This window comes from Camelus bactrianus, chromosome 10 (assembly GCF_048773025.1).
Source record: "Camelus bactrianus isolate YW-2024 breed Bactrian camel chromosome 10, ASM4877302v1, whole genome shotgun sequence".
In the NCBI taxonomy this organism is placed as follows: Eukaryota; Metazoa; Chordata; class Mammalia; order Artiodactyla; family Camelidae; genus Camelus; species Camelus bactrianus.
The window spans coordinates 68,919,815-69,208,172 of record NC_133548.1 but is presented as its reverse complement, the minus strand read 5'-3'; the positions used below and the strand labels follow the sequence as shown (position 1 = coordinate 69,208,172).

The following is a 288,358-nucleotide window of genomic DNA, read 5'->3' as shown; positions in this document are numbered from 1 at the left end:
ATAGACATTTTTCCAAAGGGGAACTGCAGATGGCCAAGAGGCACATGAAAAGATGCTCAACATGGCTAACCATCAGGGAAATGCAAATCAAAACCACAGTGAGGTATCACCTCACACCTGTCAGAAATTAAAGGCTACCATCAAAAAGAGCACAACAAATGGTAAGGGTGTGGAAAAAAGGGAATCCTCATATACTCTTGGTGAGAATATAAATTGGTGTGGCCACTGTGGAAAACAGTATGGAGGTTTCTCAAAAAACTAAAAACAGAACTACCATATCACCCAGTAATCCCACTCCTGGGTATATATCTGGAAAAAATGAAGACACTAATTCAAAAAGATAAATGCACCCAGTGTTCCTAGCATCATTATTCAGTTGCCAAGACATGGAAGTAACCTAAGTGTCCGTCAACAGCTGAATGGATAGAGAAGATGTGGTATTATATATCAATGGAATACTACTCAGCCATTAAAAAGAATGAAATTTTGCCATTTGCAGCAACATGGATGGACTTGGAGGGCATTATGCTAAGTGAAATAAGTCAGAGAAAGATAAATACGGTATGGTATCATTTATATGCAGAATTTTAAAAATAAAACAAACTAGTGAATAAAACAAGAGACAAGCAGAGTCACAGATATAAAGAACAAACTAATGGTTACCAGTGGGGACAGGAAAGCAGGGAGGGGCAATATAGAGATAGGGGATTAAGAGGGACAAACTATTAGGTATAAAATAGGCTTCAAGGATCTATTGTAGAACACAGGCAATACGGCAAATATTTTATAATAACTGTTAATGGAGTATAACCTTTAAAAATTGTGAATCACTAGATCATTACCTGTAACTTATATTTTTTAAAAGAAGAACACATTTAAAAGAAAAATTGGTGTTTTAAAAGGCTAATTCCCTAAAGTATGAAGCAGCTTTGTTATACTGAAATGTAAACTTAATCAGGCAAGCATGCCTACTTCTTTTAAGCACAGAATTCTGTGTAGAAACACCTTTCTAAACAATTACCTTGGAAACCACTTGGCATGTTCTACCCACGGGTCATCTCCAGATTCCCAACACCTTAAGCCACCATCACAACAAAAGCATTTGACATCATCATTGCGACCTGAAGAAAACAAAAGAATAAAATTGAATACACGTGTTCTAACACATAAATCAAAATGAACTAGATAAAATATACAGCTATACATTTTCTTACCCACATAATAGAAACCAGCAATTGCAAGTTGATCAGGCTGAACTGGTACAGCAGATGGCCAGTACATAAATGTTCTCAGTCGCACTGCACTCGTCTGCATGCTCAAATTTGAAATGCTAAACCTCTGCATTTCCAGAGAATTTTCCAAAAATGGACAGTTGGGGAAATGTCTGCGATGTTCTGACATAGCATCATCCTTCGGTTCCCAGTTACTTAGAGTCCCACCACAGGCAAAGCAGGCTACTCGGTCTCCAGGTCCTATATAATAAAAGCCAGCTCTTGCCAGTTCTGATGGCGACAGAAAGGTTAACGGCCACATTTGGTAAGTAAGAAATCTGGCTTCTTCAGTACTCATGGCATAACTGTAGGGGTTAGTCCTCAATGGGGAGAAGTTTTCAACTGCTCTAGAATTAACAGGCTTTGATGAAAGGCTGGAATAAGAACCACTGAATGAGCTACTATGTTCCAAAGTGGGTGATAATGAATGTCCAGAACTGTTTCTCATTGGAGAAGCATTCTTGGGGGTGGATTCCAGATTAGTCACAGTAACCAGACTCTGAATAAAGCTACAGCTAGGATACAACTTTTTATGCTTCTCGATTGGATTGTCTCCGTGTTTCCAGTTATCCAGCATCAGGCCACAACAGAAGCATTTGACCTTGTCATTCACACCGGTGTAATAAAAACCCGCACGAGCAAGACTCCTTTCTGAGACAGGCACACCGGTGGGGAAGGTTGAATATGTAGACATTCGGTAGAGTTCACATGAAAAGTCGTATTTCATTTTTTGTTTATTGCCGATTGTCCAATCTGACAAGACCGTGCTGTCTTCCATCATACTAATTTTTTGATACGAGGGACCTGGGATAAGACTTTGGGAGGTAGTTTTGTGCATAAGTGATGTTACTTTTTGATGGCTAAAATCCTTCACATGAAATTTCTCATCTCTTCAATACTAAATTAGATTTTTTCCATAAAAAAGAATCAAATGATAGGCTCCTGCTTATGTAAAATTCACAACACCTTCTTTGCTGGATTTATACTTGAGTTTATACTCAGGTAGGATGAATCTCTCTCCTAAATTACCAAGATATCATTTAAAACTCTTGGGGATTATATTAACTCTTTTAAGTATCTCAAGTGCTATTTGCTCATTACTTGGTGTAACAGTTAACCTAATGACCTGAAAGAAGTTGACACAGTTCTGAAAATATGTTAAAACTCCTTGATTTTTCAAGGAGGTTTATATTCCCAAAATTCCAAACAAGGCTAGAATACCTAAATTATGCCTTTAATTTGCATTGGGTTACAAGTTACAAAGTCTGGATATCAAGCCAACTTCTACAGGATTCTACAGGAGGAAAAAACTATATTCAGGCTTCTTTCCCCATAAGCACTTTAATACGATATTTTTAAAAAATATTTTATTCTGTTAAAGTCTTCATATGGTCACATTATCTAAAGGCTAATTTCACATAGCTTATCACCACAGTAATTACTTAAGGTTAAATTAGCTTCTGTTAACAACTTTTGGCAATGTCAACACCTACAAGCTTCATGGAACCTATGCATGTTATAGTGTCTACATCAAATGAAATAAATTTTACTTAAAGTTCACAAACTGCCAACTCTTCCATCTTTGTTAAATATGGTCTATATTTGTTTCCATTTCCTGCAGCATCATTACTATGTTGTCTAACTTTGCATTCCACTTTATTTTACTTGATCCATTGAAGGTGTCTTCTCCATAAACTTAACTAGTTTTAGCCATAAACTTTCAACAACAGAAACTTTTTACAAAACAATTAAATACCCTGTCTTTCATTTACGAATCATGCATCTATAATATCATTCATTTTGCAGTTAAATCAATTTATCAAGATACAGCTTGTCCTTCCTAGTGTTATCACAAATACCTAACAAGATATTTTATTACCAGCAGAACCACTACTCATGAATAATGCACCAGTAATTAACTTTACTAGCCTTCTTTCTGAAAACCCTTCATATTTTAAAAATATAATTCATACACAAAATTACACTCCACAGAATTCAAACTATATCCCTTCATAAAGTTTCTGGGTCTCCATAATGGGATTTATTACCGCAGGGAGGAAAAAATGAGGGGAAAAAAGCAAACTCTTCAGGGCTGTATATCTGAAAAGAAAAAACAAAAACTATTTAGAAAACTGTAATACAGTTTATATTCTTTTCGATTTATTCAGTAAATTCTAAAAGTGATTTACACTTTAAATAACACATTTTAATTCCAGCAATTTGTCGCGAAAACTAATTGGAAAAGCTCTTAATTAAACTAAATGCAATATACTCCCCTTAGCACTAAGTATACATCTTGTTTTAATGTACAACTTTGAAACAGATGGACATTTCCACATAGGCAAATTTTTTGTCCTTGCTCTCCTCCCTTTTTCTGGTGACAACTTTTAATAGGTTAAGGATAATATCTCTGGCAGTTTGCTAGAGGCAAAAGGGGACTACTGGTGAAAAAGAGACTGCACCCCACCAGCAACAGACCAGCAGTTACTCAGACGGTATCATAGACGGTAACCTTATTTTTTTTAATTTCGAGGCTCTCCAGGACTAAGCAAACTGACCAGTGAGAGTAAATTCATCAGGAACTCATTAATAAAAACCCTTAAATTCTACCATCCCCTCACAATCCCAAAGCAACAACCACAGAAAGGAAAACAAACACAAAATACAGCACAATGGCCTGTGAAACACTGGCCCTGGGAGCGCCACCACCTGTATGTTCGCTTTCGCTATACCAGGACTTGATGTCACATCTTTACAGCTTATCTACATGCACCCTACAGTGGATTTTACTCTCTTTAGGCAACCTGTGGCGGGGCAGGGGGAGTCGGCGGGGAGACAGACGACTGCAAGGGATGAGAAGGGAAACTGGATTTTACCCATTAATTTCCCGGCGCTGTTTCTCACAATACACAATAGGCTACTAAAGCGGCAGGGGGCGGTTGGAACTACCTGAAATAGGAGATGTCGCCGCCACAGAACTGTCTCCGTTGGAACATATTAAACAAAGAAACACAGAGGGTTAAGCTTAAAACCCTGCAAAAGTTCTAAGAGAAAACATCTTGGTCAAAGTCCATAGGGCCGGAAAGGAGGGCGGAGGCCAGAGGAGACTTGCAAACAGGTCAGTCAAATAAACATATGTATTTTTTTTTTCCCACTGCCAAGTCTTAGAGTTGGAGCGTCCGAATTAAACAAAAGCCTCGGCCAGAGTAAAGCGTACAGAGCGGACGTCTCACTGCGACCCTCGCCCCTCGACCCCAGGCCCCGGGCCAAGGGCCCCAGGCCCTCTCCCCGCCTCGCCCGGTCGCAGCCTCCGGGCCGTGGGCCCCGGCGGCCTGCGCGCCCCGACCCGCCTCGCGCGGCCCGGGCCCGGAAGGAGCTGCACTCACCGCTGGGCCGGCGCAGCAAACGCGGAAACAGCGCGGCCGCCTGGCGGCCTCCAGAGCCGGGAAGCAGCGACGCGGACAGGAGAGGCGGCCGAGCGGCACCGTCCTGCGCTCCCGAGGCCCCCCGCCCGCGCAGGGCCCTCGTCGACTCACAGTGACGTCAGCGCGCCCGAGCGGGGCGCGTCACCGCGGCGCGAGGGCAGGCGGGGCGGAGCGCGCGCGCGCCTGTGGGCAGCTGTGCAGCCCGCGGGGGCGGCGGGGCCGCGAGCGGCGCGGTGGTCAGACTTTTGAGTCCCGCAGTGTGGGCGCTTTGAGCGTTTCCTCGCTTCGCTGTCCCCGACCTTCTCCTGCGGGCGATGTGGCAAACGCTAAGCGGTGGCGCTTGACTCTGGGGAAGTCCTGCGGAAACGGCCTTGCGCGGGTGGCGAGCGCCTCCGCCGGCGCTCGGGGGTGGGGAGCAGCCCGGCCGAATTCCTCCGGGCTGACCTCCGGGCTGACCTCCGCTCTCGGGGGCGCCGCCGTGTGCGGGGCGAGTCCACCTGCTGGCAGCTCGTCCTCAGTGAAGGAAGCAGTTGTAACCGTTTATCCCCAGCAGCTGCGTGGCGTCCACCTTCAACAGCTGGCCGTGGAAATGGGAGGAAAAGGCCAAGTGTTGGAAAGCAGAGCAGCGTCAGAAGATTAGCTCCGAAAATGCGATTTGGCCATCTTTGAGAGGGTATATTAGGATTCTGTCTGTTTCATAATCAGCCACTCTATCTTTGCTTTTTAAGCTTTTGTTTTTCTGTTCTGGAGACGTATGCGCTGACAGTGTCCTAATTTCAGAAGCTCGTCACCAGCCACGTGAACAGGGTTTCAGAGCAGGCTTTTATCTCCCTTTTTTTCTGAATGTGACTTAAAACGGAATTTACACATTCATATATGTATGTATATGTCAAAACCGAACCTGGACCACAGAAGAGCCCATTTATCCATGACATTTTAAAGTAGTTAACTGTTAGAAATTGTAAATACAGCCTCTTGGTTTTACTGGTTGTGGGCGCTGGGTCTCCCCCGCCTCTAGTGGGGCGAACCTAAGGGCACGCAGTAAATATTTCTTGTATCGCAGCGACTGAATTTTTTAAAAATTTGTGTCCTGTGAAGACACTCTTTGGCAGTGAAATCAGATGCCTGCTTCTCGCAGGGGAACTCCAGGGGGCAAATATTTCAAAAACTTCCAAATAATAAGCCACTTAATTAGGTAGCCAGGGGAATTCCAAGACCCCGAACCATTTCCCATTTCCTGTCCCTGTCATCTCTGCCTGCCAGTTGGTCACAGTACAGGAGGTCTTCTGTTCCAAAGTTAATAGTAAAAAGAAAGTATTTGTAACAGTTTGTGATACAGAGAAAAGAAATGCCATGGCTCCCAATGACTAAAAACTTCCAAATATGCACATGAATTTTGATAGTAGTTTGGTGTTTAGTTCAAGTCACAATTTCTCGGAAAGTTACAGAGCTTTCTTTATATGTGTGGGAAAATATATATAGCAAGAATTGTTCATTCTGGATTCAAGATTATTTCTCTTTTTCAGTTCTTCTCCTGACCAGAAAAGTATAGGGGAAAAATTCTTATTTCAAAAACTCAAAAGACTTTAATGTTTTCTCCAAAAAACTATGCAGTAACACTCAAGTATAATAAATACTACTTTATAACTTTTAATCCTCTATAACCTTGTAGTTTAGTGTTAAATTGATCACTTGCCCACTTACTCAGTTAATGTTTTTCTTATTTCCAGTGTAGAGTTGGTGATTTTTAAAAATAAGGTCTATGTTTCTGTTGAGGCCATCCTAGTATTTTTCACATTTATGTAGAAAAATTTACAGGATCCAAGAAAATTTTGAGGAAGAAGAATAAGCTTGAAGGGGCTTGTCCACCAGATAATTAGTTATATAATAAAGTCATAGTAATTAAGATAGTATTTTTGACATTGTAAAATGACTGTAACTCAATAAAAAATGTTTTAAAAAAAGATAGTATTGTAGTTGCATGAGGATGGACAAATAAAGGAACTAAATTAAAGGGCCAAAAAAATATATATATATATATATACATGTGTGAATTGGACATATGACATTAGTATTATGTATCAGCAAGAAAAGGATTAACTAGTCAGTAAGTAATGCTGAATAAATGGTTATTCTAATGAAAAATAAAATTAGATAATGACCTACACTGTTACCAAATATTTCGGGTGGTTAAAAACCCTAAAAGTAAGAAGCTATCATTATGAATCCAGGGATTTAAACATATTTTGTGAGTTGTAGTTCATTGCAATTATTGTCTTATTTGTGCTCAAGTTCCTTAGGCCAGTGGGAGTTCATTCACGTTGGCTCACGAGTCCTTTTGACGTGGTCCTGATAGTCTTTGATTGCTTTCCAGGCTGGTTTTGTACATTTCTTACCCCATACTAATAACAAGCCATTTGTTTAAAGTGCTCTGGTTCCTTTAGTGGGAAATGGTAGTTAAAAAACATAATCTGAATGTTTGTGGTACTAATTGTTACTGAGTTGTATAGTTTTGATAACCTGTTCTGTGGACAGAGCTAGGTAAATATGGTCTTGTTTTGTTTTTTGTTTTGTTTTTTTTAAATAAAATGTATTATGAATTCTCACTTTCATTTCAAATTCAGGAATTCAAGGGTTTTTTTTTTTTTTAACCTCGTTGGTTGTACATCTGTCACTCTTTCCCTTCACACTGAAAAATCCTTATTCTCACCTCTACTCCCTGCCCCATAGGCAATGGTTTAAACATTTTTTTTTCATTCTAAAAATATAATTAATTATGTATATTTATCCATATCTTCCTTTTTCTTAGATAAACGGCAACATACTTTTCTCCACCTTTTTTCACATAAATTCTGGAGATTATTCTACTAGTATATATAGAGAGAGAGTCATTCCTGCACAGTACTCCATAGTGTAAATGTAGCATAATATATTCAGCTGGTACCTGTGGATGAAAAAATTAACAGTTGATATAAGAAAGAAATGGAAAATTTATTTGCGCCAAATTGAGGATTAGAACCCAGGAACAGCCTCTCAGAAAGCTCCAAGAACTGTTCTGTCCGTTAGTGATCAAAGCATAGTTTTGTTAAGTGTTTGAGACTGTCAAAAGCTTTCTTGAGAGCTGTTATGTTAAATGACGTATTATTGCAGTTTATACAAGCTAGGTCATTGTGGCCCCTTACAAGATTAGGAGGGAATGCTAACTTTCAAGGAGTTATCTCATTAGTGCTAGGAGAATGTTGCTCTTTATGGCTTAGCAGGTATTTCTGCTGATGGAGAGATTTGGGCCAAGCATAATGCAGCTACAGTAGAAGAGAGAGAAGGAGCCAAAGAGTAGAGAAAATTTTTTATGTTTAAATTTTTCTTGTCTTGCCATAAAATATGAATTTTATTTCACATACCATAATGTATTCATCTACTTCTCTATTGATGGACAGCTAGGTGGTTTCTAATCTTTCGCTATTACAATTCATGCTGTAATGAATAGTCATGGGCGCACGTCTTATTTTAGGATACATTCCTAGAAGTTGGATTCTTAGGTCAAATGGCAAATTCATATGTAATTTTGCTGGATATAGCCAAATACACCTCCCCCTACACAGAAGCGTTCGCATTTTGCAATTCTGTCAGCACTGTGTGTAAGTTCATTTTTTCCTACGCAGTTTTATCAAGGGAAATGTCAAAATGTCTAACTTTTGGATTTTTGCCAGTCTGTTAAACAGTATTTCAGTATAGTTTTAATTTCATTGCTCTGTTGTGAATAAGGTCGATAACCTTTTCAGTGCACCAATTGCATATTGTAACAGTTTATTTTAAAAATAAGTATAAAGGATGATTAGGGTTGATTATGTTGTATTATTGAAGAAAAATTATTCTTACACTTGTTGAAACATCAGCAAGTGAGGAATAATAGGTACAGAAGACTTTATTCGGGACTGTTGCAATCAGAGCTTTGCAAAGGGGAGAGAGATCTGGCTCAACTGTGAATTCACCAAAGATATAGTTAAGGATTTATAGCCAACCAGTGGAGTGAAGGGGTCAGTGGATGTAAAATTGCTTAGTGGAGACGTTAAGGGCAGGTGGATTCTTGCAGAAGATTGGCCAGAGGTTTACACATCAAATGTGGAGGATAAAGAATTTAGTCATCGAGTGTGGGGGGATTCTCACTGACATGACTCAGCAGAATTCTTGCTAAGACTGGGCCAGGCAGGCCAAAGATGGGGTGAGAAGTGACAAATGAGAAAGCACTAACTTCAATCTGCATAACAAACTTCACCCTTGTTTACCCTGCTTTTCCTGGCAACCTCCCCATAACTGGCCTCCACACATCCTCCTGTCTGTTTTTAGCCGAAGATGGTATTTATGCCTGTGGTTTTAGTCTACCCCAGGGAGTTACTGATTTTTCCATGGGTATCTCCCATGTACACACGAGGTATATATGTTAAACTCTGTTTTTCTTGTTAATCTTTTATTGCAGGGGTCACAGCCAAGAACTCAGGAAACATACAGGGAAAGTTCCTTTTTTTCTCCTCTACATCAGTTTATACTGTAGGGAAGGAAAAAACTCTTCCTCTGCCCATCTTAGGTTCTCCAGCTGGGGTCCTGTAAATCAGACTGGCCAAAGATAGATGAATGAGAGAAAGGCAGGTTTATTAACATGCGCATTCCACATGTGCAAATAAGAGCCCTCAGTGATGAGTAACTTTAAAGAGAGGTTTAGAACTTGTGTTTAAATACCAACAAAGGAAAAGAGGTTTGGGGCTTCTGGGTGAGAGAGGCATGTTATAGCAAAGTAATCAGGAAAAGCATGGTGAATGAGCTGTTTAGTAAGGTTTGTTATGCAGATTTGCCGTCTCCTTTGATAAGAGTTGTTAAAGAGGGAGACATCCCTACAAGTGGAAATTTACTTTCTAAGTGGAAATTTCCTTGAGGAAATTAAGACTTGTGCCCTGTTTTTCAGAACCCTGCTTTTCCCGATAGTTCTTAATGGCCTTTAGCTCAAAATAATCCATATGCCAAAAGTCCATTTTTGGATGGCATATTCTGGTACCCCTCAGAACATGAATGAAATGTGTACTTTCCTGAATTTATGAAAAATTTCATCTGAAAAATTAAATTTAAAAAAACCCAACACATGACGAACTTGGAAATTTTGGCCACATCACAACGTTCTCCCCCAGCTTCTCTAAGTTACTTACAAGCATCGTAAGTATCACCTTTCCACGTGTTGAAAAAAATCACTATGTGTCTGTCTTAAGATTTTGAATTTTTTTTCCTTAAACCCTCTTCATCGGGGTTTTGGAACTGCGAAGAATCTGAAAGCTCACTTGGTTTAAGCCATTTATTTTACATATGAAGACTTGACCAACGTAACTACTGACGAGATTTCAAGAGCGATATTGTAGAGATTCTGAAAGTTCACGACAGCCTTAACATTTTGTATCAAAAGTCACATTTTAAAATATCAGACATATTTAAAAGCTGAACTAGTGAATTTTAATCGGTTAATATAAATTAGAATCTCAGCAGCTCTAATTTCAAAAATCAGTGAATTAAAAGTTAGGATGATAAAGGTTTATATATAAACAGATCAAAGGTGGCCTGGGCACATCAGCCCCGCATTGTTCACGTTCTCACAGCAGACTGAGACCACTAGTTCAAAAGCTTGCCTGTGCCAAACTCAAACTTCTACACATCTAATTACTTTAACTTAATCCCAAATAACCTTACTTTAAAACGTTTAGAGCCTGCCTGTTTTGCATACTCTGCATCCGCAAGACAAACCCTCAGGCTATAAAAGAACCCGAGCCACTGCTGATCCCCGACTAGCTGTCTGCAACATCACCGAGAGACTTCAGCTTCCCCTCTGCTTCCCCTTTGGCCTGGGAGTTCCCTCTTCCCCTCCTGGTGGTGGCCCCACACCTGCCCTGGAAGGGCGCCTGCTGTGGGGGGCTTTCCCCTTGCCTGCAGTGCAGCCCAAATAAAGCGCATTGTGCGCTACTGCCACCTTGTGGTCTTTCCTTCAATAAGCCCCCAAATCCTCGGACTCTTCAACAAAAGGAAGCACCTTGTCATTGGAGACACAGTCAAGAGAAGTCACCCTGGCAAAAACAAGACATTGGGACAAAGACATATTTAAAAGCTGAACTAGTGAATTTTAATCGGTTAATATAAATATAAACAAAGACAGGGGACATTGTTCTTTCTATACGTTTTTCCCGTCAAGGGAGGAAAAGATAAAAGACTTCTAGGGTCCAAAAAGCAGATGCAGGTCCAAGGAAAGTTTTTCCTGTGATTTTCCAGAAAGCGATGGAGACCGACCAGTTATATCTGTAGAAGGATTATATGAAAGCCTTAGAAAAGTACAATAAATAAAACTTTAGATGACTTAGAAAGTTGGGTTTCTTCACAACATAGGGAAACTGGATTACATTAAATATTGAAAATAAACACTTAAAAGATGACAGTGCAAAATCATTCTAATCTTTGAATATATGCAACGTGTCACAACGTATAAAACGTGGGCATTAAGTTGAACAGGTTTTGCTTTCATCTCTACTGTTTCTCCTTGAGTTACATGTCCTTGAGCAAATTGTTTAACTGTTTCATCTACGATCATGGAGGCCAGAGGCCAAGATAGAAGAGTAGGAAATCTTTCGGGTTTCGGGACCCAGGGCAGAAGCAGTAATTTGAAAGGAGCCAGGGTCAGACTTACCTACTGATCTTGAAGAGCCTCCTGGAGAGGCAGGAGGCAACTGGAGCTCGCCCTAAGGACACAGCCATTGGCAACAACCACTTTCGCAAGCTCATTCTACCACTAGGACAGTGGTGCTGACAAGTGCCATTCTGGAATTAGCCCCAGGTCCTTGCCCTCCCCTAGGAAGCAGGCTGCTTTCAAATCCCCTGAGCCCACAGCCACCCTGGGACAAGGCCCTGTCCAATGAAGGACCTGGCCCCACACATCAGTGAGCCAGCTCTAGCCCTGGGACCCCCAGAACCTGTACTTAGAGATCCCAGGACTCAGTTCCACCCCCCAGTGGGCTTGCACTAGCCCCTGGACCTTCCAGGGCCCAGCCCCGCCCATCAGCAGGCCAACACCAGCTCTGAAATGCCATGGGCCCATCAGCCAGCTGCCCCAGGATCTAGCCCCACCCACAAGCAGACCAAACCAGCTCCAGGACTACCACAATTTGCAGACTGTCTTGTCAGGATCCAACCAACACACCAGCAGACCTGCACCAGCCCAGGACCCCCTGGGCCCTGGCCCTGCCCTCCAGCAGGTTAACATTGACTCTGGGAACCTTGGGCCCATCAGCGGCCCCAGGATCTGGTCCCACTCACCGGTATGCTGACACTAGTTTCAGGACCCCCAGGGCCCTGCAGCCAGAGAACCTGCGCACGGCTCTGACTACCACTGACTACAGCATGAGCCCCAGGAAACCCTGGGCCCTTGCCCTGTCCACCATCACTTCAACACCAGCTCCAAGCAACTGGAATCCCTCAGCCAGCTACCCTGAGATACAGTCCCACTCATCAGCTTTGGGACATCCCAGAACTCACAGTGAGTCATGTCAGGAACTGGCCCCACCACCAGCAGGCTGACATTAGATATGGGAACCCCAACCCTGCACCCCAGCTCTACCCACCCAATGGCAGGCCAACACTAGCCCTGGGACTCCCCTTCCAACCCCGGGGTTCTTCAGCCAGCAACATCATGGCTCAGCCCCACCAACCAGCAGCTGGCAGCCTCCTCTGGGTAGGACCTGGCAACCAACTGAACTAGGGGCCAGCCACACCTACCAGACCACACACAGTAGTCAGCCCACCATAACAGAAGCACCCTTGCAGCCCACACTGGGGGCACTTCTAGGGCATATGGTTCTGGTGACCAGAGTGGAGTATGCTGCTGGGATACAGAAGACGTCTCCTACAAAAGGCCACTCCTCCAAGATCAGGAAGTGTAACCAACCTACCAAAAATACAGAAATGAAAACAGCGCTTAGGCAAAATGATGCGACAGAGGAACATGTTCAAAATGAAGGAATAAGATTAAACCCCCAAAGAAGAACTAAGTGAAGATAAGCAATCTACAAAATAATGAGTTCAAGGCAATATTCATAAAGATGACCACAGAACTCAGGACAAGACTGGATGAACAGAGTGAGATGTCATAAGTCTTTAACAAAGAACTAGAAAAACATAAAAAAAACAGACAGAGATGAGAAATACAGTAATAGAAATGAAAAATATACTAGAAAGAATCAACAGTAGGTTAGATGGTACAGGGGAATGGATCAGAGAGCTGGAAGTCAGAATAATGGCAATCTCTGACACTGAACAAAAAAAAAAAAAAAGAATGAAAAGAAATGACAGTTTAAGAGACCTCTGGGACATCAGGAGTACTAACATTCACATTATAGGGGTCCCTGAAGGAGGAGAGAGAGAGAAAGGTGCAGAGAACTTAGCTGAAGACATAGTAGTTGAAAAATCCCCTAACCTGGGGACGGAAACAGGCATACAGGTCCAGGAAGGATTAACCCAAAGGGGACCACACATTGCAATTAAAATGTCAAAACTTAAAGAGAGAATATTAAAAGCAGCAAGGGAAACGCAACAAGTTCTGTGCAACAAACTCCCATAAGGTATCACCTAACTTTTCAGTAAAAACTGCAGGCCAGAAGGGAGGTATAAGACCTGTGCTGAGAAAACTATAGGATGCTGATGAAAGAAAGTGAAAATGACACAAAATGGAAAGATATACAGTGTTCATGGATTGGAAGAATTAACATTGTGAAAATGACCATACTATCCAAGGCAATCTACAGATTCAATGCAATCCCTTTCAAAACACCAATGGCATTTTCCACATAACTAGAACAAATAATTCTAAAGTTTTTATGAAAACTCACAAGATCCCAAATAGCCAAAACAATCTTGAGAAAGACGAACAAAGCTATAGGAATCATGCTCCCTGATCAAGCTACGCTACAAAGCTACAGTGATCAAACCTTATGGTACTGGCACAAAATCAGATACACAGAGCAATGGATCAGAATATAGAACCCAGAAATGAACCCACACTTATATAGGCAATGAATCTATGACAAAGGAGGCAAGAATATATGTGGGAGCCCATGATTGGGTTAACAAATTGTAACCGACCCCAGCCGCCTGTCACCTTTAAGAAGAACAAATGTGCTTAGTAACTGCTTTGCAAGCAGGCACCTCTCCCCTTGCCACCATAAAAAGCAAAGACAATGCCTTGCTTACGTAGTTGAGGTTTTAGATAGCACTCTGCTCCTTGCAAAGCAACGACCCAGGCCCTCAGCTAAATGCTGGGAGTGCCTGCTGTTAGATAGTCTATTATCCCCAAAACAAGGAACTGGCTGGTCTGGTGGTCTGCTCTGTAATTAGCGTATCTAAAGAATGTATCTTGTTCCCCTCTCCCCATGACTTCCATAAAGATAAACTAAGCCTTGGTACTCGTTGTGACTTCTGCAATCTTGATCCCATCCTGTCTTTCCCTAAATTCCTGCATTCCGTCACACAACTGTTAATGATTTTTCCTTTGATTATACACAATAAATGTGGGAGCATTTGAGAGGCTCGTGGAGTCAGCTCCCGACTCCCTCTCGCTCTCTTGACTTTTTCCACAGAGTCCGGAGTAATTCATTCCGTCTCGGTGGGACTTCTGCCGGCCAGAACCCACAAATACACAATGGGGAAAACAGAGCCTCTTCAGTAAGTGGTATTGGAAACCAGGACCACCACATGCAAAAGAAACGAACTCTCACACCAAAGACGAAAATAAACTCAAAGTGGATTAAAGACTTAAATGTAAGACCTGAAACCACGAAAGAAAGAAAACATCCAGAAGGACACACAGGCAGTGTGATTTTTGACATTGTTCTTTGTAATAGTTTTTGGATATGTTTTCTCGGGCAAGGGGAACAAAAATAAAAATAAGCCAGTGGCACCACCTCAAACTAAAAATCCTTTTCACGGCGAACAAAACCATCAAGCAAATAAAAAAGGCCACCTACTGAATGGGAGGAAATATTTGCAAATGATATTCTGATAAGGGGTTAATATCCAAAATATACAAAGAACTCATGAAACTCAACATCAAAAAAAAAAAAAAAACAACTTATTTAAAAATGCGCAGAGCCTCTGAATAAATATTTTTTCAAGGAAGACACACAGATGACCAACAGGTACTTGCAAAGTTGCTCAACATCACTCATCATCAGGGAAATGAAAATCAAAACCACAATGAGATACCGCCTCACATTGGTCAGAATGGCTGTTATCAAAAAGCTAAGAAATAACAAGTGTGGGGATGTAGAGAAAAGGGAACCCTCTGTTGGTGGGAATATAAATTGGCACAGCCACTATGGAAAAACAGCATGGAGGTTTCTCAAAAAATTGAAAATAGAACTATCGTATGATCTGGCAGTAGCACTCCTGGGTATTTATCCAAAGAATATAAAAACAGTAATTAGAAGATATATGCACCCTATGTTCATTACAGCATTATTTGCAGTAGCCAAGATATGGAAGCAAGCCAAGTGCCCATCAGTGGATGAATGGATAAAGAAGTTGTGAGATATATACATACACACATGATGCAGGAAAACAGATGTGGGGCACCAGGAGGGCCGTGTCCCAGGTCTCGGATGAGCCCCTGGGACGTGTCCCGCCAAATGTGGGTCCTTGGCTTCGTGCAGGAAAGAATTCAAGAGCGAGCCACAGTTAAGTGAAGGTAGATTTATTCAGAGAGATACATTGAAAGGCAAGAGAAAGGCCACAAGGTGTAGGAGTTGGGTGCTCAGATTAAAAGTAGGTACATACTCCATAGACGGTATGTGGGCCGTCTCCAAGGAGGGAGAGAGAGAGGGGTGCCCACAAGGCACGATGTTGCTGGTTTTCATGGGCCTGGTGGCTTCATACGCTAATAAGTAGAAGGGCCAGTCTAAGGAGAAGGGGCTGGGATTCCCAGGAAGTTGGCCATTTCCCACCCTTTGACCTTCTGTGGCTAGCCTTGGGACTGCCATGGAGCCTGTGGGCATGTTAGTCACCATGTTAATATATTACAATGGGCATATAATGAAGTTCAAGATCTACTAGAAGTTAAATCTCTCATATCTTGGGCCTCAAGGCCTACTGGGGGTTGAGTCTTTCACCGTTTTGATATTAATTGCTGTGGCATTCCTTGAATGGCTGTGCCCTGCCCCCTTCCATCCTGTCTCACACACACAGAGCACACACAGGAATATTACTAAGCCATAAGAAGAAAAAACTTGCTATTTGTGACAAGATGGATGGACCTAGAGGATATTACACTAAGTGAAATAAGTTAGAAAAAGGCAAGTATCATATGATTTCACTTATATGTGGAATCTAAAAATCTGAAACAAATGAACAAACATAACAAAACATGAACAGAGTTACAGTACAGGGAACAAACAGGGGTATGCCAAAGGGGAGGAGGGTGGGGGGAGAAGAACTAGGTGAGGGAGATTAAGATACACAAACTTCTGGCTGCAGAATAAATGAGTCGTGGGTATTAAATGCACAGTGTAGGGAATACAGTCAGTAACTATGTAACACCTTTGTATGGTGACATCATAACTAGATTTACTGTGGTGATCTCTTTAAAATGTACAGAAATATCGAATCACTATGTAACAGGAACTAACATAGTGCTGTAGGTCAACTATATTTCAAAAACAAACAAAGAAACTCAGAGGAAAAGAGACCGGATTTGTGCTTAGGAGAGGTGAGGGAAGGAGGGGAATTGGATGAAGATAGATAGTCAAAAGGTACAAACTTCCGGGGGGAAAGATATAGCTCAGTGGGTGGAGCTCGTGTTCAACATGCATGGGGTCCTCGGTTCAATCCCCAGTACCTCCTCCAAAAATAAATAAATAAATAAACCTTACTACCTTTCCCCAAAATAAGTAAATCAAAATAAATTGCACAAAAAAATTTTTTTTTAATTTTTTAAGGTACCAACTTCCAGTTACAAGATAAATAAGTGCTAGGGATGTAATGTACAACATGATACATATAATTAACACTGCTCCATGTTATACATGAAAGTTGTCATGAGGGTAAATCCCTAGACTTATCATACACAAAAATTTTTTTCCACTTCTTTCATTTTTCACCTGTGTGAGATGATAGACGTTTACTAAATTATTGTGATAATCACTTCATGATGTCTGTAAATCAAATCGTTATGGTGGATACCTTAAACTTAGTACTGTATGTCAATTAGACATCAATAAAACTGGAAAAATGAATACTGTAGTACATACCACGTGCATAAATTCTAAGGACAGGGAGAATAAAAACCAGCCCCTTCCCAGGAGCTCACAAACTAGCAAAAGACACCAGTGAATAAACCCTATACAATGTGATGAGCACCATCATAAAGTCCAGCACAGGGGCCACCCAGGAGCACAAGGAAGCTTTCAACCTAGCCTGGGGGAAAGGTGGGGAGGGCAGAGTGGCTTTCCAGAGAGGGTATTTCATAGTACACACTACCTTTTAATATGCTCTGATGAGTCGCTGATGTCTTGAAACGATAAAATTAAGAGCAATTGTATTTGTCTAGATCAGTGCTGACCAACAGAAACGTATTGTGGTCTACATAAGTAATTTAAAGTTTTCCAGTAACCATATTAAGAAAGTGAAAAGAAACAAGGGAAATTTTAATAGCATATGACCCAACGTAACTAAAATATTACTATTTCAACATGTAATTAACAGAAATTACTGACATTTTGTACTCTTCTGTACTAGGTCTTTGAAATTTATTGTGTATTTTACACTTACTGGGCATCTCCATTCAAACTGAGCAACATTTTAGGTGCTCAATAGCCCAGCTAGGGATGAATATATTAGCCAACACAAATCTACTTTGAACTAATGGTTCCCAATATTTGGAAGTGTGAAGACCTCTAAAAATATTGAGAATACTCACATTATAGTTGGACACTTTTAATATCCATCAATTGATAAATCATACTGGAAAAGCTCTTTTGAGTAAATTTTACGATGCTTTTCCCATGGATATTTCTTTCGTGTAAGTGTCTACACGTGTTTGGAAAATGGTACAATAGGATATATTATATCCTATCACATCATAGTGTGATAGGATATAATATTTCAAGCTAATTTGAACTGGATTTTGACCCAACAAAACATATGGATCACTATTTTTAGGCACAACCTAAGTTCTATTGTGTCTGCCTTTTAAAGCTGACTCATGAGCACTTTTTGAGAGGTTCCTTATAGAGGGGATTCAAATATCCTGGTGGCAGGATGATTGCTAAAGAACTCCTAAGGTCTCTTCCAATTTAGGGTGGTAGTTAATACGGGCTCTCCTCCTCTTTCACTTACCAGCTGTGAGACCTTAGGCAAGATACTAAACCTCTCTAAGCCTCAGTGTTTTCATCTTTAAAAAACAAGAACGATATCGACTTAATATTTGCTGAGCATCAAAGCACCGTCTGTGTAACAGCCCTTTAAATCCTCACAATCACGTAAGATGCTGCTGTTGTCCCCACTGCACACAGAGGCACTCAGGAGGCACCGAGATGCTAAATAACTTGCCCAAACTCCTCAGCTGTGCTGTGAGCTCCCAGCCTGCACTTTTAATCTCCGTGCTATATGCCTTTCTTGTTAGTGAGCCTCAGCTGAGATGGTGCACAGACACTTAGTACATGCAAGTTCAATGTGTCAGTTTATTATCATTATTAAGATTCTAACGCCTGTGTTCATACCCTTTTTAAAATGCTGTTCCCTAACTTGAAATGCCTTGCTTCATCCTTCAGGAAACAACTCCCAGTCTCACCTCTTACATAAATCTTTTTTTAACTGGGTTGCTCGCTCTTCTCTAGAAATTCCCTTTGGTCTCTCGAGGAGGGCAGACTTTGGCCCGTGATTCCCCGTCAGTGATGATGCCTTAGTGCTTTATCAGCAGTGGTAACTGAGCAGGAGGAAGGCCTCCCTCGCATTCCACCCCCTCACAGAGTCACTTATCCACTCGTTTATTCAGTAAGGGCCTATTCCGTGTCAGGCTCTTCATGTGTCCCGATGAACAAAACACGTGGTTTCTTTTCTCATGGAACTTTGACAGTAGAACATGACATTAAACAAATGTATAAATACAAATTGTGGTATGTGTCATGAAGAAAAAGAACAAAGAGGCCATCAGAAATTCTATTTTAGGTGAGAGAAGTCAGAGAAGGCCTCTCTGAGGAAGTAACATCTAGGCTAAGCAAGACCTGAAGAACGAGGAGAAATGTGTTAGGGAAAGAGGAATGAAAGTCAAACACTCTGAAGCAAAAGACTTCAGAAACTTAAGGAAGCCAAGGTAGCTGGGATAGAGCAAGAGGAAAAGTGCCACAAAATATGGTTGAAAATGATGCAAAGCCACATCAGAACGTGATAAAGAAGCAGGCATGTTGTGCAATTTGGAGAACTACTTATCATCTGCACAGTACAAACTCCAAACTCCAGAAATCAGATCTTGTCTATCTCTTCTTATCTAGAAGGGTGGGGCTGGGCACAGTTTTTAAAAGAATGAGTAATCCTGACCCACTAATATTCTCTGTTCCAAGGGTACCAATGTTGCTTCTAAAGCAGTGAAATCCCTTAAACATCCCATCTGATAGTTTTGCCTGATTTACATGGCAAACATCCACCCTGGCTACCACCATGCGCAGGATGTCCAAGGGAGTAAAGATGGTTGAATGACATTGCCTGTTTCCACAAAGGAATCTAATGGCTAAACGTATCAAGTAACAGAGGGAAATGAATAAAAAGAGTGGATGGACGTTATAATGAGCATAACCCAAGTACGAAGCTAAGCCCACTGAAAAGTTCAGAATTGTAACACTTACTATAAAAGTTCTGAATTATAACACTTATTGGGGAACTGAAGGCCAGGTTGGATGGGGGGCGAAGATGGAGACAATCCAATGAATTAATGCACTTTCAAGGACCTGGAAACAGTGCCTGGCAAACCTTCAGCAGATGGAGCTACCATTACTATCTACAGTGATTATAGTTTTTCCAAAACAAAATTTCAACTTAACTAACACTTAGGGAAATAGCAAAATATTAGAATAAATAAGATGGCTATGTTATCTGTGCACATATAATCAAAATGAGAAATGAACAAGAGTTTCATGGTGGACATGGCCAAGTTCAAATACCACGTGTAGTATGCAGGAAGAACCAGATAAAAAATAGATGCTGTGAAAAGGGTATATACTAGCTAAATATTCATCTTATAGCTGAGTTACAAATCATCTAAGCAACATCACAATTAATTTAGCCTCAAACGCCAGCAGAACGCCGGTTAGCATGAGGCTAGCCGACTGAACCTTTTAACAAAGAGGTAAAATCAGTTGCATCTCAAGGGTCTCCCAGCCTCAGAATGAAGAGATGGAATCACTCCCCCCTTGCCTGGTTCCTAACCTTTCTCTCTGGAGAACTCTAGCAGACATCTCGAACTGGTTTAGACGACTGGCCTTTCCTTATCTCTCCACGTTATTCCCAATTATAGTGTTACTTCTGGTTTTAAAGCCCAAAAAACTCTACCAGAAACAAAGGGTAGAGAATTATGAATTGAACGTGTTGCGTGTCAAACAGTAATGCAAAGGAGGAAATCTCGCTGCAGTGGCAGCATAGAACAAACTGATTTACCAGAACAAGCTGTTTGCTCTAAAGGCTGCTAACCAGTGTGCCTTCTAAGTCCCAGAATTAATACCAAAGTGGTGAGGATAAAACCAGGGGCTCTTCCCAGTGAACAGGGCAGGCATGAGACTTCCTGAATGAAGCAACAGAAAAGCGAACCAGGAAATTTACTGGGAGGATTATCTGATTTTGACTTAGACATCCCATAAAAACCTACAGATTAAAGCCAGGTGTGGTTGACCCCTGTGCTCTACACGTGTAAATGAAGAAGCACCTTACATAAAGGGACCTGAACTGTCGTTCAATATTCCAGTCTTGAGGAGGTATGGAAGGAGCCTGGGGGTCAGTAAACTATCCAATATCACAGAATAAAGGTGTTAAGAACAAGAGTGATTTTGATTGCTTTATTAAAATATTCCTCGCAGAATTCTTTACAAAAATAGCATGTCCCCAAAATGTCATTCAACAAATATCAAGACCTTCTATGTCTATGTATATGACATTGATCCAAAAAGAGAATTCATGTTCTTGACCCTTAATACAACTCCAAAATATTTAAAATTCTAAAATAGTCCAAAAATCTGCAATTTTACCGTACTTCCAATTTCAAAAGTGCTGCAATCTCTATTTAGTATTGTGCTTGTAGTGCTATTGCTATTTTTTGTTCACAAGAACAAAAGTCTGTCATTCCCTTGTTATCTAAAATACACATGTTCATGCTTTAGATTTATATAAAAATATTTATATATATTTTGTGGAAACACAATTTTCTGAATTGTAAATAAATAAAAAATCTTGACGAAGCCAAATAAGTATAAAACTTAAAATTAAATACATTTAATCCATTAATTTTAAAGTTCAGACAAAATCTTAGATCTTCATGAGAGAAATGTACGGACTGTGCCCTTGATGGTACCTCTACAAATAGGACATTTCCTTAGAGAAGGGGCACAGTCTTTGCACACTACCAGGTGCCCACAAGGAATGAACACTATGGACACCTCTCTGTCCATACACACTTTACACGTTCTTTCTTCTTGTAGTCTCCTCAATTGCTCCTCCATTGGTAAATCTAAGAAGAAAAAATATTTTAATAAAAGGCATTTTGCTGCTTCTCCTCCAGGGAAAAGCTAGGAAAAGAAAGTATAATGTTTTCTACTGGTTTAAATTATCAATACTACTTTGGGGGGAGGGTACAGCTCAAGTGGCAGAGTGCATGCTTAGCATGCAGGAGGTCCTGGGTTCAATCCCCAGTACCTCCCCTAAAAAAATAAATACGTAAACCTAGTCACCTCCCCCACAAAAGAAAAAAAAAGAAAAAAAATTATCAGTACTATTTTACCTGAAACATTTTCTGTAGGAATATACTTTATGTCCTGTTGCACTGCGGGAGAAAAGAAAGAACATTACCATGGCAAATAAGGTTAATATTTAATCACAGAATTTATACAGTTGAACTAACAGTTTCGACTCTGGCCAAATACTATAAATGATTTGCAGAATGTCAAGGCAATGAAAGTCTTTAATCTTTTTGTACAATTACATTTTATACATTAGGTTGAATTATCTGCAATAATCATAAATTATTGATAAGAGCATATTTTCAGCTGACTTAGAAAGTTTCAAAAGTGTTTTCCAGCACTCACCAAATAAATGCTTGTATAACATGGGGTCAATTTCTTGTAGAGAGTTTTTGAATATGGTGGCTGCAAAATTTCCTTTTACCAAAATAGTATCAATCAGTTCTCTTGCTTGTAAAGATGTCTGTGTTTTCTGCTTAATGACGTCATGTTCTTGTTCATTAATCACTCTGGCAGTTAGCAGATTGTCCAGGATTGGAAGCACACAAGTCAAATTCTGAAAAAGTGCCATTCTGTTCTTCCGGATTAATGACAGGTCACCTTTACAGCAAAGAAAACAAACACAATCACGTTCAGGCTCCGCCCACAAACTTCCTACACGTATAACTGAATTAAAACCAGCCATAATTCATAATCAGTTAGGCACTGACGCTGATGGCTAGGTTCGGGGGGACCTGATCCCTTGTGCTTGATAATAACACCACTTATGATAAGAACTAACACGGAGTACTTTGATGGATACTTTCCATGTATTAACTCATTTCATCTTTTCACACAGCCCTCTGAGGTAGGTACCAGTACCCTGAACTAGCAGATGAGAAAATAGAGGCATAGAGAGGCAAGTAAATTGCTACACAACCAAGCAAAAGTCAAACCGAAGCAATTTGCTGTCATAATCTGTGCTCTCAACCATTCTGCAACATTGCTAAGCCCTTAAGCAAATAAAACTTAGAACCTAATAAAACTGAAACTTCAATCCAGTCTAGTCAAATGGGGGGAAGGCAAAAGCAAGAGAATTAAAATGATAGAATATTTTTTCTTCAATTATCATTCACTCATAAAATTTCTTTAAAATTCCATTTTAAGATGAAATTATGAATTATCACTTCCCCAAATTAGACACGATGTTGCCATTACCTAAACATTTTATAGTAAGGGGAGAAAGGCACTCACAGCACGTTGAAAAAGAAATCCTACTTGTCAATGACACCTTCCTGTCCTATGGGGTCACTGTATTCTCTTTTGAGATCTAAGTTTTGTATCTATTAGTAAAAATATTTTACATCTGTAATTTTATTATCTCTTTAGAATATGATTTATGCATCTAAGTTTATTAATTAATTACCATATAGTGTTGGGGGAAGGGTATATAGCTCAAGCAGTAGAGCTCATGCTCAACACCCAAGAGGTCAAGGGTTCAATCCCCAGTACCTCCCCAATGTGGAAATCAGTGAAGAAACCTGATGACCTCCCCCACATAAAAATTTATCACATAATGTTGCCATGACCCATAAAGCTTTTCTATGAAATAATGAGAAGTTGGACTGTCCAAAAAAGAATTATTTGGAGGGAGATGATTGTCAGATTTCAGAAACTGACTTTGTCTAATAATAGGGCACATGAATAGAACCCTTTAATAAGGAATAAAAAATTAGTGCTTAGTCAGAAAGGGCTTGAGGTGCACATTTTGAAGAGAACTGAAGCTCTGAGAGATGGACCAGGACCTGGAACAGTGTCGGGCACAAAGTCAATGCTTCACGGACACCTGCTAAACAAATGAACCACCAAGCCTCAGCCATTTAAAGAGCAGCAGAAACAAAGAAGTTAACAGCCAGAGGGACAGGAGAATCAGAACTTAACATGCTGCTAAATAGTCTGTGCTAAAGAGGTAGTGGTGTATCAGAAAGTTGAAATATAATTTACACTTGAAGCATATTAATTTTCAATTTTTTATTTTTCTAATTATATTTTACTTAACCCAGTGCAATAAGTTCTTTGCAATTCTTAAGATTTCTAAAATGGGGTTGCCAGTAGCTGAGGAAAACAGTCTCATTTCAAAGTCATAGACTGTATTCTAGCTTCGAAGAGGTGAAGACTTGAATATACCTTTGAAGTATATTATTCTTTTATTCTGGAAAAAATACCCTAAGTTGCCTCTTTATTTATACACCTATCAAGAAATTCCTCACCTACTGTTCTGGGAGACTATAAAGTAATCAGCAATGTAAACATAAGTATTTCAACTCAGTCATTCAAAAAATATTTCTTGAACACAGACTGTACGCTGTGCTAGGCAACGGACGTAACAGTGAGCCGAGAAGTGAACAGATCTTCTGGACAATGTAAGCTACTGTATATTGTTGACTTGGAGTCATCTCTGGAAACTTTGTTAAATTTTTTGGAAGAAAAATAAATATTTTATAGCTAGATGGCTTTAGATTTCATAGAGTCTACAAACAATTGTGGGGATGGAGTGCTCTTCTTCAATGACGGGTGGTTAAGACTGAGAGGACTACAGGAAGGACACGCGGCCTCATCTTCACTTCCCAATGACAAAGAGAACTTGACTAGGCCGGGCAGAGATGAACACTGCTGCTGTCCTGAGATTGTGTAGAACTGAATAATTCACACCTTGGTAAATAGAGGAGGCCGTGTTACCACAGTCTGATGTGTTTGTCTGGTTGGTCAGGGTTAGGTTAATCCAGGAATGGAGTGAATAATCTCACCACCAACCATCCTGGGAAGAAAGAGGTCCCAGGTGGCCTTGGACAAGGATATGGGGCAGATCTTTCTCTTTGTGGGCTTTGTGGATACATGGAGGTCTGAGCTTTGCCAGCTTCCCTAGTCATTTGTGGAAACTGGCCAGAGCCACAGAGAGATGAACTGGGAGCTAGGCAGAGAGGTTCATGAGGATGGGCTTAGGGGCACCCAGAGAGACCACACATGGCTCTGGTTGTCAGTCGCCATCTGTGGTCTGATGCCCTTCTGTTATCCCTAAATCTCCATAAGAGCTCGTTACAGTTGTTGCCTGTTTTCCGCTGTGTTGAAAGGACTCTTGGATCTGGTCCATGCTTGGGAAAGAGTGGCAAAGGAGGGATGGACACTTCTCTTTGTCTAGGCCTGAGGGATGATGGCAGCCAGAACAACTGGGTAAGAATGGATGTGCCAGAGGAGAGGTTTCTGGGGAGGGCACGGACTAGAGGCAGCAGGTAGCAGACAAGGCTGGCAGGGAAGGACATGCATAACTTGTCTTGAGAGTATGTGAAACAGTATCCTCGCGCTCCCCTCAACAACAGAGGGATGCCTGGAAGGGGAACTCCGTTTCTGGGTGGGCAAACAGGAAACTTAGCTACAGTTTTTACATTAATTTACAGTCACAGGCTGAGACATACTGTTACACTAATATTAAAATTAATAATTATCCCTGATCCCACCCCAATTTACAGCAAAGAGGAGTGAGCAACTAGTCTGGGATCAAAAATGTGCCATGAATAATTACATACATGGTCAACTATCTAGAGTAAAAACAGAAATTTTTAAAAAGCAGGAAAAAAATGCTTTTCCTCAATATATACATTTTCAGTTTACTAATAAGCAATTCAAAAATATTTTAATGTGAAGAAATTTTTTAGAATTCAACTGCAGAATACTGAATCTAAAACCTGATTGTATTAACTGTGAGCATCTATTCAATAACTTATGTACAGTGACATCGAATCCTTATGGAAACGGGACTGTATTAAGAAATATGTGTACCTGATTCTTTTTCCTCGGTTGCTCTTTCTTTCTCCTCTTCCCTTATTTCATCTTCTGCATTAAGTAAATCCAACACAAGATCACTAACGGTTCTGTAGTTCTCCCCAGTTGTTAGGATTTTGCTCTGAACTGTCTGCTTTACCAGCCTTCTACTGAAGCCCATTTCCAAAGCAGCTTTAACCACAGGTGTATTCATCATGACTGCATCTTCTGAATGGTTTTCTCCAGGTCTAAAATGAATAACTATGCGGAATAAAGAATGTAACACACATTGGGATGGTCTGTATATTTTCTAGATTGCAGGTTATTACAATATCAAAAACATAAGACCCAGAAAATATGTAAGCACTATTTTGTATTAACTTCCTGAAATTTAAAATAATATACATGCTCAGTCATTAAAATAAGAACATGGAATATGGCACTCAGACACAACATACGCATTATCTGGCATCATTATGAGTGGGAGAAAGAAACAGAATGTTGGGGATCATCCTCACCAGCACTGAGATTCCTTTTTCCCCATAATGAATGAACAAATGAGCTTTCTAGATCAAGTATGTTTCACATAATTTTGGAAAGGCCAGTTGTCATTACTCACCTCTATTACTGCAGTGGCTTCCTACAATATTGTTCCTGTCTAATTCATTCTCAACATTGTAACCAGAACAACTTTTTAAGAACACAAATTTGGAATATGTCAGACTCCTTCTTAAATCCCATCAACAATTCCTCTGCTTTTAGGGTAACATTCAATTGTGGCTTACAAGATCTTACCCTGCCTGGACCCTGGTTACCCCTTCAGCCTCATCTCTTGCCACTTACTCATTTGCTTTCTACATTCTAGCCCAGAAATCACAAGGGAATGGCTCTTGAGTCAAATTCTGCCTGCCGTGCTGGCCACTCCTACAGCTAGCCTGCTTCATTCATTTATGTTTGCAGCTCCCACTTCCAGCCATACAGAATTTTGTTCAGTTCTTCAAACGTGCCTGTTCTCTTCTGTCACTTAGGTCTTCGAGGAGCTGCTCTCTCTGCCTAGAATATTCTTTTCCTCCCTTTGTTATTTGGTTAACTCCTATTCTCCCCTTTGATTCTGGGCTAAGACAAATAGTTCCCCTGGAAAGCCTTTTCTGATCGTCCGAGTCTCGGCTAACTGTCCCTCACGCTCGCTCAGAGCACACTTCACGTTCCATGCTGTTCTCTAATCTGTGTATCTGCCTGTGTCCCTGAGACCACTGGCTCAGGAGAGTAGGCGTTATGTTTATCCTGTTCTCCAGCCTTTCCTCCGAATAGCGAAGCACAATAAATATTTACTGATTTGAACTGAACACTAGGTAATGGAGAAGAGCTTGTTCACATACTGGCTTTTTCACCCTTCAGGTTTAAGGTGATGGACAAGTCGCTTGACCTCTCTGAGCCTTGAAGAACAAGAATGCTATTTTTCTACCCTCTCCACTTCACAGAAAGAAAGTATGAGCAATCTCACGTCATAGGGTACCTGTTTCCACACTGGTCCGAGAACAAGGGTTAGGCTGGATCTATGTAGTTTGGTAAAACTAAAGATACTCAAGCCCCACCCTTAGATACTACGATTCAATTCAGTAGGGTTAAAGTGGACACTAGAAATCTGTAGTATTTTTTAGAGTTCCTCAGGCAATTAGGATATGAACTAAAGTTTGAAAAATACCAACAATGTATTTGAAAATGCATCATGAGTTATAAATCCTGATACAAATGTACATTATTACCATCATCAACTTTCAACCTTAGCAATATCAAATGGTTCTAATATTTAAATGTGGTCATTTATCATTATACCTACTTGGTGACTCTGCATTTTCATCTTCTGGATTGTCAGAAGTAGATAACAGCTACAGAAAAATAGAAGTATATACATTAAAATTTAAATCTTGCCCTGTGCAACTGCAATGAAAACCAAGAGACCAAATTCATTCAATACATTTCAAACTGACTGGCTTACTGGCAACATAATTTTTTACGTCAAAAGCAGAATTTCATTTACATTTAACAATTCTGTAAGCCACAAATTCATAGATTTTCTTTGTGTGTGTGTGTGTATTAACAAATAAAATCCATTTTCATTAAGGCTGGAAAAGGGCTACACCTTTTCAGTGATCTATGAGACAGTCATTATCTATCATCCCAAAGATCTGTCTTCTGGGTGATCCTTCGGGATAAGCTAGACCCTATATGAGTTCCACTGACTATGGCTAAGATGGATTTGACCCTCAAACTATTCTGTAAGTTCTTATTTGCTTCTCTGGGAAGATTAGAAAGAGCAATACAATTATTCTCAAGTAATTTTAAGAAAAATGTATGTAGTAAAACTATTACATGCTACTATCCAGTCAATTTTTTTTCCTTAAATAATTTAATTTAATGCAACTTTATTGGAGAAATGCTTAGAAACATAACTTAAGTATTATTTTTCAGGAGGTTTCCAATTCTGGATCTGCTATTTTCCAAAGAACAGCACTCTCTAAGATCATGTTAGGTGTTGAAAAACAAAACGTATTTTTAAGGAAACACTTTTCTTTTCACTAAATATTACTCTCTGTAATTATCAGAAAACAATTTATCAGAAAATCAATGTAACCAATGATTTAAAAAAACAACAACAACAAAAAAATGGTCCCTACCTGTTCAAGTAGATGAGGGTAACTGGCTTGAACTCTACTGATAAACTCTTGTCCTTTAATCCGTATCAAGTACTCACACCTAAAATGTGAACAAAATTAAGTTTGGGGGGTTATTTTAATCTGGTCATTTGCAGACTGTTAGATATTTCAAATAACGTACACATAATTATAAGCACTCGATTATTCATTTAGCACATGGGAAGAGGTAAGAGAGACTGCAGTCAAGGGCAAGACGATGTAAGGAAGAGGAGGCTGTAATTGGTAACCTGACAAGGCTGATGTGGACAAGAGTCGTGAGGCTCTCAGTCCACCGTAGACAAGTAAGGCTGTCTCCACTCAAGAGTTCCCAGCTGCTCTCCTCAACTATTCTAAGATTCCTAAAACCACTCTGAACATTAAGAACAAGCCAAGGACACATGTAGAAAGTTCCCTAATAAATGATACTGTTCACACATAGGCTTTGTAAGTTCAAAAGCTAAAAATATACAGCGAGAGAAAGAATGAGGAAGCTGAACACGTAAATCAGAGATTCACAACTTTGGCAGCTCCTAGATAATATATATCCATTGACAAATTTAAGTACAAAATGAATTCATGACATTACCAAAGCAAATTTACAATTCTGTTTTATAGAGTCACAAAATTGCCACAATGGAAAGCCAGTAGAACTTTTTAAAAACATCTATGTAAGGTGTTCTTTATAGTCGTCAATAATTTTTAAAATCTGAAATATGTGGGGTGTGCGATGTTGCTATAAATGAAGCCATAGTATTATATTAAAAATTTACGCAAGTAAGTCAGGATACGAAGTTTTGTCATTAACATTAAAGATACTAAAAGTGTTGACCATGAAAAATGTAATTATAGGCTCCCTAATTTCAATTAAAAAGGGACACTGTAAACAAGCATAGAATAATCAAAAGTATAAGACATGACAATAATTGACACAACAGTGTAAATTGACTATAACTCAATAAAAAAAAAAAGCCATGACAATAAAATACTATGTAGTGAACAAAATAGGTGAGATCTGCAGATACTAACTACTATATATAAAATAGATAAACAACAAGTTTCTACTGTATAGTACAGGGGGACTATATTCAATATCTAGTAACATATAATGAAAAAGAGTATGAAAAAGGAATATATGTATGTATGTGTAAGACTGAAACATTGTGCTGTACACCAGAAATTGACACAATATTGTAAACTGACTGTACTTCAATTAAAAAAAAAAAAAAAAAAAAGATGAGATGAGTCTTTATTTACCCTGATCACCCTGTTTAACATTGCAACCAGCCTGGTGCTTCTGATCTCCCTTACCCAACTCTCTTTTTTCTTTTTATCCATGGCATCTATTATTTTCCAACATGATAAATTAAATTATTTATTCAGTTTTTATTAACTATCCTCTCCTGCTGTAAGTCTAGCACGTGAGACCAGGAGTCTTGGTTTTGTTCATCCTAGGTATTTTAAGTACCTACAACAGTGCGTGGTAATAGGTAATCAATTAATATTACTGAGTGTTAAATGAACGGAAATATGTTCAAGACACAATGACTGAAAAAAGTTTCAAAACAGGTCATGCAATATCTAATTCATGTAAAATTGTATACATTTATCTATACATGCACATATGCATGAAGAGATGTCTCTGGAGGGGTGTTCACTAAAATTTTAACTGTGAGATTTCTGGAGACTTTAATTTTCGTCTCTGTACTTTTCTACAATGTGTGACTTGGGTTTTATAATGAGCATGTGATATATAAATATACATATATATAAATTACACACAAAAACCCCAAACTATTTCTTACTTAAAGTAATTATTTTTCTTAGTAATCCATCCTAAAGTTATTTAGAAATGTATTTTTGAAACAAAGACAGAATAAAGTAACAGCTGACTATAAGATAAACACACATACTTCATTTCACAATAAACACACGCAAAGAAAATTTCAGAACAATTACCTTGGAAACCACTTGGCATGTTCCACCCACGGGTCGTCTCCAGATTCCCAATACCTCAGCCCACCATCACAGCAAAAGCATTTCACGTCATCACTGTTACCTAGAATTAAGTTTGGACCCAAACTGATGAATACATAGGACTTGACCAAAAACATGTTAAATACTAAGGGGGAGGGTATAGCTCAAGTGGTAGTGTGCATGCCTGGCATGCACAAGGTCTTGGGTTCAATCCCCAGTACCTCCTCCAATAGTAAATAAATAAACCTAATTACCTCCCTCCTCCCGCCAAAAACAAAAAGTTTTTAAAAAAACATGTTGAATACTTGTTTTTTTTATTATTATCATTATCAGATTAAGTTTCTTACCCGTATAATAAAAACCTGCGCTTGCAAGCTGCTCAGGATGAACCGGAACAGTAGAGGGCCAGCTACAGAAGGTTTTAAAGCGGGCTGTGTACGTCTGCATGCTCAGATTAGAAACAGTGTATCTTGAAGTGTCTTGAAGCTGATTTCCTAGAAACGGGCAGTTGGGGAAATGCCTCAGGTGTTCTGACATGGCATCATCCTTCGGCTCCCAGTTGCTCAATTTCCCACCACAGGCAAAACAGGCCACTCTGTCTCCAGGTCCTACGTAGTAAAAGCCTGCTTTCGCCAGATCTGCTGGCGACAGAAAGCTCAATGGCCACATCTGGAAAGTAAGCAATCTGGCTTTCTCAGTATTCATTGCACAACGGTAGGGACTCATCCTCATGGCAGAGAAATCCTGATTTGGTCCGGAGTTTACAAGATTCGATGGAAAGCTTGTGTAAGAGCCGCTGAAATAGCCACTGTTTTCCAAACTTGGGAGTAATGAACGTGTGGAATTTGTTACTGACGAAGGAAAAGGAGGCTGAGAAGTGGCTCCCGAAACGTTAACTGAACTTAGACTCTGGACAAAGCTACAGCTAGGATACAACTTTTTATGCTTCTCGATCGGATTGTCTCCGTGTTTCCAGTTATCCAGCATCAGGCCACAACAGAAGCATTTGACCTTGTCATTCACACCGGTGTAATAAAAACCCGCACGAGCAAGACTCCTTTCTGAGACAGGCACACCAGCAGGAAAAGCCGAATACGTAGACATTCGGTACAGCTCACATGAAAAGTCGTATTTCAATTCAAATGTGTTGGCACTTTTCATCAAATTTGATAAAAACATGCTGTTTTCCACTATGTTCATAATAAAACGGATATGGGGGAAAAGGGACTAGCCTTTCTCTGGGGAGGTAGTTTTGTGCATGGCTTTTTTTTTTTTTTTTTTTTTTAATTTCATTATCTTCACTTAGAACAGGAAATCTGTCATTCTTTTTCTTCTATGCATTTAGGATTTCATCACAGCAAGATTGTAAATTCTATACTGACACATTGTAAGGGACAATTATGTACAATCTGCACCTTTGTATACTCTTTATACATACAATGTAAACATGAATAGTGCTTTAGGTCATCAAGATGCCACTTAGTGTCAGGCATCTCCACAGGTGGGTCACCCTCTCCACTAGCATGCTTCAGTGACACTTGGCCAGCCTGAAGAAAAAATGCCTCACACAGTAGAAAGCTATGCTGTGTAAGTGTTCTAGACGCACAAAATATTCAAATTATTCCTATTTGCTTTTTTTTTAAACTGTGAAATTTGGCAGCCAGAAAAAAAAAAAAAAGGCATAAGATCCACCTCAGACCATGTTTCACTGATTCTAAGATGCACGTTTTAATATCTCTGTTACAGAGAGGAATCTTACAATTAACGGTATATCATTTTAATAGCATTTTTATTTCTTAGAGGTAGATAAAATAATGGTGTGTTTTACAAATGACATCTTAGTTAATGAAATACGGTATATGCTAAATCTTGCTCAAATTAGGTAATTTTTCTTCCTACAATCATTTTAATAAGAACAAAACAATCTAAAATTTTCTTCCAAATAAAGAGCTTAAATAGTAAGAGATTGGCTGATACATCTCAAGACTTGGTTTCAAGATTTATTAAATAATGATTACTTCCCAGTAGATGGTCCGGTACCTGCTTGCTTAGTCATAGCGGTATCATTAGATCTTAACAAATTAAACATTCTATTTCAAATAAATTATCAGAGATGAATGTACTTGCTCACTTGGGCTTTTTGGATCAGCTGTTGAGAGCCAACATCAAATCTCCTGCTAGTGGATTTATTTTTTAAAACAGTTAAAAGTCAGAGTGCTGAGTCTGCAAGCGAAGATGGATAATCAAAAAAAAAAAAAAAAAGTACCAAAAAAATTGGCTTTGGTCCAATTATTTCACAGCATACCCTGAATCAGAATTTATCATGACAAAAACTAATAAATTTACTTTGTCACAATCCACTTCTTTTGAATAGCAGAAACCTCAAAATTCAGAATTTCTCAATTATAACTAGCTCTTAGTAAGTAGGATATGCACCAAAATCAACAGTGTCCAATAAACAGGTCATGGTTTTTCTAGAAGTGATTTGCAAGCATGATTCCTGGGTCCCACAAATGCTGGGGCTTCCTGCTGCAGACTTGAATGCCCTATTTCCAGATAGCAGGAGAAACATATCTCAGTACCACTGATTATTTCCCTCCAAGGTGAGTTATTGTGTCTAACCTCAGTTCTTTTCCTTAGTCAAAAATTTTACGCATGGTTATAAACACCTTCTTGGTGGTTTTTTTGTTTGTTTGTTTGTTTGTTTTTTACTGTTGCTGTGTGATTTTTTTTTTTCTGAATAAGTTTGCTCATTTACCAAAATGTAACCATCCAGCCATCATTCTCATTCTAATCATTCCAGAGGTAATAATAGCCCATCTGAACAAACTAGATTTTTGGCTTTTAAAATATCAATAGTCTTATAAATGGTTAATTTCCTTACCAATCATCACAGTTATTTTTCCTATTTTCTCTAGATTTGTTGCACCTGTCAAAAAGTTCTCTTCTTGGCATTTCTTTATACTTGCAGGAATCCTTTAACATGTCAAAGGTTCTATATGCACGTTTCTCTAATTTAGCAGAGGGTTGAACACTGACTCTTTGCTCCAGAAAACTGTCACTCATTTTTAAACCTTTACCAAACACAGGTTCTTTTTTTTTCTGTTCTACACAGCTGCCAGTGAGAGAGCTGCCTGGACAACTTCAACAGTATGTCCCAGCTACAGTCACTCCTTTACATCCACAAGTCAAATTCAGTATCAAACTTATTATTACTTTATAGTTATACTATTTATACAGTTAAGATTCTTTGGACACCAAAAACTCCAGTTAACGACTTTGTTTATTCATGCACAAAACTACCTCCCGGAGATTAGACTAAGTCCCTTTTAAGAGTTTTAGGCCTCCATTTTGAGATGTTTTGACTTATAGGAAAAAACTGGAAAAAAATCTAAAAGAAGTAGACTAGTTCGTCTCTTTTGTAAAACCTGTTAAAAAAAAAAAAAAAAAAAGACGGTCTTAAAAGTCAAATAATGCATAGATGTGACACAATGATCCCTTTCTAAACATTTTCCCCCAAGCAGAGCACTAGTATTCACTGAATGTCTACCATGTACAAGGTGCTGTGTGAGGCACTGAGCAGTCAAGAAATCCCAGATAAAAACCAGAAGGCTCACCCTGGTGGCCAGCAGAGGAATTATGCTTGGCTTGCACAGTATGGGACTCCAGCATTTCATTAAATTTTTAAACTTTTTGTTTTGAAATTAATTTATACCTAGAGAAAACTTACAAAAATAAGAATTGCCAAGTACCCTGCATCCAACTTTCCCCAAATTAACATCTTACATAAGCAGGGTGCAATTATAGAAAACAGGAAAGTAACATTGATACAAGGCTGATTATTAATCTATATGCTTTATTTGAATTTCACCAGTTTTCCAAGTAAGATTTTTCTTGGACTGCAGTATTTTCAAATGTTTTAGTTAATTACCAACATTTTTAAAAAGTAAGAGATTTCCCATGACATTCTAGATTCCAACTTTCCCTTGAAAACTCAGAAGGTTGGCTATACTGGGCCCATATTTCTACATGGCAACAATTCCCCAGTGCCAAGCACCGGCTGTACCCTTCAGAGAGGGCACATGCGCCCCCGTTTGGCACTCTGATATGGGACTGACTATCAGTCGCTACTTGTCACTCAGCTGGCATTATTGTTTTTATAACAGAATTATAAAGAAAATGAAATTGTTCTAATATCTGTGTCTATCAAACGTAACAAAAATAAAAGGTAGACAGAGGCACATGTGTTTTAAGAAAAATGAGAGCATATTTCCTTGTGGAAAGGAAGGCTATTCCTACATGTTAAATGTACACAGAGCATGCTTTTGTTTAAGAGACACTCATAGCTTTGGTCATTTATGTCACCTGCCTGGCTCCTATGCATTTGATTATTATAAATCCCTTCCACAGACCTCACCCGAAAGACGCTATGGTGTGGAAACAAAGCATGTTTGTAGAAATGTAGGTAACAGTTGTACAATAAATATATAAAAACATGCCAAGATGCCAACCCTGGATCAATTCAAACTCTGTCCCAACAATTTCCAACACCTAGACTTCTAAACGTTGCTGGGGAAAATCTGTATCCTTGCAGACCGCGCCAGCATGACTTCAGACTCCACCTCTGCTGGCCCTTCACCATCCCTGAGCAACTCCACCTCACCCTAGCTGGCCCACTGCCCTCGGCAGCCGTCCTACACCTTCAACACCTTCCTCAATTTCTCCTCCACTACTCCCCATCTCACTTTCAGTAGACTGTTTGGCCTTATATTCCTCAAAGGAAAAGAGACATCCCTGAGTAGTAATCCCTTCACATTCTTAAATTCATGCCTCGTTCACTCACAATGCACTTGCTGCCGCAGTTAAGGGGGACTGCAGTTTCATGGAATCCCATCCTCTTCCACTGGCTTCAGAAATCTTGCTCTTAACCCCATCCCTCTTCATTTCTCCAACTCTCACTCTCTTACTTGCCTTTTAATATTGTATGTATCTATTTTGTAGGGTAAGGGAGATAAATTTTGTCTTTGGAGTTAGGTACTAGGGATTGAACCCAGGACCTCATGCATGTTAAACACTGCACTCTACCACCTGAGCTATCCCTTCCCCAACCCTACTACCTCTTTTCCTCCAATATAACAAGCATGCTTAAGTCTGTCTCAGCTTTCAAATGAAAACCAACCAACCACTCCTCCTTCAACCCCACTTTCCACTCTAGCAACTATCCTTATCTCATCTTTGCTTCACAGCCAAGTGGATTGAACAAGTGTCTATAGTTGAAGTCTCCCACGACCGCTGACTTCAGCCAGCAACATTTAAAACCACTCTCAGTATTAGTAACACCAATGGTTTCTTCCCCCAAACCAGTGGAATTTTTTGCACCTGACGCTGGGGCCCACTTCCTCTTAAGAAATGTTCTAGTTCTTTGGCTTCTGATACCACTCTCCTGGAATTCCTCTTTCCTTTCTAGTAGTTCCTTCTCCAATGGGGTCAAGTTCCCAACCTCGTCTCTTCTTACCCTATCATTTTTAGCGGGCATCCTCCCTGTTCCCAGGGACGTTGGGTATCTCTGCCCTCCTGGGCACTTAGCACATCCATGCCTCTGACACTGGACGTTAAGTGTGCCTTTTCTTTCTGCCTCCCCCTAGTCTGTTAGCTCCTTCACAGCAGAACTACATTTCTGCTCTGTACTAGCCCTCCTGTCCCTGCAACATCCATGCAGCGTGGCATGTGATGCAGACACTAAGGCTCCTTCTTGAGAAGAGAATGTTAGCAAACTTGACTGAGCCCCCCCAGGACCACAGCGCCCTCATTTGCATGGTATTAAGGACATAAATGTAATGACTTCAAAGTCTGCTCAGTGATGATTTAATACCAGGCTGTGGAGTCACATATCTTGGGTTTCCAGTACCATTCAGTGTCCCCATACCAGAGGTGTGACCTTGGGCAAGTAAATCTCTCTAAGCCTGAGTTTCCTCATTGCCGAAAGAGATAAATTAGGTAATTGCTTCTTGGGACTGAGAGCATTAAACCTGAAAAACACACACAGTCTTCTGGGGGTGGGGGTGGGGTCCAAAAATATAGTAGGTATTAGAGATACCTAATGTCAGCAATAAATAATAGCAAACAAAGTTACTGTTACTGTTAGATTAGCACCAGGTAAATAGCTCCAGCCCTTTACTAACTAGATTAACAGCACTGCAGGGTTCCCATCGGATCACCAGTAAAACCACCAAAAATCTGCTCTTTCTGCCATCGCTTGGGAACACTCCCCCATCTGCCCATCAGATAAAGATTTCACTGAGTCCCTCCCACGCCCAAGCTCCACTTTCGGCCCCGTCCGGAAGCATACCTGGCACCCTCCACCGCCCGGTGACACCTCCTGGCAAGCTAATTAAAGCACCTGCCAAAGCCTGCCCCCTCCCCCGGCTCACTCTGAAAGGGAAACAGAACCGCACCCCCCGGCAGGCAGGCAGGCAGGCAGACGGAAAGCGAGGGTCTGCGAGGGCGGCGGGGCCCAGCGGGCGGGGGAGCAAGTCTGCGCGGCGGCGGGGACCCTCGGGAAGAGCCGCGCGCGCTCCCGCTCTCCTCCCCTCCCCGGTCGGCTGGAGGCCTGGGCCCTCCGCGGGGCCCTGCAGCGGGCTTCGTGACCGCGGCCCCGCGCGCCGCAGCCCTCCGCCGCCCCGGCCCCGCGCGCCCCAGCCCTCCGCCGCCCCGGCCCCGCGCGCCGCTCAGCCAGCCGCACACGTCGCTCCCTCCCGCGTGGGAGGCCCGGGCGCCGGGACGGGGCGGGAGGGCGCGCGCGCAGACACACGCGCATGCGCGCGCGCGCTCACTCACCGCTGCCCGAGGCGGGTGCGCGCCAGCGACGGCGTCCTGGCCCCGGTTTCACGGAGGGCACCCGCCGCCCGCGCCGTTCCGTGCGGGCCGGAGTCGCACGCTGCCTTTTAATGTCCTCGCCCCGCCCGCTCTCCCCACCCCCACCCCACCCCACCCCACCCCACCCGGCGAGGCCCGCACTCCTGCCAGCGGTTTGCATGTGCGCTGGTGCTTTCCTCTTAAGAGTTAGGGGAACTCCAGCGGTAATAACCACACACACTTCCCCTTAATCAGTGGCCTGGCAAACCCACTCGGGGATTTCCATGACCCTACAAGCGTGACTGTTTCTTCACCGGGGCGTAGCTGAGTGGCATTTACAGAAAGACCTTTGCTTTATTGTTTATGGGTCAGAGGAAATCTTGATAATCCGTGAGGGGAAGATGATCTTTGGTTAGCCTGACTGGAAAAGGTCCATCTCCCACGTATTTCAAAAAAAAAAAAATCCAAAACTTTGTGAAATCTTTGTGATAATTACTACATTTTGTTCTAATTGAGAAGGTAGAGCATGTATGTAAAAAAATCACGTGATTCTCCTTTTCAGGTTACTTTTAGTGTTTTAAGAGTTTGAGGTTACCATATCAGTTTCCTATAGTGCAAAAAATTTTGGGTTGGTTGTTCTTATAACTAGGGTGGAGTTGGCTATAAAACGAATTCCTCCTTTTAGCCTTCTGTCTCACAGAGATGTCTAAGTGACGATGACAGTCATGGAAATGTGAAGTCTGAGTCCAACTGCACTGCCGTACTTTCCTCAACATTCCCTGTCTAAACAGCAAATTTGAGCACATTTATCTAAAGACAGTAACAGGGTGACAGATGGATTGAGAGAGCTCATCTGATTTTCCTGTCTTCCAGTAGTTCAGGATACTGGGCACCAAAGACAGAACCCATAGTATTACTCAGGACTTCATCATCCTGTGGAACAAGAAGGCAGTGCATTCACAATGTGCTGGATGGGGCGGGTCAAGCTGCCCACAGCAATCAGAATTCCAGTTAGAATGATGTCAAAAAAGATTAAGTTAACCTATCTTGTGGAGATTTCAATCCATCTTTGAGCCTGCTTAGTTCAAAACTTCATAAGCCATTTTCAACTCACCTTTGAGACTGTCAACTGAAATACTTGCACAACCTAAAAGTTGAGAGAGATGTTTTAGTCAGTGGACATTTCTGAGGACCTGAACCCCTCTAGTCCAGGATGACAGCCTCTCAGATCATGCAAAGGGACAGCTCAGAAGAGGTAAGGGAGGAGCCAGGATTTATAGAGTTTTTACAACAAAGACCAGGTAGTCGGAACATCAAAAGATGTTAATTAAAGAAAACCAGATAGTTCAAGCAAAGGAATTTAGTGCTTTTCTATGTATGGGAAGGCGTAAAGGTCTCGGCTTATTGTAATCTTTCCTTTGATGTGCACTTAGCTACCTAGGGCCAGTGTCCTGTTTTTCCATATCCTGAGTCCCCTGGGTGGGGGTGGGGGGGACACTGTTGGGGGCGGCTGCGGAAGCTAGGCTGCCTGCTTGTCTGCATCCTGAGTTGGCGGTAGCAGCTGATGACTTGATGGACACAGCATTCTTTGTTTAATGATATGGCTTGCAGTGCTTTTATTCAAAGGATGATAAAAAAACATTTTGTGGTCCTTAGATACTTTTGATCGTATACTCACTATATTCCTCCACACATTTTTAACTTAATATTAAAATGCAAAAGTTACTGTCATTGCCAAGGAACTAAAAAATGTACACATCGACGTAATAGAATAAAATAGATCAGCATTCTTTTAAATGTACTCGATGGACTGCAAATACCATAGCCATTTGACACCCTTCATCATGAATGCATCGGCTCTTCTTTAGTAACTGGAAATACCGTATCATTGCCTTTTGTCCTCGAATATTCTACTTCCCCCATGGAATTTTAATATATGTTTATAATGGGCATCTTTATGATCGCTCTGGCACATTTTCCTGAAACATGTGTGTACAAATTGAAATTTAGCGGGGAAGATGTACCTCAGTGGTAGAGCATGTGCTTAGCAGGCACGAGGTCCTGGGTTCAATCCCTAGTATCTCCATTAAAATAAATAAAAACCTAATTACCTCCCCCCCAAAATTAAAAAAGAAAAAGAAAAATGATGTACTTGGAAATATATTTTTTTCATTGAAATTTAAGGGTTTTTTCCTGTGATCATAAGGCTGTGTTAAAGAAAATGTTTCCCTTGATTGCATTTTCATTTATATTTATTACTTTCAGTACTTATTCCACAATTGGTCAGAACAATATCAATACAAATGTTGATAATTAGTAAAGATAACAAGTAAAATTCTATTATAAATACAATCTTTATGGGGTTGCAGTATATATTTGAACAATTTGTTCAAGTGTATGCTCATGAATATTACCTATTTCTAGAATATTATAGGTTCAGCATAGATTCTGTTCCCCCCTTTTTTTTTTCATTTCTAAAGATTATAAGTGTTGAAAAATCTTTTCCACATAAATAAGTAGACAGGCCCAGAAGAAATATTATTGTATCAATTTTTCACAACTGTTTTATAGCCCTCAAATTAGTGATCCTTTAATCCTAAAATATAGTTGGTGATGAGTAGACAATTCAATTTTGTAGAAATCAGTGACTTGGAAAACCACAGGACTTTTGCCCAGATAGGGTTGCCGGAGTTAGCAATTAAAATACAAGACCCCTAGTTAAATTTAAATTGGACATAAACAACAAATACTTTTTTAGTATAAATGTGTTCCATGCAATACATTATTCATTGAATACATTAATCATTGGTTAGCTGGAATTCAAATTTAACTGGGTGACCTATATTTTATCTGATAACTCTAGACTCAGATATTATAGTTATTTATGTTCTCAACACTAATACCAGTTATTTCTAATCCTCCAGGAAGATTTTATACCCAGGGGCAATACTATACAATTTTAAAACCCAAAATGGGTGAGAGGTGGGCCTGCCTTTTTTAAGAAGAGAGAATCATTGTGCAAAGGTTGGTGAGAAGACAGAACAACCGTGACCGCTCTTGTTTTCAGGCAGATCCATTTTAGGAAAAACTACATGTGGAAATTGAGTATTAGCTTGTTAATTCCCTTAAAGCTATTAGAGTTCCCACTTACCCATGGCTAAATCTTTGTAAAGACTTGGCAAACTTGTCCAAGGGAACATTTAATCCAAAATAAAGAGCATGGCCTAAGAAATCCTGACCTGACTAGGATTCCCACATTCTTCAAACTAGTGGTAAGAGGCTGGAATCAGACCTGTCAGGGCCTGGAGTGGATCAATATGTCTCCTTTGCAAAATTTTGCACAATTTTAATTATTGATTTTTTTTTAAATTTTGGTGATAGGGGAGGTGATTAGGTTTATTTAATTTTGGAGGCGGTACTGGGAATTGAACCCAGGACTTTGTGTATACAAAGCATGCTCTCTACCACTTGAACTATACACCTTCCCCTACTTACTGATTTTTTAAAAGTAATTGTTTTCCTGTAACAATTCTAAGTTGCATATGATCAAGGACAGTATACATTTTGTTCACTACCTTATTCTAGCACTAGTATCTACAAACAGAAGGTGCTCAAAATATGACTGACAAAAATGGAATCAGTCTGTCTGCTTGGGCGTTCTCTATGCCAAACCTGCACTCAAAATTTTAATAGTGTAACATACCTTACATTTTTCCTCTAACTCTTTGACTATCCCAAATATTTTATGCAAAATCTCCCTTTTTCCTTCCAGCATCCAACTTTCCTTAAATATATTTTCTCCCCAAATACTCTTTAGAGATAGGGCTAAGCAAGGAAATTTTTGAGGAAAGTGACAAGGCAGACACAGATGGCACTAATCTCTCAAGTTTGCCAGTTTTCTGCTGCTTTCAATGTGCAAGCAAGTGTGAGAAGTGTGTAAAACTGTTTTCTACCCCATCCCTGGATTGGAACTTAAGTAACTCTTAACAGTGGTGTGTTCTCAATATCCTGGTACTAAAAAATCAACTTTATAGTACTTTTTCCCTTGAGGGTAATCATTATAAAAAATATTCTTTCTCTGGAAGGAATTTCACCTAATAATCATGCTGTAAGAAGTTCAGTTCCAGCTTAATGCTATTTCACTGTAAGTTTTTACAGTTTTCATTAAAGAAATAAGTAAAGAGTATCCCCAGGAATCTAGAATTGAAAGTAAAAGTGAAACCTAACAAAGGGAACATGCCATTCTATTCCCAAAGTAAATATGGAGAGTCATTGTAAATTCTGGGGATTTCTAAGACTGTTGACAACTTCATATCTTTCAAATAAAATACAATTAGATCAGCCTTGAACACGTGCCAGTAAGGAAATAAACAAGGAAATAGCTTTTAATGTAGACAGACCTGTTCTCAGTGTGATGAAATTTGCCCTTACTTTTGATTTCTTTGTCCTGGCAGTACTTTAATGGCATATAATTTACGTAGTCCAAAATAGACCCACCTTGAGTGTAGTTTACGAATTTTAACAAATGTTAAAATTATACTTGGATGGCCAGCAACCAGGTCAAGATCAAGAACATTTTCCAACACTCCAGAAAATTCCTTCATGCCTTTTTTCCAGTCAATACCCACCTAGATCCCTCATCCTCCTGCCTCAACCACTGTTCTCATTTCTATCACCATAAATCTGGTTGTTCTGAACTTCATATAAATGCAATTTTACTCATAAAGCTTCTTTCATTGAACATATATTTAATTTCATCCACATTGTAGCATACATCAGTAGTTTGTTCTTTTTATTGCCAAGTAGTATTCCACTGGCTGAATACACCATAGTTTGTTTATTCATTCTCCTGATGATAAACATTTGCGTTATTTCCTGGTTTGATCCCTTATGAAGACTGAACCTATGAATATTTCAGTTCAAGTCTTTCTGTGAATCTATGGATTCATTTCTGTTGCATAAATATCTGAACATGGGCTTGCCATTGGAGGTGTATATTTATTATTATTATTTTTAGAAACTACCAAAAACTTTTACAAAGTGCTTGCACCATTTAACACGCTCACTGGCAAAATATTAGAATTCTAGTTGCTGAACATCCTTCCTAAGACTTACTACTATCAACCTTTTAAATTTGACCTCTTCTTTTGAGTATGTAGTGGTATCTCATTACACTTTTAATTTTTAATTCCCTGATAATTACTGATGTTGAATCTATTTTCATATGCTTTTTGATGACTTTAGACATCATCTTTTGTAAAGTGTCTGCTCAAATCCCCTGTCTACCTTTAAATTGAATCAACTGACTTTTTATTATTGATTTAAAGGAGTTCTTTATATATTCTGGATATGAGTCCTTTGATATGTGCATCGTGCATATTTGCTCCAAGCTGGTGACTTGCCTGTTGCCTTTATTAACAGTTTCTTTTAATGAGGATAGACTATTTTAATTCTGATGAAGTCTCAATTTATGTATAGTGCATTTTACATCCCATTTAAGAAATCTTTACCTACCCCAAGATCATAAAGATTTTCTTCTGTGTTTCCTTTTAGAAGCTTTGTGATATTAGCTTTTATACTTAGGAGTATAATTTATCTCAAATTAACTTTAACATATGGTTTGAGTTGGTGGTCTTTTTTTTTTTTTTTTTCCTCTCAGTGTGTTCCAACACAATTTATTGAAAAGATCCTCTCCCTCGTTGAATTGCTTTAGTGTCTTTGTCAAAAATCAATTGAACTTACATGTGGAGGTTTCTTTCTGGACTCTATTCTGTTCTATTAATCTGTCTATCCTTACGTCAGTAATATACATATTGATCCCTGGAGCTTTATATAAGCGCTGATATCAGATAGCATAAGTCCTCTAATTTGTTCTCCTTCAAAATTGTCTTGGCTGTTTTCATATAACTTTGAGAATTATCATGTGAATATCTTTTTTTTTTTAAGTTTTTAAATTCCTGGCAATTTGATTAGCGTTACATTTAACCTACAGGTCAACATGAGACGTACTGACGTTTCCATGTTATTGAGTCTTTTAATCCGTGAGCACGGTATATCCCGCCACCTCGTCTTCTTTTTGTTCAGTTTTTAGTACAAAGCTCCTTCTCATCTTTCGTCAAGTTTATTCCTAAGTATTTTATGTCTTGAAGCTATTTTAAATACTGTTTTTTTAATTTAGATTTTCAACTGTTAATAGTATTTTTAAATTCCATGTTGTTTGTTGTCAGTATGTAGAAATGAAACTGATTTTTGTATCAGGATCTACCCTGCTAAATTCACTCATTCTAGGCATTTTTTAGATTCTTTTTTTTTTTTTTTTTTTGGCAAACTATCATGTCATTGGTAGGTAAAAACTATGATATTTCTTCCTTTCCTATTTTTAATCCCTTTTAGTTTTTCCTTGCTTTATTATTCAAATCGGGACCTCTGGCACAACGGTGAACAGGCTTGATTAGAGTCAACTTCCTTGCCTTATTCCTGACCTGAGCGAAAAAGTGATGTCAACCATAGATTCCTCACAGATATTCTTTATCAGATTGAGGACGTTTCTTTCTAGTCTTAGTTTACTAAGAGTTTTTTTAGTCATAAATGGGAGCTGTATCTATAGAGATGACCATGTAGTTCTTCTTTATTCTATTAATATGGAGAGTCACATAAATTTATAAGCATTAAATCAATCTTGCATTTCTAAGATAAACTCCACTTGATTATGATATAATATCCTCATTATATATTCCTGGATTTAACTTCATAGTATTTTTTGGAAAAGAAGAGCAGTAAGGGGAAAAAATAGAGATAAGATAGTCAAGATACCAAGAGAACATAAGATATCACTAGAACAAAATATATAAATTTGCAAAGAAGGTAAGAACTAATTGAAAGTCAACAATTTATTTTAAATGTTATTACTGTGCAGTTGAATGAAGAGAAACACGTGATAAAATTACTTACTACATTTGATCCCATGAGGTAAGTATTACTTCCCAGCAGAATTTTAGAGCCATGGCAGCTATGGCCGTGGCCCCAGGCCCACATCAGCCAAGGGTAATGCTCTGGGGTAAGTCACAGATAAAAGCAGTTAGCAGCTCCCACATTTGGGGCCAATATCACTGAAAGCTGAAAAACACTAGGTGACTGCCCTAAGATCTGCATAATTATTACAGGAGCCAAACCAGCTGAATACATGATTTCTCTGAAAATGTTGGGACTGACAGTCCCCTATGGTAGCTAGGGAACAGCACTCTCAGACGTGTGGAAACTTGTTCGGAGCAAAAACAAACAAAAACCAGGCTAAGACTAGAGGAGGCTGCAGGAGGGAGGTAACATGCAAAGAGCTGTATGTATACAGGAAGACTAGTTGCCCTATTCTCAAAGCTTTCCAGCCCTCCACTGCCGACTCCATGCCTGTGTGGAGTACATCCCTAAAGCCCACAAGCTTCAAAAGCTGAAGTGGTCAATTCCAGATGCCTACCTTCTTCAGTCTACCATTTTCCCCAGTGACAAAGCATAGGAAGAGGACCACAGGGAAACTCTTAGGGCCAAGCGGACTCTCTGTTGTGTGAAGAAAGGGTGTAGGATCATAGCCCCTCTCTCAAGGGCGCTGGGGCAAGTTAGGAAAGGCACATCTGGCATTTAAGGAGGTTTGTGTACCCTAGTCCTGGGCAAATGCAAAATATGCATTTAATAGGCCTTTCTAAATTGGCAGCAGTGGAAACGAGAGAGTTCTTGTTGAATTGGTCTTGCAACTTCTGAATTAAATGGGGGTAAAATGTTCTCCAAAGAAAAGGCTCTAATCTCTCTGGAAAATTGGACGCAGTGCTTGGCTTGACCAGGCAGGAGCTTCCGGATGCACACTGCTTTAGGTGTTTGAAGGCAGCAGAAGCAGAGTTCCCAGGAGGCCCTGCAGTGGCCGTGGTGCAACTCTGGAGCCAGAGGATCTGGCTTTGGGCCCCGCTTTCCCCTTCCCAGCAGCGCGACTGCAGCAGACACTGCTGGTGCTCAGCCCAGATCCTCTTTACCTCCGGGTGGTTCGGAGCTGCTAACAGCTTGTACCTGTGACCTTCTCTAGAGCACTGGCCTGAGTCTGAGACCACTGCCACAGCCGCCACCATGCCCCCCCTGCTGTTCCAACTGTGGGCCAGGCCAGGCCCTTCCTTGTTCAGCTCGACCCCCCCCCACCGCCATACCCTGTTGCCAAAGTTCCTACAGACTTTCCTGAAGAGTAGTGGGTACAGTCGCAGGAGATTTTGTTTTCCTGAATCCCTGTGCTAGCCCATGCTTCCAGAAAGCCTAACACCATAATGCCTAGAGCAGGTCACCCCCTGTGCACCAGTCTGAACCTCAGCTGCAAAACTGGAATAATAATGGTTCACACCTTTTAAGGGTGTCGTGAAGATTAGACGATTTGATACTTACGAGGTACGACAAAAAGTTTCTGACACACAGAGTCAGTAAGTTTAGCTTTTTAAAGCCATCTTTAAAAATTGAAGTACAGTTAATTTACAATGTTGTGTTAGTTTCAGGTGTACAGCAAAGTGATTCAATTTTTTATATATATATGTATATATAATATTTCAGATTCTTTTCCATTATAGTTATTGATTATAGCTCCCTGTGCTATACAGTAGGAACTTGTTGTTTATCTGTTTTATATATAGTATCATTTATCTGTTAATCCCAAACTCCTAATTTATCCCTCCCCCCTCTTTCCCTTTTGGTAACAATAAATTCGTTTTCTATGTCTGTGAGTCTAATTCTGTTTTGTAAATAAGTTCATTTGTATCTTTTTTAGATTCCACATACAAGTGATATCATATGATGTTTGTCTTTCTCTGTCTGACTTACCTCACTCAGTATCATAATCCCTAGGTCCATCCATGTTGCTGGAAGTGGCATTATTTCATTCTTTTTTATGGCTGAGTAGTATTCCATTATATGTATATGTCACATCTTCTTTATGTGGCAATGATCAGTCCAATCAGCTGTTGATGGACATTAAGGTTGCTTTTATGTCTTCGTTATTGTAAACAATGCTGCTATGAACATTGGGGTACATGTGTCTTTTTGAATTAAAGTTCCCTCTGGATATATGCCCAGGAGTGGAATTGCTGGATCATATGGCAATCTTCATACTGTTCTCCACAGTGACTGCACTAAGTTACATTTTGACCAAGAGTGTAGAGGGTTCCCATTTCTCCACACCCTCTCCAACATTTATTACTTGTAGACTTCTAAATGATGGCCATTCTGACTGGTGTGAGGTGATACCTCATTGTAGTTTTGATTTGCATTTCTCTGATAATTAGCGATGTTGAGCATCTTGTCATGTGTCTGTTGGCCATTCGTCTTCTTTGGAGAAATGTCTATTTAGGTCTTCTGCCTATTTTGATTTGGTTTGTTTGTTTGTTTATATTGAGCTGTAGGACCTGTTTATATATTTTTGAAATTAATTCCTTGTTAGTAGCATTCTTTGCAAATATTTTCTCCCTTTCCATAGGTTATCTTTTTGTTTTGTTTATGGTTTCCTTTGCTGTGCAAAAGCTTTTAAGTTTAGTGATGTCTTATTTGTTTATTTTTGTTTTTATTTCCATTACTCTAGGAGACAGATTAAAAAAAATTGCTCTGATATGTGTCAAAGAGTGTTCTGCCTATGTTTTACTCTAAGAGTTATGGTATCTGGGCTTATAAGTAGGTCTTTAATCCATTTTGACTTGATTTTTGTATATATAGTTGAATAAATTATATATCTAGACCATGGAACACTGTACAGCTACTAAAAAAATAATAAACTGTATACTAGAAGAAAACTCAAATTCTCTCTGGAGGAATGCATCCTCAAATTGGGCCTCGCTAGATCCCCAGTGACTATGGACTTAGACATAGAAGTCACAAGACATTAGAGTCATCAAATATAAAAGTACATCCAATATGTTTAAAGAAATAAAAGAGGGAATTGAAAACATGGGTATGGGGCAAGAGATTATAAAAAACGAACAGCCAGATTTGTCAAAGAGCAACACAGAACTGCTGGAAGCTAAAACGTAATTATTGATAGTAAAACCTTAATGAAACAATCAAACTGATAATGAAGAAATAATTAGTGAACTGGATAAGCGACCTGTAGAAACTACTAGATTGCAGCACACAGAGAGACGAAGAAATGGAAAAATGAAAATACTGTTAGACGTGGAGGACACATCTTATATTTGTCGAATTCAAGATCCAGACAGAGATAAGAAAGGGACAGGAGGCTCCAATATAGACAGGCAGTGGCTAAGACTATTCCAGTAAGGCTGAAAGACACCAGCCTCAGAGCCAGTCATTTAAGGTGGCGGCTGCCTTATTAAGTCACAACCAAATGGGAATCACCAGTAACTCTTCAATAGCAGATTGTCTCTTTGACGTATTTGAAAAGTCATTTACAATCAGCAATAAAAACTTTGATTTCTCTAGAAGTACATTATGAAAATGAGAGTACATGTCAGATTTGGAGCTATTTTGCTAATCAAGTGAGTTTATGGAGGACATTCTGACATATTCTGCTCAGTTGTATCCTCTTAGCTGGTACTATGGGAAACCTTATAATAAATAAGAGACCATTCCTCTGGATGTTTGGCAAATATGTTGACAAAATGACTTTTAAGTGTTTAGAAGGTAATATTCATTTATGATTAATAAAGATCAGAAATCAGAAAATAAAGCAAATTCTTATTTCACTTCATAAAATTTCCTTTTAGTCTGCAGATCAAATTAGGAAAATACCATTTAATCTAATCTGTGGCAAAATGCATTGTTAAAGTAAAAATAAGAATTCTGACTCATGCACTGGACCTCTCCAAAATGGTCTGCAGAATTTTCTGCAATAATTGAATAGAACTGCCTGACTTTATGCTATCCTGTTTTTATACTTAACAGGAATTTGGAAAGGAAAAAGTATATACATTTGCTTTTTGGGTAGATTGAGAAACATTTTCTCTTAAAATGGAAACATTAGTTTCTACAAATTAAAAGCACAATATATTGACTCAGAAACTGGGAATAATTGGGGTGTCAGTTTTTATCAGTAAAGGAGTTTTGAAAATAGCCCTCATCTGATACGATTTAGGCGTGCTTCAACTTTGGGCAATTATTCCTGTTCTGAAGTGTGAAAAAATGCTGAACGTGGCTGAGTCAAACATCATAGTAAGTAATATTTACTACAACATAGTAAAAAGTCACAACATTCCAAGTAGTAAACCAAAAGTATTAAGACATCTTAGTTATGAGAATTCTAACTATTCAGATAGGAAACTCATGCTTTTAATGCATCCACAGTGAAAATTCTTAGGAATATTCTCAAATATAACTTCTTGACTCACCTTGCTAATAAATTTCATCTAAGACAGAGGAAGTGGTAAGCACTGGTCCCCTCTGTAACCAACATGGAAGAACTGGTCGAGGAAGTAAAAAACACCACGGACCTTGAGAGAAAGGAGCGAAGCTGCCTTTGCTGTGCCTGTTGCAGATTGCGCTCGCTGGCAAACAGACCCTCAGATGGAGATGGCGGGCAGGTGGGCTTCAGGGCAGCAGCGCTTGTGGAGATCACGCCCGGAAAGGAATGAAAGAAGCAATGCTGAGCAGAGGCTGGATTGAATCATAGTGAAGTTGCCACAGAGGTCAAGACAGGTCTCACAGGAAACTCTGAAACTGGGATGACACTTCAAAAATGCCTGCAGCTGCAGAGGCCAGACCTGTACTCCCACATTCATCAGTCAGGAGATGCAGAGAGCTGCCTGGGAAACCATGGTGTAGGCAGCTCCTTTTCAGATCCCTGCAGTTCCTCGGAGTCTCAGCTGAGCACCATCGGCAGCTAACACTCCCAGCAGCTGGGGTCGTGAATGGCTCAGAACTAAGGGCTGATCCGGAGAACACTACACACTCATTGCAGTGGCCAAGGACGAGGATGCTCGCTGCAGGCATACATCTACCCTCCTCTTTAGAAATGCACGTGTCAGGAAAGGTTAAAGGATCGGGGGAAACCGAAACAGCAGGAGATACGCAGCTAGCGGAAGCGATCGTTCATTCAACAGATGCTCAAAATGGGCGTACTCTTTGTTGATCTTTGTGCAAGACTCCGCAGAAACAATGAAGAATAATGACCGTCCCAGCTAGTGGTGTACTGAAGCTGGTTGCTACCTACTGGCCAGAGCCAATGAGCAGTATTTCTTCCAAACTCCCAGTAACGTCCAGTTGGGAGCCTGAAATGGGCCATAGTGAGAGTATTCGTACCAGCACAACACTGCGTCCTACTTTTGAGCTGACAATCCAACAGATCTGGAAAGGTGTAGAGTTGTCTACTCTGCCTCTGGTCCTTTGAAATAGCTGTGCATTCCCATATATGTATAAAAGTTGAGTTCCTTTCATTTTTTTCCCATGTTAATTACCTGGATAAACTTGAATAAATGCGAGTTTTTTTTTTCCAGTTAAAAAAAAAAGAAAAGAAAAGGTGAGTTCTTGATACTCCTACATTGTTCATAACAAGAGCCTTAGACTCACGCTGCTTGATAGAAATGTAATGTAAGCCATGTATGTAATTTAACATTTCCTAGTAGCCACATTTTTTTGAAAAGTAAAAAACAGTGAAATTGTCATACATTTTATTTAACTCAATATACCCAGAATATTAACATTTCAACATGTAATGAATATAAAAATATTTTGCTGTTTTTGGAATACATTTTCAATACCATGGGTGTTTTATACTTACAGCACATGTCAACTCAGATGCTAAATTTACATCAAAATACTTGAACTGTATTAGATTTTTTAAAATTCACAGTTGAGAAAGTTGAGTCACATACCCAGGTTGTTCCAAACAGCTTAAAAATTTTCAGATAGCTAAATTGAATATGAAAATTAATTAATTAATTTTCTTTCAATATTTCCATCCACACTGATAAAATTTGTCCATCTTGTCCAAGAAGAATTGATTTGACTCTGAAGCAAAAGCTTATCAACAGCTCTCACACTTTGTAGTTACGTCTCAGAGGGTGCAGGGCCGATGCCAAGCAAGGATCAATGTCCTGTCCACTTGTAGACTCCAAGATGTGTACTCATATTTGATTGGATTTACGATGGTTTCAACACAGCCCTACAGTTTTCAGAATGATGTAGGAAAACTGGCAAATTGGTCTTTCTTGGATTGGATAATGTGGGGAAAACACCACTGCTGTATGGGCTGAAAGATGACAGATTTGCACCACATGCCCCGACGTCTCATCCCACTTCAGAAGAACTAACCATTGCTGGCAGGACCTTTGCAACTTTTGATCTGGGTGAACGTATTCAAGCTTGAAGAGCACGGAAAAACCACCTTCCTGCTGTCAGTGGCATCATACTTCTGGTGGCTTGTGCCGATCAGAAAGGTTGTTAGAATCAGGAGAACTTGATTCACTAATGATGGAGGAAACCATCTCTAATGTGTCTATCCTGATTCTTGGGAATAAAGTCAGCAGGCCTGAAGCCAGTTAAGAGAGGTTACAAGAGATGTTTCGGTTGATATGGTCAGACAGCAGGAAAGGCAAGGTACCTCTGAAAGAACCGGATGCAGACCCTTTAAGTTTCCATGTGCAGAGTGCTCAGAAGATAAGGTTACCCAGCAGGTGTCCGATCACAGCAGAGTTCATTAACACCAACCAGAACCGGTTCCAGGTCTCACCATTTGGTCCTACTCAGAGATCTGATCTTTCAACTTGAATTCAGTTGACTTTTGTTGGTAGATTAGTCAGATTATTAATAGTATATCAACTTAATTTGAGTGAGAATTGAAAACTGATTCAGGTAAGTTTGATTATCACAATGTTAGCTTTACAATTTCATTAAAATAATTAGTTTTTAAAGTTTACAGTGTAATATGATCCCCAGCGAGCGTCATTTTTTTTAACATTTTTTATTGATTTATAATCATTTTACAATGTTGTGTCAAATTCCAGTGTTCAGCACAATTTTTCAGTTATTCATGGACATATACACACTCATTGTCACATTTTTTTCTCTGTGAGTTATCATAACATTTTGTGTATATTTCCCTGTGCTATACAGTGTAGTCTATTCTACAATTTTGAAATCCCAGTCTATCCCTTCCCACCCTCCACCCCCCTGGTAACCACAAGTCTGTATTCTCTGTCTGTGAGTCTATTTCTGTCCTTTATTTACGCTTTGTTTTTGTTTGTTTGTTTGTTTTTGTTTTTGTTTTTTAGATTCCATATATGAGCGATCTCATATGGTATTTTTCTTTCTCTTTCTGGCTTACTTCACTTAGAATGACATTCTCCAGGAGCATCCATGTTGCTGCAAATGGCATTATGTTGTCGGTTTTTATGGCTGAGTAGTATTCCATTGTATAAATATACCACGTCTTCTTTATCCAGTCACCTGTTGATGGACATTTAGGCTGTTTCCATGTTTTGGCTATTGTAAATAGTGCTGCTATGAACATTGGGGTGCAGGTGTCATCCTGAAGTAGATTTCCTTCTGGATACAAGCCCAGGAGTGGGATTCCTGGGTCATACGGTAAGTCTATTCCTAGTCTTTTGAGGAATCTCCACACTGTTTTCCATAGTGGCTGCACCAAACTGCATTCCCACCAGCAGTGTAGGAGGGTTCCCCTTTCTCCACATCCTCTCCAGCATTTGTCATTTGTGGATTTTTGAATCACGGCCATTCTGACTGGTGTGAGGTGATACCTCATTGTAGTTTTGATTTGCATTTCTCTGATAATTAGTGATATTGAGCATTTTTTCATGTGCTTTTTGATCATTTGTATGTCTTCCTTGGAGAATTGCTTGTTTAGGTCTTCTGCCCATTTTTGGATTGGGTTGTTTATTTTTTTCTTATTGAGTCGTATGAGCTGCTTATATATTCTGGAGATCAAGCCTTTGTTGGTTTCACTTGCAAAAATTTTCTCCCATTCCGTAGGTTGTCTTCTTGTTTTGCTTCTGGTTTCCTTTGCTGTGCAGAAGCTTGTAAGTTTCATTAGGTCCCATTTGTTTATTCTTGCTTTTGTTTCTTCTAGGAGAAAATTTTTGAGATGTATGTCAGATAATGTTTTGCCTATGTTTTCCTCTAGGAGGTTTATTGTGTCTTGTCTTATGTTTAAGTCTTTGATCCATTTTGAGTTGATTTTTGTGCGTGGTGTGACGGAGTGCCCTAGCTCCCAGCGAGCGTCATTGAAAGTATAAAGAGTGACTTTCCAGCAGTACATTTGAAGCACTTTTTAACAATATGAAACTGCAAATATAAGCTGTATTTCAAAGCTCATCATGTTAAACGTTTTGTGTACTTTCTTGAAACTAGTTTTTACATTTTAGATTATATGTCCACCTGTCTTAAGTGTACAGTTAATAATGAGCTGAGTGATGACTGTATGATGTCTCACGGTCTTCAATAATTTTCTTATGCAAACATCATGCAATAAAACAAGCACTAATATTTGGCATCCTTTTAAAAAAGCACATCAATTTCAAAACTACATCTGTCGAAGTTTAGCAAATTCACTAACTTCAGACAATTGAGTGTTAACTTCAAACTCAAAGGGGAACTGCATAAATTGAAAGCAACTCTATGTTGGTACAGACTTCCAGTTATAAAATGAATAAGTTCTGAGAATCTTATATACAGTGTGGTGACTATCATTAATGACACTATATTGTACAATTGAGAGTTGCTAAGAGACTAGGTCTTAAATGTTCTCAAAACCACCCTCCCCCTACCAAAAAAAGGTAATTATATGAAGTGATAGATGTGTTAACCAACCTTATTGCGGTAATCCCTGCAAAATCATCACAATGCCCACCTTAAACTTACACGGTGTTATTGTCAATTATGTCTCAATAAAGTTGGGGGGAAGCAAAGAAACTAAATTCATCATTAGTAGCAAAGTGTTCTTCAATTTTTTAAAGTTTCTTTTCACCAATTTACATAACACCCTTGATTATAATGAAAATATTCTGTACATTAATTCATGTTGGGAAAATGTGTAAAATCATTATTGACTAGTATTATGAAAAATTTCAATATCAACATTAATTCTTATCTCTGTAAAGCTTGGTTACAAATAAGCTCTTCTGTTCCTTGGGCCTTCAAGTTTTGCTTGTTCACATGCAGTGTGATATGACTGAAAAAATATAAATCATAACTGCCAAGTCCTGTCTTCCATTATTGAAAATTCGGCAAACATTCTTTTTGCTTCAAGAAAATCTTGGTAAAATTCTTTTACAACTCAACCAACGAGCATTGGTAAAGTAACACAAGATCATTAAATTCAGTGTCTCTACTTCTTTCAACAGTTCCATAAGCTGGTGCTGATTCATAGCACTGGTGTCTATGTTGTGGACACTTTTAATAACTGTACCCATGATGCTTTCCATGAGTCTGATTCAGAAAGCTGAGCACAAGTATTTTCAATATGTATCATTTCGTGGAACAAAGCAATAAGGGAAACGTTGGTCTCTTATTTTAAATTCCTATAAATCCAGATTTTTGACCTAACAGCAAAAGCACCTCCATTATGATAGAAACTAATTTTTTTCATATTTGGCTGAAACTCTTCTTCGACAGTCATAAAAAGTTCAAATATATCTACACCACAAGTTTGATGTGTTAGTCTATGCGTTGACAACACTTCTTCATAAGTTTGGAAATCCTTTGAGACTAAAGGTAATGAACATATTGACCGGGCATGACTCCTCCTGAGCACTTGAAATGTGCTAAAGACAGGTCCTTGCAATCTTTCCAATTCGGAATCGAAGGATCTTTGATATCCTTAAAAAGGGCTTGTATTCAATGGGCAATTGTTTGCTGACTTCACTGAAGATACTTTACTTTTTGTAAAATATGATATTTACTCTTTTTCTAATAATTTTATAACTACATTTCCATAACTGAACTAATAATTCCTTTTACCACGTCACTACCTAAAACTGATTTTCTTTTTTGTGCAAGAGTCTAAGTCATTTAATAGCTAGCTAAGGGTACAAGCTCAGATCCTAGTAAACATAATTTTTTAAAATTGTGTTGGATATTTATTTCTGATTTCAGGCAACTGACTTAGTCTATGCTTTTCAAAACTTTTTTTTGACTACTGAGAGGAAACTTACCAAATTCATTTTGTATTTTCTGATAATGTCTCTAATATCGTCTGCTTTATTATCTTAAAGAAAATTTATACATCAAGCAAAGAGCTTTTTCGTTTTGCTTGATCACAAAAAAGTGCAGCTGCCACACATTGTGAAATCTGAGATATATCTTCTCCTTTTTTTTTTTTTTCCTTTACTGCTCTGGTTGTAGGACTGGCCCCTGCATCTCCACTTGATTTTGTATCACTAGCACACTCTAGTTTTAAACTTTTAAGTTTGTCCATACTTAATTTTGAATTAGAACAATAATATACTTATGTTATAATGAAAATACAACTTTCCATTTGATTATCCATTTCAGTTTACATAGGTATCACTATAACGTGTGCTTTCTGCATAAACAGCCAAATAATCACATAGCAATGTTACACTGACGTGTAGGAAAAATCATTTAAATCATTTTCCTGACACCAACTAGACTGGTGATGTTTCTGCAAAATACTTGAAAAGACGCATGCCCGGGACGCACACCACAGCACCACCATGACATCTTACGCGATGCAGCAGCTAACATGCCATGCAGTCCTCTCAAAACAATGGAGCTGTAGTCAATGAAGACAACTGTACATTGGTTCAATTTTTAAATTTCAAAATAAATGAAACTGAAATTACACATTCAATGGTGCTTGCCACATGTCAAGCGCTAGAGAGCTCACGTGGTTAGCGGCCCCCGAATTTGACACAATAGCCTTACCCCGTATTTGCTTGGTCCTGGCTTGCTTTTGGTCCCAACTTTGACCTTCGCTTCATTTTTTCGGTTCCATCCTCTGGCAGCAGCTGCTTGCTTCTTGGTTCTCCCACTCAAGACTGAATCCCCTGCAGGAGGCTGGGAACAGGATGGGGCGAATATTAGTAAGAAGAAAACAGAGGTCAAGATAATGAGGAGGCTTTAAAAATCAAGTAGTAACCCTCAATAATTCTATTTCTTATCTTGGACAAACAATTTCAAAAAAAAAAAAAAAGCTTGCACTATGTTCTACACCAGAAACTAACACAACATTATAAATCAACTATACTTCAATTAAAAAAAAAACCTTACAGAACGTATTACTTAACCACTGAGATAATGATTGATGAAAATCACACAAAATAGTGGAAGAACTGGAAATGAGCTCACATTCTAATTTTCCTAAAAGGGAAGAAAGGTACTTCTGCGGGCAACTCAGAGAAAATAAATGTCATACCCATGTTAAGCAAAATTCTACTACAAATTAGTCAAAGGGTGGTGTGTAAGCTTTTAGGAAATGGAGACGTGATCACTGTGAGACAGTCTGCAATCATAAGGGACGATCAGAGGATCAGCGCCCCGACACGCCCTCTTCCTGTTTTGATAAGCTCAGGAGACAGGGCTGAAGCTGAGGCATCTGAATCTCATCAAAGCCTGGCAAGCGTCTCTTGTGATGTCTTTGTGCCAAAACGAACAGAGACCAGCTGGAGGATGACATGAGTGGCGCTGATCTGTATCTGATGTTCAATCCAACTTGATGTTTGTCAAATAGATTTTTTTTCCTCCCTGCAGATCTGTATGACGTCTTGAGGTCTGATCTCAGATCTGTCCTTCACAGTGTTTTAGTGAGTATAATGAAGAACAGACTGGACGAAGACACTGCTCACAAGGGGTGGAAATCTCAGACTGATAGCCAGTACATTAGACAAGAGGCTTGGAACTCAAGATCTCAACAGGTGAGATCTGTGGTATAAACTGACCTTACCTCGGCATAAAACAGCTCAAGAATACAATGGCGTTGGTGTGATTTGCAGGGTCACCTGGGTTAACCCAGCTGTACCAGCGTGGGGTAGGGTGTGAGAAGGGTGTGCAGTTTCTGGCAAGTGGGACATGGGAAGAGCAGTCTCCGGTTATTGCAATTACTGGAACTCTAGACCCTTCCCCTGGGCAGCTGCGGGGTGGCGTTCCTTCCTCCCAGTGACCAGTCAAGTTCCCCTCAGGAGCCGGCACTGATCTGGCTCTGCCTCCTCGTGGCCTCTGCCCTGCTGGTGGGGACAAGTTCTGCTGTTGCTGCCGCTCCTGCCGGGACACTGAACCAGCAGCTGCCCTGCACTCCCACGACCCAGAACAGCGCCTGCCGCATAGTAGACACTCAGTAAGTATTTGTTAGATGAACGAACGAATGACATTTTTCGTTTCATATGAAGAACTTCCTAACCACAGACATTTTTCAAAATGGAAAGGACTTCCCCACAAAGCCTTGTTTCTTATGACTTGAGATATCCGCTTGTCAGGGATATTGGGCAATACATTCAACTACTAATCGGAAGCTGGGAGGGAACCAGAGGAGATTCTCCATTTCCATGAAATATGACTCTTACAGGATTACAGAGAGAAATGTAGTTGGGTTCTTCATAAGCACAACTGACTTCTCTCTCCATTTCCCAATTCTCTTCCCTTACGTGAATTTCTCTCTGTCTCTTGTTCTTATTTGTGGTCTCGTGCTCTCTCTCTCTCTCTCTCTCTCTCTCTCTCTCTCACACACACACACACACAAACCCCTCTGTGTAATCTGGATGAAGCTACCTGGAGCCCTCCACCCCTCATTCCTGGAGATTTGGTTGCCTTGAGCCCAAGTTTCATAGCCTTAGGGGTATCCAAGATTTCTATGAATTTCTGGAAATTTATGTGGTCTCATGATCCCTTAAGCTCCCAAAATCCTGCATCTACACATGTTAAGTCTGTCCACCCCGCATCCACATAGGTGTGAAATCTACCCTTTTCATCACTTTCCAGCAACCAACGTACACAGACTTTACAGACTTACGGGGGTCCATCCCATCACCACCTGCCCACGGTGACTTGGATACCTCTGTAAAGTCCTGTGCGGACTTCCTTCCTCCAGTCCTCCAACCAGCCTCCTTCTCCAACCTCTTCCCTCGCCTTCCCTCCCTTCATCTCACCTCCCTCACTCTTCCCTCCACTCTCTTTCCCTCACCTCTTCTCCTGCCCTTAACTTTCCCCTTTTCTCATCTTTCCCCTCACACTGAAGAGCACCAAACTCCTTTCCCCTGCAAAGCACTGACCCAGTCAAACCCAAGCTTTGCTATCCATCATTTACCCAAACATTTACCCAAGTGCCTTTGTTCCGAGCAAAAATGACCCCTTCCCTATCAAGGGCTGTGGTGCAAAGTGTCAATGTGATATTTTAAATTGCATTTTGTTACGCCTACAACGTATTTTGAGCTCTTACTGTATGCCAGACCTTAGCAATGTTTAATTTGTCTCCTTTAGCTTGGATTGATACTACAAAACCTAATGCTGGAGTTAATCCACAAATGGTAAGTGCATTCTTCTTTAGAAGAGTCAGAAGATTAGACATTAAAAAGATCTGACCATTTAACTTTCTGGGTAAATGGGAACTGACTTAACTATTCTTATACTTGGGAATAAATCCAGTTCCCTCCTGCCCCATGTGAGTCATCTTTTTAAAAGTTTATCTTTTCTGATTATAACATTAACACATACACACTCAACATCATAAAATACAGTTAGGATAATGAGTATGATAGCTAATATATTTTGAGTTTCCATCCTACGCTCAACACTCTTGTGTTTTACATATATTATTATGAAGTAGCGCTGCCTCCACTGGTTACTGATGAAACTGAGAGGTACGAAGTGGCTACATTTATTTCTCAAGATCACACAGCCAAAAACTGTAACAAATAATCATGTCATCTAGAGACAATCATCATCTTGGCGAATATTTTCCATGCTTTTTCCATCATTAAATTCTTTCAATGAGATACTGAATCACTATTTTGCAACCTGCATTTTTAACTTAATAATATTGCAGGGTAGCTTTCCATGACAATCAGCACAGATCTACACCACGTTTATGATGAAACAGTGTTCCGCTATGTGAAGATATAAAATACAGCCATTCTACAGGATTTTAAACAATGATGGGATGAACATCTTATTCATTTATTTTCTTTTCACTTGTCTGATGTTTCACCTTGTTACAAAATTCAAGAAGCGTTGTCACAGAGTCATCTCAACGTACCAAGAATACATCTCAGTTTACTTTAATATATTTGAGAGACTAAGAGATGGTTTTATTTATTTTGTATGTATTCCTTGTTTATATTACTTTTTTAGATTGAACACGAGTAACATTTATGATTAGGTGTTTTTCCCATTAGAGCAAAAAAACAGAACTTTATATGTTGTCTTTTCAAATCACATTGCCATCAGTTAATTTTTTCAAAAATAAACACAATAATTCATTTCTCCATGGGTTCACCGGGCTTCACATAGTTTGTCACACTGGAAATATTAAATGGTGATTTTTGTTTAAGATGATGTTAGTGCCTACTAGTGGTAAAAAAGCAAAACCTGGCCATGATGGTTCATGGGGGGTTTTGTTTTTGTTTTGTTTTGTTTATGTTAAAGAAAACAAACATAATTTATAACTTATGGTATTTTTACTTTTCTTTCCTTTTCTTAATATAGCTGCAAAGAAAGACTGTGAAACTCCAAAAAAAAAAAAAAACCTAAAATAGTATGAAGTCAATTCGGAGCATAATTTCATCATAAATATGAAATCACATATTGTAGTTTGGTCATAAAAGGTCAAGATATTTCGGAAAATTGTAGTTGTTCTGTTTTTTTTAACGGTAACTTTTCACAGTGTCTCAGATTTTTAAGCAACTGCCTAAACTGTAATTGCCCTTGTGGTTAACTACTTTTTATACCGCCTCCAGCTCGGCATTAGACTGACTGACGTTTGAACAGAAATGCTGACGGGATGGTGTTAGGCTAAATCACATCCATCTGGCAACAAGAATAGAAGATGTGGTGTGGCACGTTTAGTAACAAAAGGAAGAAAATCTGGCCTTATTAAGACTGGAAAGTACTGCAGGAGAACTCTCCTCCTGCTTTGCCAGCAGCATCCCCCACCCTGGACAGCACCCCAGGTCCGCCCTTGCGTTACAGTGAGACGACTTAAACGCCACGATGATGTTCTTTCTGACGCGGTTCAGATACTGGGCATAATTAATCAGATATTTCCCTTGCGTGGGAAGCCTTCTCCTAAGTTTTTCTTAGTTGCTTAGGACCTTAAAAATGTCGTAAGAGGGTTGTATTATCCTAAGAACTGGATCTGGGACGATGGTAGGGCCATGACCATGAGTGGACTTGAGTGCACGTTTTCCCTACCTCTAGCTCTGTCCTGTCTGTCTCCAGCATGGGCCTCCTCGCCAGAAGCTCAGGTAACCTCTCCCCGCTCCTTGACACCACAGGGAGGCAGTGAGAGGTCCCGCAGGACACATGAGACGTTCATCTCCAGTTGGCTCAGAACATGCCCTTCACGGCAGAGAGCATGGTGGCCACGTGTAGGGGAGGAGGCTGTACCAGCTGCCCCCTCCTTTCCAGAAGGCAGCTTCTGATAGAGAGGACAGTGGTTGCTGGGCAGAGGGTGCTCCCTTCTGTTACGGGCATTGTGGCCCTTCCTCTGTGTCCCAGACTCAGTCGGTCACCTATTCATTCATCAGCGTTACTAAGGACTCTGTTTTAGGGACCGACCATGCAGCCACGAAGAAGGCAGGCCAAGTCCTGCCCTCAGCGACCTTACACTGTGGTTGGGGAGACAGACCAATGCACAGATAAACAAGCAGCGGACATGCGCGGCAAGAAGAGAGACCAGGGTGAGAGGTAGAGGGCAGCGACTGCTCTAGAGAAATAGTCAGGGAAGCCCCTCAGAGGATGTCTGATATTTGAGCTGAGACCCGAAATAACGAAATAACGGACCGAGCCGTGTCGGGAGGGAGCGAGGCAGGGCCAGGGGCCCGCAGGGCAGGGCGCTCCCAACCCGACTCCGCATCTGCTTCCCAGAGGCCCTCCACACTTTGTTTGCTTTGTTCTCCGCCTAGAAATTTCTCTTCCTTCTGCGCCTCCAAATTCCATTCAGTCTTCCAATCTGCAATACCACTTTCTTAGAAGAGGTTACAAGAAACTCTTTTCTTTTCTTTTCTTAAATTTTTTTTTTGGGAGAGAAGGTAATTAGGTTTGTTTTTCTTTATTTATATTTTTAACGGAAGTACTGAGGATTGAACCCAGGACCTCGTGCATGATAACCACGCCCTCTCCCGCTGAGCTCTGCCCTCCCCACCAATGAACTCTTACAGTGACTGCTCCTTCCTCTGTCCCCATGAAATTTTGTTTCTACCTCAATTACAGAGAAGGGGAAAGGAAGTAGCATTTTTTGAACACCTAGTGTGGCCCAGGAAATGTACTAAATCGTGTATCTGTATATACGCGTGTGTGTGTGTGCATATGTATGTATCATACATCATACATATAGTAGGTCAGTGTATTATCTTTATTTTGGGCTCCTGAAGGTGACATACCTGAACTAAATCAGTTGCTGAAGGCTACACTGCCGCTGTGGGGCTTAGGGCTGGCTGACCCCCTTTATGTTGGCTTGAAAAATTGGGGGGGGGTTGGAACAGAACAGATAACATCTGAGATGATTTACAATGAGAAGCTCTTGTATGATTCTGCAGCCCCCAGCATCTTAGAGGGCTGGTGCGGGCAGACGGTTCAGCTGTGAGGAGGCTGGGTCACGGAGGTTCGGACACGTGTGATTGGTCTGACCCTGTGGAGGAATCACCACCACCTGCCCTCGGACTGTTTCGATGCTGTGACGATTGGCTGCACAGATCCTAGAAAACATCGCCACCTAGTGGCAAGTTGCTTGAACTTACCATCCATCCATCAATTATTTTTAAGGCGTCTGTTAGGTGCCAAATACTGTTCAACGGTGAACAGTGAGCGGGAAAGACTCAGCCCTAGTGGGACTTACAGTCTAATAGGGGACAGACTAGTCCCAAGCCCCACAGTGGGAATGTAGCCGTCAGCAGTTGATTCAGCTCAGATGTCACAATCTTGGAGGCCCAAAATAAAGATAATACATTACTTGTTCACTTTTTTGTTAAGGAAAGTTTTCTTTTAATAGAGAAAAGATAGACACGTTACCTATTGGGTTAAACAGCTTCTGAATGAGCCAGCTTGAAAGTTCCCTTTGTATGACATTTTTAAACTGCTTTATACTATCTCAAGTACTTTCTTTTTCCTTGATTCTTAATATTTCTAAGACCATTTACTAATTTTTAAATGTGCTTCAATGGTTTTCTTATCTTATAGAACATCATGGGAAAATAGAATAAACTATAAATTAAGTATTTTATTATTAATGAACATAGACTTTGTCTTTTATTCTTATAATAAAGAGTCTGACTTCATTTTTTATGTTTGCTGACAGCTTTCAGGCCTTACCACTTCCTTCTTCTTCTGCCCCACCACATCTGGGCAAGTTATAAAAAATCCCGGGTACTTCCTCCTTTAGCTGCAGGAACATTCAAAGCATGCAAGCCCTGAACCCCACCTCCTGATCACAATAAAAACACAGTCAGTCTCCTATCCCTGCTCTCTCGGGATAGCCGTTCTTGGACCTGCCTGGAAGCCACTCAGTTCTCCCCAGAAAGCCTCATTATGTGCTTTACATACCATTACAAACAATCTTGAGAAAGAAGAACAAAGCTGGAGGCATCACACTCCCTGATTTCAAACTATATTACAAAGCTATAGTAATTGAAACTGTACGGTACTGGCATAAAAAACAGACACATAGATCAATGGAACAGAATAGATAACCCAGAAATAAACCCACACTTATGTGGGCAATTAATCTATGACAAAGGACCCAAGAATACACAGTGGGGAGTGGACATTCTTCTCAATAAATGGTTTTGGGAAAACTGGACAGCAATTTAGCTGAAGAAAAAGACGACACTAACTCAAAAAGATATACATACACCTCCCATGTTCATTGCAGCATTATTTACAACAGCCAAGATATGGAAACAACCTAAGTGTCCATCAGCAGATGAATGCATAAAGATGTGAGATATGTATATATAAACACACACACAATGAAATGTTATTTAACTGAATAAAACAAGGACATCTTGCCATTTGTGATGATATGGATGGACTGAGGGCATCATGCAAAATGCAATAGGTCAGAGAAAGACAATACCATACAATCTCATTTATATATGTAATCTAAAAAAACAAACGAACAAACAAAAACCCTTAGATACAGAGAATACATTGGCGATTGTCAGAGGAAGGAGGGTGGATCATGGGGGAAATGGGTAAAGGAGGTCAAAAGATACAAACTTCCAGTTATAAAATAAAATATGTCATGGGGATGTTACATACAACGTGGTGACTATAGTTAATAATACTGTGTTGCATATCTGAAAGTTGCTATGGGAATAAACCTTCAAAGTTCTCATCATCAGAAAAAAAATACTTGTAACTATGTTTGGTGACAGAGGTTAACTAGACTTACTGTGGTGAAAATTCCACAATATATACAAATACCAAGTCATTATGCTGTACACCTGAAACTAATATAATGTTATATGTCAATTATAACTCAGTGAAAATTAATAATAATAATAATAATAATAATAATAATAATAATCAAAGCTACCTAGTGATAAAAAAGACAAACAGACAGACAAAAAAAAAACTTATCCTACCCTCTTGGTGCAGGAATGGATTAAAGTCTCCACACCCAAATTAAATCTGGGGGAACCGGAAGGGTCTGTCCCACATCTGTGTGGTGGCCACAGACCTATTTCTTAAAATATGAAAGTATATTATACATGATTATAATTAAATACTAATCTGAGCATAATCTACAGAATATATTTTATAATCTAAATAAAGGTATCCACTAAAAGCAGTAAGGCAAGAGGTTCTGTTAGAGCAGGCCGATAGAAAGGTGGCCACCAGCCAAATGGCAGGAGACCATATATCTTGGGCGGACAAAGAAAAGCAGGAACCTCTGGACTGATAAGAAACCACATATTTGGGGATGACAAGTGTCTTGGAGGCAAACAAAGAAAGGTGGGAAAAGACAGGAATCTCTGGCATCCAAACATAAACTTTTGCTCATTATGCCCTCATTACAATAAAATTAGCCTTGCAGATTAGAAGTACGCATCATGCACTGATCCAGACTAAATAAGGACAAAATCCCTCCTCCCTTTGGGAAGGTGGATTCGGGATGAAAATCAGGGAATAAGACCCCAAACCCTTCCCTCCCTGATGGATATCCCACCCCTTCATTATTACACCCTACGTAACCAACCTGCCAAAGAAACACAGGGCAGCCGCTCCCCTGAGCCTGCCCGCTCTCCCCTTGAGAGTGGACTACCCACCCCTTAATAAATCCCCACTTTACTTTCTTGACCTCTGAGTCTCATCTCTGAATTCTTTCTGGGAAGAGACAAGAACCTACTCTCTAGGAACAGTTTAAAAAGGTTGGGAGATGCTTTTGACAGAATGATTTGGACCTTTATCCTCACTACCTGAAGCAGATTTTAAAAATACAAAACTGTGACTGGAAAGGAAATGCTGTTGGAGAGACCGCGTAGCCCCGGCGATCACACGTAAACCTGAGAAGCATTCATTGCAGCAGGCGCGCTCTCAAGGACGCGGCTAGGCTAAAGAGAACGCACTCCACACCAGAATTTTCTTAGATCCTTAGTAACCTTCCCTCCCCTCACTCTCAGAGATGCCAGAAGGAAATAAGTTGCCAAAGCAAAAATTACCTTTATTTCTACTTTAGTAAAAATAAGACCAACAAATATCATTATGTTAAATGATTTAAGTCAAAATGCAGTGACAAGTATTTTTAAATACATACGTATGTTAAGAAATAAAATACCTTGTGTGGCCCTTTCTTCTTTAATTTCTTGGCTCCAAATTGAGGAAATGTCAGACTAAGACTTTGGTGTAGATTTTTACTATAAAACTTGGTCACTTTAGCTTCCATTCTGTTTTGTCTTTCTGTTCTGGGCCACAGATTTTCAAGCCAAATAATAGAACGTTAAAGGAACATGCAGATCTGAGTATAAATCCCAGCGTCTACCAGTTCCATTTGCACCTGCCCTGGCTCTTTTAGCTCCACCTCCCCTGAGTTTGTAAAAATGGAAGGCTTGACATTTAAGGGCCCAGTGACACTCTAAGGAGTGTGTTTTTTGTTTTTATTTTAGGGGGGGAGAGGTAATTAAGTTTATTTTATTTATGTATTTTTCTTTTATTTAAAGGAGGTACTGGAGATGGAACCCAGGACCTCATGCATGCTAAGCATGCTGTCTCCCACTGAGATATACCCTCCTCCTTTAAGAGTGTTGATGTGCCAATGTTTCTCCAAAAAAAAATGAAGATTGCTTTAAAATCAGGTTTGTATTCTTTATCAGTGATTTCAAGGTCAGAAAAACTAAATAGATTGGGTTATTTAAATAGAAAACTTATGAGAGCAGATATAACCTGTAATTTGTATACTGTCCTTTGTATGTTGGGTTTAATATCCTGAAACTTCAGTGCATTAAAATTCTTCGAGTTGCAGAAAATGAAGCAGACCAGTTTCAAGCACAAATGAATTGCAAAGATCTGGGTTTGCAAGTAGGAAGCAGGACCAGAAGGCTGCAGCAGCAAGGCTCGGCTCCACTCACTCCCTACTCACATCTGCAGTTTAAGAGTCCAGATACTTTAAAAAGGGAATCTGATAGGCCAGGATCAGGATTCATCCTTAGAGTCGGGTAGTCCTGTAGCACTGGGCCAGCTGCTGGCAGTTCCTAGAAAGGGTAGAATGATTCTAAGCAGGGCATTCACCCAAGAAGCACCTGCCTGCCACGGCACGCCCACTAACTTCCCTAAATTCTTTTACATGATACAGATGAACGATATTTCTCAAGTCCAACAGCTAATTTTCCCCAGGTTTAATCCTCAGGATTATAGACCTGAATGTGGTAAAACTAAAAGCCTGTGATATGTGCATGAAACTCTCTATAAATAAGCACAAGAAAGGCAGAAAAGGTAATCCCTTCTCATACTGTAACTTCCAAAAAGAATTTTGTGATACGTATGTAGTTTCATATTCGTGCTTCAGTAAAAAGATTTATTCTCCTGATATGATGGCCTGTGCCAGCATTTTATATCCATAATCTTTAATTAGTGCAATGACTCTCTGCAGTGTACTGAACAGTGTCCCCCCCGAAAGCCATGTCCACTTGGAGCCTCAGGATATGACCTTGTTCGGAAGCAGGACTTTACAGATGTGAGGATCACGATGAGATCATGCTGGAGCAGGGTGGGCCCTAAATGCACTGAGGGTGTCCTGACAAGGCACAGAGAAAGACACACTGAAGACACAGAAGAAGAAAAGATGACGCAGAGATTGGAGCAACGGGCCTGCCCACCAAAGACGGTCTGTGACGGGGTCCAGGACACACTGCTCCAAAAGACTGAGACAGGAAGCGAGGGGGCAGGGCACAGCCATTCAAGGAATGACACAGCCATTAACACCAAGGTGGCGGAAAAATCCACCTCCCAACAGACCTTGAAGCCTAAGAGGGCCAGAGATTTGATTTCCAGGAGGCCTTGAGCTGCCTCAGACGCTCACTGTGATGTATTAGCATGGTAGGCGGCCCTCCCACAGGCGCCAGGACAGCTCTGAGGCTGACCGTAAATGGTCAAAAAGTGGGCAGTGCCCAGTTCCTGGGAATCCCAGCCCCTTCCCCGAAGGAGGTGGAATAATCTTCCCACTTGTTAGCGCAGGAAGTTCGGAGCCCATGAAAACTATCAGCCCACCTCGTGACCACTTTCCTTTCTGAGCGAGGCGGACCTCACCACAGAATACGTACACCTTACTTTAAACGGAGCACCCGACCCCCACGCTTCATGGCCTTCCTCTAGTCTTCTGAGACGGCCTGCACTCTGTCTATGGAGTGTGCATCTCTCTGGACTAAATCTACCTTTACTCAACTGTGGCTCGCTCTTGAATTCCTTCCTGCACGAAGCCAAGGACCCACGTGGCACAGCCCGTGCCAGAGGCTCATCCGAGACCTGGGACACGGCCATCCTCTCGCCCCACATTTTCGTGTATCCATCCAGCACCTTGGTGTAAACAGAAGGACTTTGAGAAAATAGCAGAAAAGGAAGGCCACTCTGACCTGCCCCCACCACCAGGCCCTTCTCCCCTGAAGCAAATCATAAATCTCTCCTGTAAGCGACGCCCTCTCTAGACTCAAAGGGAAGGGACAGCCTTCTCTCCAAACACAAGGGACGCCAAGGATCCAAACCAGCAGCTTCGCCAAGCTGCCCCAGTTTACTGCACGTGCCTCATCCTCTTTCCTGCTACATCTTCCCTCCTCTTCAAATCTGGCGTAAAAACACACGAGTTGAATCATTTCTTCGGGACTTCATTTCCAGACGAAGGCTCCTGAGTCACATAAAACTTGTAGTGAACAAATCTGTACACTTTCCTCCTGTGCATCTGGCTTTGTCAGTGTAATTTTCGGACCCAGCCAGAAACGCCATGAAGGTGGAGGGAAGATCTTCCTGCCCTCAGCAGCACCTGGGAGAGAGGCACCAGGAGGCTTCTCCCTCAGAGCCTCCAACAAGGAGTCGGCCCCACTGACACTCCTCCTGACACCTTGAGTTCAGACTTCTGGTCCCCTGAAGTGCAAGAAAATGAATTCTGTTGTTTGAAACCACCCAGTTGCTGGCCTTTTGTTATGGCGGCCCAGGAAATGAACACCCTCCACGAGGTAGGTTTCACTGAGTAATTTGCCCAAAGTTACATAGTTTCTCCTGCCAGCAAAGCGGATGTCGTGACTGGAGCTCCCACGCCAGTGGGGGGACCTTGGGAAGGGAAGCCATGTCCAAAGGGGCATAAATCGAGTAGGTGGAAGGAGCCTGGGCCCCTGATGGCTGCAAGCCGCCAATCAGCCCTGACCTCGTTGTCACAGGAGAACAACAAATAAAACCGTGCCTTGTTTTATCCCTGCGATCAGGTAAAACTGCGTCCAAACTGCCACCGCCACCTAGTGCCAAATTAGGACTGGAATCTGAACGTACATGAAGCTAAACTCTCACATGCATTCTGTCAGCCCAGTCGCTTTCCTGCCTGAGGATGCAGGAGGCCTGGGAACAAGCTCTGGTTTTGCCACTACTGCATACGAATGATACACACTGAATGCAATCCACATGAGTCACACGCTATTCTAGGCCCTGCGATACCACAGGACAGACCAGAGCCCCTGGGAGTTTATATTCTAATGAGGGGTGACACATAACTTTTGAAAAATATGCCAGTATCAGGTGTGATTGTAATAAATGCTGTGGAACAAAATGCCACCAAGGTGGGCAGGTTGTGCTAGGAAGGGGGTTTCAGTTTTCATTGAGGTGGTCAGAGGACCCACCCCACCCGACCCCACACCAGGAAGGTGACATCTGAACCAACAACCTGGAAGAGACAGACGATCAAGACAGAAGAAAAAGAAATAGCAAGCCATAGGGTCGTGATCCACCTCCACCTTCCAATCTGTAAAATGAGATGATGGACAAAATGATCTCCAAGTCTCTTAGAAAGATAATGAGGACGTGGGAGCATGTGACATCAAGGGACCACCAGGAACCTTGCCTGGAAATACTTCCTACCTGTCAGGAGGTCCCAATGCAAATCTTCTAGGCTAGAATTTCTCTTAGTCCCATGGGAAGTTTATAGGTGTAAAAGAGAAGGGAGTGGAGAGATTGCTCCGAGATCAAATAAGCTTTGGAAACGGACTTAAAATAGTTCAGCAGAATTTCTTTCCTTCAGGACTTCTCAGATCCTTTACTATGGCAACGTAGGCATGATTATCTGAAAGCGAGTGGTAGGATGCAGACTCTGCCAAACTTATTTGACCGTCGAAGTCTTTTTTATGCAGAGCACCTGGTGAGACTATTTCGTAGAACGCACTTGGGGAACCACCCTAGGGGCTGGTAAACTTTTTCTGCAAAGGACCAAAGAGAAAATATTTTAGGCTCTGTTGCAGCTACCTGTGTCCTTTTGGCTTGAAAGCGGCTATAGACAGCATGTAAACGGATGGGTGTGGCTGTGTCCTAATAAAACTTTGCTAATGGATGCTGGAATTTCGATTTCATGCAATTTTTGCCTGTCATGAAATGTTATTCTTCTTTTGAGTTTGAAAAAAACTATTTAAAAATGTAAATAGCATTCTTAACTCATGCAAAAACAGGCAGGGGACTGGATTTGACCTACAGGCTATATGTTGCCAACCCTGGCTTTAGAAAGATGCGCTATTATCCTATTTCTTCCTTAACTGATACATTATTTTATTATTATTATTTTCTTTTTTTTAAACGGAGGTACTGGGAATTGAACCCAGGACCTCCTGCATGCCAGTCAGGTACTCTACCACTGAGCGACTCCTCCCCCAGTACATTCTTTGAAATGCATGCTGATGATACACTGCTTAAAGTCACAGTGCTGGTGTCTTGACCAAACAAACAAATGAAAAGGTGGTTGTAAGTCATATTCAGAAAATATCTTTGAAGCAGATGAAAGATTGTTCAGAAAAAAAAAAAAAACCACATTGTTAGACTTAGCGCCTTATAACTACCTCTTGATAGAAAAATGGAGCTTAACTCTGCACTCACAGTTCTGATTGTCCTTTGATAACTGAACCACTGGGGGGGAAATGGCATATATTTTTAGTACTGGTTTTTATTTGCCTTTATAAAATTTCTAAAAATCGAATTATCATTCTTTCTCTAGAAGGCTCAATAAATGCTTGTTGAATGAATGCATTAACCCTTCTGCTGAAAGGGAAACACTGCATTTGGCATCATCTTAGGCAAAATTGTAAAGAAAGTGATCTTGAACACACACTCAGTTGCCTTTTTTTCTCTCTACATGGTAGTCTATTCACCATTATTATTGTTTGTAAACCAACCTTTTCCCTTTCTTTCTCTTGCCAAGATCTCAATACCTTCATGCTCCTTTCGCTTCCACTTTTTAACTAAAGCATATATGCAGGGTAAATAAGAGCCTCATTCTTACTATAATGTAAAAGACTTATAGCAGCAAACAGTTTTAACTATTCTGTAGGGTGGATTTGCATTTTAACAGAAGGAATGAAGATTTACCTCAGGGAGCCAGCAGGTGGCAAAAGCCTTTCTTCCAGGAACCTCAGGTAGACTCCCACTTCTGAAATCACATCCCAGAGGAAGTCACTGCCTTCACCCAGAAGGAAAGAAAGGCTTGTCACAAAGAGACTCATGGAAACAGCTTGCCTGTAGTGGAATCCTGCGTGATCCCAGGCAGAGACTCTGCTCAAGGCTAACCTCTACCCCGCTCCAGGGCAGGCTGGGGCAAATCCTCCAAGAAGAGTCACAAATAAGGATAGTGACCGTGCTTTGGACTGCATTTTGTAAACACCTGTAGAAGAAGAAAAAGAATTTTCTCTCTAGCCTTGTTCTTGGCCGAGACCTTCCGTAACAAAACACAGATTAACAAGAGAAAAAATAATGCAGGAGTTTATCAACATGTACACCTTATATATACATGGAGACCCAGGGAAACTGAGTAACTCCCCAAGGTGGGCTGAGTCACCAGCTTAAATACCATCTTCAGCTAAAGACAAGAAAAGAAAGGTGTGGGGGCAAGGTACAGCTCAGTGGTAGAGGGCCGCTTAGCATGCATGAGGTCCTGGGTTCAATCCCCAGTACCTCCATTAAAAAATAAATAAATAAATAAATAAATAAACCTAATTACCTCCCCCCCAAAAGAAATAAAAAGTGTAGCCAATATTTTATAACCATAAATGGAGTATAAACTTTTAAGAATTGTGACTCACCACGTTGTATACCTGTAACTTATGTAGTATTGTATTTACTATACTTCAATTAAAAAATAATAATTTTTAAAAGATAACATGATATTGGAGAAGACATAAAAAAGGAAGGTGTGGGGGAGGGGAGTTCAGTTTCGGGGAGGCTACCAGGAAAAGGACAGAGTTTGTTTTACAGACTTAAGTTAATGCCATCTCCCCTGATAAGGTACCCTTGTGACTTAGTCATCCTTCTTTTCCTGGTGCAAAGAGAGTGATCGCTGACAAATGGAAATTTCCTTTACAAATGTAAATGTCCTCTACCAAAGGGGAATTTCTACCGTTTTCAGAGCTTCTCCTGTACCTGCTGATTCTCAAATAATCAGCTCACAATAATCCGAATGCCAGGCGCGCATATTCTGGGCTGGCATACTCTGCTTCCCCTCACACCAACACACTGAGGCTGTTTTAGAAAAAACAGTGTTTTACTGGAGTGTTTACAGGAAAGATTTCAAACCCAAGGACCTCTACCCGCTGAGATTTTTAAGCCCCATCACCTGAAGGGAAAGGTCTGAGATGCTTGGTTAGCAACTGACAATCCAGGTGGAGTATCAACTCTGACAGCACCAATATGTACTTTGCCTTTTTACAAGGCGCATAAAATATGTAAATGAATATTTAACCTACCAAGACAGGATGGCTCTGTGCGCAGTCACTGGCTTTGGATCATTGCTTGAATTGAGCAACATCATAATTTAGAGCCCAGACAGGCTTTCAGACTTGCGGGGGAATATAAAAATCGTGTCCAAGGACAGCATAACCCAGTTGCAGATATAATGGAGGACACGCATTCCGTCGCCTTTGTCTTTTCCATTATGCTCATCTGCTTTCTCCACTACGGGATGTGATTTCTAAAACTCTCTGCTTTCCATGTTGATGGCTTGCAGGGAACTGAGTGAGAGTAAGAGCTGAAAAAGCAACAAGACCTTTGTGTTCTCACGTTACATTATACTTTCCAAGCGTTTGAAGTTAGTGTAACCCTTCTCTAAGTACTTGGCAAACTTTAAACCATACATCTGTGAAGCTGGGGTTTTTCCCCCCCCCCTTCACATTACCTTTCACCTACTTTAAAATAAACCACTCATTGTTCAAGAGGGAAAACGCAAATTTGTTTTTCCAAAGTAATCTATAACGGAGTAAAACATTGCTGGAAGGTTTGCAATTAACTAATTTACTGTGCAATAAATCTCAAAGGGACTGGAAGTTAATGAGGGAGTCATTTTTCAACCTTCAATATTTAGGCCTCTGTTTGCTTTCTTTTTTAATTAACAAAACGTAAACTCTTTTTTTAAATTAGAAAAGCATCTGAACCTGATTTTCTAAATGTTTAAACTATACAAAAACACAGACAATTAAAAGGAAGAAGCAATACCCACTTTCTTGGGTATCTTGATTTGTTTCATTAGTAAAACAATGGAAGCCGGTTTGTTTGCAAACGTTTTTAGATTTAACTTTCAGTGTTGCCTGTATTTTCTCAGAGCTTATCACTCAGAGATAACAAAAGCTACTTTAAAACTCATTACAGAAATAGAAATAGAAGGCCTACTATGCACCCGGCCTCGTACCAGCTTACCAGACCGCGACACACAGACATATAACTCAGTGACCTTAATTCTGTAATAGACATTCGTACTGTTTTTTAATTAAGCTTTTTATTGGGGGGGGGTTAGGTTTATTCATTCATTTTATTTTATTTTTTTTTATTTTTTAATGCAGGTACTGGGGATTGAACCCGGGACCTTGTGCATGCTAAGCAGGTGCTCTACCCTCCTCCTATGAAGGACATTCTTATAGAATCAAATGGAAACTTCCCACCTTGGCTGCTAAGGCCTTTCCTGATCTGACTTTGCCTGGTTTCCATTGCTCTGTCTTCCATGCCTTGCCCTGGAACCATGCGAAACTATTTACAATTCTCCAAACATTCTAACCTTTCCCATGCTTTTATGCCTTTGCAAACACTAATCTGCCTACTAGTAATGTGCTTTCCCCCTTGGAGCACTTCATGAAGTTCTAGTCATCCTTCAAGCATTAACTCAAATATCACCTCCTCTTTTAATTACTTCCCGGCCCCCGGTTAAGGAAAAGTTAGTTACTCCTTTGTCCTTGAACCCAGCGCACCCTGAATGCAGTTACATAAAGTGACTGTTTGGTAATTATTGATTCTGGTTTCTGTCTAGAGTGAGCTTGTGCAGAACGAGGGGTGGGAATTTATCATCTTTTCAGTCTCACTGATGGTCCCTCGTGCCCCGAGGGTGGCAGGCAATAATCACAGTGTGTCGAGGGCACTGAGGGATGAGTGGCTCTCTTTCTGGTTGTCGGGGAAGACTTCCCAGAACAGGAGACACTTGGCTTTGACCAGAAACGTCTCAGGAATTCCAAGTAAAGCAGACAGCACGCGCAGAAGCAGGTGACTGGAGGTGCAGGCAGGTGAGGCTTGTAAAGCGGGTTGTGACAAAATGGAAAGACCCTCTGTGACACGCTCCAGAGTTTGGCAGCAGCATCGTGGGCACGTTGATAAGCCAGATGGAGAGCAGTGGGGACACCGCTCTCAGTCTGGGTGGGAGTCAGTCACCGCCTAGATTAATATTTTAGCCACAGTCGGGGGAAGGGAGGGTACAACTCAGTGGTGGAGCACGTGCTTAGCAGGCACGAGGTCCTGGGTTCAAAGCTCTGCACCTCTGTTAAAATAACTTACTAAATAAATAAACCTAATTACCTCCCCCCTCTCAAAACAAAAAACAAAAACACAAAGATACTAGCCATAGGGATAGAAAAAAATTTAAGTAGAGAAATATTTAGGAGGTAGACCTGCAACTTGACTTGATACGGGGCTCTGTAACAGAGGGAGGGCTTTAAGCACTGAGTCATAGGACGAGATTCATACTAGAGAGGAATCACTGGCCACTGTTGTGTGAAGAGCAGATGGGACTGGGGTGCAGGCAGAGGAGGGAGGCCAGCAGAACAGAACTATTGCCGACCCAATCTCACTACACCGTGTGCTCCATGGACTTGGGGGTCTGGCCCCTTAAGTCGACTTTCACTTACGACATTGCTTCTCTGGGAAAAGTGATCTGAGTCCTAAACTGACTTTCAAATATGTTTTTGGAACATAGCCCACATGTAGTTTGGGACTGGCTGCTCTGAGGGCTGTGGTTGGGGGAGCCAGGGTTTGGAGCAACCCCAGTGCCAGCCTTAGTTAACGTCACAATAAGGATAAACAAGCACCATTGTGCATCTGGAGAAATTACCGCTTTGCTGCATCCAATAAAATTTGTGCTTTTCCACTTCTATTAAGTGATTACTACCAATTTGCTAGTTAGTAGGAGCAGAGATCAACTTTCACAATGCTTTCTTTGCCTGCCAGCAAGTCCAGAAGCTGTCCATTTCTAGTAAACGATGAAAAATATATGATGATGGGAAATCACAGCATTTGTACTGTGAAAACAAATAGATGATGATATGGAAAATGAAAATCAGATGTAAGCAGGTAAAAACATAGGTAACATCTTAAAAGAAATGCCTTCCAGTGCCACTAGGTTAAAAAAAAAAAGGATATTTGTCATCACTGCACAAAACAGTATTGGAAGAAGGAACTATAATTATATACAATGTTTACAGGTAAACGCTTCAGTGTTCTCTGGAAGATGACCTTGGTGTGACCGGGCGGTAATTTACACCTGGGGGCTTTCACAGACTGTAGAAGGAACGCTGGTCCCTCTACATTTATCCACCCGCCAGGAATGCTGGAAATGAGCGCGTGCTCTGGCTGGAAATATGATGACTGGGTTCCTAAAGATGATTGCTGAGCTTCTCCTGAGTCTTTCAGCTCTTTATTGTCAAAGCTTATCTTTTAAGGCTACAGAGCTTACAGCCAGGAAACACAAGAAAGGTCACCTCCAGAAGCTGAGGTTAAGAACTGAGCAGTCCAAATGCGGTTTTAACCAAAAGGTAAAGTCGACACTGGAGAGAAAGCCATGCCCAAGTGGCAGGAGCAGATCCCGGGACCCTGGAGGTCACGTCAGGCCCAGTCCTACTGGGCTTTGGGTCAGGGCGCTGGGCAAGTTCAGGCGTGGGTGTCTGGCCCCAGAGGAGGCAGCAAATGAAGAAAGTCCAGGAGGGAGAAGTGGCCTTCTGATGGGGGCTGGGTGTGGAAAGCGGTCTAATAACTGACCACCAGAGTCGGGCTTCATCGCCCTGAGGAGACAGAGCTGGCAGCCTTTGGACACCAGGGCCTGGGGGCATTAAGTCAGAGAAGCCATATTGAAAGAGATGAACTCAAAGCACAGCAGAATTCAGCTCACAGGGCGACAGTTATGAACTTCGAAAAAAAGTTGGGGGTGGGAGGTAATTAGGTTTATTTATTTACATATGTTAATGGAGGTACTGGGGATTGAACTCAGGACCTTGTGCACGCTAAGCATGCGCTCTGCCACTGAATTACACCCTACCCTCACATGGGATGAGATTAACCTGAACTGACGACCCAAAGTCCTGAATCCCCACGTTCCTCAAATCCAAGCCTGAAAATACCCACCACCCAATTAGGAGCTAGAGCTCCCTACTTTCTTCCTTTTTTAAAAATTTTATTTTATTTTATTTTTAATATTTAAAAGAATTTTTTTTTTGGTTTGATTTTGGGGGGGGGCGTTTGGATAATTAGCTTTATTTACTTATTTACCTTTAGTGGAGGTACTGGGGATTGAACCCAGGACCTCATGCGTGCTAAGCTCGCACTCTACCACTGGGCTATGCACCCACCCTCCTACTTCCTTGAGGATAATGCAGAGGTCTCTACCCTGAAGACAACGTGTATTGTTCCCTCCTTCCATTCCCTCCTCCCCAAGATCAGTACCCACCTGACCTCTGGCTTCAAGGATAATAACTAGGTTAAGTCACAGTTTAAGATGAAGTCATGCTGCTGAGGAAAGAAGGGAGCTCTTACAAAGAAGCTCCTAGCCAGGAGCCAGGAGACAAGGCTTGAGATTGGAATAAGGAGACTGAAGCATAAGGATGGGTAAAGAAGAGTTTTGAGTTTACCAATGTGAAGCAAAATATAGGGTTTAACACCCTGGAAAAGATCTCAGGAGGTGCTGCAGATCTGTTACTAGTTTGGCTCATACTAGGAGAGCTCCTAGGTGCATGGAGAAAAACAATCCCACACTGAGTGAGGTACACATGCCAAGGAGAGGAAGGAGGGACTTAAAGGCTCATACCACCCCCAATGGAGGCCAGATGGAAGTGCTTAGCTGTGAAAAGATGGGTGGATGCAATTACTGTCATGAGTGATAAAACTGGAGGGACAGCCAAGGACTTCTGACCCACTGAGAACTGTGGAGGTAGTTAATGGAACACAGCCTCCCTAGGGGCAATATAAATGGGTAGCCAACAAGGGTACTTCTCAGTCTGTTTAATCAAAAGAAATCAAGGATGGAAATGAAAACATATGTCCACATAAAAACCTGCACCCTAACATTGATAGTAATACTATTCAAATGTTCATCAACTGGCAAATGGATAAACAAAATGTGGAATATTCATGCAATGGAATATTATTTGGCCATAAAAAGGGAACAAAGGATGGATACATGCTACAACATGGGTGAATCTTGAAAACGCTTGGTTAAGTGAAAGAAGCCAGTCACAAAAGACCACATGTTTTATAATTTAGTTTATATGAAATGTCCAGAACAGGCAAATCTGTAGATAGAGAAAGTAGATTAGTGATTGCTCAGGGCTGGGGTGGGCATGGGGAGGGCTGGGGAGATAAGGAGGTGATTCCTAAAGGGCATGGCACAGGGTTTCTTTTTGATGTGATGAAAATGCTCTAAAATTAACCTTGGAGATGACTGTACACATCTGCGAATACACTAAACACCTGAGTTCTATGTTTTAAAGCAGTGAATTGTATCATAGGTGGATGGTATCTCAATAAAGCTATTAAAAAAAAAAAAAAAGAAACCAAGGATGGATAAACAGGAGGTTGAAAGTAATTAGCTCAGTAAAAAGTCACAATCCTTTGCCAAGCTTCTGAACCTGAGCTGGTTTTCCAGCTTGGAATGTACTAAGTCAAAAAGAGGGCAGGTCCCTAAGAGAGAGGGCCCTGAAATACCATGCAACGTGGAAAGATCCCCCCGGCCCAAGAAACCGGTGGGTCCACAATAGCTGCACACCCGGCAAAGGGCATAACCAGGTATTTCTAGAGCCACTGGACATTGGGTCTGGTTTGAAATTGATGCTCAGGGACTCGGAGCGAAAGCACAGATCCCCTTGCAGAGCGAGACAGGTGGGGATAAGGCTGGAAGAGGAGCTCACTGTGGGTGCACTGGCCCTGCAGGCGCTGCCTACGCCTACGTGCATCTCCCTAGTCCCCAGCTGTGCCCCTGGAAAAGACACACTTGGCTGAAACCTACTTCGGTCCTCGGCCTGGGAGGTAAGAATGACCAAGGCGGAGAAGGCCTAGTAGAACCCCCTAAAACTGCACTCCCTTCGCTCCCAGCCAAGACACTAGGTCCAAAACAGTATCTCACTCACAGGAAAGTGGCATAAATTCGGGAACGCTCCATGTCAGATTACGATGAGTGCTACGGAGAATAAAACAGGGAAGGAGATTGTGATTTAAAATACCGTAGTCTGTCGCAGACGCAGTAAACAAACTTACGGTTACCAGTGGGGGAAGCGGGCAGGAAGGGGTAAACTGAGAGTTTGAGAATTGCAAATATTAGCTACTATATATAAAATAGATCAAAAACACAAATTTCTTCTCTACAGCACAGGGAACTATATTCAATATCTTGTAGTAACCTACAATGAAAAAGTAAATGAAAACGAACATTGTGTGTACATGTATGACCGTTATGCTGTACACCAGAAATTGACACATTCTAACTGATTATACTTCAATAAGCAAAGAATAATAATAATAAAATAAACACCGCAGTCTGGAAAGAACTCAATGAGAAGATGACATTCGAGCAGAGTCATGCAGAATGGGAGCACTTGGTGTGAAAGAAAGAAATGGACACCAAGGTTCCGAGTTTGAGCATCCGGGAGGCTGGCACCGTCACTTACTGAGTTGTAGTGGAGAGAGGATGGGGCTGTGGAGAGCAGCTGGGTGTACAAATCTGGAGTTCCAGAAGGTGTTCTGGGCTGGGGATAGGAAAATAGGAGACATAAGCATATCCTGGTACGTGGAGTTTAAAGCCATGAGACTGAATGTTATCAACAAGAGACTGAGTGTACATTACACAATTTTCTTTGGGATAAAAACAAGGAAGTCAAGAAAGAGAAGCCAACGAGGAAGGAGCAAAATTTGAAACCTTGTAGTGGCTGAAAACAAAATCGAGAAAGCCTTTAATTTAAGGAGTTGAGTCTGATAAATTGCGTCAAACTATGCTCCTGAATCAGTGAAGATGAGTGAGACGTGTCCTTTTAGGTTTAGCAGCGCGGAAGCCACTGGTAAACTTCACAAAAGCAGTTTTGAAGTCAAAAGCATGATTGGAATGGATTCAAGAAAGAATGGAATGATATCATTCTTTTGTGGAATCTAAAAAAGAGACAAGAAGACACTAATGAACTTTTCTATAAAACAGAAACAGACTCGCAGACACAGTTAAACAATCTTACGGTTACCAGTGAGAAAGGGGGTGGGAAGGGATAAACTGAGAGTTTGAGATTTGCAGATACTAACTACTATATATAAAATAGATAAACAAAAAGTTCATACTATAGAGCTATATTCAATATCTTGTAGCAACCTCTAATGACAAAGAATATGGAAATGAACATATGTATGTATGTATATGACTGAAACTATATACTGTACACCAGAAATTGATACAACATTGTAAACTGACTAGACTACAATAAGTATTAAAAAAAAAAAAGAGTGGGGAGAGCACAGGAAACTCTTTAAGAAGTTTTGTTTTTAAAGAGAAATGGGGCTGTAAGTAGGAGAGAAGTGGGTCAACAGAGTTTTTTATAGTGCCAGAAATAATGTGTCTATGATGAGAATGGTCCTGTAAAGAGAGGGGAATTGATGACATAGAAGAGAAAGAGGAAGACTAACAGAACGATGCTCTGGAGTGGTTGGGGGGACAGGATCTAGTATCCAAGTGGAAACGGTGGTCTTAGACAGGAGTGAGGTCAGTTCATGCAGAAAAACACAAGGACAGACAGAGCAGATGGGTACAAATGCAAGCATGTGTGTAGTTGCAACGGGAGAATGTGAAAATTCTGAGTGCTGACCTGTTCAGTGAGATAGGAAGAAATGCTATCAGCTGAGAGCTTACAGGTGTCTAGGCTTTATCCTCTGTGGGGACAGGGATCCCCTGAAGTACCCTGAGCTGGGATATAATGTGATCAGACGTGGCTCTGGTGATTCACGACCCTTGGGAAGTAGAGGTGGTGAGACAGGTGGAAGAGACAAGGAATGACGGAGTGACTGGACAGTGGCAGTGGAAGGAAAGGAGGTGGTGGAGAGACGAAGGAGGTGACACTAACAGACACGGTCAGGTTTCCTCATACAGCCCCCCTCCCCCAGCATCTCCTTACCCTGTTTACTTTCGTACAGCGCTTCTTGTTACCCTAGGGTATCACCTAGTCTTGTCTGTAGGCTGGCCGTGTCCCTCACTAGAATGAGAAGGAATGTGAGTCGTGTTAGGGCAAAGACTTTGTCTTATTCGGTTTGGGTCTCTCTTCTGGCCACAAGAAACAGTGACTGGCACTAACTGAGTGGAATGAGGTATTGGACATGAGGGACAAGGGACTGGAAAGGATTTAGGAAAAGTTCAGGGTTCTGGCTTGGGTCACTGGGAAAATGATGGTGTGGAAACACTTTGATAAATTCTGGAGTCCATTAGACCTTGAAATTAGAAGTAACTAAAAGCCGAGCAACCCAAGGCCCTGCAGCTTTGATGTGTACAGGCAGCCGTGCTCTCCCAGAGAAATTTCAATTCTCCTGCTTGCCTGTAACTGTGGTAATATTAAGCAGCATCACCTACTGATAATGGCTAACATAAAGAGGAGTGCTAACTATATCCTAGGCACTGTTCTAATTAATTTACATGCTCAGTTACACTCGTTTAATCCTTTTTTTAAAATGAGGTAGGTAGAAGTTTTATTTTTTTACTTTGCAAATGAGAAAATAGAGGACTAGAGGTTGAATGGCAGAGACGAGATTTAAACCCAGACAGTCTGGTTCAAGAACCCATGCTCTTCATCTCAACACTGTACTTACTGCCTCTTCGGACTGCTGCTCAATGACTCCCAAATCTCTATCTTTAAAGAAGATGCATTAACTTTTGTTAATAAATTACCCCAAAAAGGTGGCCAAAAATGATAGATACTTATTGTCTCATAGTTTCTATGCATCAGGAGTCTGAGAGTAGCTTAGCTGGGCAGCCCTGCTTCAGGGTCTCTCATGGAGCTGCAGTCGAGATGGTCTCGGGGCTACACTCATCTGAAGGCTTGACTGGGGCTGGAGGATCAGCTTCTAAGGTGGCTCCATATAACTGCCTGAATGTCCTCACAGCATGGCAGATGGCTTTTCCCAAACTGAGTGATTCACGAAGAAGCAAGGCAAAGGCCACAACATCTTTGGACCGCTGGCCTTGAAGGACACACACCATCATTTCTGCTGTATCTTACTAGTTACATAGGTCAGTGTGGGAGGGAACTGCATAAGGGCATGAATACTGGAGGTGAGCGTTGCTGGGGACCATCTAGGGGGCTGGCCACTGCACCCACTGTTGGCCCGAAGCCCGTACCTATTTGAATTTCCACAGATAGAGTGCACACACCTTCAACTACATCTTTTTTAAAACTTGTTTCTTCTTCTGCATTCACTTACCTACTTCCAGTCATCATATCTAGGAATCCGTCAACCACCCTATCCCCAAACTTTTCTCTCTTCCCCTCTCCCAAGTCTATTTCAAATCACTTGCTACATTTCATCGAGCCTGTCATTTATGTGTGTCATGTAATTTGAGTGATATTCTGAAGTTCATAACGTGCTATGGACCGAATTATGTCCTCTCCCAAATTCATATGTTGAAGCGCCAGCCCATCGATGTGTCAGTATTTGGAGACAGGCAGTACAAGGAAGTAATTCAGGTTAAATGAGGTTCTAAAGGTGAGTCCTCATCCAATACGACTAGTAACCTTATGGGGCATCAGAGAGCTTGCTCCTTCGGTCACGGGAGGACACAGCAAAAAGACAGCTGTCTGCGTGCCAGGAACAGAGCTCTCACCAGAAACTGACCATACTGGCATTTGATCTCAAATTTCTAGCCTCCAGAACTTGTGAGCAAATTAATTTCTGTTGTTTAAGCCATCTCTACTCTACGGCATTTTGTTATGGCAGCCTGAGCAGGCTGGTACCGTGAGAAAACAGAAAAATCCAGTCTGTGGTTGTTAATGTGATATTTTTGTTCTTAGGTACCAGCCAGTCTAGTCATACCTCCGTTCAGGCCCATCCTATGACACTTTCTCTGAACTTCCCAGTAGGAGAGTGTCCTCTGAACTCACGTGGTTCTTGGTTAGTATTTCTCTTGTGGCGCACCCAGTTCTAACAGTTTTTGTGTGCAGGTGAGTTATCTCTAAGTCACAATGTCTTTAAGGGAAAGGAATATTGTTATGTTTAATTTTATCCTTAATACTGCTGCTGAAAGAAAGAAGCCACCAAAACAAAAAGCTGAATTTATGGCTTGCCAAGCAAGAGAGAGCTGTCTAAACAGAGCAGAAAGCTAGAGTTAATTTTTTTTTTTTTTTTTGCTTTATTGTGGCCCAATTGACAAATAAAAATTTTACATATTTAAGGTGCACAACCTGATGTTTTGATAAACACATACACTGTGAAAGCATCGCCACAGGCAAGTAATTGACACAACCATCATCTCATACAGTTACAATTTCAAAATTTTTAAGAGCTAATCTTTTTTTATTTTAGTAAGCTTTTTAAAAAAAATTTTGGGGAGGTAATTAGGTTTATTTATTTATTTGTTTTAATGGAGGTACTGGGGATTGGACCCAAGAACTCTGGGTCATGCACTCTTCACTGAGCTAATACACCCCTAGAGCTAATCTTACGTAAATGTTTGGGAAGTGTGAACCTCCGGGACTGGCAGACTTTCAGGAATGAAATGTATAGGGAGCAGCTGACCTTTGGCTGTGAAAGTGTGGTTACTGGAAGGAGATGACAGCTGGGTGCTGGCTTTCAGGAATGTGGATGCTGACGCTGGCGCTGGTGAGCCGGGATGAGTTTAAAGCAGGTCTGGCAATTACTCGTGCTATGACCAGAGAGTACTGGGCCTTTCCTTGAAGGCTTTTGGTCTCAGCACCTAACATGGTGTCTTATTCAGTTGGTATTTGTTGAGTGAACTGAGTGAATTAATGAAATTGTTTTTTCTCACATTTATTATGCTCAGAAAGTCCATAAAAATAATACCTTATAAAGGCAAAAATAAAAAATTCAAAGCCACCTGAATGTCCAAGAATAAGGTAAGGAAACTATGATTCACTCAGCCACTAGATGACCATGTGTCCTCTGAAAGGGATGGTTGTTAAGACCTACCACAACCTGGAATCACGTTTCTGATATAATAGTAAGCAGAAGAAAATGATACAAACACACATAAGAAAGCAAAAGCCACACAAATAAAAAATTCAGAAAACACACCAGAATGATAATACTGATTGTGGTTTACGGAGGTGAAGTTATGAGGTGATTTTTTTCCCTTTTTTCTACTTTCTAAGTGTTCTTAATTATGTCAGTATTGCTAATTACAATTACTTTTAAACATTTTTAAAGCTATACGCGCTATTTTCTCCTTACTCGTGGCACTTAAACACAGAACCGTAGGATTGGAAAGGACTTTTCACTTCTGCTAACTCTGCTAACAAAGCTGGTTTCATCACTAACGTGCGAGATACCTCCCCAAGTCGCTGATACAGGAAAAGAGGAAGCAGATCTAGCCAGAAAAGAAAGATGAAAGAAAAAAATCTGCCTGGTATAAATTCATAAATTCAGCTTCTGCTGAGTCTGCTAGGGAAGACAAGAAATAGGCATTTGCCATGAGAATTCAACTCATATTTCAGATCTATTCAAATCTGATATTTTTCTCACTATCCTTCCTCATGTTCCATATTCACCGCACTCAGACCTGAACTGGTTCACAAGCCAGGACTGAAGCAGGCTGGGCATAAACTAAGAAGGTCCTCCCCTCGCCTCTACCCCCCAGACCTATTACTCCATAGGGCAAGCACATCTGCGGGATCACATTATCATCGGAGTTTCCTGTCTTGCCCTCCTTCTTTCTCCATAGGTTGGATCCTACGTCCTGACCAAACCCTGGATGCTCATCCATCCTGGAGACCGGCTCTCTTCCCCAACCCCATGGTACCCAACTCTGAGGGTGATCAGGAGTCAGAGGGACATCTCAACTTTTAGCTATGATTACAGCCACAATCTGGTGTCAATCAGAAGTGAGTATATAAGTATTTTTAATATATATACACACACACATATATAATGATTGTCATGTCCATGATTGGAAGTTTTATATATATATATATATATCTCACATTTTTACATATAATTTAAAAAATCATATGTGTATACTATTTTATTTAATATAGGAAAAACTACTATTTTAAAAATACCAGTTAGTAGGTAAAATTTATTTAAAAAACGAGGCCCATAAGAGAGGCATTGGGAAATGAATCCCTTTGGTGGCAAAGAATTTAGAATATACTGATGTTCAACACAGAATATTAGACTTAAATCCTTTTGGAAACCAGATGGGAAATTAATAAATACAGGAGATATTGGCATCCAAAAACAGACCTCCAAAATGGACCCCAATAGGGAACCAAAATGTCATAGAAAAAATGTTTGATTGCATTTTATTTTGAAAAACAAAATGAACTTATAAAAATAAGTGTATTTTATCTTATGTTTTCCGATTCCACAAAGTCAAGAATTTACTATGTTATTGGTATCACTTTCTGATATCCTTCATCACCATGTTTGACTTTTAAAGAATGATCACAGGTTTATTTTTATAAAAATGTGAATGGGCTTTACCAAATTTTCCCAAAGATCTTTATTAAATCTTTCGCTTCTTTTTTGAGGCACTTACCTTGTCACCATCCTTGTTGGCTAAATCTTGTTTGGCAAAGGCTTGGCCATCTCCAACATTACTTTCATCAACGTTATGTAATCCTGTATATTTGAGAAGATTTGCAGTTTCACTTAGAGATCAACTTGCAGTGACAAAGACTGGCTGATGCAGATGCGGGTCCTCCGAGGAGGAGAGTTCATTAGATTATAATTTCATGCTATGCTTTTAAAGGCAGAGATTTGATACTGACTGCCCTGAGGACCTGGATTTTCCTAGAGCCAGCATTTAGTAAACTCTCTCATTTTATTTTAATTTTTGTGGGGGAAGATGTAATTAGGTTTTTATTTAGTTTTTTAATGGAGGTGCTGGGATTGAATGCAGGATCTTGTACATGCTAGGCACACATTCTACCACTGAGCTATACCTTCCCCCCAAAAGCTTTGATTTTAGAACTAAGCCTCGGAGAATGGAAGGAATAATCCCAGATCACAGTACAAATTAGGAGCAGCTCAAGGCTAAATTCCAGATCTTCACTATGTCCCATGTAATCAACTGGGACAAAAAAGGGGGGTGGGGAGAGTTGATATTGACAAGACTCACTCTCTCACAACTCCCCCACCTGGAGGATCTCTCAGAAGCCAAATAACTCCTCCCCAAACCCGCTCAGTCATCCTCCTGCAAGGCTAGGGCCAGGCAGAGAGCACCTGAAGCTTGCACAGAGCAACCTAACATTAAATCATCGTTCACTGGGTTTAAACAAGGACGACAGCATGGTTATTAGCTAATCCTGCAAACTGCTGTTTCAAAAGCAATGTTGAGGGGCAAATCATTGAAATAAAAGCATAACCAACTCACATATCACCTAACAGGAAACAAAGGATGGAATAACCCCTCTAACTCGTTTCGGGCTTCTAATCCCCCAAGCCAGCCTGCAAGCCTGAGCCTGAAGCCTCTGCTCTGCCCAACTCCACCTTATTTGACTTGGTCTCCAGAACATCTTTAGGGAAGGGCTGGTCTTATGCAATTCTGATAACACTTTTCACTGCCTCCTGTCTTCTAGATTCCAGCAACCAGGCACGCGGAAGCGAGGTAGAAAGCAAGTTTACAAAGAGGCAGTTGAGTAATGGAGGTATAAACGTTTATTTTTTTTTTCTAACCAAATAATAAAATTTTCCTTGAACCAAGCCTGATTCATAGAGGAGTTATTAAAACCCAACTCAATGCCACTTGTGGAGAAAGGACTCACAAATTCTTCTAGTTTCTGAGAACTCAGGATTACCTGACCTGAAAAATCCCAAATCGTTTTTTAGACTCCAGAAGAATTCTGATCCTCAAATGAAGCTGTTGATGCCTATTTATTGATCTGTCTAAGAATTAAACTTGGAAGTGAAATTTTACCTTGCATAGATGGGATCTCTACTCAGAGGAATCTTTCTAAAATCCAAGTCAGATCATGTAACTCTCTTGCTTAAAATAGTTCAATGGTTTCCCTTTGCTTCAAGATAAAGATCTATAGTCACTAAAATTTCTTAGTTTGGGAGTTCTTTCATGATCTGGCCCTGCAATTTCACCTTTCCAGTCGGCTTCCCCCTGTCTTTGCTTTCATCTCACCTCTGATCTCTCTAACTGCATTCTCCCTCCACAGCTCCTTCTGCCTGGCCAGAACCTTGTGATTTATTTCTTTCTTTCTTTCTTTCTTTCTTTCTTTCTTTCTTTCTTTCTTTCTTTCTTTCTTTCTTTCTTTCTTTCTTTCTTTCTTTCTTTCTTTTCTTTCTTTCTTTCTTTCTTTCTTTCTTTTTTTCTTTTCTTTTCTTTCTTTTTCTTTCTTTCTTTCTCTTTCTTTCTTTCTTTCTTTCTTTCTTTCTTTCTTTTCTTTCTTTCTTTCTTTCTTTCTTTTTTTCTTTTCTTTTCTTTCTTTCTCTTTCTTTCTTTCTCTTTCTTTCTTTCTTTTTCTCTTTCTTTCTTTCTTTCCTTTTCCCGCTGTCAGAAGGCGCCCCTGACATGCTGAAACTGGATTAGGGGCCTCCCGGTGCTCCAGGAGCACCCAGCATTTCTGCTATCACAGCGCTCCCCACTGCACTTTCCCGTGCTGGCCATCTCCACTGGCCAACAAGTTTCTGGACAGTTAGTTTACATTATATCACTAGTGCCTGAAAACCAGTAGCTACGCATTCAGTCACACTGAATGTGGAAAGAAATTAGAGCTGAAGAGACTTTACCAGTGCCATGCAGGTAGGTATTTCAGACACACCTTTCTTTTAACCCTCAAACAGCTCTGAAATGTAAGGATCATTAACCCTATTTTGTGGATGAGGAAATTGAGTCTCGAGGGTGCGGTCACTTGAGCGAGGTCCACATACATCCGTAGGAGTACAAAACCAGTCCTCTGGAGCTCGCTTCCAAAGCAGAGACGCTGCCTCCTGACTGCCTGCGGGGCTGGTGGCGCCGCCGCGGGGGCAGCCCGGCCGCTATCCCAGATCCCGCCGCTGGTGCTGGCAGGTGTTAGAGCGCCGGCCGCCCCCGCCCAGCGGGATGCCTCGCCCGGCGGGAATGCCCCGCCCACCCCGCCCCCGTCCCGCCCCCGTCCGGATGCCCCGCCCACCCCGCTCCCGGGCTGGAAGGAGCAGCCAGGCTTACCTCTGCAGAAAACGCGTAGGAAAATAGCGACACCGCGGTTCCAGGTGGCCTCGGGGCGTGGCAGATGTGGAGAGGGGTGTTCGCCGAAAAGGAGTCCCTCGCAGATCTGAGACCCCCGTTCGCCTCATCCGCGCGCAGGGACCCTCGGGGGGCCCGCGGTAGCCGTCAGCCCGCCGAGCTGGAAGCGCCTCACACGCTTCTCTAACCTAAGCCCGAGGCTGCTTATCAAGCCCGCTGGTAAGGTTTGCTTTCCGACAGCGTTCCAGCTCTGCAAACCGTGACTTCGCCTTAGAAGCGGCAGTGGCGTAGGAAGAGCTTGCAAGAGCCGCTTGGACCGAATCGCCAGGTCCGCGCTTTTGAAGCTCCTCAGAAGTTTACTTGAATTGCAGCCCGAGCTGTATCTTTTCCGCAAGGGCTGGGCGCGGCTCAGGAATCCGGTGCCTCCTTGGAGAGTGTTTTCCTCTCCGTGCGCCGCCCGTCTTCTCTGCATCCTATCAGCTGAAACTCCCTTGTCCGGGTCCGCAGAGCCCACGGTGCGTGGAGCGAGCCCACTGCGGGGCAGCAGGCAAAGCCGCACACAGTCCCTCTGCGATCCGAATTCGACGTCTCGCCGGGACAGTCGGAACCTGAGGCCTTGGTTCTGTATCTGCTCTGCATCTGCCTTCTTGGGCACCTGCTGCTAGGTTTGGTGCCCTCCTCTGTGCCCCGCAACACCCTGTACGTTTCCGCCTCAGGCAGAGAACTCACATTTTAAATTTACCTATTTATTGATCTGTCTCCCCCACTAGGCTGGGAACTCCTTAGGTCAGGGCCATCCTATTGTTCCTGCGTCAGCACGGTCCTTGGCACCTAGAAGCTCAGCTGTGAAATGAGGGAGTTCCTTTAGTAATCTGGCAGGGAAGCTTCCCAATCATGTGGACGGTCCCCTGGGCCTCTGGAAACCTTTGGGGAACAGGTCAGACAGGAAGACTCCGGATTGAGGAGGAAGCATTGGAAACCAGCGGGTAACACTTTAATTTGAGCTTTTATGCATTGAGGTAACTCAGGCTAGATTTTGAGCCAAATAACTGCAAATCACTGCGTTTTGCATCTATCATCCTTTCTCCCCTCCCCTAACCCACACTTATGCAGATGTAACTGACTCTGGGAGTTCTGGGTCTGTTAAATTATCATATTCAATTAAGGATTTTCATCTTTAGCAGCTTTCTCATCGCTGTTCCATGCAGAATCCATATGGGGTCTGATCGGGGTATTGATCTTGGGTGGTAGACTTTTAATGATCATAGAGGCCTAAACATGAGTTTTCATTTTTCAGAGGAAGGAATTCATGCTCAGCCTCATCCTGGACTTTCAGTTTGCAATAGGTGATTTTTTAAAACTTTTTTTTATTAAGTTAGAGTCAATTTACAATGTTGTGTCAATTTCCAGTGTAAAGCACAATTTTTCAATTATACATGAACATACATATATTCATTGCCACATTTTTTTTCGTTGTGAGCTACCACAAGATCTTGTATATATTTCCCTGTGCTGTACAGTATAATCTTGTTTATCTCTTCTACATTTTGAAATCCCAGTTATAGGTGATTTCTAAATTTTAATTTAAATGTTCAAATAAGTGTTGCCTTTCCTTGGGAGGCTGCATGCCTATTTAACAATGCTGTCTTCACTTCTCCAGACATTTTTTGACATATTTTGGGCCATAAGAAAAGCAGGTTTGCTTCTTTATAGTAATACGTCAGATACCGCAGAATTCTGAAGGCAAGGTGAGCGGGCATGCCAAAGGCAGCATTGCAGTCCCCACTGCCCCTCCAAATTTCTTAAATTCACAATTAGTGTTCTTTCAACATGAGCAGACTAAAATATCTCAGTTTTCTGAACCAAAAGGAACATGATTTATTGACCTTATTTAACCAGGGGAAACACTTGGTATCATTTAACACTAACTCCAGATTTGGATCCAGTTTGGAAAGTGAGCAATGCCTCCGACTGAACTAAACATCTCCAGCCAGAAAGGAGTCATGCAAAGCTCGGTTTGCTCAACTGAGAACAGAGCAGGCCAAAGTTTAAAGTTATATTCCCTGGCTTTCTACAGGTTATTAAAATATTTGGCTAAATGGTTGAATACACTGAGCTGAAAGTTGCAATATTTTCAGATACAACATTGGGAATTGAACTAATTGTTCTTCATCTGCTCCTCCAATGAACAGTGTAGCCCTCTCAGATCCCCTTGGCAATGGGCTGCGGACTTTGCAAAATCATGGGCTAGTGGGAAACAATTTCTGGGAGCATTGGTTTTGCTGAATACTCCTTAGCCTAAAGTATTTTATATATTTTTAAAAAACCACCTTATGAATAGAATGCAACATTTGTACCAATTTTTAGGATAAAACAGGAAGTTTTAAAAAATATTTTGCTTGTAGTGCCAGCATCCTCTCTTCATGTGCCTGAGGATATGTGTTCACATACCTTTTCCTTGAGATTGTTTGGAAAAAATGTAAGATGTTCTAACCTATGAGGCAGAGGGTAGAGCTCAGTGGTATAGCGCATGCTTAGCATGCAGGAGGTCCTGGGTTCAATCCCCAGTACTTCCTCTAAAAATAAAGAAAGAAATAAACCTAATTATCTCCTTCCCCCTCTCCCACAAAAAAAAAAAACTAAATAAAGCACTCTCCAAACAAAAATTATCAAAAAAAAGATGCTCTAACCTAGTATGTTGATCTCAGTCAGCCTCACTAGCTGACCTTGAAGAAAGTGAGCTGACCTTGACACTGGCTGTGTTATGGTCTTTATCTTTCTTTCTTTCTCTTTCTGTTTCTGTTTCCTAACGACAGAAGGAGCTATTGAAAGCTTATACTACCTTTGAGGACTGAGAGAAGAGTGCCAGACTACTATGAGCTCTCCTTTCCGTCTATAAACACCTCAGTATTGCGCATGGGGCTCACGGTTTCAGGCCATGCTGATTTTCTCGTATTAGGTGTCCCTTTCCCGTGAATGCCATTTCCCACACAGCCACACCCATGTCTCATGTTCAGCATCCTTACCCCTGGCTCGGAGGCACTCACATAACTCTGCTTCTATAGCGCCCCTGCTTCCTCCTTCCAGCTTCTTTTTCCGAGTAACCAGCTGCCTCTCCTGCTTTTCTATAGAGATAAGAGGTGAGCGCATGAGCAGTTTTCTGCTAAAGTCTGACATGCCATTTCTGTGTTTCCCAAGTTGGCTAGAGGTACACAGAGTTCATAGTGCCATTCTCTACCCTTTTAAAGCCCCGTATCTTCTTGAAACTTTTCTGATTATTTTCAAGTCCTCCTCCAGCTTTTGCACAAAGCTCCATAAAATCTCTAAGAGAAACATTCTATAGTCGAAAAATAGAAAACTGCGGTCAAAATACTTCCAATGTGAATAGAGATGACCGTCTGAAGGATGGATATATTTTTAAAGATACTGTTAAAAATCTAACAAGCGGTCCCACTCTCCCCAGCATGAGACAGAGTTAGCGCAGGAAGGAAATGGAGAGAAAAGAAAGACACTTACTTCACAGATGTCTCGTTATACTCCAGGGAATCAAAAGGCAGTGTCCAGGAAGAGAGCAGTACAGGGTGGAGAGACCCATCTTTGGACAGATTTATGGCCCTCTATCCACTGACGACACTGTCAGACCAGCGGAGAGCATGGAGAGCACGTGACTGTGGACTTGACGCTCAACCTCATCATTAACTGTGGCACAAATCATGTTTCCCATCCAAGTACACAGTAACTTAATGCTGGGTCTCCAGAGGTGTGCAATTAAGTCGTTCCAGCACTAGGCAGACATTTTAAATTAAACAGATGTGATGTGTATGAATGGCCTCATGTGACATCAAAGGAGCCGTTTGGGATTATTTTCTTTCTTTCTCCAAATGGGCTTTGATCCGGCTTTCTCTCTCATATTGCCAGGATTAGTGTGATGTCTTGAGGCTCCGTGTTCGAAATGGACTGCCACTTAAGGGCTTGCTGTGTGGCTGCGGCTGCCACCCACTAAATCTAATTTCCTGCGTAGAGACAAGATCATCAGCTCTATGTAAAAACAAAACACGGCAAAGCGAACTCAGGAAGGCTTAGGATGTTGTACCAGCAAATATGAAAAATGGAAAACTTGCTTTAAAGAGTTTCTAGGGTGGGAAGGGACAGACTGGGAGTTCGAAATCTGTAGATACTGACAGGTATATATAGAATAGATAAATAAGATTACACTGTATAGCACAGGGAAATGTATACAAGATCTTGTGGTAGCTCACGGTGAAAAAGAATGTGTCAATGAATTGTACGTATGTTCGTGTATGACTGAAAAATTGTGCTCTACACTGGAAATTGACACAACATTGTAAACTGACGATAATTCAGTAAAATAAAATTCAAAAAAGAGTTTCTAGTATTTTATTTTACAAAGTGTTTCTCATTTTATTTCACAACTCTGCTATTTTTCAAACATTTTAACATACAAGAAGTGAAAAACTTGGAACTCATCTGTATAAAATCTAATACTTGAAAATGGCATAGGTTCAACATATCAGTAAAGGACAAAGACAAAACAAGACATAATCATTTGATTTAAAAAATCCTTGCCCTACTGTCCAACTTGGTGCAAATAAAGAAAGATGAGCAAAAAATCACTGAGTGAAATGGAGACCTTGAATGTTCTTGTTACTGTTGAGGAGTTTGAAAGAAAAATTTCTCCTTTTTTATAAAGGTCAATTGACCTTATAAGCTGAACTGGTCGTTTGTCATTCCTTTTGGCTTCCCAGCATCCAAACACTGATTCCGGTATTAGCAGAAACCCCACCTCCAGAACAGAAGCTGAAAATGCTGGCCATTTGCTTTCCCACGTGATCAGGCTTCCATCTAGAGTGCAGGCATGTCACCTAGGTCCTCCCCATGAACGCCCCCCTCCAGGACTTGGATTTGGAAAACTAGGGATGCAAAAAAGTAGAGACCAGACTACCTCCATTCTGGCACAGGTGGCCGTAGTGCTGGTTCCTGCAACCACTTCCCCAGAGGCAGCAAGGACAGACTTTTTGTCCTTGTCCAAGACTGCTGTTAGCGGCGCAGATGGCAGTGTGTGTGCCCAGCCGACTCTGTCTCTAGCACGAGTTTGGGCATGGTTCCCAGCTCATGGCAACCTCTAAGTCTGATTCTCTGGCGTCCACAGAGTCTATGATCTACTCCACGTATTTTTTAAAAAATCAACCTGCTTTCTGCTTACAATAGCTTGAGTTTGTTTTTGTTGCTTAGAACAAGAAACTTGCTTCATATAGAAACCAATGACAGGAGCAAATGCAGGCAACAGCCTCTCAGGAAATAATCAGAATGAACAGATAGAGCACAAGGGATGTTTAGGGCAATGAAATTATTCTATATGGTACTACAGTGGTGGCTACATGTCATATGCATTTGTCAAAACCCATAGAACATACAACATCAAGAGTGAACCCTGATGTAAACTATGGAATTTGGTTGATAATAATGTTGGTTCATCGACTGTACCAAATACGCCACACTGATGAGGGATGCTGAGGGTAGGGGAGTATATTTGTGTGGGTGGGGAGGGCTGTGTGTGAACTCTGTATTTTCTGCTCAATTCTGCTGTGAACCTGAAACTGCTCTAAAGGAATAAAGTCTATTAAAAAAAAAAAAAAAGAATCAAAACTGTTCACCAGAAAACCATCTGAAGTACTCATTAAAGGCAAGACTTCGGAGAAGCAGGTGGCAACTGACACAGAACAATGTGAAAGCCACGAGGAACTGAAGAACTCTGAGTGGGGAGTTACAGCCCGAGAGCTTAGAGAAAGAGAATCGCCAGCCCAGAGTCCTAAATTGTTAGCCAAGGACCAGCTAAAAACAAACAACTTTCTATGCTGGTACTTAAAGGAAAACTTGTCTTCTGTAGCTATGGGCTAAGGTAAGTAAAACCAAACTCAAAGTTGGATTTTATTGATTGCCAATTTATATTAGTTGAATCCACAGATTCCCCAGTGCCAACAAGTGAAAGTTAGAACTCTGTCTGGGAAAGAGTGTTGCCCCCAAATTGAAATAGATCACGTATGGAACCTCCAGTTATATTTTGAGCCTCCTTTCCTAGGTTGCCCTGCCTCCCTTCTTCCGAAATCTCGAATCTCTCTCATAGCCTGCTTGCAGGAATAAACCAGTTCTTCACCTGCCCTCTCCCCTCCATTGTTTGCCAAAACACGACTAGAATCAGAGCCCAGCATGCTCGGAGTGGCCAGTGACAGAGTCAGACTGAGGGGAAGACTATTTTGCTAATTTATATCAGGGGAAAAAAATAAAAGATGGAATACCTAAGTGGTATTCTGATGGTGCTGGATCAAATAGGAAAGATTAAAATTTTATTTTTTTTAAATTGAAGTATAGTCAGTTTACAACATTGTGTCAATTTCTGGTGTACAGCACAATGCTTCAGTCATACATGAACATACATATATACGTTTTCATATTCTTTTTCATTATAGGTTACTACAAGACATTAAGGAAAGATTAAAATCTTAGATTAGACTGAAATTATCCTTGCGGGTGAAATGACCAGAGATTCTGCAATCACTGGGCTAGATCAAACAGCTAGGGGCAATTTCACCATTTTTTATATTAAAAGCTGGCCCACTGAGGCCACCTGAGGCCAACAATTGCCCAGACCTGTGACAGCAGAGCTTCAGGTAGGCCTGATGGTGCCGGAAACCCATACAGGCAGCAGGAACCAGCTTATACATCTGCAGTTGACTAAGAAATTCCTTTCATGGAAGTAAGTGGGCCCCTGAGTGATGGCGGGCTTTCTTTCCTTCTTTCAGCCTAAATTAATAGGAGAGACCACCAGCCATTTTTCTCGACTCTGTTGACCAGATGAATTCATGCCTCTGTGAGGGCTGCTGAGAACACCAAACTTAGGAAACGCCTCTGTGACTAACAACGGGGATCCTAAGATACGGGTCTCCTCACGCCAACCTGTATCCGATTTAATCAGCTGTGTCTATTTGCAGCGGTTGTAAAACTGAGTGAGGGAAGTCTTAGCCAAGTCATTTTCAGCAATGTACAAACAGACCCACCTTTGCGGCCTGCCCTCGCTCACCCGTGCTAATTGAAGAGGGGAAGCTGGAAATTCCTTGGTGTAATGTGAAGGAAATAATTCAAAGACTCAGGGGGATAGGAAGTTGGAGTGAATTTTTAATGGCAAACTTCTCACTCATCTCCTAGCTATGTCCCTTGAAAGGCTAGAAGACACTGTTCACCAAGACCTGTGAGAAACCACCCACACCTTACGGGATACTGGAGAGAGGAGGGCTGTCATCTTTGAATGTTGCCGTTGTGACTGTCAGGAAATCCCCCAGTAGAAATGAGCACCCAGATTTCTATGGGGACATAAAGTATGACCCAGGGCACATGGCAGAGGGTCAGTAGAGGCCATTAATGGACAGATGCAAAGTGCGGGTCATGACAAAAATAGGCAGCAGGGTCAGGATCATTTTCAGAAGCGTCTGACCTACACGACCTGGCCAAGGCTGGTAATTATGAGTTGCCTGTGGCCAAATTATAGGGCAGCCCATGCAGGTCCTGCCTGATCTGTATAATAATAACAAACAAAGCAAAACAGCCAAATCTCTAGGTTTGCTGAACCGAGGCTTGACTTGAATCACTTAGATTCGCAGGTGATTGGACCTGGGGAACAGGAAATGGCTGAGGACCTAGATGACTTAGCAAGACACCTGCATCCCAGAAGGGTGGAAACACAGGGGCCTGACGACCACATGGTGCTCCTAGGGGTCTAGAGGTCTGGAGCAGCTTAAGATACTTCCTCCTAAGTAAATGTTAAATTGGTAAATACAACTGTAAAAAATATATTCACTTATCAACGTAATATCTTAAGCAAAGTGGAAAGACTGGTGATAAACTGGGAGACTCTTCTACATCTTGTATAGGAGACAGAGGACTAATCTCTCAGTTAGAGCTGTTTTGTATCCATGAGAAAAAAAATCCAGCAACCCAACAGTAAAATGGGAAAATGATCTGAATAGAAAATTAAAACAAATACAAATTGAGCCTTAAATTTATGAAAGATGCTCAGTCTGGCTTATAAAAAATAACGTGCAAGTTAAAATTAAAGAGATATCATTTTTTACCAAACTGGCAAAATACCAAAAGCAGGACATCACACTCAGCGGGTAAGGTTGTGGGAAAACTGGCACTCTCATAAATTACTGGCAGGAGTATAAAACTGGAACAACCTCTATGCTCTAAAATTTGTATTCATCAAATTACAAATGCACGTACCCTTTAATTCAGCGTTCTCTCTATTCTACAGAGATGCTCGTGCATGTACAAAACGATGCACGTTCCAGGGGACTGACTGCAGTGTTATTCGAAATGGCAAGAGATTGGAAATAACACACATTTGCTAATAGGAATCTGTTACATTAACTGTTACACCCACACAACCCAATACCCATGCAGCTGTACAAACACTGTGGGCTTTATGTATTGATATGGAAGACACGTAGGATACATTGTTAAGAGAAAAAGCAAGGTACAGAACAGTGTGTATAATATGCTACTATTTGTGTAGGAAAGGTTTGGGGGGGGAGTAAGAGTATTTGTTGCTGTTGATTTTAGGTCCTCTCAGCTGACAGCAGGGAATTACATGTGTGTATCCTAACTCATGCATATACACATATCTATAAATATTTTAACATGTAATCAATTGTGTCTATATTAAAGTAAACGTGAAACTTATGGTTACAGGGGGCGGGGGAAGAGGGTAGGAAGGGGTAAATTGGGAGTTTGAGATTTGCAGATACTAACTACTATATATAAAATAAACAACAAGGTCCTACTGTACAGCACAGGGAACTCTATTCAGTATCTTGTAATAACCTGTAATGAAAAAGAATATGAAAAGGAATATATGCATGTATATGTGTGACTGAAGCATTGTGCTGTGCACCAGAAACTGACACATTGTAAACTGACTCTACCTCAATTAAAAGTAAATAAATAAAAAGGAAACTAAACATGAGTTCATACTGATGTCTCCAGTTCTAATCCATTACCACATGGATCAGTTTAGCCTCCTCCCTGTGCTCATCTGTAACTCCTCCCTCCAGCGGTGAGAAACCTGGCTCTTACCATCAATCGTCCACTTAGTGAATTGTTCAGTTTCAGCAGACATTACGATGGCGTCAGAATTATTAACCCATACGCCTGTGGGAAACAACTTCATCAGTTAGACCCCAGGGTTCACCTGCAGCTCCTTCTCCTTTAGTCTTAAACAGACTCCATTCGTTTCCAAGGTTACTTACATCAGCAACTTTATCCCCACCCGCTTCAGTCACGTTGTTTCATAGACTTGTTACAAATGTGTTCATTTAGATTCTTTTGTCTCATTCCATCCTCCATCCTGGGATCCCCTTACCTCCTAAATGACCTTCTAAACATTTGCACACATTAAGGATAACTCTTCACATTGTAAAGTTATATGAGTTTTGACAAATACATAGCGTCGTGTATGCACCATTACGGTGTCACCCAGAATTCTTGCCCGAGAAAATCTTGAGCTAACATTTAAAAACAGCTTTGTGAGATATGAATCACATGTAATAACGGTACTTATTTAAAGCAAGCGATGAGCAGTGTTTCAGACTGGAGATTTATCAGTCTACAAGACCTTCAAAAATATAAATCCCCTGAAGGAACATCACACACTCAAAGACAGACTGTCGAGGCTCATGTCACTAGTCCGAAACTTTTTTATTTTTATTTTTTAACTCAACAAAAGTAGTACATGCTCATCATAGAAAAATGACCACATAGAGATAAATTAAAAGTTGAATAAAAATCACGTGTAATCCTGCCACTCAGAGATAATCTCTTTATCACTTTAATGTCTATAGTTCTCTTTCAAAAATGTATTTAGCTTTTTTTTCAACAAAAATAGAGAAAAATGTTTAATTTGCTTGTTTGTTTCTTTTCTTTTGGGGGGAGTAGGTAATTAAGTTTATCTATTTATTTATTACTTTCAGTGGAGGCACCAGGGAGCAAACCCAGGATCTCATGCATGGGGGGCATGCCTTCTACCACTGAGCGATATCCTCCCCCTAAATGTTTAATATTGTCTTGCTTCTCCATGCCACTTCGTGTTAGTCGTGAAGTTGGTCCTAGGAACATAATTTTGTAACCTGTCATTTTGCCAAAGAGTGTACAATATTATAAACGTTTTTTCATGCCAGTCAACATGCTTCTTTAACATCATTCCTCACAGCTGCATGGTGTTTTTATTTTATGGGTATAACATAATTAATGCAACCGGTCTCCCATTTTTTGAAAACTAAAGAATTCCCAGAGTTCTTGCTCTTAATTTGCTGAACCTTTGCACACATCCTCAATTATTCTCTTGGGACGGCTGCTTACAGGAAGGCCAGGGGGTTGGTTCCGTCCACTGTCATTTGTGTATAGTTTGCTTTCAGAATATTCAAAATGGATCAATAGAAAGCAAGCCTGAAAATTCTGAAGATTTAGTCAAGCAAAATGTTTTCAAGTCAACTTTAATCCAGCACACCCCATCCCATTTTGTTCCATGTTCCAATTTAGCACATGGCACACTGATGTAGCTAGGCCAAAAATATGGACTTTATCAGTTCTGATTAATATCTTGGATTGTAATGTACACCATACAGACTCAGTTTCCATAGCTGGAACATAGTCTTAAGAATTCTTTGCCAGTTGATTGGAACCAGAACGAATTTATCCATCACAAGCAATGTTATGAATCGTTCTCAATCCCTAAATTAGCACATAAAATCCACTTGACTTACAGTGCGGTTGCAATATTAATCAGTTCTGTGGTCAAGACCCCAACCCTTACCCTACAGATTAGGCTGGATTATGGAGGGTTATGCCAGGAAGGGGAGGCTCCTCAGAGAAGCCAGCTCCCTTCTTCCTGATGCCTGGTCCCGATCAGTCTCTCTTGGGGACAGAGGCTGAACCACAAACCCAGACAGAAAACAGGCACCTCCCATCGGGTGTGAAAATCAGTGCTGGACTTCATGGGGGGGCCTCTTACCCTCACAAGCACCAGTGTGACCCTAACGGGCTCAGGCTCTTTAAAATGAGAAGGTTGCCTCTGGGGCAGGGCCAAGTGGGTCGCTGTGAGTCTAAGAGACGCGATGGGAACAGGGTCCTCTGGGACACATCCTGGTGAGACAGGCCTGCAGGGGCCCCCTCACATTTCACTTCCTCTGGGAATCCCTCCCCGACTCTCAGCACCTGGCCGGGGGTCCCACCCGTGGTCTCCCTTCGCACACAGGGATGCCCCAGACTGTGGCACACTCGGCTGTCCCTGCCGGTTTACACGTCTGTGTGCTTTCGCCTGGCTCAGGGTTTTCAGTCCTGGCTGCACACTGGAGTTATCTGGAGAGCTTTAAAAAACGCTGGTGCTCAGGCTCTACCCCTGTCCAATCAGAGCAAAACCTCTGGGGGGTGGAGCTCACACATCAGGGTGTTTAAAAAAGCTCCCCAAGGGATTCTAACATTCGACCAGGATTTAGAGCCACTTCCCTGAACAGTGAGTTCTTTGAAAGCAGGGCACGTGCTCCTTCACCCCTGGTATTAGATGAGTTAATAAATCTCTCAGACCAGTGCCGGATACATTCCCCTCTTAGCTTGGTTGTTGTTATTATTATTATTAGCAGTAACTCCCTATTGCCCAGTACTGTTCCTGACCCATAGTAGGCACCTTGCCACCTATTTAACGTCCATAAACTGAAGACAGAGAGGGGAGAGCACGAGAGAAGCAATGTCTTCGAGCCTGGGTGATTCCACCGACCCCTCCGCTCTGCAGGAGCAGGTGCCAGGGGAAACCTGCAACGGGGACCCGCATCCGCTCCTCCTTCCTCCCGTCTTGGTCCTTGGTGCCTGCCTTCCAAAGTGTGAGCATCTTGCTGTACCAATGATGGGTGATTTAAAGAGTTTTTGAGAGTAGTTTTGACTCGATGTGATTTTTACGAATGTCATTCACAGGATAAATTCACCGGGAGTCAAGTCTCAGGTGCCGGTGCTGGCTCGGCTGTATTAGCTGTATGGCTTTGAGCAAGTTTCTCTAAACTTCTGGGCCTCACTTTTCTCTCCCCAGTTCTATTCTGATTTGGAAACCGGGACGAACCCTGCGGTATGCCACCTCGTCTGCCTCTGCGTCTGATGAATCGGGTTCCCCTGGTTGTGACCGTGTGGGGCTCACTCCTGGCCACCCTGCCCAGCTGCCCGCCCAGGCTCTCGCCCCATGAACGCCCCAGGAGCACCCCCCCCACCCCGCCCACGCCTGGGGTGGTGCAAGGGAGCTTGTCAGCATCGGCCCTGAAGAGCTGAGCCGTCACGGAGGTTGAATTAAGTGACCTTGGAAACCAGCTGCCATTTACACCTTCAGCCCAAAGGAAAAACACCCTGCTGTGGCCAAGGGGAAAGGGTAGCACCGTGAACAAGCCTCTTCCTTCCTAGATGCTGGTTCTGGGGAATAAAGAGACCTCTAGGAGTGCAGCGCAGGCTTCCAGGCATTTCTTTAAAAAAAAAGAAAGAAAGAAAGAAAAAGAACCATCTGATGTTTCACTCAGTCAGCCCTGGCCTTTGCCCGAACTGTCCCAATCAAGGGAGGTTTCTCAGCCCGGCAGCTTGTCAGGAACAGCTGGACAGATGCCAGCAAGTCCCCCGTCCCCACCGCCCGCAGCCCCCTGCACGCTGTAAACAAGGCGTGAAGTGCTAATCAGACACACGTGGCATCCTGGTCGATTTTAAAATACACAAAGCCAGTTGGCGAAATGAGGTCGAGTCCTGTTAGGGAGGAAACGACAGAATTGCCAACATTCTCTTGCACTTAGATGATTTTAAATGAGAGTCTTCGGATAGGATCAGGGATTTTTACTTTAACCGTATACAGATTGTTCTAATGGGATTTGACCTGCATTTTAAAACGGCCAAGTGACAAATCTTTTAAATCCATGCTGTGCATTTGGGACTATTCAGTGTTAGTTTGGGTTTCTTCTTGGTTTTGCTCTTGACTTTAAAAGGGCTGTGGACTGATCTAGTTATTTGTGGAGTTACCTGGGTGTCACGTTAGAGTTTGATGAGATCAAACTCACCCTCGGGTTGCCCATTAAGTCCACCGTCTGAATCAGTTGCTCTTCACGACAGCACAGGATGAAGAGAGCAGCAAACGTGATTTTTGATCTGCATTTGGCCAATGCGCCTCTCCCAGCTCCTAAGCTCTTTATGGGTTCACAATGATCACAATCATAGTTAGATACTGTGAAATATTTCAGGTCGGCCTCTGCTTTGAGAGAGTCAGCCCCACGAGGCAGGGATGGTGTCCTGTTCGTGGCTGTAACTCCACGCCCAGCAGAACACTGTTCACCCAGTACTGCTCTCTGTATATTGACTGCGTGAAGAGTTTCTCCTACATGAGTGGCCTGCGCCCAGGGGTTTTACTCCCCTGCTACAAACTCATTCATCTTTTTCCCGGACGTGACTCAAAGCCTCCTCTTGAATGGAGAGACCAGACACAGTTCCTTCAGAACTCATCCCTCCCTGGAGGAGTGAACTATGAAGGGTGAGAGGGACTCGCCAACACCGAGCCAGCAAGGTCCTGTTCGTGTAGGCAGCCGTTTTTGAGATCTTCCAGGACAACCTGTCTGACCATCACGCACCCGTGTCTGGTGACACAGTTGTTCTGGCCTGTTGCCGCCGGTCTCCAGTGAGCCACACAGAAGCACGGTTACACCGAGGCAGTCGTTTCCGGTACTTCTCAAGTGTCACCTCTGCTCACACTGGCTTGTGATGACCGCGCACCAGCTGGATGCTGGTGGGTCACTCAAGGGCCGACATCAGCTTGACTCGTGGGCAGCACAGAAGAGTTGAGACTGGATTTTTGCTTTAGCACATAGGGAGGGACTACTGACTCTTGCTGAGGGTCAGTCTGGGACTTCGGTTTTCTCCAGGACTTTTAGTTGCTCCATTTCTGTTCAATGACCCCTTCCCAAGTGGGGTCTTTAGCCTCTGAGTCGCTGCTCTTGGTGGCCTCATGAGCTTAGATTTTTCCATAGTGTTTCTTTGCCTGAGGTAAATTTCACAAGTTAGGAATCTGCTCAGACACCAGCTTTCCTAGCTTTTACCTCTGTATGATAAAATATAATTATAACCATCCACAGTTCTCCACCGCCTGAGCAGACAAGTCTGATTATACCATTTGGGAAAGTAATTCAGTTGCTTTAAAAATGACCTCCCCTCCTGTCTTCACAGGCCAGGGAGAAAAAGAGTAACCCGTGTAAGTGTGACAGCAAATCCTGAACCTGGGGTTCCAGGTTCACTGTTAACCTCTGGGAGTGTACATGCAGATGGCCCTCCTTCTTCCCCTCGTGTGTCCAGCCCATTTTGTTACCCTTTGGGTACGTTCAATCATAACTTCCTTAACTTTTGATTGGCTAGTGTGTTCGTTAATTTTTGATAATACTGTCCTCTTGTTTAAAAGACCTTCAAAGGCCTCCTCTGCTCACTGGATACTCAAGTTTTTCACTCTGGCGTTCGAGCCCCAGGCAGCACGCGGCGGTAAGAGGTCAGGTTTTGCAGCCAGACTGCCCAGATCCACTTCTCAGAGGTGTGTGACCTCGAGGCCAGTTTTCTTATCTGCAAAACTAGGGTAGTACCTGAGTTGTTGCCAGGATAAATGAATTAACACGTGGGAAGTGCTCAGCCTCCAGGGAGCCCTCAACACACAGTAACTATTATCATCAGTCCTGGCCCGGCGAGGGCGCAGTGAACACCCTGAGGGCAGGGGTTTGTGTCTGCTTGGTTCACTGCTGTGTCCCCCGGGCCTGGAATAGTGCCTGGCACGTGGGCCAATCCACAGCACGTTTACCGCCCAGCCAAATGAAACGCTCCCCATGGCCACGCAGTCTCAGTCTTCCTGCTTTGTGCTCTTGTCCCTGCTGGTAACCCCTCAAAGCTCAGCTTAAATACCACCAGTACGAGGCCTTTCCTAACCCTCCCAGGAGAAGGCATCTTCCCCCAGACTATGCACTCATGGTATGTGGGGTGCACTGCTCTTCAGTACGGAACAGTCTTCTGTTTTGTAAGCAACTTGAGGAAGTTACCAAACCATTTATTACTCAAGACTGGAATACTATCCGCCAGTGTGTTTCTTGAATCAATGTACACATGGCTTGTCTAAACGGACAGAAGACTTAATATTCCGTGAGAGCACCGTCAGTGCTATGGCGGTCTTTCCAGGCCTAGCCCTGTGTGGAGGGGACAGCCCCACCTGCGGTGGGGTCAGGGATAGGGAGGGGCCCCTCGTTAGCCTGTACATGCACGCTTCCGTCATGGGCGTTGCCCTCAGCTTCTAGTCCCTTCATCTAGATCCGAGGCACTTAGTCAGGAAGAACAGTAACACCTACATCTTGCAGGACTCGGCATGATCAAAGAAGGCAATGTGTGGAAGTGTTCTGACAATTATTACAGAATATTAAAGTACTCACTGTTGTTGAAAACAAATAGCACAGTGACATAAAAATGGGGAAGGTCGGTCACTCGGTGTGCACACTAATGAGAGCGACAGAGCCTGGCAACTACCCTGAGCAGACCTACTCAGGTTTGAAGGACCATTTTAAATCACTCAGCAGTGAGTCTCTAAACGAGACGATACTGAGGAAGATCATATAGTCGTGCTGAAAAATAATTCTGCCTTTAAAGAAGGTCAATAGTTTACCACTTATTCCTATAACGTTTTGAATTGGTCCCTTAATCGGTGTCAGATTGTGTAAATTACAATATTTTCACTTTTACCCTTGATAGGAAGTCTCCGAGCCTTCGAGTCCCACAGCTGAGTGATGGCAGTGGGACATCGACTGCAGTGGGACATCGACTGCACTGGGAAGACTCAGCTTTGGAAACCTGCCGTATTTAGTGGCGCACAGCAACGAAAAGCCCCGGAGAGGTCTGCCTTCGTGACTTCGGGAGACTAGTAAGGATTTGGTCAGCAGTTAATTTTTAGTTCAAATCAGTGTTGAGATTTCCTAAACAATATTCCAGACTTGGCCAGAGCTGCCCACTGCATCCCAGATCAACGCCGTGCCCTTAAAGGGGAGTTCTGAGCCGCCCAAGAACCCCACGTCCCACGAGGTATTCGCTGTTTTCCGCCTGGACAGTACATGGGCTCACGATGCTCAAGCCTGGATGGTAAAAGACAAGTAAATCTCAAGCCCATGTTCTCCACCAGCCAGTCTTGTTGAAGTATTTTATAGAGCTCAAGACACTTTCTGGTGTCCAGAGAAAACATTTCAGCAAGTGGCCTTCTTTGGAAGATACTGCACGCGTAGCTTTGCAGTGTGACTTTGAGCTACTCAGTGGTCTGGTGGCTCATGAGTGAGTCTTTGTAACTTTCATAAAATCTAAGGTCCTGATTCACGGTCACTCCAGTGACTGCTGTCTCATATGGTTGTGATATTCTTACCATCATTCAGATCATCACTGAGCCAATGAGACGCCTCTGTTGAACCCTGGCTGCGGATATGCTCAGCTCTTGACTGGTAGAAAGAGGTGCTTAAACACAGGTTGCCACAAGGTTCTCTTAAGGAGACGTGAGTTCAGCCCAGCTCCCTCGCCCAGTCGTCACTACGCTGGCTTCAGCCATCCATGGGGACGGCACTGAAATGCAGCCGTGCTTTTCCCTCAGATTCTGCCACTTAATTCACAGCTCCGAGAACATGAATTTCTCTTTTAATTGGCCAGATACAGCCCCATTTTAATCCTGTGTAAATTCACCACACACAAGAACCTGCCTTGTAACTAACAACAGCCTAAATGGAACTGGGATGTGACTTCCAATATCCTACAACGAAAAAAAATTATATCCAAAAGGTGATGTTTAACTCATAGACCATTTCCCTTTATACAGGTTCTGTGATGGTCACGGGAACTGTAGTTTCAACATAAAATATACTTGAGCCAAGAAGAAATGTGGGGAAAGCCGTGTCCTAACCCTAAGAAATAAGTTAACGGTCTTGAAAGTCATGCTAACAAGGGTATCTTCCTGATTTAGATGCGATTTTTTCATTTGTTGTGTCTTAGAGAGGTTTCCTTTACTAAGAATCAAGCACTGCTCATTCATTTACTTCACATATAAACCATTATCACCTTCAGAAAGTTACAGTAACACTAGTATTTAATAGTTTCACTTAAAAAATTAAAAAAAAAAAAAACCATTCCAAGTGTGAGGTTAGCCATTTAGAAATTTTACAGAAGTAGATTCTGTAAATCTCCACTCAGGTATCTCCAAATATTGCTTTGAAGAGTGCACACAGGGGTCCCCCCCCCTTTTCTTTTTAACTTCTAACAGGGTCCTAGTAGCTTAGATGTCAAGTCACCTAAGTTCAGGAGTTTTGTTTTCAGTTAAAATACGGCAGATTTAAACATTCAGAGTATCTTTTCAGTATCATCTTGTTTTGCTCGTGTCTTGATGCAACTGTTTTCATTTGCGGTAGTATTAAGTTTGCCAGTTTAAGGCTATGTTTACGGTTAAAAAAGTATCAATTTTACTTACATCAGAGCTTTTTTGAGTCCGGATAATATGGCAAAAAATATCCCATGTTTGATTTGGAAAAACCGCAGTACTAGACGTCACAGAATTCACGTCTGAATTCTAATTCAATAAATTTTTAATCGAAAAAGATTGTTACCAAGTTTTTTGTGCTTATTTACATAAAGCAATTAAATGTCAACAGTTGAAAGTGGAGACAACCTGCCAGAAACAGTTGATTCCAGAAGCACCAGTGCACATGGAATCCTGGAGCCCAAGGGAGAGCAGGACATGACTTCCCCCATAAATGCCAAAAAAAGCCAGATTTTCAATATAACTGATGGTTGCCAGGACTGAGGACAGTCTGGTTGCCATAACAGAAGGTAAGAAAATGTGATGGGGCCTTGGGGCTGTCTTCTCTTATAACCTCAGCTGACGAGATGGAAATCAAGGGGGGTTAAAACCTAATTCACTGGTCTGCTGACTACTCCTTGTATTACTAGTCCTTGTTCTCTCTAGAGGCTGTTCTCCCCAAATCCCAACTCATATATTCTTCTGAATATCCTACTGAATCAGACTAACTCAATTACCTAAAGGTTGTAAAATTCTGGCTCACAGGATCCAGAACGACTTTAAACCGCCCGACATAAAGCACACCACCTCTTGGAGCAGCTCCCTAGTAAGAGGTGTGGTGTCCACAGACACAAGGTGTGGTTTTGGGCTAAAATGTACAACCACTACATTTTGCACAAGGGAAACAATAAATTTCAAGCTTCACAAAAATAGTGTTCTACTATCATAAAGAAATCATACCTAATAGTTTTCAGATATGCCTCACCAAAAATGATGTGTGTCAACAACGGAAGATGCTATATACACAAACAGAAATAAATCATTTTCAAAGACAACCAAATCTACTTCTTTTTTCAAAATTCAGGACCTACCACCTAAATTTGTGAGTGCTTTTATTTATAAAACAGAAACTAATAATTTTCACTAATGTAAGTATCCTATTTTGGAGACCATGAGAGAATATTTTGGAGAAATAAAACCAAGGGCTATTTTGAAAGAAACAGAACAGTTTCTTCTGTGCTGCTACATACAGTAAAATCATTTAAGAATGAAGGAGACATGATTCTGCTACACACTATTATTGACGGGGATGGTCTGTAGGAAGATTCCAGAACATAAAGTTCAAAGAACTGTATCCATACTACAAGTCTCAAATGCCAAACTGACCTTAAGGTTAATCTGTCTACCAGTTGCCACTATAATCTCCTTTTATTACCAGTACTTGTTCTACTGGAAAACCATTAAGAATCCGAAAAAGTTTCGAATACATCAATCGTTAAAAACAACAAAGAAGAGTTTAAAGAAAGAATATATTTGAACCATATAAACAAACAAAAAGGTATTACATAAGAACAAATAATGTAACAATTTATGTAAGTACCTAACATAGAAGCATGCTCTTACATCTAAAACAAAAAATAAAAAGGTAACATTGGTACTCTCTATATATATTTGACAAGTGTGCATTAAAGAATTCTCTAATATAAAACATTTAAACTGTGGAGAATACTTTTTCAAGATACAGAAGACAATTGTTAAGATAGGCACACCCACAATTCTTATAAAAACGTGCTTATGAAGGATGCAATTCACCTGAGCACTCATTTCTCAGATGTGCAGAAGCTGTGAAATTGTTAATCACTGGCTACTGTCTCCCACTTTTGCACTCTTTTGAGTTTCAACACTGACTGGTAAGAATTATGAATTACACTGTGAATTAGTTTCTTTTTAGTGTTTCTGCCAAGGTTCCATATAGAATGCATCTATTTACTATGAACACTTAAAACAGCAACACTACTTGTATAAAAGTCACTTATGTTCTTTTTTTCCTTTTTCATAAAAGGCACTATGTTTAGAAAGTCGTTATTGCAACAAATAGTGCTCTGGAAAACCTGACACTCCAAATCAATGTGTTCCATCAACCATAAGTAGATCTAAGAAGCCCTAACTGGAAAGAACACAAATGTAAAAAGCTGATGAATTTAAAGATTATAAAATTGGTTTATTGTAAAAGCAATTCAAGAATACCCAGTTAAAATCTTATCCCAATGCCACCCAATACAACCAAGAAGCAGTTAAACACCTTTACATTAGGAACAAGGACATAAAACAAGAAAGACTACATCAAGGCTGTGATTCAAACTCAGAAAGAGAAAGGACTCTTAAGGTCTCCTTCAGGTCAGCACGGAGGGCACGTGAGCTCAGAGCGCCGTGTCTGCCGGGCACCATGGCGCGGCTACAACACTGAGGTACAACTGGGCACGTTGAAGTTGAGGGGAAATGAGGAACTCTGCATTTTTCTTTTGTGGGTGTACTTAGGTGATTGAAATTTTAGGAACAACTGCCTTTAATGACAGCAAGATGCAAGACAAGTCTTTATTGAAGAAAAAGAAGCTTATAAAGTTCTCTAGCAAGGTCCCACTAAGTCTTCACAACCCCCTCCCACATCCCCACCCCCTCCCCTAATCTAAAGCTACTCTGCTGATACATAAGATCTTAATTTGTGGCTTAATGGCAAATTGTAGGCACTCCTTCCAAGTAGCTTTGATCTTCTGCACATAAAAAACCAACATGCTGTATCATCCACAAGCTCAATTATGCATTCTAGGCAGAATTTCATTACTGCTCTTAAAAAAAAAAAATCAATACATCTATACAGTGGCCATTTCCCCCCAGACTTAATTCAAGATTTAATCTTTCTGCTGTTTTCTTAATAGTCTTAAGAGTCAATTATTACGAATGAGCGACCTATGAATCATTATATACAACACAGTGATTGCATTTTGAGCACTGAAAGTATTTAATATAAAACTTCTTACTTCCAACTTTTGTACTCCTCTAAATTTAAGGGTCAAAATACTTAGATATTGTAGTTTAGAAAGAAGAAGGAAAAAAACCCAAACATTTATCTTCCCAAGCTGAGGCTTTTAATAGCAGTTTTAGACAGGAAAAGAGATTTTATGTCTGTTATAAACCCTTGAAAATAAGGGCTTATTCTAGAAACACTGAAAGACCCTTAATCACAGAGGTGCTAGCTGGTGCCACTATAATTCACAACCAAGTATTACTTCATAGCTTATACTGAAGAGTTGATTCATGCTCATTTTGTTCCTTTAAAAATACTCTTTGGAAACCATTATTACTCCTGTAGACACATACTCTAGTTATATCTCTTCCAGTAAAAACAAAACTATAATCATGATTATCTCTATTTCTTTGCTAAATTCAACTACCAATATACATTAATCTGATCACCTTCCCAGCTAACTCATAACCTTACAGTATTCTATTTCCTATCCAGGGTCAATTCTCAGCATACAGAAGTAGGAGCAAGTCTTATAAGTAAGAACAATCTTGTAGGAAATATTTCAATGTAGTCTTTAAAGTGTTCATTACAAATGAGAACTAAAGTACTAGAATTTATTTCCAAAACTAAGGCGAAGGTAAACTTTCAAAGCTAAAGGAAGGCAAACCACTAAATAAAGCTTACGTCTGTCATATACGTTATGAACCTAACTCAGTGATTTCCCGCCAAGACTGAAAGTCAGTCCGAGGCAGTAGCCAGGGGATAATAAAGCCATTTCTTGTTTGCTTCTTTCAAATTCATCAGATAATTTCCGCTGTGCGCCCAGAGGGCACACAGGACTCCTCTCACACTCTCCATAACGACAGTTCTTTCTAGAACACTAAACTACCACAAAGCATCTGCAGACTGCCCCAACCAGATTTCAACTACCTGTGAAATATCAACTACTAGCCGTGTGTTCTAAATGCATACATTCAAAGCTACCATTTTACAATAAATCGGGAAGTAGGGAAAACTTAAAAATACATTCTGCTATCACACTATCATAAACATTGTAAGTGTGTGTGTGGGTATATATAGAGAGAGCAGATAATCAAGATTTAAATAAGATGGTAAAAAACCAGGAAACGTAGATTTACCGAAGGAACTACAATAACTGTCCCAAGCTACGACTATGAACAAGCTCACTACTATGGTAGCGTGCCTAGGTTCTGGAAAAGGAAAAAAACAAAAACAAAAACAAAAACAATAAACCCACCAACCCAAACAAAAACAAACCCACAATAAAACCCACCAAAACCTATCCTAGAGTATGTGGCAATAATTAATATATTTCTATGGAAGTTGTCTCAGCCTTATAAGCTCCTAAAATAAAATCAAGGTCACTAGGTGACTAACGATAGCACTAGGAGGGGAAAAAACCCACTGAAAGTAAAACAGTCTTCAGCCTTGGTTTCAGCTCTCTCTTCAAATCAGCGCAAGTACTTAACATCAGATACAACATTTTTGGCTTTGTCAGACCAGTAAATTGTGTCTTTCCACCGGCCAAAGGCAGCTGAAGAAACAACTGCTTGAACAAACTAAATGCTGTGACATGAAGCATCTGACTTCCAAGTCTGAGTATTTAGTTAAATGATCGGTGAGTGTCTAACTGGGCAAAAGGAATGGCATCCATCATCCAAACAGGCTCACTTCCCCAGCCCCCAAAACAAACAGTAGTTATAATAGCAAAAGAAACAAAAAAAGTTTTTTTTTTTGATTCTTTAGAGCCAACTATGAAAGAGGTCAGCAATATATTAACAGCAGCAACGGACAAGGAAGAGCAGAACAGCGGGCGAGAAGAGTCTTGCTGGACGTTTGTTCATCTCTCTCTGTGTGAGCCAGGAGGCTGCAACCGGCTTGTTTGGGAATTTCAGGTATATGTCTTATCTCCTTAGATCCTTCACAGATTCAGAATTCAGTCTACCTGAGGGCTCTATAACCATGTAAGAAAGCTTTCTTTATCTAGCTTGGTGGCAGCCAAGACAGACTCCATGTCATTAAGGATGTCAGAGCTCAAAGCTTCTTGCAGACTTGGCATCAACTCCTCTCCTTCTATGTTCATTCCATCCCCCTCCAGTGTTCCAAGGTCCACATTTGTCCCAGGAATGGCTTCAAGATAGTCTGGGAACCGGTTCTGCTGTGAGGGTAGGGTGCTTTGGTTGATAGTGTCACCTAGTTGGAAAAGAGGGAGAGAGAGAGAGAGAGAATAGGTCCTTTTTGAAAAGCTAACATCAGAGCTGTGTCATGCGAGGATGCAGAAACGCACAGGCAAAGACGTGCATTCCTGACTGACCCTCAGCTGACACCCAGGGTTTATTTTAGGCTAAACAACCCACAGACAGCAAGAAAACAACACACATTTATTTAGTTTTGCTCCAACATTTGTTCAGATATTGAACCGACAGCTTGACTGCTTATTACTGTGTGCTGAGCACTGAAGGGGGTCATGAAAAAAAAAATCCCCTGGAAAACTGTATACAGCGAGAGAGAAAGAACAAGTACGACACAAGAGCATCGCTACCTGCCTCTCTTCCAGACACGCACAGCATGATAAGATAAAATACAAGAACAAACGCTACAGACCCATCTTTCTCATGAGCACAGACTGGGGGACAGAATAAAACAAAAGAACTGGATGAAGCTACCCCACTCTTGGGAGATTCGCATTCACAACAGCAACAACAAGCCTCCCAGAAGTCCCTGGATAAATCCATCTTCCTAGCTTTGCTTCTGGGTCTCCTGAACTCACCTGGCCGAGGAACCTTTCTCGTCCACGACAACATCAACATCCCTTAGCGCATCAACGGAGCACACTTTCAGCAAAACTAATATAAACCATTGTTATAAAGGTTTAGAGAAGAGAGAGATGAGGGTCAGAGGAGTGAGGAAGGGTGTTATGAATGAGACAGGTTTGAAGTGACTCCTACGGATGACTTAAGGTTTAGATGAGGAGAAGAGGGTGTGGATTCCAGGAGGCAGCAAAGCCCCAGGCTGGCTGAGCACAGGCACAGAAGACTTGCCAACACTGTCAGAAGCTGTTAGCTCAGGAACTAGCTAGCTGGAGAACGGCTTCATTTCCCTGCCAATTCGTGTGACTCCAGGGTCCCAGGTAAGCCACAGGAGAAAGGGTTCCTTAATTACCCCTGTGAGGCGGGTGTTTCTCAGCTCCCGCAAGACCCCTGCCCCTAACCATTCTAATATCTAACTTTATTCTACAATAAAGTGGGTGAGCCCCACCACCTCGCCTTTCCCACCTGGTTTCCTGAGCCCACATTGGACCAAAGGCCCTCACAAAAAAGAGAGAAACAAACAACGAATCATACGTAGAAAGAGACAGATGAATCACATATAGAGATCTTGCTCCAAAATTAAGAACACGGATCTATGTAACAGAGGCTTCTTTAAGGGTCCCCGACTGCCCTGCCAATTAACTCAATATTTTAAATGCTACAGTAAGTCATCTCATTAGTTTTGTTCAGATACAGCCCAGATATCCATGACATTTAAAAACTGGGAAAAGACTTAAATTTCAAAGGGCCATATAAAAACAAAGCAGGCTCAATCTGAACTGACGTTTACAGGATGTTGATCGGTTTTCTTCCGAATCACCTTTGCTCACGACAGCTGACTAGCCCTCGCAATGGAACGACTCCGTTGGACTGAGAGCTCGATTTCCCCGAGGAGTAAGGAACACCAACCTGTATCCATCTCATCAACGCTGTTCAAGAAGTCGTCCGGGGTTCGCGGGACACTGTAGCTGCTCATGCTGAGTCCGCTGTCTGTGCTCTCGTCTCGGGAGTGATAGGTGCCACTGCAAAGGACGGAGTTAAAGACCAACACAAAATTAAAAAAGAAAAAAAAAAAGATTTCAAAGTAAAAATAAACACCTGCTGAGTACCAGCATGATTCGCAAAGAGGATTAGTGCAAATTCCTGCCCTGCAGCCTCTGAAACAAGCACCTTCCTTTAGGGCCCGTTCAAAGGCCCTGTGCTCTGACCTGAAATAGACAAGCTCATCCTAACTGAAGCTGGCAACTCTGGGGGCCAAGACTGCCCCTAGGGTCCTGGCTTGGCAGCAGCAAGGGGAAAAGAAGATACTTAGTTTTTCCCAGCTGACAGAAAACTCTCTGTGTAGGTTTTCTCTCTCTAATACCATTTGAATCTAGGGGCTCGTCTGTTTCAAGGTCTCACTTCCCCACGCAGTGGCAGCCACAGGCACAGGTCAAAACACAGCCCCCAGGTGGGTGCAGAGGCAGGTCTGTACTGGACTCACGCTAAATTCCCAGCTCTCAAGCAGAGAGTTTAAGTCAGGAAAATCAACCCAAAATAAAGAACCAGAATTCCGTTTTGGACTGGGCCAAAATAGATGAGTCACTGCCGATAAGATAAGAATGCTCATAGCCTGATCTCCTTTGCTTCTGTTCAGGGGGGAAAACTCTAAACAAACACTTCAGCATAAGACAGGAGAACTGAGAGTTCCAGTTGAAAGAAAGATTAAAAACAAATCCCCAAAACTACAAAGGCACATACCCTGAGAAAAACAGAAAAATATGAGCCAAGACAGATTTTTACTTCAGGCTAAATAAAAAGCTTCCCAGATTTACATACAAGTATGGTAAATATCCTCAGAATATTACTTTCATAAATGGAACATGTCCCTAAGCTAGCAGCATGCAGACACCAGGTGGCATCAACTAAAACTGGGGTTCTACTAACTCTAGAAAATCTTACAGCAAAGTGTGAAATACATGCAACTATTATTCCTACTGGTCTCTGACGACACTGTGAGCTTTAACTCTCCCCACAGCTTCGACATTTAAACAGCTGTCTAGCTTACACAAAAGTAAAAAGGCAAAAAAATGACTAAGCTTTAAAAACCAGCTCTAACAGCTGCCCAAGACTGAAAGCTCAGTCCCTCAAATTTCCTTCCCAAATTACTCAATGCCTTCTCCGCCTTCTCCCTCCCCTTCACTCTGCGTACTGCAACCGCTGGTTTACGCTGACGCTTCTGCCAGATTCTGGCAAGATTCAAAAGCCTCACACAGATTCAAGAAAACACAAATTTGCCTCTGAGACCTTTTGTATACAATGCAGCCACTTCGGAGAAGGTCTCAGGATGTGGTTTGTTTTATTTTGCCTGTCCTGATCTGGGACAAAGGCCTGGGCCTAGTTATCAGTCTATTCCCACTGCTAAGCAAGAGGGGAACACATCAAGACACTTAGGACTCTGTTACGGAAGAGCTGAATTTACACAGTTGTTCAGAGTTCCTTCCAAGCCACAGGGGAAGCACACAGGCATTCGTTAAGGACAGAGTTCACAGGGCCATTTCCCTGATTAGAAGCTGCTCCCAGCACAACCCCACTGCCTGCAGCCCCCCGCCCTCCGTCAATAAACACTCAATGGGCATCTGCTACTACGAGACAGGCGTTAGACTAGGCTCTGAGGATACAGAGGTTAACAACCACCACCTCCCTGCAACTGACGGGGTGAAGAAATACTCTAAGGAGCCATATACATCAGCTGTGCGGCAGAGTGCTTTCAGAACAAAGAGGAGAAAGCTTGTGAAGCACCGGGGAGAGGCCATGCAGGGGACAGGGGAGCTGTCCCTGAAGGATCTCGGAGTAGAAGGGAGATAAGCGGACGTTCCACACTGAGAATCAACTCGACGGCAAGGGAGGGGAACAAGTGTTTCCAGCTTAAGGAATACGTACAGATGGACTAACAGGCAATGCAAAACCATCAAGAATTTCTGAACAGAGAAATGCTATAGTCAGATGTGCGCTTTAGAAACCAGAGTTACTACAGAGAGTGGACATAGGACTTTGCCCTGAGACGAGTAACACTGGTGATGTTCCATTCTGAATTTCACCAGAAAATAGCGTCTTAAACTGTAGCTCAGTTCCCATCAAAAGTTTTAAGAAAGAGTCTGCACAAATGACTGTCAGGAGGAGATGCGTTTTTCTAAGTGGCCTAATTTTGTCCTCAGGTCAGTACAAGCCTTCAGTAAGAGAGGCACTGAAATTATACTGATCTGAGTTTCCTTGTGGAAAAAATAGTTCTGTGGCTAGACCTTTGCTGATTAACGTCAGTTTACGCTCAGAACTGTAATCGTATATAAATACACTCAGTGCAGAACTTTCAACCTTGTGTGCCAGAAGAGTATATACAATCTAAAATAGATTTTAGATGGCCCTCAAAACCAAACCTACCAGTGAGGGCATAAGCACTAATCTTAAGAGAGCAAATGATGGGAAACCCTACTGTGCTAAGTATTTTGGTACAAGATATTTTGTTTTTCTTAGGATCATGAAGTTCTTTCAGTTCAACTGGTGAGAACTGAAAGGATAGCATTAACAGCCTTCCTAAACCAGAAAACCTCTATTTTTAAAAGTGCATCGTTTAAAAGTGGTTAAAAAACAACAACAACAACAGAAGACCCAAAGGCACAAAGACCAGAAAGCATTCGTTCCACATTTTTAAAAACTGGAACTCCATAAATATTTTACCACCTAGAAGAATGAACTTAGTCAAATCTTAATTTTAAATGGCTTTCTAGGCGACAAATATGATCTGCCTCAGCTTGCAGTTTTGAAACACAGCGCTACGTATAACATCTTTGTAATACGCCTGAGACCCAAGATTTGTGGTAATTCACTAAAAAGCATTTCCTATACTACGTTTATTTCAAATACTCTTTAATATTAATGCATTTTTTTGAAAGAGGCACCACTTTGCTTTTTATCTCCTTGAACATGAGGCCTTACAGTGCTGCAGTGGTGAAACCTCTCAGGCTGAACACTTGGGTGGAAAGTTCCTTCCACTGATCTTTACAATGTGGCCCTAAGTAGGTTTGAGATGCAGCTCATTTGTTTTCACAGAAAGGCATTCACATGTTCCTTCACGAGTCTGTACGGAACTGTCAGCCAACAGCACAGGCAGCCCGCACACACGTGACTCTGAATCAGAGTCCCCTCTACAAGCCTGAACAGCACCCTTCCTCTCACAGGAGGCGGCCTTTAGTCCGCACGTTTTATTGTAGCCTCGCCATTTATGGAGAGATTCATTTACAGCTATGGGTCTTGGCCCACACAGACGTTCAAACAGCTTATTACAAGTACCAGAGAGAATCATCTGAAAGCCATGATCTGTTTCAGATGCTGGCCCACAGCAGCCTTCACCAACCTGTTAAGAAAGGGATCTGAGCTATTGGTCGTCATTGTTCTCAATTCCTGAGACATCCCAGGAGAAGATACTGGATTTTGAGTCCCACCGTCCTGCTCCAGTGTTGGCAACTGGCTACGGAGAGCTAATTCCTAGAAAAAAACCGACACAAACAAACAGAATCAATCCAATGATTAATAACCACATACATCTAAAGTTGAAATACTCATATCTAGAAGTTACTGAGCTTCCCAGTCAGAAACACCAGGTTCTTCTATCCATTTCAAGTGACTGGAAATCAGATTATATAAACTGAAAGTTCATCTAGTCTTATGAACCCCCCGAACATATATACTCAGCTACTTGGTTTCATTTTGTTATTTTCTTATTCTGGTGAATATTCCCAAATCCTTCCTTTGGTGTGGGATGTCAAGTCTGGTCTTTAAAAAAAGAATTCTTAAAGTTTATTTTTACTCACCAACCCTCATATGGTTTTGCATGTTTGGCATCAGTAAAAAAAAAAAAAAAAAAAGACAAAGTCAGAAGAACAGTGTTTGATGATTTACTGTAAGACACCAACCCCCACCCCCACCCGGCACCCTGACTGCCCTCCTGCAACATTTTACACTTTGCTATCAAGTGCCTCATTTCGGCTTCAGGTTTTTCTATCTTGAGTGATCTTCAGGTGCGTCCAACAATTTCTCAGCAGGATTCTATATGGAAACTGAGCAAAAGCCATGGGCCACCACGACCCTGATGGTGTCAGAAGGCCTGCCTCAACCCACTCCCAAACATTCCAGGCCTCAGCTTTGTATCTGCCCAGGACTTCAAGGCTCGTTCACCTCTTTCTGGCCAATGTACACCTTCGCTACCACTCTGCCCTTTTTCTCGCCTTCTCATCCGTTCACTGTTCCTTTCCCTAAGAATTTTCACTGTGCGTCTCGAGCTCTCATAAACATCAACTTCACTAAAGCAACAACTCTCTCTCCCTCAACATTTTTGGTTTGATCTGAGATATGCCTCTTTATCACAGAGGACGCTGTCCCACTCCCAGCAGCCTTCCTGAGCCGAGCCTGCTCACTGAGGCACACACCCGCCAACTCCAGGGTCCTCGCTCCCGGTCACCACGGCGTCCACAGGAGTGAAGATGCTCTCTGAGCCCTGCACCCCACTTCTAGACTACGTGCAGTTGCCACTTCTTCATGCCCTCTGGGTACACTATCCTTTAAATGGGTTTCTTAATCAGAGGATCATGACAGCATGCAGAGGGTCTGTGAACTTGGATGGAGGAAAAAAATTACACCTTTATTTTCACTAACGTCAAAATGAAATTTACCATTTCCTTCCATCATAAATATAGGCAACAAACGGTAGTATTTATGATGTCTGACTTTCTACCAACAGAAGACAATTTCATATCATGCTATAGCTGTTGCAAGTATCTTAAAATACCATTCACGATAGTTACTACTTCATGATAGATAGTTACTACTTTCAGTGATAGTTACCTACATAATCTATCATTGAAATTCCTGGATCTCTAAACTGCAACAATACTGACTGCTTCACCACTGTATTTCACTCATTAACTCCCTTGGTCACACCCTGGAACTGGCTTAGAAATTCCCTGCCCAGAAATCTTCTATGCACTCACTCCACTTTCTGGGGCTGCATTTTTTCCCTCCACCCAGTGCCTTCTGCCTCCTACTGTTCCAGCCATTAGCTCGCTTTCCCTACAAGCTTGAACTCAGGGTTGATCATTTTAAATACATATGAGTATCTTTCTGATTCCTGAAATTTTATCTCAACACAGTAAGTTCCAACTATGAATTGATACTAAAACTGCGCTTCCTTCATTTCCACACTGTTGTAAGTTAATAGTCTTTGGCCCTGGCTGGGCCCCTAGTACCACTCACTGATTTTCTGGGGGAGGGGAGGGGTCCTTGGTCAGTTTTTTCTCACATTCACATGGTCACTACTCCAAATCTAGCACACTCTCTTCAGCCCCTATCCACTCAAGTCCTTTTCTGTCTCTCTTTCATTTAAGTAAGAACATTGAGGTCGTCAGGGACCATCTGTGGTGCTCTGGATCCTCCTGACATCCCGTCCTGCTCCCCTAAAGCCATCTTCATTCATACTCACCTTTATAACTTTTCTTCCAGTCTCAAAAAATGGGTTTCTCCCCACCTCCTCCTGTTCTAGGTCAACCCACATCTTAGTAGCTTGTTTATTTGTTTCCTCTGAATCTTCTATCTTCGACATCCCCCCACCCCACCCCATTCTCATCTTACAAAGTGAGAAGTGGCTTTAAAACAAGGACAGTGCACCACCTGCAGGGCTGCAACATGACATCTTCTTGGTACCATGCTTTTTCATATACTCTTCTCTTGACTAGACCACTTTGCTTTCATATTATTTAACACCAGTTACCTTCTCTAGGTAATACTCCAGGATAATCTCATCTCCATCTTAGGACTGGATTAGAATAGACAGATAGACATTATGTCTTTAACACTGAGCATTCGTGTGTAACATGATCTTAGCACTTATCACATGACATTGTAATCTTTTTTTCATTATTTCTTCTCTGTCCCTTAAGGACACACAATGAATAAATGAATGATTGTTTTGGAGCCATAACACACTAGCTTCTTATACTCTGAAGAATTTATGTTGCTACTAAAATCTGAGGATGTTAAAAGCAAATACATTTTATTATTTTTTAATTTTTATTTTATTTTATTTTTTTTGAGTAAAGGTAGATTTATTCAGAGAGATACACTGAAAGGCAAGAGAAAGGCCACGAGGTGTGGGGGTTGGGTGTTCAGATTGAAAGTAGGTACACACTCCATAGACAGAGTGCGGGCCGTCTCCAAACGGGGAGAGAGAGGTGGCAGCCGCAAATACACTTTAAAATGAATAAAATTATAGGCCCTGGATGAGGCTGATGCCCAGGGTTTTATGAGGAAGCTGCAGATCTTTCCAAACATAGGAGCGTTTGTGAATATCCTGAAAAGAGCCTCTGTGGCTCTCTATCAAAGAAGGCATGCTCGGGGGTCTGTGTGCCGAGTTTTGAACTCCTTGCAGCCCAAAGCAAGATCATGACATGTCACTAACTAGTAAATCATTACTGGAATAACTGAACAAGTTGGCTATAATGTTCACACTGCTTTCATAATTTTTTATTTTATAAAAAATAAAGTTCCCACTTTTTCCAAGATTATTTTATGACGCTAAAGCTACCTGTCATGTGCAAAATCTCTATGCTTTTGCCACTTTGAATTTTGACCCATTGCTTGTTCAAAGCTGTCAAATTTTTACTTTTTGCTGCCTTTAACAACTGGATTTCTACTGTCAGCAGGCACTGCAGAACCAACTATCCACACTCACAAAGGAAAGCAGAGCCGTGGATGAGCAGGCAGATCGTTCCAAGCTGCCTAAGAATGCACCCCGCCCCCTGAAGGGCCATGGAAACACACTTCTCATCAAATCTACATTTGAGCTGGTAACTAACCTAGAGGTTCACCTGAGCTGAACTTGAAAGGATCAAGAGGAAAAAACGCCACTTTATGTACTGGTGGTGGTGGCAGGACAGTGTTATCAGTATTATGAACTAAATAGTGAAGAATTCGTCATGAAAACAAATACAATGTGATAAGGCCAATGATATAAATTAACATATACATAGATTATAGAAACCATACGCCAGGTATGAATATTCAGCTCAGTCTTGAAACTTCCAGTTACAGGAAAAACAAAGAAGCAAACAAACCAAAAACCAACCTAAGGTTGATTAGATGTCTTAAGTAATTTTTGAAGTTGTATTTAGGCATAATTGATACATAATAACTTACACATATACAATCGCAAATGGCTACATCCTTACATAGCTCAGTATTTGCTGAAGACAAAAGTGCTTTAAGTAACTAACGTTGACTTGGTGGCCCCTCCCCAAGTCATTTATTCTTTTGTTAATATTTTCATCTGCTGTGAAAGTAATTTATTTCCCTAGGTTCAATATGGAAGATAAAAACGTTTTTGTCGATACCTTAAAGAAACGGTTAACAACTGCGGAGGAAAACTGTATGAATTTATGGAGAAGGCCCACCCAACTCCCCCCGCCTTCTTAACGTATGACTTTGGAGTTCAGGTGAATGTGAAAACAGTACTTCCACTTCAGCATCAACACACACACGCGTGTGTGCACACACATTCACACAGAGATCACAGGAGTGACGTGGAAATCTGTGCAAGTGCCCCGCTCTGTGCTTCAGCTGGTCAGATTCTGAAGGAGCGTGAACACGGAGTCGGAGCTAACTGAGACAGCTCCTCCCCAGGCTGTCCTATTGCCAGCAAGGAACAGTTTAACTGTGAGTTTTCATCGTGAGTAAACTTTATAATTCCTTGTATTCTCAGCCAAGTACTGTAAATGTGAAAGAGAATACACTGCATAAAATTAACAATTTTAGAAGTAAAATGTTGAACATTTGGTTCAGAGTTGTACAGCCATTTTGCTAGTGACTTAGAGGAAAATAATTATTTTCATATGGATAAGTATGAAATGAAGTTACATAAACTGAATGTATTTCATATAGACTTTCTCTATTACATATTTTAAAATAATGCCTGTCTGTATGTACCTATACAAATAAACCTATTCTACTGCAACAGTTTTATCAAAACACATTTTTTGGTGAATATGAACATTATTTTGCAAGTGAGTATATCTGGCATAGCTGTTTTAAAAATCAGCCTTGGGACCTAATTGGATTGTCTACAAAAACTGATTTCAGTTGAAACAGTTCATGTTGAAAGTTATGTCTATCTCTAAGGAGTTTTTCACCCTGACAAATATCTAAAATTAGAATACTGAGCTAAAAATAAAAGTTTGTTAAGCTTCTCTTTTCCCAAAGGTAGTAAGAATAAATAGTTTGACAGACTTTCAAAAATGGAGAAGTAAGCAAGTTATAGGAAATCCAGCCAAAATTTAATCATGCTTCTGTATTTCAAAGGTCAAATATTTCTTTTAGAGCATTTGACTTTTTCTAAAGGAAGCAAGTATTTTTAGCTCATTTTCTTCTGTAATAATACAAAAATGTGGTGGCTTTTCCCATTGAGCTTATAAATCTTAGCTAATCTGGGACGAATGTGGAGTCAGAGCTATCAGCATTGTAAGTACAACCGACAGTCCCAGCTTGGCCTGGAGGGAACTTTTCTTCGGGATGTTTTATAAAGGAAAACACGATTTGCCTGGTTCATACAGTGGACTTTTATGGGCACAGGATCCAGCCATAAGCCACTGGCCCTTTTTATATTTCCTTCCTCTCATTTAACTAGCAGTATAATTTCCCATAAGGTGAAAAAAAAAAAGACACTTTAAGATAATATATATCTGGTAGTTAAAGTATTTTGGCCCCATATAAAATTGAAGCTGTGGTTCACATCATTCAGAAAAATAAGGAGAAAGGCAGTAGAAGTTAGCAGTCTGGAAACATTTAGAAAAATTTAGGCTCTTAAATTCTTAGAGTATGTAGGAGAAATGAAAGCATATGTTTACACAAATTTAAAATTTAGAAACAAGTCGAATGTTTATCAATAAATGAACTGATAACTGTAGTACATCTACAATGGAACACTAGTTCGCAGTGAAAAGGAATGAACTACACAGATACAACATGAATGAATCTCAAGATAATCATACTAGGTTATGATTCCATTTGTAGAAAATTCTATAAAATATAATGTCAACTTTAATTACTTTCTTAAAGCAATTTTATCTTTAGCAAATACGAAACTATGTAAGAACGTATGTATCATTTTTGGGTAACACATGGCACACAAGTGAAGGTACCCCTCTCCCCAACCCAATCAATTTGTTTAAGGTGGGTTAGTTTAGTGAACTAGAAATTCAAATTTAGAAACGGAGAATAACTCTATAAAAATATACATCTTATGAACAATTTGTCTTAGCAATAGCAGTTTACATCAACTCTAAAAACAGAAGGAAAAAAGAGTCATTTCTTCCAACTGTTGAAGACAGGCCTTACCATACCCTATTTTCCAAAACAGTTTCAGTCACAGAATATTTCATTATTTTGGAAGTTATTAAAACATGTAGCCAGTGCTTAGAATGTTTTTTGTTTTTTAATATCTGTACCATTTACCAAAGTATCTTTAATTTCAGAATAATCGTTTTGACTAAAGAAATGTGTATCCATGGATTTGGGGATGGTTATGAGAACTACATGATAACCCTAAATCTGAGACGAGATCTGCAAAACAGATGTGTAGTTTGGTGTTCCGAGCATCGTCCTGAGATTTAACACTCTTTCTGACAGATCTCTGGAATAAGGCCTTTTGTAATTTGTGTTATTTAATTATGGTCTCAATTTAAGTAATAAAGTTATTACAGCATTGTTCAAATTATCACAACCTTAATGATTAAAACAAGATAACCTGTTAGGAGCACTCAGGGTGTGAGGTTATCTCTCCTGTTCTCTTATATTAAGTTTTCAATATGCCCATTAAAAATAAAACCGAAAATGTTCATGAAGAACACCTAAATGAATCTACGATATATTCAATATTAGGACTTCAAAAAGAAGAGATAATCAGTCTTGGAGAAAGTATTAACTGGATTCTGAAACTGCTAACCTAAGAGACAGTTCAGACGGAAAAAAAAGTAAAAACTTTGCTCTTATTAAGTAAATTCAGGAAAAAAAATTAAGGTGTTATTTTCACATGGCTCTGAAAAGTGGAATTATTTTGCTCTATTTGACTAGAACTACGACGTCCGAATGTAAAGTTACCACCGTGGGCTAACAGTGTGGTACAGAATACCCTCAACACAACGCTGTGGGTTTTTTACTCATTAAACCAGTAACCGACCCTGATGTACATTCCTTACTATCCGTAAGGAACGGCAACTACACAATACTCACTAGTTGGAACATATTTATAGCTATAATTTCTGTGAATATTTAAAAATTACTTGCTCAGAAATAATGTATCTATGTACAGCAGTCTTGTTTCTATTTTCTGGGTGGTTTCAAGAATTCTGATGAAGGCACTTGGGGACCAGTTTTGACCAAGGCCTTGTGAAGGAGTCAGTAAGAGGGAAGGGGAAAAGCCAGGCTCTCGTTATGGGGAGAGCTCGCAAGTGGAGTCACGGCACCCAGGCAGGGGAGTGTGCACTCTGTGGAAGGAAGGTAACTGGCTTAACCAGAATTCAGAGGGAGAAAGAAGGCTACTGACCGCAGACCATGAATGAGCTAGGCTGCAGAGTTTAGGCTTGATCTCATAGGTATTAGGGAACCACAGGAATTAAGAACCACATTCTTAAGCATAAGAGAAGATAAAAACATTCATACTCGGGGGTGGGAGGGGCTATCCTCCTCAAACTGTCAGTATCAAAAGACCTTGAAACAGAAGCTGGGATGCATTCCTACGCTACTCTCTCAAAGGTCTCCCTCCAGTTCACAAAGGAGCAGCTGATGCATTACAAAGAGATACACCTAGAAAACTGAGCGCCATATACATGCTCAATCTCACAGAGCAAAGATGATGTTCACAGCTTCTAAAGTGTTTTTTTTTTCCCCCTGAGAATAGAAATTGCTTTAGGAACAAAAATAGTGAATAATCAAAATGAAATTAAAAAATTTAAAGATCTACGAGGACACGTTTTTTCCAAAAGTTCTGCAAACTCTGACAAATTAAGGTAATAGTTTCCCTCTTTAAGAAGTTATACTAATGCCATTAAAGTTGTCTTAATTTTTCAGAATTTTGCATTAACCTTACCCATACTGACACTAGTTTACCTGACCAGAGAACCCTACAATATAGACATGTTTTGTTAATCTTGTTCAGGAGTACTTAAAGACAGCTTTTGAAATAAGTAGTTTGTAAATATTTTGAAGTTTGGTACTTTCCCATAGCCCTCAGCTCTGAGGCATATAATCATAAATAACAGCCTCAATTTCACACTGCCTGTTAACTCATCTGTACCAAATTCTATTAGAAAAGTTAAAAAAAAAAAAAAAAAAAGGAGTGCCTGGGATTCAAATATTGAATGAATCTAGTCCTCGTTCTTTATTTTTTTATTTAGTCTGTTCTTTGATACTGAGAGGTTCTTCCTGGCTTTCTTGATTATCCTGATAACCATATTTAAAGCCATCTTCACTTAAGATATGGCCTTTCTTTGTGGAATCTTCCCTGACACCTACCTTAAGATCATCTAAAAAATACGCAGGACGAGAAGAACACAAATGCGTGCTTGACACAAACACCACCAGACCCCATGTATTCGAGCAACTCCAAATTCAACCCTACACTGGAATCTCACGCATTCCCACAACTGTGCCAGGTAAACACACTGACGACTAAGGCTTACACAAGGCAGCATTTTCCACACATGCAAAGTAGATTTTAAAACACCCACCTCTTTTAGGTTTCCTGTTCTGGCTTAGGAATTAACTCTGTAATGTTATTACCACATACATTTAATAGAATTTTAATTTATTAGCCTTACCTTTTCTAAAGCTTTACTTCTAAAAAAGGTATCTAAAAACTCCTGGTGCTTTTAAGGAGAGCAACTACTTACACTGACACTGATGTATGAAATAAAGACTTAGACGTATTTAATTGATCAGATTTAGGGGTTAAGATCTCAGTAGCTGGGGTGGGGAAGGAAACAATTTCAAAACACTTTCAGCTTGGAGAACTTCTTGTTTGATCCCAAATCTCATTTGAGTTAATTTGTGCTCTTATATTACCTTCCACTTCATTATCACAAATAAAAGAAACTTCTTTCAGAAATACTTTCAGAGAAGAAGCAAGGGAAAAATGTCTTCGCTCTATAAAGATCCACAGCTCTGGTGCTCTTCCCAGTCAAATGCGGTACTAGGGGCCCTCGCTGTACGAATGCCCGTGCTCTGCTTTAGCAAAGACGACCTTCAGGAGTTATTCCTTTACTTGATCCCTTGGTTAAAGGAGGCATTTATGAGAAAGATAAAGAATAGTTTTCCTCTCACAAAGGTTCTGGTCTCTATAAGGATTCTATCTGCCTTTATCAGCATGCTGGTCCAATGGACAAGCTGACAGTATCCAAAATGAGTGGAATTCTGCCAACTCCCACTTCCATGGCCGACCCTAACACAAAGCGCTTGTTAGTCTAGTGAAGAAGAGCGACAAAGAACATGAGGTGCTTCACGGTTGCTTCTGCCCATCTGAGAAAAGTGCACTAATCCGCCAGCTCCTAATGCTTTCCAATCTGTGAGCCCTGAACACAGAGAATCTCTTTGGCTTCGAGAATGAGATTCTTTCCACAAGTCAGACAAGTGCCTGTGTTACAGACGGAAAACACGGCCACAGGATTTCCACCTAAACAAGACACCTTCACAGTCAGTGCTCCCTGGGGTTCACCAGGGAGAAACGCTGGTAAAAGCCAACAGAGAAACCCGGAAGAGTACTCGGGGAGACCCTTCTCTCTCCTGACAATTTTGATACTCTTCCTTTAGAATGTCTACTAGAAAGAGCCTTCCCTTCCCTAGTGGTGTCATTGTAACTCTAAATAAGATCTCCTGAAGCAATCTGCCTAAGTGAGTGACCTGTGCGACCTGGTACTGTTCAGATGATCAGTTCCTGTGAAACACTGGAAGTGCTATTTTAGGCTATGCAAATAAAAATGAGGCACACTTCACGGCTGATAGGATGTACATAATACATAACAAATGTGGAATAAAAAAAGACCTCCACGGAACCAAATGAGTACAAGAAGCTGTCTGGGAGGAGCCGGGAGGGAGCAGACAGTGTAAACTTCCTGGGAACAGCAATGTTAACTTCAGGATCTCAGCAGAAAGACAGCTCAGAGTTACTCCGGGCTCATCTTCAGTGAGGACAGGCCCCTGGAGCACAGGTTTTTCTCTTTCCTAATGTAATATCTGTTTTCAATGCTAAAACATCAGACAAGAGCCTACCTGACATTTTGGAGAATTTGCTGTGCTGGGATTGATATTCCGCATTGCCTAAGAGTGAAAAATAAGATGGATAAAAATTACTGTAAGCCACATAGTCTGGCTGCGTAGGCTGACTTACAAATTGTATCCAGACATACCACCATAGCACAGAGTTCCCAAGCTAGCCCCAGAAGCAGCAGGCTGAGGAAGACAGGAGCCAACGGAGTCACCACGTAACAAACAGAAACCTCAGAAGGGCTGAACAGCATTGAGGACAGGACAGAAAGACTGCAGGTGTCAGGATTCAAATAAAATTTGATATTGGTCAGGTAGGTTCTTTACTTCTGAGCATTAGATGAAGCCGGAAAACACAATTTGATGTTTTCAGTGATAAAAGAAACTGTCAATGGAAGAAGTCCACAGGAAGCCAAAAGACTTAAGATATACTGAATTTATGCTGATTGCTTAAAAACTGAAGAAAAAAAAAAAAAACCTTAAAAATAGACCATTAGTATAAGAATAGAGCAGGTCTGTCACTTCAATAAAAGAAAAGACAACACAGTAAGCGGTGAAGAAGAAACAAGGAAGTTACCTTTAAAAGGAAGTTTACTGTCCAGGATCCATCACCCAGAGTAAGAGTGAGAATAAGATTTAGAAAAATTCTTTGGAATGAAGAGTTTTACAAGTAGCAGCATTTTGCCCCGGGATGGGGGTGGGGTGGAGAAAACTGATCTGGGGCAACAGCAAAATCATGGGTGGCCCATTCCTAGACTGCTAATTTTTCTTAACTAAGGTTTCTTGGTTTTGATAGTCTTTAATTCACATGTGAAGTTATATTTACTTACACCATCCAGCACTCAGTAACAACAAAACGAAAAGCAAGCAGTGAATACAGGCTTTGTAAAACATATTCTTAAATTGCCTTATTTCTTCTACTAGCTATATTATTATTCTTGATGGTACTACTCCCTTGTTTTGATGATAAAGTTTTATTTAAATGAAAAATACCTTTCCTTTGTAGTAATTTGTGAAACGTCAGAGATATTGTAAACTGTATTAATGTGCTTCTGTTCTCTGCTTTCTTAATGGCAGATGAAGGAGTATTTCTTTCAAGACCACTTCTTGGTATTAAATGCCAGCATCAACGCTCTCACTGCCTTCGGGGCCAGCCACACCAGAGTTACGCTGGCAGATGGCTGGGAGCAGTTTAGAGGTGTGTCTTTTTGGGATTCCATGACTTAGGAACCAGTTCTTCAAATCCCAAATCAGAGCTCAATGACTGTAACAAGTTCATATGTTTTCCGTTAACACTCAAGTGACACTATTACAATACAGCCCTCATAAAAAAAAAAAAAGTACCTGTTTAAATGCCTACATCCTAGCAACAGAAATGTAGACTAGTTTATTTTAGTTTTTTTGTTTTCTATGTTTTTTTTAAATGGGGGGTGGTAATTAGGTTTATTTATTTTTAATGGAGGTACTGGGAACTGAACCCAGGACCTCATGCATGCTAAGAATGCACTCTAATACTGAGTTATTCCCTCCCCCAGAATGATATTTTTAATGCTTACACTTAATATGCTATGATTTAGGTGGGGGAAAATAGTATAGACACATGTATTTCATGTTGGTAAACAGAGAGAATGTCTCTGGAAAAAAAAAATACAAGAAACTGGTAGCTATTTACATCCAGAAAAGAGAACCAGAGAAATGGAAAAGGAGATTTTATTTTTACTATCCTTTCACCTTTTGTACACTTTCAAAATCACATCATGATTTTATTGTCCAAAATATTTATATGAAAAATTTAAAATACACTGCATTGATAAAAACCACGCCCCCAGTATCTTGACTTCACCACTCCGAAATAAGATAGAGTAAATATTCATTTTGAGATGAGGGATTATATATTCTCATGGAACATAAAGACCAACAGTATTTCTGAAAGAAAACTGACAGAAATGGTCACAAAGGGTTTCCAGCTCCCCAGTGTTAGGTCTTACCCCGCCCAACATGAAAAAACATCCATAAGCGGAATTTTAAGGCACTTTGGGATCTTCTAAACTCGGGACAGCCTGTATTATGTTCTAAATAAAACATCTTAGACTCAGCAGTGTTGAAGCATATTTGTCACTTGAGAACCACCATACTGGTGTATTCCTCTAGATAATAATTCATTTAAAGTAAAAGATGTTTTTCCCCAAGTGATGTCCCAGAGTTCTCCCCTTAGTGAAACCCTCAGACATACAGTAATCTCCAATTTCGTGTACATGCATAACTCGTTTTACTGCATTTTGCAGACATTACTTTTTTTTAAAACAAATGGAAGGTCTGTGGCAGCCGTGCGTCAAGCAAGTCTTTCCACGCTAGTTTTCCAATAGCATTTACTCGCTTCCTGTCTCTGCGTCATGTTCTGGTAACCCTCACAATATTTCAACCTTTTTCACTATTATTGTATGTGTCATGGTGATCTGTGATAAGTGATCCTTGATGTTACTACTGCAAAAAGATTATGACTCACTGAAGGCTCAGATGATGGTTAGCATTTTTTAGCAACCAAATATTTTTAAATTAAGGTATGTACATTGTTTTCTTTTTTAAGACATAATGCTGCAGCACACTTAATAGACTACAGTACAGTGTAAGCACTAGCTTTTATATGCACTGGGATACCAAAAAATTTGTGTGATTTGCTTTATTGCAGGGGTCTGGAGCCAACCTGCATTATCTCCGAGGTGCGCCTGTGTATGTGAGGAAAGGCACCCTCGCTTCCTTCAACTTTGGCCTGACTGCGTAACACCTCTTTGTGATACAGGTTCACAAATTATAGCCCATGTGATCAAAGGCCAGTCAAGAAACTGAGACAAGGACCGAGCTGGACAAGATGTTTCTCTGTCACTCCAAGTTTTAGAAAAACGACATTCTTCTGTAACTAATAAATGCCAAAAGGAAACACACCCAACATCACGTAGGAAAGCAAAACCCCAAAGTGGAAGGCTGGTCTCTGACCTGCGGCCTCACCTGCCGGAGCAGTTCTTGCTGCTTGAGCCGCAGCCTCTCCTTCTCCATCTGCAGCTGTTGCAGCCGCATCTGCTGCTGCTGGTTGGAGCTGCCACCACCCATGACTCCCCCCTGGGGGCTCTGGGGGGCCAGGGGCGGTGGCTGTTTCACTGGAGCACTCTGACTGATTCTCTGGTTCATGGCTGAAATGAAACAAAAGATCTATCCTAAAAAACCAGCAATGGAAAAGGATATTTCGCTGTTCAAAAGCAACTGGGGATATTCAACATAGCCCTTCTGAAATGGGACTGAAAATAACCTGAAATTCCACCAACAGTATAATGGTTATACGCTTCATCGTTGTCATTATCACGTAAGATGTAAGGCAGCCATAAGAGAAAAGCAGCAAGAAGTAGCTCTAATAGGTGGTGACATGGGACAGTCTAAAATTAATGAAGCTAAAAGCACAGTGCAGAATAGAAGAAGTGTTTTAAAAAAGGAAGTATATGATTGCATGCATATCCAGAGAATACCAACTGAAGGGCAGCCAAGAAGCAACTAGTATCTGTTGGCTCTGGAGTTGGGGGAACTGGGTTACTAAGGGACTGAGTTCAAGAGAAACTTTTTTTTTTTAACTTTTCAAGTTTGAATAATGTGAATGCATTGCTTATTATAAAATATAATATATATTTAATTAAAAATAAATCTCTAAAAGCAACTGAGACAAAGCATTCTGAGCACTGAAGCCCAACAAGATTATTAATCCCTAAGACACCCTAAAGTATACCTCTAATAAATCAAGTAGAGTCAACTGATCTGAAGCATACTTGAAAGAAACAAGCCTACAAGAATGTGAATGGCACAGACCAGTCTCATTCAACACCACTGTGCTCCCATACAGCCCACGTAGTTGTTATTATTTTTCCAGCTGAACCTATAACATACCATTTGACAACTAGCGATGGACTGGATTTTTATACTAGTGAATTTCTGTCACTAAGACAACATTAATCAGACTATGGATTGTGGTCACCTCCATGAGCAGATGGAAGTTTTAGTACGTGAAAATGTCAGTAAGAATGATATATCACCTTCTCAGACACATATTCAACTTTCTAAGGTAAAATTTCAGGTCGCCGTTTACTAGAAACATGGAATACATACCGACCAAAGAAAACCTCTGGCCCAAATGACTCCACAAACATTCAAGGAAGAAATAATTTCAATCTTATATAACCCTTTCCAGAGAACAGCAAAGAAAAAAATGTCACAACACTTTTGAGGCCAGCATAACCCTGATACCTTACAAGGACATTAAAAAAAAGAAAAATTATAGACCAATCTCTCTCATGAACCTTGCTACCAAAATCTGAAATGACACACACTGACAGCCCTTGTGACTTACTGGCTCCCGGCCACAGTGAAGTCCTTGTGGTGATTTTTCATGTGTTCTCTGTTGTACCATAGAGGCTGGCTGGTAAACACCCACTCTTCTTGGAGATGACTGAGCAAAACCTCCTCAGCCTTTCCCTGAGTCCACCAAGTACATTAAGAGTCACCTTCCTTTGGGGTACTGCCCTGGGATTTTTCAATTTTGCCTACTGACGTTTCTTACCAGACCGTGACTTTTTATTTGCAAATTTCTATCTTCTATCAGACCCGAGTGCCACATGAGTGGGGACAGTGTCCTAGTCATGAATATATTCTCACAGCCTAGTCTAGTGTCTTGGCACAAAATGTGTGCTGAAAAAACACTGAACTGTTTCTAAGTCAGCCGAATATTCACTGAGACAGAAATTTAACTATGTAAGATAATATAGAAATCCTTCCAATTTCCCCTTAGACTGACAAACTCTTCCAAGAGGCAGCATAACAATACAGAACCAAGGATGCTAGAAGAAAGGAAAACTACAGACCAACCCTCTCTCAGAATGCTTTAGTTCCAATCGACCTACGGAACTATTAATTCAAGGTGATGGCATTTTTATTCTTACTTCTTCCCTCTAGCTTTTCTGTATTTCTTTTTCTAACTTCTTGAATTGAACTTATTTAGTTTAAATCTTTTCTTGGAGCATTTAAGTCAATAAACTTACCTTTAAGTATTGTTTTTCCTACATGTCTTACGTTTTGAAATAGTACGCATCATTCATGGTTGTCGTAGTCTAAACGCTCATAATTTCCGTTGTGATGTTCATTTAACCCGGGAGTTATTTAGGAGTACGCTTTTATGCTCGCAAACATAGGTTTACAATTTTAAAAATAATTTCCATAAACATAAAGAGAAGTACAAAAAGGTACAGATTATGAACCGCATGTGGTCATCATCCAGCTCCCAATGATCAACACAGAGCCAATTTTGTTTTACATCTATTCTCATCAATTTTCTCCTCAATTTCTTTCAAGCAAATAATATAGCAGAAATCATCTCAATATGTATCATTCAGGGTTTTTACTTAGATTATTTGATAACTATTTTCTGTCTTATGCTGAAAAACTTGGTTCCAACAGCATATTGTATTAGCCTTCTGTACATATGCAATTACTTCAAAATAACATGATTATTAAAGTTATGATCAACAAAATGATTACAAAAGGGTTTGATTTCTTTGTCATTTTTCGCCCTTAAGATATTTCATTAGGCGTATCCAATCAAATCACTACAGTTAAAAGTCACCTGAAATAATTATTCTCTGTGTGATTTGGCCACCAACTCAATATACAGGTTCATTTATGACATTTTGCTTTTGAATTTTACACAACTGCTCTACTTACCAACCAACAACCCCCCACCGCCAACTGATAACGTAACTCTTAGCAGTCTTTTTAAACTCTATTTTAAAAAAAATCTAAGCAAACACACAGATATAGAATAGCATACTTCTTTCATATATGATAGCACACTTTTAAAATACTTTCTTCTACTTCACTTTGCCTTTTTTCTACTACTAACATATCCTTGAGATCACTCTGAAGCAGTATATACAGAGGTTTTCCCATTTTTCTTTTAAAAAAAGCATTTCACTCAACCAATTTCCTATTAGGTTTCACTATTACTAAAGAGTGCCAGATAGAATACTCTCACGCATACACTATTTTATATTATTTTCCACTGTATCTTTGGGGTAGAATCTTAAATGCAAGAGCTGAAAACATAACTAATATTGCCAAATCCCTCCTTCCCCTCCACACACATAGGTGTACTTTTTTGTATCCCTACCAGTATGTAGAAGTGTCTTTTTTCCCCCACAGCCTTGCCAAATTTTTGGATTTTTACCAGTCTGAAAGATGAGAAATGTCTTCCTAGTGTGATTTTACTTTGTTATGTCTTATTACAAGAATTTGATCAATTTCTGTTATTTTAAAGGGCCATTTACATTTTTATGTGAATTGTGTTTACATCTTTTCTTGTAGGGTTACTAATCTTTACTTTCTCTATTTTAGACAATCTTTATATACTAGGAACAGAAAATCTTTGCCATTATAAGTTACAAATAATCTCCCTCAGTTTATCATCTGTATTTTCAATTTATTTTTTTTCTTCCATATAAGAGCTTATATTTTAAGTAGTTAAATTTATCAATTTCTTTTTGAAATTTGAGCTGTCTTCCTCACTCCCAGGTGACAGAGAAATTCATCAATTTTTTTAAATTCAAAAACTATATGGTTCCACTTTATATACTTATTTGGCAATTTGATTCAATTCATTTGGAATTTATCCTGTTGTAGGGCATGAATGTACCTAATTTCATTTTTCTTCATGACTATCCATTAGTCTGTGAAGTGTATCCTTCGACCGATCATCTTTATCATGGACTAAATTTCCATATTTTGTTATTTTGTTTTAGGTTTTCTATTCTGTTCATTAATCTAACTACTCTTATACTAGGTACTACAGTTTTAATTACAACCTTTATGTTTTAATAGCTGGTAGGGTAAGCCATATTTTTTTGAAGCTAACTTTTTATTATTGGGACCTAACTTCGTTGCACTATGGTTAAAGAATGTGGTCTGTACGCTGATTCTTGAAATCTGTGACTTGCCATGTGGTCAGTGCTTGCTTTTGTACCCGGCCAGGGCCAGTCGGCTGCACGTCCGCTGTGTCTGTTTCATATATCTCTTTCTTTGTTCTTAACACTTTGAGTTCCTGATATTCTCAAGAGCTGACTGGCCTCTAGCCCTGCCCTTGATCACTGCTTTCTGTGGTTTTATTTTCTGACCCACAGATACATTTTTTTTTAATTTATGACCCCAGTTATGTCTTTTTGGCTATCTCTTTTTAATGTTTTGTCTGGTAGAACAGAGAAAGGATGTCATAAAAACATGACACGCTGTTCCATATTGTTCAAAGGCTTATCAACCTCTTAAACATGGCTAAAATAAAACAACCAACCGACAAAAAACAAACAAAAAAACCCCCACCATACTTATTTATGAAAGATCTCTACAAAAAATAAATGGCTAAAACTTTCATAATTACGGTTTAACTATTCATCACAACGTTACTAGATGCACAATTGATCGGCATCACAGTAAGATACAAAAAACAGGGCCTTTAGAGTCAAACAGACTATGCTTAGAGTTGGGCACACCAGTTCAGCAATTCATCCAATCCTTGGTTTCCTGAACTAACGCCTGGGGTATTAACACTGCCCTTTTGGATCACTGTGGGATTGTAAGTAATGTGTGTATAGTGTCTGGTGTAGCCCTGGGACACAACAGATGCTCCAAAAATGTCAGTCTCCTCCCTTTTCCGAATAGTTCTTTCTAAACATGAAGGTTACCACTCTTACAGACGATCATCTTGACGTGCATTCCCATACCTGCCCACCCCGTCCTTGCACTTTACCATGCCACTCATTATTTCTCTAAGTATTCTATGATTCACAAACATACAGACATATTTGTCTTTCCTATAAGATCTAAATGGAAAAAAAGTAGGTGGTGGAGTTTGAGCCTTAGCTCAGTCTCCTTAGGGATTCTTTCCTTTTGGTGAATATGTTCCTATCACTCCCATAGGACACGCAACCCATTTATTTCCCCACAGAGATGCTGTTATATGTTGTGCTATGTCAGGTTCAATAATACGAGTTAAATATGAATTGAGGGACTGAACTGAGTATCTACCACATAGGGTAAACCTCATAAACTGAGACCCAATGCAAACAACTATTGGGAGGAAAAATGTTTCTGGTTCCAAGCAACTAAATAAATTAATTTTTAAAAAACTTCTAGGAAGTAACCCATTAGTAAGTTGAAGAGTGTTGAAATTATAAAACATGACTGATTTCAAAACAAATTCTAGAACTGTACACTGTTAAATATTTCATCTATAAAGAAACATCAGGAAAAGCTTTTGAGCTTTCCACACTGGATTTTTAACTAAGAAATACAGCATATATATATATATATATATATATATATATATATATATATATATATATATATATATATATTTTTTTTTTTTTTGTGAAAATTAACAGGCAGTAACAATACTGCATGTAAAGAAACAGGTAAACATCCTCTGCTTCCCACCAGTTTCCCAGAATCAGATACTGTTAGCAGTAGCTATTAACGACAGTGACCACTGCTGAGGGCATACTGAATTTGTTGGTAAGGTCTTTTTCAAACCTAAGGTTATCAAACTATTCAAAACCACAGATATAGAAGAACGGGGTATCAAAGGATGAAGCAGGAACAACTTTGGAGAATTAAACATAAGTTTGTACAAAATATGCAATAGAAACAGTCTCTCTGGCTAATAATGGTAAGCACTTTTGGTTGTGTTTACCTAAATGCTGCTGGTACCTATGGATACAAGCAGGGCTACACATTTTCGTATAAAGAGCTCTCTTAAACGACCAATTCAAACAACCCTGTTTATCTACTGAAGCCGGGATTTATTCTCTTCAGAGGCATCCCTTTCTTTACCTTCTGAGTATCTCAAGCATTTCAACAGAGCACAGAGCAGTGCACCCACATGGGGTGCAGCAGAGACCTCACAAGCAGGCAAGAAACAAAGCAGGCTTTGTTTCCTGGGGGCAGGGGGCAGGGCAGCTAGAGAAGGAAAGAACAGCATTACCAGCTTCTTCCTCCCTGTGAGCAACTACCAAAACCCCAAATGTTTCCAGTTTTAGCAAAATTTCTAGAAGGTAAGACGAAAATGAATCCCTAAAATATGACAGAATTAAAAAGAAAATATGCTTCATTTTGAAATTCAGAGCCTGCTGCTTGGACCATGAAAAAGCAACTGTTTCAAGTTCTTAACAAATCAGTCCTGACAGCTTTATGGTGGCGAACCATTCACTCAGCAATTACTGAAAAGTAAGAGATGACCTTCTTAAAAAGAAAGGAGGTCATCACCATGGGTTCTTTCCAAATTTCACTCTAAACATCTGAATTTTCAAACTTTCAGACAATATTTAGATTTATATAATTTGTAAGTTCAACCTTGGAATGTTACAAAGTACTGCAGATCTGGTAATCAGTTGTAGACTTTGAGATAATAAATTCAATCCTAGTAACTTCATTAAGCATAAATTTAAAATCAGAAACAACTTTTGAACTTTCAAGACATTAATTTACATCGAATCTCCCACAACACAAAAAAACACTGCTTTAATATTTTATCAAGTTTCAGATACTACACGTTTACATATTAGCATGACTGTATTAGTTTGTTCGTAACATTTAGAAACAAATTTTAGGATTTTCCCCATACCTACAAGGGTACTCAAGACTATAAAATAAAAGGCTTATTAAAAGAAATGAATGCTTTTCTAAAAATACAAACTAATAGGTCATCTGTCAGTCTTTCTAAAGACTGAACATACATTATTATCAATATACAAAAGATGTTTCCCAACATTTAATTAAGGCAATACCTAAATGATGATGCCACGCCCAGGAATGATTTTTTTTTAAGTTATCCTGGGAATAAGAAAACGAATATATGTGTTCACGTATGACTGAAGCATTATGCTGGCCACCAGAAACTGACACAACATTGTAAACTGACTACACTTCAATAAAAGTATGTATTTAAAAAAATTGTTATACTGAGACATGTCACCCTTTTTACAGTAGTTTTAACGTGTTCATAGAATTGTGTAACCATCATCACTATCTAATTTCAGAACATTTTCATCATCCCTGAAAGAAACCCCACGTCCTAGGTAAGCCGCGTACTTCCTGTTGCCCCTCCTCTCATCCCTGCTAAACATTCATCTCCTTTTTGTCTCTACGGACTTGCCTATTCTGAACATGTCATACAAAGGAATCAAACAACATGCAGCCTTTGTGACTGGCTTGTTTCACTGAGCATGTTTTCAAGATGCATCCACGTTACAGTATGTATCAATATTTTATTCCTTTTTATTGCCAAACAACATCCCATTGCATGAGTGTACCACTTTTGTTAGTCTGTTCATCAACTGATGGATATCTGTGCTATTTGCACTTTTTGGCTATTATGAACCATGGGGCTACAAACATCCAAGCGTGCAGTGTTCGGTGTGGACACACGTGGTTTCCCTTCTGAAGGGGGCATATGTATCTGAGAACGGAACTGAATTGCTGGGTCAATGATAACCCTATGTTTAACTTTCTGAAGAACTGCCACGCTGTTTTCTAACGTGGCTACATCATTTCATAAACCCATCAGCAATATATGAGGGTTCCAACTGCTCTACATTCTGGTCAGCACTTGTCTAAAAAGCTTGTCTTTGATTTTAGCCATCCTTCTGAGAATAAAGTGGCAACTCATTGTGGTTTTGTTTTGTAAGATGTGGTAGCAATTCACCTCCTCTAAAACTCTACCCCAGGTCTTGTCCCAGGCAAAGTAGCTGCTCCCTCCCACACTTTGTACCTCTCTTCCTTCCCAAGCATCAACGTCTAGGGCCCCAAAACTAGGTTAAATTATTTGTATCTTTGAATTGTTCAAAAGTATCAATAACAAACATCTTTATTTAGGTCAATTTGATATCGTCTTCTTCAACCATCTATCAAAAGCCTGGTATGAAAATTCATTATAATGGTATTTTTCAAGCAATAAAAGGACGGAGCTTAAAAAACATTCAACAGAACATTTTCTCCTCATCACCTCATTAAGTAGTCTGGGGCAGGACACAGGGATTGCTAAATGAAGTGAGGAGGAGAAGGGAGAAAGGATTCTCACCAGCTTTCAGCTCTTTCTGTCTCCGGGATATAACTGTGTTTTTTCCCCTCTACTATGAAAATAAAGTTGAAAGTCTAGTTTGGAGAGAAAGTTCACATAATTAAACTATTGGTCTAAAGAGAAGGGAAATTATATTTTAAAATCTACCTGCCATCATGAATTCATGTTAGATTAATGAGTAATCAGTCTCGCTAATAATAGTTTTCCTCCTAATTACATGTAACTTATTACTATTAATGCTCTTTCCCAAGGGGAATTTATAATTTAGAGAAGATGAACACCTGAGTTCTGACTGATAAGCACAAAAATTGGTCCTTTTATATGGTCTAGATCTTGACTAGCTGCTTCTTATCTTTTAATGTCCCTCTTCAAAAAAGCCTCCTCTGACGGCCCCACATTATTCCCTTTCATAGCACGTTGTTTATTATCCTTCAGTATACTTAACATATTTTGTAATGATTTATTTGTAATGATTTATTTACCCTGCAAAGCCCCCCTCCCTGATGGCCAGCACATTGCCTGGTACGTAACTGGCACTCAAATATTTGTTGAATGAGTAAATAAATAACTGAAATACTCTCTACCCCTAGTTAGTGGGAGGCTCTTAGTAATGCACAGGAGGATCTCCAAGTTGAAACAAGTCCAGGATGAGTTCTGAAATGACCTCAGCAACAAGGGTAGCAGAACAAAATGACTCTAAAACAAAACAAGGACTATGAACCACTCCCCTTCCAAACCATTCTGATTTATTTCAGCAGAAATCTATTTGACTTTTCCCTTGGGAAGTCTATAATCTCTTTTTCTGTTTCTTGTCTCTGTATCTCTGGGTTGGCAGAAAAAGTGGCATCACCAAACGCCTCTTCTGCAGCACATTTTATAAGATACCTGATGTTAATTCAGAGTTGATACAAATATAACTTGATACATAGTCTTTTCTTAAAAACAAATTTTTTGTGTGTGTTTGAGGTGAGGGGCTTTAGTAACACAAATAAATTATTAATTTAAATGATCATTCAGTGATCTTTGGTGATCTTAAGCTTTAAGTTTAAAAATTCTATATGAAAAACTTCTTAGGTAAACAAGGAAAAATATTTCTTTACTGTACCATTATTTGTATCACTGAACCATCAAGTAGCAACTATATACTAATTTAACTTCACTAACATGTCTATTCACCCTTGGCGCGTAGGAGAGACTGCTTACCATGACCGATAAGCTTTTTTGACATCATCCTCCTGAATGTAACAGATTTAAAAAACAAAAAACAAAACAAAACAAAAAACCCCAAGAAACAAACCCCAAAACAAACAAACCCCAAAAAACAAAAAACAAAACAAACCCCAAAACAAAACAAAAAACCTCAAGTGTGGAACTAATTTTGATATTCTATAATCTTACGCATTAAAATACTTATTTCAGGAAGTGTTTTTCTAAGTAAAAAAAAAAAAATGTAGTAAGGGCAACAATTATAGAAACAATCTCTAACAGTATGTTTTAAATTGGGTTGCACTAAGCATGTGGCCTGGCATTGTACTTCAAATCAGCTTACAGCAGGCTTTCTATCATGGCAACTTTAGGGGAGTTCTAAATTTTAAAAAGAAAGCATACCAAAATGTACCATCTTTAAGGCAGTAAAGCCGAACCCTGCTAACATAAGCATGTTTAAACTCCTACATGCTTCTAAGAGTCTGAATGTGGACAAAACTTAGCTGTTCCACCCAGCACTGCCCATCCCCCATCAGCTCTGTCTGCCTGAGCACACTTACCATGTGATAAGGCTTATCTTTAGATTAAAGGTTGAAAGATTTCCCTATCTCCTCTTCAAAGGTAATTCCCAGCTGTGTCCAGAGGACCAAAGCTAAACTTTAATGGTGCAATAAATAGTTCAAAAGTACCACTGAAACTTCAGCGCACTCAAATCCATAAAGCTGTTTAGAAGTAACCTTAAGCACGGGTCCAAAGCAGTCACTGAAGAATTCATAACCTAGCATATTGTATTAAATTAATAAAGGACTGGAAATAGTCTTAAAAAGCCTCCAGCATAATCTAGTCACAGTTTCCAGATGAGTTCAATTAAGTCAAAAGAAGTCAGGTACCTTTCTGAACAAGCTGGTTACACTGTGATACCAGAAGAACTTGGGGCTCTGGATTCCCAACTGAGTTGGTAAATCTGCATCACAATTTAATTCGCTTCAGCTCAGTATTATTACGTAACTACTACGTAGACAAGAGGATGCCAGCTAACTTCTACTGTACATCCAAAAAATGGACTTTTGGAGGGCATATAAAATGCCAGGTCAGAACAATGTTGTAACTATTTTCCTCACTGGATAAGGTGTATTTAAAAACCATGCTGAGTATCACATTTAAAGAGGTACTAGTAAAATGAAAGGTTTCCAGAGATGGGGAAAAAAAATCCAGAACTCGAAATGCATGAAAAAAACTGGAGAAATCACAGCTGAAAGAGAACACTCTGGGATTAGAACGGTGTTCACAAGTTTGAAGGGAAGTAAATTTCTGGATAATAAAGGGTCACAATTTCTGGTTATTAGAACCTTCTTTACATAGGACAGACTGCCTTGTAACACGTTAAACTAGTCAAGGTCAAAGCTGAGGTTGGAAGGCAATCTCTTAAGGATAAGGTAGATCTGAGGCGTGATACTCCATCTGGGTGGCTTCACTGTCTGCTCCAGAGATACTACGTTTCTCTCCTGTAACTGGATACTCACTACCTTTGGGTAATTTCCTTAAGATGAGTTACAATACAGCATGTAAGTAAATGGGGGATTAACCACTGTCATCTTCCCTCCGAATTTCCATGTGTTAGTATTGATGAATTAGGTGTATTTCTGAAAATTAACTGCATGTAATCTATATTTCTTTAAAATTCTAGGTGTCGAAAGATCAAGTTCATATTCTAGTTCTGTCACTTAATCTACAATCTTGGGTAAATCATAATTTCCCTAGATCCCAGAGGAACTCAAACTTGGAGCACTATTCCTTACCTCTCTCAGCATTTTTTAAAACATATGCTGGTGGTTTGGGGAGTCACAAGGACTGGATAGCACCATGGCATTTAGGAGACAAGAGCCAGGGGTGCTGAATAGTCTTCAGTGCCCAAGCACGTCCTTCCTCCTCCTTTGAGAAATGCTGATTAGAGGAATTACAAATTCCTTTTCAGGGCCAAATTTCATGAGGTTTATCTGCTAGGAATTTTTAGTTAGCAACGGCTCTTTTTACCTCAGACACACTGAAACATCTTTTCCTCCCCACCCTAAGTAGTTAATAATGTAGTTCACAACCAGTGACATTTTAAGATCACCAGAGAAGATTCAAAAGAGGGTAAGGAAAACAAAGAACAAACAGCCTCTTGTTTTTAATGCATGGACATCAAGCGACCTGCTCCAACAAAATTCAAGTGACTAGATGGTGGTATTCTGTCTGCCCAAGACTCCACTAACTAGAATTACAGATCTAGTTTCCACAGCCGTTAGTGGTTTTTCCTGCCTCTAACAGAACAGACTTAGGTATTTAGTTGGTGTTGGGTGCCTTTTCATCAAAAGCAAAATATAACAGCTATCAGAATATTGGACCTTTAAGGGAAAAGGCTAATGAATGTCTAAACAGTTAAAAAATTTAACAAACCTCTAATCATTGACTCAAAATATTTCACTTTGCTAAGAAAGATGTGCTGAACAACTTTTGTCTTTGGAACTTAATAGCAAGTGTGTGTTTTCATTAGGGCTTTTATTGGAAAATGTTCATCTGACTATATTATGTAAAACAAAAATTCTACAACATACAAGGAAAAATTTAATGACCTGCATAATACTCAAGCATCAACTTCTTTAACACAGGGTAAAAATATTCATAATATGATTCCTTAAAAACAAACAAAAGCTCTTCTTTTTTCAAAGCCATTAAATATCAGCTAATTCTTATTGCCACTGGATGTCACTTCATGGTTTGTTACAAATTACTAATCAATGCTCTAAAATATAAATGTCAAAGATATATAGTTATTAGGGAGGGGCAAGATAGGACTATAGAATTAAGAGATACAAACTACTGTGTATAAAATAAATGAGCAGTAAGGATATATTGTACAGCGCAGGGAACTGTAGTCATTACTTTGTAATAACTTTAAATGGAGTATAACCTATAAAAACACTGAATCACTATGTTGTACACCAGAAACTAATACTGGTATATCAACTATATTTCAATTAAAAACATTTTTAAAGGCATATAGTTTTTAAGTGTTAAAGAACAAGAAAATCAGATTAAAAAGAATCAATGCACAACAAATTACTATTTAATTTCTTGAATTTGTATGAACAATGTATAACTCCAGGTGGGATGTGAAGGACTGATAAAGTATTCTAAATATAATTACTCTAAAGCCTCTGATAAAGAACAGAAATATAAAAGAGGCTAGTGTTGGAAGAAGGCGAGTGATAAAGGTAAGCTTAGACAGAGGTGAGATGTATCTTCCACTCTAAAATGTCAAAAACATAGTTCAATTTGACTTACGTAAGAATAGGTAAATACCTTAATTTAGATTTGGGGAATATAGGAAAGCAAACTGCACAACCATGAAAGCAATAACCTCTCATTTGTTGGTGTTTGCATGGCTCAAAGGGTCAGAAAGGGGATAGTTTATATTTTTTTGGCAGATAAAATGCAATACACCATAGAACTTGAGATTTCAAGGAAAATTCCGTCTAGTTCAGCAGCTAACAGCCCGTCTCTATTTGCTGTCACTCTGCATCAGAGGAACCCAAGCTTTTTTTTCCCTTTCCTGCTCCCCTTCAGTTACACTTGAGCTCTCTGACTGAAAAGGTCTGGAACAGATTAAAAGTCGGGCCACAAAATAAAAAGCTTTGGCATGTTGTCAAGCCTGTCTGGAATACACATACACAGTGGGCCCAAAAAGGGAAGCTAAAAGCAGTAAGAGTGTTTTATGAAACCTTTTTTTTGGCATACCTAATTGTGTGCTCGTGTGTACATACGTGTTCAAGATAGGAAGGAAAATTCTTCTTTTTTGATACTTTCTCCCATTTAAAACAAAAGACCAAGTTGTGTGTGTAATTCATGGATCTACTTAAGCTCACTGCCAAGTTGCTTTATTTCACTTTTTATTAATTAAAAATATTTTTTCTTTTTTTTAAAAAAAGCTTTGTTCCAATTCCCGATTTTTACAGTTAGCTAAGAGTTAATCGTCATTTTTCATAACCTTAAGTAGAGGGGGGAAAAACCCACAGTACCATTTAAGAAAATTTCCAAAACATAGACAAGCTGAATTCATTTCATCAAAGATGATTTAAGGAAACATGGCTGTTACTGTTCTAGTCCATACAAATGGCAGCATTTATTAAATTCTCTACCTTACTTGGTTTCCTGTTTCAACCTCAAGGGCTTATTCAAATATCAAATAGAATCTGAAGTTGCAAATTATTAAATGCACCCAAAAAGGTCTTGAAGCTCAAAGGCTAGCATTTAAACCAAACCGGGTATCTGTCAAAATGACAGTCTGTGCCCTGAATCCACCTCTGACTTGACTTGAATAGGCGTTCAATCAGTTCATGAAGCTGACCAGTCAGTCAGTTTGGGGCAAATCCGAATGTTGGGGTTTTAAAAAGGTATAAATACATACAGACACAGGAGATCTGCTCAGAATGGGCCTGACAGGGAAGTTATTCTACCCAACCAGCTCCGGGCAGAGTTTTTTCTTTTCCTTTTTTCCCCCAGGATTGTGTTTTGATGGCATTCACGGAGTTAATTCCCCTTTCCCGTAAGGGCCCCAGAGTTGTTGTTAGGTCAACCCCTGTAAAGCTTCAAAGGTTCCCTGTCTCCTCGGCCTGACCTACTCAGCGATCTGCACATTGTTTTCATTTAGCTGCATCCAGTCCAAGACGAAAGCTTTAAAACCACAATGGTCTGCTCCTTTTTAGATTCATTTTTCCATGGCTTTGGAAAAATATCTCAGAAACCCAACTGAAGAAACGGAAAACAGCGAAAAAAAATATGGATAAAAAGGCCCTAATGAGCTTGTATACTATCATCAAAATGTGCGCACTGGGGAGGGGAGTGCTCCTTTGTGCTCATGGTAATTTCTGTCATTTGATTTGGAGGGAAATATGGCTTTGTTTTTTGTTTCCTAAATGAAAAATAAAGAGAAAAAAAGTTTACTTAAAAAAAATAAAATAAAAAAGAGGGCCAGAAGTGAAGATCAGGGAAAAAGTACTTTCGTTGGTCTATCTCTTGAGTGACCAGGTCCCCCCATCCCAAATTTAGGACAGAAAACATTGCAACACCCAGGCACAGGATGGCACTCATTCTCTCTGAAGTCAGGCACATGCAGATACCAGGTCACTGACGAAAGCCGACAGCCAGGTTTTAGATGAAGCATGACAGCCTGATTACTACTGCAGCTAGAAAGACCATTTCCAACAAGATCACCATGTTTCCCCAAATGTGAAAGGAATAGCAAGTCCGGTTAGTAAGCCATCACAGCATTCCTCCAACCCGATGCAGAAGTCCAAGCTAAAGAGCCGATTCAGACCTGAATCTCTCAAGTTTAAAGTGACAGGTATAAAAATAGTGCTGACAAAGCTGGGTGGGTAGTCACTTTCTAAAACTATAAAGCGATGCAATTTAATTTAAATGTACCTTCCCAAATTCGCACACCAGAAAACAGTGATCAAAAATATCTAAAAAGGTTTTGAGATGAACCTTTACCAAAACGAGGGTCAAGTCTGGGGTCTAGCCAAGAGGTGGTCTTGTTCTTATGGTTTATATAGTATATTTCTCCATCCTGAGTCATTGCTTGTTCCCATCCATCAGGAAGAGGACCTATAAATACAGAAAAAAAAAAATTACGGTTGGTTTTTATTTGGTGTACCTAAAAAAAAAAAGTGGGAAGAGTGCTAATTTAAAAGGAAAACACATCCTGACATAAACCAACTCATTAAAACAGAATTAGGCATGTGTTCAGAGAAGTAAGGTAAATCTACAACCTGATTCTTCTACCCTAAAAAGAATCTACCCAATAATAAAATCTGCATCCCCAAAGACACAGATGAAAAAAGGGACAGATTTTCAAAAATATCCTCTGGAAGTCATGACCCAAATAAGTACTATTACTGTCAGCACAAGACATGACATGCAGCGGCTCGGGTGACACCCCCAGGCCAGTCAGCTCTGTGACAGTGCCTTCCTAGGGACTCTGAGGGTCTTCAACAAGGGCTGTACGCAAGCGCTCTCAGAGCGCCCACAGTATCACAACATTCTGCTTAATATAAAGCACAGTTTCGCTAAGCCTGCCAAGTTCCATTTATTTTCATTATTTATGTGATTGGCTCATACCAAGAAAACTATCACAGAGAAAACACAGTCCAAAAAAAAGCTTATTTTTAAGCAGCCCAGAAGTTCCTAGGAGGTGGGGATTGTGGCTGGAAGTTTAAGTTTGTCAGAGACTTGGGAAGGGGACAGGGTAAGTACCACAACTGCTGGAAGGTAAATTTCTCAGGAAGAAAAAGAAAAGATACAACTTCAAAGCTACAGTGTTTAAACACACACACACACAGACAAATTTCTTCTGTATAAGCACAGGGAATTGTATTCAGTATCTTGTAATATTACCTTTAATGAAAAAGAATATGAAAACGAATATACATACGTACATATGTATGATTGGGACACCGTGCTGTACACCAGAAACGGACACGTTGTAATGGACTATACTTCAGTTTGGAAAAAAAAAAAAAGAGCCACAGTGTGAGGAAACAATCCTTGGGGCTAGGACTACAGAACACAGTAAGCATAAGAAGATTATTCCATCTTCATGAGGGTATGGAAGCTAGAGAGCTGCCTTTGAGAGGTAACAGCAATGAAGAGAGGCCCAAAATAAACGACTAAGTTCAAGCATATTTTCTCCTCATCTCCTTATTTCTCCATTCCCCTTCCACTTCCTATTCCTACCAGGAGTCAGGAGAGGCAAAGGTAAACGGGAGAGTCCAAGTAAATGCCTAAAACTTTCCATCTGCGGACCAACATGAAGCGACTGCCTATGGTGCACCAGTCACTGTGCGAAGCGCATTACATACATTAACTCATCTAACCCTTCCAGCAACCAGTGACACCCAAGCAGCACTACTATCTCCATTCTAATGAGGAAACTGAGGCACACGGTGGTGCAGTCTCAACATCACAAAGCTAGCGCCAAAAATGACACTCAAATCCAGCAGCCCGACTCCTGAGCCATTTCCCTCATAACTACACTTCTGTGTATTCATCTCCCGCATCCAAGACCAGAGACAAGGTACGCTTCCTGTGCAGAAAATGGAACGCGTTCCTTCTTTCTGCACTGGCAGTCCAAGCCAGCCTCAAGAGCGGTGCTGGTAAGTACCTCTGGTCAAACACACCCCTCACACAGGCCCAGCGGACCCAACGCCCTAGTTCTAGGCCTCTTTCATGCGTGTCAGGAACAGGCCAATTTGCTGCTGTACTGCTACCAAAGATCTGCTCTGACGGGGCCAAAACCCTGTCAGGGGACGCAGGCATGTGAAACTAGAGTGTTCTGTACTCTTAGCGAGGCCACAGGGGCGAGGCCCTCCCTCCTCCAGTCCTGGATGTGGAATTCTGTACACAACGCCAGCCATGTCCAGGGCTGGGAATCTGCTGTAAGGATCCCATGTTGAGTAACAGGTAAATCAGAAGCAAACTTGTTTAACACAGATAAATCAAACCAGTTTTCTCTGCAGCCTTCACTGCCACTTTGGGCTCTATTTTCCCACTGGGAAGATAAAACCACCAAAACTGAGTACGAAGGAAGGGTCTGTTACTACTTTTGACTGTGAAGACGGCTCAATGATAAAATGCTTCTGAAAAACAAGTGACCAAAATTCTAAGCTCCTAAGACATCATGATGATGAACAAGTCAACAGAAGTCACCGGATGCCACTGGGAGCCTCAACCCAATGACCCCAACAGACCTCATGATAGCGTCCAAACCTGCCTGATTAAAGGGACTCCCTGTCTTTAAAAAAAAAAACAACAAAAAAACCCCCCCAAAAAACAAAAGCACACAGGATCACTGTCTACCCTGGCTGTCTGAGTCAGAACCGAGAGCAGTATCCTGGAGACAAACGAACCTTCACTTCCCGCTCCCCCTCACTCCACACTGCAGGCTCCACTTACATTCACTCTGGCTGATCTGTTGTAGTCTGTCTTAAGAATTCAACCATCAAGAGTTTCCAGCTCTTTTTCTTAACCACTATCGAGCTTTCTTCCTTGATGCCTGACTTCTCCTCTCCTCTCCTCATTCCAGTGTCTACTATCAAACAGCCACCAGGGTGTTCTTAAAATACTACCTACTCAACGTTTATGTGTCACTCTGCCTTTAAAAACATTTCCCTTGCTCTCTACCAACAAAGGGAAAATGCCAGCTGGACTTATTTCTCAGTAAGTCTTCACACACCCAATCCTCACTCCACCCTCCAAGTTTTCACAAAATCATGCTGTCTCCTTGCATGTACCATTCCTGTTACCACAGACATCCTTCTGCGCCACCCCTTATAAACTCTTATTCATCTTACAAGAGAAAGCTCAGATGTCACCTCTTCAGTTCAGTCTTCCCTGATTACCCCACATAAAACTATTAATTTCCTCTTCTACTCTGTATTAACATTTAACAGACTGAACTGTACTTACTTCTTTACATGTCTGTCCTCCAGACAATAACCAGCCACTTACCTTTTAACTCACAGGCTAGCAGCAGAGTAACTGCTCACTAGACACTTACTGGAAGAATGAATAGCCTGCCTTTTGATTCTTTGAAATTTCTATAAATGAGCTTAAAATCATGTAGTACGTACTATTTTCAATTAATATGCTTATAAACAGAATATGTGAATAACATGTTATTAATCCAGTGCCTTCTGTTCCTTAAACTTTTTGTTCATAAATATATTCATTTTTATACTTTATTTGAAGTTAAAAAATGTTTAAAATTATAGAAATACATAATGGAAAAGCAAAAGTTTCTTGTAACCTAATCCCCAAGGGAAAAACTGAACAACTTCAGTTTTGTGATGTGTTCTGGGTTTTTTTTTCTCGTGTACATTCTGTAACACACATGCATAATCACTGATGTCATGTACCAGGCTTGCATTATTCACTTAATATGTTATGGAACTCTTTTCTTGACAAAACACGTTAACTCTCTCTTGTTCTTTTAAATGGCTTCACAGATCTTACTGTACAGGTTTATTAGAATTAATTTATCCCTTTTCCCAGTGTTACAATGTCAGAGTTGTTTCTAAATTTTTTTTCTTTTGCTGATATCAATAATACTGCAACGCACAACCCCTGGGGGCAGGGATGGCAGAAGCACCTCACTAACTAGCTCTATTACTACTATCATATGCCCTGTTCAGATCCCACCATACAGATGAAACACAGCGACACTCAGACACGTCACCTGCCCAAGGTGGACAGTAAACTTCCCCAAGGTGAAGATTTGAACCCAGGCAATCTGACTTCAGAGCTTCTGTTTTTAAACCACACAATATGCTGCTTCCCAAAGATATAAATACATTCCCCTAAACGCATGCAGGTGTTTCTATACATTAGATTTGCAAAACGGAAGAGTGACTTTATCCCTTTATTCACAAGTTTAAATCATTACGTATTTATCATATATAAATCATATATTTATCAAGTATTTTTCATACATAAGTAAGTGTTTAGTATTTCACTAAAAACTGTCGACTTCAGAAATTAAATCCAGGAAACTTTTCACTAGTACTGTTCTTGTATACCATAAACAGTCAAAAACAAACCTGTAACTTATTTTAGACATTAAGATATAAAGGAGAGACCAGCCCAGTACAAATAAACAGTGTAGTGATTGCTGCCTGTTTTCTCATCATTATTTCTAGTTAAAGAACTTAATAATGTACATACAAAATAGAATAATTACTGTAAAATTAATTTTATAAGTACTCAAAATTGATACCAAATATATATGCTAAACAGAAAAGAATGCTTTTATATTCATTTAAGTCGTTCATTTAATACTGGGTGAAAATTTAATGTGTGCAAGGAGATAGTTTAAATTAGGATATTTTCTTTACATAAAAAGAAAGCTACCGATCAAAGGCAAAGGAGTAGATGAGGAAAACAATACCTTTAAACAGCTTTGTCCCACAATTCAATTCTTAGCAGCAGAAAAAGAAAACTGAAAAGAAACAAATCTTCAGTCTTAAAAAACAGTAACAGATCTGGGCTTTATTCACACATAAAAAAGAATTGTTAGTTAAACGATCCTTAGACAATATCCAGCAACCTGATAAAGCAGGCTTCTGAGTCATCGTAAACTATCTGTGGGGTAACCATGAGGAGCAGAGAAAACAAGAGTCATACGCTCTCTGAGCACTGAGTTGCACAGGCCACTCACAGTTTGATTTCAAGCGTATGTTTGGGCTGGAGTTGGAATGAAGTAAGGTCCGTAAGTCCAAGGGGAAATCTGGGCTTCTCACAAAACTACATCTGCAAGAGGAGACTACAGAGATAGACCAATACAAATTTAGAATGCCTCTGAGTTCAATTTATATCCTGATTTCAGTGTGTCATAAACATTATAACTTCTCCAATATGGAGTCTATAAAATAAAGCAAATACAAGGTACAATTTTTAATTTACCTAAGATGATCTATAACAGTGGCTCTCAAGCTTTAGTATTTATCAGAATAGCCTGGAGGGCTTGTGAAAACCCAGGCTGAGCCCCATTCCCTAGGATTTCTGATTCGGTAGGTCAGGGTTTGGGCCTGAACACTCCCAGATGGTGTTGGCGCTGCCGGTCTAAGGAACACGCTTTGAGAACCACTGACCTAACATTAACTACTTGGACTTCTTCAGCTGTATAGAACTGCTTCTTGAATGTATCTAACTTAGATAAAGCTACAGTTATTCACTGTTAGGTATTATGGGCAGTTCAGAGACCACAGAACTGAGCACCACACGTCTGAGAACCGCACACAGCCACGTCTGCTAGAGCAAGACGAGGCAAGCAGCTCGACACCCGCCAAGATGGCACAGAGTCCTAACAAGGGTGATGCTTCTCCTTCCTGAAAAACTGAAACAGCCCAAGCAACTAGTATGAAGTCGAACAAAATGCACTTCTTGTGTGTGTGCTCCAGTGGCTGGACAGAAGTGAAGAGCAGGACCCTGGAGGCAAGGTGAACTGATGCTGCGCCCAATGGGAAGTATTACTGGTAGCTTACCTTCAAACCATTTTCAGCTGAGAATTCTTCACTTTCTCATTTCAAATGAAGAACCCTATCTCTGTGCTGACAAAATATTTTCTTCATACCTAATGCCATAACACTTGTCACACAGTATTACTTGGTTATATGTGGTTTCTTCCAGGCTAAACTGTGAAATTCCTGAACGCAGGAGTGTATATTATGCATTTTTCTATTTTATTGTAGAGTGCTACTACTCAGAAAGGGCAGGAATAAACACTGGCATTAATATAATCAAAATAAATTCAATTAAAATCTTTTATTTTTACTTATGAAAGAAAATATCCTATTTTATCCTTTCTACCTAAGTTCAATTTCTCCATTATTTGGTATCACTTGAACTGAAGGCACAGGGATACAGCAAGCTATTTTATTCAGTAAGTGTTTACTGAGCCCCTACTATATTCAGGCACATTCCAGGCCCTTGAGATATAGCAATAAACAGAACAGTCCCTGTTTCATGGAATTTATGTTCTAGCCAGGAAGACAAACAGATATGCATAATACAATGTTCATTAATGAGAAGTACAGTTGAAAAATAAAAACCAAGTCCCAACCCCACCCCAAAAGAAGGAAATCTGGTCTTTCCGAAATGTGGACCAAGAATGGCCACACTGAGGATGTGACCTTAAAGCTAAGACTTGAACGCAATGCAAGTCAAGCACGTGATAATCTGGGGCATGAGCATTCTAGTCGGGGGAAGCAGTGAGGAGGCCAGTATGAAGGGGGCAGAATAAGCAAGGAAGGTACGAGGTACGAGGGCTCACTTTGTTTTTAGGATCAAGACTCAATCAGAAAAGCTTTTAGCATTTCAACCAGTAAACGGATGAATGGGTAACACCTAAAGGGGACCACCAATACTAAAGGGCAACCAATTTCTCCAAACTCATGGACAACCTCTAAACACGGAAGAGGCAACAATGAACATTTTCACCCCAGATCACGTTTATGTACATTAGAGGTAGGCCCTCAGACAAGGAAAAGATGTGGGAGTTTTCCAAGGCTGGGCTATCACACCTGACCACCACGCAAAAGTCTTCTGCAGAAAAGGAGATTACCAAAAATAAACAAACAAACAAACAAAAAACAAACCACAGGCCCTTCAAGGTAAAGAGAAAGAGGTCATCATTTTAATAAGATGTAAAGAGGGTGAGAAATTTGAATTTGAATAAGAGACAGTGGTAGGCTATAATTAAAGTAATTCATAAATTGGAATTACTTATCCTTGGGGAAAATAAATTTTTATGTAGAACTGACTACTACTGGTTGAATGATAATTTATCTACTACAGCAAATACTAACTTCCTGCTGTATTTTAAAAACAAATAAAATACTCCACATGTCATAATACTGAAGGTGACTCAACACCAACTTCCTGCTCTTGCCTAAGGACCCTCTTGCATCAGCAATGACTAACAAACCATTTGCAATGTCTAATCAAACAAGAAAATCTTGATTATGCCACAAGTTAGACGATCAACCTCTCCCTCTCACCTGCCCCACAATTCAGGGATCAAGAAGTCACCCGGGACACTGAAGGTTCACGAAACACACCCTGATGAGAGGTTCGAAGTACAAGACTGAAGCAGTGTCCTTAGAATGCTGAGAGGAGCAGCCGGAAAAGTCGATGCAATGCATCTTTCAAGAGAAATCTAATTCTGACCAATTTCAGTTTTGAAATTCTCATCTCTTGTGTTTATGATGAATCACAAACTGTACTTACTCCGTGCAAGGCATTGTTCTAAGTTCTTTGCAAGCAAATATTAACTCATTTAATAGTCCCGTGGCATAGGTCCTATTATTATCCCCACTGACAGATGAGGAAGTGAAGGCACAGAAAAGTCGCCCCAGGTCGCTAGCCCAGACTAGTAAGTGGCAGAAACTATATTTAAATCCAGATAGTTGCAGCTCTCCAGAACACATCCTCCAAAGTACTGAACTGCAAACACGATAAACATTAACTAAAAGTAGTGTGTTTTTAAAAATTTCATTTCCTAGAACTTTCATGACACCCCACTGCATCAGTCATATCCATACAGATGACTCCTACATCTTTAATGCTTCTCACAGGGTCGACGCTACTGCCCTCTCCGCTGGACACTGACACTTCACAAAAATATGTTTTCATGTTGAGGTGATTTTACTTTCAAATGCAAATGCACCTGTTCCTCGAAAACTTTAATGCAGACTTTCCTATTTCTATGACTGTATTTTAGCAGTAGCCTCCCAATTGGTTTTAATCAACCACAGCATTAAACATCCTATTACCTTAAGAGCATCTTGCCTTAAACCTCCTCTGAGGAAGTAGCTCTATGACTCAGAGCTCCCTAGAACCCTCAGGAAAAATCCTCAGATCTTTACTGGGTTGGGGGAAGGGTATATAGCTCAAGTGGTAGAGTGCACGCTCAGCACCCAAGAGGTCAGGGGTTCAATCACCAGTAACTCCTCCAAGCAGAAATCAATGAAGAAACCTAATTACCTCCCCCTCAGAAAACAAACAAGCCAAGCCAAGCCAAGCCAAGCCAAGCCAAGCCAAGCCAAGCCAAAAAAAAAAAAAAAAAACCTTTATTGGGTTATATAAGGTCCTCTGTTGTCAGGCATTGCATAGCGCTGCACAGGTTCTGAAAGCATCCACCACTACCATCATGCCCTCCTCACTCCGACTTCTTTCAGCCCTTCAAACTTCTCTCTCTCTCTCCAGGACCTCCATGCAGGTACCCTTCTCCCCGCCCTCCTTGCTTATTAGCTAACTCCTACTCATCCCCACCATCCCCCACAATGAATGCTACTTCCTTAAGAGGGCTCTGCCAGCATATAGTTTCCTCCCCTACTGCACCAGGTGCTTTCTCTTTGGTAAGGTGATCCCATCGCAATAGTCATCTAGTAATCCATTCAATGTTAGTCCTCCCGCTGCAGGGCTTTTTCACAACTGTCTTTCCAGTACTTAGCAGGGTCATGCACTTTTCACCTCCACCTATATCCCCAATGCACCCACCCAAGGCTGGTCTCTTCTTAGCCTCCACTGTTTTTACCCACTGAAATTCCACTCCATTCTCATGCTTTATCTTTGTGATGCTTTTCTCAGTTCCTATCCCACTTGGTAATACTCTTCTCCACCTATGAACTGAGACTGCATTCATTTTTGATTTCTTGGATGCTTACCACAGATTGTCTTGCAATTTGTTCTTTTGCGCTGAGTTTAACTATAGGCCAGGTATGGGAAAAATTTATCATTCTGCCCTAGAATATAGAAAAAGAGTTCTCCATTTTTTATGAGTGGGCATGCTCAATTTTGCAAGCCTGCTGAGAACAAAGATGGCAACATTCATTGGAAACTACCACTAGGTTGGTCTGATCTTGCAGACTTGTGGTTTTTAAAGTACATGAGAACTAAAAATATATTCACCCTTACTCTTCGTAGTTTTGTTTCCAAAGGAGTCTTCCATAGAAACTGACACCTGAAATTCATATGACTGACCTTATAAGCACTAAACAATTCTTAATAAAGTTCTGCCCACGCTACTAAAATTTTTAGGTAGACTCAATGGAAAAAGGGTTGTCATGTAAAATAAATAGTATAATATCATTGTTACAAACTTTTTCGGTGGCTTCAATAAGCCAAACCTGGGACAAGTGTATATCAATAATTTATAAAATCAAGTTTTGGTCAAAGAAATGATTTCTCTGGTTTCCATAGGAACAGTTTTATTCTCAGAATGAAAACTGACAGCGTGCAGCTCTAAGTTATGAGTTCAGGCTTTGTCATTTTTGCTGACCTAGAGGCTGGAAACTAAAAAGATTATAAATACACTGATGAAACAAACAAAGACAAGGGTGGATGCCAATCCATTTTCCCCCCCTCAAGTTCAGGTGCTCTCCTGTGTCTTACAAGTATCTAGAAGATTCTTCTGCCCAACTACCAGAACCAAACCCCCTGGAGATCACAATGCACAGTTAAGATGAAGCTCGGGGCCGTGCGTCTGGAGGCTAAGACTGGAATCCTGGCACTGCTGCTTACCTGTGTTACACTCACCAGCATAAACTGTGCCCCCGACACGGCGCTCATGTCCTCGTTTAGCAGATGCCTCACTGTACTCATTTGACTGATTCCAACCCCTCTCCCTATCAAGCTCTAAGTCTTGAAGGAAGCATCTTGATTTTTTTTGGCTTTGTATCCCTTGAGCTTATTAGCACTACCACCAAACACAACCAATGTTTGTTGAGCTGAAATGACTAAGAACTTATCTCTGAAAAGAATGACTGATTGATCTTGGTTAAGTCAGTCTCTCAGATCTTTAATTTGTGCTCTTATAAATCATATTTTTTTAAACTTGGTAACATTCTGCAGTATTTTTATATTAAATGGCCTCTCATATGAAATGATGGAATCATTCATATGTATTAGGCACCTAGTAAAGGTTTTTTTCCCAACCAAAAATAGGAATAAAATAAAAACAGAGTGGATCTTTAATAACATTCCTATGGTTTTAAGTTTACCATTCCAGAGTCTTCTATCTGTGTAGTCCATGAACCAGCATGACAGTACGACCTGGAAATCTGTTAGAAACGCAGACTCTCAGGTCCTACCCCTGACCTACTGAATCAGAATCTGCATTTTAACAAATCCCCAGGCGATTCCTCCACACATTACTAACTGAGAACCACTGATCTAGAATACAGCAAACTAACAAGGCTTACTTGTTTTTCTAGACTCTTTCATAGAACTACCTACCATTAATCCAAACTTTATACCAGTTTAGCAAAAGTATCAATGTTACTTGGTTTAAAAACAAAACAAAAACAAAAACAAAACCCCAATCACCTCTAATGCATTATAAATGAAATTAAACTCCACAGACAGTATAGTTTACAGAAAACTGAAAGGTTTAGATTCAGACAGACCTGGGTTTAAACCTTGAATCCAATACCTGTAATTATTAGCCTTCTAACTCTGGGCAAGCTCCTTAACCTGCTTGATGCTCACTTTCCTTATCTAGAAAATGGGGGTAAATACTTTCTCGGTTAATTGAGGATTAAAGGAGAAAATGCTTGACAAAGGGCAGGGCTTATAGCAGGTATTTAAAAAAAAAGTCGGTTCCCTCCCTACTCTTTCCTGGAAGTTCTGCCATTTTGTTCCAACAATGTATTTAACTTCTAAAACTCGTGTATAATATGAAGAGGTGGGTTTATGAGAAAAATAAACCTAAGTCTCGAAATGATCAGATAACAAAAACAAGGAACCCACAGAAGGTTTTCCCTTCCATAGGGGAAGGACTCTAGAGAAGAGTCATATTTTTAATGGTCTTCCAGATCTTTCAAGCTCAGACTTCTGAGCAATCACACAAAGGCCCTGAGGATGTGTCTCTGGTCTCATCTCTCCACCATTCTGTCACTAGTTATATGGTGCTGGGGGCTTCAGGCTCAGTACTCTCTCACATAATGCTATCTTCACCTTCCCCTTTCTTCAGCAAACTTAACCCCTACTCACCTACTAAAATTCAGGCCCCGAATCCAATCACTTCTCACCACTCTGGTCCATTTTTTCCCCTGAGTTAATGCAATTACCCCCTAAATAATCTCCCTACTTTAAAAAACTTACTCAGATCATATTTCTTCTCTGTTCCAAACCTACAAGTTCCTACATAATATGGCTTCCATGCTACCTTTCACTGACTCTGTTCCAGCTGCAATGGCCTTCATGCTGTTCCCCAAATGTGCCTTGGCATGTTTCGAACTAGCTACTGTGTTATGCATGGAACATTCCTCCCCTTTTCCCCAGATATCTGCATGGCGCTCAGTTTATCCAGATAGTTGCTCAAAAAACACCAATTACAGAGGCGTACACTGAAGATGCTGTCTAAAATTATCATTTCCCTCCATCCCCAGCCAATCACTCTCCAACCCTGAACTGGGTTTTCTCTTTCCATTTTTAAGTATCTGACACATGGTGTTGTTCATATTCTGTATTCTCATGATTTAGAAAAGTGCCAGCATATCTTAACTATTCAATATTTACCGAGGGAATAAATGAACCTCTGGCTCCTTAAAGATGTCCTCTGCCCTCTGACGACTGATTCACTTGTTCCTCCTCTACCTCCTCAGCACGCCTCTGGCAACATTTATTGTTATAATTATATAGAAAAAAATTGCTTTACCTTGATTCCACAATTCCAGTGGCCATTACAATCTCTAGTACAAAGTAGAGCATTTGATATTTGTTGAATGAATGATTTAGAAAGGGAACAATTCAATTGTCTCAAGGTGAAACTGTTTAAAATCATTTTCCTGTTTGTCTGTTATAGCTGGATGAACTTCCTAGAGGGAAAGGCCATGGATGAGCTCAGAGAACGTTCTAACGTGCAACTCTTTCTTCAATGTAACTTTAGTGAGTTTTTTAGATTTTAACTTAATAGCTTAGTGTTAGTATGTAAATTTATAAAAGATTAGCTTTCTATAAGCTCATTTAGACTTCAGAATGTTCAAATAAAGCAATGATCTTTTGTTATAATTTAATAAAAGTTTTACCACCTATTTACCTTATTGACATCAAAAGAAAATATTATTTTAGAAAACTGTCTATTGTTGAAAGATTTTTCTCATTTCACTAATGCTGCCTATATATGGTAGTCTATGGATATCATTTTTAAAGACTTAGCATCTTAATCTTTCACACAAATAGTCCTCTCATGAGTCATAAAATTACTGTAGCAGGAGAGTATCCAGAAGGATTTAGAAACCAGTGGGAAAGACAAAAATAATATTCCAGCACTTATCAAGAGAAGAAATAAAACAGGCATTTATTTGGTTCTTAAATGTAAATAATTTAATCTCTTTCTCATCCTCTCTACTCCAAAGCTGAGCTAAGTTTCCAAAATTTTACAAATAGTCACTGGAAAAAATTGAACATGGACACTTGTATTTTTAAACACCGTCTAATAACTCACTTTACTAAGAAGGCTGGTGGCAAGAATACGTATCAATTTTTTCCTTTATATTTTTTAACAATATACTCTTATTCTTCTAAGTTAGTCTGTTGGTTAAAACAACAGAAGAAAACTTGTATCTTTTTCTTTTTCATTAGGTTCAGTATTTACAACAAAATCTTAATAACTTTCAGAATTCAAATAAACTACTTTCCCAAATGATTACTTATGAGACTTCTAACAGATTTTTAAAAATATTTGTTATTTGTGCTCTAAAACCAGGTCAATGGACCAGAACAAGTTTGAGTTTCTATGTATCTCCTCTTGGTTGAGAAAATAACCTCTAAAGTAAAGCAAAGAAGACAGGAAAGAATTATCTTGTCTGAAATAACAGTGCATGTAACTGAATGTACGAATACAGTACTTCCTAATACATTTAAGAGTTAGATAATTACTTTGGATATCACGAGTCTCAAATTGAAATAATCTTTTAAAAGAGGAGCACTATAAAAAATACTGTTCTGAAGTTACTGAAAAACCAAGTGACTATATATCCACTTTTCAACATGATTATTTTGGCGTTTCTTTAAAAAAGGAACGAGGAATTGAGGTACTTTAAAAATAGTTTTATATTGTACATTCCAATACATTTAGGTAATATATAAACACACGGCTCAGTTCCAAAATAACTGAGTTTACAGTTTTGCTGATGTATTCGGGGTGGGAAGTGTCTTACTCCGGCAGTTCATTTCAGAATGTTTAGTTGGGCAGACTCAGAGCAAAAACAAGACAATTTCAATTTATCAGCCAACATCTGTTGTTCCATTTGCCAAATGTTGCTTGCCTTGCCCAGGTATTCTGACTTTTAGTATTATTTAGAAAATATTTTTAAGTTAAAAATCTTAACTGGAATTAGTTAATATCAAGAGTGATCCCCAGGGTAGAGGGAGTGAAAAGCGCTCATATCAAAGTAAAATAGAGGCCATTAGCTGCCCTGACATGAGTGGCATGCTTCACCAAGCAGCAAAGTCATGAATTCATCAAGATTAAATAGGGCCGTGTGCAGGGCATCACTGGGTTTAACAAAGACTTCAGAAGAATACCTACACTGGAAAAGATATGATAATTGCAGGCTACTGTCATCTGCAACTTGACTGGACACTTTCATTGCATTATTTTTTCTATTCCACAAATAAATATTTTAATCTTCATAATCCCTATATATTGTTTACTTATAACTTTCATTAAAGCAAAATGGACTGGTTCTTGTTTCCCTATTACTAACCATTAATCATCAAATAAATCAAGATACAAACTATATATAAAACAAACTGACCTTTTTATACTGATTTGGGATGATGATTTTTTAAAAACTATTTTCCCTTTACCTGTGGCCACCTTTTCCTAATTTATCAAAATTTCCAGATGAGAAAAAAGCAAACAATTTTGGTTCAAAAAAGATTATCTGGAATAGGAGACTGAGAGTAACTAATAAAGTACACTGTCTCTGTCTCTCACTCCATTCATTGCTTTGACTTTGGACTTTATTACAGTTTTATTCCTGATGGATACACTTTAGTATATTATTGTTCCACATATTATTACTTCAGATTGACAAATAATTTCCATCTTATAATAATCAAGAACTTTCAGAAGAGTCAGAAACATTTTGACCCATGAAAAGAAGAAAACCATATTTATATTTAACACTCTTAACTTTTATACCATATGGAGAATCTATGTGACTCCAAAAGTCAGACGATAACAAATGACTTGGATAAGAATCAGTGACCCATATTTCATGATAAAAAGCTTATAGAGATAAACATAGCCCCCAAAGTAGAGTGGTAACAGATTTTAAAAGTCATTTTGCAGGAGGGAGGGTGGAGCTCGGTGGTAAAGTGCATGCCTAACATGCCCGAGGTCCTGCGTTCAATCCCCAGAACCTCCAGTAAATAAATAGGTAAATAAATAAAAACTAAATTACCCCCCTAAATAAACTAAAAGTTGTTTTAAATGAAACAATAATTATCAGTTAATATAAACTGATTAAACTGTACAATATCAGACCACATCATATTTACTTTTATATATATTATACCAAGCACTGTATATTATTAATAATTATGTACACCCATCACTTTATATAGATTGTGTCACTTAATCCTCACAATAGCCCTATAAATTCAGTATTACTATTATTACCATTAGCCCTATTTTCCAAGTGAAGAAATGAGGCACAGGCAGATACAGTAGCTCATCCAAGACCTCACAGGCAGTTAAGTGACAGAGCTGGGATTCAAACCCATATTCCATCCCAGAGCACTTGATCTTAACCACTGTTCTAAATTCCTTTTCAGTTCACTCCAAAGGTGAAAAGCAGAAAGAATGTAGAAGTTTGTGAACTACAACACGAGGCAGAAATGAGCAATGCCTAAAACCTGTGGTCAGCTTTGCAACGCCTCACGTTTCCTTACCTTCCTGTGCTTTTTGAAATTAAAAACCTCGTATCAACCTTTTATCTGTCATTTTCTCATTTCACATCTGTTCTGTCGTATTTTTCTTGGTAACAATCTCTTGCTCCCTTTTGTTCTTCTGTCCTCTGGCGGAGATTACACAGAGCAGAAGCGACACAGCAGGCAAATTACCAAGGCAGCGCTGTACCGCCCACTTGGCTTGCTTCTGAACACTTCCCCCACTGCACTGAAGGTGCTGAACACACTCCTCTGACGTGCATCACCTTCCAAGATCAAGAGGGCGTTTCTCCCCCGTCCTGAGGTGCTTCCCAGGAACGCCACGCCGCTTTTCATAATGGGAAACCCTGTAAGTGCTGCCCTGGTAGATCTGGGCATTAGTCAGATAAATGCCTGCCTTTAAATTTGAAAAGAATGAATGAATGAGCCCCTTAAAATGCACCTGTAACAAGGTATTTGGCTGTGGGTGTTTACCGAAAGTAGATTTTTAAGAAGCAGATAATAGGGTTCATTGATTGTGCTTAATTTAAATGAAGGTGTATGCTACTTACAATGGTCCTAAACAGTCACCGGTCCTTTGACACCAAGTTATTTCTGGATCATCACAGAGTATGTTTTCCTGACTTTACTGTTGCTTTAAGATTCAGCAATCTTGTGTGTCACTGTTAACAAGCTACTACTGAAAAACTAACATTTTTTTATAAATAGAGCTGGTCATAGGAGAATTATCACTTTTCTCTGCCCAAGTCCTTACATCTAACACAAAAACCACTAATGTTTACCCAGCTTTCAGTATATAGAACCATTTTATACAGATCCCAAGCATGCATCAAAAAGATATCAAATTAATGTGCTACAAGCGTAATATATTTAATATAACTTGTAAAGGGCAATCATCAAGTAATTTAACAGAACATGGTTTGTGTATACTTTTATATGTGTATATATATTATTATATATTTTAATGTGAAGTAGAATAGAACCATTATCTTACTGAATTATTCAAATTTAATTTTATAATTTAATTTTATAATTTTCTTTTCCTCACCTTTCAAATTCTTTTCACAAAATTCACTGTCTTGCCAAATAAATGGACAGTTAAAGAATATACATTAAACTCCTCAAAGAATCATAGAACCGTATAGCACAGGGAAATATACACAAAATGTTATGATAACTCACAGAGAAAAAAATGTGACAATGAGTGTGTATATGTCCATGAATAACTGAAAAATTGTGCTGAACACTGGAATTTGACACAACATTGTAAAATGATTATAAATCAATAAAAAATGTTAAAAAAAAAAAAAAAAGAATCATAGAACCTAGTAATCTTCATAGAAACCAGTAAGTCTTGCCTCTCATCCTTTCCAGGTGCACCTTTGTTTTAAGTGATTTCTCAAATTACACATACTTCGAAATTTCACCAGTTACAAATCATACATCTCCATTCTAGCAATGCAATCCATCATTTCAACCTCATATTTTGAAAAGGGACTTGTAAAAACAGAAGTAAACTAATCATTTAGTCTCCAAATTAGACTGAGTCAAAGAAATAGGATTTCATAAAATCTTAGAACTGGAGAAAACCTAAAAATATAGTTCAATCCAGCCAACCAATAAAAATTATGCAGAAAACTGGAGAATCTAGAGAAACCACAGTCTTTTAAGGAAAGTGGTCTGATTAGAAATAATTAGAGCAGAACACAAAGCTGGACTCAAACATCTGAATGAGGAGAGTTCTTTTTTAAAAACACCAACAATAGAAAGTTCTTGTTAAAATAATGATAAAAATGTAAATCAAGTTGCATTTAGCTTGACTAGCCCAGTAAAGTGCTTCAAAAGAGCTGTGTCAACTCTTTTATGTAAAGACTTCAGATTAGCAGGTTCAGAAGGCACTCCTCTCGGGGTGAAAACTGTCTTCAGTTACCCTGCTTAACTGGCAGCAGGTTTGCTTCTTTGTCACAGGAAGTGCCCTGGAAATTTATTTAAATACCCTCACAATTCTTGCTCACTCTTTCCAGGCTCTAAAAACTCCTCAGAAGATTATTTTCCAAGCACAGAGGAGCATCCCTTTTCGCCGTTTTTCCCAAGGAGAAATCCTTGACTGAGAAAGATAAGATCGTTGTCTCTAAAAGCTATTTAAGAAATCATGCTGTGTATCTCAGCAAAGAATGCACAGCCACAGAGCACCATGGGTTCGTTCCAGATGGAGAAGAGAAGCCCTTGGGTGGAAACCTCACTGAAATAACATTATGGCTATAACTTTATGTGAACATGAGGTGGATCAGGATTACAGTTCCCATGACATTCATTCCAAAGCATTTCAACACCATGTACAAGTCTTATTTGTTTTTAAACGTCCACTGAAATGGAAGAAATGGCAGACAACAGAATGCACATGATTCAGAATAGGTAGAGGCACGTACTACACAGATACCATCACAGCCTGAACACTGGATTTGACAGTGAAGCTCCCATTTGTGTGTGAACAAAAGTCAGAATATTCCAGATTTAAATTTGTCCCATTCAAAGAATTTTCATATAAACTTAACACTTTTAAAAACTTTGGGTGACTCTTTTTTCTTTCTTAGGATCACTTTTTGGTTTTGGTTTAAAAAAAAAAAACAACGAAAAAAAGGCTTTTAGTTTCACCACACCTGTCTCTTCTTAAAAGGAAGACTCATCAAACTGTCTGATGATCCCCATAAAAGACAATGACCTCTAGTGTCCCCTTTACATATTCTCCCTTCTTTAAGGTACAGTGCGTATTTTATTAGATACAAAACCTCCTTGCGCGAACGTCATCCGTACACCACCCGCTTCGACAGCAGCGGTTCTCCAGAGGGTCTACTGGTGTTTTACAACAGCGCCTGCAGGGTTTCCTCCCCACTGCTTTCTCTGAGGAGTAGCTCTACCACTTATCCTAACCCTGCTGCACACGGAGATTAAGAGCTTGGGCTCTGGAATCTGCATTAGCAAAGTCCTGGTTTCCACTACTTAAAAGCTGGTAATTTTGGGAAAGTCGCTCAAGTTTTCTCAGATGTGATGTGAGACTAATAACAGCACCTAATCTAAATGACCATTCTGAGAATTAAGTAAGATAGTAGAACATGATCTTTGCAGAAGGCCTGGCATATAAACAGGGCTTCTTCTTATTATTTGATACCTTCTAATACCATTCAAAACATGCTCAAGTCTCTGTGAGGGTGGCTTTTCCCATTTCAGATCCTCCCAGCAACTACCTCTCTCTCCACTTCTCTTTGTACATTTCCCCTGCTTCACTAATGCACAATTGTCCTTCTTGCCACTCTGCTGAAACTGTTCTCATCAAAGTCACCTCTTTAATAAATATAGCAGTAAGCAAGCACATCTATTAATTTATGTGCAGTATATAAAAACACATTTCACATTTTATAAAACAGAACGGAAATAAAATATACGCAAGCATTCTAAAATCCATCAAAACCAATCTGATATATACTTTTGATTTTAAGACAAAAATTTGAACACAAATTCTCCCCATATCCTTAGACCACTGCTATTAGAAAATTTAATAGGAAAAATATAAACAAACACCAATGTTCTACAAGAATCACAATCAACCTTTTAGTGCAAAATGCCTAATCTTCCAAAATAAAATTTAAATTAATGAGTTATTTGTCACTAATTCCCCAGATATAGTTTTAGATGGGTTATGACAAAACGAATAATGTGAATCACCTTCTTTGGACTATAAATACAAAGCAGCTTTCCCAACTTTTTATTTGGAAATTTGATAATTTAAAAAAAATAGTTGTCAAGTAAAAATATTAGTCAATAAATACTTGCATAATTTTTTGCTATTAAAAGTTTTAATTTAAATTAAATGTCACATATAAAACACAGATCCTGAGGATAAGTAAATGTATCCATATTAAAATAGGCTAAAATACAAGATTATATGAAAGTTTAGGCAGAGGATATAGCTCAAGTGGTAGAGCTGCATGCTTAGCATGCACAAGGTCCTGGGTTCAATCCCCAGCACCTCCTCTAAAAATAAATAAATAAACCTAATTACCTCCACTCCCCCCAAAAGAGGAAATTTAAGAAAGTTTGTTATTACAAAAAAAAGCTCAGTTACGAATCTTGCCTTGATTTTAATTTTCTTAAATTCTTTCAAATATTGAACCCACAAAAGACAAGAACAGAGAGAGTTAAGGGACAGAAGAAACATTCTAACACACTGGCAACATCTTTAGGGGCAGAAGTACATTTCAAATTCTGTGAGCTCTCCTAGTCAGGGAATCCTTCTGACAACTAATTGTACCACCCTCCCCACCAGTCCCTTTCCAAAGGCTGCTTTTTAAAAAAAATCTACAGTGCAGCTTCTAATAGTATTACGTTGATCAGTGTTTTGGGTAGGGAAGATGGATGGGCTGTGGAGGAGAAAGCCATTAAGGCCACTAGGGCTGCCAATTACTGTTGTTGTCATCTGTGTCCTGATCCAGGGCACTCAGCAAAGGGTATAAAGTGTTGGGGGCAAGGGAATGGTCAGAAATCCAGCCCAAATGCTCCAATTCCTGCTGCCGAGCATGAGGGCTGCATCTTCCCATAAGAAGGGGCACCTTTTCCTAACATTCACAAAGATCATAATGGGTAGCTACGGCCTTGGGCCTGTGTGACAGGGAAGAAACCCAGACAGTAACTAATTGACACAGGGAAGAATGAACTAAACCTTTACTCAGTACCTCCTCCACACCAGAACTGTAATATAAAAGCTTTATATGTGTTATATGATTTCCTTTAATATCTTCCTCTTTCTATTAAGGGGCATTGTCACTCCCCATTACGTAGATGAGAAAAACAGATTCAAGTAAACTGCCAAACAGGAGGCAGAAAAAAGATCTGTACTTAGGTTTATCTTTTGTCAAAAAGGTGGAAATGTATCTTCTGTGAAAAGGTGAAAACACATCAGACTTAAGAAAGATGCTTTGACATGGATGGACATGGAGACAGTCATTCGAAGTGAAGTAAGCCAGAAAGAGAAAGAAAAATATCATATGGTATCACTTATATGTGGAATCTTAAAAAACAGACACAAATGAACTTATTTACAAAACAGAAACAGACACAGAAAACAAACTCATGGTTACCAGGGGGGAAGAGGAGGTAGGAAGAAATAAACTGGGAGTTCGAGATTTGTAGAAACTAACTACGATACATAAAATAAACAACAAAGTTATACTGCACAGCACAGGGAGCTATAGTCAACACCTTGTAATAGCCTATAATGGAAAAAAAATGAGAAGGAATTCTGTATATATATGACTGAAACATTATGCTGTACACCAGAAATTGACACAACACTGTAAACTGATTGTGCTTCAATTAAAAAAAAAAAAAAAACCCACAAAATCCCTGAATACTACGTTTTTGTAACTATCTGACCACAAAAACTGACCTGATTTCAATTTATATGACGATAAAACCTCAGCTGAATGGGGGAGAAAAAAAAAAGAAACATGAAAGATGCTTTGGGGTTATAAGTTGCTACTTTCAGTTATTTCTGAAGGTAGATAAAGGTGGGTTAAGAACACCATAGCTTGGCTAACCATCCAAACCACAAAGGGAAGAGGGAAACTTCAGCTCTAGGACCTCAGACATAAGGAAGCAGTAGAATAAAACACAAGTACGTCAAAATTAACCAAACTAGGAATTTGAGATACCCACTTCAGAACTGAAACTTTAATGATTAAACAAGGATTTGGTACAGCATGTTATCTGAAGTAAAACAAGTTTCTCATAAGAAAGTGCACAGAAAATAACCATCACCCAAGCTCCAGTTTCCTTAAAGGAATAATTACTATTTTCCACAGAAAGTTTGACCAACGCACAAGCATTACCTAGTGTGCTCTAATTACAGCCCCCCACTCACCTGAGGCCGAATTCATCATATTCTGCTGCACTGGTGGACTGGTGGGGGCTGTAACATTCATCTGGGAGAGCATGGCCTTCCTGGGGTCCTGCCATGTTGTCGTCTGATCGATGTGACTGAGACAAAACAAACCACTGCATTAGACGACAAATACCAGGTCTTAAAAACAACCACCTCACTTATCAAAACTGGGCAGATACATCACTTTCACCTAGGAACAGTTATTATCTGCTTCTAATTTAAAGATAAAGTGTGATTTAGAAATTAATCACCCATAACAGTAGTCATATAGCCAAAACCCAAAATTCATAAGGGAATCACTCACTCTTTTCCTCCAAGAGCTAAAAACTAAATGTTAATTGGCATTTAAAGACCTAAAATCCTTCACACTGAACAAATAAAACACAAAGATGAGAAAGTATTATTATAATACATACTCCAAAGCAAAAATAGAATCACAAACTAAGTTTTCATTGTCTCCTCTGACTGTTGAAGGCCTTTGTTAATTGCTAAGCAAAACATTTAAACTTATACATATGCATACAGATGCCTTCGTCTATAAAACTGGGGATGAAACAGCTAAAAATTCTATGAAATATTAAGACTATAATGCACCTAGCACAGTATCTGGTATATGAGTATTCAATAAATATCAGGTTTCTTCTTCCAGCAAAGTAGAACTGTTCTAGTGAAACAAAAACTAAATACATTACACACATGTAACCACATGAAAAATTATCCTGAAGAAATAGCCAGAGAAGCACTCAAAGACTTATGCAAAGTTCTCTTCTGTATTATTTATAAAAGCAAGAATTTGAAACCCAGCTAACATCTAATGATAGGGACTAGTTAAATATTGTTACATATGATGGACTATAATACAGCTATTGAAACTATTTTAAATAATATTTAATAGCATGGAAAATATTCATAATACAGCTTTTCAAAGTAGGTTGTAAAACAGTATGCACAGTATGAGGTTAATTGATTAAATATGCATATATGTGTACTGAAAACATGGGAAGGACAGACATCAAGATATTTTAACTGTTTATTTCTAGATGGTAAAATTACAGAACTCTGTTTAATAACAGGAAAATCTAGCAAAACAATCATGAACTCATTATCTTTGAAATGGAGGGGGGGGGGTGCCAGAAATAAAGGTTATTAAAAAAACAACTCGAATCATTTTTTGTGTGGCTGTTTACATTTCAAATCTAATTTCTTTCTTCTTGAATCATCCCATGATAAATACCCATGTAAATGATAAGGAAATGACACTCTCATCAACTTTCCTGAAATGGGACGAGAATGCTATCTCATCAATAATGTTATCAATAACACAGTAAAAAAGGATCATACTCTGGCTAGAATGGACCTTATTAAGTATTATTTACTGGAGATGGGAGAATTCCTTTTTGCTAAGCAACCAGAAAGGAGATGAAAACAGGGAGGTAAGAATGTGGAAAATTTGTACACTTAGGAACGACAATGGTACCTGTCAATTCAAGGCTATTACAGACCAACTAAAAATGTTAAGAGGAAATATTTATTTATTTAGTGGAGTATACAGTCTCTCAAATGTTAACGTATCAACACTTCTTTTTTACCCACCAGTCATATATGTGTTTTAGCAGTTGCACCAGCATTGCTCAGGTCTAGACAATGTAGGCAGAACCCTGTTCAAGTCTGGCTATAAAAACAACTCATTCCAAAAGATCAAGTCCTTAACAAGCCTAGTAACAGCTTATTCCTTTTCCTTCTCAACCCTCCATGTGAGCCACTAAACAAATTAAGCCATAAAATGTTTTCTAGATACACAGTGCTTCCTTTGCTTACAGATACTAAGCACTACACATAATTAACACAGTCATACTCAAGGAAAGAAGCCTGAAACCCGTAAGACTACCAAAATTTAGGAAGACATTTTTCACTGCCTTTTATAATGTTAAGAAACCAGGAAAAATGGCCAATGATTCATTATTACTGGCTCTTAAATGTCAATGAGAGTGTGTGCCACTGCCTGCTCCCTATCTCCAGTACTTCTTAAAACCCCTGACATTTGTTGAGGGGTAAAAGTGAAGAGGGAGCAAATTATACTGTAAGCAAGCTCAGGATTCTTGACTGCTGAAGCTTTTCTAACAGTTGGGTTTCTCTGAAAACTAGCCAGTTAATCATATGAATCCATTTATAACTAGATAGCGGTCCACTCGAGGGTTTAGGAAGATCCCATTTTGATGACTGACTATAACAACCACGTGAATCTTCCCAAATATTGGAGCCAATGTGTAAATCCGTTCTTAAGGCTTCTTCCTTTAAATAGATTAGGGTTTTGAACATAATGCAGAGAATGTATAGATTTACTGCTTTCAAAAGATTGATTATTTTGCTGAAATGTGACTAAGTATACAAATGCTAAAATTTCTCCTCCTGAAAAGGCTGCTGAACCTCTCAATAAGGTGGTTTAGAATACCACAGGGCTGTCCTATGTTACCTCAGTTAGTGTTCTACTTGCTCAAAAAAGATCTACATTTCCTTAAGGAATAAAGATGCCATTATCTAAACTGTCCAACTGTAAAAGCATGCAACCATTTAGATGCCAAAGGTAATGTGAAACAAAATTAACTTTAGAATTTTTGTCTTCACTTACCCTATAAGATTAAATTATGAAAAAACTGTTTTATCCTAGTAAGTTAATTGGGGTAGCCACATACCCCCAAATATCCAGCCTTCCCTTTTATCATGGGAACAAGAATCTTTATAAAAATATTTCACATGACAAAGAAGTATTTTTGCTAAAACCAAATAAACAGTTTACCAGGCCCATTCTTTCCCCAGATATCCGCACGGTACCTTTTCTCATCTCCTTCTGGTCTTTACTCAAATGTCTTCTTCTCAGTGAGATCTTCCCTGGCCATGTCACCTAAAATCCAACCCTATTTAAACTTCTACTCCCTTTTCTTTGCTTTATTTTTGCCTGATAATCCTTTATCATTATCTGACACATAATTTACTTATTTTGTCTATTTCTTCCAACTAACAAGCTCCAGGGGAAAAGGGACTTTTATCTATTTTATTAACTACTATACCTTCAGTGATTAAAATAGTGCTCGATAATGTCCATCAAAGATGAATGGATAAAGATGTGGTGTTCGTTCACACACACACACACACACACACACACACACACACACACACACACCATGGAATATTACTCAGCCACAAAAAGAATAATGCCATTTGCAGCAATATGGATGGACCTAGAGATTATCATACTAAGTGAAGTTAGACAGAGAAAGACAAATATCATTTAATATCACTTATATGTGGAATCTAAAAAAAAGAAAAAACAAATGAATCTATTTACAAAACAGAAAAAGACTCACAGATATAGAAAACAAACATGGTTATCAAAGGGGAAGAAGGGGAGGATAAATTAGGAGTCTGGGATTAGCAGATACAAACTACTATATACAAAATAAACAAGGTCCTACTGTATAGCACAGGGAACTATATGCAACTTATATAACCTATAATGGAAATAACCTATAATGGAAGAGTCTGAAAACACACAGATACACATATCTGAATCACTCTGCTGTAACCAGAAACTAACACAACATTGTAAATCAATTATATTTCAATTAAAAAAAAAGAATGCCTGATAAATATCTGTCAATGAATTAATGCAAAGAAAGCTTTTTTCTTTTTGCCTTAAGAACATCCAACTCTCTCTCCCAAAGTCCTTGTAGCCTTACTGACTTGATCAACATCTACCTTCTTTTCCAAAAATGTAATTGCAGTAATGGTCATAGACCTACTAGGAACAGCAGCAAGATTACTGGTACACCGGCAGAAGCAGCTTCAGCGGCGTGATGAGGGTGGACAGGAAGCAAGTAGCAGACAAGTTCAGCTGTGCACAGGGAGGAAAACGAAAACAAAAATGGACGGATAGGAATTTTTATTTTTTCAGGAGGAAAAGACTCAAGTGTTTAAATGTGACTGGAAGCAAGTGTAGCTGAAGATGTCCTAAGAGGTCATTGGAGAGTTCTAGTCACCCATTAGAGGGTGAGAAGGAACAGATGCAGACATCGCTTCCAGTGCAACAGGAGGAGAGAAAGATGGATGGGCAGAAGCAATAATTTCACTAGTCGGTGCAAGTTGAGCACGTTCTGGTGCAGTGACTTCTACTCTCTCATCAAGAGATACAACCTTAACAGGATTAATGAGGCTGGCATTATTAGTACCCCCACTATGTAAACAGAAAGCTGAGGAACTTGCACAAGGTCACACATCCAGGATACAACAGGACTGCATCTGGCACCCAGAAATTCTGAAAACAATTTCTGTACTAGACATATATATATGAAAAGGATAATACTCAAAAATGTAAATTCTCTGTAATATACACTGAATAACAAAAACACTGCATAAATACTAAAAAGGGAGGAGAACAAAAAGGCATGGTATTAAAGATTCAATAAAAGTGCTAGAACATTAGAAAAGAATTTCTATTACTATTAGAATATAAGCTTCTTGAGGGAGGTGCATGTGGGAGAGTGCCTGGTACGTAGTAAGGCTAATAAACATGTAAACTGAATATTAAAGAAGTGTGTATTATCAAAGAATGGGATGATTAGGAGTTCACATAAATGCTCATCTGAGAGAGGGTTGAAAAGAATTTTCATTCAAACTACAGAGTCTAAAAAACGTCAAATTATAAATAATACAATCAAATACACAAATCAAGTAGATAAAATTAAGGAAAATTCATTAAACAGTATTTTCAGAGTTAAAAATACGAGTGGTTACATATAACACAGAAAATAATTCATAATTTATCTTGTTCCCAAGAAGAGCCTAGCTGCTGAACTTACTACAGAAAAACAAGTGTGAAATTCTCCAGCCCCTTCAGCACATGTAAATCAATTATTCTTTGCTGTTACTTTGGGGAAAAAAAAAGATGACTGGATTTATGACCAAGATAAACCCTATGATCTTACTCTAAAGCTGCGAAGGCTGGGAAACAATGAGCTTGTCAAAGTTTAGACGGATGGAACATAAACAGCTGTTCTCTGACCAAGGTCCACGTCCTGCAGCAGTCCCTCCTGTGTACACAGAGCCACCTCTCCTGTTGGCTTTTGTCTCTGTCATGTTATACTGCAGAATTTGGTCTTCCATATTGGATGACTTAACAAAATGCATACAGAACCTAAAAGGGGGCAGAAATCCAACAGTGACTCATCAGCAAACTGAAGTTTTGCATAATCCCACTGAAGTTGAGACTACGGTATACAAGGGTATCTGAAGAGCTTTATGACCTCCTGTGAGATGTGTAAACCTTATGAAACTCAAACGAGGGCAGTGAACATAAGGCATTTTGATCTTATAAAGAATAACAATATTATTGTCACATCTACAAGTTACTGGGAAAACCATAAGAACATGAAATGCCACCTGAAGCTACAGTGGGGAGACCCAAAGATCTCATGGCCCCAGGACCAGTGTTCAACAGGGAAGATGGTAATGTGCCACTGTTTCATAAGCCTCTCTCACAAAAGCTGAACAAAATAATCACTTCCTATAATTTATTAAGATTAAATGATATGCCCAAGGGCAGCCGACCAGCATGCAGCAGAAATGAGATTTAAACTCAGAACGAACTGATGCAAAATCTGCACTCTTTCTACTACACCAAATCTCCTCTTACACTGTGAGAGCATTCTGGGTGCTGTTTAGATTTCTTAAGATTAACCTCTACATCACCACCTCCTTTCCTCCAATTTCAAAGACTCCTGTTAAATCATCCCTTAGACTCTGCCAAATGTAACTCTCTACTATTTACTTTAACAGATATTGTCACAATTGCACATAAACAAATGTTTTAAGAAAGCAGTGAGCCCATTTTGGAAGTGGGTCACGGAGAAATGGCTTAATGTGTCACTTCAAAAAAAATCCTTTATGCAAATCAAATGCAAATCAACACTATATAATCAACAGCTGTATAAGCTTAATATGAGTATCTGATTCTTTTGAAACATCTGTTACATTTCTTGAGACTACCATTCTTCTTCAGGTAATCTTCTCCCCAACTGGCCCACAAAACACCTAATTTCTATCTAGTCTTTTGAAGACCCGGATCCCTCCTTTTATAGATCCCAGTCTCAAATTTGCCAAGGATAAACTGGGTTGTACAGGCAGGCCATTTTACCCAACTGTTTCATCTTCATTAAAATAGGATGGACGTATTTACTTACTTCCCAGGGTTTCAAGGATTAAATTCAATAGCATATATAAAAGCAACTAGTATTGTGGCTCTTGGTACACAAATATTTTTCTTCACTTGATTCCTGTGCTAGTTCAATAGTATTTAAAACAGGAAAAATTTCATGGTGGACAGGCTAAGTCAAGACAATGTTTGAGAATAAGATGAGTTAAGTGAGAATGACAAATCTGAGGCTTTAAGAGATATGAAAAAGAGTTTGGTTTCCCCCTATAGGTGATGAGGAGATGCAGTTGGTAGACATTACAGATTTCAGGTCAGGAAACAGAATGTTTCTGGATCATTAGCTCAACTTGCACAGGGCTATCAGCTTAGAATAAGAATGAACTAGAAAAGGAAACATGCACATACAGATGAACTGGCTCCTAGCGGAAGAGCATCAAAATAATTTGAGGGTAAAAGAATAGTCTCATTCATATAACCAATGTCTTAAAATATTCATTGTTGAAAACAACTTCATACAAATATTTCTTACTTAAGCTATAAGATGGTCAACTCTATCAATCCAAACCAAGGCAAAGAAACAACAGTTCTCATGAACCAGCCAAAATCCATCACAACAAATTCTAAGGTGCTCTTCAGGTTCTTGGCTGTATGTTTTATCTATCAAATCCTAAATCCGTAACCTGTACTTACAGGATACTAAGCAACGTAATGGGAAATGGGTTTTATAGCGACAGAAAAATACTGAAGACTTTCTTATCTCCATCCACAAAATCTAGGATTAACTTCATGCTGCTCATTAGTGAAAGTATTAGAGAACTAAGCTAAAATAAATTTTAGTAAAATAATTTTAGAGAGTAACACTGATACTGACAAAGTTTAGACACTTTATCACGGAATGGGTAGCAAAGAATTCCTTTATATCCCCACACCTCAAGAGCGTGGGCCTCAAGCCAGCAGAACTGACACCAACTGGGAAGGAGCTTGTTAGCAATGCAGGACCTCGGGCTCCACCCAGCCCACTGATTAAGAATCTGCAGCTCAACAAGATCCGCAGGAAACCTGTAAGCACGTTAAAGTTAGAGGAACACTGCCATAGACACTACTTTGAGACCCGATCACCTACGCTGTGTTTTAAGGATGACTAATACCTGGAGGGTAAATATTTTGTGTATACGAAGTACGTGGTTTAGAGATCAGACTTAAAGTGAAATCAATAACCTGCAGTAAAAATTCAAAGTTTAATTAACTCTGAATTCAAAGTTAAAGGGTACACTGAAATCCATCAGCCACTGATCATTATCACAGTAACTGTATAACTTACATCATAAGCAAACAGCATTCTCTCTGTATTATATCACTGGCTACCCCGGTAATAGTTCACTCCTTCCTGACTATTCTTAATTAAAAACAAAACAAAACAAAAAGCTCTGCAGCCTTTCAAAAACTGATTTGGTACTGAACGGGTACATTTTTATTTAGAGAAATGGTTCTCAATTTAAAAACTGGCGGGATGGCATTTCTGGTCATTGCAGTCCTACAAGCATTTAACGGGGAGAGGGCAGTGGATACTAGATTTCCTGCAGTACCTCAGACGGTCTTCCACAGCTTCTGAATGCCATGCCAGACATTCATGTAGGTAAAAAGCCACATTTTACATAAAACTCCACTTCACACATAGACAAAGTCTGTTTTGCACAATTTTAATTAAATACCAAGTTTCTTCTGGAAGGTAATCAATTATACTCAGGTTTTGTTCGGAAATCTGCTGTCCTCTTAGGATAATCACATTATCGAGAGCAATGCTCCGTTGGCGTTCTAGTTACCAACTCGTGGTCTTTATTCAAAACCGTCATGTTCATGGCATGACATAGGTATAGACTGCAGGCACTCGACTACTTTATTATAGCTTCCAATATAGCGATGCCCAAGCATTTATATATTAATATACATGCTATCTTATAATAAATTATTTCTTCTCTATGTTGCATAATTCTGATATAATGTTGATTTTTAAAAAAATTATATATATAGTTAAATTATGCTACATACGAATTTCATTTTAGTATAATGAACACTTTCCAATATATTTCCTACAAAAAGAGGCTGGTGGGATTGACAGGGATAAGAACCACTGAATTAAGAGACCATAAACTATAAACAGAGTATTTTTATAGCACAAATCTAAAAATGTCTTTGTCATTAGATCATGAATTTCTGGAAGGTGAACGATCTTACTCTCCCTCCCTTTCTACATTTCATACATGAACACAGCGCTTTAGAAGTAAGTGCTCAGTAACCCAACCTGATGAATTGAAAACTTATTCTATTGGGTTATTCTTTAACTACCAAGTAATACTGTGGTCTAAATCCTAAGTGCGGTCAACTGACATGTAGGGCATGGCACATTTGAAAGTAATAAATAAATTAGCTGGATTTTGAGAATAAGGACAAAATCCTGCCCCTAGGATTTGAAGTAGTGAGAAACACCAATATTTCAATATAGGCATTAAGTGCAATGATGCAGTTACACTCAGGGAACCATGAGAACACAAAGGTGGTTTTTAATAGACTCTGGTTTTTCCAGGGGCAGGGTGGGGGGAGATGTTAGAAAAGGAGGAGTTGAGTGTCCTCTCAAACTCCCTTTCAATTTGTAAAATGCTGCAATCTTGGTTAAAATCTAGAACTGGTACCAGTAAAATTTTAGAAGATGTCATAAACCTAAGCCTAACCATACCGTCTGTATGGTTTATCCACTTTTAACAATCCACTCTTGAAAATATTTTTCTTCTAAAACGTAAAACCTACTTTTCACAAAATCCCAGCATAATCCTAAACTGTCTGTACCTGTGCAGTTACCTAACCACTGGTCCTTTCCAATTCTGCCAAGGTTCTCTGACAAGAGATGGTACAAACTGGTCATAAGGATATAACAACATAATCTGCAAACTAAATGAACAGAAACTGTAAAAATTACATCTGGTAAGTGTTTAATCTCCTAGCACACCTTTCAGACCTTCTTCATTGTGTTGTAATAGGGGAAAACCAAAATTAAAAAAAAATTATTTTTGGTAACAGTGACCTGCTTAGATAGGTCCTTTGATAAAATGCATCTCTGTGAACTTATTTTTTGTTGCATTGGCTTGTGGTTCAACTACATTATGGGCACTGTTGTAAGTTCCTACTTCTGCCCGACAAAGATAAACAAAGATGAAATGATAGAAGTATGCTCTGCAAAAGCTTACAGACATCTGGGCAACTAAATCACCACCATTCCTAAGAAATTGAGAAAATACATCAGTATATGTAAAACCACAAAACCTAAGTATCTAATGAAAGGCTAAGTAATCAAACTAAAGGATTCTTTTTAATCAAGAAAAGTTCTATTTTAGGAAACAACAAAAATAAAAATAAAACTGGACAACCAGGATTAACACAAAATAGATGTGAAAAATGTTTTAATTTTTAAAACTTCTGTTACTGCTGTAAATACTACGATGGCAGGATTGGTTCTAAAATTCAGAAGAGTGGGCAGTCAGCCCAGATTTATTGCTCACTTATCAAGCCCATGTTTGTCGTGCAAGTGTTATTTATAGAGTCACATGCTAGAGGCTGTTCCCAAGCTAGCTAAACCTACACGCTTAATTGACCCTAGGAACAATGATACATTGTTCAATCTAATCCTTCTATGAGCTACAGTTCCTAAGCCACAACCATATGCTTTTTATATTTGCACAGGTCTACCAAGAACTATTTTTAGAACCCTCAAAAGTTCAGATAGGCACATACTATAATTTCTCGATAAGGATAAGAAGACTTACATAATTTGCCTCAGTGACAACATAGTTTTTATATTACTGGAGATCAGTATCTTAAATTGAAATTTAAATAGCTGGACTATCGCTAAAGCCTATTAAAAATGGCTTAAAACTATGAAAAGTGTGGGCAGAAACACATAAAAGCAAACATGACAACTGGTTATACTGCACTCTACAAACTGTATGACCACACTACAACCTAACTCTATAGCCTTAGGTTGAATAAAATTAATATTGGCTCACAAGTATGAAATCAATTTAAACACAACTTAACCACGTTGCTACATAAGAATGACATACTTATATACATCTCCCCTTGGAAATGGCTATTCCCTAAGGAAGGGGTGGGACGGAGCAGTTACGAGGGTAATGCCAAAGCTCTAGTGGAGGCGTCCTGAATGAAACACTCTTTCAATCTTGATCCCAGATGGCTTTTATCTGCAGTTACATGCGGTGACATTCTTTCCACAATGACTGAGAACATTCTCCGCAAAAGTTTCCAAAAAAAAGTGTTTGTCCTTATTTCATGTTATAGAAAATGACAGATGTCATCACAGTATGAATCAAGGCTCACAGCTGCTTTTGTTAATAGAACAAAGACCAGAATTCAAGTCTCTGAATTCTCAATTATAAGGTCTATCTAGAACCTTTCATAAGAGTCACCTTAAAAAAGAAAGAAAAAAGAAATGGCTGAATGGCAGGGCTATGACCAAGAAAATTTTTTAACTATTATGAAACTTAAAAGTACTTTTAAAATGTTAAGAAATCTGAGAAATATTTCATCAGAAAGATCTATAAGTTCTTAAACCAGTTGCACCACAACTACCTAGAAGACTTACCAGCTCCTCAGTATGTTAAGCACAAGTTGAAGAATAATTTATCTAACATTTTTACGTATTCTTTCATAGTCTGAGATCCTTCCATACAATAATAGGACATTTATTTACCCAGAAGAGCCAGATAAGGAATATAATCTCTTCTAAAGGTGGCTGATGAGTTTCTCACATTTCACATTATAATCAAGGTGATTTTCCTCAGCAAAGACTGTTTTAAATGAAACTACTACAGGTCAGATGTCAAAAAGAAGTGACCTTTCTTACACACAGTTAAAGACCTTGGTAGTACTGTCCTTTCACTTTATAACTGTCAGTCTAGGAGCAGGAAAAAACGAAAAACAAAAACCCTGTGAAGGTAAGGAAACAAATGTGTTGAGTACCAACTCTGACCTCATTTGCCATGACATGACTTAGGCCTGAGGCCCTCAAGCAGGGACCAAGGGAGACAGGTTTAGGCAGTCAAACAAAGCTATAATCAGCCTTCTGTGTCTCTTCAGACACCAGTTGGCTTCCAAATAAGGATATGTTCAGTCTGTTGGCTCATGTGTCTACTGTGAGGAAATCACATTAAGTTATAAACCTGGAACCATATTCATTGCATATTTATGGTTACATTCAAGTTTTCAACTGTTATCAACACAACAGGGCTTCAGCCACCCAAAATATGAATATAGGACAAGTTTAACATCCTACAAAACGTTTCCCAAATGCTAAATCACCAGGAAGAAAATCCATCACAAACACCTCTAAGCACAGGAGGCAGATGGCCTTACCAAAACAAAACGTGTATGGAACTTTTAACATTAACTGCTGGCACCTCCTACCACCACCATTTTGATGGAGATAATACAATCAGTTAAATAAACTTATATCTTTTAATCACAACTTGCTTTAAACAATAGTTTGATACTACTGTAAGATGTCTTCAATCATCTAAAAGGATTCTTACCAAAATTAGCAAAAATAATTTGAGGAACCCCAAAATTCAAAACAACTTTTATATACGCTACAGTGCATTTTCAGAATGGATACAAAGCACAGCAAGCAACGAGAGATGGCTTCTATACAAGTGAACAGTAAGCACAGAGTCTTCCTTAGCCTTAACTGCATTTCATTAAATGTTCTATGAAACATTTTATTTGATCATTTCATTATTTAGTAGTTAGATATCACTTTAGGGGATGCTAGTTGCTTGGATAGCTTTGAAATTTTAGGAATGCCTTCAGGGGTTCCACAGGGGGATTCTCAGGAGAAAGCAGAACACTGGTAGAAAGGCAATGTATTTATTTACTTAGCTTGAGGACTAAGGCACCTAACCTCAGTCAAGTCATCTGACTTTTCTGGACCTCACTTTCAGCAGCTGTGATATACGACAGGCCTCCGTTAAATAAAAACAATTGATTTTTCAAACACCTACTGTATGAAACCAAGCATTTTATCCATATTAGCATTTTCAAAATAAATAAATTAAAATCTAATGGCAACACTTGGAAAAAATTATCTTGGAGTGATAGAATCACTCAGCTAAATCAAGGTCATTGGTAACTACTGATAATAAATAAATTAGGGGGAGGGTACAGCCCAGTGGTAGAGGGCGTGCTTAGTGTGCACGAGGTCCTGGGTTCGATCCCCAGTACCTCCATTAAAAAAGAAAAGACAAAAAACAAATAAAAGAATAAATTTTACATGTAGGACTATTACAGATGCTAATAAGGTGGTTTGACAGGCCTGTGTATTTTAAATGTGACAAAGGGGAAGTAGAATTCTTTCACTCATGGCCAAGTAGTCACCCACCTTTCTTCTATCAAGTGCTCTATGTATGGTCATTCTTTGCTGCTGATTTTTTTTTTTTAATTAAAGAAAATGAATGCTAGACAGCCATCCAAACCAGGCTTACCTTATTAGGGAGAACTGGCTTACACAGACTTCTCAGTAGTCTATCAACACTAAATTATAAATGCCTCCTTCCCGTCTCCTCTGGGCTTAATATGTTCATTAAAAAGAAGAGAAAAATCACTTTGTAAATCGCCCAGTTCACCAGAATCAGAACATTTGTTCAGGCTGAAAAGCAGGATTCAACTTGGTTCTCTAAGATGCAACTGAAATGTGATCCTGTCAGTGAGAATAGTTTTCTTTGAAACTTTCAAGTTAAATGACTATGAAATTCACTTACACTATGAAATATATTAACACCTTCTTGAAGGGGATTTTTATGGATATCAATAGAAAATGTTACAGTCATGGTCATTAAAAGGAAATTAACAAAAAAGTTGTACTGTAAACACTAAGTAACACGATCACTTAGGGACTGCCTGAATCTCTGAGCCATACTAGCAGACCGGATCCTGAAATTTACGTGAAACATTGCCCAAAAAGTACTTTCATGCGTTTCCAGTTTTTAGGAGTTGTTGTTTTTTTTTTTTTTTTGAGAGCTCCTATGTACCTCCTCTACAATGATTAAAGTGCCAAACACTGGTTCACTGAGAACAAATTCAAGCCCTAGGAAAAAGGAATCTAAAAATTAATGAAGAGGCTACTTACTAGAGGTTGGGAGTTTCACTGAAATGCTCTTTAAAATTCCCTTCCAATAAGTAAAATGATTAATAGCTGAGAAAGGTTCCCTAAAGCAGGAACTTAATTTGGTTATTTATTGGACTTACTCTGTTAAACTTCTAATTCACTTCTAATGTACATGTAGATTCTTTAATACAGTATCAGAACATACTACAGGATTAAGGTAAGAAGATTGAAATAACTGAATTATAAAATAAAGATTATTTCTTTGTATCCTAAAACAACAACAAAAATCACTCTCTACAAGAGTTTGCATCAAACATTTTGTCCACTGCAACTTTGGGAAGGAGGAGCAGTTAGGTGATGGAGTGGGCTATAACGTTTGCCTACCATGAGTCACTTATATTTGTGAAATTGTGGAAAGTTTTTGTCACTATTGCTCAAGACTGACAAAATGGAGCTGCTGGACAAAGACAAACTATTAAAATGGCTTAAGGGATGGAACAGAATAGACCTATCTGGAATGCTTCACTCTATAAAGATGAAGTCCAAGTGGAGATATGATTAAATTCACAAATGGAAAGGAAAATTCTAAAGTTCTCAAAATATGAAAAACACTTCACACCTAAAGGAAAATTTCAGCCATCAATCACAATTTCATGCCTCCACGCCTTTGCTCATATAGTGTCTGGGTGTTTAGTAATAACTTTTTCTCCCCCACCCCTCTTCTCCAGTCAAAAGCCTTTGAATTGGCTCAAATGTCCACTGCTAGGAAGGCTTCCCTGAGCTCTCCCCACCTCCACTCAGCCCCTAACAGATCTAACCGCCCCTCCTGTCTTCATGGAAATTTTTTTACAGAGCTACTACTGTATTGATCAGAGGGTTATTATGCATACATGTTCTTCAACCCCCTTTAGACTGCATGCTCATTAAAGCTCAGGACTCTCCATACAGAATAGGTATTCACAAACGTTTTAAAAAACAAGAGGACATCCATGGAATCCTGTAGCCTTATGAAGCTTTATGGAAGTGTGAGGCAATAGGAAAAAAAAAAAAAAGTACTATATCACCATAACAAATAATAAGGCAGAGACTATATCTAAGGGTCTGAGAGTTTAGTTTTATTAGGATTAGGCTAAGCTCTCATTCTACTACAGGAATCATTTCAGATGCATAAATTAAAGTGGAAACATGCTTTTATCAAGAGTTTATATATGATCAGCCACGTGGCATCGGGTATAAGACCCAGTATTTGTTTAGAAGAGCTCCTCAAGATCTCAGAACTACTTAATCCAACACACTTCTGTTACAGATGAGGAAAACGGCAAACAAAAGATAAAACAGACTTTTTCTTCTACAATCAAAGATATCTAAATAAGCAACATATGGTTCCAGAAGGTGAGGAAGGATAAACAAAAAACCTGCTAGCTCAAAGCAATCTCCAAAACCTGGTGAAAAAAGCCTTGTGAAAACCATCAACATTAGGCAGCATAAGAGATCCTAAATCTGCACAGCAAAAGAAACAATGAACAAAATGAAAAGATACCTACAGAGTGGGAAAAAATATTTGCAAACCATCTTTCTGATAAGGGGTTAATATCCAAAATATACATACAACTCAATAGCAAAAAAAAATCCCTACACAATCCAATTTAAAATGGGCAAATGACCTGAACAGACATTTGTCCAAAGAAGATACAAATGGAAAAGAGGTACGTGAAAAGATGCTCAGCATCACTAAACACTAGGGAAATGTAAATCAAAACCATGAATTACCACCTCATGCCAGTGAGAATGGCTAGCCCCAAAATGACAAGAGATAAACACTGGCGAGGATGTGGAAAAAAGTGAACCCTTGTTAACTGTTGGTGGTGGGACTGTAAAGTATAGCCACTATGGAAAACAGTATGAAGATTCCTCAAAAAATTAAAAACAGAAATACCATGTGATCCAGCAATTCCACTTCTGGGTATTTATCCAAAAAAAACCAAAACACAAAACTCAAAAAGATACATGCACTCCCATATTCACAGCAGCATTATTTACAATAACCAAAACATGGAAACAACCTAGGCACCCAACGATGGGTAAACAGATAAGGAAGCTGTGGTACACACACAAACACAATGGAACAGCATTCAGCCATAAAAACCAAGGAAATTCTGCCATTTGGGACAACACAGATGAAACTTAAAAGCACAGTGCTAAGTGAAATAAGTCAGATGGGGAAAGACAAATATTGCATGATCTCACCTACATGTGGAATCTGAAGGGGAAAAAACCCAGACTCACAGATGACATCACACTTGTGGTTACCAGAGGTGGGGGGTGGGAGTAGGGGGAATTAGATGAAGGTGGTCAAAAGGTACAAAATTCCAGTTACAAGATAAATAAGTATAAGGCTGTAACGTACAACATAATGACTACAGTTAACACTGAGTTCTCCCCACAAGGAAAAAAAATTTTCTTCTTTTTCTTTTTATTCTACATCTATATAAAACGATGGACATTAAGTAATCTTTTTATGGTAAGTATTATGCTATATATGTAAGTCAAATCATTACACTTACACCTTAAACTTAAACAGTGCTTCATTGTCAATTATTATCTCAATAAAACCGGGGAAGAAAATCCCAAATCTTTTTGTTCTTTCAATAACCTGTTTAGGTCTGCTCTGTCTCATGAAACCTTCTTATTTACTTCAGCTCTTAATGACCTTTTTTCCTCTAAAACTGTTAATAGTAGTTACCGTGTGCTACTTACCATCCAATCATTTAAACATTCAATTTCCTAACAATAAGCATGTTACGAGGTGCAGGGGAAACAAAGATGAACAGAAATGCTTCATAGTTTGAGGGAGTCTACATCTACTACAGGATGCTTGTTTGGTATGTTTATCTCAACAACAAGATTATAAACAAAAATGTTTATAATTATTTCCCTATTGTTCATTAACAAAACATTTATTTTCCTTTCTTTGTACACTATGTCAAGGCACAGAATAACAAACTCCAAAAAGAAAGCTATAGGCCAGTATTGTTGATGAACATAGATGCAGAAATCCTCAACAAAATATTAGCAAACAGAATCCAACAACACATAAAAAAGATCATACACCCTGATCAAGTTGGATTCATCCCAGGGACACAAGGATGGTTCAACATATGCAAGTCAATCAATGTGGTACACCACATCAACAAGAGAAAGGACAAAAACCACATGATCCTCTCAATAGATGCAGAAAAAGCATTTGATAAAATTCAATATCCATTTTATGGTAAAAACTCTCACCAAAGTGGGTTTAGAGGGAACATATCTCAACATAATAAAAGCTATTTAGGATAAACCTACAGCCGGCATAACACTCAACAGTGAAAAGCTGCAAGCCTTACCCCTAAAATCTGGAACAAGACAAGGATGCCCACTCTCACCACTTCTACTCAATGTATTATTGGAAGTCCTCGCCATAACAATTAGACAAGAAAAAGAAATAAAAAGGATCCAAACTGGAAGAGAAGAAGTAAAACTGCCATTATATGAGAAGGACATGATACTATACATAGAAAACCCTAAAGGCTTCACACAAAAACCACTAGAGCTAATAAAAGAATTTGGCAAGGTATCAGGTTACAAGATTAACAGAGAAATCAGTGGTATTTCTTTACACTAACAATGAAATATCGGAAAAGGAAAGTAAAGAAACAATCCCTTTTAAAATTACACCCCCAAAAATAAAATACTTAGGAATAAATCTGACCAAGGAAGTGAAAGATCTGCAGAGAACTACAAGACATTAACTAAGGAAATTAAAGATGACTTAAAAGAAATGGAAAGATATCCCGTGCTCTTGAATTGGAAGAATCAATATTGTTAAAATGGCCATACTACCCAAAGCAATCTACAGATTCAATGCAATCCCTATCAAATTGCCCAGGACATTTTCACAGAATTAGAACAAATAATCCTCAAATGTACATGGAATCACAAAAGAGTCAGAATTTCCAAAAGTACTACTGAAGAAAAAGAATGAAGCTGGAGGAATACACAGCTACAGTAATCAAAACAGCATGGTACGGCTACAAAAACTGACATATAGATGAATGGAACAGAACAGAGAGCCCAGAAATAAACCTGCAGACATCTGGTCAATTAAACTGTGACAAAAGAGGCAAGAACATACAATGGAGTAAAGACAGTCTCTGTAAATGGTGTTGGAAAAACTGGACAGTTGCATGTAAATCAATGAAGTTAGAATACCCCCTCACACCACAAACAAAAATAAACTCAAAATGGCTTAAAGACTTAAACATAAGACAAGACACTATAAACCTCTTAGAAGAAAACATAGGCAAAACATTATCTGACATAAATCTTAGCAATGTTCTCCTAGGGCAATTAACCCAAGCAACAGAAACAAAATTAAAAAATAAACAAATGGGACCTAATTAAACTTACAAGCTTTTGCACAGCAAAGGAAACCATAAGCAAAACAAAAAGACAACCTATGGAATGGGAGAAAATATTTGCAAAAGATAAGACTGACAAGGGCTTAATCTCCAGAATATATAAATAGCTCATATGACTTAATAAGAAAAAAACAAACAAACCAATCCAAAAATGGGCAGAAGACCTAAACAAGCAATTCTCCAATGAAGACATACAAATGGCTAATAGGCACATGAAAAAATGCTCAGTAATTGCAGACTTAGTAAATAATCTTATGGTTACCAGGGAAATGGGGTGGCAGGGGATAAATTTGGGAGTTTGAGATTTACAAATGCTAACCACTATATATAAAAATAGATTTTAAAAAAATTTTCTTTTGCATAGCACAGGGAACTATGTTTCATATCCTGTAATAACCTTTAATGGAAAAAATATGAAAATGAATATAAGTATGTATATGCATGAGTGGGATATTATGCATTACACCAGAGATTGACACATTGTAATTGACAATACTTCAATTAAATAAATTAAAAAAAAAAGACACATGCACTGCAATGTTCATAGCAGCACTATTTACAATAGCCAAGACATGGAAACCACCTAAATGTCCATCAACAGATGACTGGATAAAGAAGTTGTGGTATATTTACACAATGGAATACTACTCAGCCATAAAAAAAAGAATAAAATAATGCCATTTGCAGCAATATGGATGGACCTGGAGAATGGAGAATGCCATTCTAAGCGAAGTAAGCCAGAAAGAGAACGAAAAATACCATATGATATCACTTGTATGTGGAACCTTAAAAAAAAAAAAAGACAAATGAACTCATTTACAAACACAGAAACAGTCAGACACAGAAACAAACCTTTGGTTACCAGGAGGGGAAGGGGTTGGGAGGGGATAAATTGGGAGTTCAAGATTTGTAGATAGTAACTAATACATAAAAAACTGATAAACAACAAGTTTATACTTGCACAGGGAACTATATTCAGTATCTTGTAGTAACTTATGGTGAAAGAGAATATGAAAACAAATATATGTATGTTTCTTTATGACTGAAGGGTTACGCTGTACACCAGAAATTGACACAACATTGTAAACTGACTGTACTTCAATAAAAATATACATATAAAATATTAAAAAAAAATAAAATAAAATAAACTCAAGCTGATTGGGAAGAAAAACAAGAATATGCATTTATATAGTCCAAGATAGGCTGTTAAAGTTTCCTTTTAATTACTCAAAGACAGCACAATATTTCTCCTAATTGAAGCAAACCCTAATTTATATTCAGATCATTCAGTCATGTTCCTAAATCTTTTGAATCACTAAATTGGTGATTAAGTCAATACAAATAAAAGAATTGCTGAAATCAAAGGGCAAATTTACACAGAACAGTACACTTATAGAACGAGAAGGAAATCTGAGGACCATCTGACCAATTGTTTAGTTTTATAGATGAGGAAATGGACAGTCTTTTAACTCAATGCTTGCCATGGGACCATAACACAGATTTTGACTCAAAGAGCAGCATGGCTTCCTCTGGCAACACCCAGACCGATCTCTTAAATTGTGGAGCTTGGTCTAGGGAGGCCAGAGTGAAAGGTGCACTGACACTGCCTTACCTGTCCAACAACTGCTAACATCAAGGTTACTGGTAGAAGCATCTACAATTGCTTTGATGCTATGACTCAGAAGATGAAAAACAATTCACAACAAAGCCATTTTGTCATCATCTTGAAGTTCTTCATTAGCCAGGTGCTTACTGAAGACTAAATGTGAACTAGATTGAGGATAATGCTTCACTTCCCCCAGTCATCAATAAAAAATAAAGTGTCCCCTAAAAGATCCTTCATAGATAAGTGCAAGGACTTCTTCATTTGGACTCTCAGTTCTTTGTATTTATAATTTATTTATAATAGTAAATAATTACTATTAACTACTGTTTCTAAACCCGTACCTTAAACTGCGGGGAAAATATCTGGAAGTTATACTAAGGCCTCTTCTGTTACTCTTTTTTTTTGGGGGGGGGGGACTAGGTATGTATGTATGTATGTATGTATTTATAGAGGTACTGGGGATTGAACCCAGGACCTTATGTATGCTAAGCATGTACTCTACCACTTGAGCTATGTATCCTCCCCTCACCTTCTTCTGTTTACTCTTGCACACACAGTGGTCTGGCTTCCAGTTAAGTGGGCTGTAATACACTGCTTACAGGTTGAGCACTATTCTTAATCTCGTTAAGTCCAATTCTCCCTCACTTTGCAGATGACAAAACTGAGACTCATGATGGTTACTCAACCACCTGCCTAAGATCATGACACTAGTGGGTGGTAAAGGCAGAACTAGAATTCAAGTCTCCTGTCAATCAGCTTTTCTCTCCACAACCCCATACCGCAAAACAACTAAACCCAAGCCAAACAATATCATCTGGACTACAGTGCATCTGAAACACTTACTGCCCGCCTACTAAGTGCAAGGTATTGCTGACATCAAAATGAGTAAGACATGGTCCCTGACTTGGAAAAGTTTCTTTTTAGTGGGGAAGATCCACTAAGATAAAATTTCAATAAAAAATAATAGAGAGGGAGGTTCACGGTATTTGTGGAAAGGTTCTTGGTCTAACCTAGGGATACAGAGGACACACAGAAAAGATAACCTCTGACCTGAGTGATGAAAAATCTATAAAATTAGCTAGTTGATGAAGCTGGAAAACCATTCCACAAAGAGGGGGGGAAACATGGGCTAAATCACAGAAGTGTGGCTTTTGTCCACTTAAATAAAAAAAGGAAGAGTAGATTTCAGTTAAACGGCTCTGGCTGAAAAAGATTTATCCTGATTCCAGAAATCAAATATGTCTCCAGACATTACCAAAGGCGCCCTGGAAAAGAGGGGACAAATCAATCCTGGTTGAGAAGTACGGCTCTAAACTTAAGAATAAAGATCATGTTCCGTTCAACTTTGTACCTCTAGTTCCTAAGAGTCCCTTATACATTCAATAATGTTGACTCAATTAAGCTATTTTTCTTAACTGTATAACTAACATGCTATATTAAAATGTTATCATGCAACAAATAATAGACTAATGGATATGGATGTGTGTGTGTATGTGTGTGTATATATATATATACACACACATACATACATGTATACATTAAAATGGAAGAATTTTAAACGTAAGAATAGACCTAGGAATATATTAATCACCAGGATAAGGATGGCTATATACCTCTAAAGAGTATACACAGAACATCTATAATATTAATAAGAACAGATATGGCTCAGTTTCCACTGGCAGGAGAGATTATTAGAAAAGACTAATGATCTTAATACTTATAAATCCCTATTATCTCTATGAGGCAGAAACATTTACTGATTATCTAAAAAATCCCCAAATGCTCCTCTAACATTTCCTATGCCCGTTGCAATGAGGAGGAATCTAGTAACTTGTTCTTGACAGTAGGTTGTGATAATTCTGTCTCACTTCAGGCCAAAGCACAGAATGACAGGTGTAAATTTTCCATGTTTCTCTTCCCTTTGTGTAATGACAATGAGGACAACATGTCAAAATGGTAAAGTCGCAAGAGATACCTACGGGATGCCTGAATCATCACTAAGAAGGGAGCACCCTGGAAAGTCACCAGATCACAATATTTTGCAAAGAAGAAATAAAACACTTCTGAGATTTCCATTAATATTTTTGGATCATTTGTTACCCAGCATAACCTAGCCTGTCGCAATATAAAATACAGAAAAGTGCTGCTGGTATCTGACAACATGTCCATTCAGACATTTGAGACATGAGAGTACATACTTTCTGAAGAATCTTTATAGGCACTAAACTCCTCACCTGTCACACAGAAAACAGTAAGTATTCAAAATTTTTCACTATGAACACTATCTTAAATAAAAAGATAAAGAAGGACATGAATAGACATTTCTCCAATGAAAATATTCAAACGGTCAATAAGCACATGAAAAGATGTTCAACATCACTAGCCATTAAGGAAATAGAAACCAAACCACAATGAAATACTACCTCAAACCCATTATGATGTCTATTACCAAAAAAAAAAAACCAAGAAAACAAGTGTTGGCAGGGATATGGGGCAATTGGGAACCCTTGTGCATTGCTGATGTGAATGTAAAATGGTGCCATCATTTGGCAGTTCCTCAAAAAACATTAAACATAAATCTACCATATGATCCAGCAATTCCACTTCTAGATATACACCCAAAAGAACTAAAAGCTGGGCCTCAGATGGATAAATATATATCAATGTTCATAAGCAGCATTATTCACAATAGCCAAAAGGTGGAAACAACCCAAGTGTCCACAACACATGAAAAGATAAACAAAATGTGGTGTACACATACAACAGAATATTATTCAGCCATACTACACATCAGAAAAGGGGACAAATATTATACTATTCTACTTATACGAAGAACTTGAAATAGGCAAATCCACAGAAACAGAATGCAGAATAAAGGTCCCTCTGCACCCCCACCAGGAGCTGGGGGATGGAGAGCTGCTGTTTAACACAGTAGGTACCGAGTTTCTACTTGGGATGATCAACAAATTCTGGAAGTGGACACTGATGATGGTTGCATAGTGTTGTGAATGCACTTAAATGCCGCTAAACTGTACATTAAAAAATGGTAAATTTTATGGTATGTATGTTATATACCACAATTTTAAAAAATTTAAAAAAAATTTTAAGGTAAAGAAATTAATCATGCTATTTGCTGTTTCTTTTTCCTTTATAGCCTAAAGCCTGGTGAAATTCTTCTACATGTACTACTGAACCACATTTTCGATCCTGTCTACCAAGGATTGCCTCAAAGAAGTTCAACGAACCTGCAAACCAGGAAAAATGCAAGGAAAATCAAGATCTCAATGCAGTCTCTGCTGACTTGACAAATCCACTTGATACCATTGGCAGAGGTAGGCTTTGACAGCTACAAACAAGAATGGCAAGCAAGTAAGGCACCAGAAATTTTTGATGAACTGAAGCACAGTTATAAACTATGAGCTCCAGCAACAAAACTAGAAAGGCAGACACAAAACTAGAAAGACTAACCTTGTGGGCAATCAACACTGAGATATGCTCCCTTCAGGTAAAGGTTTCAGGCTTGTTTCATACCCTCAAGATACATAATTTTAATTGACTCTGAAAATAGTGGATTTGGACACATGTCAAGCACAATATTAAGCTGTGCAGGGTGAAAGACTGTACATTGTCCTATGACACTCCCACACAATCATCAAAATCAAGTAAACATCTCTTAATGGAATCCAATAACCATTAAAAGCAACAAACTATAAAGACTATGTAGGTTGGGAAAATGGTCTGATAATTTTATCAAAATAAAGAAAATGAAATTTCACACACTATAATTACAACAGCTGTTTAGATTATGTATTTTCACAAGGAAATGTGGACAAAATAATTTGCATGTGTAAGAACATTCAAGGATTAAAGCACGTATCAGCCCAGTAAACAGGTGTTTTTTAATTACTGTAGGCCATGAACAACTACAGGCATTGCGGGAACTACAAAATAAATCCTACAAGACAGAACCCCCTACTCTCTTGAGGATGCCATCTTAAGGGGAAAAAGAGTTACCTAAAGGGAGAAACAGAGTTGGATGAAACTATTAGATAACCAAGTACATCGGTCACCTCAGGCTTAACCTGGTAACTAAAGCTGTATGTCACTAGATTTCCTATCTCAACAATTTGCCACGCAAGATAACTGAGCACTACGCCATCCTTTTTAAAGTTCCCAAAATACTGCTTGGCATTACTTCAGCTGGTCAAAGATCAAAACATCCTGAGAGAGACTTCTTGTCTGACAGACAAAAGACACTGAACGACATTCCTAATTTCTGTGGAGAGAAGCAAGCACACTTCCTGAAATCTCTTTCTCGGCAAGTAACAGAGAAGTTAAAGAACTGCAATGTAAAGAAAACGAGCATGTGTTCTCGTCGGGTCTAAGTACTGGGGAGAGATTTGAGTTCTCTCTGGCACGGATCTGGCACTGGTCCTGTGCCTATCTTCTCACCTCACGTCTGACAGCTTTTCCTGTTTGTTTAGCCTTGAGAAGCTGTATGCAGCGTCAGGCTCGTGTCCCTCTAGAGGGCTGTCTTGGTGTTGAAATACGCCCCAGTAACGTACAGTCTTTCATTTATGCAATTAGTCGATGAATGACCCTGGGCACCATCTCTGGGCAAAGCCAGCATGTGGGGTGACGTGGGGTTTAGACTAAGGGAGATCCACTCCCCAGAGTCCCAAGACTCAACAGAGTAAGAGCTAAGAGAGAAATAAATTTAATATTTTACATAACATCAAACAAAAGTAATCATTTATCTTTCCCAAATTCTTCCCACTTTTCCATGATCACAAAAGCAATATTAAATAATTTCCATAACCCCCCTTCCTTTTTTTTTTTTTTTACCTCCTATACTCAGCAATTTGGCCAATCATTTCACATCCATCTTAATGAAAAGACTTACACTCCCTGCCTCACAAGCCAATTTCTCTTAAACACAATTCACAGCTGGTCTCTCCCTTTCCTTTATGACAATAAAATAGGGCATCTCCTTTCTTCATCCCCTGGCTCAACACTTAATTTGACACCACCCTCCCCCTGTATCTCACCAACTTCTTTCCTCTTTGCAGACATGCTGTCAGTTTCTTATCCAGCACACAGGTCATCCTCATCTTATTCCATCTGCCTATACAAACCATGCCTCTTTTTTCTTTATCCTATAGCCCTTTCAAATTCTGACTCCAAAACAGCTCCATTACATTACCTGTGCAATAAAAAAAAATATAATGTCTTTGTTTGTAAAAGTGGATTGATCCAATGATCAGAAACTGGCAGGAGATAAGTAAAGACATTTCAGACAGTGTGCTATACATATAATAGTTAGGTTAGTATTTTAAAAGGCATACCAAATAGCAGATACTCTAAAATGGCTCTAATGCTGTACAGCTGTTCCAAAATTGACACCAGCACTGAGTAGGCATCATAAACTCTCACAGGATCCTTAAACCTGCCACACTAATCCAGAATCACCAGTGCATGGCACACAGGGAGCACACAGGACTTACTGAACTGAGTGAACCTCTGCCAAACCATGTCTTAGTCGCAGGTCTTGTTTTTTCAGTTCTTGTCTATTACACATGATTTTTTCAGAGAGAAAAATTAAATTCAAACCTACTTTCCTTTTGCAGAAACACAGACTTGCATAAAGGTACACTTACTTCAGCTTTGAAGCCAACAGTCTTCTTAGGCTCCCAGAAAGCCCTGAAACCACGTATTTACAGATAAGTCGGGCATTTACTTGCAGTTTAGAGACCAAAGCCACACTCTCTCTTATGACTCAACTAAGAATACCAAATTTCCCAAGTTTAAGCATGCTCTAGTATTTTCAGGTGTTATGAAATGGGCTCGAGTTTAAAATAGACTAAAAACATTCAAAATTATTTTTTCCCAATACAGAGTGAACTCCATGTTAATTATTTTAAATAATCAAGAGTAGCCAAAGTTAGTACAGACTTAGAAAATTCAAAAGAATGCTTTACACTTGATCTTAGCCAAAAGGCCAAGAAGCAGAAAAGAATGCTTTAAAAGCTTTTAAAAGACTTTTCTAAAGCTTTATTTTACCAAAATTCCACAATACACTCAAATAATTTCTAAAACCTAAATAGTAAACATTTTCCCTCTCCTTTTTCATGACTATCATTCTGATTTCTTTTTCAGTTTTTAAAGTTGATGGCATGGCTGGCAGAGATACTATGTGGCTAACATTAAATACAAATACAAGGTTATGAATTTGGGGTAAAAACTGTTGAGTGAGTTTTAGGATAATTCTTTGGTAGAATAAAAGGATGGTGGGGAAAAAAAGACTCTAAAAACAAAAATAAAACAATACTACAGAGGTTCTGCCTGTTTAGAAGTCATTCTCAGAGGCAGAGATAAATGCTAAAATTGAACTCTGCCTGTATTTCTTATCAATCAATTGGTCGAGTTATTTAATCTCTTTGAACTTTAGTTTCTTCATCTGTAAATAGGAATGATGCCCATCTTCCTTAAATGTAGAAGGTCCTCAGTGTTACTTCATTTACTTTAAGGTCTGAATTTATTTCAGTAATTGAAGAAGGTAGAAGAGACCTAGAACAATCACTTTATTAACTCCCAGACTCGAGCATGTACACCACTTAGTGGGAGGAAGTTATTTAACCTTGCTTATCTCTTTATAGTGTCAAAACAGGGACTAGAATTTACATCTAGAGATGAATAGACAAGAGTATTTTACTACGCTGCATTATAAGTCCTCATGGACCTGTGATGAGGGTTCTATGAGAAATGCAGCTGACGCACACAGCATAGTGCCTGCTAAATATTCAATGACTTTGTAATATAGAGTAGTGGTTAAGAGCATGGACTTTGGTGTCAGATTGACAAGAGTCAGAATGCTGATACAGCCACTAGCTATGTAGCCTTGGTTGAATTGTGCCTTAGTTTCCTCTTCAATAAGATGAGGATAATAGAGTTGTGAGAATTTGTTGAGTTATTCCACACACAGGACTTAAACCAGTGCCTGGGACATAACACACACAACAGATGATAGTCGTTATTGTTACTATTGTTGATATTATTTTAGAACAAATCATGCCCTTGAAATTTACCTAAATATCTTAAAAGCCAAATGAAGTATGTCAGTTTCATGCAACAACATTTGAGCATAAACTATTGGGTGTCATGTTGGACGAGGAATCAAAGATACAGCCGCAACAAAGAGTGCAAGCTCCAGAGGGGAGGCGACCACGGGATGTCTACTCTCTGTAAGCATGTACCAGAACAGAAATACTTCATTTCAACAAACCTAACATCTCATGAATTGTAAGAAGTGCCCTAAATTCAGAGATTAAAATGTGAAAAATATGCATATTAGGATTGAAGAAATGCTATAGGAATAAAAATGAGTGAAATCAATGCTACAAAAGTTGAGATGGGGAAGTTCAAATATTGTCAATGCAAGCTACAAAAAAGTTTGTGCTGGCATCTGAGATGGAGCTGAGCCTTAAATGATAAAATAAAAATTAGAAGAAGACCTTGTCTGGTAAGCAGCCCACATAGCGGGAACATGCCCTTGCAAAGTTACAAATGCATGAACAAGTATGGTCTCTGCGGTGCAACTGGCTGGTAGTTCACGGCGGGTAAGGGCAGAGGGGGAGGGAAGGGCTGGTAGGTAGAAATGGGCTAGAAAGCAGACCTGGGGCCAGGCTATGAACCTTAGTGTCTTGGCCAGTGGTTTGGCTGGCTTGTACAAGTGCATTACTTACATGTGACTTAAATAATTTAACTAACCAAACTAACTCCTTGACATATCTGACTCAACTAACTCAACCTAACTGAATTTTGATTGAGTGATCTATCTTAACTACCTAGGTCAGACAAAAGGGCTTCTCTTCTCTCTCTCTCTCTCTCTCTCTCTCTCTCTCTCTTTTGGACCATGGCTTTGCAAAACCACTTTTGTCCTAAAAGACTCCAAAATACTCAGGAATCAAAACACCACAAATTTTGAAAAGCACAAAGAACAAGATGAGCAAGCAAGGGAGTAGGAAAAGCAGAAATACATACAAGGCAGCTTGGATGTGAGAAAAAGAATCCTGTACTTATGAAGTATTATTCATCTTGTCTACCAAATGAAGATCTGTCAGGCTTGCTGTGTTTTGAGCTTTGAATGATTCAAAATATTAGGTTGAAAAATATGGTCAACATTTTACAAATATTTAATGCCTCACCGACGAACCTATGTCTTCATGTTTCCTAATAATCTTTCTTTGCCTTCAATTCTTTTCTTCTCAGTTCAAAATTTATGATTTCTAGAGCTTAACTTCCCAAGGATGAAAGACTTACATAACACATTTATTGCATGTTTCTTTTCAACCTGGTTATATTTAACACAAAAATGGACACTTCTTTCCACCTTCGAAGACTTCTGCGGGGTTGCAGCAGACACACACCTCAGGTAACAGTGGTAATTCTGGTACACTAGGACTCCTTCCCAAACTCTTTGAAGAAATTATTCACATTTTCCCTCTCCTCCTCCCTACAAAGAAATACTTGCTTGTCTACTCAAAAGACACACAAAATCAACATGTGTATCTGGGACTCTGAACAGTTGTAGGAGAACACCATAAGTGCTGAGTCGAACTCCAATCACTAAGCAGAGTACTTCTATTCTTAGGAAACAGCAGGGTTTGGTTCAGTTGGCAACACTCCTGGCCTCTGGATCAAGAGGTCACAGTCTCACATTTCACATAAGAACTCCAGTTTACAACTCCTGCTAACACTCCTGCAGGATAATTCAAGAGGGATTAAATGACAGTCCCATCAAAAACCAAGTATCCAGTAAAACTTCAAATCTAGAAATACAATATGGAAATAAATGAACATACTAATCCTTTTAAGCAAAAGACTGTGTGGCTTAGAAACAGTAAAAAGGGACAGGGAGAAGGAAAGGGAATGAGAAAGAGAGAGAGGGTGTATGAGAGTGTGTGTGTGTGTCTGTCTGTGTGTGTGTGTGTTGGCCAAAGGTAGAATAAATGAATTATATTTCATAACTACATTGACATTTGCTTTTAAACACTGCCTTGTTCCAAAAAGGGCAGGGCAACACCTGCAATCAAGATTTTATTAAAAGTAAGGCTTCTGGTCTCTAAATATTTCAATTAAATAATTTAGCTTTATTCAAGGGTGGTGGGCTAAAAATATAAGAAAAATTTTTGCAGAAATGAAAGGCTGTATCAAGTGATTTCACGTAGACAATCCACAAGCACACAACTCAGACAGGGTGGCACCAAGTGATTAACAGCCCTTTACAAAAATAGATAAATAATGTTGCAATCCGTGAGCTCTCATCTGAAACACTAGGCTGTATTCCTGAAAGCAGAAGCTTATTCTGTACTTTAAAGATAGATATCCTAGTAAAATCAATAAACTTTACTTAAAATTCATACAACAGGTGTCTTAAAGAATATTAGAGGTTCTAAAATGACACAAGGTAAATTTCTTTAAATAAAACTATCTCCCCTACTTAAAACAATACAATCAAATACTTCACTCCCAGGGAAATAATTCAGCCCCCGGATAAAAACGATTACAACCTGTACATAGTTGGGAAAAAAATTATCTATGTGTGTGAGTGTAAATTATCTTGTATAATGCCATGAGTTTTTCAGTTTTCATTTTCAATGGGCTTGCCATTATTTTCAGCATTTAAACAGCGTTAGTTGTGAGCTCTTGATCACAGGTCTGGAGGCAGAAGGCACCCATAAGGTCATCCCGCCTCCTCTCAGGCTGCACTGCCAGTGCTGGAAAGCCCTCTATCACGCACCTGCTAGCCTGCAAGCTGGCTTATTCTTCATGTCTTCATAATAAAGGCCACTTTACCTTAATCAGGCACTATGAGAGAAATCATTCCTATTGCTTAGCATCCCTATAAGTGGGAAACTCCAACTAGGACAGTTCCTCTAAGAAAGTTGTAACAGATGGGTGTCAACTGAAATTTGCTGCTGTTTTCGCAGCTGCTATAAAGAGGCAGAGCAACATGAGCCTAGGTCAAATCCTTATCAAATTCTAATCCAGTGTATAAGCACTAACATGTAATCTGTTCAACTAAAACATTAGTTTTCAGATAAAGAAAGGCGTCTATGTCACCTCCTCTCCCTTAGTGCCTATACCATGTGACCTGCAATAAATAAAGCCAGGTAATAAAGGGACCTGAAATCAGCAGCAGTTCAGGGTTGGGAGGTTAGGGGGGCAGCAGGATATGCTGGCTAAACCTCCATATCTGAAAATGAGGATCCACCCACTTCGCAGCTTGATGTATTTAATGATATAAGAGCACAGTCTCCCTCAGCATCCTCAGGGGACTGATTCCAGAAGCCCCTCAGATACCAAAATCCCAGGATGCTCACGCCCCTCACATAAAATAACAGCATTTGCATTTAAGCTATGCACATCCTCTCATATACTTTACATCATCTCTACCTTACTTATTAATACCTGTAACACAATGTAAATGCATGTAAATACCTGCTGGTGCACAGCACATTCAAGTTTTAGCTTTTGGAGCTTTTGGGAAATTTTTTTTCCCAAAAATTTTCATTCCATGGATGCTGGAACCTGAGGACATGAACGGTCAACAGTAAGTATATAAGTATATGTTGAATCCAAAACTCACCAACTGTTTGATAAGTGGAATCACATATCTGCATCACTCAGGAAGCTTTTGAGAGCAGACAGTTCATCCTTACTGGTGTCCTTTCTTTTAAGGAACATGGTAAAGAAGTTAAAATATCTCAGTTTAATTCAACAAGGACTTACTGATCACCAAGTGAGTACACAACACTGAATGAAACTCTATGATAAAGACAGTATACAGTCTCATATATAGCTCGGTCTACAAAAAAATAAAACTTGCTGTAGGACAAAAATAAAAAAACTTTAGGATCTTAAAGAGATTTAATAGAAATAGTTGATGCTATGGAACGACCAGGCCTAGATGGGCAAATCTGTAAGTTGCTTCACCTTTTCAAGGGAGAGGCCCAACCTCTAACAGATAACACGTGCACGGCTATGGAGAGCGCTAATGAGATAAGGGATGGAAAATACTCGTTGGGAAGTACTCACACAGCAAGTGTCCAAGGCATGGGCACTCTAACTTTAATATCAAATGTAGTTCATAAATTTTTTGGGCTCAAAAGGAAGTTTCTATAAACGTTTTCCTTTGAAATTAAATATAAATATAAATCACTATCCTACTCACAACGTATTAACATTCTTCCACAGACCAGCATGAATAAAGCAGCTTAACAGTCATCAGCTATTTGCATTACTGCCTACAGTGGGCTAAAAAAATTCTAGGTTGTAAGAGAACTTAGATTCTAATACAAAATTAAAACTGACTGTAAAGAAAAGACTCTGAAAATATGGCAAGTGTCTGGAACCACTATGCTGTGACTCCCTGACAACAGTAAACTGCTCTTCTCTCAGAAGGCTAAAGCCTTTCCTTGGCTCTTAGGAACAATGACTGCCTCTTAGTTCGTGTGCTAACAGAGGAGACACAAATGAGAAAGACCTGAAAGTTTAAATTTCAAACTTCTTTTTTCTAATATCTATTTTACAGCTTAATATATAACGAACAGTTAGTTAAGTGGTTAGTATTTTCTCAAACAGAAAATATTTCTTAAAATCAGTTTGCATTCCTATCAAAACTACACCCTAAAACTAATCACTGATTCTTCATCTAGAAAGGTTGGCTCTCTCTTTTCTTTTTTAAATTGTTCTTTTTTTTGTTTTTTTTTTTTAAATGGAGGTACTGGGGATGGAACCCGGGACTTCGTGCATGCTAAGCATGCATTCTACCACTGAGCTATGGCACCCCTGCCAGCTCTCACTTTTCTAATTCTTTTCTAACTCCTTCAACCCTAAATATCACTTCCATCTTAAATTTCTACCTAAATCCCTAATCTGTTAGAGCTCTTTTACTTTTCATTTCCCTTCATAGTTAAGTCACAATAAGAAAAATCCCTCCATTAAAGATCACAGCTCCTATTGCCAACATCACTGTTTTCACCTAATGGTGATATTTACATATTAAACGAGTATGCTTCATACTAAATGGAAAGGATTGTAAATACAACGTCACATCAGAAAGTTAATTTTGTACTTATATATAGACCTGGGAATTCATGTGGATTTTTTTCATTGATTTTCACTGTATTTTAGAGTTGGAAAAGTTCTTAGAAATTATATATTCCAATCCACTAATTTTACAGATGAGGAAACCAAGGTTCCTGAGTGAGTAAGTCAGTCAGCCAGCTACATTATGAAACGTTTACCATATGCCAGACACTATGGTAAGTGCTTGAGACTTGACGGTGGACTGAATGGGCCTTGCGATCTCCAGGGGGAGAGACAAGCAGCCAGGCGGTGGGAACTCAAGGAGGGATATTTTTTTTTTTACCAGACATATAATTTCACTAAAATCACATATTGTCAAATTACAAAATGATTCATAAAGCAAAGTCAACAAAGAGATTCAATATTCAAGATAGAATAAAATCCTCCTCTATCTAATCCTATCTCTCAGATACAACCAAAGACCAGACTCCTCCGCAAACCTCCTCCAACACAACAATCGCTTGCTTGTCCCGGGCTCCTGACCTAGATGACCCAGGGCTCGCCACATTGCTTCGCAGTCAACTGGTCATCTTCCCGTGCCATTTCCGTTTCACACACCTTGCCTCCTAACTCAGAGGGACCACGTGGTTCTCAATCCATACTGAAGCTTTCTGAAGGCACCAAAACAGATTAAAATAACTCAGTGCTTCCAAAATGACTGGGAACAACAGTTAAGAGCAATTGTCAACAATTTTTGGTGAGCAGTTAATTGCGTGCTGGTACTAGACTAGGTGCAGGGAGGTATAATATTAGTAAGTCTAGGTGAAAACGCAGAAAGGTTCACGGGAGGCCGGCAGAGGGGACGCTAAGGCAGACCTGGGGCTAGGGAAAAGCTAGCAAGACACTGTAGGAGAATTAGCTAACATCTTGAGCTGAATCTTGAAGGAATTTATATTTCATTTAAATAAGTTCTGGAAGACGAGTAGGGGTTGGAGGGTGAAGAAGTCCAAAAAGCAGTTTTCCAAAAGCTACCATTTAGCTAAATATAGAAATGTCCTAAATCTCAACTTAGGTCACAGTGCTTGGGAATTTCTCACAGAACTAGGAAATTTCTCTGAATTGTAACTGCCACAGTTAAGAAACTCATTATTTCACTCAATCTGTGAAACTCAAGAGGATTATTCAAGGATTAGGGTGCCATTTTTAAAAGGCCTAGTAATTGGTGGGGGGCATCCTATAATGACACGGTTCTCTTTTTCCTTTTAGTCTATGTTGTTGACTATCATGGGTTGTTTTGGGGAAGGGGGGATTACAGAGATAAAGCATGTTAGGAAATAACTCACCTTTTATAAATAATGTCCATGGCTAGAAAACCATTTCAAATATCCTAGATTATTATAGTCCCAAATTTCAACACTTCCAAAGAATTTAAAATAAAAGCAGATTGCAATTCTTGTAACATAACTCCTGATTTTATCAATTAATGCCTTTTTAAAACTAAAGTGATTAGGTATTGCTAAAAATCATTTCTCTGTCATTTAAAATTTTGCTGAAATTGAATCCAGAACAATGGAACATACAGATTTTTTTTTAATAGGATGGAGAAAACTATGGAACAATGCCTAAATTTTTAAAGACATCAGACAAGCTACTAAGTTTTAAAAGTCTGACACTGAAGAGTGGAAAGGTTGGAATATTCACATATTAAGAGTGTCCTGTTTAAGATAAAAACTGTTACTAATTTTATCCTGGTTGGGCTGGAGCTCACTGGTTTTCAATTAATTATTTGCTGTTACCTAAACAAATATAATTCCAAGCATATTCAGAAAACCCAATTTCACCCCTTGATGACAAAAAAAAAAAAATCCCACAAATGAGACCATTTTAATTTCTATCACTATTTTTAAAAAAAGCTCTACAGAGAAACGAATGATGTTTTCACAGGTAAGCAACAGTTCTCTAAACTCTGAAAATCTAACTCCTCTCAAACATAGATTCCAGATCTAAAGGATGTACACATTAAGTTGGAATTCTTGTAATAGACAACTCCCGTCAACTGTTTTTGTGAGCTTAAGCAAAACCTCTGGACAAGTTCTGCATTTGATAAGGTGACTTGATTTTAACTAACCAAAAGGGAATAGGGGGTGGAGGGACCACTCTATTCTTAGATGCTTAACTATTTCCTGAAAACTTAAAAACTAGCTTATATTCTATAACCACTTCATAATCTAACTCTTAAGAAAGTAGGTTTAGAATGCTTGAAACTCTCCTGCTCTTTAAAAAGTAAACAATTGACAAAAATTGAAGAGGGCAAACTCTGCACAGCAGCAGTCCTGAACTCACTCTACACAGCCTGCAGGGTGGGGGCTCGGTGACGGCTGGCGTGTAATCACTGACTTGCTCAGCAACTTTGCTGTAATGGCTTCAAATTGCAGGCCTGAGGAAATGCTCCATAAATAGCTGCTCTTTTTTCTTGTAAAGCCTCTTCATAGACCCACTAGAACTCCACTACCAAAAATGGAGGAGTCACTATGGACCTTTACAGAAGCAAAAAAAAAAAAAAAAAAAAAGGTCAAGAGCACAACTAGGGATATCCTGCTAACCAGGTTACTCATTTGGGGAGGATGAATCACGGTGCTGAAATCCAACCCACTGTTTAAATTCAACTTTTCGGTAACTAAAATTACAAGGGATTAAGTCAGTTTTTATAATCACGCAATTTCATGAAAAGGAAAAAGAACTGTTGTTTTCATAAGCCTTTGGAAAAAGGGATGTATACTAGGTTTTGAAATTAAATGTTTGAGAATATCTTCATTAACTCCTGATGAAGCTGTTCGCCTTCAGTGTTCATTCATAAGCAACCTGGAAACCTAGACGCGTGTGGTGTGGTCACAGAAAACACTCTGAGTAAGCGAGGACCACATAAACATAAACGTTCTATAGTCACTGTGAGTACTCACACGTCTTGCATTACTAATGTTTATGTATACTTACACATATATAACTTGATAATTCAGATAACTTAGTAGCCTGGAAATAAACAAAAATTCAATATACAGCTGATTAACAAAGTAAAATCTATTTGCAGTAACAATGAGGATTTTTTCTTAAAATAATTGAATTCAGGTAAGGGAACAAAGCAGAATGTAATGAAATCAACCAAAAGTAGGTGTCAGGAAACCCATGTTCCATCTTTGCCAGTTTTCCATGTGAGTTCATGCCTAACTTAATCTAATTAAGGCAGTTGTTAAAATAAAACCCGAGAGTCAAGTTTTCGAGTATAGTTACAAGTAGATGTCAATTAGAATTCATGGTTTTAAATATAAATGCTGAATTATAATCAAAAAAGCCCATATTCTAACTTACTGAAATGGTTAATAAATAACTTGACTGATCTGATGGCATCTCAAGAGGAACTTACATCATTCACAAAAAAATGAGATTTTTACATTTTAATGGTATAAACTGTTTTCCTGTGACATTATGCTCCACTCTGAGTTTTTTAGGCCTCAGATGATGATTTACCTATCTTGAACAATATTTTTTAAAAACTTCCAATCCAAGTGAGGTAGGTTGAAAAACATGGCCACAATTATTTTTGCAGTCCCTCCCATACTTCCCAAGCCCTTAAATCCGGGCTGACCTTGTCAACTGCTTCCAACAGAATGTAGTAGACGTGACGCTATGTAGCAGCCTGAGGAGGCTCCCAGCAGCATGTAAGGGAACCTCTGTGCCCAACGTGGCAGCCACCACCAGGCCAAGAGAACAAGCCTCAGGAGGAAACCTACCTGGCGGGCACCTTGATCTCCGACTCCACAGCCTCCACAGTTGTGGGAAATAACTGCGTGGCTGTTAAAGCCACACAGTCTGTTTTTCGCTAGGGGAGCCCAGCTAAGTAAGTCGACCAAGAACAGCAAATGGCCTCCATGCAGCTTCCTACAGAACAGCTGATATCATGATGACCTAACATGCTACGACTGACTATATTTGTTTCTTAATTACTAGCATTCCTGAGACTCCTGACTTCCTTCCAAAACCATATTAAACTCTTGAGTTTAGGTAAAGAATTCTGACTGCTCTGTGTCCCACGCAAGTTTTGTTAATAAATTTAAAACTGGACTATTTTAAAATTTCCACAGTGACTTATCTTGGTGATAGGTGGAGTATCAGATTTGTTTTACAATTTATTTTAATAAAGCTGATTAATAGACATGTACTCAAATATTTATCTGGTTTTGGTAATGTGAAATGGACTAAATCATCTGATTCTGCTTGTCTAGGACAAATTAATTCTAAAGCTTAGTTTAAAAAATTCTTTAAGTCTCTGAAAGAAGATGTTTCAGTCATCAGCAGCTTTCTTATCAACTTTAAAAAGTAAAAAACTGTAACTTTCTACAGCATATTTTACTATTAATTCAATCTGTCCAATAATAATATCTAAAAGATATAATCAATGAATGGAAAGGGTTTACATTCATAATTCTAATAAAGTTTACTTGGTAAACAAATGAACATTAAGCTAAACTTAAACAGTACCAGAAAAATGAAAACAATCCCTTTCAACTAGCACTTCCTGACAAATAATAGTGCCAAAAAGTACCAAAAGACAAAATTTCAAATACGCTGTGACATCAAAATAAACTTAGAAAATGCACACAGGGTACAACAATATTTGACAATGTTCATGTAATGGATGGTCTGTAATAGATGGCCTTCACTTTTAAAACATCTTTTTTGTTTCCAAATAATGAATAAAGCCATGGTATTCAGCAGTTTTTCAAGTGTTTTGATATTAGAACTACTTTTTTTTTTAATGCCCAAAGTCAGAGTGCAGTTTTAACCACTATTAACAGCTTCATTTTGATGAAGGGAGGAGTCTGTTAAGATGCAAACGTCTTTCAAGGTAGGAAGGCAAGTTCTTGGCTGTTAACTAGAAAACTTTTTTGCAGCTGTCTTTGTCTCCTCACTTCCTATGCCCCTGCAGTCACTGAGTCAGAAATGCTAAATCTATAAGCGTAACTTGAGTACTGTCTCTTTGAGGTCCCACCGCCAAAATCTCCTTATTTCTCCCCTGAACTCCCAGAGAAGTCTACTCACTTTCACAACACAATCTTGTTTCTTATTCATTTAATTCTAAAGCAGTTAGATGTTCCCTGCCCATGAAACAAACTTGTTAATACTCTAAAGTAGAACTATCATTCATGTATACCATGAAAATAAGCAGTTATCTTTTTCTAAAAGTTCTAGTCCTTTACGAATAATCTCAAACTTACAAAACTTACTTTAGGATACACAAGTAAATACTCTAGCATCTTGTTAGCATGGAGTTGCACAGCGATAACAAGCAGAGACTGCAGGCATTTAATCAGGGTGGCCATTAAGCAACAGACTCTGAGATAAATGAGCAGCCTAAGGGACGTCACCCATCAGGAGCTACGTACATAACACTGTACAAAGATCTGTCTTTATTGAGCTTAAGAGTTATCCGCCACAGCTTCTCCAGTGAGAGACGGTTAGCAAGAAAAAGGCAAACAAGATGACTTGCAATGAATGGTGTCTTGAGACCTATCCGGTCTATCAAGACTGACATGTTATTTTGTTCTAACTTGAGAGTGGGACCCAGTGAACCCTCAGAACAATGCCTACTACACAAAGCCACATAAAGGTAGGTGTTTATGAAAGGAAGAGACCACTAAGCACATATGGTGAATTCAAAGAAAATAACTAAAAACACCATCCAGAACCAAGTGCATCTTTCTGGAGAAAAATCACCCTGTGTTTGAGGAAGTAGAGAGAGCTGTGCAAATCGTTATCTGATGGGCACTAACTGAAAACTGAAGGACAGACAGGTACACAAAGGGCATGCTTTGTCTTCAAACACAAAGGACAATGATATTAATTTTATGTATCATTGTCTAGAGACAGTGATTATTGTGTCAACCAAAAGAAGAGATCTGTACCAGTCCTAACAGGAAAGTCTGCACACCCTCCAGCTGGGAGGGGTTAAAAGTGATCCTATTACATCACCTGGAGCCCATCCAAACTACACGATTTCGGAAACATAACCTGTATCAGTCTCAACATGTGTAGGAAAAGCAGAAACATCTGTGTTCTGGCCAACTCGTCCCCGGAGTTCTTTTTTTCCATCTTAAAAAAAAAGTTATTCATGAGAGCTTGGTAAATGTTAACGACCCTATCACTGGTAAGGATTAGTTCCAGGCAGGGTCTCAGAAATCTCATTGCTAACCTTAGCACTTGCTATTGCAACACACTTCCTTACTCTACATACATAAGGTACACTGAGTCTGTTCCATTCCTTCACCCCATTCAGCATTTTAATACCTTTACAACCCAAAAGTATCCACCTTCTCAGTATCATTTAACACTCTTCTCTAATGCTAATAAGTGTTCTGCTCTGGTTTTGCATCTGTCAGTTAAGATTTCATGCAACTTTTTAAAGGTTTGATTCTTCTTTTTCCCTAAAAAATTCCCATACGCAACTGCTTTTTAACTAATCAAGGCAGAAATTGCTTTAAAAGTGGATCTGAAGAAATTCAACTGGAGATCAACAAACACCAAAGGTCTAACACATCTCAGTTACTACCTACGGTGAATCCATTTTCACCTAAACCTAGTTTTCTAAAATTCTAGCTAATTACATCTCCATGGTTAGTTTATATACAAAAAATACTCTATTAATATTGCTCTGTGACATGTACAGTGGCCTACAGAAGACAGAGCACGCTACTTTTCTGAGCTGTCAAAAGAGCAGTTGCCAGGAAGAGCAACAACATAAACTAAACTAAACCCAAGTTATATACCTCTGGGGTCTAACCCACATACGTATACCAGTAACTACTTAATGAATTTAAATTCGCATGTATGTTTCCTTTATCCTACCACCATCCATGTTGACGTAAACCAGATAGAAGGCAGGCATGAAAGAAGACAGATGTGCTGATTTCATAAGGCTCTTTTACTTTAAAGCTGTACTTTTGAAAGCTGTATTAGACAAAAAACTTGAAAGTAACATAAAAACAGACAGGATCAGCTCCATTATTACATACATGAACAGGAACTAAGGCTCCAGTCTCTCTGCCCCTTCACACTGTTTCAGAATCCAAACCCTCTGAACAGAACTCATACACCACCTAATGCCAATCACCTGGTGTCAAAGTAAACAGTTCCTTCTTTAAGAGATTCTAACATGACAATGTAAAGTAGCAAAACTGATCTGAGGGAGATAGATGTCACTGAATTAATCATTTGCCTGGTAAAGGCAATTACTTAAGTATTGATTAAAAAGTGATCCTATAACATTCAAGTTAAATCATATGAAATTGTCAATAGTTCCTGTTTGGGGCTTAGAAAACTGGTAACGTCTCTAGTCAACCTAATAATTACAGATTGGATTCACAAAATTTCATTCAACATACAACTTTTAAAAAAACCTACTGCATATCCCCTCTCCCTGGCCCAAGCACAAAACGAGAAATTAATGTTCCAGAAGAGTAGTAGACTCAAAGGATCTGGATTCAGACACCTGGCAGAGCCAAGAGCAGGGATGAAGCCTCATACTTTCAGCCCTAAAACACTGGCTGTCAGTCTTAACACCCATTACCATCAAAGCTCTCTAGAGAAAGGACTGGCAGATTTTTATCTGGAGAAACTGGCCACTATGAGAGAACCTAGCTGAGATACTGACATTTAGGGCCCCCTAAAGCTTCAGGGTCTGGTTAGTGCCCACTAAATCACTCTCCAGTGAGGCCCGCTTAAGACACTGAAAGCAGAAGGAAGTTTAAAAAGAAACACCCACTACAATATCCTTAGAGTGATATTATATTACTACATCCATGAAATAAGAACAGCATGTTATTAAAAATAACAAAGTAACAATGAGCTCAGAAAAGAGTCCCTAGAAATTAAGAATGATAAATAGCTTTTTGGAAAAAAAAAATCAACTGAAAAATTAAAAGCTAAAGTTGAAGGAATCTCCCAGAAAGCATAACAAAAGGCTAAGTGAAGGAATTTAGGAGAGAAAGATAAGAAAATTCAAGAGTTAGTCTGACTAGCAGGAATTCCAGAAAAAAAGAACACATATAAAAGACTGGAAGAAATTATCCAGGAACTAATTAAAGAAATCTTTCCCAGGATGGAAGGACAGTTAGGGCGACCACACTGCAAAACTTTTAAGAGGCACCACTCACATTGAGGACCAAGTTTCCGAACAATGAGACCTTCATAATGAATTAAATAAAGGTACACACCAAGGTATCATGAACTTTAAGACCCCTCGAAAAGACAAATAAAAAAAACACTAAAATTCCCAAAGGAAGCAAACTGGGCTTAATTGCTTAATAAGATCCTAGAATAAAATAAAGCATTGCCTTCAAAACTCCAAGGCAAAATAACCTTGAATTCTACAACCAAACTGCCATCAAATGCCAACAGATAAAGATATTTTTAGACATAAAAGATCTCAACACAATTATCTACCATGCACCCTTTTTCTCAGCAAATTGCTGAAGGATGAGCCAACTCTAAGAGCGAGCAAATCAAGAAAGAGAAAACTAGTAGACAGGGTATCCAACCAAGAACAGCGACACAGGAACTTGCCAGGATCAGAGTGAAGGGAAGCCCCAGCGCAACTCTGAAGCCAAGCTGAGAGCAACCAGTCTAGCCCAGAGCAGAAGACAGAAGACTCAGGGACGTCTCTAAGGGGCCAAAAAGGGAACGGAGATACAAATGAAAAAAGAAGGCAATTAACAATTCCAAGAAACTATCAAAGTTGTTCAGAAAATCATACCACATTATACAGCCCAGCTGCAGGCAAAGTCTAAAGGGTCATTAACAACGTAAGAATACTTAACAAAAAGTTACAGTAATTACACTGGGAAGATTAAGGAAAGGATTTTAGGAGGTGCAGAATTGTAGTGCAGCACAGTTTATAAATATGGAATTTTTAAAAGAACAGAGCTGGGGGGATCGCAAAGGAGTTGGGAGTGTTTTCCTGTGGGGAATGCAAGCCTGAGATAAAGAGAAGTGAGTCAGAAATACTCTTTATGAAACCTTAGAGCACTAAGGGATTTTCTAAATCTATGTATATGTTACTCCCCTAAAAATTAAATTTTAAAATATATGTTTAAATATGAGGCTATAAAAACAAGTATCTTTCCAACCTCTCTCCTGGCAGAATCCAGCTTCTTCCTCCCATACTTTCTCCTTTCCTGAATTTTCCAATTCTCTCTAATGCACAAGTGTTACTTTTATAATAAAAACCATACACCTTATTAAAAATCCACGAGATCAGATTTTTGGAATCTGAAGCAAAGGAAGGAGGACAGTTTTATAAACATAAAATGAAAGAACTCCACATTCATACTTGTACAGAAAAAAAAAATCCATATCCTACCCCCACCTCCTGGATGATAGGGTTTAGTTCCTTCCCAAAACCATGCTTCATATTTACAGTTGCTTCAGGATGTGTGAGAAGTTAAATTTCAAACAACTTCCTAAATCCACATTCAATTTTGTGAAAGCACAAAGTAGCACTCTGAATAAAGTCATCTTTACCCCAGATCAGTCTACAGTAAGTTTTTATACATGTATCAAAAGACATTCTCTAAATATATTTATTGATCAAATAAAAACCTTACTTTAAAATAAATAAAATACTAAATAGTAAAAAACAAACAAAAAAATCTCCTTACTTTAGGTTAAGTAAGCAATTGCAAGAGGAAGGAAGGAGCTTTTAACAAAATGTACCCTTACTACCCCCAAATCAAGACTCATTTGAAAAATCTGATGTTAGTGACTAACACTGTCCCCATGAAGAGGAAGACAAGCATGCTAAAGTAAAAACACGTCAAGCAATAGCTCTCACCACAAATAAAGCACTGAAAATATCTGGTGGAAGAAAGTAGGAATGTTTTAATAGCTACTCCTATCTGCGTTTTGTTAATCTGCAACCTTATTCAGAGAAACAACATTGTACTGTTTGATGTGTTAGAGATTATGATTCTTCTTATGCTAAGAGCCAACTGAGGAATAAACCACACTACTTTTCTTGTCTAAAATATTAAAGGGAAGGGGGAAAAAAGGACCACTGTGATTTATATCAAACTTCTTTTGTTTGCTTTTAGAAGGGGGTCAAGCCCTGCGCACAGAGAAGTGCTTCCACGGTGGCAGTACTTGTTCCCAGGAAACCTGGTGCTACAGTACTGAGCAACCACAACCATGGAGCAATTCTTCTCCATAAAAACAGCAACGCCCCTTTCATGGCTTGAAGTTCCGATTAATCCTGGAATCAGGAGCACTTTTTGTAAAAACTGCATCACTTAGTAACCACAGTTATAGAACCACGCAGCTCGTTAAAACCTCCCTTTATACAATGCTACTCAACTATTATTAAACTTTCAAGCCATAATTAATGGCTAAATTATGCTATTACTGAACATAGCAAATTAAGTTTGAATAATCTTAAATCTTAACAGCTGATTTTTAAAATGACTTCACTTTGATTTGCTCTAAGCCTAAACTTCACTACATATTTTGACAACTAAAAGGTTAGGTTTAGAGTTTACATCTCCCCCAAAGCCTTAAGGTAAAAGGCAGTTCAGAGTCCTGCTAGCGTTACTATTTCACGATGCTAATTTACATTATTTTTCCAACCATAAAGTAAAACTATTTCTCTACTTTACCAATGAAGACTGAACTCAGGGTTTCAAAACCTTTTTTTTTTTTTTAAAGTTTCAACTATTCAAATACTACCCTTGGCTTTTTAATAGTCAACATGACACTTTGAGGGAGAAATTTTTTTAGGTGTTTTTAAGAAAATTTGCCTACCATCTTGCAGCTGAGTCTGCTGCAGTTAAACATACAGTTCTGTAACTAGGTATCTTTCTTAGTTCTAATTAAAAGTACTCATTATTTTCCCCAGGACATAAACTGATCTCTGTGTTCTATTTACTCTGCCACATCTTCTATCTTCCAACTGCTTTTCGTTTGCCACCATATTCAACGGATTCGCCAGAGTTTTTCTGCCTAAATCACTGTGGCACGGAGGGCCATCCTTCTTCCCCAGGGCGCCCACCCACTGAGCAGCAGGAAGCATTTTTTTGGAGATCTGAGGGCATACTTCATCTTCTCTCTCCACTCAGCCTCTATCAGCTAGACAAACAGGCAGGGGTGACCCTTCCCTCAGACAGGGACATACTTCGTTTTTGGATTTTTTTGAACCGAAGTATAACTGACATAACATTATATTAGAGAAATACTTTGTGATTACAATTCCAACTGCTTACGGGGTTTTTCATGCTTTTCTTGTGGGGGGTTGGTGGGGGCTGTGGGAGTTTTTTGCAGCTTCGTCAACATTAAAGGGCAATATTACAAACTTTTCATTTTTAAAGGGAAATCATTTGGGTTACACTTGATATAGCAAGAAACCAAAAAGCAGAATAGCCTTATTCTTTATGAAACTGATCTTTTTAAAAACATCTAATCTTTATTATGGTAACAATGTACAGTGTATATACTCATAGTCTTCTACTAGGCAAGTGTTTGGGAGAAGAAGCAAGATCAAATTATTATAACAAGAAACAGTTTAACTCATCTCCTTTAATTGATACATTTCTGAAGGAGCTTTAATCAGGAGCATTCATTTCTGAAACAAAACATGTGATAAAAAAAAGAATCAAACCACTTATAGCAATTAATAACATCTGCAAGGCAAGTTCAATTAATGTTGGAACACTGGCTAAGTCACATGCTGTGGAATGTTGAAAATCTCTGAAAAAATACCTTTTAAACTGTGGATCATGATACTCAATGATAACTTTCATTAAAATCACAGCTACAAGAAACCTTGAATCTTTAAGGACTTAAAAACACTGTGACCAGTTATTCAGAAATGATAAATAACAGAAATGAAACAAACTACCTTTTTAAAATGAGAAGATTATTAAAACAATGCAAATCTATACACTTCTAAAATCATTGGGTGAGATTTCTTAAATCAAATTATAAGGTCCTTTTATGGTACATTTTACACAAGAAGTTCTCTGTACATGGTAATAGTTACAAGGCATCAGAGTCAATAAAATAAATCTGAGAAGTAAGAACACTCCATGTAACCAGAGATATTATAGAATACTAATTCAGGAAGTTATTCAGCAGCTTATAAAGAAATAGGAAGTTGTTGACCAACTACATGAAGAACTATTTCCTGTAGGAAAACTATAAGACAGATGAAGAAGGCAATAATTCTCAGAGTAACAAAAGAACTCTTTTAAAATAAAAGCTCAGTATACAATGTTGAAGAAATTATTTTTAAACAGTAAATTCAGTAGATTATACCTAATATACAGACTTAAGCTTTTTAAAATACTTCACAATCATACCAAAGCTTGAATATGTGTCATTTATAAATGTCGCCAGTACCATACTTCCACCTCATCACCTGCCAAGCTAAGGTACAAGTCTTCTCCAGAAGATCTCACTGACCTAGGGCAGGCTTTGAAAATATCAATTATCGCCTGCCTATAATCCTTCAGTAATTATGCTTCCTTGAAACTACAGGATGGGCCAACTGACTTCAGAGTCATTCATCTATGATCACAAGACAGCAAGCTGCTTCCAAAGTCAACATTTCTCAATTTTCAATCAAATTATATCACCTTGCTTGTTTGGACCACTTATGGTCAGATTTCTTCGTGCCAAGTGTAAATCTCACTACATTGTTTACTTTGTAACTTAAAAATTAGCTCCAACAATTATCTTTAAAAAATGTATATAGTTTTCACTGTTGAAATGAGTGTAGTCTCCAACTAGTTTAAATCTTCACCCTACATCTAGCTGGCAATAAGAATCTTCTTTAGACACAAGAGGAAAATATGTTAAGTACTGACTGCAAAGAGAGCCTGACTTTAAAACATCAAAACCAGAATAAAAATGAACTTTGACAATAACAACTTGGTTCCAAAAAGCTTCATTTCTCATCTCTGACTCACAGTCAAGACAGATATTAATCTCCTTTACCTATGTAGTACACAAAAACAAGTTGTTTACAACTCACACATCCTACAACATCATGGAAATAGGTGGCAACTAGATGTGAACTCAAGTTTTTATAACTTTTCTCCAAATTGCATATTTTCCATAAAGCAGATCCTTCAGAAGAATATGAAATCTTACAACCCCACAGTACCCCCAACTTCCAGATCCAATGCTTAGGGGCCCTCTCTACAAATCCTGCCAGGTACCAACTAATTCATGATTTTGCCTACTTTTAATGACTGAGATCCATCTATCATGGAAAACCCCTCTATTTCTCAAAGTTTGATGTGAGTAAATTATTCCACGGAGTCAAAAAATTTCATGTTTCTTATCATATAATAAAATTAATTTTACTTCCACGTTAGACTCCCTCAGAAATCTTGAAGATCATGTTTATCTCTCTTCTTCCCAATTTTTTCTTTTCCAAGTAAGCTTCTCTCCACTCCTGTAACCATCACTCACACGGCATAATTTTCATTTTAGCCTGGTTTACCTTCCCTACAGGCCCACTTGAGCTGGGGGCTTGGGGTGGGGTGGTATGTGTGGGTGCACACTTCATTAATCCATTTTCAGGAGAAACACTTCTCAAAGGGAGAATCATTGGGAAATTTTAAAAATTATAAGGGGGAAGGTATAGCTCAAGTGGTAGAGTGCATGCTTAGCATACACGAGGGTCCTGGGTTCAATCCCCAGTATCTCCATCAAAAATAAACAAATAAATAAATAAACCTAATTGCCCCCTCCCCCCCCAAAAAAAGAGAAAAAAATAAATTATAGAATGTTTCAGCTCAAAACAAAAAGATTATTCAAAATGATGAAAATATAGGCAGATGTCACCTAGAAGCAATTATTACAAGATGCGAATGACTAAGAGGGTAGCATAAATGTTGCTCTTTAACCATATACTTTTAGCTGTAACATCAACCAAAGAAAAGAGGCAAGCTAGCTATTAAGCTGTTTAAAAATCTCCCCAGGTCAGCATGTGACCCAGCAGGGAGAGGTTCAAAAAAGTACAGCCTTTCTTTTTCCTAACAACCTGGTTTGTTTCCACTCCCTTTCCCTTCGAGACACATCCCTCACAGCGAGCAGCTCTTTCAATCATTTACTCTGGGTGTCTGCTTGAGAACAAATGGTCTTGCTCATGCAGATGAGTTTGCCAGACTCGTGTGTACTTTCCAGTCTCAGGCCCTTTATTGTTCTGGTTGAAACCTGACCCTTTGAAATGGATACCAGGACACCAGAAAATGAAATTTTAAAAAAGAAGAAAAAAGTTACAGGAAGAGGGGGAAAAAACTGCAGAAACTTTTCCAGCTCAAACTTTTTCCTCTGCTCTTCTCCTAAATAAGCTTGTCACAAAATTGTATCTTACATTGCAAAGCAACAATGTGCCCTGAAAGACGATCAATATAAAGTACTAAGACTCATACAACAAAACAGTATCATTAATTGTATTATCTGATCTATTACATGTGCCTTAGGAGTAGACTGACAAGACAGATTTCAATCAAAACTTGGATTGTTTTTCACTTCATTATCTCAACCTGATTAAACAGTACGAAGTAAGCAACTTTTTGAAAATATCAATTTCAGTCCACAGTAATTATTTTCAGAAAACGTTTTGTATATTCTTAAAACAAGCAAGCCAGATAAAAATATTAAAGTCATCTATAATTTCAAAAGGATAGACAAAATTCTATTTTAACCTTTTCATCTTCAATGAAATTTTGCCATTTTGTTAAGCACACACACAAAAAATAAGGCTGATAAAAACAAATAACCCAGGAGCCTTGTTTTCAACTTCCCAGAGAAGAGGGATTCGGTTTTGAAGACCGGATAGACAGCTTGAAAGAAGTTTGCCACTGAGCGATTGTGATCAAGCCTGAAAATCCACATTTCGCTTTATATTTCAGGGGGAAAAACAAACTGATAAATCACCTCAAACTGCAGCTAATGGGTTTGTCATTTCACAATCTAAAATACTGTAAAATTAGACTCATAGAGAAATTCTACTTATTTTATAGTTCTTTTCTACCAGTAAAATGTTTATTTACAGAAGATATAAGTAGTGTCATACATATTTCATAAAACTATGTCAGCCCCATAATTCTCAAAATTTGAAATTGTTCATGGTATTCTTTCAGTTTTGAGCTAGGCTAATGAATAGGTTTCGCACTAACTTAAAATGACAATATCCAAATTGCCATTAAAGAAAAGATTAGTAAAAAGCAATGAATAGGAAGCTTTCAAAATACTACCCAAATAAGTTACTTAGGTCAAAGCAAACTAGAAAGAAAAAAAAAATTACGAAAGATATAACTGGGCTTGATAGAAATATTAAGTATAATATAAAAATAAATGACAATTTATATCTTGGTATCGCTTTACTGTTCCCCAAAATACAGTTTTCTCAGAAAACTAAACTCTCTCGCACCGCTTATCTTCACTTACTTTAAGAAGTATCTCTGGCCAGAAGACGTCTTTGCCATCTCCCAGCCGGCTGGCAGAGGCACGTCGTCAGGTATCTCAAAAGAAGACTGTCGAAGGTGTTGAGCAGCGGGCGCAGCTGCTGGCCCGGAGACCACGCCGGTGGGGGTCAGCGTCCCGGGAGACACGGCTCCCAGCTGCAGGGAGGCTGGAGAGGAATGAGCCCGGACGTGCTGTGGAGTCAGGGCTCCTGCGGTGCCTGCATCGGTGCTGGCCTATTAGGAAAATTCAAATGAAAATTTCTTAAGAATCGTTTTTAAAGACAGTCCTTTTAATTTCTTAGGTAGATATTTGATTGCAATGAAATTCTCAGTACCAGAGGCAAACTGTAGCATTTAATATTTCACACAGAGGAATATAGGTTTGCAGATGGATAATTTTAAATGTGTAAAGGCCAAGGCAGAATAGAGTGCTTTTCCAGGTTCTAAAATGTTCTAGATACAGACAAAACCCAAGGAATATAATAACTCTGCTTTCTTTTTCTTTTTTTAAAGACTAGGTTTTAAGTAGTTAATTTTTTTCCTACATCAAGCCCTAAACAAATGACAATTGTCATTTTCTTTCTCACTATGGACAAATGTCATCAATAAAGCAACGCCACGATTTATACAACTTTTAATGAATACAAAAGATCCAGAACCATTCAAATGCTCGTAAAAGCCACCTAAAATGAAATGGAAACCCAACCACACATTTGTATTTAGATGATAAAGATGGCAACAATTCAATTATAATATAACTTAAGAACTTACATACTTAAATATTTACAACTGTGTAATAGCAGAAAAAGTGCTGCCCTCTGACCCCAAAGATCTGGGTTTCAGTCCAGGCTGGCTAGGGTGACACTGAACAGTATCTTCATCTCTGTGAGCCTCAAGTTTTCTCATTTGTAATACAGCTTATCTCATGATGGAAAAATTGAGAATATATGTGAATTTATACCCAAGAATTTGTGGACAATAGCATTTACAACCCACATTCATACTACTCATAATCTAGTATAGTTATTTAAATTCCCTGATTAGAGTTAGGGTTTGATTATCAAAAAGTTACAATTTCCTAGATTCATAAAGGCAAGGAAGGGGAGACTGGAAACAATCACCAGAGGCATTTATCCCTTCTAATTAAATCATGTACATTTCTGAGTTTCCAATCAGGATAAATCTGAATTAGGAATCAGTAGCAGAAATAAAAGTCAAACCTACAGATGCACAACGCTTGATTAAAACCTTATTAAAACAAACAAAACTATAGCAGATTATGGATAGTATGAATCCATTCACTGCTGATATAAATTCCTGTGCAATTATTTACTAGAATAAATGGGAAATAAGTACACTTTTCAGTCCCAATTCTGTTTGGCTTATAGATGCCACAAGATGGGGAATTCAATCTCCTATGTGTAGTATGCTTTCAAAACATATTAAGTAACTAGCAGCATAGCCGTGTAGTCTGGGGGTTGCAATGGCAACACACGTTTTTACCCATCATGAGTCCAGACACCCACTTCCAGGGGTAAGAGAAAAAAGCATACCTAAGTCTACTACTTCTTACAAACCGAAGCGTTTAGGGCAAGCAGCTAAATTGTTTTTCCTTCCTTCTCCTTAACCTATGTTTTTGTCAGCAGGTTAAGTGAGTTTTTCCGAGTTCCAAAACCCCTTGGACTGGGAGCAGGAGACCATAGAACAGGCCTGCAAACGGGGGCGGGGACGGACGACGATGGGGGTGGGGGGCGATAACTGTTCTTCCCACTCAAATTACAGTCCAGTGGACTAACCACATCTCAGTATTTGGAAAACCAATTAACTTTTGGGCAAAGTTCCTATGCTGAAGTTTAGCCTGAAGCAAGTTCTTTTTTAAAAAAGGAAGGAAAGAAAGAAAAACCTACACCAAACAAATCTTCGGGGGCCTGTCGGAATGTTAGCACTTCCATAATAGTTTCACTTCAGTGTTGGATCAAGTTGACAAAATAATCGAATGCTGTGTATGTGGAACAGCCATGTTCATATCCTCAATAAGAATTAAAAAGCAATGGCGAGCCTCGAATTAGTCATCGCTTCCCAAACATTAACTTTTAATCACAGTTGAACTAGGCAGGACTCGGCCTATGAGTCAACCTGCAGAGCATTATCAAAGGCTTGTGTTAAGACCAAGGCACCGCAAGGCGCAGCTCAGGTCCTGCGCAACTTGCAGATGTGGCTAATTTAAAAGCATTTCAGCAGACTGTAAATAATAGTCTACAATTGAGCAGCCAACACATGAACCTACTAAGTTTGCAGAGAGTGAGCCCGCCCGAGTTCCACGGCGCAAGGGAAGGGCAGGGGTGAAAGCACTAACTCCATAAACAACTTCCAGGAAAGTCTGGATCCTGTATTCAGAAAGCGCCGGGGCCGCGAGGAAAATAAATGCTTTCGGGAGGGGGCCGGGGGAGAAAGAGCGAGAAACTAAATGGACTGGTCCAACCCCCACCCCTAATCAACACTGGAAAACAAGAGAACAATTATTTGACTCCCCAGGAGACTGAAGTGGAGCGAGAGGCCCCGAAGGCAAGGGGGCCCGGGGCTCCACTTCACAAACTCGGCCGCCGCTGGCAGCTCACCCACACACAAATGCCAGAGGCCCCCCTCCCCCTCGCGGCCGGGCGGCGGCGGCGGCGGCGGCGGCTGCGGCGGCGGCGGGAGCGAAGGTGCGGAGCGCGCGGAGGCGCGCGCATTGTGCAAGCCCACCGCGGCCCGGGCCCGGCTCTCCCCACCCCCTTCCTTCCTCCCCACCTCCCCCGCCACTCCCGCCAACCTCCCGGGAACCCCAGGGAGAAAGAAAGAAAGGAAAGGGAAAAGCACGCCCCCCGGGGCTGCAAGCGCAGCGAGAAACTCCGAGGGGGAAAAACAAATCTCGGCCCCGGACTCCGGGAGGAGTGGGGAGCCGGTACCCGCGGCCGGGCGGGCGCCTCCAGTCCCTCCACCTCCCCGCAGGCCCCCATCCCCACCCCGCCAGAGCTCCGGGAGCCCTCCTCCGCCGGCCAGGGCTGGCGGCCGCCGCTCCCGAGCGCCCCCGGGCCTGGGGCCCGCCCGACGGGGAAGCGGGGAGAGGGGCGGCGAGGTTACCTGTCGGGAGTGGGATTTGGGCTCCGGCGGCTTGAAGAAGGAGTCAGGCAGCTTCCGGAGCCTCATGGGCACGGTCTGGGGCACGTTGGCCGTCTTGGGGTTCATGACGGCGTTGAAAAGCGCCTCCAGGTCGGTCTCCGAGTCCCCCCGGACGTGCACGATCTGGTGCCCGGCGGGGGGGGCCTGCGGCGCCGCCTGGGACCCTGGGGCGGCCGGCTGCCCGGGCCCGGACGGCGGGCCCTGCCCCTGAGGGGGCTGCGCGGGCGCCTGCCCTTGGCCCTGGGGGGCCGGCTGAGGCGGCGGCTGCTGCCCGGGATCCATGGTTTCTGCCTCCCCCGACGCGCACCCCGACCAGGCGGGCGAGGGCTCCGCCCGGGCGCCCCGGCTCGACGGGCCGAGACGGGAGAAGCGGCGAGGGCGGCGGGCCGGCGGCGCTGCGCGGCGGGAGCGGCGTTCGCCTCGCTCTCAGGGCCGGGGGGCTGCGCCGCGGCCCCGCATCCCCCGCCCCGGCGCCTCCGCCCCCGCCCTGCGCCCCGGCTCCACTGGTCGGGCGGCTGCGCCTCGGGAGGGGCTGCGAGAGACCCGGACCTGCGGCGCCCGAGAACTTTTTTCCTTCACCCCCTTGATGGATCCCGGGCAGCTAGTTGCCTCTCCCCTCCCCCTTTCTCTCTTATTTCCTTTTCTTGTTCCTTCCTTCCTCCCTTTCTTTTCCCCGGCGGCGGCTGCGCCTGACTGAGACAGAAACTCGCCTCAGACGCCAAAACTAAAGTTGAGAGAAGCACCCGCCCGAGCGGCTCGCGGCTCCGCCTCCTCTCGGCTCTTCCTTCCTCTGCGCGCCCGCCCGCACCGGATCCGCGGCCGGCCGCCGAGGGAAACTTTCCCCTGCAAGTTACTACATTCCTGCAGACTCCCGGCCTCCAGCGCCCCTCCCGGCCGCACGTGACCAGCCCGCCTGCAGGCCCGGCCTCCGCGGGGCTGCACAGGCCCGGGGCCCTGGCCGCCGCCGGGAGCGTGCCTGGCGGTCGGCGCCGTGAGGGCTGCCGGCCCGACGACCAACGTTGGGTCCAGTCTGGGTCGGAGCTCTGGTCTTTGCGGGGAACGCGGCCGCTCCTGGCCGCAGGAAGCCCTCCCGCCCGGCCCAGCCCGGCCCAGCCCGGCCCCTTCCCCGCCAGCCCTCGGGAGAGGCTCAGAGGCGAAGTGAAGGCCGAAAGAAGTCGGGAGGGCACGTGTACTTCCACTTAAACCCTCCCCGCGTTAGCTCGACTTGACCGACTCGGGTTGTCAACGCAAAGCCTCAAGGCTAAGTCAGAGCTAAAATGGTTCCCGTAACAGGCACTGATTTTAATGTAAACAATTTTTTTTTTGAAATATTAACCTGATTGTTTTCATTTTTTAATATGCAAAACCCACTTGAAATGGATAATCGATTTTTGCAATTTGAAGCTTTAAGACTAGATCTGTAACTCAATGTAATTTACTAAATAACAAAAAATTGCCTTTGTAAAAGTGACAACATTTTTTAGTGCTCAAACTTGCAACATAGTCACAAATACCTCAACGCAAAAAAAAAAAAAAAAAAAAATCAATACTTAACTTCGGTTACAAGCATCCAGCCTTTCATCCTGGAGGAACTGGGAGCCTACCTCTGTTACCCCCGTGAAAGTTGGAATAACGAACGGGTGCGGAGCTCACCCCAGAGATGGTTCTCTTTGTGGAAGTGTCATATATGCAAGGAGTCCATTTGAAATCACTCAAAAGCAGTCAAAATTAATTCATACATTCTGATTTTTTTAAAGCAGCTTTACTGAGATAATTTACATACGATACAATGCATCCATTTAAACAATTAAGTGTGTTTTTAAGTATATTCAAAGAGTTGTGCAACATCACTCTGGTTTTAAATCCACTAGTCCATTCTAAAGAAAACTTAGCTTCCTGTTTTAATGATTTTGTCTGCAGTGCTGGTGAAACAGATGTATAAATAGGATTAGGCAAGAAAAGGTCCCCTGATCGAAAAGATAATCTCTTCCTCCAGCCGGGACATGCCCCGGAGAATTCTGAGGAGGGATCTGTGTCACTTGGTGTGGTGGGGCGGGGCCAGGGGAAGAGGCTTCAGACCCTCAAGATTTTAAGGCAAGATTCTAATCAAATACACGGGACCCCAATTTCAACTGAAGAAAGGGATCTGCTTGCATGACTGCTTCTTGTATTTATCCCCACCTCCAAATGTCAAGTGCATTTAATCACAAAGGTACAGGTTCTGCAGTTACAGAGACTGGAGTTCAGATCCCGGTTCCACCGTTTACTAGCTCTGTGACATTGGGCAAATTATTTATTTCCTTTTCGTTCATTTCTTTAATACTGGGGTCAGGGGTAATGACACCTACTTCACAAGTTGAAACAAATGAGTCAGTGGACCTAAAGTAAGGACTTAGCCCAGTTTTTGGCATGTGGTGAGATCTGCATAAATGTCAGTTATCATTGTTGTCTGTGTTCACAGATTACCTCGCCTTTGCAGCAAACCCCCTCAGGGACCCTGTTGGCAGTCCCTTCCTGTCACATCCAATAATCAAAGCACACAAACAAAGCCTTTGGGCAGAAACTATGCATTAAAAATTTCCACTGGGGGGGGGGTGCTTTTTAAGAACCAAAGTGATTGAAAATTGCAATGGAAGCTGTCCTTTAACTAGAGCATTTATTACTATGAACACTGTAATTAAAGGGCTTAGGGTACAGCAGAGGTGGCTTTGTTCAATATTGTTTCACCTGCCGTTCAATTGAGAACAAAATTACTTTGATAAGTGGATTTAAAGGCTGAAGTGATTTTACGTTCTGTAAGCACCTCTGTAGCATCAACCAAGATTTTGTAATTTACTATGGCCTCGTCTATAAAATTTCAGTCACAGGTTAGTAAGGAACAAAGATATCATGTATTCAGTCCTTTTTCCCTTCTTCCTCTCCAGCCCCAAGTTTAGAGCAATTATCAGTTTAAGACTCGTTGAGGTAAGGAGTTGCCCTCTTCATTCAAAGACCCACGGCCCACGCATGTTTTCCTGGATCATTTTTGCTGTCCATGTCAATCACTGTCTGAGAACATTAGTCTTAGGATGACTTGCTGTCTCAGCGACTGGGACCCACATCTCCACTCCACTTCAGCCGTCTGTGCCTATGTCCACATCCTGCCATCATCCAAAAATACTCAAAACTGTTATATTATTCTCTTAATTACGCACATCTCGTTTATTATTAACCTCTTTCTTTCCTACCAACCTATCACTCCTGTTTTCGCTTTTTCCAAATTCAGTTTAGAAGTCATAATTTATTGCTTCAACCTCCTACAGTCATCTATGCCCTCAATTCTATTGCCCCATGTATTTCAATGAGCTATTAAACTGGATTAATCCAGTCATCTGTCTTTTCCATTCCAACACCTGAGGCTTATGGGGGCCTGTGCCCCACAGTCATTAAAAGCCTCAATCAAAACTTTCGACATTTTGTCCGAATGAAGTTGTACTATCATTCCACAGAAAAGCCTACACCATTAAAAGAAAGCATTCACTGTAGAACTTTAAACTGTCCTGTTACCAAATGACAGTCTGTAATGAATTATAAATTAATATTTTGAGTAAATTCTCTAATTACCTAGTGACTAGCACAATTACATTGCACTGCAATGATTGTCTGTTATACTGCATTGCAATGATTGTGTGTTTAAGTTATTAATTTGCCGAGTGTAAGCATTTGAAACACCCAGATTTTGTAACCCTCTCTAGGCATTCCAGCATCCTTGAATATACTGGGGGCTCAGAAAGAGGAAGTGTCCAGCCCTCTCCAACTCTGAGCCTCCAGAAAGCCTAGCTGACACCCAGGGGACCATCAGAGGAAATTTCACAGGCTAGTAGATTGGTGCCCCTCCATATTTATAGTCTCTAACCATGTTCCTTGTGTCCACAATTAGCTTCTCACTCATAAGATACGGTTTTTCTAAACTTGACTGCTCTCCTCATCGTGTTTATTCATCATTCCCCCTGCCCTGCAGAAATTCACATCACCTCCAACTGCTCAGAGAAATGGAGGTCACCATGCACAAAAGCCCTAGCCGTCTTCCCGTGACCCTACAGAAACATGTATATCTTCACAAGTCTTTCCCTCCACAGGTACATTTTTGGAAAGAGCAGTCCACATGCCTGTTCTTCACTTCCTCACCTTTTGTTCATTTACTCTTTGACTCAACACTTCTAACACTGAACTCTTTACCCATCCCCCCCAACCTGCTACCACACGTACACCCTCCCAAGCCACATCCTCCTTCTGATTCAGCATCTGGGTTAATGGCATCAGGATCCACCCACTTGTTCAAGCCAAAAACCTGAGTGTCCTCTCAGTCACCTCCCTCTCACTATCACTTACATCCAACCATTAATAATGTGTGTTAATTTTCTTTCACATCTTTGAATGTCTGCGGTCCAACTCCAGTTCTATTTCCACTTCAGCTTCACTTCCCAAATCGTGTCCCTGCTTCTAGTTTTCTCTCTCTCTCTTTTTAAATTGGGGGGGGGGGGGGGAGTTAGGTTTTTATTTATTTATTATTTCAATGGAGGTACTGGGGATTGAACCCAGGACCTTGTGCATGCTAAGCAGGCATTCTGCCACTGAGTTATACCCTCCCCGCTCCCTGCTTCTAGTTTTATGTGGTTCCATCAGATGTCTATTCTGATGTCAGTGATTTTTTTTCCAACATGCAAGTCTGATCATGGTGTGATGTCATTTAAGATGAATTCAAGCCCCTTAGTAAGGTATTCAAGGCCCTTAACCATTCTAGTCTTTGCTTCTCTCCTCACCTGATCTCTTGGGACTCACCTACGTATGCTCTGTTTTCCAGGCATACTGGACCACTTGTGGTTCCTTGAATAAGCCATTTCCCTCTCACCCTTTGGCCTCTGAAGATGCTACTCTTGCTGTTTGGAACTCCTTTTCTCCCCTTTTCACCTGGTTTCCCTTGTTACTCAACTTGCAAGATTTCTCTAAGGGGACGTCCTCCTTGGCTCTCCCCTTCCCATTGGTCTCCAAGCCACAGTAGGTGAGAGGCTTCTCCTCTGGGTTCTCATGGAATCCATCCACTGCTTCCATCATTCCCCAGAGTTAGCTGTATTTTTTTTTTGATGTTTCTGTGTCCCCAACACCACTCTGGGTGCTTTTGCAACAGTATCTCCCATCTCTTTATTCCTATGCCAGCAATCCCTAACAATAGGTGTGCAATAAATGTGGAAAAGGAGGAGGAGAGGAGAGAGGTAAGGAGGGATCCCAGAGCTCAAAACCAAAGGAATGGGTTTGGATCTCAAAAGTAAAGGTATGGGTTTGCTGCCATGATTCTAATTTTGAAAATTCAGTCTCCATAGACAAGATATTTCTATATTCTATACCTCTAAGATTTATAGCATTTAATAAATGCTAATGAATTTGCTTCAATTTTCAAATATTCTTGATGGAATGAAAGTAACAGGTAACATTATGCAAGACACTGTCCTTTAAATGGAATATCTCATTTAATCCTTGTAACAACTCTTTAAAATTAAAAAGTAAAATTAAGAACAACCTCTTATGGAAATTGAGGCACCTAGAGGTTAAATAACTTGCCCCAAGTTGTATCACTAATAGGTGGCAGAGCTGAACTTGAATCTACAGTTTTGATTCCAGAGCTTAAAGTCCCCGTCGGGTATATTACATTTAATTTCAGATAGTTCAAAAGGGATATTGACAAATTTATCCATACAAAAAGATCAGGGGGTATAGAAACCCTGTCATTTAAGGAATATTTTCATTTATTTCTATTGACTAATCAGTGCTGGCTTAGGGTTGTGTAGTTTTTTGTTTTTTTTTTTTTAATGACAAAGGGTTATATAATAGTCTTAATATTTAATGTTAAGGACAAAGCTGGGTTGATTTTGGGGAAGCCCGATTGAAAGTGTGAAGAGACAAAGTCTTTTGTCCCAAAGAAGCAGTTGTTTAGCAAAATTTTACTGAACAATATACTTTTCTAGGAATTTTCATCCTGCAAGGGACATAGGTTACCCCAGTTAGTGAGGGTCTAACTTAAGAATTCACAGAGAGAAAGGGAGAGAGCAGGAGTCCTAGCACCTGGGGCTGGGCATCGTGGAGAGTTGTGTCTCGCTCAGGATTCACTGCAGCTCCAACTATATGGCAGTGGGGTTGGGGGGAAGGGGATCTCTTGTCTTGCAGAATCAATCACTGTTTATTTGCAGTTCCCCTGGCATAGGGACCCACTACTGGGACTTGGCTTCCCTTCCGGCTAAAACTGGAGAACTCTTCCCTTTCACCTCTTCCTTGTGATTTCTGTTCATTCATGGCTTCAGTGGTCTCAAAGCTTCTGCTTATTTCTTTTGTTTTTGGGTTTCCTACTGTCTGCTCCCTGTTTAAGTGGATGAAATTAAGGCAGTACATTTGTATAAGGACTTGATTACATGCCAGGCACTGGTAGTAATTGGTATAGTAATGCCTATTTCACAGGATAATAACAATTAAAAGTATGAATGAGTTTTTATTATTGCATCATGAGGATTAAGAAGGCCCAAGCTTTAGTTGACTTGGTATAAGGGCATAAAGAGAAATTCAAGAACGGCTTGCTAAAGAAAGTTCTGCTTGACCTGATAGGACTTCATTATTCAATTCAGAGACAAGAGTTCTCCACTTTAACACTTAGAAGATATCTTGTGTGTATTTGTGAATTAACATAATCCTGAAATTATTCTTTTATTCTATTGCTTTTTTTTAACTTTTTTTTATCGAGTTATAGTCATTTTACAATGTTGTGTCAAATTCCAGTGTAGAGCACAATTTTTCAGTTATACGTGAACATACATATATTCATTGTCACATTTTTTTTCGCTGTGAGCTACCATAAGATCTTGTATATATTTCCCTGTGCTATGCAGTATAATCTTGTTTATCTACTCTACATTTTGAAATCCCGATCTGTCCCTTCCCACCAACTGCCCCCTTGGCAACCACAAGTTTGTATTCTATGTCTATGAGTCTGTTTCTGTTTTGTATGTATGTATGTATATATGTATCTATGTATTTATTTTATTTATTTATTTTTTAGATTCCACATATGAACGATCTCATATAGTATTTTTCTTTCTCTTTCTGGCTTACTTCACTTAGAATGACATTCTCCAGGACCATCCATGTTGCTGCAAATGGCATTATGTTGTCGGTTTTTATGGCTGAATAGTATTCCATTGTATAAATATATCACATCTTCTTTATCCAGTCATCTGTCGATGGACATTTAGGCTGTTTCCATGTCTTGGCTATTGTAAATAGTGCTGCTATGAACATTGGGGTGCAGGTGTCATCCTGAAGTAGGGTTCCTTCTGGATATATGCCCAGGAGCAGGATTAATGGGTCATATGGTTATTTTATTCATGTTCTAAATACTCAGATATAAAATGTTTATCACTACGGCCTTTGTTGCTTATTATGCATGTTCCACATTAGACACTGATCGCTAATATGAGATCGTCTCTGGCTTGAAGGAGATTCCTCTGCAATGGGCAGAAACAACTGTGAACACTCACTGGATACAATAATGACCAGGAGCCTTGTTGGTTTTGAACACTGTTTCAGTCTAGTTGTAACTTTATACCTGTAAGCTACCCACTTCTTTAAAAAAATTCAAAAACTAGTACAAGTTACTGATCTTAGTACTAAGGAGATATAAACAGAATTGTAAAAAGGATTTAGCACACAGATAAGTGTTTGAAGACAGGTCACAGCAAAGCTAGATCCTCGGCTAACGGGTATGTCCTGGGGGACTTCATTAATTCAGAGGCCATCACTGTGAGGTATGTGACAAAAAGTGGTGTTAGGCTGGGGTTTTCCCCACCCCTAGATTTTAGCTACGATAAGCCTAAGCAAATAAGACAAACAAGGTCTCAAAGTGTCATTTGTTTACCAGTTTTAGAAAACGGGCAATTTTAAAGCACTTTAAACATAGCCATCTATAGGCAAATGATTATTTAAAAACCCAAATCATACCCACCCCTCTTTAGTTACACAGTATCAGGTGTGGAAGGGAGCTGGGGTTAGAAAAGAGATGACAGCATGTGACACTATTTCTTTGTGAAAATTTATCGTGCCAACTTTTCACCTATTTCAATGGGCTTCTCTGACATTGGCTGTAGGGTGGACACTTTTCCTTGATAGTAGAAAAAATATTTATGAGCAAGTGTATTCAAGTTACTATCTGGGTGAGCTGGTTTCTTAAACCAATAAAGAATACATCAAGGTAAAATGGCCTTCCAGAAAGAGTCGGGGGCATATGTGAAGTGCTCAATCCTGTTCTTTTGTGTTGGAAGCCATGTCAGGCCTATCACAGAAAGACACTCCCTTCAGATATATATTTTCATATTTTCCCACTATGGGTGCATTTTGGTTAGTAGGCTTCTTTTTATAAATGTAAAGTCATTTATACTGCAGTAAAAAATCATTTTAAATCAGACTTCTTTTCCCCCCCTAAATTTTGGCTAGCTTTATCCACGTGGGAGAATTTAAGTTTGTTCTGAGAGCTGGATGTCAAGAATTTTGGAGTATGAAGCCCTTTAGGCTTGGGACAGAACCAAGCGGAGCATGTAATGGAGACCTCAAAGAGCCCCTCCAGTGCTGTACGCGACATGGGTTGTTAAATTCAGGTTGTGCGTTCCACATCCAGGCTTGAAAGCTACTACTCTCATCATTTACTATACTTTTCTAAATTATGCTGAAAATAGAAAGGTGTCTTCTGAAAATACTAAATATGCTATATTCTTTACCAGTCATTCTCAAGGTGTGGGTCCCAAACCAGCTATATCAGCATCACTGAAAATTTGTTAGAAATGTAAGTGCTCAGGCCATAACCCAGACCTACTTTATCAGGAACTCCAGGGGTAGACATAGCAATCTGGGTTTTAACAGTCCCCTGTAACAGATTCTGGTTCATGGTAATTTAATGTTAATTTAACATTAAGCTTAATGTTAAATTCATGTTAATTTAATGTTAGTTTCATGTTTACTTAATTTAAGCTACTATATATTCCACATTGTTTTTATTCCATAAATATGAAATATCATGCTTTGTAAACATTATGCTTCATAGTTTTATACATAAGTATCCCTTTAATTTCATCATTTATTCTAGCAATATCTATCTAGTTTATAATATATATTTGATAATTGAAAAAAAATCTATTTATTTGGTAACATATTCATGTTGTAAAGGATCTCAAAAAGTGATGTCTTGAATCTTACCTGAAAGCTGACAAGAGTCCTATTTTCAAAGATCTGTTAAGCAGTGATTCTAACCTGTTTATAGTTCTTAACATTCTGTGACTATTATTTTGACATATGCCTATCTGCAACACGACATGTGGCACAAAATGGTTTAAAAACCATGAAATTAAAACCTAAATTTCTTTTGAGAATTTAATATCCCAAACGGTGGAAGTGCCTCTTAATATCTAGCTTATTTCCTCTTTATTTTAAGGTTCTAGTGTTCTGTCTCACGGAGAACATCTGGAGACCATCTCTAACAACCCTTCCTCCCCTTGATGTGTTTATCAAGTCTTCCATCAGTCTTGTTTTCTAAACAATCCCAGTTTCTTCACCTCTACTCAGTGTCTTCTCAACTCTTTAATCCTCATCTTGCAGTCCGCTGACTCCTTCCTCTCCAAAGTACCTCGTGTTCTTCTCCAGTTGTTAATGTCACAATATATGCTATACAGTGTCTAAAACATCATTAATGTACAACTGGTTAAAATTTGTGAAGATCATTATTTACATATTTTCTATGTGCAAAAGTGTTTAATGTAGTCTTTGGAAATTTGTTTTAGGAAGCTGAAATTTGAACTCATAACGTTCACATGAATTTTATTTTGCCGAATTAGAATGACAGTATTTTAGAACTAAAAGGCAAAGGAAATCACTTAGCCCAGCTCCCTCCTTTTACACAAGAACTACTGATCTGCAGAAGTTACTCTGCACTGTCCAATATGGTAGCCACTAGCTGCATATGAAATAGGAAATTCAGCTCCTTAGTCACACTAGCCACGTTTCAGGTGCTCAGTAGCTACACATGTGGCTAGCAGCTCCAGTATTAGACAGCACAGATATAGAACATTGTTCTCATCACAGAAAGTCCTACGGGATAGCACTGCCTAATGACTTGCCCAAAGCCATACAGCTCTTGCATGACAGAGCCAGGGCTCCCAGTTCCTAATTCAGAAGCATCCCACTACACCACTACACTATTATCTTTTTTAAAAAGGCAAAATATAATAGATTTCTTATCCCATCTACAACATTTTAATTAAGTGTCCTGCAAAGCATTGTGCTCGGTATGGATCCTGACCCCAAGAAGACTACTTTAGGTGGGATTGCTGCCTATATAGAAAAAGGCAGGTGTTTAGTTACATCTCCTGTCTGGTCTCTATCTATTTAATGTACACAGTTGACTCTTGAACAACATGGAGGGCAGGGTGCCAACCCTCCCTGCAGTCCAAAAATCTGCATATAGCTTTACACTTGGCCCTTTGTCTCACACCCTAGGATTCAACCAGTCTCGTGTGGTACCATAGTATGTATGTAATGAAGGAAATCTGCGTGTTGAGTACTGCTGTTCAAACCCACGGTGTTCAAGGGTACACTGTACATGGATGCAAATGTGCATTTACTGAATGCACTGAATGTTTACTGAAATGTCTTCAGTTCCTTCGACCCAGGGACATCAGACACTTCTCAGCTCACACCTCAATTCCTGCAGCCAATTCCTGGCTGCTCTCCTAGGCTCCATTTGGCCTTTCCTGCTCCCATCAATTGTCTATGATTCGAAGCCCATTTACCTCAAGTGCCATTTTCACCCTTGCTCTCTCATTCCTATTGTGTATGGCACACCAACAACTGTGATACAGTCAACGACTTAGACATTTACATTGTTACTTTCCCATCATTTTTATTCCCATCTTTCATTCCAGATTTCAAGGCCTTCAATCAACTGTTGCCTTTTTATTTCATAAGATTGTTTCTTGTTAAATATTTTAAGTAGATTTTTTTTTCTGTAAGTTCTAAAAACGGGAATTTGAGAGTTATCCTTGACTTCTCCAGTTCCCATTCCCCATCCCCATGGCTATGCAATCCATCCACAAGTAATGTTGGTTCTGGGTCTAAGAATACATCTAAAATACAGCCCCTACCCTCCAAATACTAGTTTGCCAGGGCTGCCATAGCGAAGTATCCCAGACGGTGTGGCTTAGACAACAGAAATACATTTCCCCACAGTTCTGGGGGCTAGAAATCCAACATCAAGGTGTCAGCGGGGTTGGTTTCTTCTGAGGTTTCTCTCCTTGCTTGGAGATGGCTGTCTTCTGGTGTCTTCACATATGTGGTGTCTGTGCCCTAATCTCTTCTCATAAGGATACTAGCGACATTGGACTGGGGCCCGTAAATATGATCATTTTACCTTAACTACCTCTTTAAAGGTCTTGTCTCCAAATACAGTCATATTCTGAGATATTGAGGGTTTGGATATCAACATGTGAACTTTGGAGAGGACACCAATCAGCCCCAGATATTCCGACTTCACGAAACCATCCTTGCCCAAACCGCCTTCATTTCTCATTAGACCGTGGTGACAGTTTCCCCACATCTTCTCAGATCCATTTACCATTCAATAGCCATGGTGATCTTTCGATCTTTTGAAAATGTACATCACTCCCTTGCTATAAAATCTTACAGCAGTTACCCACTGCATTACCACTAAATCCCAAACACATTTCACTGATTTCACTGGCTGTAAGATTCGCAGGCTCTGTCTTTCTGTTTTCCCAAGTGCAACTCCTGCCACTCTCTCCTGACTGCTGTGCTCCGTTCACAGTAACTTCTGTCAATTCCTAGAACACACTGAACTCATCCCCATCCTAGCGCCTTCACATATGCCGTATTTTTCCTGAGAACATTCTCAGACTAACCACTATTGATTTATTTCCTAGAAAAAAATCATTTATAATTACTTTATGTTTTGTGTCACTAGATGGTGCCTGTTTTGGAAGCAGTGATTTTGTGTTTTGTTTACCACTGTGTCCCCAGGCTTAGCATTGTGCCTGGCATACAGCGGACATTAGAGGAATGATCCACTTTTCTTCGCGTATCCGGCTGCTCTAGTCACGGAAGTTTGTAATCCCTTGTACTTGTACACGTACTTACCTCTGCACCATAGCCTGAAACACTCTCTCTGCCTGGAACCTCCCCACTGCCCAGCCAATCCATGACTGTCCTTCCTTTTAAAATGTACGTCAGTTCCTTTCTCAGGGCAGCCTTTCATGATAGACTGTCCTTGACCCTGATCTCTCCAGGTTCCCTCAGAACTTCAGTGGCAAGTTTTATCTTTTATATGCATGAAGTAAGTAGTTCTTTTACATGTGGGAAGAAAGTAGTTTTAAGCAAAATAAGCGTTTTATTCTACAACATGTTAAAGGGATAAAGGGTGACACCTGATCAAAAATTTAGTTGAATTAAAGTTATTTACATGGGCATGGGTCGTTTCTATTTTACTATTAGTAACAAAAAAGGTAAGAAAAATAATTCATAGATTCTTAGTGTTTGCAAGCCCAGTGACTTTTTTTTTTTTCCTACCTTCCCTCCACCCCTCCAAAAAAAAGAAAGAAAGAAAGATAGGATAAACAGGACTGGTAAGTTTGAACTGTATTGAAGCCCAGGTTAGCCTGCCTATCCCAGTGAAATTTAACACGCGTGCCAAGTCAGGAGACTGAAGACTTACATTAGCGGATATCAGGTTTACCAGCAGCTAGGGTTTGCCAGTTGCACAGCATTAAATGCGGCGCTAAATGCAGCTTTTTAGTGCTAATTAATGCAGCTTTCACTGTGAAAGACAGCTTACTTCCCTGTCTTTTAGTCTTTCCTTTGTCCTTTTGTTTTCATGTATTCCTTCTTTCTCTTTCTCTTTCAACTAGAGAAGAAGTAGAGAGGAGAGCAGTGGCTTCCAAGCCTGGAGCGGGCCACCAGAATCAGCATACATGTTCAAAGAAATAGACAAAATAATGCTCTACCTCGTAAAAAAGTTAGAACTCTCAAATGTAAACTCTCCAGTAGAGACATTTTTGTCTTTTTGTGTTCATTACTGCATCTGCAGTACCTAGAAAGCGCCCACCCAGCACATAGCAGGTAATCAATAAATATCTGTGGAAGAATGAACGACATTAGTTTTTAACAAACACTTGCTGATTAAGCGGATGACTGAGAAGGCTTCAGTCAGTTTTCAGAAATTTCAGACCTAGGTTTTCAAAGTTGTAAGGACCGAAGTTGGCGGAGCATGGGCTGGGTCAGGGATGGCGGGCAGGGTGAGGATTTCCCCTCCCTGACCACAACTTCCTCCCACAGTTCCCACTTCCCAGTTCTCAGTACTTCAAATAGCCAACAACTCATAATTTACCCAAGACTACCCTCTGTGGGGGCGATATCTGATTTTTCCCTAATGAGCACTCCACTGTCACATACACCACGATGCCCAGGAAGGTTTCCGTTGCTGTTAACTCAGGGCAGTCAGGTTTGCGCTCTGACAATTACCGTAATCTTCTATTTAATCTTTGGACCTTGGACTTTCTTCACCCCAATCTATCACTGTCAGACTGATCTTGCCAGAATATCACTTTCATGACGCTACTACCCTGCTCGAAGGTCTCTAATGACTCCTAGACATCACCTACTTAGAAGATTCAAGTTTCTTAGCTCTGAGCGCATGGCCCTCAGTGACCAGGACCCCATTCATCTGTCTTCCCTGTGTTACTACCCAGAACTTCTGGGCAGAACCCCTCATTTCCAACCAGTCAGATGTACTTGCGTCCTCCTCGCACCATCTTGTGTGTTTATGCCTCTGTATTTAATGCCTCTGTATTTATTTTTTGCTCTTCGGTCCTAAAAGTCCCAAGTTCTCTGGTCTTCAGCCTGAAGTCCCTTCTGTGAATGTCCAAATTATAATTCTGTGAGCCTTCTCTCCTTAAGTAACTTTCAGACTTTCACAAGAATGCTCTCAAACCCCAGAAAACCTGTTGTCATTTGTCATCACGGTTGGCTTTTCGCCCCAGAAAAACCCTCCACCCTCAGTTGATCACCACTTGCTCTTTCAAAGTTGGTTTCCACAGGCTGCTGCTGTTCTCTGGGGACAGTTTTGTCCCAGGCATGGTCCCAGGATGCATACCTAATCCCACACAGTACAGCTAAATCCAGATTATAGGAGTTTGCAAAATTTTATAAAAGGCTTAGGGGTAACTAGAGGAAGCAGTGCACTACTGATGCTCTGGCACCTCATGGCCTACCCTTCCCCACTGCCTCTCTCTCCACACCTGCAGTCCCACTTCAAGGGCCAGCCTCTTTGCATCCAGTGGACTTAGTCAGTCAGGGAACAGATACTGGGTGTCAGTTAATTGCCAGACACTGTGTTAGGCACTGGGGGTGAACCAAACTGACACAGTTCTTGTTTTCAAGACAGACGTTGAATAAATTACTACAAATAGTTGAGAAAATAATTCTAAGTATGCAAGATGCTGCCAAAGAAATACCTGGAGTACAATTTGAGGTCCTCTGCATTCTCTGCAGCTCAGGGGGCGGGGTGGGACCCAGAGTTCTCATCTCTTACAGATCTCTAATCAAATCCATAATGGTATAATCTGTAGAAAAGCAATTCTGACCTTCAGGAAGACAGTATTTTACATTATTATTCAGTTTAGCTCCTAATTTTTAAACATTTCTTCTATAGAGAATAAAAAGAGTCAAAATGCATGAACACTTAAACTATGTGCCTGGCACCATTCTAAGCCAAATGTGTGTATGTGTGTGTGTGTATATATAATTTATATAATTTTCAATAACCTATGAGAGAGTCTTATTATTTTCCCCATTTCACAGATGAGACAACTAAGGCATGGAAAGGCTATAACTAGCTCAAAATCACACGTGGCAAATAATGGTAGAATTAAGAATCCAGGTGGGAGGGGATAGCTCAGTGGTAGAGTGTGTGCCTAGCATGCACCAGGTCCTGGGTTTAATCCCCAGTACTGCCATCATAAACAAACAAACCTATTTACTTGCCCCCCTCAAAAAATATTAAAAAAAAAAAAAAAAAAAAGGAATCCAGACAATCTGACTCCCAGCCCAACTTCTTTATTACTATGCTACTACACCACTCAATACAGAGAATTTGCATAATCTTTACTCAAAGGTGCTCTCCCTTATTTTGCTTCTGAACTTTCATCCCAGGGCCAGGCTCAGAGCCACATCATGCTTCCCTCCTCTGCTGGACTGTTCTCCTTGTTAGTTGTTGAAACCCCACCAGTTCTGCAGAAGACAGAGCACACCCGTCCCAGGCTTAGCTCACAGTGACCACTTCCATCTCTAAATCCATGTAACAATCACTTTCTATAGACACACTCTTACAGATGATCTTTACTAGATTTATAGGGAGTGTGTGTTTCCCCAAAGTAAACAGCACAGTGCCTTGCACAGAATTGGGATTCAAAAAGAACTACTGGTTGACCAACTGATTGATTGAGAGAGGGTCCCCAGGTTGTAGGGGTCTATGTGGTAGGCAGCAAAACTGGTAACAAATGGACATTGTAGTTCTTGACTTAATGCTTTTTTATCAGATTTAAAAGAAAAAACAATGGATGTTATGAACGTATCTGGAAAATATTGATGCAATAAATATTTAAAGTGCGAAGGCATTGTACTAAGTATTATAAGTAAAACAAACTCTCTCTCCTGAGCTATATACTCAGATCGCCAGCTGCCTTCCAGAGAAGCTACAAGTTCAAATCCAAGACTATCGTCCCTATCCCTGCAACTCAGAAACATATTCCAAACTTGCCCCTTCTCCAGGTCTCAGCATTTCTTGCAGGTATCACCTCTGGGAATACATGTCAATCAGTTCTTCCACCAAAAAAATCTAAGCTATATATTCATTCCATGAAGGTAATGAGGGGACAGTATTAAGACACCCTGCACTTTACTCTTTTCAACTTAACATCATCAGGGCAACTCTCTTTGTTTACAGGTAACTCTTATATTAGCTGTGGGGGCAGCTCCAGTTTTAATTCATTATGTGATACAAGAGTTTACAATTATGTTCAGAACATTATTTTTTATTGAGTGTTTTAAGTGAGGCAAAGGAAGCAGAGGAACTGCCATGCTTTCCACAGCCCCAGAGATGTAAATCTTTATGTAATGAAGAAATGTAATTACATGAAACACGATTTTTAAAAACTAACAACTCATATTGATGACCAGTGGTTAGAGAAGTTTAGTTTTCTGCCACCGTTTCAACCTAGAATTAATTCGCTTCTAACATAAAATACCTGGAAAATTGAGGACTCACTTGACTCTAAATGCAACAAAGATGAACTAGATTTTCACTTCTTGTAAATTTCTGTAAAAATTCCACAACTGTATTGGTACAGATTTTGTCAGGGATGAAATTTGGTTCCTACGTTAGTAGCCCAAATTTACAGAGAGGCATCTTGGTATCTGTTTTCTTCTGCTCTAAGCAGGTTCTTTACATTTTACTTGAATTAACTTGCAGAGTAAATGTTTATCTAGAAATCTGTATTAAAATAAAAACCCTGGTAAATAAAACATAGTAAGTATAGTACTCTGAAAAAACACTAAGACATCTCCCCCACACCGTAACAGTGGTAGAAAACGTGAACATGACGCTTGACACGGTCCACGACGAAGTAAGAGAACGTCTGCTCGTGACTCTTAGCTGACGGGTAGCACACACCCGCAGAGTCCTGAAAAAGACAAGCCTGAGTAAGCTACATTTAAATAACATTAACACATTTAGCTAGTACATATTTTCTGTTAAAATGTCATAAAACATATATCAAATCTTTGACAATCAGCTGGCAGTTAACTACTAACATTTAAAAATATTTATGGACACCACCGTCTGCTATGCTAACAATACATATGTATGACACAAATATGCAGAAGTCTTGACCGTAAGGAATTTATAGTCCAAAAGGAAATCCTATCCTTAAAAAAAGTGCTAATATCGCAAAAATTTGTTTTGCATTTTTCTTCTGTCTTTGCTTTTTTTTAAGCACACAACCTATTCGTACTATGTGGGCTGGGACTGTTTCTTTTATCACGGAGCCCCAGCCGAGCACAGTAGCTGATACACACTAGATATTCAATAAATATTTGTTAAATGATTGAACCCATATACTTAGAAACTGCTTAATATGTGTTAATAATCTTTTGTATGATAATAAAATTCAAGTATCAGATTCGGTGACATAAATTTATGTCATTCTTACTTGTTTGCCTTATAAATTATGTTTTGACAGTCTAGAGGACTGTGTTCTACCTCATCTGAGCCACAGATTTAGCTCTAAAATGAGTAAGAACTATTATTAGACACAGACAACAGAAAGGAATCCGGGGGAAAAAGTTCATACTGTTCTTCAAATAAAAGCATACCTTATCAACTTTAAATTTTAACGGAAAACTAGCTTATGTTAACGATATTCTGTATATACACGTGTGTGTTCTGTTAACTATGCTTCTCCAAGGCATAACATTGTCCCAGTTGCTAACTCCAGTTGTAACACTCGTCTTAATAACAAGCAATAAAATTGACTGGTTGCAAATTTCCCCTCAACACTTACATATGCTGTAACTTTAAAGACGGAAGAGATAATTTGTATTTTCTTGGTTTGAGGATCCTTCCGAACACTAAAAGAGGGGGCAAAGGGAGCATTTTTAAATATAATAAGCACTGGCCATAATACATTTAAGACACGGATCCCTTTTAGTAGTCAGGTGTTCTTATTAATACTTAACACGGAAATATACAATGTTCTATTCAAGTTGTTTCAAAAGGATGAAATCTGCAGTTCCATCAGAAGATGGGGTAAGGTCAACAGAGGATGTGGTAAGCAGAAAACTGAATTTTACAGTTAGATGGTTTGAGGCCAGTTTGAGACACAGATAATGAAAAGACTTGCAGGCCGATGATTGGAAAAACAAGAATTGGTTAAAGTCAGACTGAAGTGTAAACAGCTGTAAGGAGTAGGTAGATAAAAGCACACTAAGCTAAAGAATTAAACAGCCTAAACACAAATGCCTGTTCTGCCACTAATTTGTTATTTTGTTTGGGGCAAGATTAAACTTTCCGAACCTCAATTTTCTCGTATGTAAACTGCGAGCATTATACGGTTCCCTTTAGGATTACATGAGAATTAAGTCGAATAATGTATATGAAAATGATTTGTTAAATTATGTATTACTAAATTATATCATACTAAAAGCATTTTCTCTCAGTAGCTCTCTTTCAGCTACTCTCCACACACAGGATAACCTGTGATGAAACCGACGGAAGACTGAGGAAATTTATATATTGACTTCTATATAAATATACACACGTTATATTTAAAATGCTTTACAATATGAAAAATACCTTTACATACTCTACCTCACATAAAGATCACACAACTCAGTGATGCAGGCATTATTTTGCCAATTTTATAGACAATAGAACTAGAAAAGTTATATGATGTATTTAAGACATTCTAACTAAAAGTGGTAATTCTTGGACTAGAATTCAGGTGATACAGTCCAGTTCTCCGTCCCTACACATCACCTGTTTGTCCTATACCTACTCTGTAAATTCACACGCACCAAAGGTACTGCTCATGTGTTCCATGTACAGATTAAATTCAGACGAAGATATCCTCCTCTCCACGTTAGGTGACGTATTACTTCCCCTTCACATATGTAAAAGTCATGGCGGAGCAAAGAGAGAGGAGGGGGAAGAAACAGGAGGACTTCGTGGCAGGGTGTGTGTGTGCGTGCGTGTGCGCACGCCCGTGCGTACGTTTGAGCTCACGCACCTGTTGGAGATGGCCAGACCCAAACCACTCCAGGGTTCAGGTTCAAAATTCTGAGGCAGTTTTCATCTCTAAAACATTTCATTCAGATTTAAACCCAGGAATCATGCGATTAAATTGATTTCCTTATATTTTTATGACATGAGTTGAAGTCATTTTTTTCCCTAATGCTGAGAAACACTGCTTGAATGTTGGAGACTACATTTAAAGTTGCATGCTCATCTGAAGGATGACTATAACCATTACATATAAAACATTTTGCATACACTTATATAACCACCCACATCAAAACACAGAGCATATCTATGGTTATATCTAATTTTAAATCCCAATCTGGAAGTGGTTATATGGGTGTAAACATATATAAAAATTCACTGAGCTGTATGTACACTACGATGAGTTGCTGTAAGATGTCACAAATTTTGACTACTCATTTTATGAGTGGCCATTACTCTTTGAGTCATACTTTTTCTTAGCTCCCAAAAAGTGTAGGACAGAATCACAAGTGAAAATCCAGGGAAGGGGATGTTTGGGAAAACAGCAATGTCTTCAATGTTTAGGTCCTAACGTAATTTCTATTTCAAATATCTCCAACAGAATCCCCTCCTCCTCAGCACATGGTAGTGAGGAATTCCACAGCCTCATGTGGCTGATGAGGTACAACACACTGTGGTGGCAGTGGTGTTCGTGTGTGTGTGTGTGTGTGTGCGCCTATGGGACAATGAGGAGTATCTCGTGGGAGTCCTAGAAGCAGTCTTGTAAGTTTTCACGAGCTGCAAATGATAAGGACAGAATGTGTCTGATGTCGATATGTGTGTGGTCTTTCTGAAATTCTGTTACATCTCTTCCAACAATCCTTACATATTGACACAATAACTTAGTCATAAAAATCAGAAACAGATTATAGAAATATTTTTCTGTTTTTAAAACCATACCAGAAATAAACTCAGTAGAATGTAAATTGGTGCAGCCACTATGGAAAACAGTATGGAGCTTCCTTAAAAAACTAAAAACAGAGTTACCAGATGATCCAGCAATCCCACTACCGGGCAAATATTTGGAAAAGATGAAAACTCTAAATCAAAAAGATACGTGAACACCAATGTTCACAGCAGCTCTATTTACAACAGCCAAGACATGGAAACAACCTAAGTGTCCACTGACAAGATGACTGGATAAAAAAGATGTGGAATACAATGGACTATTACTAAGCCATAGGGATCTCATGTTCCTTTGATATTTAAAAGGAGGCCTCGGGAGAAGAGGAGGACCTGGAAGATGACAGCTGTCAGTAAGGGAGGGAGGGGCGACAGGTCCGAATGAGGAAACAAGGACAAGAGGCAGATGAGAGGATTGAGGACTGAAAAAGTCAGGGAAATCTAGACACTTTCCAGCCTGGAAGAGAAGATGGAAGCTATGACGAGGGGGTCAGGGTGGTGCTACTTTTATACACTTTGGTTCTAAATAGACCAACAAACAAGACACTGGGTAATGTCACCAGGGTTAAACAGACCATTTACATACTGTCATCTAGCAACATTACCTCACTAGATCCTTATAGATAAGCTTTGTTGTTTCCAGATATGGATCAAGCACATCTTCGTATTGACAAAGGGCTCCACCGAGGCAAAGATGTTTGAAAAGACAGAACAAGAACTCTTCTCTATCTGGCTGGCTGAATACTTCATATTTTTCTGAGTCTTCTGCTAGCAAAACCTATGTGAGATAAAATTCATCTTAATGTAACATAATTTAAGGTTCTAATTTTTATGTTTTCAAAAGTTTTGACTTATACGATTGAAAATAATTTTAGACCTATTTTAAGAACCAATCGTGAGGCAGCAGAGAAAGTGATCCGTGAGATCGGCACTTGCTTTCGCTCCGTCTCATTGTTAGGTGCTGACACGCGGTGAAAGGAGTAGCTCTAAACCTTCTCTTCCTCTTCTTTATGTCTTTGTTCTAGTTCACGTCTTTAGCAATAGTTTTAGTGCTACTGCAATTTTAGTGTTGAGTCCCCTGGAATAGTATTTGGAAGCAATGGGAGCAGAAATAAATGGAGAAACTCCTCCCTCCCATGAGGTCCATAGTCTTTGCTTCTACTGAGAAGCTAAACACAAATGGTCATTTTCTAAGCCTTCTCATCTTACAGTGTTCAGATCACTGCTTTCCTTATGCCCACAGCTACTCCATTTTGAACTGCTCAGGTAACTGGAGCCTCAAAATCACCTCGCCATTTCCTGTTCTCCTCTAATTATATTACCTCACACATCACCAATGGACTCTTGCTCTCGAGACCTTGCTGCCTCTTTGAGAAAACAATTCGACTAGGTCGGATGTGGGGATTTTCTGACACCACCGGGCCTTATAGACGTTTGCTTGGTTTGTTGACTGTGGTGGACAGGAACGAGGTGATCAAGGTACACTATAAAATACATCCCTTTAATTGAATTGCTTATACCCCAGCTACTTGAAAAAAGAATGTGAAATAACAATAAGATCTACAGGAAGATAAAAATAATCAAAGACAGAAGACTGTAACCAAGATATAAAGTGAGAAGAGAAAAATAAACACTCAAAAGGAACTCTAGATGGAGAAAAGACATAAAAATTGGGCATAACACTTAACATTACTGCACAGGGAAAGGAGAGGGAATGAGTTACATAACAACCACTGTCTAGCAGCAAGAAGTGCACTTTTTATTAGGAAAATTGATTAAACTTAACATTTTATTTACCCCCATCTCAAATGAAAATTCATCACAAGGTCATGGTAAAAGAGGCATTTAAAAATAATAAATTCTATAGTATTGTCTACAAATAATTTACTTACAATGACTCAATGAAAGCCAAAGATATATATAGTAAAAGATAGGTACGGGGAAGTGGTCCGTAGTTTGTTGCTCTCTGTGTGTGCCACATGTAACACTTGTACATCTCCCTCCCCCATCCCCCCCCCCCCCAGTAAGGAAATGATGTGATATTCAAGTTCAAGTTTGCGGCTACCTAAGGTTCTGACTTACTAAAAGGGTGACTAAAGCTCTTGGGGATGAAGAGGTCACACATTCCTTACACGAGGACTCATGTCTTGAATTGATTGGGCTGTGCAATGAAAAAATTACAATAATTTAAACATTTTTTTGGAGTGAATGTTAAAACAGTAACATTCTGTATGTGATCTCCCTCTCTGTTCACAAACAGATCCGTTTGGTTGTGCAGTCCTCGGAGAGCAGGTAGGCAACAGTTAACGAGTTCAGCTTCCGAGCCGCAGGCAGGGAGGAGGTTATTAGCGGCACTCACTGTTACACAGTGTGCCACCAGGATCTGTGTGCTGCACAACGGGAGGGCCCTTTTTAGTTCAGGCTGAAGCTGGAAGTTATTTATATATATTTTTTCAGTCAGAAAGCAACCAAGTTAGAGCCCTCCCTGTTGCCACAGAGTGGCAAGGAACACAGGGCAAAACATACAGGCAACCGGCAAAAAACAGAGTCCCAGCACTTCCTGAACAGAGGTGCTATTCACGGCAACAAATAAGACAGGAAGCAGCAGGCAGTTTTGCGGAGTATTCTGTTGAAAAGCAAATCCTCCTTTTCAAAAGCCCATCGCTGAGGCTCTCTCTGTAGAGGTGATGGTGGACTCTCTGAAATCAGGGGAAGGGCCTTGAGGCAAAGAGGTAGGTATGCCAGCCCAGATTAGCGACAGAGAGAAGAGCTGAGATTGGTAAGTAGCACCCAGAAGGAGGAAAACTCAAACTAGACTGGATATTTTCCGGATGTTAATTTCCAATCATTCGTAAGGACAAATAGAAATTAAGATCAGATTGACACTATAATGGTATTTATACTATCTTGTGTTATATGCAAATATACTTCACTTAACTAAGGAACAAACTATACATACAGTCATTTAACTGTGGGAGTCTGGTTATTCTCAATCAGTTAATTTTATTTTCTTCTTAAACTGAGAGTTCTTTTAGGCACGGTCCTAATGCAGATCAATGTATAGACTGGCTGGATGCCCCCTGGTCGCCTAGAGACAAGATTCCTGCGCCCAGAATGTTGCTTCAGTAGCTTCCCCAGTTCATTTCTATCTGGATTTGCAATACATTAGGCATTAGCGCATCTCCCTTCTCTCTTAATGTTGATAATAAAAATAATACTTAGCAGCAGTTGTTAATATTATCGGAAGCTTACGAAGTGCTGGGCATTATGTAAAAGCACTTTGAGTGCATTACCTCACACAATTCTTACATTACTCTTGACTTACAGATGAAGAAACTGAGGCTGAAAGAAGTTAAGTATGACAGTTATCAAGTGGCAGAGCCTGGATCTGAACCTATGTTGACTTGATAGCCCTAACTTTTGACCACTTTGTCAATCCTCTTTCTCAATAATTAAAATAATGATAATAACACTACTTCATTTTAACAGCATTTCATAAAATGCTTTCTCAGCTCATTTTCTCAACAATTTCTGGAAGAAGCTAGAATGGGCATTTTAATTTCCGTCTTGTACAGAAAAGATCTTGAGGCTCAAGATACTGAATGATTTGCCAAAGGTGATTGTTTATCTTGTAAATAATAAATCAGGAATTAGTCTGATAATCCATGTCTTCTGATTCCAAATTCAGTACACCTCTCATTAAAATAAAAGTTAACTTAGTTAATCAAACAGCTCTTTGATCTCAGCCTTGAGATAAAAAGATTCTTTTACTCAGGGACGTTTTTATTCATTTGGTATGTTAGGAGAAAATATTAAAGAAAAATAGTCATAAATTCAACAGGCCAGGGTTTCTCTACCTTAGCACTGTTGGTATTGGGACCAGATAGCTTTGTTGTGGGGGACTGTCCTGTGCTTTGTACAAAGTTTAGCAGCATCCCTGACCTCTACCCAGGAGATGCCAATGGAACTCCGCTGAGAACTAATGAAATACATAAATAATTAAGTTGACAGGAAGAGTCCCAGCCAAGAAGAAACCTACCAGCGTAATGATTATCATTGATCATTATTCATTGATAAGAGGCATTTTATGGGTTTTAGGCAGGCAAAAGGTTTTGACATTAAGCATTGCCTGAAATGAAATTCTACTGTGAAAATTTAAAATTCTGTACTTACTTTTCGTAACTCATCAGAAATAAGGAAGGGATCACAAAAAGAATCTAAACATTTAACAATATGTCCATTGTCTCGTACAATATCTTCATCATATAACCGATCAAAAAATGACATTGAAAGCTGTGTGCAAGGAACGTTTATAGCTTCAATTTTTTTCACTTCAGTTCCTGAACAGAGATATAAAAATTAATTTAGTATTCTCAATTATTTCCAAAACAAATATCCCTATGCTGACATTTTAAGAAGTAACCAAATATGACATATGTTTTGATAAATTTAGAAGACACATTAGTTTAGGGATTTTATCAAATTCTTATTTTGCAGGTTGTTTATTTTGCATTAATCATTGAAGGTTTATAACAAAATCTCACCATTTCAGGCCTAGATGAAGGATATATAAATTAGAAAATGCTTGAAAATGAAATACATTTATTGTGTAGTAGGGAGTTCTTAGATCAGTTTTAATGCATATATCAAAATTACCTATAAAAACACAGAAACTGCTTCATATGGTTTTGGATTTGTACCATGCTTAATACTTCATAATTTATATTATAAAAATTTTAATTAGTGTAAGTAAGGGTGTTTCTAAAGTCACTGAGGGTATTTTGAAAATGTTTCTCTCCTTTTAAAATTTCCTCCCCTGTGATCTCACTTACAGGGTTTATTACAAAAAAAAAAAAAAGGTTTTCCAAGTCAAGGTAAATTTCAAGCCAGGCCTTAATCAAGTCATAACAAGCCTGGAATTAGAGAAATTTGAAATCATGGTGTTCTGTCTGTTTTTCTCTTGTAGCTCCAGTCCTCCCCGCTCCCACACCTCTGCCCACCCCACATTTACTTCCTGAATGTGTCTTTTAGGAATGGATTTTCTGTTACTAGAGAGAAGGTCTACTAAATTACAGAAAGACACAAACATCAAAGTGAATTTTTTTTTATTGTTGCCTCAATGAATCACTCAATCAACTTCTCTCTTTTTTGCACCTACATATACACACACGCACTCACTCAGATGTAAATGGGTGGAGCTCTCCTTTTCCAAAGCTCTGGAGAGATTGCACACCTAGATGCGGCGGCAATACGTTGGCTGGATCTCTGACCTGAGAAGCAGCCTGAGCTTGAGAAGAGTAATATGCGTGATAATTTGCACTTCCTGCTCCGGGCTGTCCACCCGAGTCCTGCTAGGACCTGTTGCTCTCGTTTTGATCCTGAGCTGGGCTAGCGTAGAGGAAAGAAGAATGCCTAGAGCCAAGAACTGTGTATGCTTTGGTTATTTCAAAAGCTACACTGCTCAGAAAAGCTCCTTTTGTTTCAGAGGCAAAAATCCTCTGGGGGATTAAAGTGAAAACAAAACCACAGAGAATGACAGAAAAGGTCTGAGCAATATTGGAAGACCAAAGAACAAGAGAGGGCAAAGCCAGACAATCTTCAAAGATAGGCTGGTGGCCACAGGATGAGGGACTGACACTGGGCAATGTGCCATTTTAATAAATTGACTCTAGCTCTGATTTGGGGAGTGGCAAGAGGGTATGGCTGGTCAGAGGAGGTAATTAAATTCAAACCACTTAATCTGAGGCATAGAAATAACATTTGCTATGGACTGAGTTGTTTCCCTCCAAAATGCAGCATGTCAAAGCCCTAACCCTCAGTGTGATTGTATTCTGAGATAGGAGGTAATTAGGGTTAGTTGAGGTCATGGGTGGGATTAGGAGGACCTCAACATATGAATTTTAAAGGGACACAACTTAGTCCGTAGCATTCTGCTCCTGGCCCTCCCAAATTCATGTCCTTCTCACATGCAAAATACATTTATTCTATCCCAACAGCCCCCAAAGTCTTAACTCATTCCAGCATGAATGCTTAAGTCTAAAGTCCAAAGTCTCATGGAAAAATCATGTACATCAGATATGAGTGAGACCTGAGGTACAATTCATCCCGAGGCAAAATTCCTCCCCAGCTATGACCCTGTGAAACCAGACTCGTTACATGCTTCCAAACTACAACGGTGAGACAGGCACAGGATAGACACTGACATTCCAAAAGGCAGAAAGAGGAAAGAAGGAAGCGTGATCGTCCCCAATAAGCTTTAAACTTAGCAAGGCAAATTCCATTAGATTTTAAGCCTCAAGAATAATCCTCTTCGGTTCAACGCTCTGCCTTCCAGACCTGAGGCGGTGGCCCCACGTCCACAGTTCTCTCTCCAAGGGTAGTGTGTTGTTGAAACTGAAGGGGTGACCCTGATGATCTGTGAATTGTCTTCTCAGCCTTTCTTCTCTCTTCTTGAAACACAGCACATGCTTGAAGTTGAATGGTTCTATGGTCTGGTCTTGTTGGATCTGAAAAATCTGACAGCCTTCATTTTGTCTCATTTTTTTCTGTCCCCTTTTGTTCAAACTGGCAGTGTCTTTGCTGGTACAAATCCCATATCTATTCCTGGCTTCTGCTGAAATGGCTGATTAAGTCCATGAGTTGCACCAACGATCTCTTTATCAAATGGTTGCTCCGAGACACACTTAAGTGTTCTCTTCAGAGTAAGTTTTCTCATTTTCTGCAATATGGATATGCTGAGAATATTCCAAATCTTCAGCTTCTGGTGACTTTTTGTTTCTTCAATTTTCCTTCTTCAATTCATTTCTCTCCTTCCATATTTTATTACAGCCATTCAGGGGGAATCAAGCCATTCCTTCAACACTTTGCTTAGAAGTCTCCTCAGCAAATATCAATTTTATTACCTACAAGTTCTGTCGTAAGAACTAGAATAGGCCGAGTTCTCTGCCATTTTATAACAGGGACTGAGTTTCCCCTAGTTTCTAATAGCATGTTCCTCGTTTCCAACTGAGACCTCACCAGAATCAACCTTAATATCCACATTCTAGCACGCACCTCAAGCTCTTACAGACTATGCCCATTACACAATTTCAATGCCACTTCCACATTTTCAGATATTTGTTACAGAAGTACTCCACTTGGTACCAAAATCTGCATTAGCCTGCTTGAGCTGCTATCACAAAATATTATGAGCTGGGTTGTTTAAACTGGGTGAACAGACATTTATTTCCCCACAGCTCCAGAGGGTGGGAAGTCTAAAATCGAGATGTCTGCTGATTCAGTTCCTGGTGAGGACTCTCTTCCTCGGTTGCAGACAGCTGCCTTCCAGCTGTGTCCACACACGACAGATTCTTCTTATAAGAACACTAATCCCATCATGAGGGCCCCTCAAGACCTTATCTAAACCTAATTATCTCCCAAAGGCCTCATCTCCAAATGCTGTCACATCTGGGGTTAAGGCTTCAACATAAGAATTTGGGAGGGGGCACAATCCGGTGCACAGTACACCCTATCAGCTACGTAGGAGTTTGGTTATGTCATGTCTCCAGCATTTATAAGCTATACAGTGTATTACTAAGGTCACACAGAAAGTTAAGAATGTATTTTTCCCCCCTTGATACTAGTATTATAGTACACTGGGTAGGTATCTCCTTTTTATTTATTTTATTTTTTTTTATTTTTTAAAGTTTAATTAATTAATTAATTTTTTGGTGGGAGGAGTTTATTTAGCATTTACTTATTCTTAAGAGGAGGCACTGGGGGTTGAACCCAGGACCTCATGCATGCAAAGCATGTGCTCTACCATGATCTATACCCTCTCCGCAGGAATCTCCTTTTTATTTAGTGCCCAAGTTGGTGCTTTCCTGGAGACTCCACTGCGGAAGGGACAGAGGCAGGGTGGTGTAGTGGTCGAGGTCTTGAATTCTAGAGCCTGGGTTTGAATGTCAACTCCCCCCAGCCAGCTGCGTAAAAGTGTACAGTTTACTTAGCCTCTGACTCCTCATTTGTGAAACAGGGATACATAATAATACCAGTCTCAGAGTTGTTTGGAGGATTACAGAAGGTAACTGCACAATGTGCTTAGCTGAGCATGTAGGAAGCACCCATTTCATCAGCCAAAAAAGGGGCAAAGTATGTCCAGACAAAGGGAGCTGTGGCAGCTGGCTGAGAGGATGAAGTGGCACCGACTACCTGCAATGTAGGCAACGCAGCCAGAAGCAAAGGAGATTCCATCATTACTCTCTTCAAAACCGGTTCACTTGCTAGATGGATGTCTTTTCCCTCATTTAAAAAAGCTGTTTCTTTTGCTTATTAAGGCCCCCAGAGGAAAGTTAGAGAGAAGATGGCCGATCGATAAGATAAAGAAGACAAGCAAGTAGGAGGAGACAGAAACAAGCTGCTGGGAGGGTACAAGCAACCCGCCAGAAACTTCTGCTTCTGGGACAGAGCGCTGCCTCTCCGGCACTCCTTTTCAGAGCACTTCTAATTGATTCTGTCAGGCACATGGGGAATTTCAGAACCTCTGTTTTTGCACTGCCTTTTTCAAAAATTAGAAAAAAGTCAGCGCTGTTTTGGGAAGTAGGTACCAAAATGGGGGAAGGTGGAACTCTTATTGGAACACTTCTTTCAATGAACCTTACTTTTTTGTAAACCAGTTTGCTGAAGTTACCGCAAACATGGTTTGTAAGCACTGTGATACCTGACTCTACTTCCTTTTGAAGATTTTGAGCTGGTAAATGTATCTGCTCAGAGACTCAGTTTAATTATGTTAAGTAGTCTGAAGATCACACTGTACTAGCTTTTTGTTCTATAAATTTGGCAGTGATCTTTAGCCAAAAGGAATAAAATTTGACCTACTAGTCTAACATCATGAACTGTTTGTAAACTTGTTCTTGACTAATACTTTAAGAAAATTTATTTTTGTGTAAGGCTACTAGAGTTCCATAAAAGTGCAATATAAGAATTTAACAAAACAACCTCATCCAATTTAAAATCAGCTTGCATTTTTTTTTTTTTAGCTCAAATCCACATTACCAACCAGATTCTCCTTTCAAATAGAATGGTGATTTATCCTATTGTTAAGAGGCCTCAACCTAAATTTTAAAATATAGTGTTCATGTTTCTGTTTCCAAAAGTCTTCTATTAACTAATTTATTCTTTGATCTGAGTTATTTGAGAGATCTGAGTGTCATTAAGTGTTTAAGTGTTCGGTAATTTTCTTTAAAGATTTCTAGCTATGTTTCAGTGTACTATGAAAACACTATCTATATAAAGTTCTCCTGTTGAGAATTTTAGATACATTCCTCCATAATTTAATCTAATATGATTTTTAAAGAATGTTCCGTGGTGGCTGCTTCCTCTGTCAGAAATCATTTCCCTGCCCCAGTTGAGATTTCACCCAAGCATCCTCACATCAGTGGGACCTTCCCTGACCCTTGCCCCCGGGAGGAGCTGGCCACGCCCCTCTCTCTGCTCCCACTGCTATGTCAGCGCCTGTGACACATCACTGCGTATATTTTTAAATATATCACTGAGTTCCTTAAGTACAGGTTTTCTCTTATTCACCTTAACGTTCCCTGCATCTGTCGGAGTCCACGGAAGGCGCACAATAGATACTCTCCTAACGAGTAAAAAGAGAGAAAAATTGCTCTTGTGCACTAAGCCAGGATAGCAGCAGTGGGCTCCTGGGAGACAGATGCAGAGCAGGCCCGGCACAGCCGATCGCACTTGACCTTGATGTTATCAAACGAGTCCTTATTCACAATTTGTATACTTTTTAAGTTTACAACTTGATACTTATTTATTTATTATCGAAGTATAGTCAGTTTACAATGTTGTGTCAGTTTCTGGTGTACAGCAGAATACCTCAGTCATATAGGAACATACATATATTGTTTTTCATATTCTTTTTCATTATAGGTTACTACAACACAATTTGTATTTTAATAATGAAAATCCCTGAAGTAAAATTTTGTTATAATAGTAAAATAGTAGTCTCAAAAGATTAAAATAAATTTGGTTTACCTAATGTAATCCACTGTCCGGAAGACTCTGAAAGTAACTTCAGATTGGGAATAACATTTGGGTCTTTGAAGAAAGCCTAGAATATAAATTGGAGGGGTAAAACTTAGACATATTATAAACATAATAAGAATTAACTTCTAAAATAACTATATATAAATTTGAGGGGAAAAACTTAGATATATTATTATAAACATAGTAAGAACTTATAAAATAACTATAGTAAAATCTCATTTAACTCAAATTGGGGAAGGATAATTTTAAATTGGTAAAATGTTAAAGGAAGAAGTAAATGTTTCATAAAGAAGTGAAGTTTTGTTACTTTTAAGCTGGAACAGTATGAACAATACTGTTATTTCCAGACAGATACCTTTGGGACTTAATTTAATAAATAGAAAGTAATGATTTATAGGGAAAAGTAGGAGGATATATAATCTAAAAATTTTATTTTCCTTCACCCTTGTTTTCCCAATTCATTGACTTAGTAATCACTGCTCCCACTTTAGATTAAACTAAATCTAAATGTAATTGCCAATTTAGTTCTATCCAAGGGGCACATAGAAAAGAGATTGACTTCGCTTCTTAAAAATGAAAATTTTCTGTATAGCAAAAGAAAATAAATTAGTCAAGAGTTTTATTTCCAGAGACCAGCAGCTGATTCTGGCTGAAAAGACCTGAAGAGAAACTTATTAAAGCATCTCAGGCAGTCCACATAATTTTTAGGAGATGCAGAGGATCAGGCTAAATGCTGATCCAAAGTCATATGCAGAAGCTGATCTGATGAGGAAACAGCTGTCCTTACTGCAGCCCCAGCCAAGCAGTAAAAAACACAGCCGCCTGACCTGACCAAGGCCACTGTGTGCCAGGACTGTCCTGCCTGAACGCTGGATGCCTCTGCCACCACTTCTGCCTTTGAGATTCCAGATGCTGTGTGACCCAATTTCCTTAAGTTGCTCACTTTGAAAAATTAGTTTTGCCCTGAGTAAGTCTGATTGGTAACCCTAGATCGCAGGTTTGTGATCTAGTGCAATAGAGGCAAGCGTTACGCAGCAAAGGAAACCATCAACAAAATGAAAAGGTAACCTATTGAAAGGGAGAAGATATTTGCAAATCATGTATCTGATAAGGGGTTCCTATCCAAATTACATAAGGAACTCACGCAGCTCAATAACAAAGCTCCAAACAATGTGATTTTAAAATGGGCAGAGAACCTGAACAGACATTCTTTCACAGAAGACAGATGGCCAATAAGCACATGAAAAGATGCTCACTGCTAGTTATCAGGGAAATGTAAATCAAAAGCACAGTGAGGTATCACCTAAGACTTGTAAGAATAGCTACCATCAAAAAGACAAGAAATAACAAGTGTTGGCGAGGATGTGGAGCAAAGGGAGCCCTCACGCACTGCTGGTGGGAGTGTGAACTGGTGCAGCCACTGTGGGAAACAGTATGGAGGTTCCTCAAAAAATTAAAAATAGACTTACCAGATGATCCAGCAATTCCACTTCTGAGTACTTATCTGAAGAAAATGGGAACACTAATTTGAAAAGTTATATGTATCCCTATGTTTACTGCAGTACTATTTATAATAGCCAAGATACAGAAACAACCCAACATGTCCACATGTGGATGAATGGATAAAGAATGGAATACACAATGGACTACTACTCAGTCATAAAAAAAAAAATGAAACCTTCCATTTGCAACAACATGGATGAACCCGGAGGTATTATACTAAATGAAGTAAGTCAACAGAGAAAAACAAATACTGTATAGTTTCACTTATATGTGGAATCTAAAAAAAAAAAAGAAAAATCAAACAAACAAAATAGATACACAGAACACTTTGGTTGTTGCCAGAGGGGAGAAGGGTTGGGTGAAGGGGGTCAAGAGGTACAAACTTCCAGTTATAAATACGTCATGGGGATGAGATGTATAGCACAGTGACTACAGTTAATTATACCTTACGGCATATTTGAAAGTTGCATAGAGAGTAAATCTTGAAAGTTCTCATCATAAAAAAATATTTAGTAATTCTGTATGGTGACAAATGGTAACTAGACTTATTGTGGTGATCATTTTGCAACATATGCAAGTATCAAATTGTTATGTTGTACACCTGAAACGAATATTATATGTCAACTATACCTAAAAAAAAGGCAAGTGTTTTGGGTTCCACTTCTGAAACATTAAGAGTGGAAATCACCACAAATCACATGTATATCAAAAGGTGTTGGGCAGTCGGAAAACATAATGATGTCCGTGATGAGCAATAAAAAAAAAAGGAAAAACAATAGATTGGGAGGAAATATTTGCAATAAATATGATTGAAAAATTGGGGGGAGGCTGACATCCCCAATGGCTAAAAATTGCCCAGTGTCTATGGTAAGAAAAGTTGACAACCTGATTTAAATATAGCCAAAGGATACAAAAAATCATGTAAAAAATACAAGTAGCTGACAAACTTATGAAATAAGATTTCAAGAGCATTGAAAGAAATGAAAATAAAAATCAGAAGATACCATTTTTACCCATTACATTGTCAAGATTTTAAAATCTGGTAACTTTTGGTGAGAGTACCAGAAAATATGTGCTCTTAGACACTGCTGGTGGAAGTGTGAACCTTTACAGCCTTTTGGGGAAGTGCTGAATATTATCTTGAACACTAAAAGCATGTATATTTTATGATCTAACAAATTCCACTTTGGGGTATGTGTCAGACAAAAATGAAACCACTAGTAGATAAGATTTACGTGTAAGGAATTTTTTTTTTATTGTATTGTTCGTAGTGTTTTGACTTGGAACTTCAATGCCCATCAGTGGAAGAATGGTTGAATAAAATGGCTGAATAAAAATAAAATAAAAATGAGTGAACACAGTACATCTACACTAGATGGTATGCAATTATTGGAAAGAAAGTATTGGAGTAGAATGTAAGCTTCATAAGCTTGTTTTTCTTAGTCACTGCTGTTTCCCGAGGGCCCAGAACAGAGCCTGGCATAGAGCAGTTACTCAGTAAACATTTACTGTATTGACTTTGAAGGAAAGCCGTATGTATTTTGTGTAAAAAGAGTAATTTAAGAGTAATATGCATGAAAAAAACAACACAAAATAAAGCCTCTATGTATATGCACATAAAGAAAAGTATAGAAGAATATTTATCAAACCACTGACAACAGTTACTGCAGAAGTGGTGGTTGTAGGCTTGTGGGAAGAAGGGGATGAGAAGGTAGAATTAGATTGGGATATAGAAAGACTGTTGACTCTGTGAACTGCTCTTTGTTGTTTAGATTGTTGTAGTAAATATTTATTCTGACATTCCCTTTAAGCTATCACTCTTTTCCTAAATAACTCGTTGAAAGACGACTCTATCTTGCTTCACTTCTCTGCCTACCAGTTATTCTTCTTAGCTGTCTACTGCTCCCATCACTGAGCTGAAAGTACACTTGACATCCTAATTCCAAAAGTCAAATGGATACAGTCCCTGCCCTCGTGGAGTTTACAGACTGAAAGGGGAGATATTAAGCAACACACATCATCATCACTATGAAGAAGTGCAGGGCTCTATTGAAGTACATAATAGGCAGACCTAATCTAATGGTTTGGGAAAGAAAGGTAAGTGCAGAAAGAACATTTAGGTTTAGAGCTGAAAGATGAGTAGGAGTCAGCTGGCCACAGGTATACTGGTAAATGCTTAATAATTGATACCCCTTCTTCCCCAAAAATCCCTGATTTGTAGCATTTGCTGATTTCCAGGGTGGACGTCAAGTTGTCAATAGTTTAACCAGCCAAGAATCCTGAAAATTTACCAGTTAGGCTGTCCTGAGCTGGTTCCTGCTTGACACTGGAAAGACCATGTTTTAAGGTGGAGAAAATAAATCTAAAGTCTGTAAGATGAGAAAGGAGGGGATATCCCATTGAAGACAAGTAATGAGGTTCAGTGTGACCAGAGTTGATGGGCCAATGGTCTGATGAAGTTGGAGAGTTAAACTGGACCTTGTAGGTCAAGTCAAAAAATTTTTCTCTTAATCTAAGATTAATCTAGATTGATCAGTATTTTAATCTAAGGGCAGTAGGAAGACACTGAAAGGATTTAAGCTGAGGAAAGACGAGATTAGGGTCATATTCTTAAAGGCTCATTCCTGCTGCAGTGTGGAGAATGAACTGAAGGGCTGTAGAGAGACCAGTTAGGAGGCACGTACTGCTTTAATCCAGGAAGGCCTGACGTTCACAGCAGTCAGAACGGTAGCAAGTGGGGAGGTAGAGAAGTTGATGGATTTAATGAATATTCAGAAGAAAAGGACAAAGGGAGGAGGAGGAATCAAAGACGAATCCTGGAATTTTTGCATGAAAAGCCAGGCAGAATCAATGTCATTTAATGAGAGGCAACAATGAAGAGGAATGTGGGGTGAAGATTAGTACGTTCAACAAGTGTCTGTGAATGTCTGCATTACGCCAGGCCAGCCAAAGTCCCTGTTCCCATGGTGTTCACATTCTCATGGTGGGAGACAAAGGGAAATACTCTACAGGTATCTTGTATGCCCAATTACAAAAAATGTTTTCCCCAAAATTATTCCTCAAAGGAAAGTTGCCTTATAACTTTAAAAAGTCAAACTAAAGAGTGCTTGTGCAACTATTTTAATTTAAATAATACACATTTTGAAAGGACACATATGGTGGAATTGACCTGAATTAATACTAGTTTTGAATGCTTTTCAGAGGGCTTCTGAAAGAATCAGTAAAAGGGGAAATTTCAGATTTGGTAATTTAGTAATCTTGGTGGGGGTATTCACTTACAATTACAGTTTAGATGTCATTATAAATGGAAGGAGGTAAAGCAGACTGCAGCGAATTGGCCTGGAGCCAATGGAAATAAGTCTTCATAAAGGTCACTCAAATAAAGCAATAGTTATTACAATTACAATTATACTCTTAAGAGTTAACTTTTTTAATTACCGAAATTACAATTTTACCGAAATTACAGTTATACTCTTAACTTTTTTTAAAAACCAAAAAACCCTGCCCTAATGCGTGCAAACGGTATTTTGGGTTTGTTACAGAATCTCCAGTGAGGCATTAGAAGGAATTCTTTGTATCTCAAATAACTTTAGGAAAGCTGATAAGCTGTGGAAAAATACATGATTCATAAACTAGTTCCAGTGATAACAAAGATGCTGGTGTCAAAATGCATGTGAAGATTTGAATTAACTTGTTTCATAATGTGTGAGATGGAAAAGTATTTCTAATTAATATTTGATATAATATTATATAATTTTAAGTGTATGTTTATGTCACACATATAAAATATAAGTAGATGTTTGATTACATCGTGCATCTGGCAGACTGCTGGCTTCTGATGTAATATCAATTCCCTCCTTCCTTCTTAAGGAATCCCAGTTCTATCTGGAACAGCGATGTGCCCAGCTGAACGTCTGTACTTCCTAGGAGTCTCCTGTGGTATGTGGTCATGAGACGTAAGCAAAGTCTGGTCATGAGACAGAAGCAGCAGTGTTGTGCGGACCTCCAGAAAGCGCTGTAAGTTAAGGCGCTCCCTTACAGTTTATGTGAAAGAATCCGCTTACTATCCCTAGTCCCCTGGTGAGGATGCCAACACTGTATGCTGAACCCAGAGCTCTCCCTTGAGACCCAGATTGAGATCTTACATTCAACCATCTAGGATATTGCCACTTGGATACACACCAAATTTGGCGTGCTTAAAGCTGAATGCGTTTTCCTTGTTTATTCTTCCGCATTTCGTATGCGTCTAAATCTACCGCTCTAGACAACCAAGTCAGAAACTTGGTCATCCTACATGCCGCGCCCTACCTTACCGTCAGTATCTTTTCAGTCCCGGAGTACTGCCTTTCTCATAAACATCTCTCCACGACATGCCGGTGCTACTGGCTTAACTCAGGACATCACCATATACTCTCTGGAGGATAATTGTTTCCTATTAGGTCTCACTGCTTCCAGGCTCAGTCCTAACAATCCACGTTCCATACTTCTGCCAGCTTACCTCAGTACTTTCAATTTTACCGTTTTGCTGAAAACCTTTCAGCGACTCCTCAGCTAAAGACCAAACTCCTTTCCATGGCACAGAAAGTCTTACAGAATATCATCCCACCCTTCTGTCTAACATTATCCCACTTTGTCTACCTGACACACTCCTACTCATCTTTCAGATCCTAGCTCAAGTGGCTTTTGTAAACCCTCCTCTAACCACCTCAGTCAAAAACGATCACTTTCTCTTTTGTGCCACCGCGGGACCTTGTGACTATGGTATGCTTTGTATCACATCTCATTCTGCCATGCAATTTTTGATCTGTTTCGCTCTCTTGAATATAGACTTAAAAACTAAAAAATGTTTGCTGGATGAATATTTCCTTCCTTTATTTTACTTTATTCATTTACTACAACACAAACTTTTGGAACACAACTTGTTTTTAAATTGAAGGGGAAAATTCCAAATCTGGAATTCTAGTTTAAGCAATACTTTTTGGTCAGTTATAGTGTTTGTAGTAGAAATGACGTGGAAGTTTGAGTCAAAAAGCCTGGGTTTTGCCACTCGCTCGACAAACTTGCACAAATTATTCAACCATTCTGAGCTCCAGTTTCTTCAACTGCAAAATGGGGGTAAAAACACTAAACTTACCAGAGTGTTGTAAAGGTTAGTGATAAATGGATAAAAAGTGCCGAAAGCTAAATCCAGCATGCAGGAGGAACTACTGCTTTGGGAAAACACTTTGTAAAGGAGCAGACAAATGCTAATAACAATAATAGCACTTGTTATGAGCCAAACATTTTGCTAAATATCTTAGATATTTCATTTAATCTTCATAACAAACCCATCAGCTATTCAACCTTATTTTCATTTTCAAAAATACATATTGTATGTGTCAAGCACTGTGACCATTTTGCAGAAAAGGAAACAGAGACTGAAGAAGGTTAAGTATTTTGCCCAATGTCATATAGCTGGTAAGTGGCAGAATTGGGAGCTGAACATAGACAGCTAATTAGAGGCCAAATCAGGGGAGGATTCAGGTTTTGTAGCGTCATAAACTTACACAATTTTAGGGGCTCTAAGAATATAAAACATCTACTTTTGAAAATATTTACCATGTGAACATACAGCTGGAGTATCTCAGAGTTAAAATAGTGATTGTATCAGTATATTTCTTTAGATTGAAATATGGGAATAATACTGTCTACTGCATTAGAAAAAAATGAGGATAAATAAACATGAAGATATTGAAAATTAGGAAAAAATTGCCTATTATGGAAATTTATTGTGCTTTACAGATGAATCTTGATTCTGTTGAAGAACTGTGTGTCTACTGAATAACCCAAATTAATTCTACATCCTTCTCCATGAAATTTTTCTGACACCAATGCCCCTCCATTGAGTGATCTTTCTTTTTCCCTTTGCCTTATAAAATCCTCCCTTATAGCAATTATTTTATTGCCTTATAGAGGATTTTTCACACTTCTAGCTTCCAAAACTGTCCACATGCCTTACAACCTGGGATCAGATCTCTTCATCCTTTTAACACCTCCTAGCAGGGACGCAGTATCCAACAAATATTGGTATAAATGAAAAATATATAAAAAACTAAAAAAAAAATCTAACCAAGAATATTTGAGAAATGTCATCATCAGTAGCACACTATATTAACATTATAACACTATTTTAAGTAAAGGGAAATAGACATTTAACCAATTTATCCTCTGTTTAGGGTTGAAGAGTTGTCACCAATCCTGTTTCCAAAATTCAGGTCCTTCCCGGAACCTTAGAAAGTGACCTTAGTTGGAAACAAGGTTGTTCCAGATATAATTCATTAATATGAGGTTATACAATAGTGGGGGTGGCTTAATTCAATATGACTAGTGTTCTTCTAACAGGAGGAACAGCCATGGATACATGAGAAGAGAGAACTAAGGGTCTTTGATAGGAGTAGAGATTAAAGTTCTCAAGGGGCAAGCCATGGAGTGCCAAGGATTGCTGGCAACCACTAGAAGCCAGGAAGAGGTAAGGAAGGATTGTTCCCTACAGATTTCAGAGGAAGTATAACCCTGCTGTCACTCTAATTTTGGACTTCAAGCCTCCAAAACTGTGAGACAATACATTTCTGATGTTTTAAGCCACCCAGTTTGTGGTTTTTGCTACAGTAGCCCTGGGAAACTAACATACCCTCACAGTAAATATTTTGATTAATTAATCAGGCTGATATTTTCTTCACTGCACTATCGCTCTGTATGAGATGATCGGATTTTCTTGTTTACTGGCAGTTTTGCTCCTGTCTGTCTTGTTCCTTCTTGCATTACCACCCCCACCCCGTCGCACCTGACAGGTTTCTTAGCACATCACAGGCCCTGGGGAAGTGTTTGTGGATGAGTGAATAAACTAAGCCAACTATATTCCACAGCGATGCCTGAAGGACATGAAATGAAAAGATAATATCGCAAACCGTAAGGGTATTTTTCATTTGATTGAGATTAAAAAAATAAAACCCCAGGATTTTAAAAAACGTGAATGAATTTTAATGAACACATCAGAACTTGTACTTTCAAGTGAGTTTTTCCCTTTTCAAAGCAGCCACTTATCACCTAAAGAGTTATTCTAGTAACTCTGCTATGGCTTAAAACTTTTTTTGGATCTCTTCATTTAAAACTGCTAACAGAGTATGTACTCACAGGGTAGATTTGATTTCGAGAAACAACCAAAAGTCATTTGAAGCTAAGCCTAGTAAATCAAGCCAGTGATAAAGCTGGATATTTAAAAATGATGTGTGCCTACTGAAAAAGAGGTTGGTTTTCTAAAGAGAGACTGAATTTTCAAAATTGAAAAGTTCTCTGTGACAGGATACCGAAGATGAGCTAACTTAGGGTGATGGGAAACGCAAAAGTTCCTCTTAAAAGACTGAGCATTCGAACCTTTTTTATTATTCTCAAAGAAAAAGACGTCAGTAAGTAATGGCGTGTTCGCAGGAATCTACGCTCAAGTGGGAAAAAATGTAAAGTCAGCAGAGATCCAAGGGTCTCCCCACCCCCATACCAACCATGACGAAATCATCCTTCCGATAGGCCTGAAACGTCTGGTCAAACCCGAAGGACTGCGCCTTGATCCTGCCCAGCATGGACCTGGGGCAGAAGAGGGAGAATAAGTCAGCCCGGGACGGCACCCTGTGCGAGAGCACATTCAGCGGTTCCACCCACGGGGTCCGCCCCTCGCCCGGTTCCTGCGGCCTCCGGGTTTCACTCAGGAGGAGGCCGACCCGGCCCCGCCGCCTCCACGCCCGGCCCGCGCCTCCGCAGCCGCGAAGGCCAAGGGGCTCTTCTCTCCCTGCCGCTCGGCCTCTCACCACTGGCGGAGCCGGCTGGTGGTCTCCGGGGTGCTCAGAGACTGGAAGGTTTTCTGAGGCAGGTATCTGAAGTAGTAGCCGCCCAGATCCCCCGGCTCCCCGGCCGCCATCGTGGTCCCCGCTGCGCTGAAGCGGAGGCCGTCTCCATAGCGACGCGGCGGCTGTCGGGTAGCCCTAAGCTATGGGGGCGGGGTCGGCGTCGGGGCGGAGCGTGGTCGGCGTCGGGGCGGGGCGGGGCGGGGCGGGGCGGGGCGGGGCGGGGCGGGGCCAAGCGTTGACCCGGACCGAGGAGGGCAGTGACCCGGACCGAGGAGTGCGGTCTCACGGCCGGGCGTGGGCAGAGGGTGATGAGAGCCACCCTGCGCTGTCGGGGATCCGGTGCCACAGCTCCTCCCAGGTCCCAGCCCTCCCGCTCGCCGACCCCGGCCTGGCGGAGCTGGAAACTAGGGGTCGGGATCGGGGAGAAAAGTTGCCAGTACGTGCTTGCTGAAATTAACGCTTAGTAATAATTTCTCAGCGTGGGTTAATTTCTTAGTCTCAGATGCTGTAATCTTAGATTTATAGCTGTCTAAATTTAGTGACTCAAACATTTCTGAAGAAAAAATTATTCTGAATTAATTAGGTTTATCTATTTTGGAAGACAGATGTCTGTATGACTACTTGGGAAACTATTCTCTTTTACCATCTTACTTTTTTTTTCTTTAAAAGTTAAATCTGAAGGCTAAATTTTTTTTTCCATTCATGCAACAGTACAGCATGATGTCTAATGGAAACACGTATTTCTTACTTCGTATTGAAAATTACCTTTTGTATCTACAGTTTTGTTTTGTCTAATAGTGTGTATCTGGCTTCAGAAGAGGGAGGGAGGGATATAGTTCTTTTCCACTTCTTTGCTAACTCCCTTTTCCCCTAATCCTCAAAAAACTACTCTTGATTATTCCTTACTCAGCAGCAGCAGCAAGAGAGAGGGAGAGAAACACACACACACAACACGATATTCTTTTTCATTGTTGATTAGTGTTCCATTGCACTGGAACTAGTGTTCCATAACACTAATTTGTCTTTTAAGTGCATTAGTCCTTTTGTTACTGACATGGTTGGATTTAAGTTTACCATCTTGTTTGTTGTTCTCTAATTCTGTTCTGTTTCCCTTTAATCCAAAAGCTGGCAAGAAAGAAGGAATAATAAAGTAGCTTGATTATTCCATTTTCCTCCCTTTTAGCCTTTTAGTTATGCATTTTAGTATAATTTTTAATGGTTACTCCAGAGATACCATATGGCTTCTTGATTTATTACGTACCACCTTAAATCATCACTTTCACCGTATTTCAAACAAGAACCCTACAACTGGTAAAATCTGTGTATTCATCTTTTACCTTTTGGATCTTTTGGTCAATATTTTGCTTCTACATATGTCCCAAATTCGTTTTTTTTGTTATTATTATTTTAAATAGGCAATATTATTCCATATTTACCAGTATATTTAGCCTTTACATTTTTCTTACTCCTTACAGCTGTTCTGAATTTATAATATGGGATTATTTTCATTGAGCTTGAACATCTTTCTTAGTATTTCTTGTAATTCAGGTCCTCTGATGAGTACGTTTCTTAGAGTTTGTTTTTGGAAAATGCCCTTATCTTTATTTTTGAATAATATCTTTTATCTTAGACTGCACAGAATTCTAAGTTGAAAGTTTTTTATTTTTTAGCCCTTAAAAAATGTGTTCTGTTTTCTTCTGGATTCCAAGTTTTATTAAAAAGTCAACCCTTAGTTTTAGTGCTGCTCCTTTCAAAGTTACTTTTTTTTTTTTTTTCCTCTTTCTGGTTTAAAATTTTTTACATTGCCTTTGATTTCAGTAGTTTGGCTATTCTCTCTCTCTGTTTCTTGTGTGAGTGTGTGTTGTGTTTTTGTGTGTATGTGTGTTTTTGTGTGTACCTCGTGTATTCATCCTGCGTGGGATTTGCTCAACTTGCTGATTTCTTTGGTTGATGTCTTTTAATCGGTTTTTGAAAACTCCTAGGCATTATCTCTTCAAATATTTCTTCTACCGTGTTCTCACTCTACTCTTTTTCTTGGACTCCAGTTACATGTATATTAGAACTTTTAAGTATGTCCCATATTCCTCTGTTATATCTTTTTCAATCCTTTGTTTCTTCTTGCACTTCAGCTTTCCCATTCTCTATTTACCTGCCTTTGAATTCACTAATCTTTTCTGCTTAATTCTCAATTTCAGATATTTTACTTAAAAATGTTCTTGAATGTCCATCTTAATCTTGCTTAATATATTCTATTCTATTTAAATTTCCATTTTTTCATTCATTTCATTCATTCATTTCATTCATTTAGTATCCATTTTTCTTTATTTATCAGATTAATCAAGGTTATTTTAAAATCTTTGAGTGCCTCAACAGGAAAATTATTTTTGGGTCTGCTTCTTTTGCCTATTTTATTTCTTGATTATAAATCATGTTTCTCTGCCTTCATATGTTTAACAACTTTTTGTTTTAAGTACAACATTGTGTATTTGAAAAGTGTAAAAGATTCAGAAGATATTATCTCCCACCAGAAACTATTTACTATTTGCTCTAAAGTAGATAGGGTGAAAAGCAGTTGTTTTTTTTTTTTTTTTCCCAAACCCTTGTGTTGAGGGCTGATTGTCAATAGATCACAGAGCAGTTTTAAAAAATTAACTAAACAAATACTATTTGCTAGGTTTTTCCAGCTTTATTGAGGTGTAACCAACATGCAATAAACTACTCATATTTAAAATGTACAGTGTGATGAGGTTTGATATATGTGGTCTGTATGTTTTTTTTTAAGTCCCCAATTAAAAGTAAAGATATAATTATATTTATTTTGGATTTAAGTTGCTAATTTAAATTAGGAAATTATTCGCTTATTTTTTGCACTACTCAAAAGTAAATCTTTTTTATTTTATTTTATTGAGTTATAGTCAGTTTACAGTGTTGTGTCAATTTCCAGTGTAGCGCACAGTTTTTAGTCATATGTGAATATACATATATTCATTTTCACATTCTTTTTCACTGTGAGCTACCGCAAGATCTTGTATATGTTTCCCTGTGCTGTACAGTATAAACTTGTTTATCTATTCTATATATATCTGTCAGTATCTACAAATTTCGAACTCCCTGTCTGTCCCTTCCCACCCGCCTCGCCCCAAAGTAAATCATTTTTATTGTGTTATTGGTGTAACTTATTATCTATTTTTTCAGCCCTATAATCAGTGATTATACTTTGAGTATATAGTCTTAACTTCAATATTTACTTGGAAATTGATAGTTTTCTAGTTGTTGGTTGTCACTTAAATATGCATGGTTAGTATATATTCTGTACATTCTTTGTTAATTGTCTTGACGATGTTTTTTTTTAATCTCCTAATCATCTTTTCTTTTTTTTAAAAAAAATCACATAAGTAATACAGGTTTAATACAAGAAGAAAAACAAGCAAACAAAAAGAATAAAAATCCATCTAATCCCATAAATTATAATTTTTCAAATTCTTGGAGCAATGAAGAACATTTTCCATAGGGAGATTTACCAGAAAAAAAGATGTTTTCAGTCTAAATTTCATTGACTCACTCTTTAAGGAGCATTGGCCAGACAAGTATGTGTGGAAAAAAGACCTTCCATATTTAGAAAACAGTTCTCATGTTGTGTTTAATTTTAGACATGTTTGTAGTTTCTTTTATCTTTATGATTTTTATGATCAGTTTTGGTATGTTCACAGTATAGCTATGTTTAATAGCGTGGACAATGAAGTCAGATCAGTAATTAGTGTCTAGGTTTCCTTATCTGTAAATTGAATATAAATTTTTTTACCTTATGGGGTTATCAAGGATTAAATTAGTTAATTTGTAAGAAGAGCTTATCACAATGACTGACACTTAAAATTCTAATGCATGGTAGTTATTAAAATTAATGGCTATTTTCATATGGCCTCTAAGAACAGAATTTCAATATATATAGTTTTTGTATATAGGAAATAAGTTTTGACTTGACATATTTCAATATATGGCTATCCCCTAGAGACTAATTGGGTTAGAAATGATTGTATTCTCTCCTTCAGCTGTTTCTAGTTTTTCATCACTATTTTGAATCTCAATTTTACATTCTTAAAACATGGACACTAGTACTGATTGCCTCACTGAACTGTAGATTGTTGCTACCAGATGAATGTGTTAATTATTACTGTTGGCTCCCATTCACTTCGTTTAACTGTAAAAGTTTACCAAATGAAAGAATTATTACCATTGTTCAAATATTTGGTCATTAGCTGTTATTATTCTTTCGGGTTTTACATTCCTTTCATCTGGCTGGTTAGCACGTATGCTGCATGTTGCTAGGCACTATGGGAATTCCAAAATATATAAGATACTGACCCTGCCTGCAAGGCCCTTATAAATTAGTTGGAAATTATTGGACAGTTCTCGTCATCTTGCTGTTTCATGTATTTAAACTCTGCTTGCTTCCTCTCGTTCTTCTAAAATTTAATACTTCTCATTGACCATTTACTTACTTGCCTCTGGTCACTGTTTAAAGTTGCCACATTGTCAGCTTATATCTGGTGATTTACGATACACATATATTTAACCTAAAGTGAGCCTGTGAGGAGGGAGCTAATTTTAATACCAACTTATATCTATGTGCCAAAATGGTACTTATTTTCTTTCCATGGTTCTATGTGGTATAAATTTTCTATGATTGTATTGATTTGAAAAAGATTTACTGAACACAGTTAGAAGCCAAGAATGATATTAGGTTGATTCTAGTGGTTGTGTGTTCCTGGTAAATAGTGGTAGTTTTTTTTTTTTTTAACTTTTATGGAGGAACGAAATAGTAGCTGTGATCATAAGTAGATGAAATTTGAAAAATGTCATCAAAAAGTTATTTTGTTTAGATGAGTGCCTATTCAAAGTCAGTTCATAATAAAAATTCCACTTCATCTGTGGCTAAGTGAACAAACTAAGGTGATACACTTTTTCATAAAATTAAATTGCTTCCTATTAAAGAATCATCTTTATTTTTAAATTATGCTCTTTTTCTGTAATTAAAATCTCCTTTCTTTAGGAATTCGTGATCATTAAATATAAATTTTACAACTCTACATCTATTGGGTTGTAGAGTAGAGCATTACTATTCAAAGTGTGGTCAATTGGAATTTGACACAACATTGTAAAATGACTATAACTCAATGAAAAAATGTCAAAAAAAAAAACACCAAAAACACAAACAAAAACAAAAACAAAAAAGTGTGGTCAATGGACCAGGAGCATTGACATCATTTGTGAGCTTAGAGAAATGCAGTATTTCTGACGCCATCCCAGACCTACTGCATCAGATTCCTCGGGTGATTCATACACACATTAAATGAGAAGCACTGGTCTAGACAATACCTGTCCACTGTACATACCAGCCTCCCCCTCTTTTACTCTTATTTTCAAGCTATTCTACACCTCCAACTGTTACCGAGTTCAAACTCTGCTTGCTGCACGACAGGCCAGTAAATCAGGAGATGAGGTGTTGGGGCAAGGAACAATGAAAGCCGGCAGACCGAGAAGACGGCAGACTAATGGCCTGGAGAACCATCTTTCCCAAGTCAGAATTCAGGCTCTTTTTATACTAAGAAGGGGAGGGGGTGTGACTGGTTGTTGCAAACTTCTTGGTGTCAGAATCCTTTGTTCTTGCAGCTGTCCCCGTGGGTCAGGTCATGGTGTCCCTGTAAACTTCCAGCAAGACAAGTGTTATTTTCTATTCTGCACCTTTTAATCTTCAGATGAATGGGAAAGTGTATCCTTAAAGATCGGAACTTTGAGAATAGGCTCTCCTGTATATTTCAGGCTATTGGCAACATCCTTTTCCAAAGGTTCAGAACCAGCATGGCTAAGCACAGGAAACAACACAGGGTTAGAGCTAAAGGAATAGATCTAATGGAGTCAGATTTATTCTTCGCTATTACACAGCCACCAAGTTGCTCAATTTAGAAATCTGGGGCTTACTTTGATCCCACCTGTCTCACCCTCCCCTCCCCTCTCCCATATCAAATTCATCATTAAATCCTCTAATCTTCTAAATGTATATACTACAATCTGTCTACTTCTCTCCAGGTTCCACTGTTGACACTTTAGTCCAAGCCACCACCATCTTTGTGCTTGGATGTTTGTAAGCAAGACTTCCTAACTCATCTCCCTCTTCCACTTTTGCCCTCCTGACATCCATTCTGTATGCAGTAGGGAAGAACAAGTCTGACTCCATAGTAGATCTGTTCCTTTGGCTCTAACCCTGCACTCTGTTTCCTGTACTGATTCTTGCTGGTTCTGCATCTTTTGAAAAGAGTGTTGCCGATATATACAGGAGAGCCTATTCTCAAAGTTCTGATCTTTAAGGATACACTTTCCCATTCATCTGAAGATTAAAAGGTGCAGAATGGGAAATAACACTTGTCTTGCTGGAGGTTTACAGGGACACCATGACCTGACCCACGGGGACAGCTGCAAGAACAAAGGATTCTGACACCAAGAAGTTTGCAACAACCAACCACACCCCCTCCCCTTCTTAGTATAAAAAGAGCCTAAATTCTGACTTGGGTAAGATGGTTCTCCAAGACTTTAGTCTCCCATCTTCTTGGTCTGCCAGCTTTCCAAATAAAGTCATTATTCCTTGCCCCAACACCTCGTCTCCCGATTTATTGGCCTGTCAAGAGGCGAGCAGAAGGAGTTTGGAGCCAGTAACATGTACGTAGCAGCCATATTCAGCTTTTAAAAATAACAGGTCAGATTCTAAAACTACACTGTTGACAATCCTTTAATGGGTTTCTGTTGCACTTAGGGTAAAATTCAACTCCTGGTGGTCTATGTTCTTCATTTTCAGCCTCATTTCTTGTCTCCTTCCTGGGTTCCCTACTCAGGGATCACTGATCTGGAAAAGCCAAGCTCTTTTCTTGCTCTGGGCGTTGGTAAAAGCATGTCCTTTGCCCGGAACAGCTTCCTTCCTTTTACTTTCAGCCTGACTACTTCCTGTGCATTCCTCACGTTTCAAATTAGAAACTGTTTCCCTGGAGCGACCCTTCTGATGGCCCAATGAATACTGGTTTTCCTGGTTATTCTCTGATAACACATGATGTCCCTCACAATGCTTATAACCATGTGCAATTATTTAAATATATGTGTGCTTGCATAGCTAACGTTTCTCTCCCTTACTAGCCAGTAAAATTCAAGAGGTCAGAGACTGTTCAACATGTGTTCTTGGTCACTGGCACACAGAAGGACATTCCAAAAACATTTATTGAGTAGATGAACCAATGATTCTGATTTTAATGACCTATATCACATTCTCTGTTATATACGAGAAAGATAAATAATTTGACTAAATTGTGTTTTTATTGTAAGCATTAACTTTAGCCACAGGCAGACCTGCTGCCTGGATATATTTAATTTAAAAAAATAACTTAAGCCTTAAGGATTAAAAAGCTGATTTAAAGATAACATTTTATAAATTTAATTCTTAGGTAGTGTAGTATTGTCAGTGAAGTATAGATTTTTCGGTCAAGCAATTTGCTCTTGGCAAGTTGCCTTTCGTAAGCCTCAACTTCCTCATCTGGGTTGTTGCAAGAATTTATTGAGGAAATGTATATATACATGCTTATCACAGTGCCTGGTATATGCTGACTAAATGAACGTTATCCTCATTTGCTTACGTATGAACTTTGGCCACGTTTAGCACAGCAGCAGCAGCCTGTAGTTCATCATGTCATATCTGCGGACAGTTCAAAGGCCCTGTGGTAGAGGAAAGGGTTAAACCTGATGCCTTCAGTTTCTGGAAGACTTCTGGGGTGGGAGTGGTGCGGAGGGGGATGGGGTGGGGAGGAGTTATGGCCGCAGGAAGATATAAACAAGTAGGGGCTGGAACTTGTCTCTGTTCTGTGACAGGGCTCCTGTCTTTGACGTTAATTTAAAGCTTTTCAGTGCTGCCCAGAGAAGCAATTCCTTCGCCTTTCTAATGGCTGGGTACAACGCCTGTTAGTCTTGTTTGGTTTCTATAAACACTTTTTCTTGTAAAATCCTGGTTTTGGTTTACACTTGTTGAAACAAAATTTATGAAAGGTTATAAAGGGACATACCCCGGTTTCCTTCTCTAATCAGTCCGCCACGCCCCCAGCTCTTCAGGAAGGAATAAGGCCCAGCAAGGGACTGTAACTCTTGCCTGCGGTGGACGGAGACGCTAAGCGAAGCAGGGGTCTTTCTGGGTAAACCTATAGACAAACCTACACTTAATCCAAGAACTGGCTGTTTGGGATTGCTTGAAGGGAAGGACCGCTGAGCTGTTTCACACTTGTTTAGTATTCAAATGGAATCCTGGTCCAAGATCCTTCATGTTAACCTATTAACCGTGACCACCCTTCCCTAGACAGCCATATCCTCCCCCCTTAATTGCCTTTCCTCATCTTCTGAGCCGTCCTGGCTCATTATGTTGTCTCCTGTTTGGAAATAGGAACGTACTTGGGGGGCCGTCATAGCTGCTCCTTGGTGCCTATTCATTGGTGTTACATTTATCCAGCTTCCCGGGCAGGCAGGGGCCCTCTTTCTAGGCCACAGGAGAGTTGTGGGTTGTGATGTCAGGGAGCTGCAGGGACGGGGTGGGAGATGGGGGTCTCCCAATCAGGGTGGTTCTCTTTGCAGACCCCAGGAGACAAACTCTTGAGATTTTTTTTAAAAAGTAAACACTTTTTTTTACAAGAGGGATTGGTGCTTTAAGAGATTGTTATGATTTGTAATAAATGGCTCCTCAGAAAGCACAGTGATTTTGTTAAACCAACCTATGTTCTTTAGACATGCATTTATTTATTTAATATTTTCTTTTCTTTATTTTTTTTAATGGACGCACTGGGGTTTGAACCCAGGACCCGGTGCATGCTAAGCGCACGCTCTACCACTGAGCTCTTCCCCACCACTTCAGACATACATTTAAACAGTTATTAATACAGATGATGTGATGGGAGTCCTAGACATGTGACAATGTGGACACCAGCCTTTCGTGGCTATAGGATCACGCTGTTCTCATGCCCACGTATTTATCTTTGAAATTCACTGCGAATGTTTTCAAATGATTTGCTTTGAATAAGATGCCAAGGCTTATGGAACCATGCGTGTGGCATTCTGACTTTTCTTTTCTCCCCACAACTTCCCTCTCCCCTTCCCTTGCACATAGAGTGAAATCTACCTTTTTAGGTGTTTCCAGGTTCCAATGCTGCAGATGAATAGGCATCCCTCGTCTCACTCAGCCAGGCAACGGAGGTGGTGGATGGCGGGGATTACTGATTTAACACGTGGGATGTGCTTAGACCAGTCTCCTGCATGCAGAAAGCATTTAAGTGTTAGCTATTGTTATCACTTTTTAGGTGCCCATTATTTACAAAGGAACTTCATGTGCTTCTCAGAGAACATCTTCTAAAAGCTTATAATATATTAGGGGAGAGAGGTCGTGCCCAAGCAGCCAGAGTTATTGGCTTTTTTAAAGTCTGATCGTGTCCTGTGGTATAAGAATCTTCAAATTCCTTCCAGGCCACGAGTAGCCTGCCTCTACCTACCAATTCAGCCACCTCTTGTACCCCTGTCTCCTTTGTTCTTTAAACTCTAGCTACATTGGATTTTCCCATTTCCTAGAATGCAAGCTCCATGAGGGCAAGGCATTTTCTGCTGTTTTGTTTAGTGATGAAACTCCAGCACCTAAGGTGATATCTGACACACAGGAGGGATCTATGTATCTGTTTGTTGAATAAAAGTCAATGTTAGCATTCACGGCTCTCTTACTTGACTTCAGCCCACTCCTTACCCTCGCCACCTTCTTTCACTGAACTACTTTCTGCTTACCCTTTAGGTGTGTGTTTTGTTTTTTTTTTTTAATTGAGTTTTAGTCAATTTCTGGTGTTTTTCTAGGTCTGTGTTTAATATCATTTCTTTAGAGAGTCATCCCCTGATACCATCATTTGAATTAAATTCTTTTCTACATGCTCTTTTACTACCATGAACTTTGAAACTTCCAATTATTTGTTTAAAGTATGGAGAGAATCTTTATCTGTTTTGCTCATTCTGTGTCCCCAGGTCCTAATGTATTGCCTGAATCCTTGAAAATTCTCAGTTAATTGGAGTGAAAAGTAGCTCTAAGGGAAGGTAGACGAAGATAAGTGCCATAAGATGAACAGAGATAAAGTGCGTGAAATTTAGAGGAGAAAAATATTATTTACAAGGATGCAAATCAGGGGATGTTCAGTGGAGGGTATAGTACCAGAGCTAGGGTTTGTGGTGAATAGGATTTGGAGGTGGTGAGAAATGTCACCCTTGACAAAATCTCCTGAGTCAGGGCGTGGAAGTAATGTAGGTTCTCTGCGTACCACCCGGAAGCCCTGGGGGAACTGAGGCACTCATTCCCCGACTGATGGAATGGAGGTCTGTGAGTGGCTTACAGCTGGGTCTTTTCTCCAGGAACGGCCCACAACCAAAGACGACTCCTTCACCCAAGTTTACTTCGGCAGGGCAGCCACAAGCCACTGCCCCTCACCTCAGTCTGGGACGTCTCATTTAAGGTTCAGAGTTCCTTCTAGTTTTGACTGGAATCTTTCTTGTAACTGCTTCATAGTTCTAACATCCTTCACAGGAGGGCACACCCCAATAAACCTCTTGTGCAGAGATCTCTGCCTCCATGTCTGTTTCCTGTGCAACTCGATCAATGATAAGCAGCTATTCTGAGACTTGCACAGGAGGATTAAGAAGCGAGTTTGTTTGTTTTCCTTTCCAAGCTGTTGAATCTCTTCAGTAAAATCCTTGTCTGGAAGCAACATCATGTCAGTCAGGTGAAAGGGGAGTTTCTGTCCTTGAAGTGGGAGTGAACCCCACGTAGGTCTTTGGCTATTTCGGCTCCCTTGTATTCTATGCCAAGACGGATCTCAGAAGGCTTCACACACCCACTAGGTCTCATCTGAGTACAGTTTGAAAGCCAGTAGAAAAATCCACAGAGTCCATAACATAGTGTGGGAAAGAAAACAGGACCAGGCCATTGAGTGCTTTGAAGGTTGGGACGGAAACGTGAACACTATTCTGGAGGTGAGGGTCGGAGGGTGGGGAGATTATTGACGGTACTTAATTAAGGGATTAACATGATCAGAACTGCATTGAGGCAAATGGCTAAACATAAGGAGGAGGAACTGAAATCTTTACCTCACGTTATATAACAACGTCCAGATGGCTTAAAGACACGCATGTAATGAAACCATAAAATTCCTTTAAAAATACATAAATATTTCTAAAATCTTGGGGTTTTCCTTGAAAACATGATACCACAGAAGTTACCTGGGGGCATTCATGTTAAGCCTGATATTCAAGAGAGAAACAAAAAGACTGACAGATTTAGATGAAAAATTAGAAACATCTGCACACGTAAAACACTATAACTAAAAAAGAAAGCCAAATGATAACTGGAGAATAGATTTTGACATAAAGAAAATTGATTAAGGATAACTATCCTGAATACTTAAAAGGCTCATAAAAATCAACATAAAAATAGAAAAACTAGGTAAGTATACGAACAACTAATTTGCAAAAAAAAAAAAAAAAAAAAAAACCAAATGACCAACCAAAATGAAAAAACCCCAACATTTCTAATGATCAAAGAAATAAGTATAAATTAAAACAATGATGTTCTTTTTTTTTTCCCGCTTATCAACCTGGCAAAGACACTGTTGGTTGCTTACACAAAAGCCGCCACCCAGCCTTCTTCCTTGCTAACAGACTCATAGCTCTGCTTTCAAACTGGGGAGAGGTTTAATGTTCTCAGTGAAGGCGGTTCCAGTCCCTGGTTCAGGAGTAAATCTGAGGTCCCTTTAGGCTGTTGAAATAGAAAGTGTAAGTCAGCCAGAAGACTTCCAGGAAAGACTTTCCAACCTGGACTTCCAATATTGCTGAGCAATCCTATGTGATTTCTCTAGTAAACTCACTTTCCCAAGTTCTAAAACAATTCCAGCACACCTTCTCTGATAGCCTCTAAATTCTACATTCATGTTCCTCTCTTAGCTGGTGACCTTGTCTCATATTTGAATGAGAAAAATAGAAGCACTCAGAGAGAATCTCTTGATTTTCACACCATCAACTCTGTCAGCCTATGTGAAGCACCGTTGCCTTGCCCCCCCCGTCAAACATCAAATCCCTTCTCCCTCCGTGAGGACTCACCTGCCGCATTTGTTTCCCTCTCCCCTGCATTAGCTCTTCTTCACTTGATTCTTTTTTTTTTTTTTCCTACTTGATCATTCACACACACGTGCACTATTACCGCCCATCCTAAAAACAAAACAAACACAAACCCATAAAAACTTCTTTGGACTCCGTGTCCTCTCACCACCCCATTTCTTAGCTCCCTTTTCACAGCAAAACATCTTGAAAACTTGTCTTAGTCACTGTTACACTTCGCATTTTCTCCTCCATCTGCTCCAGTTGAACTACTGTCTACACTGATCCGCTAAGACTGTCTCGCCAAGGTCATTAGTGACCCCCAGTGTTTCTCAATCTTACTGTTTCCTCTTTATTCTTTTATTTGCCCTATTAGCAGCTGTGTACTCCTGGTGTCTCCTCCTTTCCTTATAAGGACACCGGTCCCGTGGATTAGCGTTCCATCCTTATGACCCCGTTTAATCTTAACTGCCTCCTTAAAGGCTTTATCTCTGATGACAATCACATTGGAGGTTAGGGCTTCAACCAATGAATTTTGGAGGGTGGAACACACAATTTTGTACATAACAGTTGTTTTAGTTTTAAATGCCATCTAGATGCTGATTAAAAAAAAATCCGTGACTTTGCCCTCTCTCTGAATTCCAGGCTTGTATCTCTGAATGCCTCCTCAACGTAGACGCATGGATGTCTAACAAGCATATACATTTAACACGGTCAAAGCAGGTCACCTCTCTCTCCTGCTTCTTCCAACACTTTCTAGTTTTTTCCAGTCTAGTCAACAGCCCCTCCATCTTCTTTGTAGTTTCAGCCACAAATATAAGAATTCTCACCTTGCCCCTATTTTCCACAGCCAATCTGCCAGCAGTTCCTCTCAATTCTACTTCTAAAGCATTATAAACCTGTCCATTTCTCTTCCCGTCTCCTATTCCTACACCAGCACAAGCCTCTATTTTTTCCCTCTTGGAAAAATTGATCCTAATTGATCTCTCTGATTCTAGTTTTGCTTCATTATCATCCATTCTCATAGCAGCTACATGAGCTTGTTAAAAGATCTTGTCACTTCTCTGCTTAATATTTTCCAATGGATCATAGAACTAAATGCAAAGACAGGTAGAAGGTATATCTCAGTGACAGAGCACATGCTTAGCATGCACAAGGTCCTGGGTTCAATCCCCAGCACCTCCATTAAAAAAATAATAATAAGGCATCAAAAAATAAAACCCAACAAAAAGCAAAACCAACAAATGATTTGAATAGACACTTCACCAAAGATGTTAAATGGATGGCAAAGAAGCACATGAAAAATGCTTAACATCATGCAGTATTAGGGAAATGCCAATTAAAATTTCAGTGAGATCTTGTCACCCCTCTGCTTAAAACCCTGCAGTGAGTATTGGACCCAAATGTAAAATAGCAACAGCAACAATGTGACAACAACTACGACCACAAGCACCAAAGGGCGGATGTTTTTTTTTTTTTTAACATTTTTTTTACTGAGTTATAGTCATTTTACAATGTTGTGTCAAATTCCAGTGTAGAGCACAATTTTTCAGTTATACATGAACATACATATATTCATTGTCACATTTTTTTTTTCTCTGTGAGCTACCACAAGATCTGGTATATATTTCCGGTGCTATACACTATGATCTTGTTCATCTATTCTGCATATGCCTGTCAGTATCTACAAATTTTGAAATCCCAGTCTGTTCCTTCCCACCCTCTGCCCCCTTGGCAACCACAAGTTTGTATTCTATGTCCATGAGTCTGTTTCTGTTTTGTATGTATGTATGTATTTATTTTTTAGATTTCACATATGAGCGATCTCATATGGTATTTTTCTTTCTCTTTCTGGCTTACTTCACTTAGAATGACATTCTCCAGGAACATCCATGTTGCTGCAAATGGTGTTACATTGTCATTTTTATGGCTGAATATTATTCCATTGTATAAATATACCACCTCTTCTTTATCCAGTCATCTGCTGATGGACATTTAGGCTGTTTCCATGTCTTGGCTACTGTAAATAGTGCTGCTGTGAACATTGGGGTGCAGGTGTCATTTTGAAGTAGGGTTTCTTCTGGATATAAGCCAAGAAGCAGGATTTCTGGGTCATATGGTAAGTCTATTTTCTAGTTTTTTGAGGAATCTCCATACTGTTTTCCACAGTGGCTACACCAAACTGCATTCCGACCAGCAGTGTAGGAGGGTTCGAAGGGAAAATGGTTTAAACGGACTCTTCAAAGAGGATGAAAAATAAATGGCAAATAAGCACATGAAAGTGCTCAGCATCATTAGTCATTAGGAAGATGACAAAACCACACTGAGATCTTGTCATTCTGCTGCTCAAAACCAGTCCAAGCTTCCATCGCTTCTCACTCGTCCTATAAATATTCTTCCAACTCTGCTTCCACTTTTGTGTCCATTTATACAGACATACCTCATTCCACCGTGCTTGGCTTTGTTGTGCTTCACAGACATTGTGCTTTTTAGGGATTGAAGGTTTGTGGCAACCCTCTGTAGAGCAATGTTTCCAACAGGGTTTGCTTACTTTATGTCTCTGTATCACATCTTGGTAATTCTCACAGTGTTTCAGACTTTTTAATGATTATTCTATTTGTCATGGTGATTGGTGATCAGGGGTCTTTGATGTTACTGCTGTAATTGTTTTGGAGCACACAGAGCACGCCCAAGTAAGACTTCAAACTTAGCTGATAAATACTGAGGCACAACAATATTGAAATCAGGCCAGTGAATAACCCTACAATGGCCTCCAAATGTTCAAGTGATAGGAAGAGCTTCACCTCTCTCACTTTACATCAAAAGCTAGAAATGATTAAGCTTAGTGACAAAGGCATGTCGAAAGCCAAGACAGGCCCGAAGCCCAGCCTCTTGCACCGAACACTGAGCCAAGCTGTGAATACAAAGGAAAAGTTCTTGCAGGAAATTAAAAGTGCTCCTCCAGTGAACACATGAACGATAAGAAAGCCAAACAGCTTTATTGCTGATACGGAAAAAGTTTGAGTGGTCTGGATAGAAGATCAAACCAGCCACAACATTCCCTTAAGCCAAGACCTAATCAGGAGCCAGACCCTAACTCTCTTCACTCCTGCGAAGGCTGGGAGAGGGGAGGAAGCTGCGAAAGAAAAGTTTGAAGCTTAGCAGAGGTTGGTTCATGAGGTTTAGGGAAATAAGTCACCTCCATAATGTAAAGGTACAAGGTGAAGCAGCAAATGCTGATGGAGAAGCTGCAGCATGTTACCCAGAGGCTTTAGCTCAGATCATTAATGAAGGTGGCTCCACTAAACAGATTTTCAATGTAGATGCAACAGCCTTATATTGGAAGGCGATGCCCTCTAGGACGTTCAGAGCTGGAGAGGAGAAGTCAATGCCAGGCTTCAAAGAGCAGGCTGACTCTCTTGTTAGGGGCTAATGCAGCTGCTGACTTTCAGTTAAAGCTAATGCTCATTTACCATTCCCCAAATCCTAGGCCTCTTAAGAACTACACTAAATCTACTCTGCCTATTTTCTAGAAATGAAACAACAAAGCCTGGATGACAGCTCATCTGTTTACATGATTTAATGAATATTTAAGCCCACTGCTCAGAAAAAAAAAACATTCTGTCAAAATACTACTGCTCATTGGCAATTGAACCTGGTCACCCAGAGCTCTGAAGCAGATGTACAATGAGATTAATATTATTTTCATGCTTGATAACACATCATCCATGCTGCAGCCCACGGCTCAAGAAGTAATTTTGAATTTCAAGTCTTATTATTTAAGAAATACATTTCATAAAGCTATAGCTGCCACAGACAGTGATTTCCCTGATGGATCTGGGCAAAATGAATCGACAACCTTCTGGAAAGGGTTCACCACTCTAAATGCCATTAAGAACATTTATGAGTCATGGGATGAGGTCAGGCTATCAACACTAAAAGGAGTTTGGAAGAAGTTGATTCTAACCCTCATGGATGACTTTGAGAGGTTCAGGACTTTCGTAGAACAAGTCACTGCAGATGTGGTGGAACTAGCAAGAGAACGAGAATTAGAGGTGGAGACTGAAGATTTGACTTGCTACAATCTCATGATAAAACTTTAATGGATGAGGAGTTAATTCTTAGGGATGAGAAAAGAAAGTGGTTTCTTGAGATAGAATCTATTCTTCATGAAGATGCTGTGAAGATGGTTGAAAAGATAACAAAGGATTTAGAAGTACATAAACTTAGTCAATAAAACAGCAGCAGGGTTTGAGAGGATTGACTTTAATTTTGAAAACAGTTCTACTGTGTGAAAAACACTATCAAACAGCATTGCATGCTATAGAGAAATTGTTCACGGAAGGAAGAGTCAATCATTGTGGCAAACTTCATTTTTGTCTATTTTAATAAATTGCCACAGCCACCCTAGCCTTCAGCAAGCACCACCCTGATCAGTCAGCAGCCATCAACATTGAGGCAAGATGCTCCATGAGCAAGATTACAAGTCACTAAAGGCTTAAATGATGGTTAGCATTTTTTAGCAATAAAATATTTTAAAATAAAGATATATACATTTTTTAAAGACATAATGCTACTGCACACTTAATAGACTATGTTTTAGTGTAAACATAACTTTTATATGCATTGGGAAACCAAAAAAAAAATCATATGAATCACTTTATTGTGAAATTCACTTGATTGCAGTGGTCTGGAACTGAACCCACAATATCCCTGAGGTATGCCTGTAATTCATTCTCCTCATAGCAGCTGCATGATCCTGTCAAAAGAGTTTGTCGTTCTTCTAGTTAAAGCCCTTTAATGCATCACAGGTCTAAATGTAAGTGCATAAGCAATTTAATGGAGGAAGAATGGCCTTTTAAATAGAGTGGGGACAGTTGAATATCCACATACAAGAAAACTCAGTGGTGAAAAGCTTAAAGCTTTTTCTCTAAGATCAAAAATAAGCAAGGATCTCTACGCTTGCCACTTTTACTCAACATAGTATTGGAAGTCCTAGCCAAAGCAATTAGGCAAGAAAAAGAAATAAAAAGCATCCAAATTGGAAAGGAAGAAGTAAAGCTGTCACTATTGGCAGATGACATGATATTGCATATAGACAATCCTAACGACTCCACAGAAAAATGGTTAGAACTAATAAACAAATTCATTAAAGCTGCAGAATAAAAAATCAATGCAGAAAAATCTGTTGCATTTCTATATGCTAATGATGAAATATCAGAAAGAGAAATTAAGAAAACAATCTCATTTACGGTAGCATCAAAAAGAATAAAATACCTAGGAATAAATTTAACTAAGGAAGTGAAAGACCTGTATATTTAAAACTATAAGATATTAATGGAAGAAATGTAAGAAGACACAAATAAATGGAAAGATATACATGGACTGAAAGATGAAATTGGCTGGCTTCAGGGGCGTGTGACCCTTCCTCAGAAGGGCCCTGTGTTTGGTTTTTGTTTTGCTTTGTTTTTTTAAGGGGGAGAGAATTAGCTTTATTTATTTATTTTAAATTTTATTTATTTTTTTAATGGAGGTACTGGGGATTTAACCCAAGACATCGTGCCTGCTAACGCTAGGCTTTACCACTGAGCCCCATGCTTGGTTTAATGCTCTGTTTTTGCTGCCGTGAAATTCTTAATAATTTTTCTTAAACAAAGGGCCCCACATTTTACTTTCATTCTGGGCCCTGCAAATTATGTAATTGTCTTCGCTGCATGATTCCTTTGTTACGACCTGAGATGATGATATGATATTCCAGAGAAGTTAAAATTCTAGTGACAGCAGATCAGTGTTGGTTGTTAGGAGAAAGGGGATTGACTGCAAAGAGGCAGAAATACACTTTTTGGGGTGATGACAATGTTTTATATCCTAGATGGTAGTGTGGATTACGCAACTGTATACATTTATTAAAGTTGATCAAATCGTAGAGTTAAAATTGGGAAATTGTATTGTATACGAGTTAAACCTCCGTAGAGCTGATATACCCACACAGACACACAAATTTTATGTAAAAGAACCGCCAGTGGCTTCCTTTCACATTTGGAACAGAACTCCTAACTCCTCTCACTTCTGCCGGGAGATGGAGGAGGCCTTCCTCACCTCTGGGACCTCATTCCCAGTCACCTGGCCTTGTTGCTTCTTTCACGGGCTGAGTTTCTTTCTGCCTCAGGCCTTTGCACTAGCTTTCCATTTGTCTGTGATTCCCCACCCTCATCTCTGCACGGCCGGCTCTTGTCATTCGATCTCAATTTAAGACCCCTTCAGGGAGGCCTTCTGTAAGCATCCAGCTGAAGGCAGCCTCAGACACTCCACCACATCACCCTGATTCTTTGCACAGCAACTCTCAAGCCCTGACATCTTCAGTCTCTGTTTATTATTTAGTTATTTTCTCCTCCACCGATCTGAACTCTCCTGAGACTGGGAACCTACTCGGTCATCGTCCACCACCGTATCCTGGGTGCCTAGAACAGCACCGGACAGGTAGTATGTGCTCGGTAAACGTTGGCTGAATGAATGAAGGAGTTGATAAAACATTATTGAATGATATGAAAAGAGCTTCTTGATATCTTTTTAGACAAAAAAGAGCAGCTAAGAAAAGTTACGTAGTGATGATCCCATTATTTACAAAACATACACACACATTAACAAAAAAAGATCAGAATATACCGCAAGTCTTGGTCCAACGGCTCATCGGACCCGCATCTGCCCTGGAACAGGTCCGCTGTCTGGTGGCCACTTTCTGCTAGGGGCCGTGGTGATCTGTAAAACTGCCCCATGAGTTAGACCTGAGGGTGGATTCTGAGGATGGATAGTTTTCCTCACGTGCTATGTGAGTCTCTCTCTAGCTCGCAGTCTTTTTTGCCGGGAAACCCACCCTCTACACTTTCTTTACGGCTGAATTCTGCTCTGCCGTTATCTATGACTTCCACACTACGCCGCCTCCATCCCGAGCTTTCTGTCCCACAGCAGTTCTTGAATTCTGAACAAAGGTTACCTGCCAGAGGGTAGTTTCAGACTCTGCCTGGGAGTGAAAGAGAGCCCCTACATAGGTGTCATTTCAAAACAGAGTTGATGGCCAGGGTCTGAGCTGAATCTTCCTTATCCAAGTCCAGAACAAACTTTTCCCACACTGATGACGTTGACAGCTTGCAGAGGTTTCATCACTCTGTCTCCCTCGTGCTCGTTCGTGCCACCATCATTGAGCACTAGTTTAATGAGCCTTCTGGTTCATTACTGCTTTTCCTTATTCTGACTTCCAACCTAGGCAAACTCCCTGCAGCGTGGCCTACAAGAAGCATCACCACTCATGTGGCCCAGAGAAGGCAATTAACAGACGATACACAGTGGGAAGCAAGTTTTAAGATGGTGTTCATATAGTTTCTAGAACTAGCTTTGTCCTTATCCCAGATCTTGGCTTTAACACTCCCATTTCATGGTGCCATGGTCTCTCTATACCACCACCCCTGCAGCTGGGCAGTATCTGGGGGGTTTATGGGTGCCTGAAGACGACTGATAGGTGCCAGGACGATAATGCCAGGATGATGATCATAGTGATGATAGGATAATAGCAAAATAATAGCTAACATTTTAAAGTGTGTACTGTTTTATCAGGCATTGTTCTAAATATTTTCCATGGGTTTTCCCCTAATTCTCTCAAAAACACTGTTACATGGGTATTTCTAATAATACAAAGCATAGATCTCTTTTTACTGGGCAATAAGAAAGACACTGTTCGTTTGTCCTTCCGACAGACACGCACTGCCTTCCCGTAAAGCAGCAACAAAGACGGCGATGGCCGGAGACTGGGTTTCCACCTTTGTAGGAATCATGCTATGGCATGTCCACAATCATTGTGCTGTTCCATGGTTCTCCACCCCACCTTCCGCCGCTTCCTTGCTTCACCTGGCCAGCGGAAACCCTGCCCTCTTCCCGATGCTCTGTTATCTGAGACAGGGAGCTGAACACAGGGTGGAAAAGCACTACATTATTTTTGACACCAACTCAGTTCAAGTACTTAGTGTATTTGTAAGAGCTCTTGGAGTTTGAAAGAAGTCATGTGAATATGCATTCATCTCAAGAACAGCCTGGAACTTGTTATAACTTCCTGTTGGGTTAACCAGGACAATACTGCTTCCACCCTACCTTGGAAAGAATTGTGTCCATTTTGACTCTGGACCTTTAAACTTGGCTGTCAGCCCCTGCACCACACCCTGGCCAGTTTATATGAGAATTTGACCGAGACCTTTCCTTGTGATCCGTGGATCGGTTACCATCCTCTCCCTGGTTTTTGCATTCTTCTTGGCTCCTTCTGCTGGTTTTAGTATCTGTTTCTAGATCATTTAATTTGTACATCACTCTGTCTTCTTGAAGTTTAGTTTTCTGTTCTCTGATTTTGGCGTTCTCTCTGGTCTTATGAGCAATCCATTCCTGCAGCTGGGGAGGAGGGCAGGAATGCATACAATTGAAAAGTTACTTTGTGCAAGAAGGGAGCTGAGTTTACTTTGGGGTTGAAGTTTAAGATGAAGTCTTGTATGCTTGGACTCCTTCAAGAATCTGCTCCTGTACACTAGATCTTACCCAAAAAGATTTCTGTGGAAAATATTTAGTGTTTTAAAATGTGTCTTCCTGAGGGAAAGTATAGTTCAGTGGTAGAGCACATGCCTGGCATGCACAGGGTCCTGGGTTCAATCCCCAGTATCTCCATTATAAATTCATACATACATACATACCTAATTATCCCCTCCCCAAAATAAATAAAAATAAAAATGTGAAATTGTAAAAAAAAAAAAAAAAAGGTGAAATTGCTCAAGAAAAATAAAAATTTTTAAAAATGTGTATTCCTGAATTGCCTGCAGCTCTTTGATTATGTTTGGGGATAATTTTCAGCTGTTTTCTATTTTGTTTCATAGGCATACCTTTTATGACTTCATCCAAGTCGTCGATGAAAAATAATGAACAAGGGGCTGGGGGTTATAGCTCAGTGGTAGAGTGTGGGCTTAGCATGCATGAGGTCCTGGGTTCAATCCCCAGTACCCCCATTAACAGCAACAACAGCAAAAGATTAAAAAATAAATTAATTTAAAAAATGAATGGGAACAGGACCAAAGTCCTCTGGCATAACACTAAAGATCTTCCATTACCTGGGCAGATCTAAAGGTAACATGACTATAACTATCTTAAAACTCATATTTATCTGTTTAGTCTGGGAGAACATCACTAGGTACTTTGTCCAGTGGTTTCTGGAAAATGAAGTCTGCTGGGTCTGTGGTGTTATATGTCTACTTCAGGGGTTTTCAGGCTGTGTTGCTTGGAGCCCTGAAGCTTGGGGGAAGTGCTCGGGGTTTATCGTAGAGAATGGGGGTGAGGAGAGTGACTTTTCCTTCCCCACTTCAGTTAGAACCGTCCTACTCTTATGTGTTTTAGCAATTGAACTCCTGGGTAAGATTTCATTTGCAAAGAGAATTCTTTGGCTTTAAAATGTTTGAAATTCTTTTTTCCCCCCAAGGTAATGACTATTGTTGAAAATAAAGCTAAGACACCTCTTTTGTTACCAGTTCCTTTTGTGTCTGAATTGGCTCATCGGTCAGAACAGTTCTGTGTGTGTAATCTGTTGCCTAGATATGTTTTTAGGCTTTCATAGACTAGTTTGTGGCACTAATTACAGTTACAGTGTGGTTCCAAAGGAAAACTCATTCTGAATTTCAAGAGATAGCATAGTAGCTAAGAGTGTAGGTTCTGGATTCAGATCACCTGGTTTAGAATTCCAGCTTGTCACACTTTGCGTGTGGCTTTGGGCAAGTTTCTTAACTTCTCTGTGCTTCACCGTTCCCAGCCATTGAAAGGGATAAGACTGTTCTAGCTACATTATAAGATTTTGAGAGTATGAAATGAAATTATCATGTTCTGTGCCTCGTACATTGTAAGTGCTCAATAAATTGTCATTAAAGTATCATTGTCAATATCGATTGACATCAATTATAAATGTCAATAAATTCTCATGACTGTAACTCATCCACAAGCTGCCCATGACTGCACACCATGGTTTACTTCTGAAAACTTCTCTAGAATACCTTTTTATGAAGGCTTGACATGAAGTGAGTCCTCAATAAAAGCAGACTGAAAATTTAGTTTGAATTTTCTTGCCTTTCCGTTTATGTGGTATATGAATCTATTGTCAGGTCAAATATGTTAAATCAACTGTCACTTATTATTTTCATTTGACTCCTTTAATCTTAAAAGAAGGCACAGCAAAACATTTCAATAATAGGCAGGTTGAATTTTACCTTAAAATTAATGCATTCTGGAAATAGTGGAACATATGAATGATCACTCTTTTTGAAAATGAGAAAGTCTCAAAATAGCATGCCTGAATATAAATATTTACAATTATTTTAAGATCGTTTTAACAGGAGAGTGGACATAACATGTAAATTTTAATATTGCTATTGCACTTCTAACTCATAACAAAAAGTAGAGTCAGAATCTCGACAGATACATTAGCAAGGTTTAGTTAGAAGGTTTACATATACTCCTGCCTTCCAAAGACCTGAAATGCCGTGCTTAAATACCCTCCTCCTTAAAATGATTCTTTCTTTCTTTTTTTTTTTTTTTTTTTTTTGGCTTGCTTTTAATTTTCTTTAAAAAAAACCTTTCAAAGTGTTTTGTTTGATGTTTGTCTAGGTACCCACACTGAAAGATGAACTCAGATGAATTATTTAAGAATTGATTTGACTGGGAGAGCATATGTGTCAATGAAATCTCCGTGGGTGAGAAATACACTAACAGATGTTTCTGGGAGGAGATACCCTTTTGTTTATAACTAACTTATAAATATGACTCAAATAATTAAAAACCTTGTTTGTCGTGTTGATAAACTGGGAAGTGAGGTGACGGTTTTATGGAAGAAGCTGATTTCTTTGTCTCCTGTTTAAAATGATGCTTTTTGGCTCCTGAGTCATTTGGATTAAAGGTCCTCTTGGCTTCCTGGCAGTGCGCGCCTTCCAGGTCTTTTCTTGTAATGTTCTGATAGCATCTCTGGGTCTTTGATGATATTTTTGCCTTCCCAATTCATTTGGCAAAAAGCCATTTGAAAACCTTACTCACTTCAGACAATATGCACACTTGGAAAGCAACCTAAATAAATACAAGGGAATATGTTGCATTGGGGTAGTTCAGCTAGATTCCCCTAGAAATGTGGTGTCTGCTTGCAAAGCCTGTGACTTCAATAGTTTTTAACTTTTAATCCCATTTGTTCTTTGTTTTTCTTCTCAAGCCAAGGAGAAAACAGTCTAACTTCTCTATCTTGATGAAATAGATTCTGTCATTGGTTTTTTTTTATTCTAATCCCTAGCCCTTAAAAATGTTTTCTTTTTAAATGTCTTGAGCCATTTGAACATTTGTTTGTGGTAATCAGTACATAAAATAAAATATTTTGTATACAGAAATGACACATCAGAAGGAGTATTACTTATTGTGTCCAAATTTGAGACATTAATTTCAATGTATGACCCATGAGTCAGGATCTCCCTGATTTATCACTCACTTATTTAACCACGAAACGCATTTGCTTGAATTGTGGTTTCCGGCTTTTCTTCTGTTTCTTTATCTTTTAGTTTTACTCTTTTCTGTTGGATACTTCTCATTGCTTTTTTTTTTTTTTTCTTTTCTCATTGCTTTCTTTTAAAAAGTATTTTTGGTGTTTTTTGTGGTTTTAATTTTAAAATAGCTTTATTGAGATGTAATTCTCATAATGTTTGCCCTTATAAAGTATACAATTCAGTGGTTTTTAAGACATTCATAGAGTTGTGCAATCATCCCCACGATCTAATTTTAGAATATTTTCACAACCCTTTAAAGGAACTCCATACCCATTACCAGACACTCCCTATTTCTCCCTCCACCAGTCTCTGGCAACCATTGAACTATTTTCTGCTTCTGTGGATTTGCCTATTCTGGACATTTCATATAAATGGAATCATACAATATGTGACCTTTTTTGACTGGCTTCTTTCACAGTATATTGTTTTCAAGATTCATCCATGTTGTAGCATGTGTCAGTACTTCATTCCTTTTTTATTGCTGAATAATATTCCATTTATGGATATGCCATATTTTATTTATCCATTCATCAGTTGATGAGTATTTGTCTCCATCAACTTTTTAAGCTATTATGAATAATGCTGATATAAATATTTGTGTGCAAGTTTTTATATGGACATCTATTTTCAGTTCTCTTGGGTATAAATCTAGAAGTCATCTCATTGCCTTTTTTTTAAACTTTCATTTAATTAATTTTGAAATAATATGTTTTTATATTCTCATTCATATTTTCAGTCCTTTCATAAATCACCTGTTTATTCACACTGTGGTATTTGCCTTTTGTTGATTTCTAATAACTCTTTATATATTCCATATATGATTGTCAAATTGTTAATTTTAATATTTTTTTAATTTAAGCTTTACCAAAGTTGCACATAGCTTAAAAATTTATACTTGTGTTATTATGAAATAATTACCAGCATCTATCTTCATTCCTTCTCCCTAATGATAATCAGTTTTAGTTCTTTTAGCTTTTCTTCTACTGTTTACCTCCATATTTCTAAACAACATGCTTATTCTGTCATCCTTGATATTTCAGTTTTATATGTGATATATTAACTCTGAATTACAGTATTCTCTACACCATACCTCTCTTTCTTTTAGTCTATAAAATACTTATAATTTGTTATATTGATATTTAATAATTACATTATTATGACTATGTAAATATAATTTTTTGCCATTGTCATGTGGTATACTATGAACATACTTATTTCTTGTCAACCTTTTGTTTTGTGTATTATGAAAAATCACGATTTTCTACTTAACTTATTGCTAATTCTTACTCTGCCAGAGTTCAGAGTAGTAAATAACATCAAACACGGTAGATTTTCTGTCCTTTTTATTTTCTTGTAGCCATCCCTTCTGCATTTGTCTTAACTGGTTACACTTTAGGCTTGGTGCACAGCTGGAATCTTCCTTTACCATCATCCTAGGGATATTTTTTAGCCTTTTCCTGCATTGGCACTGGGTCTTCAAAGAACTGGATGCCAACATCGGGTTAAATGAGCAAAGAATTTATTAAGGAAATGCCTGTGAGCAAAAATGGAGAGGAAACTGGGAGGGGCTGAAGGAATCCATCAGATCATGAGACAACTCTGACCCTCAGGGAAGGATGGTTAGATGGAAGGAAGGTTAAACAAGCCTTCAGGTGGTTCATCAGAAGACTTCTGTGTCTCCCAGAAATAAACCTGCCTGAGTAATGGAGTCATTCGCTGGAAACAGTGCACGGAAAGTGTGGGCTGAGCTGGATTTCCGAGCACAGCCGCTGGCCCTTGGTCAATATCCTCCTGTAGCTGGCAGGCTGCCAGGTGAATTCTCATGGCCACGATAGCCACCTTGTTTCTTAGATTTCATGTCTTTTTTTTCCTTCTTCTTAGTTTTTACGCCTTTGTTTTGGCAGATCACATCCTCTAGTAGCTTAAGACCATGCTGCACTAACATGCTGTGCAATTTTCCTTAATGTTTGGTTTATTCCCCTTTTCTTAGTGTACATTCGCTGAGGTGGTCCCTTTAGGCAAGGACTGAGAGCATCTTCACAGTATGTATTTGCTGGGTGTACCGCAGGGCCCTTCTTCCTGGGGACCTAGCCATCTCTTCCTTCGATGGTTCCAGATCTGGAAATTGGCTTAAGTCTGGGAACTGAGCAAGGCATTGTGACTTTTTATTGGGACCACTATCTTCAGCCCCCTGCGCCTTCATTCTTATCTTCTGATTGCAGGTGCTAAGTAGTACCCTTGAAGGGTGCCTGGCTATTTAGTCCCTAGGAACCCCAGATTTCTATTAATTCTCTCACAGCCAGTTAAGTTCTCTCAGCTGCCTCTTTAAGCTTGCTGGCTGTTCTGGATACCGTGGCTCCCTGACTTCTGGCAGTTCTGGGCCGCTAGCCGGTCTCTCTTACTTTGGGGCTCATGATGTCCATCACCATTAATGAGCCCAGCCCTGTGACCTCCTCTCCTACCTTCAGGCCTGGACTGCAGAGAACTGGATATGAACTTCCTATGGCAGCACCTCTCTCTGTATGAGCTAGCACGCACCCCTTGTAGGACCCTGCTGAGGCTTCTCGACCACGAAGCAATTTGTACCCCTAAGAGTTGCCCCACTTCCTCTCCTGGCTGACAGGCAGGTAACGACCATTAAACCCCAGCACAGTATGGCTGGGGAAGTGCGGGCCCGATGGATCAGCAAGAAGAGTGTGTGGTGAGAGAGGCACATCACTGAGAACTTCAGGGATGGGGTGCCCCTCTGTAGCCTGGGGCTGATGCTACGAAAGTGGGCACAGAGCCCAGTACCGGGGACATCCACCCAGAAGTCCCCATCCCATGCTTCCGGGCCCTGACCTCAGTGTAACACAGCACTTAATCGCCTCCGCAGGTCCCCGTTCTAGATACGAGGTCCTGTGGTTGCTCCTCAGCTGTATTTCCTCTCCTACTCTCTCTTTGTGAGCAGTGCCACCACCACGAGCATACGCTGGCTCTCACACTTAGCCTTTAACTGTTGGTTAACTACCCTCGGTTTCTCATTATCCCTCTGAAGGGCTTCCGTTCACTTAATAATAACTAGCCACTGTCATCGCAGGCAGTGTCCCTCCTGTGTCTTCTAAAGGCCCGAATCACTGCGTTAGTAGACTTTTTCCCCTCCACTGGCTGTTTTCCAGGCCGTTATCTTGAAATAGTCAGCAGTCGGCCCACTATCTTGTGCCAGGGACAATCTGCGGCCAACATTCCACTCAGGCTGGGGCTTTCCTTGCCAGCCAGTGGGTGGTCCAATCTCCACCCTTCGGGCTGCCTTCGTGGACCATTCCTGGCACCCACTATTCAGTTCAGTTCCTCAAGAAGCAGATACCATGATGGAAAGAGAGACGTATGAGATTTATTGGGAGGAAACGCCCGTGAAGGATAAAGTGGAGCCGGAGCAGGGGTTATAGCTAGAAAAGTTAGATATTATGATGTGGGTCTGGCACCTGAAGAAGGGGAGAGGAAAGGAAGAAGCAGTCTTGAGAAAGAGAAAGTCTTGCCCAGGCTAACGAGGCATCAGCGAACAAAGACTGCCCGCCGGTGTAGTCTCCACTGGGCCAGAATGGTCCTCTTCTGGTCCACTCCCTGCTTAGTCTGGGGGAGCGCACACTGTGGTGGATGCTGAAGGGACAATGGGTAGAAGCCGTCAGCCACTATCCTCCTTGGTGGAGGTTATCTCTTAGCTGCAGGTGTCATCGTAAAGAAAAACAACATAAAAGTTGTGTGTAAGTTTTATTCAGGGACCTCCCTGAGGACTCTCGCCTGAGAAACAGCCTCTCAGTAGCTCTGAGGGGATGCGCTGAAGAGGTAGGGGAGGAGCTAGTGTACATATGAATTTATTTTTGGCTGGGAAATACATGTAGGCGAGCATATATCTTGGTGAAACATGACTGCTAATCACAAATAATAGAAATTGCAAGTTAATTTTAGTTGATTTTTAGTGCTTTTCTACTTTAGGAAGACGCAAGAATCTGGGGTCATTGAAATTCTCTCTTAGATCTGCATCTTAAGTGTCTAAGGGCCCACATACCCAAAGCACAGACTGCTTCATCTTGTTGTTCCCATCCTGAATCCCCCTCAGGGAGCAAGGTCCCTGGGTTTCAACTGGACCCTTTGTATGAAGGGATGCCGAGCTGCACTCTTTGCTATTTTCATCTACAAAGGGGACTCTGAGCCGTGCACACCCAGGACTGTCCCTTCTGTCCTTTCCCCCTGAGCTGTAATGCCTGCTTTGTCATAAATCAGGTTTCTTTGTTGGCATGGGTTTATTTTGGGGTTCTCTCTTCTGTTCCATTGATTTTTATAAGGATCCCTATGCCAATACCACGTTGTCTTAATGATCAACGCTTTCCATTAAGTCCTGTCACTTGACAAAGCAAGTATCTTCATGTTGTCCTAACGCAGGTGTATCTGGGCTAGTCTTGTTCCTTTCCTCATTCACATCAGTTTTCAGACTGGCTTGTCAAGTTCCGCAAGCAGCCCTTTGTGTTTTGACTAGAACTGCATTGAGCATTTCAGATCAATCGAAAGAACTGACACCTGTATGACAGTGAGTCTTCAAATCCAACAACATACTATGTGCATCCATTTATTTAAATCTTTTAAAACGTCTTTCAATATTACACATATTTTTTTCTAGAAAAGGCTCGCGTATTTTTTTAAAGATTCATCACTGATACTATAAATTTTTGTCATTAATGTAAGTGGTATCTTTATTTAAAAAAGTTATATTTCCTGTTTTTTGCTAGGTGTACAGTCATGCCTTTCAGAATTGTCCTACCCTGAGGCAAAGGGCTCTGGCTTTTATATCCCGTGTCTGCCAGGACTGCCCTCAGGGACTCGGTGTGACCCTGTGTGAGGGCTCTCTTGGCCCGAGGCCAAGGCCTGGGGAGTGACTCAGCTGAGAGCTGCCGGCCACAGACATTCCCACCAGCTGGGCAAAGACGACTTAGGCCTGGAGGGGGAGCCTCACAGAACTCCTAAAAGCCCCTTAACAGCTTGAAGAAGTTCTCTTTTATTCTTAGTTTTTAAAACTGTTCCTGCTTTGGTAGAAGGAGAGGCGTTGCCTCGCTGTGTGAGGTGGGGAACTGGATTTGAGGTCTAACTGCTTCTTCAGCAGGCTTTCAACTGATCCCGTGTCAGCCTCACTTTCCGCCCAGTTAACCCGAGCTTCTCTGTGCAGGACTGGCTGGCTTGCTCTCCCACTTCACCCACTGCAGCGTGGGTTTTAGCTGTCTGTGCTCATCCAAGGCAGGCACCCCTTACCCACCCGCTTTCTGACCTTCAAAGGTCTGATGCTGTCTCCTCCCCATGTCTCTCTCCTTTTCATCCTTTACCTGTCATTTAAGTTGAGTTCAGGAAGAGCATGGGTAAAAGTGTGTGTTCAGTTGCTCTTCTTGCCTGGAAGCTCTCTCACTGGCCTGATCTGGAGATTTACGAAACAAGGGTAAAGCGGGTGGAGTGTGACACAGGCTGTTTCGGATACCTGAAATTATCCCTTCTTCCTTCTCTGTCTTTGCTTGTCTAACCCACCCTGCGGGTCACATTCTCCAGGACACCTGCTTTCACAGCCCAAGTCTGGGTTAGATTCTCCTCTTATGTGATGGCACTATAAGCTTGTTACACTCATTGTAACATGTGTCACACTTTGCCCTAAATGCTTGCTTATCGGCCTTTAGGATTTCATAGGCTGCACATTTACTGACAGCGGGACGGTATTTGATCTCTGTTGGAGTCCCCAGTCCCAAGCATAGAGATGATTTAAGAAGTACTCAGCAGAGTTGTCCTGAGTGAATGAATACATATGTAAATAAATCACATAGCTTTGAGTTGATTTCCTATAAATGCAGTAACTTATAAAGCTCTCACTTTTCTGTAGCTAAAGATCCTTTCCTTTCTTTCTTTGCTGGACTGTAGAAACCAAAAAGGCAAGACTAGTTTTATTTGCATGGTCATTAGAATCATAGATGTTAATGCCTAAACCAATGACATTTAAAAAAAATTTTTATTGAAATATAGTTGATTTACAATGTTGTATTACTCTCTGGTGTACAGCAAAGTGATTCAGTTATACATATATATTCTTTTCCATTATGATTTATTGCAGGATATTGAATATAGTTCCCTGTGCTGTACAGTAGGACCCTGTTGTTTATCTTTTTTTTTTTTTTTTTTGAGTTTCAAGTATTTATTACCTTTATCAAGGACATTTTAAAGGTACTTGGATTTTATCACTAATATGAGTTAGGAGTAGACGATGTGTAACGTTCTCTCTCACTTTAAAATTCTTTGAAAGTTTACTCCTTTAACTTCTATTTTTAGAATCTAGGCATTATAGAAATCTATAGGAGAAGAATTCTGACAACAACCATGTAAGCAATAAAATATGAGGATAAAATATTAAGAATGGAAAATAGGTTTAAAAATATTTTAAGTGTTCATAACCCAAATTTTAGGAAATATAACCAACAACAATTATTAAAAGAACCCTTTAATCGTGCCCTTTTGCTGATCTCGTTTACCATCCTGCAGTGCAACACTAATAGTGCTTTACTAGACTTTGTTTTCAGAAGTGCCAAACACAGAACAAAAGGCATTCTGATGTAACCTTCCCAAGGAAGTTCTTGGAGAGTCTATTTTCATTGATATTCAGATTCAAGAGGAAATAAAGCAAGTTTATGGTCAGTTACTTATCTGATTCTGAAGGTACAGGAGCCCCTTACAGGAGTATTTGTTCAAAGAAAGCCCTGGAAGATGCTTTTGTGACAAGCAAACTCAATGTCCAGTTCGGGAAAACTGTTATCAGATCTGTAATTCAGCTTCATAGCACATCTGGAAAGGCAGCCGTTAAGGGGCATTCCTTAACGTCTCACATATACACTTCCATCAAAGGGACATTCATGTTTGCTCTGACTTTTTTGACTTATCTGATCCAAAAAGTAATAAATACACAAAGTAGATAGTGTGAAAAATTACTCCCGAGGAACCACCGCTGCTAATGCTCTGCTGCATGGATTCCTGGTTTTTCTTTCCCAGTGTTTGTTTCCTCCCATAGTTAAGATGCTATAAGTGTATCTCCAGAGCCCTCTTTTCCTACTTAGCAATGAATCATTGCTATTTCTCTATTTCATTAAATATTCTTTGCAAATGTGATTTTAATAGTTGTGTAATTGCCATCATATGGGTGTACATAATAATTTTCCTATTGTCATGTAGAGCGCTTTATTACATTTTCTGTAACAATAAACTTTATGTCTTCTCATTCTTGAAATTCAGTCTTTAACTCTGAAGATTAAAAGTAAAGAGGTTTGTAGTAGGGACTTGTTTGAGATAATGCATGTAAAATGTATACAAATTAAAAAATGAAATACATTTACTGGGTTTAACTATTAGTATATGGGAAATTTTATTTACATTATTTGTATTATTAAACTTAACCGACTTACTCTTTGAGAAGTTAAATCATATCTACTTTCAGAATGAATTATATCATGAACCATAGTCTATGTGATATATATGTATATATATGTAAATATATAAAACAATATATTAAAATAAAACAAATATTGTTAGAGACCGCTAATTTTCAAACTGGTCGGCAAGATATTAGTGGGTGAAGATACCTTATTGGTTGTAACCAGCATTGTTTTGTTTTTTTAATTGAGATATAATTGAAATATAACATTGTATTAGTTTTAGGTGTACAAAGTAATGTATATATTGCAAAATGATTACCACACTAAGTTTAGTTAACTTGCAAGCAACTTTCAAATTCCTCAAAGAATAAAAAATAAAACTACCACATAATCCAGCAATTCTCCTTCTGAGTCTTCATAGGAAGGAAGTGAAATCACTGTCTCAAACAGATCCCACACCTCCATGTTCACTGGAGCATCATTTACAATAGCCAAGACGTGCAAACAACCAGCATCCATCCGTTTTGTAAAGAATGAAAGCTCCTGGCATTCCCTGTAATGGAACGTCCATTGTTTTATAACCACTAGAGGGCAGTATAAGACATTAGTTTAAAAAAAAAAAAATCTCAGACAATTCTGCTTAAAACAAATTGACCTGGTTGTACATAGACACAAAGTTACACGTAAAAACACTGTTGGACTGTTAATTTAACTCCATGTGAAGGACTACCACGTAGTATACACTGAGTTAGGGATATACCGATGAATAAACTTGTCCCATAATTTAGTAAGAAGACAGTGGTGATAACACAAGGCACCTAGTTACCCACGTCGGCTTGGCTTGCGCCTGCCTTTCCAGCCCCATACCCCGCCACTCCCCGCCTTGCAACCTGAGCTGCAGTCGTGCTGAGCTGCTTGTAATTGCCTTGCTCTTCCTGGAATATTGGTTGTGCTTCTCTGCCTGGTGAACTCTCACCTACATCTCAAGCACCAATATTGTGACTTTGTCAGACAAAGTTAAATGCGTGTGCTTTCTCCAGTCCACTCCTTTGGAAGCAAGTTTAGTCCCCTTACAGTTGATTACCTGTGTCTCTTTTCCCTAGGAAACGGAGCTACCGGAATGGCAAAGGATGTCTTGTTCATTTTTGCTTAAGAGCTGTGGTAGTGCCTTTCACGTAGACAGTGCTTAAAATGCATATTTAATAAGTGGGCAGATAAAAGTGCTATGAACAGATGCTGTAATGAGATAACTTCCTACACAATCTCCATTAATCCTTCTACCCTCTCCTGTACATGCCGCTAAAAAGCAACTAACCAATATCCATAGCAAACCAAAGACAGGTGGTATTGACTTGCTGGTGCTGAGGGGGAGTTAGGCTCTGCCAAACAAGAAAAGGAAAGGGAAAAGAATTTTGGAGGATAATTTAGGCTTCCCTAATATTTTCCCCGTGATGCCTCAGGGGATGGTATTCTGAGACTAAACAATCTTTGTTCTTCTGTCCTTTTCTTACGTTAGCCATGTAGGCAAAGTGGTTTTGTTTGCCGTTTGGATAGCAGTTGACAACCCTGACAGCTTTGGCATTAAGAAGACAGGGTTCCTGGGTCATCCCATCGAGGTCTACAAAAGCTAAAGGAATCAAAGTCATGTTTCAACTTGCCCCAGGTACTCACATGGAAAATTAAACAATTCTCCATCCAAGTGTATGGATTTGTTTATAAAAGTTTTTGTTATATGTTCACCTTAGTTATATTTGCAAAAAGATTAAAAAACAATACTTGTAGCATGCTTTAAATCTTATAGATCTGCCCAGACTCTCAAACATTTAGAAAACGCTGCTCTGAAAAGAAACCTGGCTGTTCATATGAAGGGTTAAGTGATCTCTAAAATCAAATCGACTTTGGTTTGATTCCTGGATATGTCTTTTTCTAGCTTGGTGACCTGGGGCACGTTACTCAACCTCACTTCACCTCAGTTCTCTCATCTGAAGTATGGACACAACAATACTTACCTTGCTGGGTTGTTGGGAGGATTTGAGGAGGTGCTGCATATAAAGAGCTTTGCATAAGATTTAACATAGTGCAAGCTTTCAAAAAATGTGTTTTTAAAAATGTCGTTTGTATTTTTTTGGAGGGAGGATTTATTTATTTATTTATTTTTACAGGAGGTACGGGGGATCGAACCCAGGACCTTGTGCATGCTAAGCATGCGCTCCACCACTGAGCTCTACCCTCCCCACCTCAAAAAATGTTAGCTATTATTATAAGATAAAGATCTTTACTGCAAGAGCACATCATTTTTTTCTTGACATGCAGACTTTTTCTTTCAAATAACCAGTACTTAATGGATTTTCTCCCCCACTACGGCAGTAAGAACGATTATTTTTGTCAATTTGGTAAGACATATGCCATAAGCAAATGAAGGCTCGTGACCATGAGAACCTTGGGGAAGGGGAAGCCCCCACGGTGGGATGCTGCAGCCCGGGGTGGCTGGGGGTGGGGGGACGGGCATCCGTGAGCCTCAAAAAGTCTCTCACAGTGTTTCCCGACCAGCGTTCTCACCTTTGCTTGCAGGTGCAGTGAGGAATCTGGCCTTGTTATGAAGCTCCTTGAGGCAAGAGTGAGATTTCTCTTCGTCAGCATCACTGATGTTGGCCTTGGAATATGGCTTTCGAACAGATAGTCTGCATTAGTAATTCCTTTTAGTAATGTAGGAACGTTACTCTATATAATCTATATAAAAATGGCATATGTACGTATATGCTTAAGACATTTTAAAACAAACTATTGAATATATGTTTAATGTTTTATACAATCATATTGACATTGGTTCTGAACCAAAAATTGGGATGTATGATACAACAAAATATTTTAAACATTTATTTAAGAGTTTAAAAAATGTTAACTTTTTATTTTGAAATAATTTTAGACTTACAGAACAGAGTTCCCATATACATACCCATGACTCAGCTTTCCCTAACGTTAACATCCTGAGTAACCATGGCAGAGTTATCAACACTTAGAAACAAACATTTGTACAACACTATTGACGGCAGATTTTATTAGGATTTCACCAGTTTTCTTTCCACTAATGTTCTTACTCTGTTTCAGGGTCCAACCCAAGATATCATGTTCCATTTTGCTCTGCGTGTTGGTCTCTCCCTATCTGTGTCAGTTCATCTGTTTTTCTTTTCTTTTCCTTTCATGATCTTGACACTTCTTCTAGAAAGTACCGTTGTAGAGCATTTTGCGGACTGTTCTCAGTTGTCCAGGTTTGTGTGATATTTCTCTCCTGATTGTGTGCATGGATTTTTGGGAAGGATACCACAGAAGAGACGTGCCCTTCCCAGTGCATTATATTAATGGGTACAACACGGCATCGGTATGTTCCCTCACTGGTAATTTTAACCTTGAACGGTTGGTTCAGGTGATACCGGCCCCAGGTCTCTTTACTACAGTAAAGATCACATTTTCCCCTTTGTAATTAAGTACTTTGAGTGAGGTGCTTGGAGACTATGTAAATATCCTGTTTCTCCTGAAACTTTGCAGCTGATTTTAGCATTCACTGGTGGATCTTGCTTGTAACAATTTTCTAATGCTGAATTTTCACTTCATTTTATTTTGCAGTACAAACGAACTTTATGGTTTGCAACGTGAAGTGGGAGGGCAGGGGCTGGGACAGCCCTGGCTCCTACGGCCGCTCCACAGACCTGAGGTCAAAGGAGATGGTGTGAGCACCCTGGGAGGACCCTGAGGAACCTTGGGTCTGTCCTGCTCCTTGGAGCCCTGTGTCCCAGTGCTTGAGACTAGACTGGGCACAATGTCATTTTATAAATGATATCCTAATGCACAAACTTGTGTCTTGATGGCTTAAAAAACTGTCCAAAATATTTACTGGTAGTGGCATGCAACTTTCTATTTTTTTTAAATATGAGCTCTAAATTTCCTGTTGCCTTCCTAAATCCTACTCTTCTACACACCAAATAAGTACAAAATGCTTCCTCTTTCAATCATTCAATTTTTTCCCACTAATTTTCTAATTAGTTATTAGTAAGTATTTAATATGACCTTGGGTGGGTTTAACTCTCTGGATTATGGTAACAGAATAATGGTTCACCAAAGATGTTCACTTTTGTATCCTCATAATTCATGTCTATGTTACACAAAAATGGTGTATTAGTTTCCTCTTGCTGCTATAACAAATTACCACAAACTTAGTGGCTTAAAATAATACAAATTTATTACCTTATAAAGATCAGAAATCTGAAATGGGTTTCTGTGGGCGAAGATCAAGGTGTTGATAGGACCTTGTTACTTCAATAAGCTCTAGGGGAGAATTTCTTTCCTTGCCTTTTCCCACTTTTTCCCACCTGTGATCCTTGGCTGATGGTCCTCTCCTCCACCTTCAAAACTAGCAGTTTAGCATAATATTCAAATCTCCCTCTGACTTTGACTGTGACTCCCCCGCCTTCTTCTTTTACTTATATGGACCCTTTGATTGCACTGAATCCATCAAGATAATTCCAGATAACATTCCATCTCAAGATCCTTAACTTAGTTGTATCTGCAAAGTTCCTTTTGCCCCGTAAGATAATGTCTTCCAAGTCCTGAGGAGGAAGATGTGGACATCTTGGGGTCCATGATTCTGCTTACCACTTCTATTGTATCTAACTTTTAACTTTATCATAAAACTGCTAATAGTATCCAATTATTATCTTTTTAAATTTCCTCTTGATTTAACTCATTCCAGTTAGGTTTTTGTCCCAATACTCTGCTGAACCACTTTTGTCGAAGCCACCAGTGACCTCCAGGTAGCCAAATCCAGTGGGAGTTTTGCAGTCTTAATCTAACCTAAACTTTTTATCAGCTTTGACATGGTTGATCCATCCTTTATCTTGAGACAATTCCTTGGCTCGGCTCCTCAGACCTCTTCTCTACCTACATTCTCTCTCCAGGTGATTTCATCCAATTTCACGGCTGTAAATATCACCTAGATACTGACAATCCCTAAATTCTAGGTTTTTAACTTGTGTATTTAACTGCTCATTCAGTATAAACCATTTGGAGAGATAACAGGCATTTTAAGCCTACAGACTGATTTTCAAACCAAACCTGCTTCTCCCCCTGTGTTCTCCACCTCAGTAAATGGTTCCGTCATTCAGAGCTACTCAGGCCAAAAAACATTATGATCATTCTTGATTCCTCCTTTTTTTCCCATACTTCACACCCAATCCATCGTAAGTTTTTAAAAAATAAAGAACTTTTGCAATAAGCTAAGTGAGAGAAGTTTATGGCTTGGATGAGGTTAACAATGGCGGCAGTAATAAGTGGTCAGATAAAGAACATATTTTGAAATACTTATTTTTTTCTTTAATCGGTCCCCCTCCTTAAACACCTACCGCCTCCTTCTCTCCCCTAAATATATTCTCCAGACACCAGGGTGATCTTTTAAAAGGATCACGTCCCTT

General features: G+C 39.6%; 4 protein-coding genes, 2 long non-coding RNA genes and 1 pseudogene across 17 annotated transcripts in view; 2 read left to right on the top strand and 5 right to left on the bottom strand.

The window, feature by feature from the left end:
- The window catches only part of BIRC2 (baculoviral IAP repeat containing 2), a 15,769-nt gene extending 10,953 nt beyond the window's left edge, over positions 1-4,816 (bottom strand). Inside the window, exons 1-3 of one of the 2 annotated variants that reach the window (XM_074372950.1) lie at positions 4,658-4,816; positions 1,215-3,371; positions 1,022-1,121 (exon numbers count right to left, since the gene is read on the bottom strand). In XM_074372950.1, the coding sequence (XP_074229051.1) occupies positions 1,022-1,121; positions 1,215-2,109 (995 nt within the window). In that variant the 5' untranslated portion in view covers positions 2,110-3,371; positions 4,658-4,816. Of the gene's footprint in view, positions 1-1,021; positions 1,122-1,214; positions 3,372-4,220; positions 4,622-4,657 lie in introns of those variants that run through there. The other variant, XM_010973313.3, reaches the window with a different exon arrangement.
- Positions 4,817-20,797: 15,981 nt separating this feature from the next.
- BIRC3 (baculoviral IAP repeat containing 3) lies at positions 20,798-37,166 on the bottom strand. Of its 2 annotated transcripts, none has more exons than XM_074372949.1 (9): positions 37,014-37,166; positions 30,524-33,604; positions 30,159-30,258; positions 28,185-28,263; positions 27,347-27,395; positions 25,525-25,767; positions 22,054-22,308; positions 21,750-21,791; positions 20,798-21,479 (listed from the first exon to the last, which is right to left on the bottom strand). In XM_074372949.1, exons 2-9 carry the CDS (start codon positions 31,374-31,376, stop codon positions 21,286-21,288), a joined length of 1,815 nt encoding a protein of 604 aa, XP_074229050.1. In that variant the 5' UTR covers positions 31,377-33,604; positions 37,014-37,166; the 3' UTR covers positions 20,798-21,285. The 2 variants fall into 2 exon arrangements, with proteins under 2 accessions (XP_074229050.1, XP_045364916.2); XM_045508960.2 differs by lacking the exon at positions 37,014-37,166 and adding an exon at positions 35,020-36,188.
- Positions 37,167-48,451: 11,285 nt separating this feature from the next.
- On the top strand, positions 48,452-50,775 carry LOC105083581 (small COPII coat GTPase SAR1B pseudogene; annotated as a pseudogene).
- Positions 50,776-55,337: 4,562 nt separating this feature from the next.
- Positions 55,338-58,808, top strand: LOC141578912 (uncharacterized). Its single transcript, XR_012509807.1, has 4 exons — positions 55,338-55,888; positions 56,153-56,307; positions 57,447-57,493; positions 58,671-58,808. It is a non-coding gene; the product is annotated as an uncharacterized LOC141578912 (long non-coding RNA).
- Positions 58,809-76,297: 17,489 nt separating this feature from the next.
- On the bottom strand, positions 76,298-86,051 carry LOC123613794 (uncharacterized). The gene is made up of 4 exons (XR_012509806.1): positions 85,729-86,051; positions 83,110-83,192; positions 78,524-78,601; positions 76,298-77,119 (listed from the first exon to the last, which is right to left on the bottom strand). It is a non-coding gene; the product is annotated as an uncharacterized LOC123613794 (long non-coding RNA).
- Positions 86,052-104,690: 18,639 nt separating this feature from the next.
- Positions 104,691-213,222, bottom strand: YAP1 (Yes1 associated transcriptional regulator). 8 transcript variants are annotated; one of them, XM_074372941.1, is made up of 9 exons: positions 212,354-213,222; positions 209,214-209,464; positions 162,157-162,272; positions 141,270-141,389; positions 126,371-126,564; positions 123,383-123,430; positions 113,430-113,560; positions 109,946-110,058; positions 104,691-108,419 (listed from the first exon to the last, which is right to left on the bottom strand). In XM_074372941.1, exons 1-9 carry the CDS (start codon positions 212,672-212,674, stop codon positions 108,181-108,183), a joined length of 1,533 nt encoding a protein of 510 aa, XP_074229042.1. In that variant the 5' UTR covers positions 212,675-213,222; the 3' UTR covers positions 104,691-108,180. The 8 variants fall into 8 exon arrangements, with proteins under 8 accessions (XP_074229042.1, XP_074229044.1, XP_074229043.1 ...); XM_074372943.1 differs by having other exon boundaries at positions 126,383-126,564; positions 212,354-213,218; XM_074372942.1 differs by having other exon boundaries at positions 141,276-141,389; positions 212,354-213,218.
- Positions 213,223-227,568: 14,346 nt separating this feature from the next.
- On the bottom strand, positions 227,569-251,816 carry CFAP300 (cilia and flagella associated protein 300). Of its 3 annotated transcripts, XM_074372939.1 has the most exons (7): positions 251,627-251,814; positions 251,324-251,405; positions 242,271-242,346; positions 236,421-236,587; positions 232,853-233,025; positions 230,089-230,155; positions 227,569-229,209 (listed from the first exon to the last, which is right to left on the bottom strand). In XM_074372939.1, the coding sequence occupies exons 1-7, from the start codon at positions 251,734-251,736 to the stop codon at positions 229,081-229,083; spliced, it is 804 nt and encodes a 267-aa protein (XP_074229040.1). In that variant the 5' UTR covers positions 251,737-251,814; the 3' UTR covers positions 227,569-229,080. The 3 variants fall into 3 exon arrangements, with proteins under 3 accessions (XP_074229040.1, XP_074229039.1, XP_074229041.1); XM_074372938.1 differs by lacking the exon at positions 230,089-230,155 and having other exon boundaries at positions 251,627-251,816; XM_074372940.1 differs by lacking the exons at positions 227,569-229,209; positions 230,089-230,155; positions 236,421-236,587 and having other exon boundaries at positions 232,859-233,025; positions 251,627-251,815.
- Positions 251,817-288,358: the final 36,542 nt, after the last annotated feature.

Excerpts from the sequence above, each read along its gene's own strand:
- BIRC3 (XM_074372949.1), bottom strand. The coding sequence starts at position 31,376 with ATGAACATAGTGGAAAACAGCATGTTTTTATCAAATTTGATGAAAAGT. Across the intron at positions 30,259-30,523 it reads CGCAGGTTTTTATTATACGG|GTAACAGTGATGACGTGAAA; the intron begins GTAAGAAACTTA and ends ACTTAATTCTAG. Across the intron at positions 27,396-28,184 it reads ACCCTCATCTACTTGAACAG|CTGTTATCTACTTCTGACAA; the intron begins GTAGGGACCATT and ends ATTTTTCTGTAG.
- YAP1 (XM_074372941.1), bottom strand. The coding sequence starts at position 212,674 with ATGGATCCCGGGCAGCAGCCGCCGCCTCAGCCGGCCCCCCAGGGCCAA. Across the intron at positions 126,565-141,269 it reads TGACCCTCGTTTTGGTAAAG|CCATGAACCAGAGAATCAGT; the intron begins GTTCATCTCAAA and ends GTTTCATTTCAG. Across the intron at positions 108,420-109,945 it reads CGTTGATGAGATGGATACAG|GTGACACTATCAACCAAAGC; the intron begins GTTGGTGTTCCT and ends TTTTCCAACTAG.
- CFAP300 (XM_074372938.1), bottom strand. The coding sequence starts at position 251,736 with ATGGCGGCCGGGGAGCCGGGGGATCTGGGCGGCTACTACTTCAGATAC. Across the intron at positions 251,406-251,626 it reads ACCAGCCGGCTCCGCCAGTG|GTCCATGCTGGGCAGGATCA; the intron begins GTGAGAGGCCGA and ends CTTCTGCCCCAG. Across the intron at positions 229,210-232,852 it reads ATCTATAAGGATCTAGTGAG|GACTCTGCGGGTGTGTGCTA; the intron begins GTAATGTTGCTA and ends TGTCTTTTTCAG.